Consider the following 288,358-nt stretch of genomic DNA (forward strand, 5'->3'; position numbering starts at 1 on the left):
CTAGAGCTACACAGTATTCCCTCCTGGTTTTCCAGTAAAAGTTTGACATTAGAAACCATTACCCACTTAGTATAGTTGCTTCACTTAGCTGAACTATGAATGTGTAAAAGAGAAAACATTTATCAAAGTTTCGCAATTCCAATGAGGATGAAAAGCTGTCTGTAAACTCTGTATTTATCTGCGTTGTTCAGAACAACTATGAGGTCCATAGCTATCCTTCGTGTCGCAGTTGCATCTGCTGACCTTGAGGGTGTTTATAGCCTTTATTCAATAAGTCTACCAGAGGAATGGACAGATGAAGAGATTTGGCTGGGGGAAATAAGATTTTGGCAGCTGTGCTGACCTGTAGGTGAAGTTTACACAAGAGACCTGCACTGCTCCATGTTAACTAGCAGCACAAGTCTTTCTTACCAGCCCCATGTTCTACATTGTCATGAACACCCTGTCCCTGCCCCAACTTCCCCTATCAACTAAGCTTATTTCTTTGGTGTGAACAAAAGCACACTGAAACCAGCCAACAACATCTCCAGTGAGAGAAGCTACTACTGTATCCAGTCCAAAAATCCTGTCTGCATTACAGGGATTTTTTTGGTGGGAATCTCAACAAGTATTTATAATCTTGACTGTTTTTAGGCATAATTCCCACCAAGTTCTGAGGATTTGGTTCTATGAACCTTAGTTTACCAACACGTAAAGCAGAAATTACAGCCTTTTCCTTCCTCACTTGAGCACTACAATTTGTTCTTTACTGTGACGTTATTAATTATGTAGCACCAAGAACTCACTGGGAAATCTTCAGGTAATACTTGTTCTAATATTCCCAGGCAAGGGAGCTCGATCATCTCCACTGCTGATGGTCCCCACCACAGTTGTGCCAGGTAGCATTCTCCAAAATAAAATCCCCCAAGCACAATTTAGAAGTTTGCACAGACCAAAGACCATTCCCAACAGGTGGTTTGGATGCAGCCAACCCATCTGGTATGATAAAACAGATTAGCTATAGGAGATGGGGCACTTGGGCCCAGTGCCAGACAATGGCTCTGGGGACAATTACTTGCCTGGACATATATATTCAAGTCATGAGCGAGAGAAGAACAAAGCAATTTGTTAGTGGTTTTAAAACCATATTTATCATTGTCATAGTCAGACACATAAATAAATGCACAGGATGTTGCTATCATTAGGTATCCCTGGTGCCAAATCTCTGTGGTTATGTCTGTACTAAGTAAAAAAGGCCAAAGCATGCGCCTGGATGGGACTGCAGCTGCCCAAACAGACTGCCCCTTCCCTCTTTAGTCAGACTGCCAGCTGCTGAGCCATCACCCCAGGCCGCCCCCAGGCCATGCCAGAAAACTGTGTAAGAGAGCTATCCATGGACAGTGGTATGACTGAGCTTTACGCATTGCTCTGACCCTCACGTTGCCAGCTTACATGTAGCTCTGTGCGCTGGAGCCCTTTGCACATATAGATAGTACAGCAGGATGAGCACTTCCTGAATACCTATAGCACAGTCTACTTTTTCCCCTATTTTCTTTACCCTCAAGCCATCAGTTCAGTGATGTCCCTTGAGGTCCTTACATCTCCACCTCATCTTGAAACTCCTCAGCCAGAGAATGATGCAGCAGGAAGCAGTCCAGGGCTCCAAAAGGAAAATTCTTTTTGTGGGAAGCTGGAGGCAGACGTCCCCAGCCAGGGACCGGTTTTGTGCTTATTCATCACTGTGAAAACTATTTCTGCCCTCATTCAAGAGGCACAGATTTTTTTTTAACATCTTTAGGTGCTGAGCTAGAAAGTAGGTCAGGTAGAATAAGTGTGACAAGACAGGCCACTCTCGGGGAGGTGGGAAGTTCAGCTATTATAAGCACAGTTGTGACAAGTTTGGCATTCGTTGATCAGGATGTCTCAAATGTCTAATAGCTTCAACCTTCTCCTGAAAGGACAACGTGCCTGTGTTTGTCCTTAAAACATTTTGTGAACTTAATAGCAGAAAGTAAAGGATTTATTTTAGGGGCTGAATATTTCATTAGCTAAGCAGTTCCAAGGTACAGTAGTTTCAAAAATTACACTTAACATTACATAACCAGTTTTAGGGCACTTCACTTTTAACTACAGTGTGTTAATGAGAAAGATTTGATTAACAATAAATCTAACAACTGTTTGCAATGTGATCCATGGCTATTAAGATGCATCATTGTAATGTAATGAAACATTTCCAAATCATAACATTATTTATTATGTATGAACTGCCAGAACTTAATTTTATACAGAAATGCGCAGTAGTGGTGTTACTTGTTGTTTTACTTATAAAACAGCCCCCAGCTTTCAGAAAGATCTCAATTAAAAAAATAATCTTAAGAAATCCACAATTTTATAAGCAGTTCCTTAATATTCATACCAGTAAAGCTGGAAATCTTGTGTAATCTGTAATGTAAGAATATCTACAAAAGCCAAGTAAAAGTCCAAATTCCAGTCAAAGCAGTTGCAAATCTGATCACTTACAAGCTTACCAATGTTAATGTGCAGGTCATATATTTCTGCAGTCTTTGTATCAGACCCTGTCACACGTGCACAGAGCCACACACATCCAGTTCAGCTATTGCTCTTCTCATTGATCAATTCCAACAAAGCAGACCCAATCTGATTTTCCCATTGCATTACAGAGGTTTGTAGCACCATTGTCATCAAGACTGACAACAGGAAGAAGGTTGATTCAGCAGGACGCTAACACAGGATTTTAGAGTAGTCAGTTCTGGCTCCTAAGGCTCACAGGCTCTGCATCATGAATCATCTATGTTTAAAAAAAACAAAAGAAATATTATTGCTCCACTTTCCACTTGGGTGTAAAAGGAGGAACAAGTGATGATCCACAGTGTACAGGTACACTGTGACGAGGGTCAAGCAAGCACCTTCAGTGCAGCCTCAGCAAGCACCCTCAGTGATTCAGTACTTTCTGTTCTTGCAAACACAAGTCCCTTTTAACATCCACGCACTTAATATTTACTCATTGCTAAGAAGAGTGCTCATCTACAAGGTCTGGGTGGCCTCAGAGTCATCTGAAAATTCATTTGAAAAGCAGTAATTTTCATACTTTATGTACTAGAAGCCTACCAGCTCCCAACAATTCTTGTTTTCCTCTTTCCCAGAAATGTCAAAAGCCTGGTGTGCTTAAAGAAGATCACATCACATGCTCAGAGATTTTCTTCCTTCATATGTGGACTCTCTGCTAGTGGTCCCATACCACAGAATACCCTACTCCAGCATCCTACTGTTAGGCCCAGCTCTAACACTAAAACTCTTGCTTCCCTGAAGCACAAAGGCATCATAGGACCAGCAACACTTTGTTTTGGTCATGCCCAGGCCAGACTGAGCTTTAGAGATCAAACAAACTTTCAATCTCGTATACCTACAGGCAGCTTGTTTTGATTCTCAGAGGCATGAGTCTCTCTTGGGAATAGACTTCTGGTACAAATTTCCCCATGTGTGCGCTGCTTACACAGGAAACAACAGAATTAAGGTAAATGTGCAATTAAAGAAATACTTTTTGATACCATAAGAAAGAAATATATTTAATAACATAAAATAAAAAGAAAAAAAATGATTCTACAAATCATTGCTTTGCAGAGGCTTCGACCAAGGGAAGTCATTGATAACTGTGTAAAATGCATATAAAATACTTTCTATATTAGAAGAGCTATATTTTGCACTTCACAACCACTTTCTTGCACTTCATATTCTTCATATTTTATAGTGTACATTAATAGCAATAATCACATATTCTGAGTTACTTTTCACAAGGAAAATCTGATATATCTCTCCTACAGCCATGAAAACTTTTGTGCGATACCGTAACTTCTGGGGTTTCCTAGCTTTTCAATGCTTCATCTCACATGCATCAGACAGTGAAAGTGCTGCAGAATTTTAAGGGTGACAGGAGATGAGGGGGTTCTGGATTTGTTTTGTCCTCTTCTTATGAATTGGGGATTTGTTAATTCTCATGGAAGGGGGGTTGGAACTAGATGATCTTAAGGTCCTTTCCAACCCTGACTATTCTATGATTCTATGATTTTGCATGTAATTTCATGAGTATTTTTAAACACAAAATAAGGAAACAAGAAAATCTGGTGCAGTGTCTAAATTTTACCTACTTTCAGACTTTTCAAAATCTTTATTCCATACAAACTCTGTAGATAACTTTGTTGCTGTGAGTCTCCTCAGCTGACATCACTCATACACAGTTTTTTTCTTCCTGTAAAACTATTTGTATCTCACAGCCTATAATCTTATTTGACTTTCCCAGAGTTTGGCTGCTCTTTGAAATGACCAGCATACCCATTAGTCATGCACACAAGGTGCTGCAGACATATTATAGGTTTAGTTCTTATGTGTTCTTATATGTTCTTATATGAAATGCAGGTAAATCTCACATGATATAAATGTGCACCACACACTAATTCAGTGGGGGATCACATGCACAGGCCATTTATCCGTCTAAGCATGTGTTTAAGCACCACGTAATACCTGGTCCTTTCCCAGCAAAATGGAAATGCTTCCTTTTTCTGTTCACTGTCACTTAATTACCATTCCTTCATCCATCAGTTCTTCAGAAGGCACTGTTCAAATGGGCCAGGCTTGAACATGAGTAAAAACAGAGTTAAGGCAGAGCAAAGTGAAGGTCCATAAGGAGACTTCAGAAATGTCAAGGGTCTTGTGGGTAGTTCCTGGCTCCCACGTTTTGGTATTTAATAGTAGGAATGTTTTTATAAAGAACCTGCTATTCTTTGCCACATTCACAGAATGAGTTGAGCAACAGTACAGAGACACCTGAACTAGTAAAGACGCCATGCATTATTTATCTATTTGTAGATAAAATCAGTTCCCAAGAACTGGCTTGATATAGAAGACTTTGTAACCAGATCTGGAGGCATTTACGTTTAATACATTCCTGGACTGCTGAGGCCACCACAGAGTTGTACCTCACCAAGTGGATACGCTAGTTTGATCTTCACACATTCTCTTCTCACCCCAAGGGCAAACACATCCAGAGGCATAAGACCATGGCTTACCAAAGTAAGTTTACTACTGGTGGGATGTGAATTATTTTGAGATGCCGCAGGCAACATCATATACACCTGGCAGCAGGAGTTTGGAAACCTCTTTCTTATAAATCATAGAATCATAGAATGGTTTGGGTTGGAAAGGACCTTAAGATCATCTGCTTCCAAACCCCAAATACTGGCATTAAGCTCATCTTCTGGTCAAGATAATTTCACATCCCAGTAAATTTTATTTGCAGACAGAAATATCCCGGGTAGCTGCATGCTCACAAAGAGAGGAGGGCATTTCTGAAGTATCTCTCAGTAGTGTCTTCTCTTGGGCGGCTGTTTAAACATGTTCTTTCAAGCAAGATTGTGGGTTGGGTTTGTTTTTTTAGTTTGGGCCACTGACAGCATGTGATTTCATTAGACATGTGAGTAAAATTGTGAGTTTTGTGTCTTCCTTGTGTGAAATCCCCTCCCACCTACCCCGTTGCTTCCGAGAAAGAGAAGCTGGAAATGGCTGCTCGAGATTTTCCTTTCTGTCGAACTGAAAATGAGAGCAAAGCGAAGACTTTCTGAGCTCAGCTGTACTTTCCCAATCAATAAAAGCTGATCGAGAGCCCAAAATGCTCTGCACACAGCTACAACCCTGCATTTACTGTCACTGCCTGAGGTGAAACCTTCCATTGCCTGCTGCAATGATTCATTTCCAAAATTTCAGTTATCACAATGGCAGGTGAACTCTGATTTTCACCCATGTCTTTTCCCCACCCTTGCTTTCTTTTATTCTTTTTCAATTAAAATGTGACTCACTGTGATAGAAATTCGTCAGAGTCCATCAACCCTGATCCCCTTCCTCCCAAAACCCTGCTCCTAATGCACCCATCACAGATTTCATTTTAAACCTTGATATTTGGTGCTGTCATTTCATTGGGTATGCCTTCAGCTTCTAGCAACGGAATTCAGAAGGTCTCTGTTGAGCCACGTGCTGTACAAACATAATGAGACCTTTGCCCAGGAGCTACATTTTAAAAAGAGCTCTCAGTCCTTTAGAGATACTCTCTATCTCATGTTTCTCTTGCTGATGCTCTCATCAAAGCAGTAGCCTGGCTGCAAACTTGCCTTTTGCTACCATCGCAGCAAACTGACTTGTCTTACTAGAGAACTACTGTGGATTTATACTTAGGGTCACTGACAGCTGGACATCCTCCCCTCTTCCACTCATTAAAAAATTAGTCATGATGAAATGCTGTCATAGGTGCAATAAAAAAAATCCTGTGAGGTTAGAGATACAATAAGCCTTCCTCCTTTGTGTGATATTACCTGCTTTAAGGGACTTTAATTACTAATTAGCTATGCTGTGCATTTGTTTTGTTATATTCATCCCTGCTTTCTGCTGCGATTTCAGCATCTGCTGGGGAGAAAACCTTGGAAGAAAGCCAAAAGGGCTGTAGTAAGAGGTGTCAGCAATGCTCTTTTTAAGGCAGAACCGGAACACTGCCACCATTTGATGGCAGTTACCCCACTGTGATACTGCCTTGGACCACATCCTGGGAATGTGACACCGCATGTGGTCATCAGAGCTTGGAAGTCCTAACAATGAACTGCAGAATTAAGCAAAATTTCAACAACATAATGAAACAAAAATGTTTTTATTAAAAAAACCCTTCTTATAAATTGTCTTATCTGATTAAGAGACTACCAAGGAACCTTTAACTTGAGCACCCTTGGGTGAACTCTTTCTCATAAGCAAAAGCCTCCCCCTTTCCCTATCAAAAGTGATATTTACTTTAAGAGATAATAGGCAACAGCCCAGCCTACAGGCAGCCACATACTGGTGGTGGAACTAATTGATGCAAATGGCTCCAGGGTGTCTTGCAGAGGATCTCCCAAGGATCTTCACTGCTCTCATCATCCACATTGCAGCATAGCTTTGTTAAAGAAATAGGTTACCTTCACAAGACTTTCCTTAAGAAAGAGAGCCTAAAGACTGAGAAGTCAGCACCAAACTCTAGTACTCAATATTTGAAAGCTGAAGGTAGTTACTGTTAGTATCTTAAACATTTCAGTCAAGCTCTAATAATAGGTTTTCCCACATAAAAGGACAAATGGTACTGTGTGTCAGAGAGTATGTCTTCACTTCAGAATTAGCTCAGGTGAAGCTGTTGTCTCTTTGTCCTTCTGGTTCATAAACAAGAAACAAATCAGGGGGTGTGTTTTCCATTCAGAGTGGGATTACTAATTAAAGCTCAGGATGTGTTTTCACAAGGGCTGACACTCTCAGTGTTGAAGATGTGGCCGCAGTATTTGAATGCTGAGCTCCCCAGTGTTTTCCCACACCTTTCTGTGCCCAGAAAATCACTCCAATTTACATACACTCACATGGATGGGGCTAAGTCTACACCATCATCTCACTCCCTGCATCACCCATGATCTTGAGTCACTGATCCTCTGTGTCGCATGAACATTGGTTCACTCTCATGCCATTTTTGGAAAGCTCTAGGTAGCTCATTTGAAGGAAAAATCAAAGTATTTTGTCTTAGATATTCTACTGTGGGAATATCTCCCAGCAGACACTATGGGCAAGAATGCATCTGACTTGTTTTCTTCTGTTCTGCAGAGTCTTCTAGTATCTTCCCTGCATGCTTCACAAACTCAAGCACTCCAGTCTTGACATGTCATGCATACAAGACCCAAATGTAGAATCTCAGGTTCATTCCATGAAAACACCAAGCAGCAGGACTACAGCACAACTCACACTTTGAACTGAAAGGAACAGACCAAAAATGACAGCTATTTCTTAGGGGAAAAAGGACACAGGGCTAAGTGTGGTAAGGAGAGGAGAGAGCTACCCTGCTGTCAAAGAAGCCAACCTGCCTAGTACGCATGCTGCCACTAGTGGATGCATTCATCAGGGTAGATATAGCCAGAGCAACACCATTTAATGTAGTAAAAAGAATTACGTGATATTACTGTGATTGGTTCTGAGATGGACACGGATGCATGCAATCCTTTTGTGAAATTAATGAGTGTGGATTATGGCCACAGACTGGTAACTTGAGTTTAGACACACATGGAATTCAACCACATTTTAACAACAAAGATCTTCCTGTGTGACTGAAAGTGGTCCTCTTAAAGGATTCAAACGCCCCCAGACTGGAACTTTGCCATGAGTAAAAATATGACAGATTCCTTAGATAATGATTTTCCATAGGGGAAAGACTATTGGTACCCCATCATGAATCAGAGTTTTTGTGACACTGTTCTTCACCTGTAAAGTTTTTTTCTGGTCCATTATATAGACCATCAATCTTGCAGACAGCAGAAGCCAGGGAGGTCTGTTACATGGAGAAGTGACTCTAGTCTTGTTTTGAATGTGAATTTTCTTCCATGGTGGTCTAATATTCAAGAAGGAGTATATGCATTGTAGCTCAACCAACTTTGCAAGATTAACCTTAATTTGATGCCTCCTACCTGCAGTGAAAACATAAACAACAACAGTTGTCAATCTACCTACAGCTAACATGTAGGTTAGCTGTAGGTAGATTGGAAGCTGGTTATAACAACATGTCATAACCTGCTTCCATATGCAGGAGCTCCCAAGCTGGTGCTGAGGACCTGATTCAAGAAGAACCATGACATTCAAATATGGGTAAAATATGATTAGTTGGCTGTATGTCATGAAAGGGGGCAAGCAACCTGCTGCAAGCTAAGACAAAGAGGTTGTAGTCCTTGCACTTGCTTAAGAGTGCAGAGTAGTCTTGTGTATATCTACAGAGGTAGGAAGGAGTGAAAGATCTCCATGCTCATCCCAGTTGAAGATTATGTAGGCAGAAGGTGTGCACATTCAGTGCACGACAGTTACAGTGGCTGCACCACTTCTGAGGACTTTCTACAGTTCAGATTTTGTCTGTGGACACATTGGAGGGATAAGGTGGGAAAGTTTCTCAAGATTTGAGAAAAAGAACTCACCATACTTATAACTGCTTAATCTAAACCCCTTAGATCTGCACATTTGGCTTGGATGTATCAGAAGGACAAATATTTGCATGAGATTTCTTCTGATTTTTACTTCCAGAAGAACCAGAAATAGTATGAAAATGTCAAGAATGACCTCTTTACTTCTGCTTCGGGTTCCCTGTAGGAGGAAGTACAAATCTCCCAATATGCTCGGTTCGAATTCAGTTTTTTCTGAGTCTTTCTGTCAAAGCAGTTTCTCCCACTTTAACCGTGGAGAAGCTACAAACCCTGAAATGGAACAGCAAAGACAGCAGAAGTGTTGGGTAAAAGAAAAATAATTCAATTATCACACCATAATGCAGAGGGAGCAAGATATTGGTGGAAGACTCAAGACTTCCTTGAACTCTGGAGTCACTACATTGTAATGATGCACAGAACTATTTACTACGTGGTTTTTATTCCTGGAGACAGAAAAGAGATATGAAGAATCTTTTCCTAAGCCTTCCCAGAGCCTTGTTCAATAACAAAATGTTGACAGTTTGTCGATCTATGCAATCATCTTGTTTAAGTAAAAGTTCTCCTACACTGCTTCAAGTGATGTGAAGCAAAATATCAGTGTAATTGGCAGCCCTAACTTCCACTGTGCCTGACCCACCAGCATGTTCCCTGACTAAGCGCACACAGAAGAGGGGCCAGGCAGCTTCATTTAGGACACAGAAACATTTACAGCTGCTTTCCTCAGTAGTGTGGTTCTGCTCTCTGATGTCAGTGGCATCTTGAGCAAGTTTTCTCTCTCTTTTCATCAGGAAAGCAGTTAAATCTGCCTCAGGAACAGCATTACGGGAATGTGACTTTCAGTGTCAGAGGTGTTGTAACACGAGTAGCTGGAAGTCTGCACTGCAAATAGGATGGGAGATAAGGAACTTCTTCACATCTAGGGTGGCCTGCATATCTCCTTCACACTGGCAAAGTAAGCAAATGGCTTTGCTAAATGGCAGCTGTTGGATCCAACAAACCATTGGCTCTGCCCCTTTTCACATACTGTAAATATCCATATCAGAAAGCCCACAGCTAACCCATACTGAAACCTTGGCAGATAAAAATCAAAGGAGAGATACTGATGTCTGATGTCTTCATTCAAAGCTGACTGAAGTCAATCTCTTAAATGATTTGGCGTATATAGCTATCCCTAAATTACCCTTTCATTCTTGGGGATGTTAGCAGAGACAGAAATCTCTCCAAAGAATGTTTGAGAAGCATTAGTATGACACTGTATGAAGTTGGTGTTGCCTTTCTCAGACTGTGCCTGCAGAATCCATAGGACAAGCTGAAAATTATGCATCATTTGTCAACCCTAAAAATCCAGGCTTATTACAAAATTAATAAATATAAATAAAAGCCCCCCTAGACAAATGGCCCCTTTCAAATTCAGACTGTCGACAGAAACCTTATTACCAACCACTAAGCATGCTGATGTGAGCACTGCAGATCGTTTCTAACATGAGTTGCTGCCCATTTTCAATGGCTTGTACAATCAGTGGGTTTTCTAATTGCTTTGGGGATTAATAACACAATAGGAGGCCATTTCACATTGGTTGACAATTATTTTATCCAACTGTATAAAGAACAGGTGATAAATTAATAAATTATAATCTGTCAGTTATTAAAGCTTAATGGCAGATGGCTGTAACAAGAATAAAGAGAGCCTGAGCCTCACAAAATGGTATTTTGATAGTATTTTTCAATGCATTTTTAATGAGAGGCATATAAAATGCATAAAACTTATAAATCATTTATAGAAGAACAAACTAGAGAGTTGAATGGTCCAGTTATAATGCTATCATTATATTATTAATATCACAAGATCACACAGCAGCCTGCAAATCTGACTGGCAGCTTATTGTGTCAAGTGCTGTACAAACAGCGACTGCTGACCCGGCGCCAAGGAGCTGCATGGCCACGGCTGGGTGGTGGGGGCTGTACACTTGGGAGATGACCTGCCAGTGTCATGGGAAGGTCCCAGGGTTAAAGCCCACTCATCAGCACAAGCTCTGCACTCCAGTCCTCAGTGACTGTTGAATGCAGTCTAGGGCTTGGGGATCTTAACCCAGACATGCACTTATTTCTTACGCATTTTGGTGTTATGAGACCAGAAAACACCCCCCATGCAGGTGGGAGAATGAATATGCAGTGCCTTTGTTTGTTTGTTTGTTTGTAGATGTAAGGTATTTCACAGCACAAGTGCATGTGCATGTATGTATTTTCTGACTGTCTTTTTTTTTTGTACAATAGTCTGAAAACATAATCAAATCAGTCTATGAAATCTGTTGGTTTCCTGCCTCCTTTTGATTCCCGAGGCACTGAGTAGCCTATTGTACATATTTCATTAATTCTGTATACTTGCATGAAGTTCTCACCCTTTTTAGGCCACTAGTAATATTCTTTTTGATTGTCACGCCAGAATGTCAAAGATTGCCTTTATTTTCCACGTTACAGGTCTACAGAGTACTATTTCTTCCCTCATACAGCACCCAGCCAAATAACACCTTGGAGTCCTAGTCCAAATGCAGAACAGCTGATTAAGACCAGATAATAGTTTCTGAAGCCTTTTGCTAGTTACTAACTGGCTCAAACTGACTTTGGTCAATTGTAAGTTAAGGTTTCCCCATGGGCAATTTGGTGCTAGAAGGACACTGCTCAGGGGACATTGATACACATCTGTCAGTGCACACAAAAATTCAAGTTCCTCCACCTCAAAACTCACCTCAGACAAAGCTTTCCTTAATTCCTCCCTGTTGAAGGTTAGCCAGCAGTTTAGGCAAAATGAATTGAATATTCCAGTTCCCTAAATCCAGATACATTCCTCACAAAACAGTCATCGTGGGTAATATCTTCTCTGGCTGTACTAAGCCAGAGATCAAGAGTTGAATCACCTCTGGAAGCTAAGCTATGCTTCTTATCCTGGAGGTAAGTGCGTTGACACTGTAAGACTTTAAAAATGTATTTGACAGCCAAAATTAGTCATCCCCAAACGAGGTCTGTCACTGTGACCAGCAAGGTCTCTTAGCTTCCCCCCTCCTCTCCCTCCCTAACATTACTGGCTGCTAGCTTCTATCTTCATCCCACATCAGAGGCTCCGTAGGAGGAGGGTCTCTTTGTTTTCAGTGCTTGTACAGCCCTTAGAGTCATGGGGAGAGGCTGGTTCTTGAAATAGAGCCCTTCCTACAGAACAGATCAGAAAACAAGGACAAATACTCAGGAAATGCCATGGAAGCATCTTCCTTTCACTGCATTTGCTATAGCTAGCCTGTGGCTGAACATGAGAACACCAGTCTGGCACCTTTTGCAAGCAGTGACACTCATGCTTTCTTTTCCTCAGGCAAAGGTAAAAAGAGTGTCTCTTCTGCACAGATGGTTTTGGGGAGTAGCAGAGCAGAGAGATGCTCTTACCAGGTCTTGAGGGGCAGGGGAAGCCCCCAGGGATGTGCACCCAGTGTCATGCCCAATTGCAAAGGAGTGTCATTGACATATAGGTGAGACTCTTCCAAAGCTCTTAAAATTTCATAGGTATTAAAAGAAGCACAAGGATTTCCCCATTTCCTTCCCCTCTAACACCTGCTTTCCTTCTTATAATAAAGGTCCCTGTACTCAGCAGGGAGCAAAACCTCCCCTGAATCACAGGACTGTTTCTCAGCCCCCTCATATGAGCTTTCATGGTCCAGTTGTTTCTTGCAACCACAAGAAAGTATCTGACTTTTCCAGGAAATCAACAGGGAACGGCAGGTTACGTAGAAAATCAAGGGGATTATTCTTCTGGAAACTCTGAAGAGCACATTTATGTCAAAACCATGCAGTTTCCCAAGCTCTGAAGGAATATCTGTGTGGTGGAAATCTTATGAGGACAACATCCTTCCTCACAATGGATGGGCATCTAACAGGGTTCAAAGGGATTAGAAGCGCTGCACTCAGCTGGTCCTGCAGCCACTGGGATGGCCAAGTGGCCAGGTGAGTGGCCAAACTGGTCCCATGCCCAGGAAGAGAGGAGCTCCAAGGACTTCTGTGCCTCCACATCCCCACCAACCTCAGCCTCACATCCCAACTATGCTCTCCCTCCACCATGTCCTCTTGCTCTCCTGTGACTGCAAGCCCCACTCCTGCTGCACTGAGCAGGTTCATGTGAAACTCTACTTTTCCACAGTCAAAATGTGCCTTTTTGAGTCACTTCTCTCTCCCAAGGATAACTTGAAGAATTTTAGATTCTGTTTCTGCAAAGATCTGGGGAAACTGCATCTCCCTCAATTCCCACATTAAAGATGTCAATGTAGAGAGAAACTGTATATTCCATCCACCCCATCTTTTTCCTCTCCTGATTCTAGGGCTTTTGGCTTATTATCATGATGCTACATTTATTTGACCTCTATTGGATATGTCATCTGCCATGCTAGAAACTTTAAACAGCATTTAATTCTGTCTGTACCTAATTGCAATTTTCCTCATTGCCCTCCAAATTTAGCACAATATCATCTGGAAACTGTGGCTTTTGATTTAGCTGAATCACAAAAGCCAATTATGTCAATAATAATTTTTTTTTTTAAAGAAAAGATTAAAGGCAAGAATGCACCCAGGATTTCAAGAACTAAGAAATAGTTCCACTCCCTGCAGGTTTAAATACCGGTTAATTTCATATTATATCTTTACCCACTCTATAATGCAGGTATCAGCTCCAGACTTTCCTGACTGTTTCATTCTCCTCCAGCCCACCAAGGTACACAATGCTCACAGTGAGTTGCCTTTTTTTTCCTGGTCTCCCTCAGCAGCAATATCCTCAAAGAATTCCAGCCAGTTAATGAGGCATGCCCTTCCCTTCCTGAAACCATATTAGATATCCTTAATTAGGCCATGCTTTTCTAACTGTTCCTCCCTTAGTATCTCAAAAGAGGAGCTGAACACTTTCAACTGCACAGATCTGCAGCTTCCCAGTGCATCCCCAGGCCCTTTATAAAAATAGAAAAAGAGATCACATTACCTCCCCCTCAGCCCTAAGATATCTCTCCCCTGAAGGAAGCAAACCTGTAAAAATAGCAACTACGGCTTCTCCAGTTTCTCAATCAGAGCAATAGCAGCCTAAATAGATGTGTATTTTTCTTTCCTGAGCAAGGATGAGCCTCAGAAAGGCTGGAAATGTGTTGCAGATGAGCATGAGAAAGAAAGAGAGCGCATTCCCCTTCTCATCCTGAGCTCGAGTTTCCATCGTTTATTGTGTTCACCTGAAATTTTACAAGATAATTTTATGGTTTTCTAAATAGAAGTTTCTTCTGTTTTTCTTGGTTAAGATTCTCAGTGCTGACCAGATCCGAAACGTACCCTTTCGGGTCATGCAAAACTTTGGTCTTGTACTGGAAATACCAGAAGCATCTGGAATTTCTCCTTTTCATTTTTCTAAAGCTAAGCCCAACACAGATGATTGAAATTATCTTGATCTGGAGAAGCTGAGTTGAGAATTGAGGTTTGCAAACCATTGCCTAGCTGTTAAATTCTACCAAAACAAAACCATCACAGTTTATTCTCTCAGTCCTGCCCTGGAATAAACCTAGATCTGGCCCTTCTCTACCTGTATTTACAGTACTGCTTGGTCCCTCCTATCACTTCTGAAAGCAAAAAAAAATCGAAACAAACCAATCCTGATTTTCATGTTTAACTTAGGGGTTAAACGTTTCCTATAAAGACGACTTTCTTGCCTCACCCCATCACTACACATTTTAGTAGTAAGCAGCATCTTTTTTCAACAGACATTGTTATCTCCTCTTATTTTCTTGATGTAGGCATATATTATTCTCGCTTGGTGGGACTAAAGATGAATATAGCATTAATTCCATACAGACCAGCCCAAAAGGGAGAAAAGACTAAATTCTAATGTCAGGCAACAAGTGGTAGATGCCTGTGGGACCTAAACAGGGCCCAAGTCTCTCACAGATGTCAGACACAGGCTGAGCTCAATGTCCCCTAAGTTGTGAGAGCTATTTCATCTGACTGCAAAACCTTACGGGCTCCTCAGCAGTTGCAGAAATGAACATTTGGTGCCCAGAGAAGGCCACACGGACGTGCAGGACTGGGGATTAGGAGCTGTGAAAGTCAGTGATAGCTACTTGAACAAGGTGCTGCAGATGAGGAAAGCTGAGCTCAGTGCTGAGACTGATACTCAGAGGACAGGTGGAAGCAGGACAGAGGCTTCAGGGGCAGGGCGGGGTTACTGCCAAAATTAGCTTCCTGTTTGCTGGTGACTAACATTGCCTTATGCAAATTACATAAGGCGGAAAGAGTAGTATCTGTGACCAATATCTGCACCGTAATAATTATTGTCCCAGAGAGCTTCAGATTTTGTCGTCACTCAATAGATGGGTGACGATATTGATCTGGGAAAAATCTTGGATGTGGGATTGTTTGATCTCAGGGAGAAAAGCTACTTCTAGTACCCTGAAAAATGTAAGAATTAATTTACTCTTAAAAAAACCTTACAAATAGCCTTGATCTCATTCAGCGCTAGTGATTGTCCTGATTCAAGTGGGAGGTGAGGTGGTAAATATCCAGAGGTTTCAGCCTTTCAGCATTTTTATGGACCTCTGAAGTACGAGTAGATACCTAAAATCCCAGAGAATCATTGGGTACTCTTAAAACATATTCAAAATAATAGTTAGTAACGGATAATATAAGATAGTCCACTGAAAAAGACATTATTTATAACCTTTGAGAAATAATCAGTGTGTCCAAATGCGCTGAATACACACTACAGTTAAAGACAGTCAAAACCATAGTGATTACTTTTATGGAGACATTCACATTTAATCTTATTTCTTGCAAGGACTGCCATCAAAAGTATCTTTCAACTATGTTTGCACATCAAGAATAATGCTTTTCCCCCCCCTTCTCAGTTTTTCGGATGAGTGTGAGAGAAATTTACAACTTATCTCTAAACAAAACATACCTCTTGTCTCAAACACGCTCACTTATATGTTGCTTCCTTTGTTGAGGACAGCACTTGGCTTATCTTCTTATCTCTGTGGCTAATAAGAATTTGTACTTTTCTTTACGGAAATGAAGACAATGCATCATGATGTAAAAACACAGCACAGTCAAAGCATTTCAGTTTTACCTCAAGGTAAATTCATAAAGGTCAACATCAAATGTGGGTATGAACCTCACCCTGGGTAAGTCAATCTTGTATTTAAGGTGAAGTGCCTTTAAGATGCATACATCTTGCATGCATGAGGGGTGCAGGGTACACACCTGTGTCATTCTGTCTGCTCTCCAGATCGTTATTCAACACAATGAACCCTTTGCAAAGGAATTTCCCCATGTTGCGTGTCTGAGAAAGCCCCCCTGCCAGTGTCTGGAGGCTTCAGGTACGTGCACACAGCTGAGGATAATACTTGGCCCCCTCAGCTGTACCTCCACCTCTCTTGGTGGGTTTTCACCGCTGTTTCTAGGTGGATGGGTGTGAACAGCCACCTCTTCGCTGCTCGGGTTGTCTGTGTTTTGGGGGAGCTTTTTCGCTCACATTTCCTGCTCTATACTTTAACTTTTGTCGTTGTTCATTCTCCTTTCATTACCATGGAGGACATTTCTTTCACTTCAGCATTTGTTCACATCAGAAGCAGACAATGCTGTGGGAGGTGGCGGGAAGCGTGACTCATCCTCGAGGTCACCCTGTTTTGCAGAGAGGGGGCATTATTGTCTCACCTTCCTCCTTGAATCCAGCATCCCAGCTGTGCCGAGTAGTGCTGCCTGTCAGTCCTGACTGCCCTTCCCCTCTTCTCCCTGCCACTGCTGCTTTTGCTCCTTGCTTTCCTCCTCCTGAGGAGGACATCAGAGGCCAAAGGGATCTTCAAGCCCAAATTCAAAGCATGCCTCACTTTGGTGTGTCACTGTTGGGCTACCTGCCCACCCCGCGCTTGTTACAGGCATAAAGCCTGATGACCCTGTCCATTCACATATTAAGTCAAACCATCTGGAGCTCCCTTATCAGCTCAGTACCTGTGGGTTTACCATCACAAGACTTCACAACATTAAGGAAAAACTATATCCCCCTTTTTCACTGATGAAAACTGAGAGTAACAGTTAAAACACCTTAAAAATGTTGGATTTTCCATATCCAATCAACTTTTTCTGTACCCCTATCAAATGGGAAACCCCAAAGGCACACAACTGAATTGTCACTTTCTGAATATGGCCCTCATCTGGTTTGCCAAACTGTAATTTCATACGCAGAAGAGCACAAACAGGAGACAAATCTCCACACCTCTTCCTTCCCATTCCACTCTTCCTCTTCACCTCAACTGTTAAAAATGTTGCAATAGCAGAAGTAAAAGTTAACCAACTTTGAAGAGTCACTGTGGCATGTAGCAGACACTCTGTGCTGGAGCCCTGAAAAGCCTTTAAGCCATTTATTAGGTAGGAGTGAAAGTATTCTATTGACAAGCATTTATGGAAAACCCAGCCTCAGAATCATGTTGGAAAAAGCTTTATGCTTCCCTTCTGCTGTGCGAACGTCTCCTTTGATATGTCATAGGAATTTCCTTGGAAAAATTTACGTAGGAGTGAGGAATTCCCAAGAATATTCACTTCAGACCAAAAATGCACAGGAATAATTTTCTACAGATAATTTACATCATGAAACAGACTCGAATTTCTAGACCATAGAGCCATTGAATATTGGATCAAATCTGGCTCTATTCTCTGAGTTTACTGGTGATTCAGGAACTCAAACAAGTACTCAAACAAGTATGAAAAGTGTGATAAAGCCTTCACATACAATGTTTTTAATATTATAATTAAAAACTGATGCAGAGTAATAACAGCAAGATGCATCCTTCTAAGAAATTACCCAACAGAAGTAATTCCATGGGTATTCAATTACCAAGTGTTGGAATAGAAATTGGGGTTGAAGTGAAGGTTTCTCTTTCTCGTTGTCAAGCCATTTGTGTTGTGAAGACATCAGTTTAAGACATCTGAACATGTAAAGACGCCACAAGAGTTTAGACTGTCATATCCAGCCACTGCTGTAAGGACTTAAGGATGCAGGATGCTTGTGAAACAGTCTGACTAAAGAGACAACTCTACATGGTTTAAGTCACACTGTTGCACAACTGGCCCTTATACCTGTACAAGACACCCTTCTAGGGGAGAAAAGGCACAAAATGAAACAAAAGCTACACTAAAGCAGACAGCCTACCCCCCAAAAAGCAATACTTGTGCCTGCAAAGACAATGGGTGAAGCTTGAGGCATGGCTGAGGAGTGTTCTTCCTTGCAACAGAGCCTTTTTGCTCCTCCTGGGGCTCAGCTCTGGCTGGGGTCACATTTAGTTTTGCAGCCTGAGCCTCACTATTGATAGACTGTGGCTGTCTAGACTCACAAAACAACAAGAAACACTGAACCAAATGGCAACTGCCTCCCCTATGAATTTGCAACATTTGCAGCATACAGATTCCCTAGCTTCAGAGACACTATAAAGTCATTTCTTCAACAGATGGAATCACAAAGGCACAAAATCAGAGTAACAAAACGGTAAAACCAGATCCTGTAGTTTTATATTTTCTTATAAAAGTATTTGGCTAGCATATAAAATGGGCCAAATTTCCCTTGCTGTGGAGAAGTTTGAATTTCCTGGGACTCCACATGCAGAGGTAACATAAGAAGATAATTCTGTAGATTAATTAAAAATAAACCTTCTGAAATTTTCCTGTTTCCTTTTAACTGTAGAACTTTCCATATAGATTATATCCAGCTACAGTATAGCTAATTTTGTGATATTATTTTATTTCTAAAACTAAAACATCAACAGTTACTCTGTCTCCTTTGGTATGAAATACAAAGAGCAAAAGAAACAAGACATTGAAGTAATCCTTTTTCCTGTTTTGTGTCTGAAACATCCTCCAGCTACACACATGGTGGACAAAGGAATTGCTTCTCATTTGAACTTTTCTCTCTGCAAACCATAAACGGCCTTTTAATTGACTCAAAAGGTGGGTAGGGATTAGCAGAATCAAAGTCACATAGATGAGGGGAGGTTTTTAAGACTTCCAGTGGCAAATACAGACAAGGGGGTAATGCAAACACAATTAAGCTCTTTTGATGCAAAGGAAGCATATGCTCATATTGTGACTTGCAACAGAATGAGTCAAGAAATTAAGACAATCAAGCTATGTCATGTTTTAGCTCACAGTCACTGTAAAGACTGGGGTTATAAACTCTTTCCTTTCAGACAAGCAAACAGTGAGAGCTCTGTTCTGTTTTCAAGGGATGGATGCTATCACTTAGACAAGATCCTAACTCCCAGTGGGTGATAAAAGCTTATCACCCCCATGAACAACACAGCGCAGTAACTGGTGGGTGCCTCTATCTCACAGCTCCAGCTGCTGGCTTCCTCTGCCTTGAAGTAAGGGAAACATAAATAAAACAATCACCATATGGATATTGCATTATGTAAATGGCAGTGGTTGTAAGAAATGCAGTTTCATATGGTGCTGGCAGAATGCATCACCAGCAGTTCGAGGCTGGTTGAGCCAAGAGAAATGTTTCTCAGGCACGTTCCTCCAGCAGCAAGGGACAGATGAGCATTATCTCCAGAACACAGTCTTCCTGGCTAGCTGACACAGGGAGAGTGTTGAAAATTAATAATCGGGGAATGGATGACTCAAACAAACTGCCTGAAATGAGCAAGACTTGGTAGCAGTGGAAGAATGTGCTGCATATTGCTTTTAGCTGCACTTCCATGTAGCATCAGCTTCCAATACAATCATGTAGCAGAAAGCTGGCTCAGGACAGTTTCAGGAAACATCACCCTGAGCCTGATTTTCCTAGTTAAAATCAGCAATAATAGCACTAAAAGACGGAGGACAATGATGCACTGTGACTCTCAGACTGCAGCAGGGGGGGACTTTTGTATTGTGCTTTAGCATGAAAAAAGGCCTTCTTAACCTTCCTTCACCTCAGACCACATTGTGCTGGGTCTGATTTGTTGCTCATGTCCGTTTCCAGCCAAAGTCTGTTATTCAGTTAAACCAATGCAAATCAGGAGCAGCCCCAGATGAAGTTAGTGAGTTTTCTCCTGACTTGTAAGGGTGTACGAGCCAGCAGATTTTAGTCCTCTGTGGTCAGTGTGTATTACTGTAAGCAGGGAGTTGCTCAGGACCAGGCTGATTTACAACTTAGTCACTATGAGCAACCCCCCCTGAAGAACAGCCAAGGACAAAAGTTTAGACCTCATACAATCTGTAATGGTTTCAGCCTTGAATCATCACCGACCACCTAGATGCAGCTCAGGATTTAGGAATCTGACACAGGACTGAAGCTGATCTTCAGTGCTTAAATCCCAAATGGAGAGCAGCAGCCCTGCACCCGTCTTTCTTTGAGTTTCTTTGAAAGGTCTATGGGCACACACATACACTTGCTTTTCTGCACACACCCAGCCCTTGTGAACTGCAGCGTTGCAGTCCCCAGCCTGCAGCTCCAATCGACAGGATATGTTCAAAGGGTGCCCAACACATCCTGAGAGGTAAATAGCTAAGCAGTTTTAAATGCCAATGCAGAATGTAAAATCAAGGAATTGCAGAGCCCTACACGTGCTGTGGGACCTGATCTCTCATCTCTGCGCCTGACACAGGTGTGATTTTCAGCCTTAAACAACTTGAGAGACTTAATTTAAATAAGCCACAGTTTGAGTTTCCTTTAATCTCTGAGATAGGGTATTTTTTATCTTGTATGTGCTGTGGTTGTAAGAATGAAAAATAAGTGGTCAGACTGGTAGTTTGCAGTTATATTGGTTGTTTCCTTTTCCAAAGATAATTATATATTTTTTACTCAACGAGTTGGTTTTCTTAATGACTTGCAGTAAAGTTTTTTTTCTTGAATTTTTTTAACTTTCATTATTAATAATAGCTCTGAAGTAGTCTTAATGCAGCATACATGTGGTTTTACAGAAGTGTGAATGCTCTGCTGTGAACCCTATGCAAAGAGATCACAGCCCCTAAGAGAGACACGCAAGTCTTAAAACTGACAGAGCAAAATGAGTAAACCCACTTACACAAACCACCACATAATCTAAGAGACAATGATTGCTCGTTATCCTTTTAATATACTTAAGCAGAAGAAAAGCTGTAGACTCATGAAAGCCCCTACCAGCTAGGAGTCTCTGAGAAAGCCATCCCCATCATTCAGTATAAATTAATCCTACAGCCAAGGGAAATTATCTTCTGATAATGTTAAGAAGTACATAGCAATAGCTGCAACCATTCAGAGCTTTTAGAAACAAATAAATTACTGAGGTCCTTCCCATGTGTTGCAAGACAATGCTACTGAAAATAGTAATTTTGCCCATTATAAGTGATTTATGAATATTTGCTTTCCTTTTTTCTCCAAGCAAAGTCATTTACTAAAAAAACTTGGCATCAGAGGCAGAAACTGGGCCTCAGTTCTTAGGACTTTTTTTTTTTTTTTTGTAATAAATAAATTGTCCTGGAAACTGGGAATAGGAGGAAAAAAAATCTGTGATCTTCAGGATACTCCTAGCAGCAGTAAAACAGTGTTTCCTTTAATAAATCCATACAAGATATGGAGTTTCACCCATCCAGGTCTTTATAGGGAAGCTCAACACAGGAGAGAGACAGGCATCTGAGATCAGGTTATTGAATTGTACCTGTTCAGGCATGCTCAAGATGAAACTTCCATAAATGAAAAGATGAACTCAGATAAATTTTCCGTACTTGAAAGGATTTTCTGATTGTCAGGACTGATTTTCCCAGTGTTCATAGCTCGTATTTTCAACATTCCCTTTTTGTTAATAAAAGACAGAAACAACTTTTGGAGAGGAGATTGAATCTTTCTACTCAACAAAGGCTGACTGGATCTTCATGTCTGCAGCTGACCAGAGATACGGGGTCACCTGGCTGTGTAAAAAGATCACTTTTTTCAACATTATTACATCCTCATCTGTCCCATGGATCACCTCTATTTTCAGCTCAGTCAGACCAGTATTTTCTTTGCTTCCAGACCTGACATAGGTCATTACCTTGGAATATTACCTTGTCCTTAAGATTAAAACTTGCAAGATGCATATAGAGCTTACATCATTTTCTGCAATACCCATAGGCGCTTTGAGGTGATGCCTATCCAGGGATTTAACAATTTAACATTTGTCCATCACACCCACGAGAAGCAATTCTTCCTCCACAGGCCTCTTTTAGTCCTGCCAATGTTTGTACTTTCTCTTCCATGAGCAAGAACGTGGTTCTTGGATTGCCCACCTGTTATGTCTCATCACAGTTAGAAAGCATGTACTTAATTCCAGGATTCAGACTGTCCTGAGCAGAATATATACCCAAGCAATTGGTGCACAAACACCCTTGTTGCATACCTTACCTAGAGAGATCCACAGTGTTTGGGTGCTTTTGGGTTAGACACAATAAGCCCATCAGATTTTTAGTCCTCATGTTTATATCATATGGAAGAGCACCGTGACCACACTAAGCGTGACGTTCACCACTGTGTCTTCTGAAAGGAGCCATAACACCTTACCTTTTTATTTAACATTATTTCAAGTTTTGAACCCTGTAGCAGTTGCAGTGTTTCTGCCTGCATTTCTAAAGTGAGGAGAATTTCCATAAAACTTGATAATCGGTCTGTCTTTTTTACTACCGCAAGCTGCTGAGCATACAACCCCCTGTAGTGACTAATTCAGAGTCTGCTAAGGGATCTCTTGCTTTCATCCATTGGCAGAAGGATGAATTAAAACAACTAGTGAATCTCATACCATGTATAGATTGCAACGCTGACTGAATATTTTTAGTTCTTTGTGTGATTAGGCCAGTGCGTGAAACCTTGGGTAGCGAACAGCACATGATTAGGGAATGATTACTCATTCTATTCATTCTTACCCCTAAAGAACTAGAAGACATGCAATGAATTATCAGGTAGAGGATTTAAACCAAATGGAAGTACCTTTTCATGCAATGCATACTTAAACAAATGGAAGCCATTGCTACAGGATGTTGTAGGTGCCAGTTTAGGTGAATTTAAAAACCAATTAGACAAATGTATTGAATGAAAACCCATTAGCAACTATGAAATAAATAAATATACACCTCCTTTACCAGAAGCTGCTGGAAGAAGATGCTGGAGGAAGTGAAACTGGAGGCTTGACTCTTTTTTATACCTCGTCTTTAAACATTTACAGCAAATCAATGTCAGAGACAAATCCTGGGATAGCTGCATCTAAACTCTAGAGCTGCTCTTGCATTTCTGTGTTTAAAAGGCATTACCTTTCCTCAACTTCTGTAAATACCCGTTTCTTTTGGGGGCAATTCTGCTAGCACCTGTCTTTAAAGCAAGGAATTACATATTTAGTAGGTAATGGTTTCCATTTGTTTCTTATGTGCTGATCCCTCAGTTGTTATCAACCTCCTCTTTGCCAGAAGTGGCTGCCAGTTTTATTTTGATACCAATAGCCATTTTACAAAGGGCACACTTGTCCTCTACCTTTTCCCATTTTTATATTTTCACCTAACATAAATGGAAAGTTTGAATGAAAATACATGGTCAAAACCCCTTGTGTCATGCCAGTACCTATGGAATATAGCTAATTATACACAATATTTGTAAGTCACTCGATTTCATGCTTCCACTGACATGACAAGATAGTTCCAGGGAAATCCAAATGATCAGCTGCATTTTGAGTTTCCTTTTCAGTGTAGCATCCCTTACAAAAAGTATTTCTGAAAGGCATTCCTGCAATATACCTCTGCCTGAGTCCTGCTGTTAAAATGCTTTTTTACACTGGTTGAAGAATACCAGGGTATCCACTCTTGCAGTTTCTCCTAATTGGTCTTATGAGAACACCTCATGAAACTACTTTGTGCAAAAGACCAACAGGCAGCCTTGTGTGTTTTTACATTTCATGTTGCTTTGGGCCATCACTCAAGGAGTAAAAGCTGTCCATGACATGAAACCTCTACACTTGAAATCTCTCCTCAAAGGGGGTTGTCTTTCCTCTTTATTTTCCAAATCTGTTTCAGCTGTACCTGGGTGGGATGGGAAGACGCACTGGCAAAGATAAATGTGTGATAATTGCAGCTACAAATTCCCAGCTTCTTGTCAACATAAAGAAAGATGTGCATTCCTTTCAGCATATCCTCAGAAACGCTGCTGCTCATTTAGGGTACCCTCCTGGAAAAATCTCCTTCTGAGCTTTTCTTCTGTTCAAAAAGCAGTCATAATTTGAAAGCAAACATCAGATTCAGAGGTCTACCTTGTAAAAGTAAAGTTGACATTAGATCAAGAGAGGGGATGGACTGCAAAATATAAAGCACAGGTGCAAACTGGCTGCAAATTAAGGCACATTTTTTCTTAAAGGAGGAAATGTTAAGAACAAAAGAGCCACACATTTTAGACTGTGGGCTTCAGCTTGCAGCTACATCCCTTTTCCAGGCAGGGTAACCTTCCCGTGGGTTATTCTCTTGAGAGCCGTGTACAAGTCAGCAGGGCCCAAAGTCACTGGGAGTGGCCCCATAAATGCTGATTTAACTCCGGAGCTGGCTGTTCTGCACAGGTGCAAATTTTGCCCTTGGCAAATACAAGCAACATAAGTGACACAGAAGCAATGACTTCTGCGACCTTGTTCTGATGATTTGCATCTGAAAAGAGACGTTTTTGGAAATAGAACTGTTTTGTCTCAATGTCTCCAAAATAAAATGATTTGACTCTTTGATTCAAATTAACTTTTAATTCTGAAACCTCCTTCAGTGCTCAGCTATTAAAGTCACGGGCTTTTTTAAAGGTTAGACTCCAGAAGCATCTTTTGATTTTGACCCAACTCTGACTTAAGAGCAAATTGCCAGAAGGGAATCAATCAAACTGAGTTATCAACAGTTGTGTTGAAGTGAAACAAGGGCGAGCTTAGCACAGAAGGTGTTGCCCACAAAATTTCCAGAGCTTTGCTCAAAACGTCGGGTCATTTTTGCTGCTTTGGAGCTATTCTTTAAATGTGTGGACAGCAATACTGACATGTAAAGAATTAGCAGCTAAGGTTACAAAGAGAGCTTGTGTGCCTGCAGAATTCTGTCCCAGGGACCTCACTGTAGTACTCGGCCTTTGATATCCATGGAAATGTGGATTCCCAGGAATTGTGAGTAACCCTGTGGGCAAATATATCCCATAAGGAAAAATAAAAGTCAACCAGCGTGAGGTCATAAGTTCCTACTGGGGGAACAATTGACAAGACGTGGTTTAAAGAGGCAGAATTCACTTGAAATCCCTCTACATCTGGAGCTTACTTCTCATGTTACAGGAGTCCCAAATGTTCAAAACAGTGAACCATTAGCAACTGAAGGAGCAGCAAAACATCTGTATAATGCATGAAATGTCTAGAAGTGTCTGACTCTCTGGGAATCAGCTGAAGCTTTCAATTGATGCTTTAATGGTGGTAATTGAAGTTTGCAGCACTGGCACATCCTAGCTCGGTAATTACGTGGATTACAATCTTTCTTGTTTGGCAGCATTCTTTAAACAAGCTTCAGCTTTTCATATAGTCAACACTCTTGCAGAGATAAATGTCACATCAGCTCAGAGTGAAAAGTAATTTAAGGAAAGACTCAAATTTATCTTCACTCAGTACCAAACAGGAGATATTTCAAATACAGGACAATGGCCCTTTCTATCTTAAAAGAATGGCCCATTTCTCTGATATAAAGGCTAGCTTGTGAGGAGGAATCTATAGGTGTGCCTTCCCTGAAATCACTGAAGCTAAACCTGCTTATAATATTTCAGGATCCAGTCTATGTATTAATGAGAGTATGAAATTCTGGGAAATAGAAGTGTGTAGGTAAAGAAGAAAGGGAGAATTCCAAGGGAGAAAAATATATTGCCTATCGCTTAGCAAGATAGGATTTGTCACTGTGATTTGTAACTGTATGGCCGATGGGGAAAGAAAAAAATGAAGCCTTGAAAAAAAGCCGGATGCTGGGTTTATTTGAAGTGAAATTAAACAAAGGCAGTAGAGATCAGGAACCAGCCTCCATCCATAGAGGAATAGAAGATGATGTTTTTCAGTCACATTCAAACCTTGCTTCGGTAAATCATTTTCACTCTAAGCCTTAAAATGGCAACATCTAGCTTGTGCTTGTTTTAAAACTACTGACAAATGTGTTACATTTACCTTTTTTACTTTATTGGTGCCCTTGGCAATTTCAAAAACTGTTATGAAACTGGCTTTATTTCTAGTGCTTATGTCTAAATTTTCTCCTACCTGGATGTTTCAGTTGAGCGATAAGAAAACTTCTAAGCATCAGTGGATTAGTTTACCTAAAGAACTGAGCAGCCTGAGATTTCACTGAACAACAAATCCTCTTCCCTATGTCCTGGGAACCAGATCACCTGGTTGTGCCATGAATGTGAGGGAAGCAGACTTCTAAAGCAGAGCAGACAGGTATGGTTGTCTCATGGTCACACTATTGCCTCGGTTTCCTCTACATCATCTCCCATCCTTCACCTCCTATCCCACCAGTCAAATATTTCACATCTAGGGCAAATCAGGCTGGCATAATTCCAATGGCCAAAATAGGATTGAGAAAAGAACTCTGTCCTCTCCCGGTTTTTATCCATGGTCTTCCAATCATGCACTTCATCTGGAGGAAATTTAGCAGCTGTCAACATCATTATTCCCATATTACAGATTTTGCACCATGCTTGGTTCCCCCACAACTGAGCAGAGTTTTACAGTACAACATTCCCCAGCATTTTTGCATTAGTACTTTGAAACAAGAAGAGGCTGTGATCTCCTTGTGTGTGATGGTGGGTCCCATTTCAGTGAAATTTATGAAGCACATAGATATTGAAATCTGAATCTCTGAAGCCTTGACCTAGTATCCATTACCATCAGTGCAGGACCATACTGACAGTAATAGCCAGGATCTCACTCAGTGTTCAGCAAAGGTTCCAAAGAAAAAAACATCCCACAGGACATGCTTCATTTCTCTAAAATTTCACATATGTTCAGGTACTTAAATGATCAGAATAAATAAACAGAACAAGAACAAAAAAAGGCAGAGACAGACAAAAGATGACTGATAGACTCCCACTGCAGCAAATCACTCAGAACACCTGGGTTATGCTTCCAACTTTGCCGCAAGCTCCTGTATGATCTTGGGAAAGTCCTTTGAAGGCCATTTCCATTCTGAAAACTATCTACCTGAAAATGACAATACCTTACTCTGCAGATCTATTTTCTTGAGCAGTCGTAGTCATGATGCATTAATTTCATGAAGAAAAAAGAATTAATTTTTAAGAGGGGCTGTTGGTTTTCTCTTTTCCAAAGAGCTGAGCTCAGCTGGAGGCTGCCTTCTGCTTTCTCAACAGGAAAGAAACAGTTGTATCCCTGCAACCTCAACATCACAAGCTGTTCAAGCAAGGTCCCTGTGGACTTACTGCCTTGCACAATGTCCGGTGCAAACTATGCTTGTATTTCCAAGAATGAATGAGTGTAAACTCATTTTGATGAAAGACTACAACACCTCGAAGCATCAGGGGAGTAGTTTACCAGAAAAAGGTTCAAGTAAGAGTATTTGGACATAAAACATATTAACTACTTTTAAGATTGAGTTTAATCAGTTCATAAAAGAGATTATATAATGTGATCGCCTGCACACAAGAGACCCCTTTCAGGCCTGCACTGCTTAACTGCAGAATATATCTTGAGACTAAGAGACCAATCAATGATAAGGACCCTTCAGAGATTTGACAGTGTATGGGAGGCATAGTTTAAATGAAAGTGCTTTAGCTTTGCATCCCTTCCTGTCCTACAACACATTCAGTAATGTAGCATTTAGGAGGATTATGATAAATTGGTAGTGTAATGATAGGGCAGGGATATCCTGGTTGATAGAAAACCCTGGATAATGCTGTTGGCAGGACTGATCTGAGTGCCACAATCTTTACATATTTGATGGTCTTCAATGCAATATGAGCAAAAGAGCACCTTCAGTGGAGGGACAACATGAAGCATTGAACCAAAACAAGCTGCTCCCTGAGAAGCAAGCAGTGGGGATGATGGATAAAGCCACACATGATGGCCTGGCAGGATCACCCCCATGTTCAACATAAAGCCTCTAATAGGCATATGATGCTTTCCACATACCTCTGTCACTTATGCACCAGGGCTGAAGAGGGATCTCAAGAGCTAATTTAAAGCAATGGGGCTTAACAACTTGTACTCGGTGCCGCGTAAGTTGTTAAGTATAGCTACACTATTTTAAGACCAGCACTGGCTCTGGGAGCATCATAGACGCATGCACTTGGCACTGCTCCTGCACTAATAAATGATGACTTGGGTGGTTCAGTTCTGGATCTCTCATCACCTACTGCATGGTTTATGGGCAAAATCCACCCATGGATAATGTTGAATTGACTGTACTGCTAAATAACTTCCTCTCCCACATGCACTGTGTCAAACCAATGGCCACGCATACATACAGAAACTGAAATCTCCATGTGGAGGCGAGATAGAATTGCAGCTGCTGCAGAAATCACCATGGTCTGATGTAGAAGAATTGCTAACAGCTGCCATTCACCCATCCATAGTCATCTGCTGCTAAGCTTTACAAAAAGGATATCCTCTCTATTCTGTATGAGGTCACTCAGACAGCAAACTAATCACTTGGAGTAGAACTTATCTGAGATTGGCCATATAAGAGGCAAACATCTAATCTAAGGCATTTTTCTAGGCTCCGTACTCAATGGAGAGAGAAGGCAACACCCAGTACGGGCAGGATCAGTGACCCTCTGAAGACAACTCTTTCTGCTGACTACAAAGGGAGTTCAAATTACTAGTTTATTGAAAATGCTTGGCTTTTATGCAGTAGAGGTTATAAAAGGCAAAACTTTCTCCAAATATTTAGTGGTTACAATATTCAAATGTTATGTGTAGCATTGCTACTTTTCTTGGGTTCCCCTCCCATTTCTGCCAAGGTTAGAATGTACCAGATCTTAAAGGAATAAAAAGCATCACCTTTGTGGCTCTCTGAATAACACACAGGTTGGGTGCCTTTTCCCTTCATTTGTAAGAAAATTATAGGTCATTAATGCATTCAAGAGGGGAAACCAGTCCTGAATTTCAACAGGGTGTTCATCAATACCTGGCACTGCAATGGCTGAGAAAGGTCTATTTTTTGGTATAAGCCTTGCTCAACAGACTAGGGATAAGAACCACAAAGCAAGCAGACACTCGGATTTTTGTATCCTCAGAAGTGTGATTGAAAAGCAGTGACTGGTTCACTGCACTATTGTTCAAAGATTAAGACAAACAGAACAAAGAAGCAGCAAGGTCATCCACTCCATCAGAGAAGACACACTTTCCACAGTGTGTTTCTGAGTGTTTTGTCCGACCTTAACTTAAAAGACTCATGCTGTGGGAGCTATGCCAGGTTTTTTGTGAGTTTGTACTACTCTAATAAAGATCTTCCTCCTGGGAAAAGTTCCTTGGTATTTGCCCTGTTATTCTTTGTATGGTATTATTATGTTGACGCATTCACCTCTTAGATAATTCCAATAAGCTTTCCTTCAAATTTGGGCTTTTCCTACACACAAGCTTCACATCGCCATGTTATAGATAATATTTCAAACCTTTCCTGCTTTCCTGCTTAAAAGACTGCAAAGAAGTCTTGATGCAAAGCAGAGGATATAAATTCAAGCTCAAGTGAATATGATGGATACATGCTTTTATGTTCTGGACAAGTGTCAAAGGTTTTTTCCCATCCACAAAGCTACACATTAATATAAGCTGAGGGAGTAAAAGGCAGTTTCTCAGGTGCTTCCAGCTACAGAAACCTCATACGATTTATCTGACTATGCAAGTGCCTTGCACCGAGGATGTTTTTTTCTTGACTTGGCCTCACACTTTTTTGAAGCCCTTTCTCTTTGCCTGTACTGTTTCGACATAACAAGTGTCCAGCACTGTGTATTTTTGTCATAGAGGTGCTTATGAAAAACAGAATCCTCTGTTCCCATGAGCATCACTAATGTTTCTGTAGCACCTAGAGGCTCTGATCCCATTGTGCAATGTGTGAAAAACATGGTCCCTGTCTCATAAGTGAATGATTCATTTGTTCAACAGATCCTAAAACAGCATATCACGCTCATTTTCATTAACCCCTTGAGGACTCCCTCAATCTGGCTGCACTTTCTCATCTCAACACGTTCCATTGAAAAGCACCCAAGATTTGATTCATATTTTCAATACTAATTTAAAGGAAACAGGGAGTCATAACTCTTGCTATGTCAAAACAAGCAGAGTGTTCCATGAGTGGTGAAAGCTTTTGTTTGAACTACACTTACAGTTAAAATATCAGAGTCAATATTTCAGGTGTGGAAAAAAAAAGCTGGTTTTCATTAATAAAATCAAATTACGTTTAAGTGGAAACAGTGGAAATCAAGTCTTCTAAGTATCAAAATACAATGAAAGAAATTGAAATCTAAGTGGAGAAATCAAAACAATTTGAGGCTTGTGCTACTCTGAATGTATTTAATACAATTCTTGCCACCATGAAAGTTCTAACTCACAAGAAAAGTTGCCACCAGTAGGAAAAATAACCATAGGAGGAAGTATATGGTAGATTTAGAAATTCACACACCCACATGTCCTTCCTTGTCCTTCCACCCCGATTGCGTTTGTCATTTTTCTCATAGAACTTATTTTATTTTGCTTTCTCAATCTGCAGTTGGCCATGATCTTGGCTGGGGTAAATTTCATGCTCTGGCTTCATAGCTCTTATGTTCAGAGTGGATGTCCCACTCAGAAGCTCACTAGGATGAAACTTGGTTCCAAACCACCCTATCTTGCTTTCCATTTCCAACACAGGACCTTCTTTTTTGCTCTTCCTTATTCTCACACCTCTGAACAGGCTTTCATGCAGTCAAAGTGGCAGTGTCTTTCTTAAATACTGCTTTTATTGACCGTTGAGCCTGGTGCCACTCTTCCTGTGATACGGGAGAGATAAAGCTCTTGATGCCAATCAGTTACTCTACATAGGAGATACAACATTCCTCTGACAAATATTTGACTAACCTTTCTCCCAGCCGTATATATCTCAGTGAACCACTATAAAATCCTGTGGCCTACCAGATCCATGTGACATTGCAGGGAGAGGACTTACCGGAAATTTTAATTGGGGGGGGGGGGGAGCAGCAAAGGGGAAAAAAAAAACAAATTACAAGCTAAAATTTCAGCTGGTCTGAATTAAAAAAGCTTCACTGAAATCAAGAGCTGTATTATTTTACTTTGGTTAAGAATTAGGTCACAGAAGTTTCTATTCCCAGAACCTCTCCTGGTATAAGTTTTAGTATTGAGAATTGTTTCAATCAGGCAACGATTTGGCATCAAGTTCAGACACTTAGTGGGTTCGGTATATAAAAAGTTGTATGCAGAAGGCCAGATGAAGTCAATGCACACCAATATTTCCAGTGGCTTTAGTGCAACTCTTTCATCTTTGGGGAAGACCTGAGTTTTAAATAGACCAGCTCTTTACTGACTTCATATGAATGTCTTAATCCCAGCTTGATGGCCAATCTTTTGTAAAGAGATCAACTCTTGGAGGGTGAAAGCAACAGAAAAATTTCTTCAGAAACCAAAAGAGGTGGGCAGGAAGCCAGTTGGTGGTAAAGTCTGAAAACATATATTAAATGGATATTGGTTCAATGGGGACCACTGAGCAGCCCATTGCGACCGGAGTCTAGAGTGACGTACCAACTGGGGATAGTGCTACAGAGTATAAACCCAGTTAAAACTCTGATTGGGATTAAGATCTTTGGCACAGACCCAGACCATTAATGTTGAGGTAGGTAGCAAGGCTTGAGTTTTAGGCTATCAGGTACCCAGGTCTGCAAGCTGTGTGCAGAGCTTGCTACCAGTGACTGGTCAGAAAACACCAGACACATATGAATGTGCATCAGAAACAGCTGCCCTCATAGCACTTTGGCTGTGTTCCAATGTCTGGGACAGGGTGACAGTGCAGATCCAAAGTGAGAAGCATTATACAAAATTGAGGAGGAACTAACAGGGAGATGACAATGCTGTGCACAAAGGGGAACTGCTGGATGCAGAGAATATTTTTGGATTTCCTCAAGAATCAGTCTCAAAACTGCTGTGACAATAATTTCATTAGCATTATCACCAAAAAAAAGCCTGCTGTAAATGGAATTTGCTGATGAGAAGTTTAAAATATCTCGTATTATCAATGCAGAGAAGGATGGGTAAATCATACAGAAAGCTCCAGATAATGTCAGTGATGGGAGTAAAGAAAGAGAATGACTTCCAACAGGAAGAACAAGTTTGGCACTTCCCTTACAAGTCTATTAGAAAATAATATGTGGATTGATAGTGCAAGCATATTAATGCAAATCTGTGCCCTATGTGTATCCGAACATTTCTGAACCAATTTTCTCCATTTTATATGGAGAAATGTTCTCAGTGATATAATGCATAAATCATTACCATGTAGAGATTGCCATGTAACTAAACAAGGACTGGGGCTCATCACTCTTGTGCTGATGACTTTTTGGCTTTAATCGCTTTGTGCAGTATTTGCTTTCTTTTTCAGTATCACCTCAGTGAAAAGCAGGCAATAGGCACAGGGCAGGATCTGGCTCTTAGGCATTTAGGAGGAACTCAGGAGACACTGCAGCCTCCACTCTTCAGACAGTCTGGGTCAGGTTGGTGGCTACAGAAGGGACTCATCACCTGGGATAGACAGAGGACCCTCCTTGACCTATGATGTGTGATGGCCCCAGCACAGTAATACTGCACAGTCAGTGAGTCAGAAGGGAGAAAATGATGCTCCAGAGCTGGGGATGCAAATCAAACTGCCTGTGAGGGTGGCTCTGAACACCCCTGCTAGGGCTGCCGAGAAACACCACCCAGGGGTCCATTGCTAATCCCCACCGTCTGCACTGTCAAACCCACTGGTAGTCTGACAGGGGCCGAGACTCAGAAATTTGGCTGAGAAGCAGGCAAATCCCAGGGCACTCACTTGGCCAATTTATTTTGAGAGCCTGACAAAAACACTGCAGGGATGAGCATCTAGGAAATTCTTGCTGATACCCTCCAACACATTCATTTGGGATGCAAGAGACACACACCCACATGGATGCACTATCTGGGTGAAACACAGCATTGCCAGGCATACAGAAGCCTCCATCCTGGGACAGAGACACAAAGCCACACCTGCAGTCTCCCACCAGGCAGAAGGAATTGCAGTTTTGGATGTCAGCCCTTGGTCATTGGTACAAGCTAGCAGATCTAACCCTGGAGTGTTTCTGCTTAAGGTTATAAAACACAGAGGGGTTGTTTCCATTCTGCAGACTGTTTTTCTGGCACCAGGATTGGTGGGTTTTTTAAGCAAATAATTTAAAATGTGATTTTTTGGGGGGGTGATTCTCACCAGGCTCTGCAGAGACTTTATGCCAATATGTCTTAAGTAAGAAATTGCAGGCACCAAGATCTGCTGACTGAATTTTGCAGCAGTAAAGAGGGTGGGGAATCAAGACTATCATTTAAACTCCAGGGAAATTAAACCAAGGTCCATAGATTCCTACTCGCCACTGCTTCTTGTGAACAAGACAAATAAGGCTGAGCAGTTACCAACTCAATACTTGAGTAAGTGAAATTACCCCTTATAAGACTAAAGCTTCAACTAAGAAAGAGCGAAAGTGAAATAAAGAACATTTAAAACTATTGCTAGGAACAAACACTAAGACTTATTTGGTTCAGGAGTTTCAGTTTATCCATGAAATCAACAAAGACACACTTGCAAGTTCCTATTTAGCCATACACCCCCAAATTTAAGATATTCAAACCTAAAAACTTGGTTCAGGTCATTCCCAGTAAAGATATTATTGAAGCTCAAAATGTCTTACACTGATGGTAAATCTATTACTCAGAGAGTCTACTTGCCTGGTTTCTTGTCAGCCTACAGAGCTTTTTGTTGTTTTTTTTTTTGACACCATAGTAATATTTTCTTTCTTCAATGCTTCATTAGCATGTCTTACTCATGCGATTTTCCCCATTTTATTTCATGTAAATCAAACTAGTCATCAGCTCTGTAGTGCCATCAGTGTACAAAGAGGCTTCTATAAAAAAAAAAAAAAGAAAATCACATAGTAAAAAATCCCAAACTGATGCTTATGCAGGTAGTATAATTTGATGGAGAACTCTTCGTAAGAGGTACATAAAGTTAAATGTTCTTATGAGAATAGGACTTGGGAGGAATTTTAACAGGATTAGATTTGCTAGTATGTGGCTGAGGTAAGGTGGTCAGGAAATACTTTTCAAACCACGGATTTTTGCCCTATTTTTTCTTTCTTTCCTTCTTTCCTTCTTTCCTTCTTTCTTTCCTTCTTTCTTTTCTTTCTTTCTCTCTTTCTTTTTCTTTCTTTCTTTCTTTCTTTCTTTCTTTCTTTCTTTCTTTCTTTCTTTTTCTTTCTTTCTTTCTTCTTTCTTTCTTCTTTCTTTCTTCTTTCTTTCTTCTTTCTTTCTTCTTTCTTTCTTCTTTCTTTCTTCTTTCTTTCTTCTTTCTTTCTTCTTTCTTTTCTTTCTTTCTTCTTTCTTTCTTTCTTTCTTTCTTTCTTTCTTTCTTTCTTTCTTTCTTTCTTTCTTTCTTTCTTTCTTTCTTTCTTTCTTTCTTTCTTTCTTTTTTCTTTCTTTCTTTCTTTCTTTCTTTCTTTCTTTCTTTCTTTCTTTCTTTCTTTCTTTTTCTTTCCCTTCCTTCCTTCCTTCCTTCCTTCCTTCCTTCCTTCCTTCTTTCAAGTGTGGCTAATGGTACTCATGCTTCAGTGCCTTAGTTCATCTGATAAAGTATTCCCCTCTTGAAAGAATATTCTGTTTACTCACCAGAACAGGCAGGTGAATTGCAAGCAGTTTACAACCGTGCATGCAAGTGTTTTCTTATCCCCTGCAAGACCAAAAATTAGAGGTTTTGGGGAAAGGTTTACACTTACTTCCAGCCATGGAGCAATGAAGATGCACAGGTCAGGTGATAAAGGGGGTGAAAGCCCAGAAGCAGAGTGCTAGGACAGAACTTCGGGAGCCCTGCCAGAGATCCCTCTCATGGCCTAGGTATCTCTGCACTTCTCCTTACTGAGGACAAGCTCCTCCTTGTATATATAGGGTGCAGAGCAGAGAGGTGGAAAGCAGAGGGAGAGGGTTGTGAGGATCGGTGCATTAAACACCCTTGTAAATCACAGCTACAGGATCTGAAAAAAGCAGCTCAGCTAGAAAAAAAAACACTTTTTCTGTTACCAATCCTGCTTTACATCAGGAAACTGATATTCAGAGGCATAGATATAGGTTCATATGAACACAATTCATTCTTTTTAAATGTCGCATTTTACCCCTGCTTTTTATCCCAACTTTAAGGTACAGTCAACTACTAAACACAAACCATTACGATAGACAACATTAAAGCAGTAAGAAAGCAAATGACTGAATGCTGAACGTGCAAACAAGAGAAAGCAGTGTAAATTGTACCTAACAAACCCTCAGGGGACTTTCCCAACCATGATCAATAACTGGTTAGTCTTCTGAGCAGAATAAATTTATTCTAGGACAGACAGGAAGCGTCAGCTGAGATTTGTCTCTCATACACAGGGTATATAGGAAAAGGCTTCCAAATGTCACTATATAACCAGCAAAACTGGTGACTCATAGGATTGTCTCATATATACTGAAAGTGATGAGAGAGGTGTCTTACAATGTGAAGGCAAACCAAGGGAGCAAGCATTGAAGTGGTGTCATTGTGATGAGACATAGGAAGGAACATCTTTGAGAAATTAAAAGAAAATAGACAAAAAAGCTGATCAAAATCTCAGGGAGAAACTTGGTCCCAATTATATTAAAGAGAAGCTTTCACCTGCAACTAATGCCCTTGCTTGCAAAAGCTTTTTGGTTTTAAAGGGACAAGAAAGACGGACTTTGAAAAGATCACTGCTCGTGGCAGGGAGAGCACTAATTAGCCAGCGGGAACCTTGGGAAGTAGATCTGTGTATGGTTGGGAAGCTCAACATTGCTTGCTAAATTTTTTGTCAGTCTAAGTGAGGCAGGATGTGTAGCCAGAAGCAGCCTTTTCTCACAGCATCACTGCTTCAGCTCTGTCTGAAGCCGGGAAGTATAGCAGTTTGTGAGAGATTAAAATTTACCCTCCTGTTTTTCACCACAGAGTTCAGTTTTCCTTCTCATTCCAATTGCATTTCTAACAATTTAACCAGTAATGAAGGCAGCAGCAGATAGCATATTAGCTGGGAATAGTGAGCCTTCAGCAGTGTTCATTCTCCAGCCTCCACTCCCAAGGATTTCGCTGAGCCAGTTCAAGGTAAAAAAGATGGGAAGATTTCATCATCTACCCCAGTTCTTGCCTGTGATTTGTCTTTGAAACGCACACACTAGCAAAGCAGCAATCCAGAGCCAAGCACCTGAAATATCTCTAATTAGCATTGTTCTTGCAGTTTTACGTTGTATTTTTCCCCTGTGAAATCATTCTTTCTGAGTCAGAACACTCTTTGCATCTTAAAGCTCTTTCTGCTGCAATTGTTCAAGATTATTTGTCTCTACCTGATCACATCTAAACACCTTTGTAATGGGTGGTAGCAGCTATTCTTTCAGTCCAGGGGAAATCTTCAGATAACCAGGCATTTACTGCAAAATGCTGACCTTCATTCAACTTACTCATTCTTTTACATGATTGCAGCTGACTGGGGTGGAAATTTGCAGAAGGTAAATGCTGAACAAAGCTGTCTTCTTGCACTAACCTCATTTTCACAAGAGAAGTCTTTCTGAACCTCCAGCAGACCTACTTTATGGTATGATGTTGTCCTTCCAACTCTTCTTACCCAAACAGGTCAAAACCTCATCTGTAAGAACCGGATCTTGTGTCGATACTGGCTTCTGGGAATCATAGCCATGCCAGGAGCCCCGTTTCTAGTGGAAATGGGACGTAACTGAGCTGATATTTCCAACAGCTAGGTGAAATATGAATACTTTACAAGGAGTCATGGATTCCCCCTGTTAACAAGGGTTTTTGGAACTCTAGCATCTCCACAGTCTTTACACACAGAGAGCCCTGGAGAAGTTATCACAGGAGAGATAGGTTCAGGCAGTCTTGCTAGCTCACCACCGGTCTGGAAAAAAAGTGGAGACACAGGAAGAGATGAAGACATGGCCAATTTGCTCAAGACAGGCTTGGTTGTAAAAAGGTCAGGAGGTGCCCATACTGATATACTGGTGCCAGACCCTGATCCGTTCCTGGTACAGGAAAAAAGTCCATTTGTACCTATCAATCCTCAATTAAAGAGGTTTTTTTTTATCCCTGGACAACATGTGTCTGTCCACAAGTAGGGAGGTGAAAAGCAGGAGTGCTCTCGTTGAGCAGTCATAGAATCATCGAATGGTTAGAGCTGGAAAAGACCTTAAGATCGTCTAGTTCCACCCCCCCTGCCATAAACAGGAAGTTTATATTAGGGCTCAGAGAACCCCATTTGCGCCTCACTGGTGAGTTATGCTCAAAGCCTGGTTTAGAGGTAGGACAGCGGAGACTTGCAGAGCAGGCTGCCTTCCTGCATCACCTGCATTGGTGGTTGGTGTGTAATCCTGGGAAAGTTGGGGTCCTACTCTAAGGAGTCAATAGAAGAAAATAAAGGAAAACAAGCCCATTTCCTCTAGGATTTAACTTCTTACATGGGGGTTCTCAGTTCTTGGCAAAATAAAAGGAATCGTCATGCAGAAATGGACTGAAACCTATAGAGACATATTGCAACACGAGATGTAGGGCAGAGAATCTTCTGCGTTCTCCATGCATGCTCCACAGAGAGGACACAGTATTTTCAGTCTCTTACACAGTCTCAATTACAGTTTCACTCTTGCCTTCCACTTGTTATGTCTTTCCACCCCCCTTGACACTACCTCCAGCTGTGTCTGCTGCACTTCCCTTGCCACCCGTTGCACAGATAACAGCCAGACAAAGGAAGCCAGGGGGCCAAAGGCGGCATCTCTTTCTGAATACAGATTACACGGCTGAAGTCACAGGGTGAAGTTTACACAGGCAATCCTCCTGTGTCAGGAAAAGCAGGCGCTTGCACTGGCCTCAGGAAGCTCGGGACTCTGACGCTTGTCCTAAGATAGTGTCAATTTGGCTTTGTGCAAGAGGGGCTAATAAAGCACTTAGGAAATAAGTAGTGCAGGGTTGTTGCACAAGGGCTCACAGTCCCTTCTTGACAGACTCCCTTCTGCCTCCTTCTGCCTCTCCATATTCTTCTGGGTTGCAGAATAGGAATAGGACCTGAGAACATCGTAGGCCAAGTTTTTAGCTGTGTTTCTGCAACTGCTGAGGGGCACTTTGTTGAGATTTCCCTGTAGCAGAACATCCAGTACTGCACTATTCCAAATAATCCCTATCTCCAGGAATGCATTGGGCGTATGCCCTGAACAAACCCATACCCTGCTGCAGCAACAGCTCCATGAGGGTCACTGAAATGAAGTTATTCCGATTTGTTGCAGTGAGTCATATTATCCATGTGGTGCAGGAATTTGGAAAACATGATTTATGAGCTTCAATAACTATTGAGTCTTCATGAATGTTGTCCGAAGTGAGGTATCTGAATCCCAAAGTCCTGTAGATATTATAAAGAATATTTCAAACTCCTTTTGAATTTGGTATAGGAGAGGAAGATGATGAGATTTGTTCCCCTTTTTGTTGGAGGTCTGCAGACTGTGACTGTGGAGGGCAGGAAAGCTCCCTTCTCCTGCAAAGAAGAGGGAAACCAGAGGCAGTTTTCCTCCCAACCTCTCTTACCTCACCCTGCCATCAAATTTTCTCAGTACTGTGCCTTCAGCAGAGATATGCCCTCAGGTTTGCCCTCACTGGCAATTGCTTCATACTTACCCTCCCCAGCAGGGGTTTCAGCAAAGATTGGTCTTCGTGTAATAACTCAATGAGGCATGTGAGTGAAGCTTAGGAGAGAGGACACATTCCTTCCTCTGCTCAGCTACATGGCCTTTGGAGCAGCCTAGGCAGAAAATGTTCCCCAAAGGCAAACAAGACACAAACACACACACACACAAAATGAAAAGTACTGGATTCCCATAATACCCCAAGTACACAATTTGGGCTATACAAGCTATTTCATGCCTTCTATATCTTTTTATACAAAGTCTGAAGTAATAACAGAATAGTAATTTAATTATTCCACAAGATCATACAGCCTTCAAAGCACTAGCAAGAGGTTTAAGTGTTTCTTTACACAAGTCAAGTACAGCTGTAAACAAAATTAAATGCTCTTGGAACTGGGAACATCAGAGGCAGCTACAGCTATGGCTGTTTGCATCAGCAGACAGTGCAGTCTGAAGGGTTTAGATGTTCTGTAAGGCAAGCTCTAAAAGAGAGCTTTGACACCAGCTTTATAGGCCATTTTCTCCTGACAGTCTCCTGTGCCTGTGGTGTGAATCTGCAGCCATGATAAAATAGGTGATCTTTAAACTTCATGAAGACTTGATGATTAAATTCTGTGAAACAGAAATTAAAAATTCATAAGAAACATTAGATTAGCCCATGCATTCCTTTTCTACAACAGGGGCTTTCCCTACGTCATATAGTGGTCTTCTCAGCTGAGTTTTAAAGGACAAATGAACATCTATTGATCTCTACATGACTCTGGCATTTTCACTGCATTTGTTACCTTCCTGGCATTTACCCCGTCACCTTCCTTTCACTTACCCCTGTTTAATATGTGGCTAAGATACCCTCATTTAATCCCTCCACCTTCAACACAGGCTGCTCTGTTTGATAACTTAAAAAACTGATAAAGGGGTTGTAGGCAGAAATAACTTCAACATCCGCACAGTCCACAACACTCACCTTTGATATGAATTTTAATTATTCACATAATTCAGTTTCTTTGACGCAGATAACACATTCTTTGGCATCACGAGTCTCAGAACAGCATGATACTCGCTAGACTCAGGTTCACCTTTGCCAGGCAGAGATGGCCTGTCAAGTCTATAACCTCTGCCAAAGTGGCTGCAGTCACAAGGTCATTAGTAAGAGCTTGCCAGCATGCCACACAGTGACTCACATTTAATAGTGCATCTGCTGTCACACTTCATAAAATATCTTCCTATCATTTCTTCTTCCTATTCTATTCTTAAGGAGCAAAGCAACCCTTGGCACATGTGTAACCGCCAGAACCCATTTTTGCAAATAAAAGAGCTGAAACATGGTTCTTGCCTTTCCCACTACCCCAAATGTCTGATATCTCTTAGCATTCTTGCTGACATTTTAACAATGCTGGCTGCTGTTAGGGATCAGCATTAGGATTCCTAGTCACAAGCAAGGGCCTTATTTTACTAGGCACTGTAAAGACAGCACAAAAGCTGCAGCCCCAATGGCTGCACACTAAGTACATTCACAGGGCAATTCCCTTCTCACTTGGCACAGATTTCCCTTTGGGAACAACCTCCCAGTTCTTATCAATTACTTTAACTAGTCTTTCTGGGGACTTGCTCTTTCTGAACATCTATCTAATACCTTGTTCTTTTCCTTTATTTGCATGGTCAAATCTAAGTTAAAGTAATGACATTTCAGCAGCTGGGCTATTTTATGTCTGTTTCTGTCTCTACCATCTTTTCTTTTTTAACAAATAAACTGTACAGCACTTCTGAAGCCATCTAAGCAGCTTTACAGAAATTCTGTCTTCATCCTGCCATTTTATACTATTTAAGTCTCATTAGTCACCTTGAAATTTAGTAGCTCCACTTTGTTGTCTATTGGGATTTTTTTCCTACAGGATCTGAAGGAGGAAGGCAGAAGAGATTATTGTGAATGAACTAATCATTTACTGAACTCATTAAATATGCCAGCAATTATTAATAATTAATGTCAACAGGGGTACATTCTCCTCCCCAAGAAGCTAAGAATGCTCTTTAATAGCTGTACAGAAACCCTTTGAAAATAGACAATGAATCTGCACCTTGGGGGTGACACTAAATGGTCTGGATTGATGCTTTGCATTCCTCTTCTACCACAGTTTTCATTTAGCAGGAGTTTTAAAGAGAAAGAATTTGCTTTCTAGTCAGTTAATATTATGCTTACTTCACCTCTGCAAATGTCTCGAAGTCTAAGCAGCAGATGTCACAGAACATCCTTTCTAGAAACATTTTTGCTCACTTCAGCTCCATACTGAAGCTTCATTGCAAATGCCGACAGCTTTTCCTTAAAGAAGTCTTTGAAGACTTCAGCTCCTGACACCTCGCAGCATGTCCTCTCAACAAACAGGACACATTTCTCCTGCCTTGAAGGAGAAAGGTGAACCAGAAAGAAACGTACAGGAGACTTCTAAGAGTCAAAGCCAGAGGACAAGAATGTGGGCAATCAGATTCCTAACACCTTGGATATCCTCCTGATGTTTAGGCAGCACCAATCCCAATGGCAATGTCACATACTCCACACCTCCTCCTTCCACTCTGGACCAAATCAGTTCCTCACATTCAATTTTTATTCACTAGTGGGTGATACAGCCACAGCAAAGAAGGAATCTGAAGTGCAGGATGAAGCAATCTCACTTTGAACGCATGAGACTCAGAAGGTCTGCTTATACTTTCATTGCAATGAATAGTGCTTATTTCAATCTTATTCTTCAACTTAGCTGCTGAACCACAGGCAAAGGGCTGAAGTCTCCTGGTCACAACTGAGAGAAGAAAACAGAAGGAAAAATTAGCTAATGATCAGTGTATTTTTAAGGGAAGACAGAGGTTTTTTGTGAGGATTAGTTTCCTTTATGTCAGATGGAGAATTTAGATTGGAGGTAAATAATACTAGTGAAATGTAACAGGTTTTTAATTTAACGCAGATGATAGAGCCTGTTCATTGTTCCAGTTCCAGTAACAGAAGATGAGCTCATTCAAAACTGTAGGAATATGGACCAGAATACAGTACCCTATAACTGCAACACTCAGATCTTGTATGTATAATCTAGTTCCACCATCTTTTGCATCTTGTACTGCATTTTATACCTTTTAAAAGTTAACATATAAATTACAGTTACAAATGCAAACCTGGGAGGGGGAAGGAGGAGAAAATAAAACAAAAACAAAACATAAAACCTATTTAAAGACAAAATAGTATTTGGTGGTGGGAGTTTTTTGGGGTTTTGGTTTTGTTTTGTGGGGTTTTTTTTTGTTATTTTGTTGGCTGTTTTGTTTTTTTTTTATCAGGAAAAGTTATGGTTTCACCTGTAAATAAAGAGAAAGAACAGATTTTAATTGAAAATAAGGAGACTTGCACTTTCAGAATTTCCAACTAAAACACAGATTCATTTCTGGTGACTGATGAAAAACCAGGAGGTTTGGGTTTTTTTCCTATTTATTTTTCAGGAGATAGATCAGTGCAATTGGCTCTTTGTGTCCATTAAAAGATGCATTGCCGGTCCTAACAGCAATTTTATTCTATTGCATAAGCTGGTAAAGAGGAAGGAAACGTTCATCTACAACAGTAATAGAAATAAAAGAAGGAGGTTCTGTCTTAAGTTTACAACATGGAGAAATAAATGCAGCTTGTTCTAAAAAGACAGATTAAAGGTTGTTGTGATCCTCCATATAAGGCAAATCACACTTGGAAGTTGGACTGATGCTTACTTATGAAGGAGCAGAAGAGACCCATGCTGTTCTGAGTGATGAACAAGACGGAGGAGCACTCAGTGATGTTTGGTGTCCATGCTCAGGACCAAAAGGAACAAATTAGGGAAAAAATCTCACATTGTAAGTAGTCCTGAAGTCCAAGGGGAGGTTGAAATTAGCAGCAAACCAGCCCAATCCTTCATTGTGATGACTTGCACAAAGCAAAGATATCAGCCCCGTGGCAGCCATGTGGGAAATGGTTTTCCCAAACCACTTCCACATTTGACATTTCTCCCATTTCACACCAGGACAAATCTCTAGAAGATTTCCTTAGATCTCTAAGAGTCACCCATCTCCAAAAGGTCAATAATTTGGTGAGCAGGGGCTCCATGCTGGACAAAGATGACCAAAGTTCAAGTCCCTTGTTGATCCCCATCAGGGGCTGCATCTCAGGTTTTCCAAGCGTCAGGCAAGTCCCATAAATACCAAACTGTTGTCTGTTCTGAGCAGGGCAAGATTAGTTAGCTAAAAGAATACAACCTCAAATCCATACTTTTTGTGAAAAGCACAGAAGATGGAAACCTTAGGGAACTAGTAGGAAAACTAGCACAGCTAAGAGAGATTTTAGTCTTGGAAGACCTTCTTTTATGGATTGGTGCAACAAATTGCATTTGTACACCCCACATGAGCTCCAGGGGCAAGAAACATTATATGTGTACAAAAAAACCCCACCAAATTTGGAGAAAAGAAAGACAGCCATCTCTGTAGGAGAGGCAGCCCCAGGAAAAATGGAGAAAAAGGAAAACAATATGAGATATACACTGGAAAACTCGAGAGAGTAAAGGGAAATAATATGGAAAGAAAAAAAATAAATAATGTGAAGCTTTAAAATTAATGGAAAAAGTAAAATTATGAAAGAAGTCTCCACTGGAAAATGAGCAGAGGTGGTGACTTAGGGGAAGTTCAGAGGATTTCATCTGTAAACAAATGTAAGAGATTTCAGAAAGCAAATAAGGAACTAATAGTAGCAGCAGGAGGTGCACAGAGAGGAGTGTTTCAACATCATGGGCATAACCAAATCAGAGCAAGGAAGTGAAAGTCCGAGAGGATGAGTGATCAGGAAGGGGAACCATGTAGCAGCTGATGACACACAAACTTGCATACTTTAACCTGGCAATATTGATATATAAGATTTTGCAGACACTTCTGAGATCATCCACATGACAGACCTGCACCACGGTAAGCATCACCTCACCTTCATTGTCACCAAAATTCTGCTCCCAACTTCCTAGGGTTGGCCCTGTGTATGTCCGCATGTCCTGCATGGGAAAACTAGTATCACCTTACAGGGTCAGCTTACCACTGTAAACAGAGTTGGAAGGGGTCTTAGGAGGTCTCCTAGGTCATTGTCCTGCTCAAGACAAAGTTATCTGTGCCTTCTTCACTCCTGACAGAAGCTTGTTTGTCCCACATGAGTTCCCTTACATATTTGCATTCAATTAAGTTATTGTTGTAGTGTGGCCGCATCAATTTTTAATAAATAAATCTGTTCAAAACCCACATGTGGCTCTTTCCAGAATGTTGTCATCTCTACAGGCTGAGTGAGGAGCCAAGTCCCTATCCTGGGTTCAGCAGTAGCAGTCATTTTTCTCCTTCTTAGTAGCTGGTGCAGGGCTGTGGTTTTGACTTTCAGCCTGGGAACAGAGCTGATAACACCGATGTTTTTAGTTGCTGCTCAGTAATGTTTACTCTGACCAAGGACTTTCTGAGTCTCATGATCTGCAAGGGAGGAGGGGAAGCTGGGAGAAAGCAGAGACAGGACACCTGACCCAAGCTGACCAAAGAGGTATTCCATACCACAGCACGTCATGCCCACTATATAAACTGGGGGCAGTTACCCAGAAGGGTTAGATCACTGCTCAGTTGGGCTGGGTATCAGTTGGCGGGTGGTGAGCGGTTGTATTCTCTTCCCTCGTTATTTCCCTTATCATTATTATTATTGGTGGTAGCAGCAGTGATTTGCGTTATACCTTAGTTACTGGACTGTTCTTATCTCAGCCCGTGGGAGTTACATTCTTTTGATTCTTCTCCCCATCCCTCTGGGAGTGGGGGAGAAGGGGGGGAGGAAGGGGGGGGGGAGTGAGCAAACTGCTACATGATACCGAATTACTGGCTGGGCTTAAACCACAACAGTCCCCCACTGTACTGTAGGAGGGTAACCCTATTTCTTTGTGGGTGGGAATGAAGCTGTACATATGGAACAGTGTTGGGTTAAATACATCTTTGTTCCTTGCAGCAGGTATTTAATTCACTCACAGAGCATAGAAAGAACAATCTGAAGGTCTCTGTGCTGTAAAAAGAAGTTTTGCTTTGTTTTGTATTTTTAAAGTAAATGCTAGCTTAAAAGTGTTCCAGTTTAATCCGAACATGGTGGCCCGTTGCTCACTGCTGGAGAGCAACCAGCAGCTGCACACTATAAGCTTGGGCAGTGGGAACAGCCATGGTATCGTTCAGGTTCCAGCCTCCGCCAGATGCACCATTCACACCTCACCTGCTCTGTTCCACTGGCACTGTTTAACATCTCCAGATCCTCTACTACCCACTTGCTGTGACTGTGGGACAGATTTCCATAGGATGCCACAGCACGTAGTTTGGACAGTGTCCGCATGGAGTCAGGCAAAGCTCCATGGCATGAGTCAGCCTCACTGGTGTGGCTACACCCGGCTCACCACACTTTCACCAGCACTGTCCCACAGCAGCAGCTATTGAACTGACCCAGAGCAAGGTCTTGTGTAACCAGCCACAGAACAGACAGTTCACGCTGAGCAACACCATGCAGCCAGTTGCCAAATGTTTATTGTACAAGCCTGGGCTAACCATAACAGGAACCCAGCTTGGCCAAAGCTGAAAGAAAAAGATGCTTAGCTTGGGATGGAAGCCAAGTCAATTATTTTGTAAACAAGCTTGGTTCTCTTCCTAAAAATTGAAGTCTGATCCTCATTTGGTGTGAACGCATATGGCTTAATCTGATTTCATAGAGCATGTCAGGAGAAGCAACCAAGCACTGACAGTCACTTTATAATGGCTGTCCCAGCTGTTTAATGCTGTCCAAAAGGCCAAGCACAAGCTCCCCACCCTCTTCACCTCTACTGACTGCAGGACCAATCCTGTACCAGAGCACTTGCCCTTCCATTACTGACACTGACTGTAACAATAAGCTATCAATGGCAAGATATTAGCAGCTTCATAGCAAAATGCTTTCAAAAAGCTCTAGGCTTCTGCCATGGGATGAATGACCCAAAAGACTATCAATACCTCATTGTGTATTTTGTTGCTTTACCCACACCTGTAGAGAACTTATGTAGGATGGTCACCTACATCAGATGACATGATTTTCCCTTAAGTTTTTCCTGAAGGTGACCAGGGAGGTGGCAGAAGCTGGAAAGAACCCCAGGTCCCTGGTGGGGTGACAGGAGGGGGAAGGAGTCCATGGAAGAAGAACCAAACTGTTGTTCTGATGTGACTCATTCATTTTCCACTTGAGTTTGTGACTGTTCTTACAGAAAAAGATAAAATAAATAATAAATTACCAAGACTACTTTAAACCCTTATTTTAAATTTTTGTGACACAAATAGAGCTTTTCTTCATCTTTTCTGTTCTTCACCTGGAATTTAACTTCTTAGAATGGGGAAGCTGATGTTTCTTCCCTGGTTTTGCACCATCCGATAGCTACTGATGATGTGGCAACATTTGTTCACATTTATACAAAACATAATGACCCAAGACACAATGATTTTTATTCTTACTATGCCACAAATCTGGAATTTGGTCTAAACCACACTCTTAATGGAAGACATTATCTCAAAGACTTGCTTTTTTAACTCACATATGCAGGATGTGAGTACATTCACTAGCATTTAACTAGTTTCTTTTAAGCCCTCTATGCTTTTTATTTTTCTTTAATAATATCAATGTGATATAAAGTATGCATTATATTAAGGAAAAAAAGCAAATACTCCAGTGATCTGCTTTAATTGAGCTCTTTCACATTTCTTTAGACTTTTATTTAGTTATCAGGTGAAATGTTACACTGAAGCCCTTTTTCATTTTCTCTGTACAATCTAATATTTTATATACCTTTATTATATCCATTCATCTTCATCTCCTTTTAAAGCCAAGCAGCACTGTTCTGCTGACTCTCTCCCCTCTCCTACAGGACTTGCCTGACTTTCAGACTTTCCCATTCCTCTCTATGGAGCCATTCTGTTTCTGCAACACTTGAGAGAGTCCCTGGCAAATGCCTGCTCCTTTTATTACATTCTCACCCCTTTCTAACTAAAGATTTCTATGGCTTTTTGCCCCATATATACAACACAGCCCTTTATATGTGTTTTTCTCAAACACAAGGAAAAAGACTATGTTTCTTTCTTTAAATGGAGATCTGAATCTCTATCACAGGGAAAAATAGCAAAGAATCACACCCCCTACACACAGACACACACAGCCAACGGATTAATTTTAGCAAGAGCAGAGGGAAAACCTGGCAGATGGAGTTTTCCTCCCTCTGAGGCATTTTGGCTAATTTACATCCTCGTTTCAGGGCTAAAGGCTCCCACTGAAAGGCAGCCATGTGTTCCTTTTAAACAGGTAGATTTGATTAAAGGCTGGACTTCTGGGGCATGATCCTGCTTCCTCTGTACAATCAGTTCTACCAAGGATAATGAGATTACTCGCAGGAGTAAAGCACTGCAGAACCAAACCCTGGAGTCTCACCAATTAACAGGAGAATTTTTTCCTCTTTTCCTCTCCGCCCCTTTCTTTATTGCCCTTAAAATGCCAAGGGAGCTTCAGAGTTATAGCAATTATTGTTATGGAGAACAGGGCATAAAATGAACTGTTATTGCCTTTAAAAGAGCTGGAATCTCTTTACCTTTCAAAAGTAGGGCATAAAAATCTGTATGCAAATGAATAAATATAAATGCAAATATAATCTACACCACGAAAAGCTGTTTTTCCCTGAGCTAAGGAAGCATAACGATAATCAGGCTCCCAACTGTAAACGGTGCTCAGTGTTTTGTAAGGGCTGTGGAAAAATGAGGTGAGGGTTTAATCTACTTTCTCCTCCACTTGCAGGAAGCAGGTGTGGCTCCATTTGTAGGTAGCTTATTATTTTTCATGAATATATTACAGGTACTCTTTGCATATTTCAAGTGGTAGCAAATTTTGCTGTTCCTTCTCAGGAATACCAGAACTAAGAAGGAGGTTGAGCTGTGATGCTTTGCTCAACTTTGATGATTTATGTGGATTTGAAAAGGCAGTAAAACATCCTTTGGCAAAAAAAGGCTTCCAAGTGGATGGAAGATGAGTGCATCCTTTGTTTACCAATGGACAAAACAAGAGGGGAATTAAAAGGCAGAATTCCTTCTCAAAGGCCCCGCCTTGCAACAGATATTCAGGAGACACTTCACCAGCCCACATGAAGCAACTGGGATTCATACTGCTAAGACCTTGTTAGCATTGGAGAGCCCTGAAGAAACATTTGCATCAATTCACAACTCGGCACTGAGATGAACGGTGAACGATCTATGAGAACATGCGTATGTAGCTGGGCTGAGGCACGTGGGCAAAAAAACAGGCACACAAATGAGTGTTGGACCAATAAGAGCCGTGTTAGTTCAGCACAACCAAGTAAGCGTTGGTGTGAGCGCTACATTTTTGCATGCTCTTGGTTTCCATGACCCAGAGTAACTGTGTTGAAACAAAACCAATGAATACCACTAATCACTGTGAGTTCAACACTGAGAAAAAGAAAGGAGGTACAGTGTGCTGTGGTCTCAGTGAGAAGGGGAACACATGGAGAAGCTTGGGAGAAACTTGATGATCCCAAGGGAAAAAGAGAGAAAAGGAAGGGAAGATTTAAGCGACACCCAAGTATGTGTTGTATCCCAAAGTTCAGTTTGATACCTGTGACAAGAAAGTGAAGAAAGCAAGAGCTGTGAAAAAATAAAGATAATAGGTCATGGGGAAGGAAAGGAATGAAAATGACTCAGAAGACACCAAGCTTCTGAAAATGCTAAATGAAAAGACCAGTAAAATTCAGTTGCAGATAACACTCTATGAGAAACTAAGAGTTCAGCAAAGGAGACAGGTTTAAATCCTCCCAGGATGTAACCCAATTTATTGGCACAACAGAGAAGACATTAAAGTCCCTGGTGAAACTACAGTTAAAGGGGATTATTTTGCTACAATGTTCACAAAAGGACAACAGGGAAACAAACGTACGTATCCCATGAGGTGCAAAGGTCAGAAAAGAGACACGAACAGATGAACAAGAAATCAAAACAAAGAGATTTGATTGTAGCCATGGGATTGTTGCTAGCATTGAGAAGAACTGCAAACTTCCAAGGAAAATTTGGCAACAAACTAATGAGTCAGGAGAGAGCAATGAAAGTAGGACACAGTGATGACCTTGATTTCAGCATTAGAGGGGAAAGAAATGCAAGGCACAAGGTATTTTAATCTGGCATAGAATAATGTACCATCAGGTCGATACTTACTACGAGAACAAAAGAAAACATTAAACAAAATTAAGAGTCAAGAAAACCCAGGAAGTTTATGCAAATTTAATGGAAACTTTATCATAGCCATATTATCATAGAATCACAGAATGATTTGGGTTAGAAGGGACCTTCAAATACCATCCACTTCCAGCCCCCTGCCACTTGCAGGGACAACTTCCACCAGACCAGGTTGCTCCAAGCCCCATCCAACCTGGCCTTGAACACTACCAGGGATGGGGCAGCCACAGCTCCTCTGGGCAATCTGTGCCAGCGTCTCAGCACCCTCATCATAAAAAAAATTCTTTCTTACGTCCAACCTAAACTGGCCTCTTCTGGTTTAAAACTGTTGCACCTTGTCCTGTCACTACGGGCCCTGGTAAAAAGTGTTGGTTTGTCTTTCTTCTCTTCATAGGGAAGATGGTGAAGGAAGATGGCTGCTGAATGACAGCAAATATTGCTGATGCCAGGTGGCTGTACCTCATCCCATCTGAAAGAGTGGCAGGTAACCAGCAGGGTGACAGACAGGAAAAAACATGGTATCAGGGAGACAGTGAGACCAACATTATTACCGAGTGTGACATATGAAAATGGGCCCTGATGTTGTGAGATGTTCTGCCTGGGCAGGCCCTTAAACTTGCTTAAAATGCTGCTGATTTCAGTGATGCTCCATATCTCTCTTGCAATCAGTTTGAAATAAGCAGGATGAGCCTGAAAGTATTTACACACTTCAGCACCTCACTTTTCCCTGTTGTGGGCAACCTCTCCATGAGCCCTCGTTTGATATCCTGTCAAGGGTAGAAATGAATGGCTGGGGATGGGGGAAATCATAGTGAAAGCCCCAAAATAATCAGCAGATTTTTCAACAGTTGTTGGAGAAATTACTCACTGGTGATTCACAGATTCTATGGTCAGAAGGGGTTGGTGATCATCCCCTCTGACTTCCTGCAAAATAGACAATTAAAGCCTCACTTCATCAGTCTCTTCATTACTGGCTGGTCTGGAGCATGTCATTTAGACTGAATTCTAAGCCTTTGGAGACAGAAATAATTCACCTGGATGTAGGTGTGTACAAAGTTGTCTGGTGGTCCTTTTACAGTCAGTGAGGATATGGTGAATATAGCGGAAGGAGATTTATTTGCTTCTTCCTAAATTGACTATCAGCTTTTGGTTGGGTGAATCACACTCTCAACTTCATCAACTCTGCTGACTGGATCCTCTCCAAAAGGAAACAAGACACAGTTCTGAGAAGTACATGTAGATGCATTGTATGCACCCAAACTGGGTGAGATAAATCCCAGTTCAAGAATCCAGTGGTCCAAAGCATAATTGTTAATCTAATTTATTCTGAGTGTGTAGATAAATCACACTAGAAATAAGCTGAGCAACCTGATCCTGTTGAAGATATATCTGCTCATTGCAGCGGGGTTAGACTAGCTGACCTTGGAAGGACCCTTCCATCCCAAACTATTCTATGACTGTATAAGGTACGATTTTTCTGTCTTCAGCTTCCAACCATTGACTTTGTAATGTCATTACCTACTTAACTGATTAGTTGTTCACAATTAAATTACTTTGCTGTTATACTCCTCTTTTCTCTGGATCAACAGATCTCATTATGGGCTAGATCTGTTATCACTGAAGACTAGATAATGGTTCTGGATCAGATCAAATAGTTCCATTAACGAGGAAAGGACCTAAAAGAATCTGAAGAAATTGCTCTACAAAGGAGGATTGGTTTTCCTCTTCTCAAACTTTTAACCCTCTCAAAAGAAAAAAAAAGAACAAAACCATCCCCCACAACTCCCCCAAATCTTGTCTATTCCCAAAGCAATTATAAAAACAGATAAATGTCGATATTGATAGATAAAACAGCAGCTCCTGTTATGGGGAAAAAATATGTAAGGAGTAAAGAACGTATCCTACTTGTTTACACTGGTAGACTTACTCTTGGATAGCATAACAGGTATAACGCTCACTGTGCAGTGCAAGATGGCTCAAAAAGTAAAGCAGCCAAAGGGAGCAAAAATAGCCTCAGGTACTATTTTTCTCTCACTCTCAGAACACAGTTTCTTCCTACATGCCAAAGATAAGCCTTTAAATGAGCCAAACCCATTGCATCTGGATCACAGAAGAGAACTGTGAAAGCTACCTGTAGAAGCTGCCATTCCAGTATCACACAAACTTATTGCATGTTTGAGAAGAAAACTGACACTCTGAATGTTGTATTCATGCATAACATATCTGGAAAGGGACAGCTTTTTTTTTTATTCATATGTAACCTTCCTTTTTTGCTAAAACTATTTTTAATACAGAACTATTTTTTTCTCTCTTATTTTTTGTTTTTTTCTTTTTTGTTTTTTTGTTGTTTGCTTTTTTTTCACAAGCAGAACCCTGAGCTAGAGATAGAAAAAACCCCCATATGCTGCCAGGAAACGATGCATCATGTTTCACACTGGTGAAGGATAAAATGAGCAGTTTAGAAAACACAAGGTTAGATGTGATGCATCAGCACACTTTGCTTAATAAAAACTGATGTCTGCTTTGCAGCTTCTCTTTCCTGATTTCAGCTAGCTGGAGCACAGGCCAGCTTTTCTCAGAGCAGGATCCTGCTGTTAATGATAACTACAGAAATGCAGCATTGGCAAAGACTTCAAGAGACCATCCAGCTCAGTCCCTGGGAAGATCAGGAATACCTAAACCATCTCTGATGCATTCTGATAGTAGATGCCTCAAAGGTTCTTTGATGCTGTCTTGAAGGCTGTAGCAGGGCTGTAGAATGACAGCCCTACGGAGACAGCTGGAGACTGGAAGATGCATCAACCCTGAGGACTCTGGGAACCCTGAATTATCCTGCATAGCCTAAGGGCTTCCCTTGCTTCCACCAGCTGATCCACTCCAGGAGCTCCAAGGGAAAGGGAAGCCTACCACATCTCCCCAGATGGGTTTCCCAGAGTGTACAAAGCCTTACATGGATAGAAAGGGAACCCAAGCAGCTCTGTTGACCTCCCCAGAGCTGGAGGGTGGTAAGGATGGAGTGAAGGATGTAAGTCTGAGGTGCCACTGCCTGATACATACTTCTTTTGAGCTCTTTTGAGTTGCTTCCTGAGCATTTGCTGTGGCTCCTTTACTACTTCAGGCCCAGAGGGAAATTTGATCATTATTAAATCAAAGCAAGAATCCAAAGCCTTCAAAACTGTGCCCCAGAGGCCCGAAACATCCCTGATACCTTCTTTCTCTTCTTCCTGGCAAATCCCTTCTACATAAACCGCCTATTTTCAGGTATGCCCAGGATGAAAAAAATGTCGGAGACAAAAACTTTCAGTTAATATTAACAGTATTCTAGGGTGGCTTTGTTCCATGACAATTCCATCAAAATTGCTGCCATAAGAAATAAAAAGCATATTGATGTTTTGGCACTTCAGGTCTGAATTCCACTAGCCAGATTTACAACAAAACAAAACAACCAAAACCTTAAGACAAACAAACTCGGGATCAAATCTGGATAAAAATAATTTCTAATTAATTTATGTGCAATATTTGGATGAATACATTTGGATGGATTTATATGCAATACTATAATGACCTATGTCTTGCAGTCTTTTTTTTCTGAATTAATGATTTTCTTTTTTTTTTCTGAATTAATAATCTTTTTTTTCTTCGTTGTGTATGAATTGATCATCCATGCAAAGGGATGAGCTCTATTCTTTATGCATGTCATTTCTCCGCTCCCTTCTCTTGGAATTGTGATCTATTCAACTTCCTCTGAGAGCTGCCCTGACCCACTCTTCTCAGTTCTTTCTCAGAACCAAAGAGCAAGATTAAGACATCATTTCTGCGCCAGGCTTCCACTAAAATACCTTTTAGATACCATGTATAAGTAATTCCTGCCCTACTTTCATTTCAATAGTTCAAGTGCTCTACTCAAGCTCTGGCATTCTGGGAGTTATTCTTGTCTCTGTAAAATACTCTTACCCATTTATAGTTCTTTCTTATCCCAATATACTACTTTAATTGTTGCCATCATTTCCCTTTAGCTCAACAAGAGAAGTTGCAGATATGCAAGTATGGAGGTTTGGAAAGCAGACAGGCATCCAATTTACATGTGAGCAGGTAGGATTACGTTTCTGCTCAGTGATATCTCAAACTTCCTAAGTGACACAGGGCCTTCCTCTGATTGTAAGCCAACATTATTTTAATTTGGTTGTTTGTATTCAGCTATAGCCTTTGTTCTGGGAACACAGCCAACTGAAGTACTGAATACTTAGTGAGTATAATTAGAAAGGTAAGCAGCTCCAAAAGGAATGAAATCAACACACACACACAGAGTCATTATACAGGGTGCATGAGGAGAAAGTTGAGGAGTGGAGGGCAAAGACTTGGACATACACAATAAAACCCGCACACCCTAAGCTATCTGTCTCTACGAAATTGACATCCCTGTTAAATGAACTCCGTTCCCCTGATAATTTGGAGAAATGTTTGTTTGTGGAGTGGGCGGGTTGGACTCATGACTTGTTTGCTGAAGCAACAAAAGCTCTTGAAAAAGCGCCTTCCTAAGATCTGACAGGCTTTGGCCTTCAGCAAACAACAGGTTCAAAATAGGCAAATAATGAGCAACCTTCGTCGATGAACTGCCAGCGCAGAATGCCTTCAGATCTTGCAGAGCAGCTCTTGCTTGGCTGTCCTTCAGGCCTTTTCTCATAGACCCAAATAATCATGCGGCTTTTTTTCTCTCCAGCTTTCCTTTCAGCATTTGACTCATTGCTATGTTTAACATTCAATGCTGCTTCATAAAGAAGCCAGCTTATCTTTGGTCAGATTGTTGTAGGTATTTACATGCTACCTGGATCATGAGAAAATCAATAGGAATCAAGTACCTAAATATCTTTCAGGATACAGACCGCTGTTCCTCCTGAAATGGCCATCCATCTCCTGTCCCTCTGGTAGAGTAAAAGCACTACTTTTCTACTAGAAACATGACACAACCTTCCTCTTCACCCGGAAAGGTCTGCTCTGAGAGCCAGAAGTTTTGCACTTAACTGGAACAAGCTGCAGTGACTAAAACTGGGAAAATGTGGTCAAAGATATAAGTGGTTGTAACACCCAAACACTCCTGGGTGGTTTACGTAAATTGGTTTATTGTTAGTTTCTACCTGAGAACATCAGTCCTGTCGCTAAAACATCATACTCATCCACAGAGCTACTTACCAATGACCAGGAAGAAATCCAGTTAAAGTCTGATGCAGAGCCCACTTGAGGCTCTGCAAAGATTTCCACTAGCTTAAACCTCTAATTTGTTTGTAATTAATTTGTGGCCCACCTTAGTGGGAAAATCAAGCAGTAGCCAAGCAGGGTGGGTTAAACAAAGCCCCTCTGCCATCAAAAGTCAGGGTTCAAACCTGCTAGGGAAGGATTGCAATATGAAGGTGTTCACATTACAGTTTCCCACCATTTAGCGTAAAAGTGACCAAAAAGTGTAGTCTCCAGACCCTAACAGTGCAAGACACACACAGCCATGAACTTCTGCAACCTGCTCAGGTCTACCCTTGTTTCTAGAGCTGGGAGAAGCTGTTTCACAGTGCACCCCAATAAGCCCTCCTCTCTAATCAGCAAAACCTGTGGTTTTCAGAGGGGAAATTCTGGAACCAGACTTTGTTCTCATTTGAAATCTCACATCTGATTTTACAACCAGGAGGCTTCAGCACCCTAAAAAGTTAAGAGGATAAGGGGGGCATAATCTGAGGCCAGGATAAAGCCACTAATTTTTGCTGGATTTGGGTTGACATAGCTGCACTAACTGCAGCTGAATGGAAGACGCTCCATTAAAACAGTGGTCTTGATACTATGGTTTATTTTGCTGATGATCACAGGAAGAAAAGGAGAAGGCTAAATCATGTGTCAAAGCAGAGCTGGACCAGAATAAGTTATGTTCCCTGCAGGAGAGCTCGGTGATGCATACCCTACTTGGCAACATCTTCCAGCCTGGATCTAGTCTTTGTGTTTCAGAGGAATCCAGATGTTGGTTTTACCTGCGCTGAGGTTTTACTTTCCCTGCCTCAAAGCTTGCTTCCTAGAACTATCTTTGATCTTAAACTAGAGCCTGTGCCACAGCATCCCAGTCTCTTTTCTCATCTGTTTTTATGTCCGTCCACAAACAGTTTTGCACAAACTGAAATCCCCCCTGCCCCACACCTAGTGTTAGCTTTCATATTGTCTGATACCCATGAGAGCCCACTAACCCAAGCCTGAAATGGAGCATTAAAACTGGGCCAAACTCCAGCAAGCCCAAGGCTGTCTCATTAAGCATGGTGACCTTTTCACTGCTAGCTAAGGATCAGTTGCAGGAATGACTCCTTCTGCTTCTCAAACATCACTATGGCCAAGCCATTCCCCAACAGTTATGCACTTTCAGTATTCCTGCCTTCATTTCAGCCTTCCTTTCAAATCCAATGTGTTGAAAGTGGAATATGTTCCACCTCCCTAAGTGGCTGCAGGACAGACACAAGCTACGTGACCAGCACACTCAGGATAAAGATCCCCATGCAAGCACATAATCAATATGCTTGTAGCATTTTAGGCTCCACAGAGACCATTTTCACTCCCAGCCTTTCCATTTGGTTGATCTGGACCAGGGGATGGTCTCAAACTCATTATACCGCTGTCATCTTACTGCACCAAAACATTTAAAGTAAAATCAACCAAATACCCAACTTTCAGAGGGACATTTCACTCACTGCTGACTTGTATCAGGTATTTTCAATTGCATCCAATGTTTATGTATGCAATACAAGGCATAGAAAATGCAGTATTTTAATCACTTAACTCCCTTCAGTTGGAAGGGGAAGTCTTCACTTCCTGGCCTGGTACTTCTGCAGATTTTTCTAGTTTTTGCTTCATTTTGATTCCAGAGAGGGTAATTTTTCAGCTGTGGACAAAATGTCCTTTAAATATCTGTCTACAAAGTGATTTGAGATCTTTCTGCTTGAAAGTGACAGTGCCTACCAACCATTGCTACCAATGCTCTGATTTAAATCAGGATTTAACTTTACTACCAGGATTAAAAAAAAAGAAAAAAATAAAAAAGGAAAAAATCATGACAGTACTTACACTACGTCCAGAAATAATGTCCAGATCATACAGAACAGTAGATCTGAACTCACTACACCCTTGTCACACTGCAAGATCAACACTATGCATTGCTATTCTCTGTGATCCATCATATCTTCCTGGCTAATTATGATTTTCCATGGTATTTTTCTACTTATGAAGATATTTTTTCTTGAGCTAAGCTCAGGGTATCACCTCTTCCAGTAAATCAGTTTTGACTGAAGAGAACAGTTTGTGTTGGCCTCCTTATGCAGACAACAGCTCCCTGATGTAAAGCAAGTCTCCCAGTAACTTACTCCCAGTTTTGGCCTTGTCTATGTTGCCTGGAAAGTATGATTTTCACACAGGGATTAGTTAAGGCACATTAGTCAACTCCTGAAAGCTAACAACTGGACAATACAATGCTAATGTAATAGGTCTTCTCAACTGCATGGCAGAGCTGTACTTAAAACTGTGACTGACACTTGCTTCTTACGGAACTTTGTGTGTTCTTGCTGCATATTTCATTTCTGTTTCAGAAAGACTCCTGTGAGCAATGAGGATACAGACTTATTTTTTTTTTTTTTACTTTTCCAGTAAGTAGGTGGGAAGGTGACAAAACATGAGTATACAGTGCAGGCAACTTGTTCTGAAGTATTTTACGTCATTAGCTTTATATATGATTTGAGGTGATGTTAAAGTGCTAATCCAACAACAGATGATGCAGCAGCCCTGCTAGTGGATAGATTGGTTCTGGTCTGAGCCATTGTGATTGCTCTGTCTCAAATCTGTCTCTTGGTTTGCTCCTAGTTAAAAGCTGAAAACCAATACAGCTGGAGTATAATGATTTCTACTACACTTTTGGAGAGGCACTCTTGATAAATAAATTCATCAACAGCACTTTCTCCTGGGTGGAAGGAATGACCAGAAAGAAACAAATAGCTGCTTGGTTACCACTGAAATCTTCTAGATTTCATCAGCATTTAGGTTACTGATGCTCAGTTTGACACTGAACACTCCATACTATTAGAGTTTGTGTGTGTGAGTAGATGCATACAAAAAAGATTTGTAAGACAGCTTGGGACATCTGACTGTGGTGGTTTGTTGAATACTACTAAAATTATCCCAAATGCTCAACACAGGGTAAACTCATTGGCCATCAGGGCCTTCAGCAGGTCAGAGCCTTTCTCCTGTCCAAAAGTGACACAAAACAAAGGAGGAGTAATTTCTTTATGACAGGGCTCTTCCTTAAGGGTAGGCAAGAAAAGCAAGTCCTTGAACAGGAAAAAATTCCCGATACAAAAGAAGGAAGGGCTGAAAAGTGGAAAAGTCCCCAAGCAGAAAAACAGACTTGAACCTGTGAAGGAAGAGTACTCAGCACCAAAGGAAGTTTGGGAGGTAGAGAGGAACCAGATGACTCAATTACTTAGTGGAAGACAGCCTGTGAGACCAGGCAGGACAGACAAAAGTCTGCTTGGTAAAGAGACAAGCTTAGTGATTTGGATCAGACTCCATATATAGAAAAAGAGGATGTTTTCCTTGGAGGGCTCTATCTCCTAAATTTTAAGGGGAATATTGAAAGATATATGTACTGAGCACTGGAAAATGTGAGGAGTTCATGCTAATTTCTGCATGGCCTGTGGGAACCACAGCTTGATGCAAGACTTTTTAAAGGGCTAACTTCCTTATCTGTTGCAATCTTAGAGTGCTTCTTCAAATGCTAAATGTTGGATGAAGACAAGAGCAGGAAGGAGAGAAGTTTGCATGTAGATAAGGCATGGAATGACACAGGAAAGAGACAAACCATCAGGTTTAAAGAAAGTAAAAACACATCCAGTAATTTAAAAGAGAAAAGCTTTAGCTACTTGAAATGTATTTTTCCAGCTTCAGCCCTGCCCCCACTTCCTCTAGAAAGGGTATTCTGTGGATTTACTGAAAGTGCCTGATTGTCTTGGAATCAGAGCTCTTGGAAGCTGAGCAGCTACTTGCCATGTCAAATGCGCAACACTCACTAGCTTATAGCTATGCAAAACTAATATAACACAGGCATGGTGCTCTGTTGGTGTCTGAAAACTTAGCCGTGCTGAAGCGTGGTTCAAACTGCATTCATTGCTTCTGCGGGAATAATCCATTTGTAGGATGTTTTCCATGCTCATGATAGCCCCTGAGAAACTGAAAATGAATTGCTATCAAACGGAGGTGACTTCTCAGGGAGGTTTGCCAGTTTAGCTGTAGTCATATAAGCAAAGCAGAATCACTGACCCTCCAAGAATCAATGCAGCTATGCTAGTGCAAAATTATTTATAATAGTCCCATTTAGGCCATGTCTATAATCAGACTTCGGAAAGCGTTAGTCATGGGTGTGCTAGGCAATATGTGACAGACATAACTAAGCTGACAAGAGTACCCAGCATAAACTGATTTCCAAATGGCTGTGCTTTAACCCACACAGAGTACTGCACTAAGATATGCAGGTGAAAGAGTTTTCGCCATACAAACTGCACCTGTTTTCTATGACAGAAATATGCAGAGACCTGATACTATTCTGGTTTAAAACATTTTTTTACCAGTACAGGTCTTATTTGTGTTGAAAAAAATCCTTATGCTACAACATTGTAGAGCTGCATCCTTTTAGAATCCCCCTGTGCAGGGCAATGACTTGTGTTTCAACACCCTCCCTCCACCATCTCACATCAGCTGGAGATGAGCATAGCAGGAAGATGTGCAGGCTCAATACCTTCAAACAGGGTGAGTGCCAAGCAGGGCATCCCCCAAAACATCTGCTGGTATTCTACTGGCACTTCTGCATATGCATAAATTAAGGTCCACCACCGTAGATAAAACAACCTTAAAACTGTGTCTAGATTAACCCAGACGATTTTAGAACAAATAATTTTGTCTGATGTCAGTAAATACCAGCAAGAAACCATGACAAATACCTCAGAAAAGTAGCCCCTTCTACAGATACAACTGATCCAGAAGGATATCTGTCCAGTCATCACCAGGCTTTCCTTTCTCTTTCTATGTCGGATAAATACATTATCATTGCTGGTGTTTTCTTTTAGCCTTCTTTCCCAAGAATATGAGGCTTGTGTAATCACACTGTAAAACTGTTTGCACGTGGATGCTGGCCTTCCCTTCCCAGCAATAGATCTAACCCCATTATCAGTTTAAATGTTAGTAAATACACTGATAGAGAGGTGGAAGACTCAAAGACATAGAAGTTATACAAATAGAAGGATAAGGAAGAAGGATAAAAATCCCACAAAGATAAACACTATATTGTGCCTTGTTTTGGGACCACCATCCTGTTTTAAGAGGTGGATAACTGGAAGGTGTCCAAGCAAAGAGCGCTAAGATGGTGAAGGCACTGAAGCTCATAATGTACAAGGAGAGGCTGGGACAGTTGGCTTTGTTCAACCAGGAGAGGAGAAAGCTAAGGGATGAAGCTGCTGTTTTCTACTACCTGATGGAAAGAAACAAGGGAAAATGAAGCTAGCCCCTTCTGAAAGATGCACAGTGAAAGACAGGATGAAACAATTGCAACATGCGATGGGGGCTATTCCAGCTGGACAAAGGAATGTCGTTTCATCTTCAGAGGAGCTCAGTTCTGGAATCAGACCCCTGATAGGGTGGGCACTATCCAACCTTGTAGGTTTCCAAACCTGGCCGAATGAGACACCGAGGAACCTGATCTAACTCCAGAGTTAGTCTTGCTCTGACCATGATGCTGGCTAAGACACCTCAGGGGGACCAATCCTCCTGCTATTCAACTACCATTAGACACCAGAGAGACCTCAAAAAAATTCAACCTCAAGATAGAAATCTATAGGAAATAAAACTTCTTTGCCTCTGTTGCTCACAGAGCTATCTGAGCTTTTCAGTAGTGGTTTTCACTTGGTTTCCCTTTATTAAGAGGAAGTTGTATCAAAGCAGTAGTGTGGAAAATAAAGAATGGAAATACCTGTTCAGCTTTCCCTTCAATAGGAAGAAAAAGAAAAAGCATCTTTAATCATAGTGAAAATCTGCTGCTTAAAGATGAAAGGAATTCTGTTGCAAAACTTTGAGTCCTGGAGACAATAGGTAAACCTATGGAAAATTAGGTATGCCCCTTCATTTCCAGTACAGAAAATGGAAACATCTTAACAGCATGGTAGTAGACACTGCTAGTGCTTGATACCCAGAGTGTTTTTTTCCTTTCTGTCTCATCATATGGGCCCATTGCTTCAGTTTCCCCTCTGAAATCACTGCCCTTAGCTTTAGATGATCTGAAATGGGATGCCATACCTGGCCCTTGAAAAACTGTATGATACTGCTTGTCCCAGGAAGAAGAATTGCTGAACAGAAACACTAAACAAAACCCCTAACTTGGCCTTTCCCCTGATAGATAGACCTTTATATACAGTAGGATATCAGGCCCCGAGTCACTAAGGCAGAGAATAGAAATGGGGCAACTCCATGGCCCTTTCTTGGCACTTCCAAGTGAAAACAATTGCACTCAGCACCTCATGGGCTCTCACAGAGTATCCAAAATTTCATCCATCTAGAAAGAACAGAGTACAGTTACCCTCTATTCTAGGAGGCTAACTAGATAAAGCCCTGAGCAGCCCAGTCTTGGAGCTGGCCCCACTTTGAGCAAGAGCCTGGACCAGAGATATCCTGAGGTCCCTTCCAATCCAATTCATCCTATGATCATACAGATATTTACTTAAGAGCTTTAGCATTGCACTGATGCCAATCCAATTGTGTTGCACATCTCCATTCTCCTGAATACAGTAGCCTCAGGAAAAGAAAAAAGATAAATAAAAATTTTAACCAAATGTGGTTTTGGGGTGTTTTTTTTTCACCAGCAAAAAATATAATTGGGGTTGGCAACTCCCTTTTTACAAGTTTTTATCTAACCCACTGAATTGCTGTAGTTTAAAAAATGACACCCTCCACTCTGGAACCATTTCACTTAGGGATTTTTATTCAGAAAACACATCATCTTTAGGCAGGATTTTAAACAGCCTTTAATTATTTTTAATTGAGAATGATTCAAAATTGCTTTGGTTCCTTTGTTTGGATCTAACAAGATGTTTTCAGCCCTCTCCCAAATTTTGTTTATATAAAAAGGAGGACTCCAGTCTCGACTTTTTAAGGTGTGTATTGGGGCTGCTCATTAGCTCACGAAAAATATAGATTAGCATAATTTTGTTGGTGTGAAATATTGGTTGTGGTCTTTTGAAGAGCAGTCAGACCAAAAAGTGGTTCCTACTGTGCCCTGGGCAGCTTGGTCCTTCTTACATCTCCTGACCATTCCCAGCTGATCATGGGTCTTTGTCTCCACCTTGGCCATTACATCAGAGCAATGCTCCTAAGGCTGTATGTTTTCTCAGATTTCTGACAAAGCTGCCCTAAGTAATTATCTGGAGCAACCAAACAGTACCTGCTATGGCTCAGATTTGCTCTCCCATAAAGCCTCCTTACTAGCTTTTTGATGGGGAAAATGAAGCTGCTGCTATTGCACATCACACCCCATCTCCTACATGGAGCTAACAGCAGGACCAGATCATGATGGGCCTATTATTCCTCTGGAAGGGGCCAAACCCTGAGATCCTGCCACAGTCCCAGGGGAATGGCGAAGTAGAGATGGTTACACAACACGCAAACTTACCTCTTTGAGGACCTCTAGGACATTATCTGCACTGCCAGCACTTTCATTCCATCCCCACAGAAAGTAACATTTGTCAGTCTGGAAAAGGGAGAGGCCAGTGTCCCTGAGACAGGAAGACCTGTGTCGGTAGCTAAGACGGGAATGTGCTCAGATGTCCCTCATGTCAATTTTCATGCACTGAGATGTTTGCATTAGGTGAGCACTGACTATAGCTATGCAGCTTGCAGGGGACAACTCCTAGGCAAGACATCTGACTCCTGAAAATTTTGCTGAAAAACCACATGTTGAAACGCAGTCAGCTGGTGTGTGCCTTCCCACCTAGAAAATAAACGTGAGCAATGTTATGTAATTATAATAATTAGCATTTGTAGTATGATGAGGCTTTGATGCAACCCATTTTATGTGGCTTTTTATCATCCTTCTTTAATTAAAAAGATCTCCAGCTATTGAGATCAGCATGAGCACGTCACACCCAAACAAGAGAGAAAGCAACTTTACTCCAGATCCTAAAAACAAAGGTTATTCAGAATTTGGATCCCCCTACAAGCTGACAGTGCTTGTAGCTGGGGCTTTGGCTCACACTTGTGTCCCTAGGTATGAGCCTATGCTTGGCAGATAAGGAAAAGGAGGAGAGCCAGTAAGTTTCCTATAGCCACAGCGGGAGCTGGGATCCAACATGCTGGGTCTCAGTGCTCTGCCAGATCGAACAGACTTCCGAAGTTTCCTACTGTAAAAATTGCGGTTGTGAAAAGCAGACAATGGTACAAGCCAGGATTGTTTTTTTCTTAACCTGTTTAAAAAAGAGAATCCATTAAAGGAATCGCTATGTGGTATATTCAAAATGTATAGATTTTTTTGGCAGCTTGTGAAGTACAGTCATGGGACTGAAGCACGCAACAAGTGTTTGAAGGTGCTTAACGTTCATTCCATCTTTGTTCTGATTTAATTAGTAAACATCTTCAAAGAGAACTGGCTGATTGCTCAGGCAAAGGGCACAAGCCGTCCGGCACCGCAACAAGCAAAGAAATGTTTAAAGGAAAGTATTTGGAACATACAAGAGCCTGGGGTTTGTCCATGCAAAAATGAGAACCCAAACCTTTCTGTGACTCACAGCTCTAGTTAAAGACAAGGCAAAGCTGTGCCTATTCTGCAGTCTGCTATGGAAATGGAGCATGCATTTACAAAGAACTGTGTCTATATGCAGATTTGCACTGAAATGCACTTGGGATTTGCAACTACATTAGGTACATCAATACTGTTTTCCATGTAAACGGGGATTTTTTGTCACCGGTTATCATAGCCTCTAAGATATATTGACCTATTGGAAAATAGTGTCCCCAGGTTCACAGTAAGCAATGAGTTGCTTCCAGGCTTCTGCAGAGTATTCCCAGCTCGTTTCAGCATTAGGCTGGCTGCAGAAAGGGCTGGAGAAAGCCATGATTGTGCAAACCAGAGACTTCTCGAAACCAAAAGGTTTCCAAATAGACAGAAATGTCTGCTTACAGGCTGACAGCATCAGCCTTTGATCTTTAAAGTTAAAGAGCAGTCTGCTCTCCTTCTCAGGGCATAAATGTCCTGAGAAGTCTGGTTTGCAGGCTTGGTGACCAGGTCTTAGATGTTTGCAGAGACAGATGGAAGTCATGCACATAAGCATCCCTATGGAACCCATTGGTGGCCTTTCCTGGCAGAGCCATACAGCACATCTCTTCCTCCAAGCTGGCATGGGGCATTGGTGAAGAAGTTGCTGTGTGGCTGGGATGGAGAAGGGAATCTGGGTTATGAAATGAAGGGGCAGGATGGCAGGCATCTACTCCCCTGTGCTACTCTGCTGGGGCTGGAGAGGGACTGGGTAACAGTTACTTAAACCACCCCAGAAACCTTCAGCAGAGGGTTTTTATGGCCACACCAAAAGAGAACAAAGGGCACTGCCCAAAGAATCATTGCCAAAATGAGGTAAAACCTTTTCCCCAAAATGCCACAGTTTGACAAAACATTGAAGAAAAAACAGTGGAAAGGAGAAAAAAAAAGAGGGCTGTTATTACATCGTCTGACTGTCTCAGTAAATTCAGTTCTGGATAACCACAAACTTTCCCTGTGCTTTTAAAACCTTTCAGTGCAATCTGGATTCACCCTGCAATTCATATTCTATAATCCTTCCTCTCTGCCACCTGTCAATCACCTCTGGTTTGAATGTGAGTTCTTTTTGGCAAAGACATTTTTACTGCATAGAAAAGTGCAGACTGCCACCAGAGAGTTACTGCCCAGCTGGAACGTCTATATACCCTCGAAACATGTTTTTAAAATCAACGGGTTTGTAAATCCTTTAAAATGAATATTTAAGCAACCACAAGACGTTTTAGGACTTTTAGGTACTGATGAGTCAAGAATTAATCATTGCTGACAAAGAGCATTTTAGAAGACAAAATAATGGAGTAATAAAAATCCAAAGATTCTTTAAAGTCATTATCATGTAGCCTTATTTTATAATTATATTAACATAGAGCACAGAACCTGTATAGAATTTGAGAGGGGTGCTCATGTCTGTAATCGATTAACTTCAGAGAAAGTTAGACAGGAAGTTTTGTGTCTTAAAAGGAAAAGGCATGAATAGTTGTAGGGGGTTTTTCAATACCTCCTCCCCTGAGATAGATCCATAGCAAAATGAAAGTTCTCAAATATTAAAAATGTGAAAAAACACGGGGAATTTTCTTTGTTAGGCTTTGTTGTTGGTGTTAACGGAATTTTCCCATGATTAAAGGAGAAACAGAACTGTTGCAAATGTTTCCATAGGAAGTACTTATCATTTCCCAAACAGCTCTCATCTTCTTTCTCTTGATTCATACTTTAGATTGAAGCTGACTAAACTCTGAGTCTCAAAATGGTACTTAAGCACAGTAAAATAAAGGAGATAATAAAATAGTGCTTGGTGGACTACATAAAACACTATGTGACTTACCAGCTAATACCTGTCCTGTTATTATTATCTGCTGTGGTTAAGCAGATGACCTCAGGACAGAAGGGAATTCACTATAAAATAATCCTTTTGTCTCCAAGAGTTAAAAACACACTTCTTGAACATACGAACCAGAAACAAAATCAACCTTTGCAGCTTTCTCTTTGCCATAAAAGGACTCCCCTCTCAGCAGCCACCAGAGTCCATTAGCTGGGAAACCAGGCAGGTGTAAAAGAAGTTCATGTTTAACCTCACTGGGTTTGAAAGCCAGCACTGAAGTTTATCAGCTCACAAGCCCGTGAAGGGAGGAGGAAAGGCAGAGAACGGGATTTAGTCAAAGACTTACTCAGAGTTAACACAGGCCACTGGCGCTAATAAACAAACATTGCCAGACATCAAAAGGAAGTAAGTAAATCTGGGAAGGTTTAGTCCAAACAATGGAAGGGCAAGCTAAGCCTGTTGCAAAGTGGGCAGTGGAACGGGTGACTGAGATGTTAACCCTTGCCTGGGCCGCAGTGCCATTGTAAAGGGAGGGCTGGACCCTAAATTTGTTCTAGGGAAGCAAGAAATCATTCCCTCAAAATCTGAAAAAAACCTACAGCCTGAACCTCGAATTTCTTTGGTTCTTCGTCTTAAATTAATCAGTTCCTATAAGCTCAGAAATCATTACAGTGCAGACAAGATGTTACTCAACCAGCAATTTGCCAAAAGATTTGCAAAGATTGATGAAACAAAGCTGATTTCCAGACCTGAAACCTGGCAAGCGCCCCACAACTGGTGTGTGATGGCCTTAGAGCAGAACCTGTGGCTGCTCAGCACACCAAAGCATACAGGTTTTCTGTGTTTGGGAGATAATCCACTACCAACAGGCAGTGTGACTGCAGCCTATGGAGCTTGGCAATGGAGAAGCTGTGAAGATGTACCAGCATGCCTTTTGAAAACACGTCTCTGAGGTCTCCAATAGCTTTTTGAAGAGCACACAGACTAGTGCAGGTCCCAGGTCTTCCTCATTTACAGGGCATCTCTTTACCCTAGGTGGTAGTGACTCTACCCTAGATAGGATTGATTCAGCACAACCAAATCATGCAGCTATACACACAATTCAGTGGAGGGACAAAAGTATCATTTGATCATCTAGGGCTTCCTGATCTGCATAACTCCGTGTTCTTCTCTTCTTTCAGTTTCTATTCGAGTATCAGTTTTGCTCTGTCCATAGCATAGTGCCTTGTGAGCTCAGCTCCAATGGTAGCTCCGTGGAGGACATTATATACACCCATCCTCAGAAATAGACTCTTCCTGAACAGAAAGGCTTTGAGGATGCAGCCGGGAGCTGGAAGAAACAAAATCTCTTCAGGTGACAGCACTCAGAGTTGGGAGTCTCAGAACTACAGGTGGTCTCTGAGCCATCCGTGCTCAGCAGCATCTCCTGAACCAGCAGTGTTCAAGATGCACTTCACCAGGCTCAGATAAGGATCCCCTTCCAGGCCCAAGGAGCAGGAGATGGCCGTCCTGCACAGGATGCACCCAGACTGCCTGTCTTTCTGCAGAGCTGAACCTCCTCTTGCAAACTTGGCAAAGCTGGGAGATGCTGCCTCTCACCAAGGCACAATCTCAGTCTTTTGGAAGCATTGTCTCCTGCTGAGGGGCAACAGGAGGCATTGGGGTGAGTAGAGCATTGATTGCGGAGGGCAGAGCCCACCTCCAGAGCTCTGGCTGCAGAAGCCTCATCAGAGGCAGATCTCTCATGGGCTCCTGCTGTTCATCTCCCCAAAGGCTTTTTGAATCACCTTGCTCCTGAAAGAAAGAACCACATAGTGACAAAAGCACTGTAAGAAATGGAAACGTGTCCCTCAGCTCAGTACTTCAAGTGGGCAGATAAAGAGCTGAACCAGAGGTTTCGCTTGACTTGTCTCCCTTTGCCTAGGAAGAGTAAAAGAAAGGGAAAGTCCAGAGCTCCTTTTTATCACCTGGATGCCTTCTGAAAGTACAGGCACTACCTCCTGCTGGCTCCCTTGAAACTTATCCCTCAGGAAAGGGCAAGCATGTGAAAGGGAGAACAGAGGAGAGAGCTTGAAGGATCCAGAGAGCACAGACAGAGGCTGCAAGCAGGATGAATAGCCAGATGTAATCAGGTAGGTTTTACTGATAACTGAGACATTGATGCTGAAGGGCTTAGGGCTCCTGTCCCGTAGCTCCCTCTGCCCTTTCGCCTGAGCAGTGAGGACAGCCAAGCCAGCAGTGTCTTGATCCCAAAGGCAGGTGATACATTAAAAAAACCCAATGAAAAAAATAGCCCCATAGAAACCACGATCAACACAGAGGTTTAAATAACATCATGAATTATACATTGCGAACTCCCACCTCTGAGTGAGGGAGAGATGGCTGAAAAGGAGTGTAAACTGAGCCAAAAACAAGGCAAGGCTTTTTCCAAAGGACAAGGGCTGGCAAATCTGTAAAAGCCTGCAATCTGCTGTAGCACAGGTTGTTTCAAGGCTGGGATGAAGACTAGCAAGCCAAAAGTGCCCCAGTGCCTAAGGATTATTAAGCTTTTTTTCTTTCTTTTTTTGTTTTCCTTTTTCTCTGTTATTTCTGCCTGGTCAAGGCTCGGTTTGGCACCCCATGAACTCCCATCTGCTGCTGAGAGTGCAGACACGGACCACCCAGCACAAAGCAACAGTGAGCACTCCAGGTGGTTCCAGCCTTGCTCCCTTCCCACACTCCCCATCAACCGGACCTCTTCCCATCAACTTGGATGCCTTGTCAGGCACTGTGTCACCTCGGATCTCTTCAGACCATGGCGTGATGCCTTTCTTTGTCAGGCAAGGTAATGCAATGACAGGATGATGTGCAACGGGTCCATGTTTCTTTTATTAGGATCGTGTACCTGCTGTCACTTCAGATAAGGACTATCCATTTCAAGTGGTTTCCTGTGAAGTCAACAGGGCTGAGTTTCTCCAAGAGGTCATGACAATTATGCGGAACCTCCAGCTGTGTATCCAGACCTGTATCGTCTTCTGTAGCATGGCCAGCTTCATTATTTCAAGATCACATCAGGTACATAAGTATCCTAATCAGCCTTAAGAAGCCTAGAGAACATAAGCACATATTTAACTTTTAGCTAAAAGATTCCTTTAGACTTCAGTTTTATTACCCCTGTGCTTAAAGCTAGGCACATGTCTTTTGTGGATCCTAACAGCATCAATAATTTACACTGTGGAAGCAGCTAGAGCCCCATTTAAGTTGAGATTGTTGTACAAACAAAATAATTGACAGTCTCTGCCCTAAAAATCTTTCAGACTGGAAAGTGGATCTGCAATTCCCTTTGTAGTTTGCTCTTCCCCGATTTATTTTTTCCTTATATTTAATCTGACTTAAACACTTCTGCGCAACAACATCAGCATGTTATTTTTAAATACAGCTCTGATTGACTCATAGGAAGAATTGACCCTCGTCATTATAGTTAGAAAAGGGCAGAGGCTGCTGGGCTCAAATGCTGAAAGATATACTGTAGAGCAACCGGTTCTGCTGAAGCACTGAGATATGAGCCATGTATTAAGATGCTTCTGAAATACTTCTGTAAGCTTTCCTCACTAGCACAGGCTTCTTCTCAGATCAGCTGTTTGCCAGGCAAGACAATAAAAACGTACCTTCCAGATTAACTCTTACTCAAGAATTAGGGTTTAAACTACTCAAGATGCTTTCCTGACTGTATTTGGCTATGCAGGAATTGGTATCAGTCCTCTTGCAGTGTGGATCACATGCAAAAGGAAAACAACAGAAGCAAATAGTTGGGTCTCCATTTTCTGATTGATATGGGCTCAAGTATTTGATGCATTTTTAGTTCTTTGTTTTCTTTGTTATTTAATATATTATGTAGTTCTGATCCCATAACGAGCAGGGTTCTGGAGACAGAGCACCTCTGGCAATCAGGCGCTTTGCTGCAGAGTCTATTTCTGTGTGTGATTGTCATGAGCTGTTGTTGCTCACTTCTCTTCCTGTCAGGCCAGCACCCCTCATCTGCACAAATACTGATTCTCAATTTCCACAACTGCTGCAGTCTGCTCTCCAGGCTGCCACTTGTCCTCTTCTATAACATGAAGCCCCAGACTGAACCCCGTGATCCAGCCACTGCTGAGGAAAGCAGAAAATCAAGTGTCTGGGTACTCTTTATTTGGCTTTTGAAATACACCCCACACTGCTTGCAGCCCAGTAGAGCAGGTTCTTTTACCACCATGTTGCCCCACTGACTCATACTCAATTTGTCATCCTCTAAAATCCCCCAGTCCTATTCCATGATAGGAAAATACTGGTTATAAAACAGCAAGTTCCCTCTTTTTTAGCAGACAGACAGAACTATTTAAAGGCTTTTACAAGAGGCATTGTTTCTGTAACATACTTAGTGTGCACAAAGTTGAACAAATCCAATATTCTTCTTAACTGATAACTCTGTAGCTGCAATACAGTAAGAGCTAAGAAAGTGAGCCAAGGCGAAACAATAAATAAATGAACATTTTTATTAGATTTCAGGGCAAGAGCATCCACAGCTTTGTTATAGATTGACTTCAGTGCTCTCCAGGCAGACACAGATGCCATCCTGTTAACATCCCACTCAGCACAAGGAGATGAAAAGTCCTTGCTCTTATTATATATAAGCATTTTAGTAGCATTTGGAGGCTCCACTCAGGGCCTTTGAGAGCTTACACACAGCTCACATGTAACCCCTCTGCCAAGCCTTGAAGTGGTTAGGTTTAGTCTCCAAAGGCTCCTGCTGAAGAGCAGCAGTAAAATCAGTCCCAGCCCAGATGCCTAGGAGGACAGCTGAGATGTTCTTTGGCACAAGCAATATTCATTCTAGCAAGTACTGAATTAGAGACATTCTAGGGTAAGATTTGAAGTCCATTTCCTTAATTGCTGCACATTTTCCAGTACTGATTCAGACTCTTGGCCCATTAAATGGTGAAAGCTGACTAGCTTTATAGGTCTTTTATTACTAGAATGATTAAAGTAGGGGTGTAAGAAGTTGGTCCAGTGGAATTTGTCTGTGGGGCAGAGGAAGCAAACTGCATAGGAAAGTTTGCTTTGTCTTCAGTGGTTTTATACTGAACTGTATTTAATAGAAAATATTAGAAATCGTAATACACCCTGGAGAAAATCCTTTGTTATCGCTGTCTTTGGATGAGCAACCTTGTGACAGATCTGTTTCAAGCAGAGCATTCAGGTGGTACACTGAAGTTATTTGATTTCTGCATTCCTGAGATCAGCTTTTAAATGTGTGTCTCTGATTTCTGAAAGGGCACAAGTGAGACAGACAATCCAAAGCCAGCTGACAGCATGGAAAGACTCCTCTCAAACTGAATGAGTTTTTAATCAGACCCAAAGCTACTTGTGCTCTGAAGAAAAAGAGGAGCAGAATTTGAGTATTCCCCAAGTGTCAGAAACATAAGAAAGGCTGCATGCGATGGAAATAAGGAAAGGCTGGCTGATAAAGATAGGGCAGCAGTTTCCTTACAAGCTTTTATTTGTTCCTATGATTTAGGACAAGCCAGTTTCTGACAGCTCAGTCAAGTATCCATTATCCTTCCAGGAGAAACTGCGGCGAGCATCAGTAAAAGCTGAACATACCACACTGCAGAACAACGCTGCTGTTTGAGGTAACAGCCTTCAGCAAGGAGACCAGCCAGCTGGTCTGAACAAGAGGCAGCACACAGGCAGCGTGCTGCCAGACACGCAGCTGTATTTGCAGTACACAGTTACTTGCAGTACTAAACAAGAGGTACAATGAAATTTCTTTCAGCCAAATACTGATCAAAGGGCACTGAGATACTCCAGGCCAAGGTAATGATAATCCAGAAACATATTCCCACTGTTGGTACAGAAACAATAATCCCAACACGTTCCAAAGGTGACATTACTGCTGGTGCTCAACCTGCACAGACCCTTCAAAAAATCCCATAGTTCTTTTACAAGAATAAACAGAAAGTTCTGATAAAACTCCACTGTCTTTATAATTACATGCTGCCGACCTTACATCTTCACATTGCTATTCCCTGCAAAAAAGAAGACAGACCTATCACCCGTGGTGGTGGTTGCAATTTGTGTGGAAGGAGAGCATGAATGAATTACTGCTTTTAAAATGCTTCTGACTCCTGAAAGACTGTAAGTCCCTCTGTAAACATAGCACACTACCGTAAGCTTTCCATTGGCCTCCAATGATTGATGAACTTTCAGGCCAGAAATTACATTTTGATCAATTAAGTCAACCCTAGGCAGAAGGGAGTCCAGAGAATTTCCTGCAGCAGATTTTATAATCAGATTAAAACCTGTGGTTATAGCTTAGAATCATAGAATTGTTTAGGTTGGAAAAGACCTATAAGATCATCAAGTCCAACTGCAAACCTAACACAGCCAAGTCCACCATGAAACCATGTCCTGAAGTACCACATCTACATGGGTTTTAAACACCTCCAGGGATGATGACTCCACTGCTGTCCTGGGAAGCCTGTTCCAGAGCTTGAAAACCCCTTCAGTGAAAAGTTGTTCCTAATATCCAATCTAAACCTCCCCTGGTGCAGCTTGAGGCTGTTTCTTCTTGTCCTATCACTTGTTACCTGGGAGAAGAGACTGACCCCCACCTCACTACAACCTCCTTTCAGGCAGTTGTAGAGAGCGTTAAGATCCCCCTGAGCCTTCTCTTCTCCAGTCTAAATCCCCCAGGTCCCTCAGGCATTCCCCATCACACTTGTGCTCCAGACCCTTCACCAGCTCCGCTGCCCTTCTCTGGCCCCGCTCCAGCACCTCAATGTCTCTCTCATAGTGAGGAGCACAGAACTGAACACAGGATCCGAGGTGCAGCCTCAGCAGTGCTGAATACAGGGGAACGATCACTGCCTTGGCCCTGCTGCCACACTATTGCTGATACAAGCCAGGATGCCATTGTCCTTCTTGGCTGCCTGGGCACAAGCTGGGTCACGTTCAGGTCTGTCAATCAGCATCCTGAGGTCCTTTTCTGCTGAGGAGTTTTCCAGCCATTCTTCCCCAGGCCTGTAGCATTGCATGGGGTTGTTGTGACCCAAGTGAAGGACATGGCACTTTGCCTTTCTGAGCCTCATTCCATTGGCCACAGCCCATCTATCCAGCCTGTCCAGATCCCTTTGCAGAGCCTCCCACCCTCCAGCAGACCAACACTCCCAACCAACTTGGTGTTGTCTTCAAACTTAGGGAAGGTACACTCAATCCCCTCAACCAGATCAGTCCCTGAGCCCTGGGAAACACCACTTATGACCAGCCATCAACTGGATTTAACTTCACTTGCTTTTGGCAACAGAGGTATCAAACAAACAGGAGTGTTTCTGTTTTTCCCAGAGAAAGAATAAGTAATAACTGAAAGAGTTTTAGCATTAATCTTTCAGGGATTTTAATCCTGAAAAACATTTCAAGAGTTTTGCACTAGGTTTTCATTTAGGGAACATAGATCCGTACTGCGTGTTGTAACTGTTTCTGTTTAGGGTAGAAGGTTTTTATCCTTCTTCTTCTTCCCTGGCCCAAGAACCACAAAATGTCTTTTCCTGGAATTGCTCAATTGCGTGTAACTATAAATTAAAGATGAGCTATGCCTATACTGAAGCTCTGTTCAAGACCCACATCAAAATATGTCTGTGTCCCGCATTTACAAAATGCATATTTGCTTCAAGCTAAGAAAAACTGACATTTGCAAGCTGTGTGCTTTGTGTTTTACTGAAAAAACAACGTTTAGCTGTGGTTTGTGAAAGGTGGGCTTCTCTCACTAGAGGCACATACTTTCCCAGGGAAAGGGAGGACTAGTCTCATTAAGATCCAGTTGAGAACAAATTGACCTGCTAAGATGAATGCTTTGCAAATTGTGTTTCTAAATAACAAAGAAAAACACAGAACACTCAAAATAATAAGACCTGTCATTCATGCACGAGTTTAACCTGGAAAGCTGAAGCAAGACAGGTAGGAAAAAGCGAAAAGCTTTTCAAAGTGCCAGGCAAAACTCTGTCTTCGCAGAATGGCAACTGCTCACCCCTTGCCATACCAGTAAGGGTGTCTCAATCATATCACTGTTTTCCACAAGTTCTCCATGCCTACATACCAAAAATAAAGGAAAAAGCATAGGAAGAAAGTAATGGAAATAAATATACTGGGGATCAAACTCAGATCTCTTAAAATCAATGGCAGTTTTGCACTGGTTTCAGCAGAGCCAGATTTTATGTACAACTAATCAGCCTGCTGGTCAATGATGTCCACATCAGACCGCTTCCAGATTCCATGCATGGAAGTTCTTCTTGGCAAAGGCGGCTTTCACCTATATCTCTAACGCCCTAATGGTTCTTAAAGCCCTAGAGAGAGAGATTATTTACAGCTTTACAACAAGTCCTTATCTTGCCCAGTTGTGGCCTAAGATCATATATCCAGGGAAATTACACAAGTGAAAAGGAAGAGATGCGTCCTCTCTAGGAGGACGACAAGTCTGAGTTCTCCCCAACCCTTGCTCTCAAACATACGTTCCTTTCTGGTATTTGAGTGACTGAAAAAAACATTTTTCATTATTACCCAGTTTGGGTAAAAGCGGTATTCCTGGATCCTAGACAATGAGGGGAAATGAAGAAGGAAATATCTCAAGGATCTCTGCTGAGTGTCATATTTGTATTAGTCATGGCAAGTATAAAGTTTGGCAGCTCAGTCTTTGGGAGTCCCAAAGACCAGGAAAATCCTTTGAAACCAGAGGCTAGCTAGGTACAGCCAGAGGACAAGGTGAGGTTTTGAGTGGATTCTTCCAGTCTTGCCAACTCTTCCCACTCTGAAGCAGCCATCATCTACTCGTCTCAGAGGACACCTGACCTCACTCTCCATGAGAGCCTTGAAACCTGCCCTCTCCATTATTCCCTTCCCTTCACAAAAAACATTCTTTCGGTTGAAATCACCTTGCTGCACAAGACAGCACATATTCCACCTTTTGAGATCAGGTGGCATAAAAAAGGTCAACCAACACCCAACAAATGAACAATCTGTTCCTTTCCAGTGTTTCCAGTTTTAGAAAGCCCGAGTCAGTACTCTGGATCGAGCACATTTTTAAGGAAAATGGGCCAGAAAGTCCTCTAAAGATGAGTCACACTGAATATCAGAGCAGAACAACGGAGCTGTTGTCCTATCAGGGCTGAGCCAAAAATAGTTGTTTTCATAAGCCTTTTACGTGATTCTGATTCTCATCTGCACTCAAATCCAGTGGGGATGGGAGAACCAGTTTTACTTCAACTCTAAACTCTTTCAAGATGTGTAGCAGAAATGTATTACTGAAAGGGATGTAGCAAACAAGATTGTTGGCAAATGACTAAAATGTTGGCAGAAGACGTGGTAAGCAGGACATGGCATCATTCTGGGTTTCAACCTACCTAATAACATTTTTTGATGTGCATCATAAGTATTCCCTCTTTGCATGTAAATACCCCAACACATGCTTATTAGCACATAGGAAAAGCAGGCCCATTCTGGGTATTATTACTGACCCCAGCAGTCACTCGCTCCTGAAATACAAATCCGTAACAACTGCAGAATTGCCCTCAGCTGTCTTTTTATTTCCAGTATTTCACGCTTGCACAGGACTCTCATAAAGAGCAGAACCCACTGACTTGGAGGACCATATGAGCGTGCTCCAGCTAATGTACGCAGGGCAAAACCTTGTTATATCCTTGCCAGGCAAGATATATAACATCCCATCTTCTTATCACTCTTACCTCCATACTCATCTGTGCCGAGTTAGGTTGTGTGCTCAACCAAGAGAAAACTGTGTCATGCCATGGCAGGGGTTTTTGGCCTAAATTCAAAATGGGCCATGGCTTTAGATACCTGAATTAAGACACGGTAAAAGGAGTAAATTTTCAGAAGTCTTAAATGAATATCCGTAAAGAGCGAAAAAAGAAAAAAAAAACAACATTCTTTTTCAATTTGAACAGAAAAAAAAAAAATCACTAAAACCTACATTAAATCCCCAACATGAAAAGCCCTGCAATAAGCCACACAACACTAAAAGATGTCAGATAAATAGTACGCTATTACAGATCAACTGGCTGGCATAGAGAAATCAAACGATTTGTTCAAAACTGCTGTGGACATGAGGGCAGAGCCCAGACATTAGATATTTCAGACAGTTACCACATATTCCACCCGTGGAAGCTGGCAGCTAATCCCATATGCATTTTTTAGAAACCATTATGGAAATTGTCATGTTCTGTGACATGTTGATCAAGGTTCCCCACCAAGGAAAGGGCTTTACTTAACCTCAGACCTGCTTCTGAGTTGTGCACACATCCAAGCAAAAACATACAAGCACAAGTCAACAGACCCACAGTGTCATGGAGCCAAACGATACTCTTTCAACGCATCAGGCTGTGAGAGGGGGCCAGAAACCTTTGGCAGCCCTCAGACCTCCCAGCCTGAGAAGAGAGCCTCCCGGGTTGCTCTGTGGCTGTGCACATTTTGTCAACTGATTGCAGACCTTGGGAACACGACAAGAGTTTTATAAACCCTTCAATATATTGATTCCTTTTACCCGCCTTGGTGAGCATAATCAAAGGATGGGATGTGAGAAGATGCAAGACAAGGAGAGGGGGCATTTGTTTCTCATCACCTCAGTTCAACCCAAAGTGTTTGCTCTCAAGAACTTCAGGGCTATTAATTTATTCACACAGTTCTTCACTTTAGCATAAACATGTTGTAAACCCCTGTGCAGCTCCACTAGCTGCAGCAGTTCAGCTCCAGTGAGATGCCTGAATCATGTCCCGCATTTTTCCTTCAAGGCTAATTTTGTTCAAAAGCAGAAGATACAAACAACTGGAGGAAAACATAACCATGTACAAGGAACACTCAGGACTGAGGAAGGACCATCCTAGAGTCTCAGCCTTATGAGATCAAAGACAAATCACTACTGCCTTCAGATCTTGTCACATGCTTGCTCTTGATCATGCATCCTATGCCCATGGGACTCTATTCAAACAGGTCATGCAGATACACAAGCAATGACAAACAGGACAAGACCTACCTTCTACTTTTCAAGTCAGACATGTTTCTAGCCTTAGTGCCTTAGCCAAAGACATGCTAACTCCTCTGAAAGTAACCTATTAGGGTCAGTGTAGAAAAGCAGATTACTAATGATTTCTTGGCTGATCGACCAGGCTACTATCTATGATGAGACAACTGTGTAAGTTGAAAGAAGTCGTAATTCCCATTTATATGACATTTGTGAGATTGTGTCTGGAGCACTGTGTCCAGTTTGGCATTCCCAGTACAAACAGTGCATTGATATAATGGACCAAAATACATTTCAGCTATAATTCAGCTGTACTGGACTCCAGAACTAGTGATTTATACAAGATGAGCTTTGCAGCATTGACTCAGATCACAATACAGGTTTTTCCCCAGGAACATCATTCCATAAAGGCAAGACTAGTTATTTATTTGTACCAATTTCAGCTGGGATTTTAAGGTCAGAAGAAGCGCAATTTTTTTCCACAGGAACAATAAACCTGACTAGTTTGACTACAATGGATGCCTTTTACTGTGAGTTTATGCCTAATAAAAAAAAGGAGTAGACACTGGTACAGATGTGTAGAGACAAAGCCTAGACATTATAATGTGACAAATGAGACCCTGTATATCAGATTGCCTACTATTTCTATTTGGTTTTTCCATGGTTTTGAGCTGTCTTTCCTTCTGCTTCTTATTCCTCTTCTCACAAATAGGGAGCTACACCATGCTTCTTAATTATATCAGCAGCTATCTATCTATGAATTTCCTACAGTTTCTCTATAGACCAGAACAAAACTCCTCCCCAGTCATTTCACATTATTTTATGTCTGCTACCTGAAGATGAAAGGTTTCTTCCCTTTCTTGTCATATGGGAGCAATAACAGGTATTCATCAAGTGCAGGGTTTCCCAGAGAGACAGTATGTGAAAGCAGGACCTGAAAGTTCAACAGAACTATGTATTTCAAAATTTCATCCAGAATTGTAAAAGTCATGTATGTTGTACCTCACCAGTGGGGCTCCTGTATCCCAAAACCTTCATCTTGTCCATGCATGTAAGTAAGACAAGCCAGGGACTGTTGTTTGGCACTGGAACCAACTGCCCAGCAGCTCATATCCAGACAGCTAAGCCCTTTCACCTCTCTAGAGCAAGCTGCCGGCAGCCAAATTCTGTCTGGGGATGGCCTCTGGCCAGTGTGAGTCCCCAGATGGTGCCCAGGCATTGTCTGGAGAAGCATGAGTTGGTGTGGGCAGGTACATGCCAGTGCTCAGGGCTATGTCTTGTCCCTGTTTAACCTGTTAGGATAAACCTAGCCACAAACACCTACAACTCTTGTATTTATGGGCTTTTCCACTCTCTCTTGGTCATTGCAGAAAAGTGGCCTCTTGAGACAAAGCTCAACTGCAGTTCAAGAATCATTTTAGCAAGGGCTGGAAAATAGCAGGCCAGTATATAAATTGTTATTTATCAAAAGTGACTGTTTAAGGTGTCTTTTAAGGGCTCAGATGATTGTTAGTTTTCAGGAAGCAGATTGGTATTAACACAGGGAGGAATTGGAGGTAAACCCCGAAGTACCTGTCAAATTCTGGAGATACAATATTAGACAAGAGGTGACAGATCAAATACTTGACATCTATCACAGCCCAGCCTCTAAAGCTCCAAAAGACACAGTTTTATTTTAAGGCCATGTTTCCACACCCTTCTTCTACAGGATCCTTGCACAACTCGATGGAGACACATCCCTGAGGGGCCACCTTGTATGCAATGTCCCTGCCTGCCATTTATCATTGCACTGGAAGTGTTCATGAATTACTCCCCACATATACTAGTTTATTTAGAGATAATTCGAGTTGCCACACGTGTGAACAGGGCCTTTCACTGAAAACCTGGGAGCAGCCAGGCAGAGGGAGGGCTCATGGGGAGCCGTGATAAAAGTGTTTCAAGCAAATGACACCCTGAACAGTTCTACCTCTGCAGTGCCAGCAGGGAGCCCACAGCACAGGGAAAACACCAGCGCAAAGAGCTGGCACTTTTTGCTCAGCCAAAACCAGGAGTTCTGTATATTTATTTAAACTCAGCTGACTATTACAGTGTACACATGTAATACTGACCACGGGTGCAGCAATGACATGTTTCAGTGGTGTCTTTTTTCTACTGACCCTTTACAGCCAGACCAAAAATGGGTAATGTTAGTGAAAAGAAAAAACTAAAAAACATTGGAAAATGGGAGAAAAATTCCCATACTTTTCTTCTTACCATCTTGAAATAACTTGGGGTTTGTCTTAACTTGGGCTCTGGGTGGATGCCAGGTTTCCACCCTCCTAGAGGGAAGGCTTAAGGACATGCTTCATTATTAAAGATATAAGAAGGCTGCAGTACATAGCTACCTGCTCTGTGACTATTAATAATAGTGTTAAGCAATGTCATGTCAATTACCTTACAATTACAACAGTAATTACAATTACACCTTAAAATTTGAATCCATAGGTGTGGAAGAGGATACCCATGTGCAGCTGTGCATTGGCAAATTCCTGCCTAGGAGGGCAGTCTCATTCAAAAGCCCCACGTGAACCTCCCTGATCTTTCTGGAATTTCCCATTCAGCCCTTGCTGTTCTCCTCTTGCTCTTCGCAGAAGCCAGGCTGTGAGCCACCAACTGCTGACATATGAAGGATATGGTCACTTGATAAGCTGAATAAGAAAAACTCATCTTTTGGCAGTGGAGAGCACGTCTTCCCTAGTCTTAGTCAATGTGGTGGTTATTAAAATGCAAAAATAGCAGTTCCAATGCAACTACTATGGTATCATTGGATAACTTCTTTATTTCAAAGCTGGAAAGTCTGGGCTAACAATGTGTAGCTTGCTTTGCAACATGAAATAAACACCTGAGGGTGTGTGTCAATGGTGTAATTGTGCCAACTAACTGCATTGATTAAACAAATATTGATATATATAATTATTGATAACAACGTAAGTCTAAAACTAGGCCACTTACTTACTACACTGGCCTGTGCAAACTTTACACAGACCTTTCAGCTAATGAGAGACCTCTAAAAGAACTCTAGCTCCCTCTCAGGACATGACCACTCCATCTAATGAACCCCATCATAGTACTAGGCAGCAGCACTGAATATCACAATAGTCCCATGAAACGAAGATCACTCTTTTGTGGAGATACCTGGCTTCCAGGTACTAGCAGGGAGGAAAAAATCTTGACTGCTGAATGCATGCTAGGACAAAGACCTTGTTAAACAGAACTTGCAAGAATAATATTAATGATAGCTCATGCCACACAGAACTGCTCTTCACCTAGATCTGCAGACAGGATTATTCCACCATCAACAAGAGCATCTCCAGAATTAAGGTCATGACTAGATGCCACTGTGAACCATTGTCCTTTTCAGCTCAGAATTTGTCCTGTCTAATTAATTTGGACTGGCATCAACACACACAAGGACCTTCTGTTCTTTGCATGTTGTCATCCATAGTGCTTTAAGCAATATTTCTGGTGTCAACAACATTATTCCCCATGTAGGGGAAGTGAAACACAAAGAGTAAACAGTTTTGTGTGGAGAGACATCTTCTGTCTGAAGGCTGGTGAAGAGCCAATGCTATGGCCACCTATGAAAAGGGAAAAAAAGGAAGATCCAGGAAATCACAGACCAACCAGCCTTGTTTCAATCCCCAAGAAAACTATGGAACAGGTCCTTACACAAGCTTTTTCTAGGCACACAGATGACAAAAAGCCCATTGTGAAAAGCCAACATGGGTAGACCAGAGGGTCAATCATGCCTGACCAAGCAACGTGTTCAGCAGATGAGGGGAAAGTTTCGGATACAATATACCTTGATTTTAGCAAGGTCTTTAACACAGCCTTCCTCAAAATCCTTTTTGATGAGGCATTAGGATATGGACTGGACAGATGAAACACAAAATTGTTGAGAAGCTGACTAAAGTGTTGAGCTCAGGGGGTGGTGGTTAAAGGCTCAAAGTCATGCTGGCAGGTGGGCACAAATTAATTTCTTCTGGAGTCAATGCAAACGAGCTTTATGGATGATTGGTAAAGCAGGACTGAATGCACTGTCACCAAATGTGATGATGAGCCTAAGCTGGGAGAGGAGGTAGATGCGCTGGAAGGAAAAGCCTCCATATAGAGAGATCTTAACAGGCTGTTGAGATTTGGCCAGCAAGAATGAGATTTAACATGAGCTTCAGCAGAGATAAATGTCAAGTCCTGAACCAGGGATGGAATAATCCCAAGCAGTAGCACCAGCTGGGCACTAGCTGGGTGGGCAGTTGCTCTGTTGAAAAGGCAGAGGGTGTCCTGGCAGGTGGCAAACTGAAAATGAGCCAGCCTTGTATCCTGGCAGCAATGAAGGCCAACAGCATCCTGGGATGAATTAGTAAGACTATTTATGCTAGTAGATGAAAGGATATGATTTTCCTACTCTGCTCAGCACCTGTTAAGCCACACCTGGAACACACTGTCCAGCTTCTCTCTCCCCATTTCAAGAGAGACATTGAAAGCCTGGACATGGTCCAGCACAGAGGGGATCAACAAGATGACCTGGCTGGAGAAGCCACAGTGGAATGAGTGATGCTTGCTCATCCTTGAGCAGGAAAGGCTTAGGGCGGGGAACTCAGATCCTCAGATTGGAAGGCACTCAAGTGCCTTCCAATCCCTAAAAGGCACTTGAGAAGATGCATCTCTTCTTGAAGATGCACTATGACAGGAGAAGAAACAATGGGCACAAGTGGCTTCAACAGAAGTTCCACTTTAGTGTTAAAAAAAGAAATCTTTGCTGTGAGAGCAACTAAAGAGCAAGATCAGTTGTCTGAATAGAGTGGAATCTTCCTCACTAGAAATATTAAAGATGTGGCTTGACTGAGCTTTGAAAACCTAATCTAAGGCCCTACTTTCATCAGAAAGTTGGACCAGCTGGTTTCAGGAGGTCTCTTCCAACCTAGACTTGTCTGAGTTTCTGTGTTTCTTTTTCAATTCTTCTTAATATATACTTTGCTATTTATTTATGGTGGGGGACAAAATTGTCATGAGCTTTTCAGTTTGGAGTAGAAAGCAGTAAGGATGCAACAATATTTATTTTCCATGAGTGTCCAAGATACAAAGAGTTAAAGATCTCTTTACCTCAGACAGCAGCTCCAGCTCCCACATACCCAGACTTCTAATGGCCTGGGTTGCACCCTAACCTGGACACCTGGCAGACATCCTCCCTGCCAGGTTTCTGCCCAGTCTAACCCTGCCCAGAGGGGCAGTGAGTCTCATACTTCTTGCTGGCCATGCGTCCCCTGACTATGGACTTGTTTCATGTGCCTGCCCAAAGCAGAAGCCCTGCCCTTCCGCCTCCTAGACATGAGCTGGCATGCATGGCCTAGCCTCCAAGTGGGTGCAGCAACCTCCCATGAGAGCTGTAAAGACAAAACTGGCTGTAGCCAAAGGTCTCAGCCTACCAGAAACCTCTGTCATGGCTTGAGCTATGAGCCCAGGAGATGAACACAGCCTCACACACAGCCAGGGTCAACAAACTGTGGTAGCAATAACAAGACAAAGGATGGAGCTGTGGAATTTTTGGCAGGCACCTTCAAACTTGCCATCCCACTCACCGTTTCCCTGTGAGGATCCATACCAAGATGGACAGGACAAGAAGGGTGGGTTTATCACTCACACCAACGCTCTCCTGACCCTCCTCACATGGGCAGGACAAATGGAGAGCCAGCTTTGGAAGGAGGCAGCCAGCAAGAGCGGAAACAACAGGGATGGTAGCGAGCTGGAGCAGCACTGGCAGCATGCACCAGGGCCGAGTGCTGCGGCACACGTCTGGGGTGGCTTCCACCAGTGTGAAATCATTTCCATCGCAGAAACCACACCTGAAATAGTTTTTCCTCCAGAATTGCTTCAGATAGAAATACCTCCCCAAATTGCTTCAGATAAGCAGCGATTCCTACCCTGAGGAGCTGGAGACATACCTTAATTCCACACTCCTCCCTTTCCTGGCCCCAGCTCCTAGCTTGCCATGAATGAGAGCAATACAGGCACCTCTGTCACTATTTAGCACAATGAGATGTCTGAGACAATGGGAACCTGCTCAGAGTCCTTGAGGTACTTGGGGTGATGCCCAGCTGTGTTTTGCTTGGCCCCATTCACAGGCTTCCAGGAGACCCTACATCACTGCTCCCCATCCCAGCAACACGCCGGGGCAGCCAAGCAAGCCGGGGAGGAAAGCAGGAACATTAGCAGCAGGGCGGGCAGAAGCCAAGCAGCCACAGCGGAGCCACTTGGAAGTTAGAAAATAGACAGAGTGGGCACCTGGTTTTGTGAAAATGATCTGCAATTAAACTGTTGTTAACTGTTTGAGACCATACAGGAAGACGACGTGGGTTTGAAAACAGGCATGAAGCACAACCTCACAAAGACAGGAAACTGAGGTGTTCTTGCATTTATACCCATTTCCCACATAACAAGGTCCAGTTCACTGTCTGTCCATCCTCCCTCTGCTGAATACATCGGCTGAAAGGAACCAAGTCAGAGAAAGGAAAGATGATGAGATTTTGATCCATTGTGTGAAAACAGCTGAGTAAAGAGAGAGAAAGCTTAAAGCAAAGCTGTCAGCCCAGCATAGGGATGAGTTCAGGCACTATCAGAGATCAGAGGCCTTGGATGGGGACAAGCTGTGGTCTCAGGGCTGTGAGTGGAGAGAACACACAGATCCTGTCTGGAGATATGCAATGGTAGTGGGCAGGTGACTGACTTGAGTGGAGATGGGACATGGACCTCTCATGTTAAAGAGGAACTACTGCTCAGTGCTGGTCTCTGCAAGCTCTTGTGTATGCTCGGTAGAACATGGGAAAAGCAGGCACACTCAAAGGAACAGTGAAGGTTGGTGAAAGTAGAATTGCCCAGAGCTCTGCTCTTCTCCCTGCAAGCACAGAGGTGGCCATGAGCAGTAGGGTAGACCTTGGGCTGCCTGAAAAGGGGCAGCCCCAGCTCCCGCTTCCTCCCTTTCGTGAACAAAAGCAGCTATAACTGATGAATCACCTGCAGCAGAAGCATTTTGAGATAAATACCATCCTGACATAGACGACTCTGCACAAAAGGGGACATTGACTTAGAAGGACCAAGTGTGGATGACAGGCGTGACGGTGAGGATGACAAACATTGCAGACCTTGTCATAAAGAAAATGTATTAGGCAGCACATGTTTGAGGCCTCCCAGCTGGTTCAAGCATAACACCCAAAGTATGATGGAGATACAAAATAATGAAGACAAACTGTGGTGATGTGGGAATGACAAGAAGTGGTGGGGATTCTTTCTCTTATCCAGGCAAATCCTCCTGTGTCTTGTCTTCGGCAACTATTTCAAATATCTCACCAATGATAAAAGGGGCATATCCTAATTGAGGGTTAAAAATGGGAAATCCTCTGGCCGACAGAAGGAACATCCATCACAAGAAGGTATGCAGGAGATGGCACCTCCACAAGGAGAGAAACATTAACAGTTTCACAAGAGCCGCAAACTACTCAGAAAGTGCTATGTTTTAAAGCTTTCCTTGATCCTGAGGTGCTCAGTCCTTAACTTAACAGACACTGAGGTCCTTATCAGCAGTGGAAGTTTAGGTGACTTGGCAATCATCCTCAACATTTTCTTTACAATGAATAAACCCCACAAGCACAATGTGACTTACAAACTGCCTTGACTTCCAGGAACAAGGGGATGGTTCAAAGAATGCAACCCTGGAGTCCCCAGTGGAAAAAGACCATATCTCAAGACAGAGCCTTCCCATCCCCACCTGCATTTTTTCAGTCAATTTTCTACCCCCTGCACTTTCACTATGAGGCAGTCGGGATGTCTGTGCAGCAAGACTCATTCCAACTGGCAGCTCTGGATCAAAGAGCACTGGAAACATTAATCAGTGTGCCTAATCATTTCCAATCGCAAACTTTTCTCTGTGACCTGGCATATAAACACTGAGCCATTTCATTCACTGGTTGACAGACCAGAAACCAAACAATCCTTATCATACCTAATTCATCTTACTCCTCCGGGTTATAGATGGATCAGCCTGCAATCCTCCAGCAGCAGTGGCAAACTTTAGACGCTTTACTCAATCAAACTGATTAGCAACCTGTCTGTAGCACCTTTTATCTGTTGGTGCCAAAGAAGTTTACAAGCATGAAGTGCATCTAATTTTGTGATAGGAAAGCAAGACGTGGTTACTATATTCCAAAGCACCTTCGGTAATGAGGGAGGGCTCTTGTTTTAAGGGGGTGGGGAGGTTCAAGGCAGCAAGTTTTGCTGATGCACGAAAACCGCTTTGAAAATGAAATGAGCGAGCGGTAAAGTCATGGAGGGAGCCTAGGAATCCTGATTGCCAGCTATCTGTGCTGCCCGTGCTACCATATGGTCCGTACCAAAAGGAAAGGAATAATCAAACCAGACATCTGTGCCCAGAGCCTTATCTGCTTGGGCACCATCCTCTGGACAGCCGCACTCTGAGCACAAACAAAGGGTGATGAGATATCCTCTCCCCGTGGTGGGTCCACAGGGGGACAGGGTGCCTCCTGCACTGGTTCAAGTTAATATGTGTGTGATCACCACCTGTTTGGGAGCTTGCTCGCACAGTAACATTGATTTCTTACCCAATAGCCAAGAGCAGAACAAGAGCCACTGTGCAAGGAAAGCTGACAAAAAGCTGAGGTTGTTGCAGCTTTCCACAGTTTTCATGTGAGTGTCCCTGACTTGGGGGAAAAAAGAAAGAATTAAGCCGAAGGTCAGCATGTTCCAGGGCAGCTTGTTCCTGCTTTGAAGGAGAGAGAAGTGAAGGGTGGCAGAGAAACCTGCTGCTACACCTGCCAGGCTCTCATGGATAAGAGCTGGTGATGGAGCCCTGCGGGAGCAGTTTGCAAACCTGCAAGACCTGCCTTGAACGTTGCCCAAAACTGTCCCATTCTTTCCTCTGGTGCATAGAGCCAGAGGCAATCCAGCTCCCTTTCTGCTCTGTCCTGGGCACAGAGCAACATTTCTTTTCCTTGCCTTGGGGAAGAGGTGAAGAAGGGCTGGAAGAGATGCACAAGCGCATGAGACTTCCTTCCTACATCAATGTAACCCCATCTGCCATGGTGGAAAGTTAAATGAAGAGTTTCCTGGTGGAAAGGCTGCCAACCTAAAGCTTGGGAGAGCTGGATTTCAACACCTGCTCAGCCACAGGCTTGCTGCCTGGCCATGTACAAGTCACTCAAAAGCCACATGTATAATGGTACTGCCATATCTGGCTCCTGGAAGGAAGTCCACGACACCGAGCTGGTTGGCTGCAGAGGATTAAGCAGCTATGAATAGGTTTGGCATAAGGCAACACATCCAATGATGGCTTCCAACCAGGGTAAGAGGAGGTGCCAACAGGAGCAGATCTCCCCCAGATCTCGGCTGTTTGAATCAAACAGCTCTGCAGGAGCCTGCTGTTGGTGTGGGCAGCAAGCGGCTGGTTCACCCTCTGCTCATCCAGCACCTGCAGTGGCTTAGCACATTATCCTTGCTCCCATCTCCCTGCCCCAGGTTCCTGAAACCGTTCACAGACCCCAAACTGCGCTTTATCCCTTTGATTCCCAGTTCCAATCTGCTGCAGAGGCTAATAGACCCAATGGACAGGCAGGGCACAGGCAGGATAGCTGGAAGCAGTAATACTTTCAGCAGCTTCAAGGAGCAATGCCAGGACTGGTCCCTGGATACCTCTTCTCTCTCTGCAGATGACTGGGACAGGGATTTTGTACCTCTACTTGTCACCTGGTGGTCAGGCACCAGGAGTGACCTGAGACTTTAGATATGGAGTTATGCACTAACTCCAGGCAGCTCTAAAACAGCAAAACAGAGCCGTATCTCCCTCCAGCTATGAGTAGAGAAGGACGTTTCCTGACCTGGCTGAGACAGCATCACGTTTTGGTAGCATCTCAGTAGCCTGCGGTACAGGGTCCCAAATAGGCAGAAAACACCCACTCCGACAGTGTCATTGCCACAATAGTGTCAGGCTGAGCACTCCCAGCAGCACCACTCCGGTCACTGGGGAGCTCCCCCAGTACCCTGCATGCATCTTGGGTTTGCTGCCCAAGACGTTTCCCATAGCTGCTTGGCTGGCCTGTTTCCTACCACCAAAATGGGGATAAGGACAGAAGACAGAGACGACTCAATCTCACAGTGAGAAAAGCAGAGACAGGCAGAGGCTGGAATATTCCCCACATCAACCGTTAAAAAATCCCTCGTTTTCCATAGATAACAAACCCATGTTGCACCTTTTATAGGCACTGGGTGAGAATCCCTGTGAGGAAGGTCTCAGGAACTATAACACCAAGATAACTGTTCCCTGCACGTGACAAGTGCTCAAAAAAGCAAAGGACTCATGGAAGAAAAGTGCTGCTGTTTCTGCTGTAAGACCAAAACTGGGAATGCCAAAGTCATCAGGAAGTGACTGTTTTGATAATGATGAGGAAAGGCCACTAAGTCCTCCTGAACCAAACATGAATCAAGCAAGAACCATGCACACCTGTGTGTGCTGGGAATAGGATTTAACAGAGAGAAGGGTCAGCTTCTTGGATAGCACAAGTCAACCCAAATCCAGCCTTAGGTAAATAAAACGCTCTCCTGGTACTTCTTCAGTAAGGCAGTAACTGTGGGGCTGACTTTTCCAAACTCAGCAGAAGCTGCTGGCATGCTTTCCCTGCAAGCAGGCAAGGCAGACCTGCTGTGGAGAAGAGCAGCTTAGCAAGATCTTGATGAATCACAGCCAAAGGTCTATCTTCCCACAGGCCAAGCAAGCTGTTCAAGAGTTCACTCTGTCCTGGGAGTATTGTAACTGTGCCCCCATGCTGCTAACTGGAGCTGCTGTACCCGTCCTCTCAGCAAGGCTTTTTGAGTTCAGCCTTGGAACTAACGGCAGGCTCCAGAGCTCAGGGACCAGAGCAAGCACCCGTCTGTCCATCTGAGCTTATCTCACTTGATAGGCCCTACATAAAACAAGGCGTTTGATGCAGCCATGGTGACTGTGAGATGCACATTGCTGCCATCCCAAAGGGAACCAAGAAAAATGGAGAGGAGAGCGCTGGTGGCTTCTACTTCCTCATCCCCTTCCACTCGTTGGGAATCCAAGTGGCAGAACAATGGTAAGATCCACTAAACCACCCGATTCTAGGCATACCATCAGAGCAGGATTGCTGCTAGTCTCTCCTGTCCTGACCTGTTGCATTTTTTAAGTTCACATCATCACACCTCCCATTCCGTGTTTATTTGCTGATGTGATTTGAAAGTGGGTCAAAATTAACTGCTTGCCATTTTGCTGAAATTAAAAAGAAAAAAATGGAGATAACCAAACCCCAACTCTCCTTTTGTTATCAACTTATCAGAAGCCATTTAACATACAAATGTTTGTAAACATTTTGATAAAGAAAAAAGCAAACACAACCCCCCCCCGACACTGCACAAGAAAGGGGTAGAAATCCCAGCTTTTTCAGTCCCATGAAATACATTTGATTCATTCAAAATGGAGAATGAAATTCAGGCATGAAAAAATTTATTCCATAACACCACCATTTTCACATTTTCTGTGAGAACTCACACTTTTCAGATGGCTCAAAAATTACAGAATCACAGAACGATTTGGGTTGGAAGGGACCTTAAAGACCATCTAGTTCTAACTTGCTGCCGCAGGCAGGGACACCTTCCACTACAGCAGGTTGCTCCAAGCCCCATCCAACCTGGCCTCGAACACTGCCAGGGATGGGGCAGACACAGCTTCTCTGGGCACCCTGTGCCAGTACCTCAGCACCCTCATAGTGAAGATTTTCTTCTTAATATCTAATCTAAATCTACCCTCTCTCAGTTTGGGTATTAAGTATCTACCAAGTGAAAGCTTGGAGCTCATTTGGCAGTCCAGCAGCCCTTCTGAGGAACATGAGGGAATCATTTTTCCAGCAACTTCGTCCTGGAACAGGATATGGGCTATGGTTTGCTGTGAATAGTCCATTGCTATCATCTTCTCAAAGCCGAGATTTTGGATTTGGTTTTTACCAATTGTTGCTTTGTCCACTTAGATGCCCTCCAATCTGAAGCAGTGGCAAAGTGGTAACATTTCCTTTAGGGAGCTTAGGGATGTCAGCCTGGGCTCATTACGAGCCTCTGCTCCAGGCTCCAGCCTCTATTAAACAGTCATGCTGCTACTTGCAAAAGCCCTCCTTCCATTCCCACTAAGTGGGTTACAGCCTGGGATGGGAGCAGCCCTTGATACCAGTTATGGTGCTGGAGCTCAGCCCCGAGGGCATGCTCACAGCCACCTCCCAAACACGGCAAGGCTGGAAAGACTGGGATGTGGCAGGCAGGCATTCATGGAAGGAACTGGGAAACCATATGATCAGGTTGAAAACAAATCACTCCAACACCTCCCTCCTTTCTGAGAGGAAAGAAATGCTGCAGAAGGTGGGTGTGCATTTAACAACAAAATAACCCAACTTGTTCTTAATAAAGTCTTACTACTCACTACCCTCCCCTGTGCTTCCTTGTCTTTTTTTAGATCACTGTCCTTACGTTCCTGCAAAGGCAGTTGGAGGAGCACCTGGTGCTGCACCGCTGGGGCCCAGCAAGTGGGTCAGGCTTAGTACAGGACCTCCAGGGACCACTCAGTATCTGAGAGAAGATTAAAGTTTCCATATTATTTTTGTCTCGGATGGTGTCAGATGGCTCTTCATTAGGTGCTTTGTTCTAGCAGCTTCTTCTCACTCATACAGGCAGTGAGAGGGGGGTTCATCTTGTGCTGCTTCACACATCCAAAGTGCCAGAGTCCACATCTCAGCCACCTGTCTGGCCTCCCACCATACTCACTGGAGGACAACAGCCACTACCAGGGAGAAACCCATCGATCTGAGATGCCTGCCTTAAGGCTCCAAAGCATTTTGACCTGATGGCTTAAACTATGCCCAGTGTTGCAGGAGAACTACCATACCCCAAGGATTGAGGGAGGAAGGTGCTGGGGAGCATCAGATCTCTGAGCATAAAGGCATAAAGACCCAAATGATCCATCCTGCTGTTAGTACAATGCAGATCGGTCCCTTTCACCCAAGACCTCTACATAATAAGCCCAGTATTTTAGACTAAAGCTGCAACCCTAGAGAGACATTGTGATTTCCTCTAAAACCTGGGAAAAGGCATAAAACTTCCAAAAGTTCCTTCTGCAGCCCAAAACTGCTGACTGAAACTTTCTTCCACTAGATGTGGCACTCAAGTCATCCCCTTGCTGCCCTTCATCTCAATTAGCCAAGAAAACTGAGCTCCTTAAGCCTGGAGTTCTGCGTTGGCAATCCCAAGCCATTTGTGGCTCTCTGAATTCTTCCTGGCATTTTCCTACCCTTTTTCAAGTGCAGACACCAGCCAGTGTCCCCTCTTTAAAGGGAGATACACACACACCCTGCTCCTACTCGCTCTCCAGAGCTGCAGAGATCCTTTCTGTCCCACTGCTCCATTGAGCACTCACTTTCACATGATTACACACGATGACCCCTTAAATTCCCTCCCTGACACGGTGTTACCCACACAGTCTCATTTAGGCTTTAGGCAGAACCTAAACTTTGTTCCAAACCACACTGCAATACATTCAACTGCCATAAATGAGGGAGTTTTTTGCATTGGAGCTATTTAATCAGATACCAGCCTACAAGGACTGATTATATCCTTACTGCCAAACAGCGTGAGGAAATATTCCCAACACTGGAACCCAAATGATTCCAACACTGCTCCTTTGTACCTTCTTGGTTCATGACAACTAGCACCTTCCTGAACAAAAACTAGGAGCAAATGTGGACCATTTCCAATAACCATCTGGCTACACTCCCCAGCACGGAAAGCTGGAGAGTTTATGCCCTACGGATATATTCTGTGCCATGCCATTTGGCAAACTGACAGAAAGCAGCCTTGGGTGCATCAAACCATCTCATCGTTCTAGACCAGTCTAAAACCCTGACTGAAGTCCCTGTTGAGGTCTTGGTAGAAGTCTTGCTGTAGGACAGGAAGGGAAGTGGGCCCAAGTCACTGCAAAGACAGGTCAAGCCTGGGGCATACAACAGGGATGTCCACTGAACCACCAAAACCTCTGAGTGCAGGGTGGCACCTTGTCACAAGCCTCATTTGGCAGGGAGGAGAGGGCTGCAGTCAGCAAGCACTATGCTCATGCCTGTGTTTTCATCCGAGCTGCATACTGGGAAGAAAGCAATATTATTTCACATTATCTCAATTTTCATTATGTTCCTGACACTTGATTTCCCTCTTCTTTTCTCCAGTTATTGCATTGCTCCGGGCTTTCCCAAATTTCCCTGTTTTCACAAAGTGCTGTGTAGGACTGGAGTCCAGAGACTCTTCCACAGCCAGGCAACTAAGGTGTGCGTCCCTGTGTTGCCAGCTCCTGCAGCCCTGGGTTTGATGGCTTGCAGGAGTAACTGGACACTAACAAAAGCACATAAGCTGCTCTTCCTCCCATTTTTTGCCTTGTTGCAGGATCCCATGGTGCTCAATTCCCATGGGGAACAGAGAAGAGACAGTTGTTGGCTATGCTGTGGTGATGAGCCAGTCCTCAGATGTTTGTTAAATCAGGGCTGGCATTAAGCATCATTCATTCCTGTGGTTATTACAGGCCATAATAATCAACATAGAGTTGCTTTTTCCACCCATACTGAAATTTAAGTAACAAGCCCAATTTAATTCTCCTTCTAGGACAATTTCAAAGCGACACAGTATGATGAAAGCATGAGAGAACAGATGGGTTTTGTTGTCTGCATGCTACCAAGGCTTTTCATGGAAACTCATAAAAACCCCAAGCCTGACTATGTGATTCATAAATTCTAAAAGCCAAGAGAAACCAGCTAAATGATTTTGTCTGACCTCCTGCCTAATGAAGACCACAGAATTTCATCCAGTGATTTCTGCCTGAAGCCCAGTAATTTGTGGTTCAAACAGAGCATCTCAACCAGCCTACTGTCCAGCTTTGATGTGAGGACATCGAATGAGGTGCTAACCACTTCCCATGCAGTCAAAAACTGCCTCTTCTACAGGTTGTCATCATCTCTTCACCACTGCATGACTTGCCATAGCCTTCACAAGGACATGACCATTTTCGTGTGCTTTTGCCCTTTCTGTCAAAACTCTCAAGCCATCAAAAAAGGGGGAAAATGAAGATTCTAAAGCACAAAATACCAAGCAAGGACACACCAAGAGAAGGGCAATAGAGCATCTCAACATAACCTTTTACTGTGGTCAAATGGATGAAATATATGTTAAAATGCAGCTCAAGGTCCACTCATTTTCCTACTCTACATGACACAGTCGGAAAATCATCTTAGTTCAAACCAAAGGTTTTCCAAACTTACACCTATTTGTGTGACTTGTAGAGAAAACACATTTATTTGGTTACAAAAGTAGTTCTTCCTGCCACTTCTAAAGCTTGCTACAGCTTCACGGCAATAAATATTTCCACAGCTGAGACCTTCAGTGGCCAGAGCAAAATCCACTTCAAAACCATCCCTTGCAAGACAGGCCCAGTAAAAAGACAGCTCGCTGCTGACTACACCTTCCAGCTTTTTGTTTCCAAATTTCTGTGGTTGGAAGCACTGATGGGGTAAAGAAAACTTTTCTTTTTTTCCTTTGTTTTTATTCAGGAAACAAACCCAAAATGGCAAACAGCCCAGGAGGCTACAAGACCAGACTCCTCTTAGGTGAAAAATATTTACATTGAGCACTGTATTAACACCAGCTCCTCCTTCCTTGTATCCTGCAAATGCAGCATTCGATGCCAACCCAGGTGATTAAGGTTCCTCCATCCACAGACCTACAACAGCCCAGGTGACAGCCTTGAGACTTCTCTATAACATCACCTGTGTTCAAGGGTGGGAAGGCGCTTTAGGCACCATGTGTTAAATGCACTCCTGTTCCTGTGCATCACTAAATAACCATATTCACTGTTAATAAAACCAAGCCAGAAGTTTCATTCAAACAGTGTCTTTCTCATTGCTGCTTTCAAGGAGATGCTTTCTCACCCTCTGCATCTCACCCTCTGCCTGCACGTGTGCTATGGTCAAAGGCAGGCTGCAAAGGAAGTTCTCAGGGCAGCTGTCTATGGCTCCATGGTTCAGCCTCTGCTGGGATGAGGGATTAGAGGCGCAGGTAAAGGTGCAGCTCCAGCTCACAGAGGTGCTGAGTTGGCTGCAGTCAGCATGGTGCTGCTGATGAAGGTGCTGAGTGTTTGCCACAGGGGGGTTTGAGGTCTACACTTAATTACACACTGCTATAGCCATACTCCTTGTGGTACCCATGCTAGAAAAGCGATGGCAGTAAGCCTCTGGCTGTGGCTTTCTCAGCCACCTATGAGCTCTTGCTATGTACACAGCACACAGGACTATGGCAAAAGGAGAAGCACACGTCTAGAAGAACAGGACATGTAGGCTTATGAATCAGACACTCAAATAACAGGCCAGGTCTACACAAACCATCTAGAGCTTTACCGCATGTGAAACTTCAGGCTATTTCAAGGCTCAGTTAAGGTTTAAGGCATCATCATTTTGTGCATGCTACCTTTGTGTTGAAGTGTACAGGTGCAATCCAAACTGATGCAGCCTGCTTGAAACCAGAAGTACATCTGAAGCAGGAGTAGCTGCATCTCATTTCTGTACCCTATATCTGCAGAAATGAGTGCTGCTGTCATGATGCCAAGATGCTGTATGCCCACATAACTGTACTGATACCAAACAGATTCATGCTTAACAGTGGTTCAGCTGAAAAGGTACTGCTGAAAAAAACTCTAAAGCACTGTTTTCTCAGGTTCTGGTAACCAATAGTTAAAGCTCTGCTTTCAAGTCATCCATCCTGAAGCAGTCATAGCAGGCAAAAGCAGCGATCCAAACAGCACAGCAGTGTAGATGATGGGGTGAACCCCCACCACCAGTTCAGGCGTAAGTCTCACAGTTTCCATTACTGCTACTGTAATGATTTTGCAACTCTCGTTTAGCACCATTTCAGCTGCTAGTTTGTGTCAACAATTTTGAAATTAAAAGTTAAAAAAAAAAAAACAACCCAAAACCCCAGAAACTGCCCATCCTTGACAGGAACAGTCCTGGCATGCCTGGAATGTGTAAAACCACAAAAGAGCCATTTCTGTTCATATTACTCCTTATGAAATCCCCTTTTAAAGACAGCACTGGAGGTTTCAGCCACTCTGCAGAGCCCCATCAGGATTGCCTTTCTCTTTGGAATGGGACTTATCAGTGGAAGCCCAGGCGGGTTTGGGTATCTGACTGTTGTGTCCTTTGCTTTGAACCCCAGGACCGTTACACACACAGCAGCCAAACTGGTCAAGCCATTTTCCTCTCCTCCTTTGTCCCCAGGTTCAGGGTAGATAAAAGCCGCATCAGGCTTGCTGCCCTACCAATGCCAATTTGACAGTTTTACATTGAAGAAAAAACAAATAACAAACCCCAACACTACACACAACGATTATCACTGTTACCCACACAAAGGCGAGAGAAACCACAGTGTGATTCAACAAGACCCGGGCTGCAGCGGGTATCTCTAGACACACATGGGAATATCCTCCAGGCCATGCAGTTGTGCAGCTCTCTCCTGCTCTGACATGCTCTTTTCTTGCACTGCTTCTACAAGGCTTTTTTTTCACCCTCACAACTTGCTGTAGCATCAGTGTGATGCTGCTGCTGGCAGCTGAGTGAGAGCCTGGTATGAGCAAGGCTTTGATCAGCCCCATGCACTTACAGGGATACCTAACAGGGCACAAACTGGGCAGATGTTAAGTTTGTTTTGCTGGAGCAAGGAAATGATCAAAACTTGTGTCACTGCATCAGTTCAGTGCTGAGCATGACATCTCTCGTGGTGCCTCAGGATGGCCAAATACTGCTCCTGTTTAAGTTGCTAGCTAATTATCTGCTGCCTTCTTTTCTTTTAGTTTTCTACCTCTCTCCTTTCCTGAGCTTCCTGAGGGTTTCTGGGCTCACCTTCCCATGTAAATCATCACTACAGGCACATGGCATTCTTAGTGTGAGGTTCATGTCTAATTTGAACACCAGTGAGCACCAGAGCAGAGCTGGAACACAGGGACTGCTAACCCTGATTTCCAGCACTTACCGTCTTTTATTCATGCACTGACATGGAGCCCTGCAAAATGCAAGCAGCATTGTAGCTCATGAGCAAGAGGTCTGGCAGGGCAAACGTTAAAGACTGTAAGAAAGAGCAAGCAAAGAAGCATCTTGTACAGAACTGAAAACAGAAAAGACAAAAAATGATAAGCAGGAATTCCCCGGTGAGCTGAGGTTATTGGTGTGATTGCTTTCAGGACTCCTTTTTTGTTGTACCACCTTGATTTGCATATAAAGCACCTCTAACAGGAAGTATCAGCTGTCCTGGAAAAAAAGCACACAAGAAGGATAAGGATTTTTTACGCCAAGAGCAGAATGGCTTTCAGCACTATATGACATCCTCATGAAAGCAACTGGCAGCCGCACGTTGCAGCTCCTCCTCGCTCCCTGTGTCCCATCCCAAGGTCAGCAGCACACGATGCAGCTCCTCAGGAGAGATTCCATAGTTAGAAAACCTAAAAATGAAAGGAAAACAAGCAGGTGAGTTGATTTGCATTCCGGATTCACAATTAACACAGCGTCAAATTAGCCCATAGGAAGTGGAAGGGTAAAACAGGAAAACCGCCAACTTGAAAATGCAAATCTTCACCCTACTACAATCGCAAGCCACAGCCAGGATTCTTACGGGCTAGGAGGGTGCTAGTAAGAACACTTTTTTCACTACTCTTTCAACATGGTCACTTCATGAACTCAACAGTGGTTTGTGATATGCGGTTTCATTCCTATCGTGTATAGTCAGCCACATTTCCTGAAAAGAACAGAAAAGCAGAAAACCTTTAAAATGATGGTCTGGATCTTTCTGTCTTCTCTTTCTCCTTTTTTGTCTTATTTCTACCATGCTGCACTACAAAAGACACCATTTTTTAAATTAGTACAGCATAAAATATGGATCTTTTCCCCAAGGTGCTTGGATCTTAAAGAATATAGGTTGCCGGTTTGAAACTCACACACTAACTGTTGGCAGCACAGAATGAAACTGCAGCATTTTGTTTCAATATGGTACACATACATATATACATATGATTTCTCTACACATGGCTACCAGGAATCATGCTTTGTCCCCAGCAGCAAGCACAGCAAGTGAGATTTGTTCAACCACCCTTTGCCAACGGTATGGTAGACCTCAGCTCTCCAAGGCCATCAACAGTCACAGCCCCACTGAAACCACAGTAGTGAGTAAAAACTTGCTGTACAGATGAGTAAGTGAGACGATGTTAATTATAACACCTGTGTTTTTCTGCAGAACTCAATACGTTGCTTTACCTGTCTGGGCTTGGTATCTCTACCTGCAGCAGCCCATGTCATTAGCAGTGAGAAGAGGTCTTTGTCTCCTGAGGGTTCCTCCACGCTCCTCTTCCCTCCTGGCTGCTGCTAAGTGCTCAGGCTTTCCAATCACAGTGACAGTCCTATTCAAGAGATCATCTAAGCACAGCCCAGCATCCCAGCTGAGCAGCAATGCCACTGCTCAAGAGCTGGGCTGACAGTTGTTGGGACCACAAGCTAACTGGGACCTTAGCAAAGAAACTGCAGCAAAGACCAACAGCGTCCTGGGCTGCAGGAGCACAGTAACATTACCGTAACACAGGGCCACAGAGCTCTCCACAATGGTGTCTGGCAGCGGAATGAGAGACAACATGCATCATTTGGAACAAGAGTGGTTCAGACTGGATGTTAGTGAAACCTTTTTCCCCATGACAACAGTCAGGCCATGGAGCTGGATGCACACTCTCATCATGAGAAGTCTTCAAGACTTCAGTGAATAAACTTAAAAGCAACCTGGTCTGATCTCACAGCTGACCCACCTGAGATCCTTTTCAGCCTGAATTATCCTACAGTCCTACAAGTCATCTTTTAACTGCCCCCAGCTCAGAGGCTTCAGAGGAAAGAGTGGGAATCATTCAATGCTCAGGTACTGTGATATCCCCCAAGTGAAAGAGTTGAGAGAAACAACCAAATCCCAACACCGTGAAGGCCCAGAAGGTACCCCATGACACCGTATCTTATGTTTCCCTCCACCATATGACAAACCCCACTTCTGCATGCAGTACCGTGCAACTGTCCATCTCAGTTTGGGCATCAGGGTCCACGTCCCATCTGCAGCACACACAAGAGCAGTATTAGAGGGCAGTCAAATGTCCCTCTTCCCCTGTACATACACACATTTACAGAACAAGCAGGATTTCCTAAGCCCCATGTATAGTGCTGACTATAAAAAGGCTCTCTGTACTGCCCCAGGCTGCAGCCTCTATTCCACAGGATGCAAAAGCTCAAGATGCCTTCCCCGTCCCCTGCTAGCTGCAATGCTCTGATACAACATGAGCAAGCTACACAGTCGGCACGGCCTTCTTCACCTCTCCATCCCTTGTGTCGCAAAGGGTGCTGGAGCAATGTCTTGCTTCCAGTCAAAATAACTTATGTGACTGAGAAACAGGAAATGTCACAACTGAGAAGATGAAAAGGGCGCTGCTGAGCTCTGGGTTCTCAGAAGGATCCATACAAACCATAAGGCAACTGTCATGTGCTGGGTGGGCAGGAGAGGAGGAGATGGAAGAGGAGAGGTTCATCTCCTCACCCCAGGTCACCCAGGAGGTCATTGGCAGAGCCATGAACCAACTCTTCCCCTTTACTCCAGGGTCTTGATGCTCCCTGCCCTCTTCATGACTGCTTGACAGCCAAGCCATGCTGGGGGTAAAGCTGCCCTCCTCACACTGCACACACCCACATTTGATTTTGGAGACCAAAGCCTACAAGATGCCAGCTCCCCACCAGAAGTCAGTCCTGACCAAATAGCATCCTTTAAAAATGCAAAGCTGCATCCGCATTAAGAAATCTGTACAGCTTTGAAGATGTGCTCTCCAACACATTTTGAGATGTGGTCTACTCTCACAGGGCCTTAGAAGGCTCTAAGGGTTTATCCACATGGTTTTTTTTTGTACTTGGAGGTGAGACCAGTAAGCATTTTTATACCTACCTATTCACAGGTTTTTATTTTCAGGGTATCAGATCACTCAGTTTCAACTTCTGCTGAAACTCCTCCGTGACCCAGAATAGCTAATTTCAGGCAGTTTCTGAGCCCCTGTAGTATCTAGTGTGGGCCTGTATTTCTGTAGCTGCACCCATACAAGGTCTGTACAAATCAGCACAAGAAACCACAGCTTCAGTCAAAATTAGTACCTTGGTATACAAATAAAGATTAAAAACCTCATCTCCTCCTCCATGTCGATAGGTGAGGTCTTGAAGCCAGATAGGCTTTCAGAAACAGCCTCCCCCTCTTCCCTCCATCCTCCCATTCCTCTATCCTTTGAGCAAGCTCTCAGGGCAACAGTTTGCAGACTTGTTTGCTGGAGGAAAAGGATGCTTTCTCTCTGGGAAGCCAGGAAGACTATGTCAGAGCAGAGTAGACCCCGGGCATGCAATTACCCAGGCAGCAGCAACAATATGTTAATTCACTGGATCCCTCTGAAATGAAGCACAGTACAAGTCCCTGGAAAAAGTGAAAAGGAGACTGTTAAGGAAGCTGTGTGAAAGCCTTGTGCACAGCAGCCCCTTGGAGTCCAGACAAGGATGGACTCTGCACAGACATCGTTTTTAGAGCTGAACTGGCAGCCAGTAGGACTCCTCTTTCTGCCACGGGGCATCCAAAGGAGCAAGGGGAACCACCTTCAATGCAAACAGGTCATTCCTGTCAACATCCTTAAAGAGCTGCAGATACATGGAAGAGCCCCTCCAGAGAGGGATGCCTCATCTGCAGCAAGTTCACCCTGGACAGATCACGGATAAGGCCATGATGCCATGCCAAACCTCTCTGTGTCCAGAGCTGTCTCCTCCTTGGTGTCCTCAGCTGCAAAGTTCACCTCTCCTCAGTTCACATGCTCAGAGCTCCTTAGGTACAACAAACAACAAAGCCAACGTAGCAAGGAGAGGAGAAGTCTTAAATGGTCCCTTAGTGAGTTTACTGTGAGAAGTCAATGCCCTTAGAAGGTCTGCACTGACTGTCTCTTGGTGCATCACCCTTATGATTACTCACTAATTCTTCTAACACCCAACTAGGAACTATGGCTCTGCACTGGTACCATGACGGAAGTAGTCTCGCACTTCTAAACAAGAAGCCTTGTTGCAGACAGGAAAACCTGCCTCAGTCCACAAGAAAAGAGGCAGAGGAAGGGTCAAGAAGATCTCCACTACCTCTTTATGTTGGACAGACTGCCCACTTGCAAGCTTTTAGTAGCAGCTTTCAGATGACTACAAATCTTGAGGAGCACACAATGATTTCCATCAAAGGCAAGCACGTTTTTAAAGCTGCACAGACTCTTGTGGAGAGCTTTCTGTTGTAACTCATGCAAAGATCAAACTCTGCCAAATGGAAGAGTTGCACACCAAAGCTCTTTTTGCATAAGGGTGTTGACCACTGAGCTGATGTATTGAGATCAGAGGCTCACCTGTGCCAACACACTTCTCCAGGGACATAAGCATGGCATGCAACTGCTGCCCTGAGGAGCAGGAGGAAACCAGTTTAACTACAAGAAGTTTAAATTTACCCTTAGGTTCCACCAAAACTCCTGGCTCCTGCAGAAACAGAATCAACAGCAGCAAAGATGTAACAAAAGTGTTTTAGAATCATAGAATCATAAAATGGTTTGGGTTAGAAAGGACATTAAGATCATCTAGTTCCAGCCCCCTGCCATGGGCAGGGATGCCTCAGACTAGACAATGTCATCCAAGGCTCTGCCCAACCTGGCTTTCCAGCTTCTGCCATGCACTGGCTTTTTTGGAGACATTTTATTTCTGAGTGCAGGACTAAGACAAATCACACTGTTGGCTCTTGTTTAAAACTGCATTTGTGAGCATGGACTTACTTTAGCTCTCCAAGGAGAAGATGGGGAAAGCAGAGTGCAACAGTGAGCTGCAAAGACACCAATGCCTAACCATGAGCCCTGACCTTCGCAAAGCTCCTGGTGGCTGTCCCTAAATCAGAGCATGTCATTACCGGATGATGCATCTCAGGCAAGATGAGTTTCCTAAAAAGCACTGACAACACGCGGTTAAAAGCTCAGTTCAGACACGCAGTGAAACAAGTCTGCTTCTGGGTTTTGAGCTGAATATTCAACACTTTCCATGTTTGCTCACTCACAGGGCTGCACAATCAGCAAAACTCCTGCAAAAAAACACTCAATGGGGCTTGGCTGTAATGGAGCCCTTTCAGAGAAAACAGAAGTGTTATCGTGCATGGCTGTCCCAGTACAATTAGTCATACCTGATGGAGAGATATGCGTCCTCGCAGCGCTCTTACCGCCTTGTCAACAGATGAAGTCAAAATGAAAACATCCTAACTATCAAAAACCAACTTGAAAGCTGAATCATGAATCCTGAAAGCAGCCTCCACGCTACAAGGAGATGTCTTCTCTGCAGAGACAGCTGGGTTCATTCCATCTGTCTTCGGTTTCTTCTGCCCATACGATTTCCTGATGTTGCTCAATGAAACAACATGTATTCTTTCATATTCCCACTTGCAACCCTTCTCTGCTCTGTCTGAGGTGTGCTGTGGGGTCAGGAGAAGAACCCACAATCAAGGCAGGGATTGGAAAAAGGCCAGAGTTTCAGTGGTGGAGGACATCATCCCGGTCATCTCCTCTGTGTGACCTCGGACATGTTCCCCAATGATGCTTTGCCTCATTTCCCCACTGAAATAGCAAGTTCCCCACCATGCTGGATGACTATCACTAGGATCTGTGCAGTAGGCCTGGTACTACCAATGTGGGGTTAACACTCATAATAATAACGGAGATTGATGGTGTGTCCAACTTTCCCTCCCACGTCAGCGCCTTGTTCAACACAACCTAGGCCATGGTTTCACGCAGCACTTCTGTACTTGTGTACTTTGCAAATGTCTCTTTTGTTTTCTTCTAGCTCCAAAGGTCTTGGCAAACATTCCCTACTGCAAGAGCACCACTGTCAGTCTGGTGGCTCAGGAAAACCACCTTCTCTCATGACACACAGTTCCTCAGGACATTTTCCTGCACTGACACTAATAAGCACTGAAGAAGACTGTCAAATGAATAGGAAGAGTTTGGCTTGCGGCTGGTACCAAAGGCAGAACACCAGGATGCAACTCGGGTGCTGAACTTCTCCATTACCTGGGGGGTTACCTGGCCAGGAGGCACCACACCAACTTTGCAGGGATCCAGTGGTCACTGCCTGCAGGGAGGACTCTGGCAGGATCTACACACACACTCACGATGGTGGTGCTGGGAGCAGACACACAGTGGTTCCTCTTGATAACCACTATGAAATTCATTTGGAAACATATTTCTTTTTCAGAAGCCTCCTCCCCAGTGCTGACAATGCTTTCGAGATGCAATCTGCATTGCTTGGGCTCGCAGCAGTGCACGGAAGCACGCCCTGCTTCAAGGGGTGGCCGCGAAGGCCAGGAACTGCCCAGCGGCTCCACATCCATGGCACAGCTCATAACCAAAGCCAAGTCTTCCAGATCTGGGTAATTCCCAGGCAAGCCTCAGCCAAAACCACACATCTGCGCTCACGCCAAAGAGCAGAGAAACATCAAGAGTGAAGAGCAGTTGCTGTAGGTTGCCATGGCAGTGTGCATGGGTGATTTTATCACTCTTATCAGCTACAACAGCATTTAGGCCATTACCACAGAATATGGAGTACTTTTTTAAGATGGGAGAAGCAGAAAATCAGCATCAGACAGAAGCCAGCAGTCAGCAGACCAAGCAGGAGACCCTGCTTTAAGCAAGCTACCTCCCATGGGCACATGAACATTTATCCAGCCCTGAGCTCGTGCTGGGGAGTCCATGCAGGGCTCCCCAGTAGCCTCCCAGCCCAGGAGAGCTCTCCTCTGCATGGAGGGATGTGCAGCCCTCCAGGGAGCACAGCGACAGCAAGTGGAGGGCATTTTGCCTGTACTCCCTGCGGAGCTGATGGAAGTAGGTCAATCCTTCTGCTTTGCTGAACCTTTTGGCAGGTCTGTGCTGTGCTGCCGCTGCCGCTCGCAGCTCGTTATTTGCAGCCACATCATTCAGAAGTTAACGAATTCAATATATCCAATTAAATCAACCTTGGCATCCGTTCAAAACATATCTTGCTGCCTTTTTCTTCCTTTTCATTTCTTACTGTTGGTGGTGAAGACACGAGAGGAGAGATGCACGAGAGGGTTGCTAAGAAGCTGGTTTTCATCTCTTGGCTACTTCCCTGCTGCTCTCCTGTTGTTACAGAGATGCACAGTTTTCCTTGAGGGAACACGACAAACTCACGTGGCATCACTCCTTATACCCCTTCTCTCCTCCCCTATCCCAGATGAAATTACCTTTTCTGTCTTCTTGCAGGCTTTGCAGGCAGAATACTACACGCACCAGTGATCCTTTGGTTCCACTGCTGACACTCACCACACTGAACATGGCAAGCAAACCTAGCTGGCATGGCTGGCAAAGGGAATGCACATCAAATCATGGCCTGCAGCACCTGGGCTGGGCTGGACATGCTACAAGGTGTGAGCACCATCTCCACCATTAGACATAGCAAAGACAGAAAGCAGTGGAGAGGCCACCAGAGATGCTCACACCAACCAGGGTCTCCTCCGGCTGCTCTCTTTTGTAGCTCCCAAACTCCTCTGTATGCCAGTGCTGCTTGATGGACGTGGTCATGAACACAGACTCACACCAGAGAAGCCATTCCAGATGTGCTACTGAAGGGTCATGGAGCTCTTGAAAAACACCGCAGGATGTGGCGCTTCTACTGGGATGACATCCTCAGGGACATGGGAGCACACTGGTTAGCTGCCCACATCTGCCCTCTTCTGCAGCCTGATATGGATACTGGGACCACTGTGTCCAACCTCTCATGACTCTTCACTGTGACAAATAGTTCCTGTTCCACCAGCTCTTCCAGTTCTGCCACATCCTCCCTGCCTTTTGACCACCACCTGGAAGGTGGCACAGCCTGATGCCTTTCTGCGTCTTTCAGATGCCAGCAAAGCTGTGGGAATTTAAAAGCACTTGGCTCATCCAGGAAGAACACATCTCTGATCCTTGGAGCAAATTTCTTTTCTTTTCCATAGCCTTCAGTCTCCTATAGTCTTGCTGAGCTGGAGAACCAGGACTAGGGAATATTTCAGGTGCCATCATACCCAGGCTATGAGGTTTCCTCTAATAAAGTGTTGTTTCCTCTTTAGTTTGACATGAAAGATCTCTCTGGCAAAGACAGAAGAGTGTTATATCTGTATGTCAACACTTTGCACAACAAATTCACCTGCAGTCTATTCTCTGTTATCACCTCAAAGCCCTCCTTGGCCTCCTTGCTCAAAAACCAGTCATTTTACTACCCATATCTGCGCTATTTCCTCTCCTTTAACCCACACTCCCTCAATTCCTAAAAGACTCAAAACAGTCCTGGGCAGCTCTTCCTCCAGACTACATAAATGACATTGAGCTGCGGTGTTGCTCTGCTTTGCTTGCCAGCAGAAGCGGGTACATTTGAAGAGTTCTGGCTCCCAGCTCCACAGCTGCAGTGGTTAGGTGCTGCTCTCCTGGCAGAGAAGAACGTTTCATGCAAAACCCATTGTTCGTCCCTTTCTCAGATCTATGAAGTAGTCTAAAAAGCACTTTGAACTCCTCTGGGATGAAAGGCACCAGGAGACTGAAAAATACCCCTCTCCCCCCATGGCAGTGGATGTTACACAAGTCTATTTGAGCACAGAAGTCATCCTCTGCGCTCCCCCTCCTTGCACAGCAATGACAATGTGCGATGCTCTGCGAGGCTCATGAACAACTCTCCCCTCTGCCCACCTCCTCACCTTTCACATGTGGGCCATGCACATCCCAGGCTGCACACCAGAAAAGAAATACTCTTGGACCAGAGGAAGGAAATAGGAGTAGAGGACATCAATTCAGGGCAATTACTTTGGCTGCTGTGAATCAGCACACCTTCCCCAACACCACCACTGCCAGAGCGTACCTGCTCTGTGGAAAAGTCATTTACATTTTTATTTACATTTCCTTAATATTGATCTGATATGAGCAGGGCACTTACGTGCCCTGTGTACTACAGATGCCTGTCCAAGCTATGCCAGTGGTGCTGGGTGCTGCATGAATACAGAAGAAGAAGAAGCAGCCTTGGAGGAGATGCTGATGACCCTATGAGCTGACAGAGGCCAAAAAGACCAAGTGCCACTTGGCACTGTGTTTCAAGAACTGGTCCCTCACACTGCTGAATTAAGCTGTAACTGTACTTTGAACAGCAAACGGTATGAAAGAATCTGGTGGGTTGAGCAGCAGGGTTGATGGGAGCTGCTGTGTATTCAAACTCAGAGAGAAATAGGGGGAGTTTGTTGAGGGGTACAAAAGTTCATCATTGTCTTCTATGAAGAGATGGACGTCTTCCATGTACCCCCTCACTCAGGCCAAATCTGGAGGGAGCCTGCAGTTATGGAGGTGAGCTTGCAGATTTTGGCTTGCCTGCTTCTCTCCACCCTGCCAAAGGGCTGCAATAACCAACTTGTGGTGCGTGCTGCAGCTCCTTGTAGGATGGCCCAGCAGGAGATGTTCCCATGGTCCTCCCTGCTGGGCCACATGCCCTTGATGGGACCATAACAGAGACAGCAGGTTCCTACTGCAAGCTCCTGGCACACGAGGTCAAGTGCTGCCTCCATCAAGCCATGTGGCCAAAACCATGACAGAGGGGAAGGAGCTACAGCTCCTATTACAGAAAAGAAGGAGCTAACTCCAGGTGCTTTGCATCCAGACAATAACCTTTCTCTGTTCTCCTCCATCCCTCTACTTGTCACCACCTCTGGCAGCAAAGGGATTGTTGAGCTGCTCTTTTGCTGAGCTATGAGATGGGTAAACACTAAGCACAGAGCAAATGTTACGGCTGATGGGCTTCTGGCCTCTTTGCAGTGGGTTTTGCAGTTGTCTTTCTCCAAAGATTGAGGCGGTGTAGGGAAGTCCTATCTCCATGATGCACATAAATGATCCTATCAGAAAGGACAGAGGTTACAATGATGTCATCTGGATTGCTGAAATACATCAGGTTTAAACCAGCCTGGACCTAGGAGCTGTTGAAGCACACATGGAAGAGCAGTGATTTGCACTTCCAGGGTGAGAAAGAAACCAGAAGCTGCCTTTGGCACTAACAAACACAGGCTGTGAAATAGTGTCCTCAGAGGAACAGCCATCAGCAGCTCAGCATCTCCTCCGCACTCAGCTGTTTTCTCCTTTCATGAACTTCTGGTGCAAGCAAGCCAAAAAAGATAAACTAATTTGCTTTTTTTATGACATCTAGTTACACAAGGGACCGGAGAGTAGGACACATGAACGATCTCTGTGCCCTTGAAACAAACAGCACCAGCTAGGGTGCTTCACCATCCCTTCTGCAGCAATTCTTCTCCCTTGCATTATTCTCTTGCCCAGTCCTAGATGGTGGGTCTAAAGCAATTTATCAGCAGAGATGGAGAGAAAATCCACAGAATCCAGTGTCCCCACACCCTGTGCACTCTTTCAGCTCTTTTAGATACCACAAAACAAGAAACACAAGCCTGCTTCAGTTCTAGCCTGGATCTCACCATGGCTGCTTCCAACCCCAACTCAGCGAGGACCACCCTACATGGGGTTCTTACCCTTCCCTCCATCCTAAAACTGGGATCCTTGAGCCTGGCCTACCTACCTCTACAAAGCACTCAGATAGCTGAGCAGCACAGGGCAGCCTGTAAGTGATTCAGCCAGCTCGAGGCCAATGGCTGGGTGTTTCACACCACCTCTGTCAATGCCACCAACGTCCCCATAGCTGGTGGGAGCCCAGTGCGGCTGCAACAGGAAATCAGGTCTTAATCACAGTCTCACTTTTCATTCCCCACTTCAGTTCTGCTATTTTAGCAGCTGCTGCGAGCTGGCTCCACGTTTTCAGATGAGCAACCGTTGAGGCACAGGGTTCAGCTTGAGTGTTTTCAGTCTGCAACTCCAAATGCAAAGAGAAATGTGAAGCTGGGGAAGGGTAAGGGGTAGAAATCAGGCAGTGATCAAGGCTCCAAGACACAACCAAGCAAGCACCAGACTCCTGCTCTGGTTGACATTGCCTGGGATGGGCAGACAGGCTGGCAAGTCCGTGCAGGCAGGGCATTAGTACTGCACAGACCTACTGGCAGGGGCTGCTGCCCAACTGGGACAGTTGTGTGACATGGTTGATGCAGATGTGTCTCCAGGTGATTTCCCTTCTTGTTCATCGTACATCTATAGATCTGTTACAACACCAGGGTGGGGCTTTATCAGCCTCTGCTGCAGCCAGGGAGAATTCCCCTTGCAGAGGGAAGTCTGTTGTCACTGTAACCTGTGCAGATGGCAGAGCAATGCCCTCCACACCTGCACTAGGGACCAGCTAAAAGGGAGATTGAGTGCTAAGACCCAACCAGACTGCACTGGCACAACCATCCCATGCATCAGCACAAGACCTTTCACCAAGTGCCCATCAGTCCATGCTCCACCACCTCTGCTGCCCCTCGAGGACTTAATTTGCTTATTTTTTCCTCTTCTGACCCCCCTGATCCCAGCCTTCCCTTTGTTATCACCCCTTGCAGTGTGAAGAGATCAATATGGGCAAACAGACGCAAGCAAAGCAGGCCCTTCCCTCCCATTTCAAGCTGGCAGCATTAAGTGGCATCCTGTGGGACTCCCACACAGTTTTGTTGTGGCAGAACCATTAATACACAGAATTGCCATCAGAATAAAATGACAGCATTGGCCTAGCATGTGAAGGGACCTGGCTTCCCAGGAAGGGATGGACAAAGTGGCTTACAGGGATGCTAACTCAAAAGCCAGTCCAGCCAGCACAGATGCTTTCCTTCTCCCTCCTCCCTCCATTGGGAAACTATCCCATGACAAAATGAAAATCACAGACTGGTTTGGTTTGGAAGGGACCTTAAAGATGATCTAGTTCCAACCCCTGCCAATGGCAGGGACAGTGCTATGTCTACTTCAGAATCCAAGATGTTTCTGCCCCCAGCCAGTGTGCTTCCAACAGTTAATCCCCATCCCTCAAGCAGGTGGAGCAGAACACATATGCCATATTCTGGCTTCCCCACTTTGTGCACCAGCTCTCCCAGTAAGAAAAGATGGGTTTGTGCTCATACAAAACAATGGATAAGGTGTGGATGCACACATAGCCTGTCCCATAGCCCTGATTTTGTGGGTAACAGCTTTGGGCAGCAGGGCAGGTGGGAACTAGTAGCAGCAACAGCTCAAATGGCTCTACTGGGATGCGTTTCACCTACAGCTCAAATGGCTCTACTGGGATGCGTTTCACCTGAGAATGGTTATCAGAGCATGTAGATTTGAGTGGTACATTCATCCCAGCTGTATTAACACATCTAGTTAAAACACTCTGAGACTCTAAGACAGAAAACACCACATGGGCAGCTGATTTCTTCCTAATAGAGAATTTACCTCTAACAGAAGTTAGAGACTGCAAATGTTTCATGAGCCATTCTCAGGAACATTGGTAGGCATTATTGAGTAACTCAGGAACTCAATTATCTCTTTTAAAATGACCCGTGTGATTTAAAAACCTATTTGGATATCAGGTGCCCTGGGATCTGTAATCCCCAATCTAATTGTTCAGCTGACACAATCCTGAAGTTAACCATGCGGGTCACTCATGTTGCTCTGAACTGTTCTACTTACCCCCCAAACCCACAAACATGCCCTGAAATCCAGCTTCCCAAACAGACAGAGAGAAGCAAAACCCCAGCAACCACTTCCTTATCCGCTACCTGCTCAAGCTTCCAAAGTGACAAGAGTACACATCCCCTCTACTGGGGAAACTTCCAGCATGGACTCATGCCTGAGCATCTTTAGACATAAAATATATTTAGGGAAGTAATTAAGCTTCTCGGAAACTTTTTGCAACATTATTTACAAGTCTCAGCAGCAGTTTTTAGAGTCCACTGCAGTTCACAGCTTGAACCAAAAGACACACCACACATAAACCCTCTTACTAATACTGTCCTGCAGGGCTGGAAAGCCCCTAGCAATGCTGAGCCCCATGCTGCAGCAAGGTGACATGCTTGGGTGCTCAATTTGAATACATACGGCTCAGGCCACCCACGGGGAAGCACCAGATCCTACCTCTGAGCTGCAGTCCTGACCCCAGAGATGCAAGGTGAGAGGGGCAGAGCTTTCATTTCTCTGTATATCCACCAAGCAATGGTTAAGGGTATTCATCAGAGGTTGGTTTTGGGTTTTTTGGGGGGTATGGAGTTCTTAGGCATGTCATTGTAGGACAACATGCTGAAAGTGGAATAATATGCCAGTAAAATTCCTGATGCCCCACACTTGCATTCATTGCCTGATCATTCATGATCCCTGAGAGCCAAACCCCCATCCCTTCCCCAAATAGCGATGCTAGATTATCACTCAGAACAATTTAGTGCTGAGATTGGTTCATGGCAAGTATCTTATACTGTCTAAAGGGCTTAAAGTCTAAATGTCTTAAAGGCATTTTCTACTTTACTAGGCAGGGACCTAACTGAGCCTATGTTATAAGCCGTCACAGATGGGCTTCTGCTATAACAGTTCCAGCTTCAATGTTTCTATAGCACAAGGAGGTCGCAACTCTTTTCTCCAGAGCAGCACAACAGCCTGAAGAATGGAAGCTCCCATACAGACCTCAGCAGTGGATCCCACACCAGTTCTTGCAATAAGCGTAGCAAAGCATGGGAATTATAGAACCATAGATGGTTTGGGTTGTAAGGGACCTTCAAAGATCACCCGGTTCCAGCCTCCCTGTGATGGGTAGGGAAATCTTTCACTAGATCAGGTTCCTCAAAGTCCAGTCCAACCTTGCCTTGAACACTTCTAAGGATGGGGCATCCACAGCTTTTCTGAGCAACCTGTTCCAGTGTCTAATCACCCTCACAGTAAATGCAGACCCAAATCATAAGACTGGGACACAAGCACAAATCCTCAAGCCATGTTTCTCTTATGCACTGGGGCTCTGGTTCCTGTTCATTGATAAAATCAAGTGCAGCACCTAACACACTTCCACTGCCCACTGGAATCTCCTGCCCCAGGCTGGTGCTGGTGAAAGGGATGTGCTACTCACGACACAGGTGCTCAGCCTCATGGTCCAGCACTTTAGTGGAAACCAAACATCTTCAGCAGTTTAAGCCAAAGCATGAACCACAGATGATGCCCAAGTGTGTGGTCCAGGGATGGTGTCAGCCATCCCCAGTTCTGTACATACACCCCACTTTCACAGCTCAGCTCCTTATGTATCTACATCAAGGACAGGCTCCTCCTTAGTTGTAACTTATTAAATCTCATTACCTATTGCTCTCACAGCCTTAACAGCAGTGGCTGCGGAAGCAAATGGAAGTTCAGGCTCCCAGGTAGCCTGCACTATAGTTATTCCAGGTGTTTTCATGGAGCTGAGCACATTGGGTACAAATCTCACTGCTGCTGAGCTGTTTTTTCACTTTACTACAGCCAGTATTTCACCCTTAATGACTCAAAATTAACAAGCTGCAACAGCAGTTGCCTTACCTGTTTGTTCACCTTCTGGTTTGTTGTGCTGAAGAAGGGGGGCAATGGCTCTGGGAAGAAAACAAAAACAGAAACCACAAAGAATCGAGGAAAGCCACTAACAGCATCTATTAAAAAGACAAAAACTGCATGTTGTCCCAGAGAATAACAACAAAGCTGCTGCCTGTCAACAACAGCTTTCATTTCAAGGTGACAGCTTGAAGTGGGGCTTGAAATGGCAGGAGCTACCCCATACAAGGTACCCCATCAAGGAAGCAAAACCACTTCGGTGAACCCTTTAGATGGACAAACCAAAGGGAAAAAGGTGCCAGAGACTCAAAGCATATTAGTGGATAAGCACGGATGGTGAAATTAAGGTTCCTGCCTCTTGGCATCATGCTACAGCTGTTATAAAACAGCGTGTTCATCGCAGCCACACAGCTATCAATCCTCTAGCATGAGTCATCTGTAATACTTATCTAATGGTGAGTAAGCTGCTCCTGCCAGTCATACTTTCCAGATAAATCTGTAGAGAAAACAAGAGGGGAAAAAACTATCAGAACGTGTTGTCAAAGAAGTAAAAGTAAGGGGATGGTACCTGAGCAGCACCCTAAGTGGCAGAGAGAACACTGGTTTGGGGGTCATTGGATGAAAACATGCACATCAGGAGGAGAAGGACAGCTCTAAGGGTCCATCCAGAGTCATGCATGAGTCATATACCACTAAACCAACCATGCTATGACCCTTCCACTAGTGGATGCTGCAGCAAACACCGATGGCAGGGGAGGTATATGACACAGCTTTTGGGATTGGGACTCAAATTTACAGAAGATAGGGCAGTTTGGAAGTTTGTGCTCATTATTTCCTTGCCTCAAGAAATTCCTGGCAGTGAGTGTGGGTCCAAGGAAGGACCTAGTGCCCAGGGAAGAGCTGCTTGGGCTTGGTGTCTGTAACACCCGTAACAGCAGGGAAAGCCCAACCCAACCAGGTATGAAGCCATCCTGAACATGGGGGATGCTTCCTCACCCAACCCTGCTTTTACTAAAGCTTGGCATTTAAACTGTGAATGATAATGGTGCAATGAATGAAAGTAGAAGACAAAGCTGCCTTGTTTCAGATCTTTGATGAAAGCAACCCTGAGTGACCACGCTTGCCCTTTCACACCCAGCTGTATATGACCTCTGCATCCGCTGCCTCGGCAGGCTCTGGTGAGCCACAACAGCCAAGGCCAAGCCTTAGATGACTTTCTCACAGGAGAAATTGCTGCTGTGGAGGCTGGGGCAATACCCCAGGGGTCTCCCAAGGGGGCTGAGTCACCACAGGGGTGTCTTACATTGATATCAAAGGGTTGGCTGGGGAGCGGGGGTGCAGAGGGGAGAAAACTCCAAACACCTCCCCAGCTTCACACAGTAGAAAGGAAGAGAAAACCCCAGGTATGAATCACTCTGCCCCTGACATCTGAGCCAGCAAAGCATTTCACACAGGCTGACATGAAGGAGACCAACCCAGACCGACCAAACCCTGAGATCTTCACACCTAAGCGTGAAGTCCAAGATGGTTACCTCCATCTCCTCCTGCCTAGGAGGGACTGGAAAACAAAACCTCTGTCATGACTAGGACAGCATTTCATACAACCATAGAATGGTTTGGGTTGGAAGGGACCTTCAAAGATCATCTAGTCCATCCTCTAGGCCATAGGCAGGGAAATCTTTCACTAGACCAGGTTGCTCAAAGCTCCGTCCAACCCGGCCTTGAACACTGCCAGGGATGGGGCATCCACAGCTTCTCTGGGCAACCTGTGCCAGTGCCTCACCACCTTCATCATAGAAAAAGTCCCTCTCCATCTTTCTTACAAGCTTTCTTTATATACTGATAGGCTGCAATAATGTCTTCCAGGAGCCTTCTCTAGGCTGAACAACCACAACTCTCACGCTTTCCTCATAGGAGAGATGCTCCAGTCCTCCCATCATTTTCATGGCCCTCCTCTGGACCTACTGTAACAGGTCACTGTTCTTATACCGGGGACCCCACTGCTGGGGCAGCTTCACACCGCATCCCTCAGCACTGCTCAGGGCTGTCTCCATTCTCCCTACCTGCCCTGGGGCCGAAGGCTCTTGCATGGCAAGTACTGGCATTGACCCATCAACATCAAGCTTGACTGTGGGTTCTTTTCTGGGTTAAATTTTGTTAGTCAGTCTTTTTGCCCAGGTCACTGCAGGGTCATATGAACCCAAGCACCAGCACCAGGGATGGGCAAGAAACCAGTCTGGGAGAGGAGAATGAGCGGGACCAGCCCCTTTGGCATCAGCACACTCAGGCCAGATGAAAAGAGCCATGCAACCACAGCCTTGGACAGTCGCTCCTGGCACTTAACCATCAACCTCAGAATAAAACTGATTCCTTCATCTGAGCACGGGCTCTGCATGGGGACAGCCATACAGAAATAAAACCAGGCCAGCTTATTCTTTTCTGAATCCTCAAAATCATTTTCATTATATACATTTTCTTCCCTTTTTTATTCTTACATAGGATTGAGAAGGGCTTCCCTGGAGCATGAACTCTATCTGCATCTACCTAAGGCAAACACATAATCCTTCCCAGAAACATACCAAACTCCTCCCTCCCACCGCTCATTAAAAAGCTCCTCCAAAACTCTCTTCTGACATGATCATCATCTTCTCATTTCCAGCCTAAGCACAGTCATGACAAGTGAGATCCATTTGGTCCTGAACTAACAACATTCTTCTGCTTCTACAGGTCATCGCCTCCCTGGTAGACCTGGATGGGGCTGAGCAAGTAGTTGCTGCTCCAGGTTCACCCCTCTCAGCCCTTCTTGTCCACCTCTTCCAATCTGAATATCTTGAGGACAGAAGAACTGGACCCAGTTAACAAGGCTGTCTCATGAGGGCGTCCTGTCCCCTAGGAAACCTCCCCTGCTTCTCTATGTACACATCTGCTGCTCTGAGACCTTTCTAATAGAGTCTTTAACTCTGGGGTTTGGTTTTTTCTTTGTTTTGAGAGGAGCTCTATGATCAAAACTGCATATGCCTTTTAATGCCTAAATACGCATTTCAATGGAAATGAGCATAGAGCGGAAGAGGGGGAAAAACTGCCACATCTTACTGCCAAGATAGAAATAAAGTGCTGGGTAGGAACTGAACTGGCCACAGCTGTAATCTAGCCTTAGCAGTGCTTTTGCAGCACGTGTGATGCAAAATTAGACACAGATTAGGAGACCCCTGCAAAAGAAAATACCATTATGCCAGCTATAAATAATTTTTGATGGAAAAAAGAGAGGTCTTCAGACACAATTCAACTGTAACCTTGCTCTAACACAGCATTTAGCCTAACCAGTTTTGCAGGAAAAAACCCCAAAGGAATCAATAATTGCCTTTATGGCAACCTATCACAGCTCCACACATTTCTATCGGTAAATAAATGTAGTCATACTACAAGGATTGCCCATCTGTACTATGATACAAAGGCAAACAAATGCGCACTGCCAGCTTCTGAGTGAGGCACTGGAATTTACAGAAGCGAGGAAAAATCAACAGGGGCTTTGCCTGAATAAAGACCTCTGGTTTAAGCATACATGGCTGCGCTGATGTTCAGCGAACCAGCTTGGCTTGCATGTGTGTGTGCACAGTTAAAGATAACTACCTCAATATATTGACATTAAAGGCAGAGAAAAAAAGTCCTGCATGCAAAACACGGTGACGTTCATATAGATCTTGCAGATCTAGAGGCAGCCAAGTGGTGATCTCACAAGAGGTCAAGGCTCCGCAGTTGATAACCCCTCTGACGTGGACATTTGCTGAAAGGTGAGCTCATTTGACTGCCCCTACAACTGCTACTCTACACACCATTGGTGCAAAAGTCACATAGCGAGCATGCAGTGAGGTGGCACAGCACCGTGGTCATCAAGCTCCTTGTTTTCGACAAGCTATAGAACATCTCTGGGTTCCTGATTTTATAGGCTTGGAAGCTTGGAGACTGGATTCTTCAGAAAAATGTGTTAAAATAGCCTGTTCCTCTTAACCACTAATGTGTCTATTTGCTTAGATAGCACCTTTATCCTGGAACTGGTGAAGCATTTGTGTTTTTTATGGAGCAAAATTGCATCCACCGGTGGTATGCAACGGAACTGCAACTCAGCATCACCTCTACAGCCAATCTACTTCTGGATTTGTACCTCGTTTGGTCATTCAGCTTCATCCAGTGCTCCGAGTGCACTTCCGACAGTAACTACTAATTCTCGTTGTACACCAGGGTGTAAATAGAGCCGTCATCTAAGATTTTTGCAGCCATTAATTAAATTTCCGGCTCTAGGTACTAAGAGATGCAATCTCTCTTCGAAAGCAGCAGCCTTGACTCAGCACACAGTGCAAAGCAGAGATCGTACTTCTTCACTTTCTTCAAAGGTCAGTGAGGCAACACCCCGGAAACCCTGAGTAGTAACACCTCATCCTTAACCAAAGTACAGGAGCTGCATTTAGGCAGCTGCCTGATCACAAGAGCTACAAGGACACGTGTCTGCTCAACAACAACCGGTTTGAAATACGGATGCCTTTTATTAGCCGCCCTAGTGTTTAGCTTTGCTCGGAAGAGCGTGCTGCTCCGCTGGTAGGACCTGCAGTGTATGGAGAGCAGTTATTAGTGAAGCTAATTACAAACAACATGGTTACTTAAGAGGCTTAAAATAGCATCAGTGTGTGAATAGATGGAGAGCAAAACTGGGACACGGAAGATGAAGATTCTGATCTCAAGCGCAACAACGTCCTACATGATCTTGGGTAAATCTCTTCATCTGAGTGTTTCATTTTCACGGTTTACAAAGCAGGCAGAAAAACCACTTCTCAGAAAGGCTGTGGGGTGAATTCCTCAACATCCGGGAGCAACGAGAGGTCCTCTCCTGCATCTCCATGCAAGTGGAAAAGGTTCCTGTGTCAGCCAGGCTGGCTCCCTGACAATAATTTCACAGTGTTTTTGTGGCAACTCAGGTGGCAGTTCCCAGAAAGCTGTAACATTTACTTAAATAGCTGAGTTCACTGGTTGGTGATCAAAGGAACGCAAGCTTTGGAAATGATGTCCAGTTGACCCAGAGCTGCTGGGGCAGAGCAGCAAGAGAAGCTTTCAGTGCACCACTCACGCCCAGCACTCATCTGCAGGCAGGCAGACCATGGCAAAGGGGGAAATGACTCATTTACTCCATGCAAACTTTAGTCGATTTAAAAAACTTAGTATTTGCATCTAGCTAATGACCAGCAACACAAAGACTTGTAAAGACATTATAAAACCCTCTGCCCCCTCACCAGACAGCCACTGTCTCAGCCCAGCGCCTGAGAGCAGACATCAAAAATCAAGCCCTTCCTTCCCTCAATCTGCATCCTTTCAGTCAAACTAATTACAAATCAAGCCCCTGACAGTCCTTCCAGGCTGGACAAACACCACGATCATGCTGAGGGACATCTCCTATCATTGGCCTGGCAGCAGGAGACCACACCAGCCATCAGAAGAAGTAAAGGAAATGAGGACACACAGCTCCTCTCTTCCAAATCCTTGATGTCCCAGAGAAGCTCCAGCAGCCAAACCCTTGAACCACTCAGGCTGCCGCTTCCAAGCTAGTTTTGAAACCTCACAGTGCTGATGGCTACGTTGCATGCAACCTCTAGTCCACCCATGCAAGCTGCAGTTGTGTGGATGCAATCTTGGCGTTGCCCCAGCATGCTAAATAACCTCTCTACATCTGTCCCTCTTGATGCATTTAAAAGGTTGTCTTTAATGACGATGCAACTGCTGTGCTACCGTAGACCTGCCTCGTAATAACTATAATGCAACATACCTTAATGAGTAAGAAAAGGGAGTGGAAAATTAATGTGCTTCAGCATTTGCAGAAGGCTTCATCTATTTGCTCATATAGACAGTCTGAAAATGAGACAATGCAATCCCACGGTAAATGACAGTAGGTTATTCTACCTTTGCACTGATGTAGAAGAGATAAGACTCTGCCCTGGAGTGTTTTGTTACCTTCTGCTCAAGAGTTCAAGATGATAAAAAAACCCCAAGCAAAACAGTAAAAAAACCATAAAAGCCATAAAAGCCACAAACCATACCAGTTTCAATACAAACAAACAGGGATGTTTTCTTTAGCCATTTCTACCATGGCAGGAGTGAGATAAGCAGACCTTTCATATGAGAATTGTGAAAATAGCTGCAGGAAGATAACAAAAATTGAAATAGATGTAAAATGTAACTGTCAGCTACTGTCATCTCAGGCTGCAACTGTTCCCACGCTTTATCTCTAAGGTGAGCAAACAAAAACACCATCGGCTGCACAACTGGCTTCCCAAGCAGGAGGGGTGGCAAGAGCCCCCGGAGCAGAGGCTGTCCTGGAGGCAGAGCACTGAGCAGGAAGACAAAGGATGGAGAGATGAAGGGAGAAAGGAAGAGACACAGGGACGAAGGAACAGCCACCTTCCTCCTCTGTGTTTCCCTTCCTTCCCACTTTTATGGTACCAAACTACTCAAGGCTTCTGCCGTCCCCCATGTTTTCTAGTGGATGTAAAGTGCTTTACCACAGTCAGGAGCAGGTGCTTCAGAAACCTGAAGTAAAGCCCAAAGCAGCCCAAGTTTCCACTGAGCCCCAGTGGTCCCAGAAGAAGACCAGGCTCAAGGCTGAGGTGCTGGGACATCCTCAGTCGGCAATGCTTCAAGATGCCCTTGCTTTACCATGCAGTAATCCTCCTTGAGTTTGGGTGAGGTGTTTGATCTCCTGTGGGACTCTGCAGCAGAAAGGGGGATGAACCCTCTCTTCTGCACTTTGCTCACCACAGTAATTCAGCTATAGGACTGCTGCAGACCAGGACCTTGGCAGATGTAGGTCTTTGCTATTGATGTGAACTCAGGGGTGGTACTGTGCAAACCAATGGGAACGTGAAAAGAAGGTGGCACCAAGTTACGACCCTGGGGAGAAAGATACACCTGGTGCACACCTCTTTCTTCTTTTTCAAACAGAACATTTTCAAACCTATGACCTATTTTTTTCTTAAGTACCCCTTTATGTTGGGATAAAACAATAAATGAAGATGGAGGTGCTCTCCAAAGCCAATATCCACTGCACCTCTGATGGAGCAAAGGATTTTATCTACTTAAAAGGTAAAACAAGAAGCTTCAAAGTGGAAAAAAAAACACCATAAACTGTCAAAAAAAAAAAAAGAAAAAGTTTTTTTTAATTTGTTAAAATAATCACCCAACTCATAAGCAAAGTGAAATCAAATTAAGAAAAGGGAAACTTTAGCAAGACATTGGGAATTATTTACCAAGTTCATGCATCTTCCTGTTGGGAAAAGCTTCCCATGGGAAGGCTGCCGGCGGGGGAGCACAGTCACCACCAGCTTCCCAGCCCAGGGCTGCGCTGCCTAATCCGGCGCTGGCAGCATCGGTAGTGGCGGATGCAGAGGGTCCCTCCCGGCTCGCCCGCTGCAGGATGGAGTTGGGCTGACTTCATCGGAAGCAAATCCCCCCCACTTCCCTCCTCCCTCTCCGGCCCCCCATTCATGTTGGGAAGGAGTCTGGCAAACCCTGGGGAGATTACAAGGCAGGGGAAGCAGGAGGTTAAAACGCTCTGAGGCCCCTTTCAGTCTAGAAGACAAAGTAATCGTGAAGCTAAAACAGATGCTTTGCTGAACATAAAGAGTGGTTTACATGAGTCTCAGAGAGAAGCCAAAAACCAAAAATACCATAGAGTCTCAGGAAACCATGAGCATCCTGCTCTAATAAATAATTATAATACTTGAGTCTACAATACAATTATTGCAGTATTTTGAAATGGTGTGAAAGATTATGCATGTTGTCTGAAGGATAAATTTGAGATGGCACAAACAGGAGACTGTGTCTGATTGTAATGAAATCCCAGAGTTTAAATATATATATATTTACAATTTACTTCCATGAATGACCAAGAAGGCTGACATAGGGACAAGCAGTCACACATTTAAATGAGCTTTCAGCAACCAAAGAGTTGCCAAGAGAAAGCCCATTGAGAAATAAACCAGCAAATGCCACTTTTCAATATGATTATGTTCAACTCCTGTCCTATTTTGTGGTCTTACCTGTTTCCCTGGAAACATGGAGAGGAGTGGTATTTTGAGAGAGTGTTTCTGATGGGGCTTTGAGCAACTCTGTCTGGTGGAAGGTGTCCCTGTCCATGGCAGGGGGCTGGAACTGGATGAACTTTAAGATCCCTTCAAACTCAAGTCATTCTATGATTCTATGATTCACCCATGGTCTTTTATGGTGCTTTGACCCAGATCACCTATACAGGTGAAGGGATGCTCAGGCTCTGGGCTCATCATTCTCCACCTTTCTGCTGAACCTGCCACCTCCAAGCCACAGCAGCTGCCACCAGTTTCTTGGCATGAGCATGTCCCTGACACTGAATGGACTGAAACTGCCATGTTTCCTTCCTCTCAGTTAATGCAAATGTACAACTGCAATAGGGGATCACAACTTGAGGATTTGAGGAATCAGAAAACGGTTTGGGTCAGAAGGGAATTTCAAGATCATTTAGACCAACCCCTCTGCCATGGGCAGGGACACCTTCCACTAGACCAGGTTGCTCCAAGCCCCATCCAACCTGGTCTTGAACATGGAACAGGGCAGCCACAGCTTCTCAGGGCAACCTGTGCCAGCGCCTCAGCACCCCCATTGTAAAAAGCTTCTTCCTTATGTCCAATCTAAATCTATTCACTTTCAGTCTATAACAGTTGCCCCTTGTCCTGTCACTACAGGACCTAGTAAGAAGTCTGTCTCCATCTTTTAAGTCCTTTTACATATTGAAAGGCCACAATAAGGTCTTCCCAGAGCCTTCTCCAGGCTGAACAACCCTAACTCCCCCAGCCTTTCCTTACAGAAGAGCCATTCCATCAGGACATTGGGGTAGATAAAGGCAGCTCTCTTGGAGGTGAGCCCACTCCTTGAGTCTGGGCTCTATATTTCATCTCTCTGATTAACATGTCTGGCTGCTACGTTTGCTAATCCACCCTTCTGAATGGCAAAAGGACTCTGCATCATCTTGCCCCAATCTCTGGAACGCCAGGTGAGGAGCAAGACTACAAGTGCTGCAAGGGAACAGCACAACTAGCAAGATGTGGCTGGACTTCATGCTGCTTTCCAGAGAGCATGAAGGACCTGTGCAAACATCCTGGGACCTGCCAGTCAAACTCTGCTGCAGCTTCACCACATACCCATACTAGACCACGCCTCACTGGCTACTTACATACACTGAAGGCAAAGAGGGAGAAACATCTTCCTGCCTACTGCCACCTTGAGCCATGTCTCACTCCACTGCTAGCACGGCTTTCCACAGGCTTCCCTTCTGCATCGACAGGTGATTGTTCATCACCAGGTTCAAGCAGGACCAGTACAGAAGCAACAGCCCCCTTGTTTAGTTCCTATGCAGCCAAAATACCCGCAGCTCAATTACAGCTAAAAGCTTCTACTGCCTGGCAAAGAGCTGTCAGTATTTCACATGCAGAACATAGTGGTAAACAGTGGAGAAAAGGGAAAAAAAAACAGGAGGAAAAGAAAGGAAGGATTAAAAAAAAAGAAGCAGAAAAAGGAAAAGGCGAGGGGTGGGGAAGACATGGAGAAAAGGATGAAAAGAACAAAACAACCAGGTGGGTGACTTTAGTAGGGCTCAGGCACCTATACCTCACTTGCTCCCCTGGCATCCTGCCCATGAAGAACAGGCACTGCACTAGGTACCAGGTCTCCTGCATGCTGCCTGGCCCCAGGCTCTATCCTTCCTCCTGCACAGATGGCCCCATGATCATGTTTCAATCCTTATAAATTATTTACATCAGATAGGAGGAAGCGGAGACATTAGAGATGGAAAAGATGCACCAGCCGATCCCCTGGGGAAGAGAGCTGGATCCTTCCCTGTGTCACACAAATGAAGCAATGATGCCCTGTGTCTCCTTGGGAAGCTGTTTTGCTGCTCAATGCCCTCACCGGGCTGAATTTCTTCATATCTTTGCATAAATTGCATTTGTTTCCACCTCTAATCCTTTCCTCCTGGCATTACCACCTGACTGCATTCCATGCAGGCTTCTGGAGTTGTGCAGCATCACCAGGACACTTCCCTCTTTAAAGCTGTCAGAAGAAATGAATCATTCTGCAGAGCCCAGTGAAAGGTCCCTTAAAGAATAATCCAGGGATCAGTAAAAAAAATGCCAAAACATAAAAATCAGACTAATTTTGAAAGACCTTCAGCTAGAACTTCACTCTTCCTGCCTCACCTCCCGGAGGGGGAGGCCAATCACTAACTAGGGATGCAGTCAGCAGAAAAACATTTCCTGAGCTACAGAAAGCTCTGCTTTGTAAAGTTACTCCTGCAGCACCAAAGGAAACGAGTGACTCCAGCACAGCTTCATCCTGCATCCCACGATGCTCAGCCAGCAGGAGTTTGTGGCACAGGGCAGTAGCCGCCCTCTGAATGGCTGGCAGAGTTCAGAAAGCACAGAAGAACCCAGTCCCCATCCCTAACATCACATTTTAAGAGCTAACTTCTGACAACTGAGATAGAATACATAGAGGAGCCTGTCATGCTTTGAACTCCACAGTAATGCACCTCCTTGCCAGGATTTACACATTCTTTCTGTTGGCTCCAAGAGCTGTCAATGCTTCCTTCACTTACACAGAGCTTCCTGCAGATGAAAGACTCCCGCTGCGAGTCACCAAGATTTACTGTGGTTTTGGTTCTGATCAGGAAAGCACTTACACGTGCGCTTAAATCACTGCCGAAGTCAAGGGCACCCGGTTGCACGCTCCATACTCTGAAGCAATCAAAATGAACCTCCCTTTTTTTTTCCCCTTTGGGATAAAAAGGCATGGAGGGAGAATCATAATTAAAGCTAGATGGCAATTACCTAAATGAGCTGTTTGTTACTGTAACAAATCAGGTGGGAAAGTGATCAAGCACAATTTGGTCGTGAGGACAGAAACTGGATGGGGAAGAGCTGGCACTGAGAGTTTGCTCAAGCAAATGCAGGGTGTAGGACACAGCATTTGTCCTCAGCATCTTTTTCTGACCTGCTCAAAACAAGGGACCAAGTTCATCCGCTTCTTCCCCACAGTGTAATGGATTTCTGCCGCCTTGTCCTGCTTCACATGCAGGAGCCCATACTGGTACTAGGAAGCTCTAATCACGGAGCAGATGTTTTGGAGGCTCTTCCAGACTCAGTGACTCCTACTTGGCTGTCAGTAGCGGTGCTGGACAGATGTGGGGATTTGAGGATTTGGGAATATTTAGTAGTTCAGCCCATGCAGTCCCTATTCCTGTACTCCAAAAGCTATACGTGGGATGGCTGCCAGGTACAGTCAAGCACAGACACCACAGGTTGCTCCACAGGTGTCTGCTGCAACGTCACCTAAGGCTGTGCCACAGCAGGCCAAAACTGGGCACTGACAACATCCCAGCCAAGCAATGGAAACACTTCAGCCTTCCTCTTTGAGCATGCAAGCTTAGCCCATAAAATGGCTTTCAGCAAGAGTACTGAAGGTTCCAGGTTGACTGTACCCTGGTGGCTTCCATACAAAAATCACCTGACAAACAAAACGACAAGTTTGTTTGTTTTTTTTTTTCCAGCTGCAGACTCAATCTGGGAACTGAAAGCAAAGATTTGAGCTCTTTTCATCACCCCAAGTACCACCTGGTATGTAATCTTGGCATGCTGGAGATGTACGTGCTATGGGTACACTGGGTGCATGGCCGTGGGTATGTGGGGTACATGCTGTGATGCCATGGATATGTGGATTGCACACTGTGGGTATAAGCGGTGCAAGCCATGGGTATGCAGGGTGCACACTGTGAGTACATAGGTTGGGTACACACCATGGATATATAAGGTGCACACCACTGGATATACAGGGTGCACACTGTGAGTATGCTGCCTGAATCCAACACGATGCTGCAGCAGGATGAGGAGCGGGCACCCAGCTGGACAAGCTGGGCTGGCTCAGCTGGGAGTGACCTGGTTATGCTGGCTGGAGCCAGGTAACAGGGAAAAACCCATGGTGTGATAACTATGCTATGATGTTATTCGGACCCGTCCGGGGAGCAAAGCCCAAGGGCTGGCTGGTCATGCACCTCCCTGGAGACCCCCCATTCCAACGTGACTGCATGGTATTTGGACAGTGGTTGCTCAACCAAGTGGCACAGGGCCAGAGGCTGACAGGCCAGCTCGAGGTCTCTGTAGCAAGGCCAGGGTGACTCAGCATGATTTGGGGGAGGAAAATGGTGAAGAGAGAAAGTCTAAAGGAAGAGGGACCCAGCCCATGTGTGACAACAACCAGAGGTTCTGGGACCCCCCATGCTGAGAGCTGTGATGGGTGCTGGGACACATGACAGAAAGCAGGACACAGAAAAAACTCAAAACCAGGCTATTTCAGAAGCAGGAAGAAGGCTGCACATCCCCAGCCCTGTTCTCTGCCCCTATCACCCTGCATGAGGGATGTCCCATGCCAAGGGGATGCTGCAAATGGCAGCAGAGTCTTCCCAAGGAGTCACTCACAGCACAGTCTTGTCCCTCCCCACACCACATAGAGCTGTTGTCTCTGGGCATCATGCAGAAAGCAGTGCCGGGTGTTTGTCTCTTTGAAATGAAGCAGTCTCCTCCAGGCAGCATCGCTTCAAAACCTGTCCCATGCTCTTAAGAGCATGCCAGGGCTGAGCCAGTGAGGGTGCTCATGGTGGGAGCCTCAGCCATAATGTCCTCACCATATCCGGAATGGTTGTCAAACTTACACCAACCTAAAGAATGTCTTTTGCTGGACACTTGGGATTTGACCTCCTGCTGTGCGTTATATGGCTGCCACAGGCCAGCTTGAAGACACTTGCAATTAAAGGGTGAGTGAAGTAACTTGCTATAGTCACAGAAAAACTCACTTGACAACACTGAGCAGAAGAAACCCAAGGTGCACATCCAGTCTCTGTGGAAGAGGTCATTTTACCAGATTCACTCTGAGCTGAGACATCCTGGCCCTGTCCCTAGTACAACACTGTGAGTACTGGATGTCAAAGACACCCTCTTGCAAGGAGAAAAAAAAGATGCTAATTAAGAGCTGCCTTTCCAGAAACCTCTTAACGGAGAGTTGGACCATGCTTGGGTGCTGGGTGGGTGGCTGGCCTTGCTTTCTGCCCAGGAGGGCTCCTCAGGACAAACCTGCCCTTGTGGACAGAGCTCAGCTATAGGAGAGGACAATCCATCAACAGGTCCCTCCTCTCTCCATCTAGAGCTCTGTGCGGATGCATTGCAGAAGCTGAACACCCCGTGCTGTCAGCTCTGTACTGCAAAGAGAAGGCAAAGGGAAGATGCTGTGTGGGAAGAAGCTGTAATGAAGAACAGTTGTTTTTCCCTGGCTCTCTCCTACGTAAACAGCCAGAGAACACCTTGAATCATCAGCAGGTACCAGATAAACTCCAAAGCATTCAAGAGAGAATGAGAAACAGAGGAGGGAAAATAACCCATCCATTAAAGAGGCGGTAGGATGGAGAGGCAAAGCTTTATGCAAGGTGTAAGTCTAGAAAAGCTACAGCTGCTGGTAGGAGGAGGTGGTTATTCATACCACCTAATTTGAAGCAAAAGACTTTGTGTGCAGTGGGAGAAGAGGGTCCCTGGCTCCTACTGGCTGTGAAGCCTGAAGTTATTAGCAGTGCATACAAGGACCTTCCAAGCAAAGATGTGTTTGCACAGATGTACGCCCTTCTGTTTTAGTTAAAAGAACATCCTCACTTCCCCTCCTCAATCCCATGTCCTCCTGGGCACACGCACAATCCTCAGAGCCTCCATCTGCAACAAAACCTTGACGCAAGCACCTCTGACCTACAGACACAAATCCACTTATCGCCAGGCCTGGAGGCTGGACAAAGAGAAGCGGTGTCTCAGAGCTGGGTGCCAGGGCTACTCTCTGATTCAGCAAAGCCCTTGATAAGAAATGTCATCCTCCATTGAGTAATTTTAGCCCACAAGATAAGAATCTCTATCAGGCTCAAACATATGGCTGGCTGCAGAGCACGCAGCAAAATGAGACGGGTAATTTATTTGCTTGTGCTAAGAGCACTCCCAGACTCAGAAAAGCTGATGCAATGAAATAATAAACGCCAAATTACACTCCATCCTTCTTTGGAGAGATACAAGGGCTTGTACGTCTCTCCACACATCAAGCCACCAAGGAGACAATAACACTACACGACTAATGAAGATGGGGCTGTGTGGGATTTTCTAAGGTCTGCTCCTCTTAAATCCTACTTGCTACACAGGGACTTGTACTCACAGGTATGACTGGTGCTTTACGAAGTGCCAACAGATGCTTTCCAGGGGAGGAAAAGGAGGGGTTACGTGACAGAATTACACAGGAACGATGGCTGAACTCCAGTCTCCTGAGAGAAGCCCTTGCTGATAGAGCAGGACCATCAGTCCACTCAGTGCTGCAATGTTCCTCTGCCAAATCCAACTTAGCACCTCTGATTTAAGTGACCTGGGCTAATCCATATAAACATGGCACTGGGCAAGACAATGCCTGACTTAGGTTGCTCAGAGTAATGAACTCACCGACCTGAGCTTTGACAGGAGCATCTGATCCATAGGGATAACTCAAGGACACCCCCAAGGAGTTCTTAGCACATTTAACCACTGCTTACTGGAAGGACCTGCCGGGGAAGGCTCTCCCCTAGAGAGCTGTTTCTTACCATCTTTCATCTCTTGGTTATCATCAAGGGAGACATCAAACTCTCTCTGTGCAGCTACTTATATTCCCTCTCATCTTCAAAACCATGGCTATTGTTCAATGTGTATCACGTGATCCCACACAATCCCTTTTCAATGGGAGGATTTCACTCTCAAACTGATTAACATCCAAATGTCCACTCTGAAACAGAAATTCACACTTGGCTTGCAGATATCTCAATTTGGTGCTTCCAAAGAACTGAGCCAGACACAGATTTTTAAAGCAGCCTTCCTCTCTCTGATTCAAACCCGCCGTAGAGATGTAGTAGACACGCACTTTGTCATAGACAGTCTCTTCACTGATGTGAAATCAGTGTTGTTTCCTGGCCAGTAGTACCTTCCCATCACGAGATCTACCCATGTCATTGGCATTCTCACTGGAAATATCAGCAGTTAAACCAACAACTGAATGAGTCACAGAGATGATAAACTTCTTGCTAATCCTAAGAGATGGTCCTTCCATCTGTGCTGAGACATGGGGTGACAGGGATGAAAAAACCTCTGATCTGCAAAAAATCAGGGGATTTTAAACTCACTGGAGTTCAATTCAGCATTTTCCATCACTGCCAGATTTATTACGGAAGGTCTACATGCACATCCTGGCATGGCCTTCATCACTGCCATCATGACAACATCACACAGAAACCTCAGAGTAAGAGTCTGATGAACGCTTTCCACACTCACCACCATACAGCCTTCACATGAACCAGCCAGACTGCACAACATGCAGCAGAGCAAAGCCACATGTCCCTCATGCCCATTGAGTTGTATTGCTAGAAGAGACCAAGCTTAAGACATCCCTCTGGCCAGCCTTCTCCTCTGAGGAATGCCTGGAGTGCTCCAGAGCCCAGGGCACAACAAGCAACGACCCACACATGTTTATGAGGAAAATCATTTGCAGCAGAAGAAAAGCTAAAAGAGAAATCAAGCTTCAACTTTCTTTTCTGCAACCAATGTTTTTCAGTTCTCCAAAGGTGATAAATTGAAAACAGGAAAGTTTGCTCTGTTTTTTTCAGCTCCTGTCTCTCTCCTCTTGCGGCTTTGGATTGAGGCAGTGCAATACATACAGCTCTTCGTGTATCATCAGTCTGGAAAATACTACTGTGCTCTGGAGCTGCAAACAGTGCAGGTGAGTGTGAGACTTGTCATCCTCACTTCCAAAAATAAGGCACCAAGTTCTTCTGGCATAAAGTAAAGGCACAAAGACTTCTCCAGAAGCAATGCGTTTAATATGTATGTCTGTGACAAAACAGATGCTTGAAAAGTTAAGTCTCAGATACACGGAGAAGTAAGACTATAGAGATTTGCTGATCATTTTTACATGAAGCCTGCTCAAGTGTCTGCTGGCCTCTGCAATGGGCTCTGCAGAGGCAGGTACGGGTGACATAGGACACGGGAAGAGGACAGGGGAAAAGGATGGAGGTTGGGAGCAAAAAGAGAAATCACTCGATCAAAAATCAATGTCTGGACTCATCCCACTTTTTGCCTGGTGGATATTTGACTGGGATAGGAAAGAGAGAAAACGTTTGGGTGGTTTGGGTTGTTATTTTTACCTTGTTATGAAGCTGCAGTCCCATTCTGGAGGTCAGGAAGATGCCTTGTATCACCACCTCTCCTCCTTCTTCCTGTATCTTCCCTTCTGCATATTCCTATTGGACAAAATCCTCTCTAAAATGAGAGCTAGACTCCAGTCTTTTCTCCTTCTGAGTGCTCCCAACAGCAACACAACATTGATTCTAGTTACTTGTGCAAAGCAGCCAACTCCATTCTTTCTCCTTGTGTGATATTGGAGATACAAACTTAAGCTCCCCTGCCCCCAAGGACTAGGGGAGGGCAAGTTCAGGAAGTCTGAAATACTGTAATCCAAGTGAAACTGTGGCTCGTCAGGCTCCATCATCCCAACTGTGGATGCACCTGTAAGGAAAATACAATTTTAATACCTGGATAGGGACAGACTGACAAATGTTCAGGTTTTATACATGATTTCTGTTAGTATTATAAGAATAATGTCTGGTTCACCCTTCAGGGGATACCCTGACCCTGCAGTATTGATGAAAGAACACCTTGTTCGTGCCTACAAATTCAGCCAACAGAAGGTAGTACTCAAACAGAGATGAACAAGGGGTTGGACTAGATGACCTCTGAAGGTCCCTTCCAACCCGAGCTCTATGATTCTATGTCAAAGATAGCTGAAAAAAACCCCAGTTCTATCATCCTTGGAGGGTTTCAAGACCTTTTTTTTCCCCATTATAAATGAGTGGGGGGAAAAATGAAGATAAAAAACCTTGACATTTTGAAGATTGTTAAATTCAAACTAGCTTTGATCTGAAGCACTTTGTTTCAACAGTTGGAATTTTTCCCTTTGGTGTCATTAACTTTTACACTTTTCAATGTAACTTGCTTTAGAAACAAAGAGTCATTTCAAATACCAATGCAGCTGGAAAGTTTAGGTACTGCCAGAGGCAAACCCTCTCCAAAATTTTACTCTACTTTCCTCAAAAAGGAGGATTTATTGAAGCTGTCTCTCTCCTGAGGGTGCACTGAACTTCAGCATGGTGGCATAATGGTGAAAAGTACCCAGTCAGTTCAAATGCCGACAAAGGAAACACCGAGCTACTTTCATCAAATTAAATGATTTTAATACACAATGCAATACAGTTACTTCTACATTTGAATTCTACCTAAAACCATTCCAGTGCTCAACTAAAGATTCATATAGATTCATACAGAGTAGTATGTCTAGATTCATATAGATTAGTATGTCTACTCATATAGACTATATTCACATTGGTATGTCTATTCATATAGTCTATTCATATAGACTACTATGTCTAGATTCATATAGACTAGAACCTTCATATAAGGTTCATATAGACTAGTAAACAGACTACATTGCATGTTGATTAATACTAATGTGACATTGATCCATGGATGCAAAAGACTCGTCCAGTGACAAGACAGGAAAGCCTCCAAAAATCAGACCTAGATTAAATTCTAAGTTTGTCAAAACTAGCATTTTTTTGTGTACAGACAGAAACAGAAACACAGCAGAAAGATAGGAATTGTAAGCCCTCAGCCATGACGGTGGCAATAACATCCACAACTCCAGAGTTGGGTTTTTCTGACCATCTCTTGCTGCTTTCTATATTTACATGTCAAGCGTTTATATGCTTCTTCTGCTCCAAGACCTGCTGTGCTGTTTCTGGGCCCAGCTCTCTAAATGCCCCACACAGACATACCAAGCTACTGTAGGCTCCTCTTGGGTCATACATCATTATTCGTCACATCCATCTCCATCCTGCAAAGCACTTTCCCAGGCTTGCTCCCTGCCTGTAACCACACATACTTGATGGCCCATCCTTGGCCAGGTCATGGTGCTGTGTGTGTCATGCGTTGGAAGGGAAGAAACATGAATAGGATGAGATCTTCACCTTTGGGCCATCCATCTCACCTACCACATCAACGTCTCCTCTCCATTGAAGTCCTTTGTTACACCCCAACCACATGCTTCCACCTTCTTCCCGATTTTAACATGCACAACCTGCAACATCACCTCACCACCCCTGCAAGGAGATGACACACTAGCCCTAATTTTGGGTGATGAGTTCCTTTTTCTTGTGGCTGCCAAGTACCTTTCAAGACAAAGTGTCCACATCATTGCTTTCCAGTGAGCAACACAAACTGCTCTGCTCTGAAGACATGTGCTCTGTGACGTGTAGAAGTCATTGAGGAAGAGGGAGAAAGAGCAGTGCGTTGTCAGGCGCTGCAGCACACACTAGGGCTGGAAGGGCTGTGACCATAAAACAAGGGCTTGCAATGTGCAGCCTAGAAAGAGACTGCATGGCACAGGGCATCTGGAATTGCAGTGTTACCCTCAGGCTGCCAATGATATTCCCCAAGGCAGGGCACGATGCCGACACAGTGACATTAAAAGCACAGCTTCCAGTAGCATCCTGGCTGCCCAAAGCCCTGGCACGAGGCAGTGGAGCTGTCCCAAAGCTGACCCTCCCTGGGAGGAACACCACATGCTGAGAATCCTGGCACAGGGATTAGCAAGGCAGTGTTGAAGTGCTAAACACGGATATAACCGGGGAGTGGAACAGCTTCCCGCAAATAAGGGGACAGGCAGGAGTATCTTTTCACACATTGGTCTCTGTACAAGCAGAACTTGTCCTGTTCTTGGCTGAAGTCAATGTTCAGATGGACAATGTTCTCGCCCACATGGCTCAGCTGCAGCAGCACACACAGACAGTGACATGTAACCAGGCAAACCTGGGGCACAGTACTTACAATTACATGCTAGACTACCTCCAAACACCCTATCTGAATGGTAAAAGCAAGAATAATTTGGGTTACAGTCTGGAGTGCCTTCCTCTCCGCAGCTCCTCAGCAGCTGGATGTCCCTGCTTCTGCCACTACCTGATTCCTGCATCGCTCGTAAATTAGCATCACACATAGCAGCAGGCAGCAAAATGCACCAGCAGGGCTGCTGAAGGCACTGACTTCAACAGTGGCTTAAGCAGATGTGCTAAGGAAACATCTGGTTGTTATTACCAAAAGGCTTTCCAGGTTGCCATTCAGATCAACACCTCTGTTTCCTCTGAGTCATTATAAATACGTAAGAAACAACATAAAACTGATAGTAAAAGCACCCCAATTGGAAATACAGCCAATCCTCTGTGTCTCACATCTGGAAATACACTGACCCAAACCCTCCAGGGGGGCACTCAGCCCATGACTCTCAAGCAAAGGGTTTGGTGCTACACTCAACAGCCAGCAGCAACAGATCTGGCTGGCACAGAACTTGCAGGTTAACCAACTCCATGGTTAATTTCCATGGGAGAAAGCAATCCATTAAGAGCTGAAGAGTTAAAAAAAAACCTGCAGGACTCTGGAGCCCAGTGGCATGCAGTCTATCCTGTCCCACCAAACACTGGAGATACATCTCAGTGTTATTTCCCTGTTGGGAACCACTTGCCTTCCCCCCAGTTCTGTGGAATACATTCCTAGCAACTCTCAGCTATATTAAGATTTTTGACATGCGGCTGGTACAGTGAGAAATGTTAAACTACAACTCCTTTCAGAATACAAACCAAGGGAAAAATACATCAAAAAGACTAATGAGATGTTTGGCGCATAAAACAAATGGCTACATGGAAACTTTTCAAACACACAAGGCCTACAGGACTGGCTGAGGCAAGAGGCATAATTAGCCCAACATGAGCTTCAAGGCAGGTCTGCAATGCTTGGCCATCCAAATGAAGGATGTCACGTACCAGCAGAGAGGCCCTGTTATCTTTGGGCCTTGGGTTGGCACAGCCGATGGGAGTGTGAGGTTTAATGCTTGTACCCACGCTGCAAGAAAAATGCTGGGAAAACTGGAGTGAGTTCAGAGGACAGCCGCAAGAACAAAACCAGGCTTGTACCGAGGAGCTCAAGGAAGTCAATCAAAGAGAAAGTTAAAAGGTACCTCGCAGCCTGTAAGTACCTGTCAGGAAGAGTGCTCTTCAGCCTACCAGACACAGGCATAACAAGACCAAAGGTTGAAAGTTGAAGCTCGGCAGAAAACAAACTAGAAACAAAGGTACCGTTTTCCAACACTGCAGGTAATTAACAGAGGGAAAAGTGCCACAACTGGCATGGCCAGTGATCCAGCACTGTCGATGCTTAGAGTGAGATTGGATTCCACCCCAAAAACGCACATCTGGGTCCGTCCACAACTGATGAACCCAGAGTGGAAACTAATTCAAGGAATATCTGTTACACAGCAAGTCAGACTAAACAAGCACCATGACCTTAAAACCTAAAAATTAATGTGGTACAAAGAACAAAGAGGCCAAATTATCAGTGGTTGGGCCCTTACAGCCCCAGAGGTCAATCTGCACCCCATCACTATCAAGATGTGGGTTTTGCTGAAGAGCAACAAAAGCGCCAGATTCCCACCATGAGCAGCAAAGTGAGATGCTGTTACAACAGAAATCCACACTGATATTTTGTTTTCCAGCTAAAGAACTAGGAAAAATCAGAACCAGACCAAAGCAAGTAAAAACATTACACTGATGGGGCAGAAACAAAGCACAGTATAGGAAATACGCTTTTTACAGTGAGAAAAATCATACCCTGGAACGACCTCCCTGGGGAAGTGATGGAGTCCCCATCACTGGAGGTTTTCAAGATCGACAAGGTGCTAGACAATCTCACCTAGGTTACCCTTCCCACGTGTTGGACCTGATGAACTTTCAAGATCCCTTCCAACCTGGGCTGGTCTATGATTCTATGAAAAGCACATAAAACTCTCCTGACTAGAGGCACTTGAACTAAAGGAACAAAGCTCCAAACTCTGAAACACCCATTGATGTTAATCATATTTAGGATTCCAGGTTTCCTTTGTACTTCTCAACTCCAGTATTTACACATCTGCTGGGTTCTCCTAAGCCTCAAAAGCATGTCCCAGGATGCAGCCCCTTACTGCATTTTCCCTTAAACAGCTGAAAAGCCCTAAGGATGCAAATGCCCTGGTCCAGCCCTTCCTGCAAGCAGAAAGCAAATCATAGTTCCTGGCTGGTTTGTATGAAGTTTCCATCATCATGATGTTGGTTTATGGTTGTGCATTTCCAATACCTTCCCTCACCCGTTTCTTCTTCCTTCAGGGCTTAAAATGTGCAACCCCATCCACTGTTACAGCAATAGCATTAAGAGAGTAAACTAACCTACTGCTCCCTAAGAAACCAGGAGACTGCAGTCAAACCCAGCCTCCTCCAACCCTGGACCTGCACACAGCTGAAAAAGGCTGGGAGTGCTAGGGATGGGGATGAGCTTTTGGGGCTGCAAAGCATGGGAATCAATTCCTAAGACTTTAAGGACTACTGAGTCACCCAGGCTGAATCTTGCATAAGGGAGGTCACAAGTTTCACTCATTTACCTTTGATTTGAGCTGCATTGCTGCTGCTTGCCTAAGCCTCACCTTCCAGGGAGGCATGCAGGCTCCATGCAAAGATCTCAAGATATGGAGATGGCAAGTCACCTTTTTGATGGCTGGCTCGAAATACTTAAAAGCCTTTGGTATTTAAAAAAGGCACTTTAACTCTGATTTATCTGCATTTCATTTGCGGCTAGGGGCGCCTGTGATATAGCTGCTGGCTGCGGGAGGTGCTTTGCCTGGTGATTTCCTCAGCTGTTCACAAAACTCTTCTCCAGGAGAAACCCTGGGGCCCCTGAGCTCCCTTCCCTGCAGACAGCCTGTCTTCTGCCCCCACCCTTTTTATTTCCTTCTAATCACCAAAGGAGAAGAGGAGCTTTCAAAGGATTTAGCACAAGTGCCTGGCAGGGAATCCCTGCTGCAGGTGGCTGGGGGTGACACCGCTGTAAAAAGGAGAGGGGAAAATGGAAAGGAAGGGCAGAGCAAATACTTTCATCCCCATTGTTTCCATTCCAAGGTGAATCCGCCCGTTTCTCCACACCCACTTTTTTCCATGGTTTTCCAACACCTCCTGCTTTCTAACAGCTCTTCCATATACTCACACCATGTAAGGATGCCCTTCCCCAAACATCCTCTTCGAATGCCTCACGACCACAAACTCCTGTGACCCCATGTCATTCTCCCACAGCCTCATTAGTAATAATTATTACCCAAGTTACTAAACCTTCTCCTTGGTGCTCAGATCTCAAAGGGCAATTCTAAACTGGCTCCTTACAAAGTGCTCATCACTGAGCAGGGAAACCTGGGCTGAAGAAGATGCTCATGGTCACACCAAGTACTTCCAATAGCAACAGGGATCTCATATCTAGTATCATTCTCGTATCCAGGGCACAAGTTTTGAAAGCCTTGTACCGATGCTTCATTGCTCCCACAGAAGACTCCTTGGTACTCAAAAGGTTTATTTTTAAAATGCACTTGTTTATCTCTAAGCCCAGATCCATTTCCAATTTATGTCAGCAAAATAAAAACCAAAACGCAAAACAAACAAAGAAGAAAACAGCCTGCCTGGCTCGGAAGCCTAAAAATAGACCTGCATATTGCAAATAGTGAACTGTCAGGTAAAGGCTGGGGATTGAAGGTTCAGATGAATAATGTGTTTGGTTTTCCTGCTTCAATACTTTCCTGCTGTTATCATTGTACAAATAAGTCAGCACACACTAATTACCCTGATGGCAATTTCCTGGGAGCTGGTACTTAAGTACCAGGCCAAATTCATTCCCAAGCTTCATGGGCTAGTCCTCCCCACACACTCCCAAACAAACAGCCCAGCTGCCAAATCACCCTGTCCCTTCCTCCCTTGCTGCCCTGCCAATGCAGTCCCATTCCTGACTCCAACAGCGCCTGCAGGATATGCCCCAAGCGACACATCATTCTTGACCAGCACAGTGAAAGCCAAGATGCTAATGTAGATGGCTCCAGCAGCGCCTGAACCCAGACTTATCTCATTCAAGGTGTTCAATGTATGCACAAATTGTGGAACCCAACCTGTATTCGTGCAGCAAAATCTTGGGAGAGTACAAACACCTCTTCTGCAAAGCACACACGTTAAGAGAGAAAGGATGGGAAGGGAAACGTCTATGAAGTGTTTTTATAAGGCACCCAACAAACCAGTCTCAAGCCCCTTTTAGCCCAAAACCATCCCACAAGGCTCACAGTTTATATTCATGGGTGAACTACATCAAAGAACTGCCTGAACAATGCCTGTGGTTTCTGCTGGGCTTTTTTTTTTCCTCCTGCTTGGTATTTATACAGCCCAGGATTTGCACTGTAATTCAGTCAAACACATTAAAGCAAAGATGAAGGGAATTGTTACCTGCGCTACCTCCCAAATGGCACTGAATTTCAGTATAAAGCTTTGATGCAACCCCAACCCAAATTCAGGCTGTTTGCTGAACAATACAAACCCAGCATTCTCCTTGTGGGGTATTTTTCAACCTTTCAAGGTCTTTTTGGGGGGATGGTTGGCTTGGTCTGGATTTATTGTATTATCATTCCTTTCTGCTTTCACTGCAAAGGGTTAAGCGACCTTTTCAGATCCTCCCTGGATGCAACTCCATGCGTAACAAGAAAGCTTCCACCCCAGTGAAAACAACTTGAAAGAAGGGCAGTGACCCAGTCACAGGCTTAAGTTTCAGGTCACAACACCCCTGCTCAAAACCATCCGTCCTCCTCTGGCTACAAGTTTGCTGCAAGTCACCACCCATTAGAGTGATTTGTCTCCAGGATTTATATAAATACACCTTTTTTAGACCTAGCTGTTGTTAGCACCCCCTCTTGAACCTGGCATGAGAGCTGTGGACTAGCAAAGGACATAGCATGTACACACTGATGCAACATCCCCTTGCATCCAGTAAGAAGTGCAAAAAACCACATGGACCATTAGGAAAAATTAGAACTGCAGTAGTGAGCTTTGATTTCATTTACTCTCAACTTCTGCAAAGGAATGGGTGTTTATAACCCCTCTAACCTGGACTCATGTACACCACATTGCATGGCAGAATCAAAGCCATTTGGCTAGCACAGGAGTATCACGTCCTACTTAAAAGCCCTCAATCAAAGAAAAAAGGTTTGGTGTTAAATGCACAATGCTGGGGGAAATGGTGCATCTCAGAAATGCCACAGGCTGGAATTAGGCTGCAGAGGGGAAGGATGTGTCCCCTTCTCCACTCTTTCCAAAAGGGGTTCCCTCAGACCAGTTACAAAGAGTCACCTGCTGGACCAGAGTACTGGGAATCACAGACTCATAGAATGGTTTAGTTTGGAAGGGACCTTTAGAGGTCATCTAGTCCAATCCCCCTGCAATGAGCAGGAACATCAGTGGCTCCATCCCTGTGCTGCAGCAAGGATGCTGGCAAGCAACCCACTGCTGAGAAAAGAGCCAGCAAAAGGTTCAAAACCCAGCTCCACGCAAGCTATACAGAAATACAGCTTCTTCAAGGGGGATCTTGGCTCACCTGGGGCAACAAGAACAAAAAAAGCCATTGTGGACGTCCAGGCTCTGAGCCTGGTATGGGTCCCAGCTCCTCTCAACCTCATACCTAGCAGGGATGGTCTTGCTCTGGACCGATGCTGATACAGTATCAAGATGGAATACAAATAGGGAAAAAAATGAGGACGTAAAAAGTATGGAAAATTCTCCAAACCTCCACCACTTTGTGCTGTTAGCTCTAAAAGCAAGAGAGCAAAGTAACAAACTGTGTGTGTAGGTACCTGGGTGCGGAGGCTTTCCCATTTACCATCATCCAACCAAACCACCCTGGGGAATGGGGCAGAGCAGAGAGGCAGGAAGCCCGAGGAGGTTCCTGGTTCAGCTGCAACTCCCCAGGTTTCGGTGCGATTACGCCTGGGAGTCTCCCCCACAAGCTTTTTGGCACCGTGATCTTGTTTCCATTCGTTCCTCCCTCTCAGCCGTGCCAACACACGCCAGTTTGCCATGCAAGACCACAAACTGGATTGGGGAACCAAATCTACACAATAACAATCCAGGGGAAATTAAAAATGGAGTAATATCAGCTAGATGGGTCCCCCTTCTAAGTGGGTTCAGTGATATCCTTTGCTGTCAGCAGCCTGAAATGGTTTCAGATGCAGCAGTGCAGAAGGATGCCTGGATTTCATGGTAACACTGCTTGGCTGCTGAAGGGGATGACCCACCAAACATGGCCATGGGCTTTTATCTGTAATGACTAGATGTATTTATATGCACTGTCCAAAAATTAGATTGAATTTGGCTAAGTTATCCTATTTCTCAGTTGACTGGCTTACTGCATGACCCCATAGCACCGGAGGAATCAGCCAGAAGTATAGGCTGCAAACCCAACACAAGCTATTTCTGGCTAGATGCTAAACAGTTGAACCCATGGATGAAGCTTGGTATACACCAGAGTCAACACAGGACAACCTCAGTTTCCCTGGAGAACAAGCAGTGAAGAAGTAATAAGATGCTGATCCCTTCAAGTGCAGTTATCTTGTACCTTCTTATATACCCACGTGGGACAAATATGCGCATTTATTTTATTATCTGCTGAAAGTACTCATGCTATGTCCCAAAAAATTCAGATGTCCTTTGATGCCCAGAAAGGCACCTCCTGTGGGAAGATGCACGAAAACCCCTGTGCTTTGCCTCTGCAGGAAGTTTGGAGACTGATGTATGCTGATACCAAAGAGCAGGATCTGCATTACTTAGTGATGGCCTCTAAAAAGGCCCTGAGCCATCCACTGGGGAGGAATTTGCAACTGAGCAAAGAGAGTGCTCAGATCTCCCCTAAACACACACCACCCCCTCGCTGCACACACTACATGTGCTGGGTCAGCATGGGTCCTCCACTCCTGCAGCTCCTGCAGCTCTATGCCAGGGCCAGGGAGATGCTCTGCACACCACCATTGCCCTTCTGGGTTAGTCAGGCTGCAAGTTGCCCTCATTGAATCACAGAATGGTTTGGGCTGGAAGAGACCTTTAAAGGTCACCTAGTCCACCCCCCCGGCAATAAGCAGGAATATACTGAACTAGATCAGGTTGCTCAGAGCCCCATCCAACCTGACTTTGAATGTTTCCAGGGATGGGGCATCTACAGCTTTTCTGGGCAACCTCTTCCTCCTCCTTGAAAGAGATCAGCAAGCAATACACACACCCTACCTCCTAAAAGCACCTGAGCTGCTCTGGGTGCTACACTGTGATGGGTCTGAAGCATGAGTGATGATGACACAGGTCAGTGGGAAGACACGGGGACAGGACAGCGGTGTTTCACCCAGTAACCTCAGTAATGCTGAGCTCTGCCAAGCTGGCAACCATCCCTGGGGAGCTTCTGAAGCCTGGCTCTCTCCACTTTGGAAGGGGCAGAACAACTCCCTTCTTGGCTCTGACACTCAGTGCCACCCCTCTTTTTCCAGCAAAGTACCCAGTTTGGGTACACCAGCTCTGGGAGGACCCTGCAGGATAGCAGCACCAGAACTGGGGGCCATGACTTCTGCCCTGGAGATGTCTTTCACCACCACAGAGTGCATGGGGAAACTTAGGGCAAGACCTCCACCCCAAACCACAGAGCAGATGGGGCACTCACCCAGGGGTCCAGCAGAACAGCCCAGCGTGCACAGGAGGAGCTTGGCCATGCAGGGCTTTACCACCCTACTGTTAATCACAGCCCAGCAATGCCCAGGGCTGCCAGCCAGTGCGAGCGCTGGTGAGAACAAGCCCTGGGGAAGAAACCCAGCTCTGCACCCTGGCTCCGCAGCCCGGCTGCTCCACGGCCAAACAGGAGGAGAGGCACAGCTCACCCTCTATGGAGCACACACCCTTCCTAATGAGAGTCGACCCAGGAGCTATGCGGGAGTCGCGCCCATTCCCAGGCAGGCTTCAACGCCAGCGAGAGCCAACGCCGGAGCCAGGCAGCCTCCGAGAACAGAGACACGGTTTGGAAGCTTTGCTTTGATGCTGGCTCACCAGCCAGCCCCAGCACCGGGGAGGAGGAGGAAGGATTGTCGGCGCTCACCCCGCTCCCCTGCGTGTGCGTACACGCGGGGCTGAGCTCAGCCAGAGATCACAGGAGAGGGATGCAGCAGCTGCTGAGCAAGTGTGGAGTCACCAGCTATGCCCTGCCTGGTCTGAGACCTGAAATGGCAGCGGAGCACGCACTGCTGGACGAGAAAATCCCATGGAGAAATGCTGGTGCAGCAAGGATGCTATGAAAGGATTGAGCATCATCCTAGGATTTCAATACTCCGTTATCTGCAGTTGATCTGAGATCAGAGTGCCAGGACCTCTTCTCCAAATGTAAATGTAATCTCCAGATGTGTTATTCCAGAAGACACAAATATTTTTTTATCATCTGTGCCACTGCTGTCAGCACAGTAACGATGTCAAGCCTCAGCCAGAAGCACAGCAAGGTTCAGGGCCTTGTGTTAACCCGTCTTGATCTAGCTCTAGAAAGCCAACAGGAGCAACAGGATAAATACAAAGGTGATATGATAGACAAGATTTCCCAATTAAATTCCCAACACTTGCACCTGACACACCCCCATCCCCACTCCTATCTCTTTTAATTCCATTCCATAGATCTCAGAGCACTTAAAAGACTCTAAGCACTGCTAGCATCGTCATCCCGATGGAGAAACTGCAATTCAGAAAGGCTGAGCAACCCATCCAGCATTGCCCAACCAGCCGCCGGCAGAGGAGAAGGCAGGACTGGTTTAGCACAAGTCTCTCCATTCCACCAGGCTGCCTGGCTGCAGGGTATGAGTTCCTGGCAGGCGAGCCGGGGCAGTTGTTCAGCACCACTGTATTTCCCAGAGCGGGGTGTGCCCAACCTTCACACAGCATGGAAAGCAGTGGCCACTGTCCCTGCTAAGAGGACAGTCTGAAATACAGCACTTGTTTCTTTCCTTCCTCCTGCCCCCATCAGAAATGAGCTGGGTTTAGAGCTTAGGAATGCAGACTTTCTGCAGAGAGCAAGGGCTGTCAGAAAAGGTGACAGATGTGCCTCAGTTTCCCCATCCACGACATAACATTGATGTTTGCAAGCAAAAAACACTGAAAAGCACTGAGGGTTTTTGTTACTCCTGTCTAGTCACAAACCCTCTGTGTCTAAGGTCCAGGTTAAACAACTATGGACCAGGCTCACCAGGAGAAGGCATTTCTGAGAAGCAGGAGATATGTAATGTGGAGTAGACCTCACCATAGTCTCTGTCAAAGCACACAGGACTTTAAAGTTGCCCAAAGGCCACAAAGCTGGATCCTTCCATTAGGCACAAAGCCAGGGCCTGAGGCTGTGATAGTACTCAACATTTTAAGCCATTGGTACAGGTGACCATGGAGAACATCCCACGATCAGCAGGTCTACGCTGACTGAAGCATTGACAAGATACAAGACAAAGTGAAGTGTTTCTATTTGCCATATGCGCTTTCCAGTGTGCTGTCAAGAAACTGCTTCTTTTCAGTCCAGGGCAGTGAATGTGTCAGGTGGAGAGAGCAGCCAGAAGCCTCTCACTTAGCCTCATTTATTTGCTCTTCATTAATTCCTCCACTTGCTCTAAGGACCCCATTTTGGCCAGCCTATTCCCTCACCTTCCTCCTATTAATTCATGTGGCCTTCTTGTAACCTCTTAAATTACCATACAAATGAACAATTAAAGGATTATCATCCTAGCAACTAAGGATCATGTGTCTCAATTTCACACCTCCAGAGAAGTCCACCAGCTTGACAGGAACTGGTGATATCCACGACCAAAGATGAGCCTGATACAGAGTGTGGAAGACAATCTCTGCCCTAGCTCTTGCTGTACAAGCATGGACCATGGGCTTGGCCTAAAATCCAGAAGCTGGGTACCAACACACTGCACCTGAACATCCCAAGCATGGGGAGTGGACTACGCAGACCTCTTTACTGCTCAATTCTCCATCACCCAATCTTGCAAGGAAAGAGGGTTTAACTCAAATTTCACAGTACAACAAGTGCAATTGTTGTACTCTGCCAAATGCATCCCAGCTGCTGAAGCACAACTAATTCTATCTTGTCTTTCAGGCACAGGTTGTCTCCTCTTTGGCGCTATGCAGCATCAGAAACCTCATCATCCCCAGCTAATGGCTAGTCCCCCTAATGCATTAGGCTGCTTCCATTCTCATAATATACCCTTCAAAACTGTGTCCTTTAAACACAGAGCTTAATGCTACCTTAAGTAAAACCTTCTATGCGTCTCTGCTACTCAAATTCAACTGTATCAGCTTCTATTAAGTTGACAGTTCTGTTGTGCCTATGCCACTCACTTCTGCCAGGAAACTGTCCAGCCACCCAGCCTGTGCATCTGCAGCTAACACATAGTGCTCATCTTTGTGCTATGGATCCAGTGTTCCACAACTTCCCAGGCCCTTTATGTGAAACTCCAGCAGCTGAGCTGATGGTAGCGACAGCAGCAGCTGCTGCAAGCAGTCAGGTCTTGCAGAGAATGGCATTCCTCCCCTGGGAACAGGCAGCAGGAATAAACCTAAAATCTGATTCTAATGCATCTTTCAAATTCTTAACAAGCCAAGAAAAATTACTGCTGCCTTTTTTTGGGTTTTTTTTTTTTTTTTAATTTCCCATTTTTAAAGTCACAAGGCTTTTGAAATCAATAGTTAATTTTAAAATGCCAGGATATTGTTGGATGCATGTGTGGTTGGTTAATTAGAAGCACTAAAGAAATAATACTAAAAAAGGCAAAATAAATTCCCCAGCAGGATATACAAGAGTTCAAGAGTGACCATCCTCCTCCTCCTCCCTGCTCAGACTCCAGAGCAAAGAGCATCCATCAGTCCCATGCTGCCACCGGGGCAGTGCCATAGAGGCAGGGTGTCCCAGGATTTGCAGGACAGGCTCTTTGGGAAGGATGTAGGAGCCATTCAAACCTCAGCTGAAGCCATTTGCAGGGCTGAGTGCTGGGAGAAGGCACCAGCAGGTTTTCCCTCCAAGGCATAGCTAATACCAAGAGGAGCACAAAAGCCTTTTTGGAAGCAGGCAGATGCTTCCTGGGAAGATGTGCAAGTGGGGCAGGATGCAGGGTAGGATGCAGGGAGCATCCCAGCAGGAAGGACAGCCCTTCTCCAAAGCACCAACCTAAGCTCTTTCCCGGCTCCAGCCTTCCTTCCCAGCGCTGAGCTGGGGAGGGCTGGTGTGGCAAACAGCCAGCTCAACAACTCCAGAGGTGCAATTATCATTAAAGCCAAGCAGGCTGGAGCAGCGGAGAGGAGATGCCTCCCCACCAAATGAATAGGTTTAACATTGCTCACATTCCTGCATTCCTGTGCCGCTGTGTAATGAATAAACCCTCTCAAACTGCTAAAAACACGGTGGTTTTGGTTAAGCCGTGTGAGCATGCGAGTGTGTGTTTTGTAACCGTACACCTCTGCAGACAGAGCCCTGCTATGTTTGTAATCTAGGAGCTGAGGTTTTCCAGAGCCGGTTTGTGTAACCAGGCAGACGTCAGCACATGCCTGTTTTATGGGAATAGTATCCCCATCACGAGTGTGTGGAGATGGGACAGAAAGTGTGCAGGGCCAGGCAGACACCTTGCAGGACAGGGGTGCTGCATGGGTCCCAGACCAAAGCACATACAGAAAGCCACTTCTGATGATAGAATAGAATCATAGAAGCATAGAATGGTTTACATTGGAAGGGAGCTTAAAGCTCATCAAGCTCCAACCCCCTGCCATGGGCAAGGACACCTTCCACTAGAGCAGCGAGGAGTGCCTGACCACTTCAGGGCTGGCCTCTTAAAGCACTGACAGGCGTGGGGCATTGACCACCTCTCTAGGAAGCCTCTCCCAGTGTTTGACCACCCTCTCAATAAAGAGATGCTTCCTAATGTCCAGTCTGAACCTCCCCTGGCGCAGCTCTGAACCATTCCCATATATCCTACCACTGGATAGCAGGGAGAAGAGCTCACCACCTTCCTCTCCAGTTCCCCTCCTCAGGAAGCTCTAGAGAGCAACAACGCCAACCCTCAGCCTCCTCTTCTCCAAACTAGACAAGCCCAGAGTCCTTAGCCCCTCCTCACAGGACATCCCTTCCCGCCCCACCACCAGCTTTGTTGCCCTCCCCAAGGACATTCAAGAACTTCCATATCCTTAAATTGTGGGGCCCAGAACTGCACACACCACTGAAGGTGAGGCTGCACCAATGCTGAATAAAGCTGTGCAATCACATCTTTTGACAGGGTTGTTATACTGTGGTTGACATAGCCCAGGATGATGTTACAGTCAAAGCTTTTCACTATCTGCATTGGTTTATCTGCAGTGGATCCTGTCTGGGTCTGGAAGCAATAATATTATTTATTCATGATTTTACTGAAAAATTTAGTGGCTCCTTAGCCAAAGGTCAGAATCTACAGGTCCTTCTGCTTGGCTCTGCCTCCTCAAACCTGCCTCTGACAGCACCATGTCTTGTCCCTCTTTTCCCCTCTCTTCATCATCCTCCAGTTCAGCTTAAGGCTTTTCTCCCTGTGGTGCCTGTGGCTCCATCCATGCTACTATCCTTCTCTACCTGCCCTTCACCTCCCCACATCCAGCCCTTCTCCACACAGACTCTCCTTTCTACTCCAAAATGGTCTCCTTATGTTCAAAATCAAGTCTTAGGACATCTTTTGGATGCTCTTTCACCCAGCATCCAAATCTGCTGTCATCAAAGCTCTACTTACCCACATCAAAGCCAACACAACTGCCCTTCTCTGAGAAACTTAACTTCTCCTGACCAAAGAGTATGCCACCACACAGGTCATGTTTTCTATCCTACCTCAGCTGCTCTAGGCTCCCCCCTTTCCTTATCTCATCACACAAGAGCTCCTTAACTTTGAAGGCTCATCCCATGACCTACAGTACCCACTATCTGCTGTTGACTCTTATGATGTTGACTCCTACAATGCTGACTCTTACAATGTTGATTTCCACTTAGGAAGCTGGTTTGGACCAGTCAGTGGAAAATGTCTTTGATACTGAATGATATTTTCTCCCTTCCTGCCCCTCTCTTGACCAGTATGAATTCTTCCCGAATGTCTGCCAAACCACCTCAGTGACTTCATCAAAACTCCCCTTTGCTGTGACATTTACAAGAAAGCTCAATAACTATGAGGCTGCTGGTGTTCTGAGACACGTCTGTCAAGGTGATCAATAGTGCCTTTTTGGCATTTTTATTTTACTCCCCTATCTGCATATGTCCAACCACAACCTTCCATCATTGATCCAGGCCATAAGATCCTTGGGGAACGGACAGCCTTCTATTCAACATTTGTACAAAGAGCGGTAGGCTCTGGGGTACAGTTAGTGCTCTTCATGTCACAGTGGTGTAAATAACACGTTTAAACACCCACCAGGGTCAAGATACCTGCTTGCACTAGATATGATCTCCAGGTCTACAGCAGAAAACATGGTCAAGAATTCCACAATGTTGCCAGGAAGCCACAAGTTACCTGAGGATATTTCACAGTGCAGAGAGATCCAGGTGCCCTGTTGTTGCATCTAGTTACAGCAACATCCTATTTGTTCCCAAACAAATCATAGCACAAAGCATTCCCACTGGCTACCACTAACACCACTTGACATACCACTCGTGGTAGCATGGAAGGCATCCCATGAGGAATTTTTGTACATGTGGAAGAACACAGTGTTAATTACCTTTCCTTGCAAGCAAAAGCTCCATGCTGACTACTCAACCATGACTGCTCAAGCATGAGTACACTTCAGTGACGTTCTCTCTGCTAAACTGGAAATCATAGAATCATAGAATCATAGATTGGGAGGGACTTCTAAAGGTCATATAGTCCAACCCCTGTGCAATGAGAAAGGACATCAACTTCAACTAGATCAGGTCACTCGAGCCCCATCCAACTTTGACTCCAGGGATGAGGCATCTACCACCTCACGGGGCTACCTATGCCAGTGCTTCACCACCCTTACTGAAAAAAAAAATATTCCTTACTGTTAGTCTGAATCTCCCTTTTTTTCATTTAAAACCATTACCCCTTCTATGATTGCAACAAGCCCTACTAAACTGTCCCTCTCCACCTCTCTTATAGGCCCACTTTAAGTACCGAAAGCCTACACTAAGGTCTCCCTGAAGCCTTCTCTTCTCCAGGCTGAACAACCAACTCCCTCAGCCTGTCCTCACCAGTGCCACTGTGCTCCTGGGGACCAGATGACCTGGTCCAATCTCTGAACCTCTGCCATCCCCTCACGTTTGTCATCCACAGGTGACCACCACCAAGCAGCCCCTGCTGCTGTTCAGCCCCAGGAGCAGGGGCAGCTCTCAGCAAGACCTCAGAGCGCTCTGGTCCAAACTCTGCCCATAGTTCTGGCCCCCCATAGGTGCACTGGCATCACTGCTATCAAATCAAGGAGATACCCAACCTGCCAGGAACACAACCTGTGAGTATCACAGATCACACTCTGGGCAGAAGTCACATCTTTGCACAGCTCTGAGGATGCTACTAACGGACTGAAAGACAGTAATAAATATGCGCAAGCCCATGCAGAGGTGACTCTCCCTTCGCTGTCCAGAAGAGGCTTGCAAGGCAAGTTTTTCCACCAGGCTCCAGGGCTGGCCATGACATGCTCTCAGTGCCAGCAGCCCCATGCAGCACGGCGCCAGCAGCCCGCTGACTGATGGAAATCCAATAGCCACATGAGACCTGTGCACTGCAGCACAGAAAGGAGATGCACACGCAGCAGGGTTTGGGTTTTTTTTCACTTCTTTCTCACTCATCCTTTAGTTGAACTTGGCCTGAACTGACACTGTAATGAGAGAAGTCAGGCATAAACCACAGGCCTTACCTTAGACGTAACGTGAGAGCTCTCCTATCTCTTTTAGTGGTTCTCACTGGGGCTGAGCCACATCTCTGCAGTGGGAGGATTGCTCTTCCCCATGTGGAGGGACCCTATGGCATCTTCACTGCTGGAGACAACTCTGCCTTCCCCGGTGGGAAGCATTTCCCATGGCTAACACCAGGCATTTTACACATATGCACATGAAAATGTTTCTTGGGCAAGAACTTGCGCCCATCACTTTGTAATCATCTCCCCTGTAGGTCAAGTACCAGCAGTTTTGATCAGGGTTTCTCCAAGGAGTACAAGACTGAAAACACTGTTCTCTGAGAAACAGCAAGATTCCACTTGGCTGAACACAAACAACTCCCTTTGTTTTCATTAACCTAACAATTTCACATTAGAGGCTTTTCCAGGCTCACTTTGATTAGTTTGTACATTCAGTGCTACCCAGTTCACAGGTACAGCCAAAGGCAAGAAGGTCCCTTTAAGGCTCTAATGAACAGGGATTTCACATGATCTAAGTGGGATGGGTCTACATAGACATGTGAAGACAGACCTGGGCTTGCTCCACTTGTGCCCAAAGCTGACTAGGAATCAATCCAGCTTAAGACAAAACCCACAGAGCCACAATTAGTACAGCACTCTGACCAAGCTCATATGCTCTAAGTGGGTGCCCTGAGCAAATACCAGTCAGACCTTTGATTTCATCCTCTACAACAGTTACAGAGAATAGAAGGGTTGTAAATCATCAATGATCCAGAAAATCCCTAATAACTATAACTAGTAACTATTAGAAAGAACAGATTTAAGTGAACCAGTGTACTACTCTGCCCTGTTCGAATAGTGGCTCTCAAGCCATTTGGACCTTGGGAAACTATGTACAGGATGGTATAGATCAGTGGAAAATAATACAAGAAACACAACTATTATTATTGGAAGACTTAAATTTCCTTTGAAGTACACCTCCATCAAAAGAAAGCATTTAGGAACCTGCAAGGTAAGAAAGGTTTGGAGAACCAGTTAAAAGGTGCATAACGAAGGGAATTCCACCCTTGGGTGGAAGCAGCTGCTAAAAACCCAACCAAACAAAAGCCCCACAACAGCAGTGACCTCATTGCTATGGTTTGTGCGGAACAGTTTATTTAACAGAAAGGAAATTGTGCACAAGGAAGAAAGCGAGTTGAAATCCAGCCAATACAAAGATAAATGTGCATGTACAAAGAGAGGTTTTAAGATCCTGTGTGATCAAAAGACATCTCCAATAACGCACGTCCCTTGGAGGAAAAATACCTATTTGCTGTATCACCAGCGTCCCTGCGTACAGATGGCACCTGGAAGTGTCCAATGAACCATCCAAGCAGCCACCAGCTCAATCCCATTGAGCTTGGAGGCCTCAATAAACACATGAGAAGAAAGCATACTTCTAGATGTACATGGGTGGCAAGACAACCACATACGGAAATAAAAGGAGGTGATGGTGTACTAGACTTTTCCGTTCTATTTAAGTAAAATTATACCCTATGTTGTATTATCTGGGGGGGGGGGGGGCTTGGATTAGTTTCAAGATAGGTTAGAGGGAAAAAAACAGTGACCTTCTATGCCTCAGCTCTTTAAGAACTCTTGAACATTATGGAGAGCAAAAAATACACAAAACCGTTTCATGTTATAAATCATCTCCATACAACCTCAAAGGACTGAAACTGTTCAGCTCCATGACACCTCATCACTGCCAAACACTACCCTTTCCTCACTTTTCCAGAGACACAGCTGGCTGAGGTGCTCACCAGACCTCTCCAGAATTGATGCGGCTCATCAACCAGCAGAAAGTTCACCAAGCACGGATGCAACATCATGTTCTAAGAGCACAGCAAGCTGTAGGTGGATCAGCACAAGGGCTGAGGAGGGATGGAGAAGCCTGCAGGAATGGCAACAGCTCAGCACCCCCCAGAACAGCCCATCACAAGGCCAACAAGCTGCAAGAGGGAGAGATGGAACAGAAGGAGGAAGGGAAAATGCTGATAAATAAAAGGCTCATTTTGTTTTACAAAACTGACTAATAAAACCCAAAATCAGATGCAAATTTGGCAGCTGAAGAGAATGGTACTGGGTTCTGTTTTGGTTTTGCTTGGGGTTTCTCGTCCTTATTGACAGGACAGTAGCTCATCCTAAGGGAAATACTTCTGATTCTCCTTAAGAATTCCAAGGTGCTATAAACAGCAAAAACTATTCTCGGGTATCAAACATCTTGAGAGTCTCTGACCAGATAAACACATTTATCTCTGAATAAGTATTTTGCCACTACCTACCTTCATGTGAACAAACCAGCTAAGAAAGGAGAAGATGACTGTTTAATCCAGAAAAGAAACAGAATATGCACATCCTGCTTTGAAAATTGCCCAAAACACTGAAGTGAGAAAGAAAAGCAAGCGAGCAGACAGGAAAGCTGCTGTCATCCCTGCTGCTCTTCATGTCATAGTACAGGTTACGGGAAGATGAAGCTCTGATCACTCCTACAGATGCCTGCAGCTGGAAACTCCTGTCCTGAAACCTGTGCATGCCCCACGCTGGACTTTCCCTTCTGTTCATTAAACCACACCAAAATGCCCTTTTTGAAGTGGTTTGCCAGAAAGGGCTCCAACAGATTTGAGGTGTGGCTCCACCACCGCTCCGTTGATCTGAATTAGGGATGCTGCCGTCTGGGACATGCCCTGCCTCCCGGCAGCAGCATGGCCACCACCCAGCTCTGAGAGCCATCTTCTCCAACAAATGATCTTTTATTTATATATATATATATATATATATATATATACACACACATATTTATATATTTTATATATATTAAAATGTATAAAAATATATTATTCTAAATATGTTAATATTAAATATATTTATATTATAGCTTTCACTTAAATACATAATATTTATATTTTTCATATATATAATTTCATTAAGGTCACTTTTACTTGTGCTAAATTAATCACAACTTGTTTATCAGCAGAAATATGTATTTAAGCAAAAAAATCCACTCTGTACAACCAGGCTTTATCCCAGGTCAGCCATCACCTGTAAAGCTGGTATGATGGTGTCATGCATCCCATCCCCAGTCAAATTGGACCATGTGCCCCATGCATGGCCAGACTTAAAGTGTCAACGCAGTGGCTGCAGCTGTAAGGCACAGACAGTACCAGCGATGGTGTGGGCAGACCACACTCTATGCCAGGTTGTGGGGATGCAAGGACCAAGTCAGAAGTGATGAGTTTGGTGGCAAGACTTCACCAGGCATCTGTAGCAGCCCAAATGAGCACCCAGAAATTCACAGCCCTGGGCAAGGGAATAGGGATGCTCCAGCAGGGCTGAGTCAGGGCAGGGGCTGGCACACAGCTCTGTGCCAGGGCAGTGCAGGCAAGCAGACAAAATGAAGGGGAAGGACAGAGGCAAATAGCAAGTGTCTGACAGGAGGAGAGGTGGCAGGGGCTGCACCAGCTCCTCCTGCCCACAGCACACCGGTGGCCTGGATATACGAACCAAAAACTGGATACACCTACGTGCAGCACCTCGTGACCCAGCCTGCCCACACCACTGGCCCACATGCAGTTCCTGCTCCCTGAAGATCTTTGTACCAAGGACCACATGAATTCAGACATTGAAGACTCTGGAAGATATCTGGTGGAAAAGATCACCAGATCTTTAATTCTTTTAGGCAAGCTTTGGTGGTCCTCTGTATTTTGGCTTCATTCCTAAATATTATGAATATGCAGAGGATGCTTCAAACACAGAAGGAAGCATCGTGCACAAGAGACTTGCGGAAAACCAGTAAATGGAAAAGAAAAAACAAGTTTCCAAACCATCAGAAAATAGAACAAAGATGGTTGAATCCTACAAAAAGTGTAGAGCAGCAAGGATGAAAACACAGCAAAGGATATAAGGAACCTCATTGCAGCGTGGGGATGTTACAGGGATGGGGAAGGCAGATAAACTGAATACCACGGAGGCACATCAGGCAGTGTACAGCCACAATTCATTGGATTAATTATCTGAGCTGGGATGAAAATACCTCAGGAAATGACACAAAAATCCACACAATCACTTTAAAAACCCCAATACTGTGTAATTTGTGTATAGTAATGTCATCTGTGGCTGACACAAGACCTGAGACCACATCTCAGCAGAATGTTGGCATAGGCTCCGCAGCCCCTTGTTGCCACTACAGGATCTCTCTGAGATGGCACACTGCGGTGATGCTCGGCCTGTCCACATCTGGACAAAACCAGATGTAAACAGGTAAAGCCACATCAAGTATCATCCATGTGACCTACTACTTTTGCACCCAACCCAGTATCATCAGTCCTTCCATGGCCAGCATGAAGCCAGACCAAACACAAGCCAACGTAACCTTCACATGGAGTGCTCAGCCCAATCCCACGGAGAGGCAACTGAATGCCCAGGGCTGATCTGGATCAAAGCCATGCTCCTGGCTCACCCCACGGTGCCAGCAATAGGTTGCAACCACCATGAAAACAGCACCTGAGAGAGGCTCAGGAGTGGAAAACAGCACAGCACCCAGTTCTGCTGCCCGAGAGCAGGTTCACACAGAGGAAGAATGAGACAGACAGTAGCTGCTGCTGTTGGTTCACAATCCAGCAGTGAGGAACAATCAACAATCCAGAACAGTGGGGAAAGGCAGGTGTAAAAGAAACTAAGTTACGGTTTTGTCACCTTTTATTGTTTCCTGCATAAACCAAGTCTGAGTATTAAGAGCAGAGAAAAAAGAAAAAAACCCTCTCACTGGCACAGCCTCGAGCATTTCACACAGAAGGATCTGAAGAGTCACCAAGCCCCAGCCTGTAAGGGAGTAGATGCTGGTGGTGATGCACCCCAGCCACCATCAGGATGACACCTTGGCCAGGGAGCCTCCACCAGCAGGACTGGCAGCCCCACACACCTCCTATTATCAGTACTTGTTGACCTCGCCTACAGCATCAGCCTCCAAGATGTGCTTCCCTGCAGCTTCCACAAAGCAGGAATGCTTTCCAAACACAGCAATCTGGAAAAGCTTTGTACCTAATCTCAAACAACCTTCATGTGCAAATTCACACTCAAATGAGATTCCACCTGAGCAAGGAGGTGATGCTCAGGATTCCAAGGATTCTGCGGTCTCCATGCAGGTTGCTCACCCTGTCTCCATGCAGGGTGGGCAACACACCCAGTGAAGAAGGGTTGGGCTGAGAAGGGGTGTCTATTGCTAGGGCTGTCCCTCAGGGGATCACCAAGGGAAGCCAGCATGGTAGCACAAGGCCAATAAGATGCACAGCAGCTGATGATGTTCCTACCAAGACCATTGCTGCAGGTCTGGGAAGTGGGAAGCAACCAGGGAGGATAACAGATAAGAGATTGCACAGGGAGGAAAGGTGCAGCAAATGAGAAATTTGGACCTATTTCCAGTACCTGAAGGAGGGGGCTCAGCCAGACAAAACACACATTTTCCCTGCAGAGCTTCCCCAACTTCCCACTCAATGCTGCTGATCTCCCCAAAGGGTCCCCACTTTGATGCTCAATGCTCTGGTACCTGCAACAGGCAGTGATGCCATGGGCTCATGTGAATGCCCAAAAGTGCCTGCAACCATCACCAGTCTCCTGGACATCCAACTGCAAAAGCAGCGTGCACATGAAGTCACACATAAAAATAGCTGAAATCAGGATTCCGGCTCCTTGAATCAGTTTTTATCTGCTAAGGTAAAACAGGATAGATGCTCAACAGGAGTCATGCTTAAAAGCATCAGAAATCTTCCTTTTTTCCAACAACTCTATCTCTGAAATCAGAAGCAGCCTGCGGGAAAATGCAAAGAAACCTGAGATAACAGCAATGATCCAAGCAGCATGCCCTGCTCCACACAGCAGAGGCAAAAGCTTTTAAACTCAATACAGTTAACAGCATGCTTTGGAAGTTTTTAAGTTAGCAAAAAGTTAAAGAAACATGAAGCAGAAAGACTAGAAATTATCAACAGAGGTGGACAGGAAACAGAAATTGAGAGAGGCCAGTAAATCTTCACTGATTGCATGGGCTGTTTGCAAGAGGCTATGGGGAGTATTTCAGCACCTTCCTTCAAACACTATTTTATGCATGTGACTGAGCAAACTGGCCATCACTAAACCTTCTGATAAACCCCTATTTCACCATACTATGTATCAGCAATTTATGGGAAAACTGCCTGGCAGGCTCAGTGCTTTGTCCAGGGAGCTCTGACCGTGGGTCCCTATCCTAACTCCAGGCTCCTGGAAAGACATCAACCCATATAAGCGGAGTGTTGTAAAAGAGCTGAGCTCATCCAAGGAAGGCAAAGCACATTTCAGTCTGGGAAGGCTCCCACCACATTTTTTCCCGTCACAGTGATGTGCAGGGAGGGACCTGGGCACAGGGCTCCAACACCGGCTCCTGTGTGTATCCTCTGTGACCGAGCATCATAGGGATGAGCAAACAGCCTGTTATACAACCCCAGGCTATTTGTTTTTAACTAAAATGCTGAAAACAGGGGTGGTGGTGGTAGGAAATTCACTGCAAAGTAGGATATAACCAGCCAGAAAGGAGGTATATGATGTCTGCCCCCTGCATCCCGTATAGTACCCTGATATCCTGCCAAATCCACACGGTCTGGATTAGCGATGCATCCTTTGCAGAAACAGCCCTGGGTTGGGATGCAGGTGCAGCACAGTGCTACCCTTGAGCATAGCAGAGAAAGGCAAGTGCATCCCAGCTCCCAGATGTGCATGGGTTTGGGGAAACCACAAGTCATCTCCCAGACCTTAAGTGCTGGATAATGCAGGTTTGATGGGATATCCTGAAAAACCCTTCACTGAGGCACCCAAGCACCTCTGTGCCAGCTGGATCACTTAACATAGTATGCAGCACCGGCTGTGGGCATTTAAACTACAATCCTGCAGTGGGCATTTAAACTACAATCCTGCAGTATCCAAGATGGAATGGACAAGCCCTCTCTAGGCTCTGTCACTCTCAGAAAACAGCTCTGATCCAGCAAAACTCATCAGCCAAAATTTGGTCCAGGACTTTGGACCTTTTGTCCATAGATTCTTTCCTCTCTCAGCCTGAAGCAAAAAGGCACAGGGTTAAGTTCAGACTGGGATGCTCAGCCTTTGCAGATGGGCAGAGTGAGAGATGAGGAGGATGAGCATCGCTGGCCCACCTGAACCCAGAGAGCATCTCCTGGGCTCCTGCTACTCCTCTCAACAACTTCATTCACCAACTGCCAGTAAAGCTCCAGAGCAATTTCCAGCACTGATTCCCAGACCCATGAGATATTTCCAGATTTTTTTTATATTTTAAACTGGCTGCATATTTCTGCCTAAGTCAACAGATCGAGTCATTGCTGTTACACATTGTCCTGAGTCTGAGAGCTATTTCTGCCCATCATAAAAGAAACTGCAATTCTTTCTGATTAACTCCACAGAAATGCCCATTATTCAGACAGGAGTCTGTAAAGCTGGCTTGAAATAATCATCAAGTTAGTTTAAAACAATTACATTTTGAGGATGAGCATCCTCTGGCATCCAAAATATCATTCTGAGGTTTTTATTCCCTTTTAATGTTATTTTCTGTTTTATTGTCACCATCAGGTTAATCCCAGACAGAACAGAAACAGCAGCAAAACCAGTCAGCCCATGGTGGTATAACCCAGAATAACACAATCAGTTGTCATAACCAGCCTCTCTGCAGAAGCAACATATCCTATTCCAGTCTTGGCTCTGTGATTCACTTTTGAAGGGAAGAAGCTCACAAAGAGGCTGCATGGGTTAGTGCAAAGCCCAAAACTGCATCATGCAAGAGGCGGTGAAGAGCTGACCCCAAAGCTGATATGGTAAACACAGCACTTTGGATTGCAGCAGGCTTTGCCAGCTGGCTGAGCATGGCTAATCAGTGGTGGTCTAGTACAGGATAACTCATCCTTACAACAGGAGGAAAGGGTTTCAGCAAGTAAGCACACACTACTTGACAGATGGACACAAGAAGACCCTAAGTAGAATATGCAGCACATAGAAAAAGCCAAGGCTCTCAAGCCAGAGAGTTGTGCATTGCCCCTTCATCCACCACTGCCCCAAATTTGACAACATAGCAAAATGAGGCCACAGGTACTTCCACCATCTGCTGGGATTTCACAGGAGCACAGCGCTGACGGTTTGAATTGACACAGGGTCAGTCCAGCTCTACAGTAGGGAAAGAGCCCTGCAGGACTCCACATACAGCACAGCAACCCTCTTCTCTTCACCTTTCCCTTTTGTCAAAGCATCACTTGAAGCAAGAGGCTGAAAATGCATTAACCAGGAAAGAAAAACAACCACATTATGAAGCGAGCACACAAAGCACATCATGACATTTACAACTGAGGCTGGTCTTGCTCATTTGTATTTCAAAGGCCAGGTTGACAGAAGACATTTTTCTTGTTCTAGCTTTATTTGTGAAAGGAATAATACATAGATTTGGAGTGTTGTTGCCACAGTGTCAGCCAGAGCCTTCCTGCAGCTTCAGCTACAACGACATTCAACCTTCCTCGCTTGGAGAACATAAGGACCAACCTGGAAAAATCCCCCTTTGGCTGATATGACCCAGACCAATTTAGGGAGGCTTGCTCATGCCCACACATTCATCAACCCATCCTAAACGCCCTATGGCTTGAGTTAATATTAAGCTAATCATGTTGAGTGTCTTCCCTCCTTCAGTAACTTCATAGTGCTGAAACCTTTCCATCATCAGAGCTCTCACTGATTGATGGCGACAGTGACAAAAGTCAGGCTCAACATTTTAATGCCTCTGTCAACTCTATCACACTGTAAGGTCTCCTCCTTTGCTGGAATATGGCATCTTTGACCCCACCACCAGTAACAACCTCAGCAAGAGATGATGCAGGGCCACCAGTGCTGATCAGTCACAGCCCTCAGTGGCAAGCTGTGGTGCTCTTTAGACGAAGCCAAGCAACTGGACGTAAAATTGAGCTGAAATCCAGTTTACAGTCCGCCCTGTCATACCAGACCCACCAAGACCCTTGTTGGAGGCAGCAGTGTCCTGGTCTGGCCTAGAGCCTGCCTCAGCTGAAGACCTCAAGTCAAGGTACACGGCACATTTACCTGCCATAATTTCATCCTCGCATTCTCCTCCCAGTAAAAACCTAACTGTCTCAAAGGAACAAGCCATCCTCCCTACTTCACACCTCACACACTCTATGTGCCTGTTTTCAGGTCATCAATTGAGAAAGTCCAGAGCTTCCTGGAGACCTTTACTTGCTACAACAAAGACAGTTACAATTCAGATGGACTGTGATTTACATTAGGCAAGTATGTCAGACTGACAGAGTCACAAGAGGTCTCCATCTCCTTCGTAGTCACCATCACAACTATATGGAGGCCTTAAGGAGATGCCATTATAACAGTGATAATGAATGTCCATGCACTAAGAACATCTTCTTCCAATCAGGTCCAAAAGATGGGTGTATTATGCGGGCATTTTGCTCCACTGGTTCCTTCAGGTTGGAGTTGATGAGAAGGCTCCATTTTTCCTCTGTGACTTGACCCCATGATTAAGTTTGGTTCCTTTTCTGCCCCCAAAGCATGCTAGCACTGTTGGTGTCTTTCTACCCAGTCATTAAGTCCATGTGCATGACCTAGCAGGCACACTAGGAAAGCAAAAAAGCAAAGTAGCAAAGTAAGGTGCACAAGAAACAACAGGGGAACCAGCCAGCCCAAACTAATGATCTCCATATCTGAACTAGAATTTTCCCTTCAATTTTGCCATCGAGTAGCATTGGAGTGGGCACATGAGCATCTCAGGGCTGGGATCATTGAACAACTCCTCTAGAAAAGTAAGACTAAGAAATACAAGGTAGTACTAATTTATAACAAAACCTACTACAGTCTTAAACCATAATTAATCAAAGTTAAATATAGGCGATACTTACATTGAGCAATAACAAATGCAAAACACAATCAGAATCATTACACCCAAAAGTCTGATGCAGAATTCAGACAGGGGCAAGTATGGTGCATCTGAAGTGGCATGCTCTGCTCCACACTTTACGGACATAGCACTTTTATCGCAAAACCTTGGGAAAAATCCCTTCCCAGTGCTTTCTGAAGACAAATCTGTGCCCAATGCACCCACGCAGCTCTGAGCATCATTTTCCCAGTTCAGCTTACAGAATAAAGTTTTTCTAACTTTCCCATCCTTTTTGTGACTGTTTTGGTGGATTATTTGGCTGTGGGCACGAGGGATGAATTACAAGCAGGGGGTAACTCAATCCCTCTCTCCTCCAGAGCAGCAATACTGGCAGCTTGAAGTGAGGTGCTGACCTTGGTTATCTTACCCTCTTTTTCTTCTCCTGCAAGCAACCACAACAGAAACCTCAAGCGAAATTGTCCTAATCTCTCCTGGAGATTCTGATTTCAGTCAGACGGGGCTGCTATTTGAAGCTCTATGAAAGGAACATCTTAAATAAAAAGGTCTGTGGTGGCGTGCAGCAGTGAAATTGCTTTCAAAGCCTTAATGCATGGGTTCACCAGGAGAAACTCAAGTCTGTCCATTAACTCCTGGCATGCTGGCAGTTTCAAAGATGCTGCCCATGGCCAAGATCAGCCTGTTGTCGCAAATGCAATCACCCGTCTGCTGCTGTAGCCAGGCAGCAGCTCCAAATTTCATATTTACCCTCTGTTTCAGTGGAACAAGGACTTAATATTAAACTCATTTTACACACACGCAACAGAGGCACCAAGGAATTGAAAGGTGAGACTGGTCTCTTCCTAAGCCCCGCTGTCTGGAAATCAGGAATCTAATGCAAGCCAACTGTCTGGAAAATCTCCATGGTCCATGGAAGAACAGGCTACCCCAAAGCATCATTTGCTCCCCCTCTTCCCACTGAATGTAACTGGAGTTTACATTGGAAAACAGTTTTTTTTGGATTTCACACCTAACCTCACCCATTCAGGAGCAATGAAATTCACCAAATACCATCTCCAATTGGCAAAATCATGCTGGTATAATAATATAGAATCACAGAATCATAGAGTAGTTAGGGTTGGAAAGGACCTTAAGATCATCCACTTCCAACCCCCATCATGGGCTTCGTCCAACCTGGTCTTGAGCACTGCCAGGGATGGAGCATTCACAACCTCCCTGGGCAACCCATTCCAGTGCCTCACCACCCTAACAGGAAAGAATTTCCTCCTTATATCCAATCTTATATCTCCAAATGGGTCAGCATTTCAGCTGCCAACTCGCACTTCTGGATGCTTTTGGTCCAACTGTGTGACCTGCCCAAAGTCACACAGGAACAGTAAGGAGTTATTCCTGACATGCCACTATGCATAGCCAATTTGCAGGAACATCAGCTTTCCCTGTCATGACCACAAGGAATGACAAGATCAAAAGCCACCACCCATCTCATTCCAAGCCAGCCACTCCAAGTGTGTCTGCTTGAGCAATAAGCCCTCCCTCCCACAAGCATAACCCTTTCTTCCACAGCTGAGCTCCACCTATTGCTGTTAAAGACCTCTCAGGTCCCCATATTTTGAGAATCCAGTTGTCAAAGTCAGGCAAACAAACAAAAGAAAACAAAATGCAAACCCAACACATGCAGCCATTTGACATTTTGGTTCATGTATTGTTCTGTCCAATATTTAATCCTCCCTTCCATGAAGGGAGGGATTGGCACCATGCACCCACCTAGCCCTGTCAACATGGAGCTCTCAAGCCTCTTGGCTCCAGCCTGTGTGCCATCCTCTCCATGGCAATACTGGTCTGGTTACAAGTTGCAATCAAGTAGGCAGTTATGACTCAGGGTTATGGTTAAGAAACATTGCCCCCAGGGCACTGGGGCATTAGTAGAATATGCCCTAGTTTTAATAATTAATCCATCTTGACCTAAGCTCATTTTACTCTATATTGGTTTTCAATACACTATTTCATAGTTCAGAAAAAGAACATGGTTTTCTTCAAAAGGGTCAAATCTATTAAGGAAAAACATCTGCACAAGGACAACATCTCTCCAAAGGAGGAATCTCTGCAGGACGTGCTGCAGATGCATTTACTACCCACCAGTGCCATCACTTGTTGTCTGCAATAGGCCCAAAGGAGACCTCTCCCTGCTTCTTCCCTTCAACATCCATCCCATCTCAGCTGAGAGAGACTATGTAGCAAAGGGCAACATCCACAAGTTGTGGCCATGTAGGACATGTGGCAAGCTTTCCTATGAGCAAAGTGGTGCAATGTTGAGAAGGGTCACCTCAAGAGGTGGGCACATCCCCACCTCTGGAAGTGCTGGCTGTCCTCCTCCAGTAAGCACTGGAGACCACCTGCAGTCCCTCCCTGTCAGCATTTTGGGGCCTTTCCCTTGAGTCCTGTTGCGTTGTAGGAGACACCAATGGCCCAGATGCTCTCTCAGGTTCTCTGCCTCCACCACAGTTAGTTTCCCCCAGGTCCCCCCCATGGACCGTGCCTGGATGATGGCCTTCAACTCCTCTTGTTACATCCTTAAGCTTCCCAGGAAACACACCCTGGGGAGACACCAAGGTCAGGGCAGTTCTGTGCAGAGGAAGGTGAAGGCATGGAGGCACTGAAAACACAATCAAGAAAATAACACAGATGATACAAACCACCTCTGAGAGCAGCTTGTTAGATGTGTGTGATTTAACCATCCATAGACACCATTAATTTTCATAGGAACCAGCAGAACCGAACAACCCATTGATGCAAAACCTGAAAAAACAGACCAGAAAACACCTGGTTCAACTAAATATATGTGGTCTGCTAATGGATCCCCTCATGAACACACAGGAGCCGCATGGCCATACACCCCATGCAATTTGGAAAGGAGACTGTATGAATCTATGTGATGCTGTGCACTTTCTAGGCACAGACACGTGGAACACCAAACGTGGCAAGCCATTACCTGGCTCAGATGATGCTGGGAGCCTCTGATGAGGAGCAGCTGAATCCTGAAGAGGAAAATGCAAGGAGCTGAGGGAAGACCAGACTGAAAACACCACCATTTATTTCTTCCAGATTTACAGCAACAGCTCTGAGAGGATGTAACACCTTGAAACCTTTGATCAAACGCCTGGGTGTCCATGCAGGCAAAGACGAAGCCTGCAAAGAATGTCCCTATCCAGGCATCCACGCACACACTCATCATTCCAAGAAGATGCTTTAAAGAAAACAAAATGCCTGAAATAAGAGACAGCTCAAACAGATTTTTATCATCACATCCTGCACTTATCAAATGAAATCAGAAAGGGGGAGGTGCAGCCTGCTAAATAAACAAGCATTTAACCCTCGCTGTGAAAGAGTCAGTGTCTGAGCTTTGGGGGGGGGGGACGATGAGGAAGTGATCATTAACATTGGGAAAATTAATGAGGCTGAATGGAATTAAGTGTGTCATTCATGCCAGGTGAGACATGAGGGAGACCAGCCATCTGCAGCAATGGCTGAGCTGATGGTGCCTGACAGGACACATGTGCAGGGCCAAATCACAGCAAAAAAAAAACCAAACAACTGCAGCAAAAGCCCTGTTTGGGTGTAAAAATCGTCAGAATTGGGGCAGAACGGAAAAGCAACGGCTCAGCTGCTCCCCACTGCACTCAGCATTGCCACTCTGCCCAAGAGTGGGCCGAAACCCACAGTGGTTTTGAGCTAGCGGGTTGTCACCACTTAGCCTGTTGTTACCCCTGCAGCTGCAGCAGTTGATTGGATTCTGCATTAAACATGAGGCAAAGCACAGCCTAAAATCCCTTCCAGGTAGGTTTAAACTTCCAGGGACTTACTTTGGAAGTGAACTAGCCAACTAGCCACTGTTAGCAATTAACTGCTGATGAAATTCTGTCCATACCTGAGCACCCAGCTAGCCCAGGGACCCAGCTCCCCACCAGGAAAGCATCTCCACAACCATGCATCCTCTCCTGGCCTGGTATTTGGGTTTTGCCCCATTTTTTGCCTCTTTGCAAGATCCTCAGGCTTGACAGAGTTATCTTGTCACCTTAGACTGAACTGCCTTTTCTCAGGGCTGATCAACTTGCATCATGCAAATTACACAGGGTGGAGGTAAACTTCCTTAGGGGCAGAAAAGGGCATTCAGACGGTTCCTTTTATGTTTTGCAGGTCATTTGCATCCTTATTCTGCCTTTAGGGCAACTCCCCGTTGACTGAACACCTGCTTTTAGCTGCCGGGGAGCAGATAACAAACCTCCTTCTCCACCCACCCCCAATTCACACCCCTTCAGAATAGTCAACCAGTGTCACTTGAGACTTGCAAAACCCCTCTCACTTTGTCTTGGTCAAGGTGGAGATGAGCACATTCTCCCACTTACCATATCCCAGAATCACAAAGCCTCCCAGCACACCAAACCCAAGGAAAGTGAAGAGCCACACTAGGTCACGGGATTGGTGGTTCCACATCTCTGAGCCCCGAATGCTCTCACTGATGTCCAATGTGTCAGCCCAGCACAAAGATGCTTCCAAAAAAGGGGAATGGAGAAGAGAAGCCAGCTGGAGTGAACTTTATCAGGGAAAAGCCAGCCAGATGGCCAGCAGCCAAGTGAAAATTAGGCTCTTTGCTGGGAACCAGTGATACTGCAGAAAGCATCACCCGTGCTTAGGCACAGCACTGAGATCTCCTCTTACATCACTCATCCTTAAAGTACTTCTCACACAACTTCAAAGTCTCTGTTTTCCTGTTCTCTGGATGGAGGATCAATGCACAACCTCACTGCAAAGAGACCAGTGGCAAAAGCAAGCACTGAACCCAAGGCGACCATCAGACCTGCAAGATCTTCTGGTCCCCAAGGTAGACAGATGGAATGTAGATGTATGTATTCCCCACCTGGACATGGCCAAGGTTCAGGCAAAGGGCTGTAACCACACAACTTCACCTTGACAGTGTTTCCCTCCCTATAAAACAGAGCATTTCCTCTCTCTGGGGCTGCAGTGAAAACACTTCAATGACTCATAACACAGAAACACTAACAGTAAATTGCAGGAGAAACTCTCTGTGTAAGAAAAACACAAACATTCTCTTTGCCCACTTAAAATTAAACAGGAGTGATATATGACAGCAAATTATATTTGTTCCTTGATTTAAGGTGACAATCTTGATGACAGACCATCAATATCAATCTCTCTTTCTCAACAGCTGCACCTCTGAGAACATATTGAGGGCATCAGCAGAAGCAAAAGCATACCAAAGATCTTAGAGTTGCATTGTACATCTAAAGTTTAACCTTTTCTACTCTATTTATTCACACTGCAGCAGTTTTGCCAGCATAGGCTAAGCACTCTGCAAACACAAGCAGAAAACAATGCTCCTGTCCCTCAACAGAGGGGAAGCAGAGGAGGTGGCTCAGTAAAAGCAGATGGGATCTGAGAGGTAAAACTTCCCCTGTGCAGGAGATGCAGCGAACTGCACAAAAGCTCTCAAGGGAGATGCTAACCAACAGATATTTGACACGCAGGTCTCAGCTCTTCACATTATCATACCTACGGGCTGCTGCACCATAGCCAAGTTATTGGGATATGGATGCTCCCACTACAGGTGTTGGGCTCCCAGAGGGACAGGGTAAGCATTGCTCCAAACCTTCTTGCTGTGGCTGAAAAGCCACAAGCCTTATTACTTGAAAAGACAGACAGAGGCCAGAGTGGCACAGGGCTGGTTCCCAGGAGATCTGCGGGCAGCCCCAGCAGCCTCACTGGGGCTCAGTGCTCCTGGTGCTGGAGTTGTCCTGCTGGTCCCCACTGGGACTGCAACATCCAGCATGAGATGACCCAGTTGGACTGAAACCTCATGGGTGATCATACCCTATCTTTCAGGAACATGCATACACTGCCAGTCAGGGTGTATAAACATTGAGAGGAGGCTCAGACAAGTGGCTTATAGATTTAAACTGTGCCTAAACCTTGAACAAAATTTAAGGGAAGCTTAGGAGAGGCCCAAGCTTTCATGCAATTGGTTCATACACCCCAAGCCAACATCAAGCACCATGAACTCCAAGTCTTCCTATACAGGGAGCAGACATTAGATATGCCTTGCAGACCCCACATCCAAACAAGCCATCCCTGCTGAGCTGACAGTGTGGAGAACAACTATTACAGGGATTGATTCATCCCATGCAGATACTTACAGCAGGTCAGGGGCAGGTGCTTCCTAAACATATCCATTTCCCTCCAGTGACTGTAAAAGGAGGCTGGGAGAGACTGGTTCAGTAATAGGTAATTGCAGAAGAGGGCTCCAAATCTGCTGTGAAGCCCAACTACAACCAGAAACAAGCTGTCTGTGATGCATAGTCCTCCAACATATTGAAGGTTGTCTCCAACCCTTTTGAGACCCCCAAGTACATCAGCAGTCTAAAATTCTCCCATCAGCCTTGAAGAGGCAAACTACAGGGAAACCCATGATAAAAATTACATCTGGAGGTTCAATAGAAGAGGCCTCGCCCAAAGGCTGCAGGGAAGCCCAGGAGGGCTGTATTTCCAGGCTTACAAGTGCTGAAAGCCATCACCACTCACCTCACTTTCCAGGAAACCCTGGCAGGATCTGACCTCCCTTCCACACTCTCCTCCTCTCTCCTTTTCACAGTCAACCAGGACCTATATGACATTACAACAAAAGAAACGTCAGCAAGCCCAGCCTTGTCCCATCCCTCCAGCTGAAAAGCTTCATTTCCTCAGTTCTTCAAAATCAGGATGCACTGGAAAGCAAGTGTATAGAAATCACAGCTTACATATCTATTTAAATATTTATATATGTATTTATTTTGTACCTATATTACGTATCTAAATAGACATATAAACTGGGGAGGTGACAGGAGCCCCTTGTGAGCAGCTGAGGCAGCAGCAAATGGACTAGCATGAATGATGGAGCACTACGGCCTGTCGCATGATGAACACTCAGGACGACCCAGCAACAGGGCACCATGTCCTCCTGTGACGTTCACTGTCAGCTCTAAAGCAATCCCTCAAATGTTCCTAAATGGTAATGGGAGGAAATACAGCCAGGAGTGCCAGACAGCCTGGGATGATGAAGAAATGTCCTGAAGGTGCCCACCTAGGGCTGGCCAAAAACAGCGAGGAAAAAGAGGGGAGGCAGAGGACCAGTGCTGCATGACCCAGAGCATCCCAGCAGCATCATGGAGAGGATGTGAGCTTTTCCTATGGTGCTCTCCACATGCTCTAACACCCCATGTTACTGCTCAAGGGTTGCAATGGACAGCCAGACGACAGCAGGCTGCTGCTCAGGCACACAGCACTGTGTGGGGTGGTGGTCCCAGTGGCCTTTTTCTTCCACCATCTAGGTCTCCATTCTCTCTTTCTTCTCAGGCCACTGGACCCCTTGTCAGGGCAGCCATATATCACACAGCCATATATCAGACACAGAGCCATATATCACACATGAGCTGGAGGCAGAGCAGGGTAAGGGGACTCTATTACCATCAGAATAGCCTCATCACTCAGCCTACTTAACCCAGCCACATTTGCACTGCTAAATTTGGGAGAGTATGAGAAGCATTCCCTCAGAATGGTGGGGGAGGGACAGGCAGGCTTTTGGCCTCCTTTAACTCCCTGCCAAGTGCTCTGTAATTCAAAGTCCATGTCAGGGATGCTACCCCAAGCTGTGCAGCAATGGCCCAGACCCAGCAAACCTGGAGATCCAGTGCCTTAACCCCTTGGAGTCAGCATCTGAGCCTGGCTATTTAAAGATGATTGAGTCAGGCTTTCTGAAACAGATCCCACTGACATAACAGGTTTCCAGGAGGTATATTGAGGGGAATGTGGGACATCTCCATGCAGGAAAGGAGGCACTTAACTTCAGATAGCCTAGTTTGAAGACCCTGCCCTGAAGGGATGCAGTGCTCAGCTTGGTAACAGCTAGCAGCAATCACTACATTCAAACTGATCTAAGAAGCTGTGAATGACAATTTGAGTGCAAAAGAGATGAAGTACTCAAGAAGGATGGCATCAATACCTGCAAGTAAAAAGGGGTCACCATCCCTGGTAGCACCTACAAACATTGCCTTGCCCTGACCTGCAGCATCGGCACCTGAAAACATCCGATCACCAGCTTTTGAGATGGTAGAAGTAAATGAAAGCTCTTTCTCATTCTTGTTGCTGGAGGGCACAGGAAGGAAATGCACATTACAGTAACTTTTCTGGGCCTGTTTTCCATAAACACCATCAGCACCTGCACCCTCCTGCAGATGCCCAGAGAAATGTGCCCCTGGAAACACAACCCACGAAACGTCTTAGGGGGCTGCTGCTGCCTACACCCAACAAATAAACACGGTATTAACCCCACAGGGTGCCAAGTCCAGTGGTGCATGAGGTGAGCCAGAAATCTTCCCCTACATCAAGATGCTCGAAGGAGCTTTTGAGAGATCCAGGCATGAGCATGGGCAATTGGCCGCCAAGCTTGGGCTGCTCTCCTGGGACCTTTCCCAAGCGATTCACACGCACCCCAGAATAAAAACCTAGGCTTGTTTTCCCTAAAAGTGGGCATCAAACACTCTGACATCAAGAAGGATGATTAAAGACAGTTGAGTTAGGAGGAAAGATTAAAAGAACTAATATATGCTCAACTTGGCTAAGCAATGACTAAGAGGAGACATGATAAAAGACTCCAGGCATCTGAATGAAGGGAGTGGCATAGCATTAAAGGACTGAATAAAATATCGCTCTGAGAAATGGATCCATCAATGATCTCCCAAGAGATAAGGTACAAGCCTCATTTTTTAAGCATTTAAAAACCTCAGTCCCTAGAAGTGAGGTTTTTGAGCAGAAATCCATTTTGCCCCGAAGGAAGCACGCACCAAAGCTTTTCATCTCCAGCACCGGGTGCTGCGAACAAAGCTTGTGATGCCATAAGGCAGCACAGGAAGCTTGGGAAGTGGCAAGTATTTCATTCTGCCTCACCCAAGAAACACAGATAGGCTTTTTCACAGAAATTAAGAAAATAAATCCTTTTCACTGCTTATTTTTCATTCAGCAGCCCTAATCCATAATGTTTTGGGTTAAGAAAACCCTAAATAAATAAAAAGGAAAATAATCACCAGCCCATTCAAAACAAAAAGCTCTGGGGGGTTTACAAGTAGTTGAATTTCCCCCAATAATTAAAGACATATGGGGTCCCACAGTTGCAAGAGAATGGCTTGAGCTGGGCAGTGGCACTCCCAGGGACTGTGAGCCCAGAAGCTCTTCAGAGCCAGCCAGACCCAGCACACGCATGGGCACAATGACATGGAAAATGTCATGGAAAAGGAAAAGCATTTCAATACCTGTCTTTTCTGAGACCCTTCAGAAGAGGGGCCCTCTGAAACCTAAGGACCTGATACACTTTATAGAGATCAGAAATAAACCTTAAGCCCTGAGAAAACCGCTCAGGAGGAGAGCTAAACCTGTTACACTGGCTTTGCCTCAGAAAGCTCTGTATAACGCATGTAACATACATATCTACCTAAATACCAGCTCTGTGAAACCAAAGCAGTGCATTTTGTGTAATTGCACATCATGTCCAGCCATATGAGGGTCTCCTGAACACCCTCCCCAGCATGGACACACAAAGGTGTACCCAAGACAAGGTGCTTGACCTGGCCAACAGTGTTTACTGAACACAGACACATGCACAGTGAGGTTTCCACCAACACCAGCTTGTCAGCTCATCTGAGGTGCCTGGGGGTTGCAATTAACCCCCAGATGTTCTTTCAAGTGCTTCTGCCCTAAAATGCTTGGCACAACTAGGTCATCGGATATGATTTACAAAGCTCAGCAGCATCCCAAATTTGGGTACCTAAGAGACTGCTTCATCCTCAGCAGGGAAAAGCCAGAAGACATTCGTCAATGGTGCAACATTAAATCACAGTTAAATTCAGCCAATGGCCAGATACCATCAAGGAGGTGGTCCTGTCAAAGTTCCCCCTGGCTCCCCTGACCTGGTGAGTCCATGCAATTGGATCTAAGAGAAAACTAGCTGGGGAAAATAAAAGGAAAAAAGAAAGTAAATCATTTTCTTGGAATGAATTCCCTAAACCAGTTCAGTGGGGTTCAGGCAAGTCCTAGAAATCTTTCCCCTTTTGGCATGAGCGAGATCAGCTGAACTACAACATGTGACTGCAATCCAAGGCAACCTTTGTGTGCAAGGCCAAGAGTGGATCTTTCTGATCCCCTCCCCTTTCCCACAGCAACCTCTTAAGTCTGTCTGCAACTGCCTTTCTCCATGGGAACAGGAGATCCCCCATTTACTGACTGGTGAGTTTTACTGCAGGGCTGAAACAGGATGTTCACAGAGGATTTTATTATCTACTTTTTTAATAAGTGGAGTGCTATAGTACGCTGTGAATCTTCTTGCTTTATGCTTGCTTGTCTCTTTGGGAGGTTGAAGCACAAAACCAGGCTGCCAGATTCATTTTATATACTGAAGAAACATGAGTCTCCCCAATCTGAAAGGCAGCCAAACATAAAAAGACCTGTTCAAAGTGGAGGAAACTGCACTTACAGTTTCGAATGAAAAGGGAAAAAAATCAAAACATCTGAGAGAGATTATTATACCTTCTATTAAACCTTCCTCTTCCCATACAGAATCAGCTGCAAGAACAGTGATGCTCGAGATAACCAGGCTCGGGGTATCACTGTCACAAAGAATTAAAGGCTTGCAGGTTGTATTCAGACAGCTCCTTCCTTTTCTTTTGATGTTAATTTTAGGTATCCCTGCCCAGGCCATGACTGCAGTTTTACTCTGCTCTCATCACGCATTCAGACAGTCAGACAGATAACCCTGGCAGCCCTCATATCTAGCGTGGAAGGACGACAAAACCCCTCTCTGACTCACAGCTCATCCTTACATGAACAGCTTTGGGTATATGAAGATCAGCTAGTTAATAAGAAACAACTGTCTCCCAAAACACAAAGTTTCTACTATTGAGAACAATGAATTGGGATAATGCATTTAAAAAAGAGGGAGAGGAGCAGGTCCCAGTGTAAGGGTGCATCTCCTGCATCACTCACCCAAACGGATGGTGCTACAGCAAGGAGTGATGGAGAAAGGTGAGACCAGTGTGGTCCACGCACCCTGCCATGGATGAGGGAGGGATGGGGGGAAGCTGTAACCCAGAAGAAAACAAAAAGCTGGATCCCTGTGGCTCTGCACAGAACTGTACCCTGTGGGACCACAGCTTGTTGCTTCACTACAGAGCCCTGCAATCTCCACAGAGCTGGCATAGAAACCACCCCTCCTCAGGAATAGTCCCTCTGCAAGCCTGGGAGAGCTGACTACAGTTACTGACCTGTAAAGAAACCCACTTGCTGCCACACTTTCTTGACTTGCATGGAGCAGCAGAAGAGGCTGACCCTGGGTGCAGGCTTTGCAGGGGGCAGACACTTTGCCGCTTTCACCCCTGCCCATCGCTGGCAACAATGACTCAGCAGCTGCCCCAGCCACCACAGCGACTTCTGTATCCCTCCCTTGCTAAAATAACCTAGTGGGGTACCTTTTGCTGCTTAAGAGAGGTGATTGCCAGCACAGTCATGGAGAACATCTTGCTTTCCAATGGAAAGAGCCTCAGGATACCTTTGGAACTGCCTGGGAAAGACACACTAATGTATTCTGCATGTGGGCAGCAGGACAACATGCACCGATCCTGACCGGATAGGCAGGCAGGGACAGAATCACCTTCAGAAAGATGACAGAAGGATTAAAGAGCAGGAAGGGGTAAGGACAGCCCATCCAGCACCAAGGCACAAAAGAGAACCAGCTTCAGTGCCACCTCTCCAGGCTCCCACAGGATAAGCCTCAGGAGGTACTCATGTACTGGGAAGCGTCCAGTTCCTGTGTCCTTCCCAAGGAATGAATTTCTCACCCTGGCACACTCATTTTGGTGCCCAAGTGAATCCCTGCTCCCGCTCAGAGAAGCTTTTGCCAACAGCCGGTTTTCCCTGGATATTTTCCAAATGCTTATCCAGAGCTTCCCATCCTCACTCTCTCACACAACGGTAAGTGTTACTCTGTTTTTTGCTCAAGATCGGAAAAGCAGCAAGAGAGAAATGAGTGTTTTTCAGGTGTCAGGAAGACGGGCACCTCTCCCTGTGCAGGCACCCATTCCTCTGCTGGGGGAAAGGGGATGTGCTTGCCCTGTGCACAAAGCTTTTGGAGAGGGAACAGAGCAGGATAAGCGCCTGGACTGCTGCTGGCAGCCTGGAAAGAGTTACAGCCAGGCTTGGAGGATTTCTGCCTTCCCAACAAGGCAGCTGGGGTGAAGAATGCAAGTGACGCAGCAGCATCCTGCCGGGAGAGAAGGAAAAAGTAAAAAAAGGAAAGAATAAAGAAAAACAACTAAAGCTCTTTGGATGCCGTTCAGGATGACTACACTTTTACTGTAAGCGTTTAGTAACTCGGAGTCACATAACCCTTCTCTGCCCACTTGGGGCTGGGACATGCAGATTACAAGCTACAAGAAACCTTCACACACGCCCAGCTGAATCCCCTGTTCAAGGGAGGACAAAAAAACCTTTAACAAATTAAGCTGCGTTTCCCATTTAAGCAGAGGCCGATCACTATTTATTTAACAATTTTAAAGTGTTATTTTAGCCTTCCTGGTTTGTGTGTGTTGAGAGGCTGTTCCTGGGACAGCAGCCAAAGTCGATTAGAACAACCCAGCAGCCAGAGAGGGAGGGAAAATCAAGGGCGGAGGAGTGGAAGAAGGTGCTGGGACAAGGCTTCACCATGGGGATGGTCACAGGCAGCCCCCAGCCATGGAGCTGGCGGAAGGCAAGCGGAAAACTGAGGACAGTAATGGGGAGAGAGAGCCAGGAGAGCAGTGCCCAGTCCATCACTGGTGGTTGATGGCAGAGGCTCCCTGCTTTCAGCACACTAATGCCTTGCCTCAAGCAAGCATGCCAGGAGATGAAGAAGTGATCAGAGGGCTGGAGCACCTCTCCTGTGAGGAAAAGCTGAGAGTTGGGGTTGTTCAGTCTGAAGATAAGACTCTGGGGAGACCTTAGAGCAGCCTTTCAGTTCTTAAAAGGGGCCCATTAGAAAGACAGGGATGCCACTACAACTTGACTGACCATACTGAACTCCTCTGAAGCTCCACTATCAGCAGTCCTGCCACAAGCTTGCCATCTTGCAAACTTCATTTGGTGCTCCTCCTTTTGATGTTATGTGGTGCGTAGTAACTGCCTGGTGATTTTACTTCTTCTCAGTGCAAGCCCCAGCCCGTTAGCCTTGAAAAGTCAATGAATAGCAAATTACTTGTTCTCTTCTTCACTTTCTCTGTGCCGCTTTTAAGACAAATTACCACGCTTCTTTTTCTAAGCAACCTAGATCAACATAAGTCAAGATGCAGTGCCAGCACTTCACACGTCACAAGCAAGCATAGGAAGCATTTATATACACACATATATGTGTATATACATATCTATACATGTTATATATATTTATATTTCTTTTCAGAGGAATTTTAGCATCAACTAAACTAGGACTGAAGCATAGATCTTCCTAGCAAAGTTCATATCTACACCCTCCATGACAGCGGGCACAGACACTATGCTTTGTGCTGTACAGGGATGCAGCAAGACAAGGGAACCCTGAAAATCACAGGAGAAAGCTTTGCAGCCTACAAAAAAAAAAAGGACAGGCATATCCAGCAGGTCTGCCTATCTATGATCTTCCTCTTCAAGGCACTTTTATATCCTCCTGTGATTTTAAAACCCAGCACACACTGTTTCAGCTTTGATGATATACGTTCTCATTATCAACCAACCAATACCAGCCAGAATATCCTTTCTTCTTGCAGTAAAACCCCTCTTTTCCCTCCTGTGTACAGCTGGTAGGGCAGTACAGACCATGCATTTAGCATTTAATCATAAGTATCAGTTTGAATCATCTAGGTTTGCACAGCTCTAGAACATTCCCACTGGCTGCAGACACCAACCGAGTAACATCTCTGTCAGACAGCAGTTGCAGGGGTACTTGGTTTAGCATCTGCAGGGGAGAAAATCTTCATTTTGCATCACAGTACACAGTGTCCAATTTGTGGTCAACCAAACTACTCTCAAGAGCCAAAAAACCCAAGTGCAGTGTAGTAATGTTGGAAATCTGGATTCAGAGTATCAGGAGGTGTTGAGACACTTGACCTCAGCAGGACTGACAGGGGCAGAAGTCATGCCAAAATCTGGATGCGAGCACTGCAGGAATGCAGGGCCAGGATGGACATTAAACAGACACCCAATCCCAAACCCTCTCTTGGCTTGTTTGTCTTCATGATGCTCTCCAAGGCAACACTAGTGCAGCTCTGCCAAGAAGGAAGCAGGACTCGGCTGCAGTTCCCAGGGACAAGCACCACTCACCCCACCATCCGGGAAGGGTTGCTGTGCTGCTAACAAAGAGTTTTCTAATGCTTTCTGGGCTAGCTCCAGCACCACTCATTATTCTTCATCACCACCAACAGGAGCTGGAACCTATACTTTGAGAAGTGCCAGCCTACCCTGCTGCTACCTGGCATGATGGAGATGATGTTGGTAGACAGAGTCTAGAGAAGAACTTCCCTCTATGCAACTTCCTTCCAGTCTTGCCCTCAGACATGGAGAGACATCAGGTGCTGCACTCCTCACACCACCCTTCTGAATGTCTTTAAATCTGCTACAGTCCCTTCAAGTCTCAACAATACCAGGTGCTCAAATACCTCTCCTCTCCCTGCCCTTATTCCTTCCACTTCTAAACACAGAATAGTTAGGGTTGGAAAGGACCTTAAGACCATCTAGTTCCAACCCCCCTGCCATGGGCAGGGACACCTCACACTAAAACAAGGCTCTGTCCAACCTGGCCTTGAACACTGCCAGGGATGGAGCATTCACAAATTCCTTGGGCAACTTTTTCCAGTGCCTCACCACCCTTACAGTAAAGAACTTCTTCCGTGTATCTAATCTATTCTTCCCTTTTTAATCTTTAATCTGTATCTAATTTAATCTTCCCTTTTTTAAGTTTAAACCTGTTTGAACCCGTTACCCCTTGTCCTATCACTACAGTCCCTAATGAAGAGTCCATCCCCAGCATCCTCATAAGCCCCCTTCAGATACTGGAAGGCTGCTATGAGGTCTCCATGCAGCCTTCTCTTCTCCAGGCTGAAGAGCCCCAACTTTCTCAGCCTATCTTCATACAGGAGGTGCTCCAGTCCCCTGATCATCCTCGTGGCCCTTCTCTGGACTTGTTCCAACAGTTCCATGTCCTTTTCATGTTGAGGACACCAGAACTGTACACAATGCTCCAAGTGAGGTCTTACGAGAGCAGAGTAGAGGAGCAGAATCACCTCCTTTGACCTCCTTCCTCCTGCATGCCATCTGTTGTCTGGGCAAAACTGCATAGCCATACTTTGAAATAATTCTGGGGACACTTCCCAGCTTTTTCTATGCTAACAGAAGTTCCTTGTCTCACCTCACAGTGTGGACATACAGGTTGTGGCCACACAACTCACCTCATGATGAGCTGCAGTACAGCCAACACCAGGAGAGCAGAGATACCTGGCTCTGAAATTATTGCTGAAGACAGTATCCCATCAAACCATGGCCTGACACCTGCGGGTTGGGTTGGTTTTCCCCCAGGTTTAACATACACAAATCTGCCAGCTATTCCTCAAAAGTAACGTTTCCCAAACAGAAGCTTCACCTTCCCAAGCTTCCTGCTTTCATATTAAAAACAGAGGGGCTGAGAGCGGGTACTGTATATCAAGCGAGGTTTTATACGGCAACCAAGATTGAATTACTATCTTTGCCATTTTTCTGGGGGCTATTCAAGATCTGCCTTTCTTGTACCAGCATCCGACTGCTGATTCACAACCACCTTGTGATTCACTGCAGCTCCCAGATCACTTTCTGCAGTTCACCTGCTACTGCTCATTTTGGGTACATGTATCTGATTTCCAAGAGCGCTGCTTTGCACTTGGCTTTGTTGGATTTGTTTTCCTTATCTTTAAACCACCCCTGCAGCTGCCAGAGAAGATGCTATCACCTCAAGTACTTGCAATGTCTCTGGTTGCATTTCATCTTCTTTATCCTCGGCGGTCTACCATCTAATCTGCTACTGACCCTCAGAATGCCTTCCTGATCCACAGTGAACCAATTCTTTTAGCTTCTTAAGTGTCCACTTACAATGATTTCATCTTCAGCCCGTTTCCCAAGTTTGTTTATCGAGCTGTCAGGATTTCCTCAAGAACGACTCAAGAGCTTTCAGCACTTTTTCTGGTAATCACTGAAATACCAGACTTGCTATGAGTTTCCCTAGTAGCTCTACAAGCCCTCCATCCTCCAGGAGAACTTGCTACACCAGGAGGTAGCACACTTAAGAGCTGGCAACCCAAACGATGCAAGATCTGCAGTTATTTGACGTTTTCTTACAAGGCAGATCAAGCAGATCATCCATTCCGTATTCAGCACCAGCACCACCGTTTTTCTTCAAGTCTCACCTACCCAGCTGTCTCCCCATTGCTATTTCCCTTGGCGGAGCTAGGACTTCAGGGCTGCAAAAGCTTACAAAGCAAAGTTCATGCCTGAAGGGTGAAGACTTGGTTTTTTTCATCATCTTTAAATCATAAATATGATTCCCATAAAAGAAAAGGGAACACTTCATTTAACAGACACGGTGGCTCTGAAGGGTAATGCAGGGCTTTGAAGGAAACTGAAAAAAAAAAGGAAGCAAAGGGAGAAAGCAAAATAACACTTCCAGAAAGTTTTCCGAAGGAAATGAGTAACCACTTGTTATTAAATGATAAATCACAGTCCTTGGGAAGTGGCATTGTCTGTGTTCTATTTTTAATGAGAAAACACCCCTGTCACTGGCACAAGGGCTGAACATGTTGATGGAACATGTCTGTGGATAGCGGGAGCATTCTCTGGGAGCCATCACCTCATTCCTGCCATTCCCATCACTTATCAGCAACCAAAATGGCACAAAAAGAAAGTGGCTTACAGAAAAAAAAATGCATCCAGGACAACAAACAGGGGCTACTGTTTTCCATAGAGGGAGGACAGGAAGAAACATGGAGACCAAGCAGAAGAGCCACATCCCAAGAGCAGTCTTAGGCTTTGCTTTTGTTTTCCATGTGTGAGAGATGCACACGAAGCCACCAGGAAGCAAATCTGTGCTGACCCCAATGTCCCTATAAGAGTTTAGGTGATATCTTCCATGCAATAGCATCCTCTGTGCCCCTAGGATGGGGACATGTTGGGCACAAAACCACAGTAAACCTCTTGGCATCTCCTTTCCCTGGGGTCTGCCACCAAGACAGGGCTTTCTGGGGAAGCACCGGGTGCTGCAGCTCCACTGATGCTGAGCACTTCAAAGGTGTAATCAGCCTCATTTTACGCTGACAAATGAGTCCCAGATTCCTGTGGCAAAGTGACTCGCTGACTGGGAATAGGCACATGGTGTCAAGGGAAGAGAAGCAAGTCAGCAGAGCTAGCTGGAGGCTGAGCTAACAGCCTCAAAACCAAACCAGAGGATCACAAGCTCTCAGACACCCCAGCATCACACAGTAAGCTTCCCTGCACACCAGCGAGGGGGCCATTTTTAGCACCTTGCACCAAGCCCAACCAGCTCCTAATCCCCAACTAAACACCACCAAGCCCAAGCCATAGGGTTTAGCTGCAGACCCATGTCTCCAGCATGCTCAAGCCAGCTCTAACCCAAAACGACAACTTCTCCCACCAAACTTTCCAAGCTGCACTAGGAACAAGCAGGAACCTATGACTGACTTGCAATGTACTGTGCCCAATTTTACCGTGAGGGTGACTGAACACTGGCACAGGTTGCCCACGGAGGTTGTGGAGTCTCCATCCATGGAGATAGTCCAAAGCCATTTGGACACAGCCCTGGGCAACTGGCTTTAGGTAGCCCTGCTTGGGCTGGGAGGTTGGACCAGGTAAGCTGCTGAGGTCCTTTCCAGCTTCAACCATCCTGTAATTGCAAACACATACTGCACTGCAATCCTGCACGCTGAATTAGCTTTCACTGACCTGGTGCAAAAAAAGGCTGTAATTATTCAACTTCTCAACTATTTCTGACATTCCTTCCACAGATGAGGTTTAAGCCTTTCTTTTTTTCTACCCCCTTCCTTTTAACAAGAACGCAACCCCACAGTTTGCAGGAGATTATATAACGTGCACACACACATCCCTCTTCCAAAACAGTCTGAAAGTGTTTGTTTGATGACTTTTTTCTTTCCTCCCACCCATAAACCACCATCCTGCTGGTCTCATTCATTGTGCGGCATTTTGCAATGAAGCGTAAAAATGGCATTAATCATAGCCCTGAAAAAACACAAACTTCTTCTCTGAGGTTTGAAGTAACCATTTGGAAGGAAAACTTCCAGGAGCCAGAGCGACTGACAGGGCTGGAGACTAAAGTCCTTCTTTTGAAAGGCCAAGTGTATCCCAATATATCCCTTGGACAGCTGCCCCGAGTCAAAGTTATACTACTTTATTCTTCAGTTCAAGTAGCAAGGAGATCTGGTACAAAATCAGGACAAATACCTAAAGTGAACAGGGAAGTTTAGAGGGCAAATGTGTTGTAAATCTAACAGGAGGCTTGAAATCTAACTGGAGCTTTGGTGAGGACTGGTACCTGAAGCCTCAGCTATCTCTCACCTCCAGGATGCTGCCAAAATGACCAGGTAAGGGCACCTATCCTTCTCAGGCAGCACCTGAGCACCCCAGACCAAGCATTAGTATTGACCCACAGCACTGTTGCTTCAGCAACAGGCAGGAACACAGAGATCTGCACAGGCGATGCCAAAAAATAAAAAACATTATCATCTTGATGTTTTTTGGCCAAACACCATCACAGAAAATTACCTCCTCCATAAATCAAGCTCTTTGTCCACCTCCACAGATTTAGTGCTTCTCATGGACACGAGGAGGGGCTTCTGTCAAAGACAGAGTTGGGAAAAAGCATGAAGCCTTTTTCTACATTAGATGCTTTAACAGAGATTTGCCAAAGGCTTTGGAATCCCTCTGCTTTGGAGGTGAAACATTAATAATTTAAACCCCTCCTTTTAAATTAGGAAGGGCACTAAAAGAAACTATTGAAAGAGAAAAACCATCAAGCTCGCCACCACCTCCAACTCAAACACTGACATTTTCTTTCAAACCCCAAAAGTGGTTCAAGCAGCTGACAAACAAGGATTTTACTTTCTTCTCACCTGTCCTACCCCCACATTTGCGTCTCTGTCATTAATCTTTCAGGCAAAACAGTCGACCACAGGGATAGCGCATGTTGAGCCTCCTGATACAGAAAACCCAGGATGCTGCAACCAGGGATAGGGGTGATGCGAGTGGTTGCAAAGCATCTCACAGGGCATGCAAATATTTTGTGTTTATTGTTATATTGGTAGGATACAATACTATATGATAGGATATGATAGAATATGACAGTTCAGTTTGAAGGGACGTTCAGCCATCATTTAGTCCAACTGCGAGTACTTTGTATTACAAGAGCAAGGGGAGAGAGAAGGAAAATAACCAATGATTGATCTTTTTTCTTCTTTTTTGATCAATAAACCCGGACTCTTGTGCATGGTGAAGTTGCCTGCTCATTCAAAGCACATGTACTTCTGCCCATCTCAGTTACTGATACCGTTTCTTATCAGCATGTTTCATTCTTTCCCATTCTTGCAAGAGCTCTGCAAAGTCAAAAAAAGGATATTATCTTCATATTTTAAGAGGCAAAAAAGGCTGACAGAGATAGGTCTAGTCCCTATCGAGACTTTTGCAAGAGCAGGAACAATGTGGTAGTCCAAGATTTAGCATTGTCTACACAAGCCCTACAGGGACCCCAACTCCTTAGTCAGCAGCCAGCCCGGGTGTGAGCTGCTGTCCTAGTATGAAGGTGGCCAGATAAAAGCACACAGGGACACATCCCTCCCTTCCACACAAAACTCCAGATGACCAGTCTGAATTTGCAAAGAAAAACATACAAGGGCAACAGAATATCACCCATTTACCATGGTTCCTCTGGGGCACCCAGCTCAATGCACCAAGAAGACCTTTACATTGATCACAATCCCCATTGCAGCCATGGAAACACTGGAAGAATGCAAACTCATGTGTCGGCAAAGGATGCTTAAATACATCGCTTTCTTCAGGAAAAAAACAGGGAGAAATAGCTATTCAAAACTACGTGCCAGCCAATCTGGTGACTGGGTGCCATCCTCCGGCAGCTTTTTTAGACAGTCATGAACTCCAAATTTATTTTGTTTCCTGCTCCCAGCAGCTCCTAAACAGTGTGAGCTAAATATTTATAGAAGAGTCAGTGTTTGTTTAAGTTTCAATCCATACTCACTGAAGTCCAATATGCCCAGATCCCCAAATGACAGCTGATTACAGAAGAGCCTGAAAACATGGCAGAGGGGACCCTGATGCTCACCAGACCTTTCATCTGGACACTTTCTCCGGTGCTTGTTTTGGGGCACCTTTCCCAGCTTCTTTCAAAAGAAGAGGAACCGCAGGTCCCACCAGCCAAGGTCCATGTTTCATCAGATGTTTTGGAACAGCTCTGCTCAATGCCACGGAGCCCCAGGTTCTGGGGAGCCTCTGTGTGCTCCAGAGCCTGCTCCTGCCCAGCTTGCAGCAAGGTTGATGGACTGCTTCTGGAAACACAACTGAAAACCCTCAGCTGGCACAGCATGCAGCAAAGGAGGGTGCAAACATCTCCGGGGGTCCAAGCCCATGCTATCACACAGTGAGGCACGGCATGGTGTCGCTCTGGCTCAGTAAGTCCTACCCTGACCGGTCCCTTCTGTCTCTCCTGGATTCAGCAACAGCTTTTCCAGTTCAACACAGTATCTACTGCAATGGCATAATGAAGTCCTGCCACAACTTACAGAATAACTGAGGATACCCAAAAATTTTGGCTAACTGGACAACCTGTCAGAAGCTGAAAAGACACCTGTATGTGCCAACACACTTCTGCTATAAACCAGCCAAGTCCAGCAAGTCACACAGCAGAGGATGACAGCACCTTCTTGTGCATGGTGTTACCCACTGCCAAGAAAAAAACTAGACTATGCTTCAGGTGTGATGATTTTAATTTACTCACTGTATAAAGTCATGTGTGGGCGCAGTTAAACGCTCCTGGAGTCTTCAATTTGAGCTATAACTGAGGATTCACCACCACAAAGGTGTACATGAGAGGCAAGGTCATCAAGCAGGCATAATGCTATGCCAACACACCCCAAAAGAGCATCTCACATGGTAGATGCTCAGTGTCCAGCTTTGCAAGCTCCCAGAGGAACCGCAAGTGCAGGGAGTCACCGTGCAAGCACACTTCTCAGCATCTTCTGATGACCACCCAAGGCTGGTAACTCCCTTTGTTTTTCAGGTTTCACATAAAAGTTCCTGCATGAGGAACTGTGCAGGAGGTGCTTATTCACCTCAGATAGGTGACCAGTTGGGATGTCTTTGCATGAGTCCATCTACTTCAAACCCAACACTTGACTTGAACAGCCACTTGGATGAATGCAAGTTGCTGAAGAACTCACTGACAGGTATCACTGTGCTCATCCCATCAAGATAAAACTCTTCATCAGCACTGCAGCAAGGTGGGATTTGGCAAAACTGCTCTGTCCTGGAGTTCTTCCGGGGACAACAGGACCCGTTCTCCCCTGAATAGGGTGTTTCAATGCATTTCACCCCAATAAAGTAAAAAATGTGGTGTTAAGCATGAGAATGACTTGTTATCAGGTGGATCTCAATGTCAGGTCTGCATGCTGCCATCATTAGGAGTCTCCATAGCAAGCATGAAGGCCCTTGCACGGATGAAGAACTCAACTGCACAAATGGCCATGCCAATGTCATACCTGCATGCGCTACACACTCCTCCTCACACATATGCACACGCATATAGGAAAGCACCTGATTTATGGTTTATGGATGTGTTCATGTGTACATGCACATGAATATGCATGACTACACAGGCCTACTGCAAGCACGCCAATGCTTGACAACAAGATTAAAGAGGAGACTGCAACATGGAGGCTGGAAACAATGACAAGCACTTTCATCAGGAAAACCCCAATTACCCAGCCTGCACAGAGCCTCTCATCTCCATGGAGCAAGCAAAACTACTCATTACAAAGATGCCTTTACGGTGATCTGACTTTTAGAGAAAGAAGGAGAGCTGCCATGGCTTTCCCATATTTTATTTCTCTGGGTCTCAGGGGGAGAGACCTATTATTGGAAGCACACGCCTTGCCATGCACACCCCACAGCTGGTGGGTCCACAGGAGACAGATGGACCCATGAGATTGAAGGCATAAGCCTACGTCCAAGGAGCCTTTGAAACTGCAGCTGGTCTCTCTACACCGTTAATGCCATGGGGTTAGCTTTACTGATGCTTCATGGAAGACAGACATAGATGCTTTATGGAAGAAAGCAAAATTTTACTGGGGCACAGAAGAGACACTTTTCCAATTGAATTCATCTGCTCCTAAAAAAGAAAAATGAAGAAGGAAAAAAAAAAAAGAGAAGAAATACAGCTTCCCTTTTCCCCCCTTTACATAAATATTGGATCTGAGCGCTTTACGCTCTTAAGAAGTTAAAAATAGGAAATAATATCAAGTCTACGTGCTGCATCTTTTATCAAAGCCTTTTATGAACATCAAAACCAGCTCCTCTGCGCTCTTTTATACTTTCCTGCTGTCACTCACAATTCATAAAAGGGGACTACAGAGATACAAAGGGTAAAGCACTGTCACAGGAGCCTGGGACAAAAACCAGCTTTTCCTCAAAGCTCTGAAACCTAAGAGCAATTTCAAGCTATAATGTCACTTTTAGCACACAAGATGAATAATAGATATTCAAAATATAATAATACTTTCACAAGTAAACAATGCTTTGCAGTGTCAAAGCTTTTCAGCAGCATGTCAAGCCTTTGCAGAAGGATCATTTTAACACCACCGGGAGGCAAACACTGCAAGAATAAACACGTGTTTAACGGAAAGGCAGGGTCTCTCTGGCCAAGCTCCATCTGTGTTCTCTAGAGACATACATCCAGATCCCCTCTATAAAAAAGGGAGGCATGGAGATTAACAAGATGAACCAGAAACTCTTTACACATAAACTTAACTTTGACCCTGCCATCTCTCAGAGACCTGCCATAAATCCAAACCTCCTCCCCATCTGTATGATGAACGGGCTTACACTCACCTATATTCAAGAGATATGAGCATTAATTAACTCCAACATAAAAAACACCCCACATTTGAAAGATGGTAGCTGCTAGAATATTCATGACTCTTACCCAGCATGTTTATATAACTGGATATGAAGCAAATCCCCCATGAAAACTACAGCAGACCTGAGAGCACCATTTAGCTGTTCAGCATCTTTTCCACAGAAGGCAAATTCCATAACTTGTGGTCACCATTATTTTTTCTCCTGCACTGCACATAAGAGCTAGGAATTCGAAGGGAGGAAGTGATAAACCCATGATAAAAAAAATTCCAGTGAACTCTCAGCATTATCCTAACCAAAAAAGAATTTCCTCCTTAGTCATCCGCAAGCTGGGTAAGCCAGCTCCCCCATGAATTACAGAGGAGCGTAGGGAAAAAATGTTTATCTGGGAGACTACTTCTCTTTCTAGTACCTCAGTATTTAATTTTTAAGCAGGGCAAAGATTAAATGAAAACCACCTGATGCTGACGTAAATGCAATCCTGGATAAAAGTGCACAAGGACCCCAGCAGAAAGAGCTGCTCCTTCACAAAAAGCTTCATGAAAACCAAGAGATGATGACAGCGAGGAAGTTGATGGCACTTCAGCATCCCCGTAGCCCACAAGGAGATGGGGCAGCATGGGGGTTCCACCATCATTCAGCATCCTAGTGAATGCCTCCATCAATGCCTTTGGCCATGAAAACTGGGGTTTTGATACGGAGATGGACCTCACAACTGGACAATGGGCAAGGGTCCACCTTCCAGATGCACCAGGGCTGGGATGCATCTGTGCCCCATCCCCCAACTTGCCTATGATAACCTGTGTAATAATATGTAGGATTTTTATTGCAGAGCAGCAGAACACACACTCAGGCCCCTTTTTGCTGCTAGAACCTCGGGTCTCTAATTCATCTCCTGGCTTTAACACTGCAAAGGTAAAAAGGAAGTGGTGTAATGATGGTTTCCTGCAAAAGCAAAGCGGGCGAAGCCACAGCATCCCCAAAATACTGCAAGGCAAAAACCAGGAGGATTGGTGGGAGATTGATTCCAACTCAAGGAACACCCTTGGGGTAAAAATATTGCACAAACCAGTATTTTGTGATTCTGAACTGCTGCAAACATTACAAACCCCTCAGATCATGTCCAGTTAACAGCTCCAGGACAGTGCAAATCCTGCCACCTTCACCACCAGCCCCTCCAAGGGCCTCTCACAGCCTTGGGATGCCAGCCAGCTTTGGAGGCTTTACATTTTCATGGCATGAGACAAATTTCACTGCGAGTTCCTCGGTATTAATCCACATAATGCTGCTCAGCAGATGGGAGCCCAAGAAAACAGCTTGTCAACACCTTCAGCTCTGCAGAGCCCCTCAAAGCAATGCAAAGGATTCAGGAGACAAGCAGATACTCTTGCGTTGCTGGCTTTAGCAAGGATACGTCTTGTGATAGTTCACTGCTTCTTTGCAACCTGAAGCAGCACGGTGATTCAGCAGATAGTTAAGTATTTTCTGTGCATAATAAACTAGCACCTGCAGATGCAGGCACTCAGGGAAAAAGCAAAGATCACACATTAAGAAAGATCTTTATTCTGAAAGTAATTACTAGGATGGTTTTGTCAATATAAAGTGCCGAGCAACATCTTGAAGCGATAAATAGAGGACCATTCAAAACATGCTAGCAGAATTATTCCAGCTCTTAAAAAATATATTTGTTTACTTATAGAAATAAAAGTATGGTTTTGTGTATCTCCAATTACATTTCCTGCAATTAGGGCACAAAGTTTGGGCACGAATGGCACACACTGAGATGCTGTTAGCGAGCACCTGAAAAGAGGGACAGGCCCTCTGCGAAAACGCATGCTGCAAAAGGGGTCGAAGGTTTTAGCATAACCTAATGACTGAGATCCACAATGAATTTGCTTTGCTAAGGTTGGCTCTTGCTACTGTCAGGTGCACAGAAGTCAATGTCCTCTAAAACATGGTCCTGGGGTCAAAAGCAGCAGGATGAGTGCAGGTACACCAGCATCCCTCACCCTGGGCAGGGTCCCCTCCAATCAACGAGGGAAAAGGGACAGAAAAAGAAAGATCAAAGCCAAATTTCAGCATCAGTGGCTTCAGCATTTCCCTCTCAAGCAGAGAAAGACGTGAATATGAAGTTTCAGTTATAAATAATTTAGAAGTAGCAAATGGATTTTTGGCAGCCAAGACAAGAACCTTTAAAAGCACTCACATTTGCTGCCCCCAACCCTTACAAATCCAGCCTGCTGAAGTGGTGAGGCAGGTTGCCCGCAAACCGAAACCTGAAACTAGTTTCAGCCCCGATTCCAGAGAACTGGGAGTAATTTTAGAAGCAGGAAACCATCAAGCTAGAGACAGCACCTGTAGATTAAATCCTCTTCCTCTGCCAAGCTTCAATACATTCGACTCACACAACCATAAAGAAAGGAAGACTCCCTAAAAAAACCTTCATTGTCAAATTTACTTTATAGCTCTGAGGTTATTTTGCCCCCCCTTATACCAATAAATACTTGCAATTCCTGTATTCGCTGCCAGCTGGGGAGAGATTTGAAAACTTCTGCAAACCTGCAATTTCAGTGCCTGTCTGTGCTGGGCACTAAAAAATTCCTCTGGGGTGAGAGTGAGAGGGGTTAGTCATGACAAGAATATCCCTGCAATGTGCCAAGGCTGCTTTTCACTGTCATCCAACCATCATTAATACTGACTTAGCCCATCTGTGATTTGTGTAATCAGTTATGTGCTTTCGAAACACACACCCTCACATTACACTCACAAGAAGCCAACCTGAGGCATTTTGTATTATTTTTTTAATTGATAACATGCATCTGTCCATAGACCTACCCCCAAAGGACATTTTGACCCAACACTCTGCACCCTGACTGAAAGGCATTGCTATTTTATCAGTAAGCACTTTAAATGCTGAAGGAGTTCATCTTTTAACTTGCACCCAGGGATAACCTGGCAGCTCCCCCAGCCCAGGTGCTTGTGCCGACCAAGAGGAAAGCCTTTGTATCAACAGTCCCTTTGAAGCTGCCCCAAAGGGGCAATGCAGAACACAAGATTTGGGGTACATCAACCACAGCTTTTCTCCTTGCTCAGCGTCAGCACAGGCCCACACAGCGCAGAGGGCAAGCACCACTGGGGCTGCTCCAGGTTACCCAGGTATTGGGCAGGTTTTGTCAGATCTTCAGGCAGCTCCAGAAGCACCAAACAGACTGCACCGCTGGAGCACAGCAACTTAATACCCCATCTTCCTGGGTGACCTTGAGCACTGCTTGTACTCCAGAGCTGCAGCTAACACCTATTCTCGCACTCAACATCCATGAAGAAATCTGTGTACAAGCAGTGATTACAACTCTTGTAGCTCTCTAAACATGAGGAAATCCAAGCAACTCCCTCACATCAAATTATAGAGATGCTCTGCCTAAAAGGCTGAGCAACAAGGGCTAGGAGGAGACCAATAAACACATTTTGCCCATACCCTGCAAGCCTTCTAGAAGTGTTCAGGGCTCTAATTAGGTTTTTCTAGGGCTCTAATTAGGATTTTCTTTGACTGCAAGGAGGAAAGCCTAAGCTGATAGCTACATACAGAAGATAAAGCTCATTCCACCACAATGCACTGCTGACAAAGGACCTTTTCACAACTGACAGGAACAAGCAGAGATCTGGTTTGCAACGTCTTTATCAAACAATTGGCCGCAAAAAAAAAAAGACTTCAGATATGAATGGTGTTTGCTTTCATTGTGGATAAAACACTCACACTGCCAGTGATTCTTCTTTCTCAGGTGCTTTAGAAGTTGCTAGGAGCTAGTTAATACAACACCAGGAATTTTGGTGATGGGAAAGCTGTTCTGTACTCCCAAGAGAGAAAAACGGGCTGAACAACTTTCCTGATCAACCCACACAGTGGGGCTTGCCCACCTGTGAAAGTTAATTCAGGTTAAGGGAAAGAAAAAACTCTTCTCTGAACGAAGGGTTGAGACCCAAGCAAAGACACAGCCAAATCCTGGATTTTCAGTCACTTCTTAATCTGGTGCACAGATCAGAGGCCCTGAGCAAAGCCCTCACTGGGGCTGCTCTATAGCGGTACCCACCAGCCTGCTCACACAGGGCCAGCTCCTGCAGAGACCGGTCATGCCTTCCCTTTGACTCCACCAGCAGAAGACTCAGCAGGGCTGGGAAGATGGTGGGATCCTGGGATGCCCAAGTGTCCTGGTTTCAGCTGTTAAGAGTTATTTCTCTTCCTAGTACCTGGTGCAGTACTGTGTTTTGGCTTCAGCCTGAGAACAATGCTGATAACACACCAATGTTTTACTTGTTGCTGAGCAGTGCTTACCCTGATCAAGGACTTTTCAGTCTCATGCTCTGCCAGTGAGGAGGGGAAGCCAGGAGGAAGGCAGAGACAGGACACCTGGCCCCAACTAGCCAAAGCAGTATTCCATAAAACACCATGTCTTGCTCAGTATATAAACTGGGGGGAGTTGGCTGGGAGACAACGATCACTGTTCCGGTCAGGCTGGGTATCAGTAAGTGGGGTGGTGAGCAACTGTTTTGTGCATCACTTGTGTTTTCTGAACTTTCATTTCTTCTCTTGTTATTTAATGTTATTATCATTATTGTTGGGATTTTATTATCACTATATTTTACTTTATTTTCGTTATTAATCTGTTCTTATCGCAACCCATGGGGTTTACATTCTTTTCATTCTCCTCCTCATCCTGCCCTCAGTCACAGCCTGGGTCTAAACAATGACACCGAGTTATCAGAAAACCCAGCCAAGGACATCTCAGTGGGTGACTCCAATTCTGCTGCCCAACCCACAGTAACATAAGCCTGAGCTGCAAATAGGCATTTTGCAGCAGATCTAAACAAGCACGGAGTCTGGCTTGGTGAGCCCAGGTGAACTGCAGCAGCATTTATTTGGGTTTAATAAATAGTTTTTATGTGCTGAAGGACAAAAGGCTAAGGGAGAAGAGAAAACCTGAATACCGCTATACACAACGCTACCAGCTTTCACAAGTGGACCCAAGCAAACAAAAATTATTTGTTAACTTCACCAGAGGTACAGATAGTCACTGGAGAAGTCAGGTGCAGAATGCAGGTTTCCCAGCTACCCTTATTTCGGCCATCAGAGAAAGCCTCCTGAAGTACAGGAGAGGCATCATGCAGAAGAAATATAACCATTTTTCAGTGTATTTTCTACATTATTTGAGCTGGACTGAAGCATGCCCAGTGAGTAAAGCAGGAGTAAGGTTCAGTAGGGGGGGGAGAAGTCAAATGCTGAACACCCCAGTCCCAGGGGTTGCCTCTGCAGCAGAGCACAAAGCCCATGCAAGCAATATCAGAAGTTCTCCATCATCCCTGAGCGGTGAGACCTTGCAGATGCTGCTGAGCCTCTAGGCAGTGCTCCTAGAGAAGGTCCTGTCTTGACATACGACCACACAGAACAGGGGTTGACCATCAACCATCCCCACCAACCTGCCACAACGCTGCTTTTCACCTACCGTGTCCAAATTGCCATGGTTAATTCTAGCCTCTCTTACAGGCACAGTACATACTTGACTTTCCCACTAGTTAAAAGAAAGAACTTTCTGATCCCCAATCTTTGTCTCCCATCTCCATTTGGCCTATGTGTCACAGCCAAATTTAAGAGTGAGTTGGCTCATTTTGTTTCCCCCCCCCCCCTCGCTGCACATGCTCTATCTGCCATTTCCTTCCTTTAATCTGATGTGAAATCATGCTTATGAAGCAAGAAGATAAAGCTTTTAACGCCTCACAAGTGCTGACAGGAATGCAGAATAAATGTATGGCCAAGCATTTTCAGTCCCTTCCCTTCAGAACCTACTCTCTGTACATTAAAAATAAGTAAAGCTAGACTCAAAGAGCTAACTTTTCCCTTACCTTGCAGAAGGAGTGATCTGTTCACCAACACACATGAGCAGTTTCAACCTAAACCAGCACAACTGCCAAAAAGGATGATTTTCGCAGCAAACTGATACCCACAGAGACCAACACAATGATCTCATTCTTGTATTAGAGAAAATGGAAAAGCTTGTCACCTGCACAAGAACTCGTTGTGAATGACTATAAAAATGCAAATTTGGTTGTTATCACTACAGCTATTGAGTTATCCATGTCTATATTGAATAGGAATAGTTTTAATTTTAAAATTAAAGCCACCCCCTTTTTAATGGGATAAATCATCCTCAAAATGACATTCTTCAGCAGAAATAATGTTAAATTAAGAAGAGGAAAAACAGATTAAATGCTCATGTCGCCTCCTTTGCAAGCAGACAATGAAGTCCAATAAGCTGATCCACACGTGGCTGGTGCTGGCTGTTACAAACCTAGCAAGAAGCTGCCCAAGAGAGACTGGAGTGACCCAGGAGAAGGAATAAGGAGCAGCAGATATGAGCACCTCCACCCCCCTCCTCAGATGTAAGGCTCAGGTAGGGCATCAAACCTTCAGAAGAAGCTGACCCTACCATTCTACACAAACCTACATTTCAAACGGGGTCTCTGTCCTAATGAGGGAAAGCCACATTCGGAGCACGCACCAAGGACTGAACATGAGGAAGAACTTCCTTTACTGTGAGGGTGACTGAGCACTGGAACAGGTTGCCCAGGGAGATTGTGGAATCTTCTTCCATGGAGATACTCAACAGCCATCTGGACACAACCCTAAGCAGTGTGCTCTAGGTGACTATTTGAGCAGGGAGGTTGCACTAGATGATCCCCAGTGGTGCTTTTCAGCCTCAACTGACTTTAGAAGTTCTTACCTTTAGTAGAAGCTGGTATGGAAACACAATCACAGAATCATAGAATGGTTTGAGCTGGAAGGGACCTCTGAGATCATTTAGTTCCAACCCCCTGCCATGGGCAGGGACACCTTCCACTAGGGCAGGCTGCTTCAAGCACCATCAAACCTGGCCTTGAACACTGCCAGGGATGGGGCTGGCACAGCTTCTCTGGGCAACCTGTGCAAGTGCCTCAACACCCTCATAGTAAAAAATTTCTTCCCAATGTCTAATCTAAACCTACCCTCCTTCAGTTAAAAACCATTCCCCTTTGTCCTACTCCTACATGCGCTTGTAAAGTCCTTCTCCAGATATTTTGTAGGCCCCTTTAGGTACCGGAAGGCTATTATAAGGTCTCCCTCTAGCCCCTAGAGCACAAATTGAGCTTGTAAAGATCAGCAAAGCAGACTCAATAGTGAATGAGAAAACCATCTACGTACCTGTTGGACATGAGGCCTGCTGCACTGGAAAAGCTCTGGAAGAAGAAAAAAGTATCCTTCTCCCGGGTAAAGCAATGGCTTCATCTTGAGAAAACACAAGGGGAGGTATTCCAGTAAAGGACCAGTTTGTTATAATCCTCAGGACAGAGAGGCGTCCTTCCCAAATGACACAAGGTGACCCAGGTAAAAACAGGGTAAAAAGACGGTAGGAACTTCCAGATGCGTTTATCCACAGCCAACGTTCTTCAGAAGGTTTTGGGCATCCACACATCCTATGATCCTAAAAATCCTTGGGAGCTACTGAAAGGACCATGCTGCCGGGTTCCTCCAAATGTTACTCTGGACCGGTGGGAAGCGTGGGGCTGGGACCTTCAGAGAGAGGAAAGGGACAGGCTGTTACACGACAGCTCTTACCACACTGGACAAGACTTCACCTAGCCAATAGATCCTTCCAGACCTCTCTGTTTTGTTTGTTTTTATCTCAGAGGAAAGGAGAGTTTTCCTCCCCTCTCCTTTTTTTCCCAACCCTTTTAAACCTAACGAGGTATTTTCTCCACCAGGGAAGAGGCAGAAAGGACTGCAAGGCAGTGGGTCAGCAGGACCATCTGCCCTCCTGATTTCAGAGGAAAACATCCATTCACATTAGGAGCATCACACTGTCAGGGTCCATGCCAAGCTCTGGCCCAATCCATCAGTGGGATCCTACCCTCAACATCTCAGAAACAAGCAGTTCTGAAGTACCACAACCCTCTTTGACCTCCCACCAGGCAGAGCCACGCTTCCCACCTCTACGTTCAAAGAAAATAAACACATCTCAGCAAAGTGGATTAAAATACCCAGGGAATTAGTCATATAGATTCTAGTATTTGATGGATATAAACTCATCGTAGTCTGGGGTGGGGTTTTTGTTTTGTTTTTTAATCTGATTTTACTAATTGTGCTGGGAATAGAGTCGCTGGGACTTTTGCTTGTTATTTTAAGATATGAAAACTGTCGCTCAAACACAGGCAATTGCCAGGCCCGGAAATAATGCCTAGCAAGCACTGAAAGGAAACTCAAATAACACTGCCCAACATCACTTTCTAGTTCATGTGTAATAAAAACAGCAGAAAACAACTGAGAGCCAAAAGGGTGGCTTTTTTCTGCTTTGTTTTAGCTTGCAGCCGCACAAAAAGGTGATATCATTGTGTAATGTAACCAAGCAAAGGAGTAATGAAAGTGCAAGCAAATAGATCAAACAGCACAGGGTTAAATACAAGGTGTGATAATCATTTGTTTTGCTAATTGTGTCAATAAAGCCCTATCTATCCTCAAACAGCGGAAACGTCATCGGGTATTAACAAAACATCAGATATCAACAAGAAAAGAAGTGAACAATTAAATGTACAAAACCCCATCATTCCCCCCCCCATGCTCTCTTTAAAGGGTTGATTAGGAGAATCAGGTGTTTATTTTAAGTAAAATTCCACTGACTTTGATCATGTTTAAATCACCTCAAGTACAAAACCTGCTTTGAATCAAAACTCCTTCCTCCCTGGGGAAAACAATAAAATTGCCTTCTCTGCGGTAAAGATGAAGCCTTGCCGCAGCCCAAGCTAACCTGGCTTGTGTTGCCACCAATGGGACTGGACAACACCGTAACCCATGAAAATCTGGTGTCTTTCCAGTGTGGACTGTTGAGTATAAAACCCAGGGGGCAATTCGCTACAAGGCACCTAGAAGTCTGCAGACAAGACTTGCAGATGGAGCTGCAGCTGAAGTCTGCTAACTCATGGAAAAAGGCATCTGAATTGCCTTGCCCTTGCTTATATGAAATGAAATATTTCCTAACCTCCCCCCACCATTAAATGAACAGAAGATGGAGAAGGCCTGACCCAAACCCCTGAGCTGATACAAACATTTTGGAAGATCTCCCAAAGTGACTCCCGTCCCATCAACTACACAGCAAACCTCAGCCACTTTGATATGAAACCTCAGCCACTTTGATATGACACTCAAAATGCCTGTTAAACCTTTCTCTTCTGCGAGAACACCTGCCTGAAATCCTTGAGCTAACAGTTTTCTCCATAAACCAACTATCTGTAAAATATGAGCATGCAAACAGAGATAAATCACTGTTACCAGAGAAATGAGGCTTGCCCCACACAGCCAGCCCCTCAACGTGCTGTGCCCAGAGCAGCAGCCAAGCTTTTTGTCCCAGCTCCATCATGGATGTGTCAATATGTACTTTGCTTAGTTCTCCTGGGAGATGAACCCAACAGTCCTCACCATACAATGAGCAAAACCATCATTTTCTTATTTTCTTCCTTTTATTTTTCCCCCCACCTCACACACACCACAGCATTCATCATTCCCATCAAGCCCAGCTGGCTGGCAGCAGGACCCAAGGACTATGGAAGAGCTCAGCTCTTTCACACACTGTATATTTACATAAACATATGGGCTTCTCTAGTCAAGTTATAAGGGTTGGAACAACAGGTAAACCAGTGGCAGACATTAATGTTCATTTTAAGCATCTTCCTTCATGTTATGGAGGATCCTCAGCACCTTCCACCCTTAAGGTAAAATACTGTCTCAGTGCATCCCAGTTTGGGCTGCAGATGAAGGTCACATTCTTGCAATCTGGAGAGGTGCCTGAGAAGTCAACTTTCCAGTTCCTTGGATTCTACCCTTAAAATGCACCAGGTTGATAAGGCTAAGCACTCTGCCTGCTATGAAGATCCTACCTTCATCTCCAGCTCACTGTACTCCAGACTCTCAGCAGCTTTCTGCTTCCTCCTCTAATCAGATGGTCTTCCTTGCAGACTGTCTATGAGTATCGCCTAACACCAAGAGTTCAGGTCTTGCCCTAAATAACTTACTGAAGGTCACGCAGTAGGTTGGCAGCACAGCCCTGAAGAACATGGAGAATTTGCAAGTCATGGGCCAGCACTTGGAAAACACATTTATCCTGCTCATCCCTTGATGAGGAATGACTCTGTTACTCATACACAACAAGGGTTCAATCTCCCACACAAAGAAACATCACGTGCTGAGCATGCGTCCAGCTCCAAGCAAATAAAGCAGCAGCTTCAATACAGAGAGCAGCACTCTGAGCCCACAGCTCCTCTCCAAGGGCAGCAGGAACAAGTCAACATGAGCTGAAGGAAACCAGCAGTGAGCAAAGCATGCACTGCTACAGAGAGCCCCCAGATGATTGATAGCCACATGAAAAAAGTTAAGAGACTTGTTGCTAATTAGTGTAGAAATGCAGGGGGAAAGAAAGAAGGAGTTTCACCTGTTAAATTTTGACCATTTAAGGGTCCCAAGTGCAATGGCTCATTTTAAAAAACAAAGGGTGTTTTCTGTGCCTGGTTTTTTTGCCTTAAGGAACGGGTTGTTTTTCCACTTCAGCATGTTCTTTACAACCCAGCCATGTGAGTTAAATGCAGTAGGGGACCTGTTAAACCTCATGAGCTGCTGTAGTATGCTCCAGCACTGACTTTATTACAGACAAGAATGCAACCAGGGGCATTCGCCTCTGCTACTCCATTCACCAGGCACTGCGGGGGGCGTGTGCTCTGTTCACCAACACCAAAATCCTCTCCTAAACACAAAGTGAATATCCCAATGTTGTTTAATTGCAGAACACCTCCAGGTGCAGAGACTGCTTATCAAAGTCAGTGCTACCCAGCAGAGGAATTAAATAATAAGCAAACCCCTCAACTCTTCTATTTTTCTATAAATTCTCCAGCTCATTGGTTGCAGGTATTATTTGCTTGCTGAAAATCAGCAGCTCACTACAATGGGTATTCAAGCTATTACAGGGGGTGGTTTTCTCCTGGTTTAATAAGCCAAAACAAGCTCAGCACCAGTGCTGGTGGAAGGAAGAGGGCAGGATCAAGCCCAGACTATTCCCCTGCAACAACATCCAGGTGGTGAATCAGCTCAAGCCATCTCCTTGTCTGTTACCTTCCTCTCCTTAGGCATGTATTTTTGACAGAGCTATAGACTGAACCTCGGATAGCAGTGAAAGTGGCAAAATCGGGGGGGGGGGGGGGGGGTGTCAGGTCGATAGGACTTCTGTTTTGTACCAGTGAAGAACCATGAACTTGTTCGCTTTATGGAGTCAGGGAAGTAACCTGTGTTTGAGACCTTCATTTTTCATCTTAAAAGTCAATTCCTTCCTGCAAACTCCAACCAAAAGATGTTTGAAGGAGACAGAAAAGCACTGAAGGGCTGTCCAGTAGATTGTGAACTCCAGCCTACACTCTGTCCAAAGATGAGTTGTTTGATAAAGCATGAAGTGCAACATAAAGAGGCTTCCAAGAATTACTGACTCTTGTATTAGATCCACAAGAAAGTGAAGCTTTTAAAATGTAATCCTAGATATTCCATTGAACGTATCTCACAAATTCTTCTCCTTCACATCCATCCAGGACTCTTCACCCACACTCAGTATGGATCTGACAACCAACCTGAACCAACAGCCAAGAGACCAAGGGGTTGTATTTTCACAGCTCATATTCTCACACAAAACACAGGTCATGACTATGCTATTTTGTCTTCACAAAATGATTCCAAATAAGGATCATAAGCAGGATATTACTATTTAAAACACTGTTGAGATTCCTTACAATGAACCCTGTTCTTCTACACTTTTTTTTTGAGTCAAAAAGCAAAATTTTAAGCAAATATTCCACAATCTGACATTTTAACCACCTAAGGTCACCTTGGACCATTTTTAAAGTAATATTTAATATGATTTATGCTCCATCTGCACCAGCTGACATAGCTACACAAAGAGAAAGAAAACTTTAAATTGTTCCCTAGTGAGGAGTGGGGGAAGACACTCTCCCAATACATGGAAGACTGTTGCATAGGAAGGGCCAGAGGAACAAAGTGTAAGGTAAATATTAACTAGCCTTTTTATGGTATTTAAGACAGGAATGTTCCCCAACTTAGTAGGTGATAATATCAAGAAAAGAAATTTCATTTCATGCTATCAAAACATTCATATGGAATGCACATCAAAGCATTCCATACACCCTCCTCTTCACAAAAGATGCCGTACAATGAATTTCAGAGTGTCACTCCCAAGAGATGCTGAATTGCCTCACCTGGAAAAACTGAAAGATCACGGAAAAAAACAGACCTATCAAAAATGACCATTTCAGCCCCGAACCATCTCCAGCTCAGAAAATGGTTACATTCCCTCTGAGATGCAATCAGCCTCCTTGGGTAGGGGGAACATCCTCTGATCACTCAGGGATGCTCCGAGAGCATGGGTCACTCAACAATGACCCGACTCATTAAAAAAAGCCTAGCCTTTAATTCTTTAATTTCTGAGCATCCGTGCAAGACTCCAGCACAAACTGCCCCGTTTGCGCAGTTATAACTTCAGCTGGGTGAGACCAGAGGAGCTGTAACCCTTGTGCTCTCCATCCAGCTGCATTCCCACCAAGTAGCAGCACAGGGCACTGCAGCTGAGTACCCACTGGTGATGTCGGTTCCCAAACACACTGGCATGGGATGTGCATGAGGGGAAAATCAGACTTGCAGATCAAATGCACAGGGATGTAAAGCTAAAGACAGCACTTCATCCCTCCTGCTCTCCAAGGACTGTGGATTCTGTCTTCAAAGCTGTTTTACAGAAATGTTGGCCCCCAGGCTAAGCTTGCAGAGATAAACTGTGCCCTTTCAAGTGCAGGAGGAAATGGATTTCTGTTTTGTTTGTTTGCTTACTCTTTTAAAACAGGCTCTCATTCAAATCAATAATCTCCACTCATCAACTTCAACCACCAAAGGAAAAAACAAGATCTGTGCATCAAAATGAAAGGCAGGCTCCCCAATCTGGGTGGAGGATGGGCCCTTCCTGACAGCTCTGTTAAGTGAAGCACATCGATCAGCCCAGGGAGGACCAATGTCACTATCCCAACTTGATCCCCAGCCATGCTGAAAGAGCAACTACAGATCCTTCAGCTCTCTCTTTAGCAGATGAGATATTTCACTTACTGGGGGCTCTCCAGCCCATCTGTACTGGCCAGAAGGAGACAGAGATGGGTCATCATCCTTCCAGAAACAGAGTCACACTGGTCTAAGCTACATCCTTCTAATCTCTGCTTCATATGGGCCTTGAGAAACACAGGAGGGCACATTACTGGTTGTGCAGTGCTGCGGGACGGAGGCAGTGGAATAGGCCATGTGAGGGTACCTTGCACAACCCATCCCATCACATCTAGTATTAGGGGGAGTGAGAGTCAGTACACCCCTCTGAAAACCCACCAGGGAGAGCAGTGCCCACCACAGACAGAGCAGGGACAAGAACTGCAATACTCTGTGGTACATTAGTCCTTATTCCTCCAAGACTGGTGTGTACAGCCTCACACTCCACCTCTACCTTTTCTTCTGCTCTTCCACCCCATTTGATCTTACATGCACACAGGGAAACCATGTCTTTGAACAACCATGCTTGAGGGCTGGGTCTGTATCTTGGTAAGCCCTCAACAACTGAACCAGGAGATGCCCACAGCAGATAAGAGATCATCACTACCTGGTCACCAACATACAGCAGTACACAGCAGCAGTGTTTCTCCTCCCCATTAAAAGGAATCAGAGTGGTTCACGTTTGTAAAGATTTTATGACGTGTTACCAGTACTCTTCATTTTCTGAGATCAAACATAAGAGAAAACAATGTCCACTTATAATAGTTCAAGCTACTGAACCATCTAAATACCTGCCTCCACACCTGCAGCCACAATCTCCTCAGGACAAGAGGACAAGGCTGCCTGGCCTGCACACTGAATTGACATTGCCTCTTACAAATGCAGAGAAAAGGCAGCTGGGAACCTGCAGGAGCCCTCCACAACTTCTGAAAAGCTTCTGTTGACTCCACAACTGCTATAAGTGTGCAAGAGGCAGCCACTAGCCACAGTGAAGATCCGAGCACGAGATTAAAGATAAAAAGAGTTCAGCCACACAGAAAAACCCTTTTTGTGTGAACACTGCTAGGGGCAAGCCCTCCCAACTAGCTGACTTCTCATCTTCCAAAAGAAACGAAAGGCACTTGTTAGATCTGGTGAGGGACGCAACCACTTTGGAGTTCCATGTATACTCAGCGAAGCGTAGAACAAGGGCACAGGGACCATACAATGATTATGGTGTGTCCACCAGAGAGAAGAAGCTCCAGATAAGGCTGATTGGGAGCCTAATTAGTACACATTCTTTAATTATTTTAATTCCTTACAAAACAGATATTGGGCATTTGCCCATCCACTGGAGACTGAGGCTAACCCAGGTTTCCATCCCACTGTTCACAGCCAAGTGGGCACCATTTCCTGTGCCACCAGCAGGCTCAAACAAGAGCCTCTCTCTTTCCTTGAGTCTCATATGTAGGCACATGGCAGCAAGGAAATCATCAGCTCTCCCACTGGCTCATGTCTAGCCATGAAGATCTCCAAGAGCTTTCAGAGGTACAAAACAGAACTGCTGCTCCATCTCCACATCTGCTCAGCTGCACCCCAATGCACAGTTGGGCACCGCTGTGGACTTACTGGGAAATTGGGAAACCTGGCTGCAAACTTGCTTCTTGCCTTGACCAAAATGAACTGTGGCTTCCCACACCTGGCTTGGTCACCATGAACCATCCTGGCTTCCCAGAGCAGTGCTCAGTCTGAAGCCTACAGTCACTTTTTGCTACCTTTTATTTATGATTTTTCACCTACAGCATTAGTTACCAGCTTACAATAAGAAGGAAAAAAAAAGTCACTAAGCCAGCTACAAAAATAATCCTCCTGCTCATTACATTTTCAGTTCTTTATCTTGGACCTATTCTTTAAGCCTTCAGGATCTAGGCTGTCACCACAAAGGCTAAAAATAAAAGCATGCTTTATAGTCAAACAAATGCTGAAGCTCTCACAAGACTACACCATTCCAGGAGCAAAGGAGTTGAGCTAGAATTATAGAAGTGGCTGTGAGATTAATTAGATGCTATTGAAAAGAAAAGACACCAAAGACACCAGCCCCTTACTTTTCAAAGATAAAATCCATCAACTCAAGGCATCTTCTTTACAGTCGACGTTCGCTTTCATCCATCCCCCACCACCACAGCCTCCTGAAATCCCTCTATTAAATTGAATTTGCAATTCTCCCTGTTAGGCCATCCAACTGCCAGTACTTCAGCTCCAAGAAGATATAGATGTGCCAGCTACTGGAGTTGGGATGGTGGGGTTGGTCCTCTGAAGGCACTGGTAGGGAAAAACTCAGTAGAAGAAGATCCCAGTGCTGGCGAAGTTTGATCACTGCAGCATTGGATCAACACAGTTCCAGCCCCACAAACACCAAATTGATTCACTGGTCCAATGAGGCCAGAAGGGGACATTTCTGAGCCCACTGCTCCTCTTTGTGCTGCTCTGGACCAGCTCAACTCATCAGCCCAAAGCAAACCATATACTAGGTTTTTGCTCTTGCTGGGAGTGTTTTTTGCACACAAAGAAGAACAGTCCACAGATAGCTGAGAAGCAGCAAGGGGGTAAGGGCCAAGAAGGAAAAAGACATTTTTTATCGAGCACAAATCACCTCTTGCATAGCTGATGCGCTGCAAGCTTTTATTTGGCTCTGTTTGAAGCCAAATTCCCAGTGGTTGCTGCTTCGTCCTCTGATAACCGGACAGAAGCCCAGTGTTAATGTCTTTCCCTGTGCACTGTCACACTTGGCTTGAGGTCTGAGCATCCCTGCTGAGCCCAGGAGAAGCCCCACGTGCTCCAGGGCTGGCACACGGCTCCACAAAGGCACCTGAGGTGAAGATATCAAAACATCTCTGGGAATAGCAGTGCAGAGACGTTTTGGCAGATTAGGCTCTGCCTTCCTGTTACTTTTTTTAAAGCTCTCACTTATTAAGGGCACATGTTCAATATTCCGTAAATAATAACACAAAGTGTTTGCCATTAAACCGAAACCCATGGAATAATTTGACTCATTTCAGAAGGCAAATCCAAATAAATGCCTGCCCTGCTGTTACAAGCAGCTTTAAAGTGCAGCTCAGTGAAGTCAACGGGCACAAGCTCAGGACCTTCTTGAGGTGAAAGAAAATACTGTTATTAGGAAAGATTTCATAACAGTGTAGGATTTAGCCTCATCCAAATATAGATGTTGCATTGGTTTAACTAAATGCAGCATGGAAAAGTCTTATTTATTGCACCATACAGTTACATTACAAAATTACAGGACTCATTTTTTCTGCTGATATCCAAGAGCGAATCCTTTTTCTGCTGATGCAAAGTTTTCCATCAAGGACTGGGCTCCATCTCTACCTGCCCTGTCCCATGTGTTTATGAAGGGATGTTTTGCTCACTGCAGAACATTCCACACCACACACCAGTTTCAATCCTCCTCACCAAAACCAAGTCAGTCCTACCCAGTCTCTGTTCCCATCATTTTGCTTTCACCTACATCGCCTCCATCCTGTGTGAAGATTCTTGCAGCCACATCAAGAGCAAAAAGACACAAACACAAATTTATGTTTCCAAAATAAATATACAGCCTAACAGTGGCAGGGAACCAGTTGTTTCCTCCTCACCTCCTGAGCTGCCTCCCACCAACACGGCAGCAGTCAGACTTCAGCTCCCCTGGGTGGATGGATGACCTCCCCAGGGTTGGCATCCCCACCATTCTGATGCCTGAACATGCCCATAAGACCAACTAACCTTCCTGCAACCCGAAGAGGAGAATTCTTAATCTTTATTCCAAGACTGGCAACGGAATGCACCTCTTCTCATTTATTGCTACTAAAATTTCTATTTTAATCACACTCAGGCTCTTAAACACTTAACGACCAGGTTTTCTGAAGAGTTTGCATGCTGCAAGTAAGAGAAAAATAAGGAAAACCAGGATTATTTTACCAGTACATTAGCATCTAAAGACATCAAAAGAATTCCTAGCCACATACCGCTTGCTGTATTGGAATGCAGTTAAATACTGTATTTACATACAAGGCTTGTTCCTTGAGTCGCAGCTGAATTGCAGTCATAGACGCATAGAAACATAGAATAGTTTAGGTTGGAAGGGACCTTCAAAGGTCATCTAGTCCATCTAGTGCCATGGGCAGGGACATCTTCAACTAGATCAGGTTGCCCAGAACCACATCCAGCCTGGAATGTTTCCAGTTCCAAAGGTCCTTTTTCTTTTGCAAGGATGACGCAGCACTGGAAGGTGCAGGGTTCACTCTGTCAACACATCTCATGGTCAGGCATTACTGACCACGCTTTGCTCTTTGCCGTGGCCCCATTACTGGAAGCACAGCCTTTGCTGCCATGCCAAGACAGCGATGCAGGTGAGTGCTCTTGGATTTCCTCCAGGGAAAGGAAAGAAATTAAAAGGTAAGGTCACATGGAGCCATTTAAACATCAATGTGAGCTCACTGGATGGGGAGGGAAAACGCCTGGAGCCTTACAACTGCTTCTGCAGCACTGACCATCCACAGCTTCTACGGCTCCCCTGCCCCAGGCTCAGATAAAACCTCCACATGGGCTTCTCAGTGGGAGAAGGGCCCACCAGCATGTCTACCTAACCCACAATCAGGGATGTCTTATCTACTGTGCAAACGCCTTAACACCAGAAGCAGATCCATCTGTCGCTACCACAGAGCTGCTGCCTATGCTCTGAGCTCCCCTCCTTCCCAAGAGCTGCTTGAGGGAGATCAGCCTCCTTAAGTATCTGACTTACCCTTGCCAGAAGCCAACAGTCCCACTTCAGCCTCCCCACTGATTTCAGTGCAGTCAGGATTTCTCTCTCATGGTCATAACCTGATGACCATGAGGAGGAGAATTCCCTCTCTGCTCTAGGGTCACAGGGAGGGGAACAGAAGATCTGTAGATGCCCACCCTTTATCACAAAGAATGGGGGGAGATTATTGTAGGGCTATTTGGCTAAAATATCTAAAATACCTTTCTTCTGAAGGCTGCTTATCAGGACACCCATTTTGCCAATCTCTTTCCCAGGCTGAACTCATTTCTTTTGGGGATGATACTGGAACAGAACACAGTGGCCTTTCCAGATAGCTTTCTCCATTTACTTAAGATAGGCAACACAAAGCTGATACACAAGGTACATAATCAAACTGCAGGATATATTTGCTGCAGGAAGCTCCCAAGGTTAAGGAAAAGAAGGAAGGACGGGACACCTAAACGCAGCAGTAATATCACAGTCAGTGGCATACTAACAACTGAACTTTGTGATCAGGGCTAGCAAACAGAAAGAAAATACTTACGAAAAAGGATTTATTATAGCAGATTAAACTTAATCAGTTTTTATTCCTGCCCTCCCCTGACCCACCCAACGCTGCTTATTTGGGAGTCAGGCTATCAGATTAGACATGCCTGTGGCTGATGCAACGCAGCACACATAACGCTGCGGTGTTCCTGCATGGACCCAACGCTGCCCCGTGATCCCGGAGCCACTGGAGGTGCTGGCAGCTGCGGTGTGATGCAGTAAGGCTATAAAAAGCTGAGGACACAGCCAGGAAAGAGCAGGCCGACCTGTGCCGGCAGCATGCCTGCATCACCTTTCACCTACATCTGCCGAGCCCCTTTCCCAGTGCAAGATTGATTATCCTGGAAAAACAAGCACTATCGTGGCTGCTTGCTCTAACAAGTCCTGGAATCACAGTTAGGTCCTCATAGGACACAGTGAGCTAGGGTGGGGATGGGGGGCCCCATGCCCAAAGCAGTCCCCAGAGACAGAAGGATCAGAACAGGCTGTCTCAGGAAAAGAGGCTATTCCCATTCCCCATGGGGACTGATACATCCTGCCAGGGTTCAGCCCCCATCCATTGCTCTGCAGAGGCTGCCTCTGTGCACTAGTGCAAGCAAAAGCCACAGTACCTCACATAGAGGAATGATGCTCCCTTCCTGAAAAGGACCACCATGGAGTGGTGCAGCAAGAACATCACCAGCGTGTCAGAAAGCTCCAATGGCTTTTTCAGCTCCAACCCCATGGCTCTCCAGCCCAGCAGCAATGCACAAGAGACTCAGGACCTGAGAGACACCAGGATATTCATGAAGGGAAAATGTATCAGAAATGCATCAACCCCAGCGGAAGGTGGCAGAAGCTACCATCAAGAGGACGTTTAGGTCCAAATCTAATATTGGTTCCATCAAAAAAACTCTCACTGCCTCTCGGGCTGGCTCAGGCTGCTCATGCCTGGTTATAACTGAGCTTCAATCTCCTTTACATCCTCCCCAGTGCTCAGCTGGTCCTGCTGATGTGCTCACTTTAGCTCTGCCATTCAGTAGGTCTGACTTCTGAGCTATCAGAAGTACTGGAGCCAGCCAGTAAGACCTCAGAAAACCCAAGAACTTACATTACAGTATCACAGTATGCTAGAGATTGGAAAGGACCTCGAAAGATCATCTAGTCCAATCCCCCTGCTGAAGCAGGAACACCTAGATAATGTTACACAGGAATGTGTCCAGGCGGGTTTTGAATGTCTCCAGGGAAGAAGACTCCACAACCTCCCTGGGCAGCCTGTTCCAGTGTTCCGTCACCCTCACTGAGAAGAAGTTTCTTCTCAAGTTTAAGTGGAACCTCTTGTGTTCCAGTTTGTACCCATTACCCCTTGTCCTATCATTGTTCGCCACTGAGTAGAGCCTGGCTCCATCCTCGTGACACTCCCCCTTTATATATTTATAGACACTTATAAGGTCACCCCTCAGTCTCCTCTTCTCCAAACTATAGAGACCCAGCTCCTTCAGTCTTTCCTCATAAGGGAGATGCTCCACTCCCTTAATCATCTTAGCTGCCCTGCGCTGGACTCTCTCCAGCAGCTCCCTGTCCTTCTTGAACTGAGGGGCCCAGAATTGGACACAATATTCCAGATGCGGTCTCACCAGGGCAGAGTAGAGGGGAAGGAGGACCTCTCTCAACCTACTAACCACCGCCCTTCTAATACACCCCAGGATGCCATTGGCCTTCTTGGCCACAAGGGCACAGTGTTGGCTCATGGTCATCCTGTCGTCCACTAGGACCCCCAGGTCCCTCTCCCCTCCACTGCTCTCTAACAGGTCGTTCCCCAACCTATACTGAAACCTGGGGTTGTTCGGGCCCAGATGCAGGACTCTACACTTTCCTTGTTATATTTCATCAAGTTACTCCCTGCCCAACTCTCCAGCCTGTCCAGGTCTCGCTGGATGGCAGCACAGCCTTCTGGCGTGTCAGCCACTCCTCCCAGCTTAGTGTCATCAGCAAACTTGCTGATAGTACACTCAATTCCCTCATCTAAATCATTGATGAATATATTAAATAATACCGGTCCCAGTACTGACCCTTGAGGCACTCCACTAGTTACAGGCCTCCAACTAGACTCAGCCCCATAGACTACAACTCTCTGGCTTCTCTCCTTCCGCCAGTTCGCAGTCCACCTCACTACCTGATCATCCAGTCCACACTTCCTCAATTTAGCCGTGAGGATGCTGTGGGAGACTGTGTCAAATGCTTTGCTGAAGTCAAGGTAGACCACATCCACCGCTCTGCCATCATCCATCCACTGTGTTATTTCCTCATAAAAGGCTAAGAGATTGGTCAAACATGATTTCCCCCTGGTGAAGCCATGTTGACTGCCCCTCATAACCCTCTTATCCTTGATATGCCTTAAGATGGCACCAAGGATAAGGTGTTCCATCACTTTCCCAGGGATGGAGGTGAGGCTGACCAGTCTATAGTTACCCGGGTCCTCCTTCTTGCCCTTTTTGAAGACTGGAGTGACATTTGCTTTCCTCCAGTCCTCAGGCACCTCTCCCGTTTCCCAAGACTTGGTAAAGATGATGGAGAGCGGTCTAGCAATGACTTCCGCCAGTTCCCTCAGCACCCGCGGGTGCATCCCATCTGGACCCATGGATTTATGGATGTCCAGATTGCTCAACTGATCTCTAACCCATTCCTCATCGACTAAGGCAAACCGCTCCGTCGACCTGACTTCATCTAAGGTCTCAGGGGTACAGGGCTCTTCAGGACTGCCTGCAACAGAGTAGACAGAGACAAAGAAGGCATTCAGTAACTCTGCCATCTCTGTATCTTCTGTCACCAGGGCACCCATCCCGTTCATCAGTGGGCCTACATTGCCTCTGGTGTTAGTTTTGTCTGCCATGTATTTGAAAAAGCTCTTTTTGCTGTCCTTGACCCTTCTCGCCAGCTTTAATTCTAAGGATGCCTTAGTCCTCCTAGCTGCCTTCCTACATCCTCTAGCAGCAGCCTTATATTCCTCCCAAGTGGCCAGCCTCTCCTTCCATGACCTGTAAACTCTCCTCTTCCACTTGAGCATGCCCAGCAATTCCCTATTTAGCCACGCAGGTCTCTTGGCCCTCTTCCTTGACTTCCTACGTGTCGGGATGCTCCGATCTTGAGCACGGAAAAAGCAGTCCTCGAATGTCAACCAACTATCTTGGGCCCCTTTACCTTCAAGCAGCCTTGCCCATGGGATTTCCCCTAGCAATTGCTTGAAAAGGCCAAAGTTTGCCCTGCTAAAGTCCAGGGTTGCAATTCTACTTGGTATTCTACTAGTCCTACCACACAAGATCCTGAACTCCACCATCTCGTGGTCGCTGCAACCAAGGCAGCCCTCAACCCTTACTGCTTCAACCAGATCCTCCTTGTTAGTGAGGATGAGATCCAGCAGCGCTCCTCTCCTGGTCGGCTCATCCACCATTTGCAGGAGGAAGTTATCATCCATACACTGGAGGAACCTCCTGGACTGTGGCTGGGTTGCCGAGTGGTCCTTCCAGCAAACATCAGGGAAGTTAAAATCCCCCATGACGACCACAGCCTGTGACTGTGAGGCCGCTCTCAGCTGCCTGTAGAAGGCCTCGTCAACTTCCTCACCCTGATCTGGTGGTCTGTAACAGACACTCACAACAGTATCCCCCCTGCCAGCCTGCCCCTTAATTCTCACCCACAGACTCTCAACTCGCTCGTCATCTGTCCCTGGACAGAACTCGGTGCGTTGTAGTTGCTCCCGCACTTAAAGAGCAACCCCACCACCCTTCCTGGCTGGCCTGTCTTTCCTGAAAAGGACATAGCCCTCCATGACTATATTCCAGTCATGTGAGCTGTCCCACCACGTCTCTGTAACTGCCACCAGATCATAGTCTCCTGACTTAACACAGGTTTCTAACTCCTCCTGCTTATTTCCCATGCTGCGCGCATTGGTGTACAGACATTTCAAGGAGCGATCTGAGTGCACCGATTTCACCCTAGGATTATAGGAGGCCTCCCAGTCTTCATTAATTCTGGAGCGCTGCCCAGAATGAGCTGTCTATTTGCTACATTTTGGTCTGCCTACCTGGGCTCACCCATGGCAATTTTTAATTTACCTATTTATTTTGCTCTCTATCTTTTTAAAGTCTTTCTATGCCCCTTTAAAGTCATCCACACTTTTCTTTTCCTGATGGGTAAACTGATACATTAAAGAAAAAGAGCCTCAGACAATACAGCAACAGGCTGCAAACATAAGATTGGCAGAAGAGTCAGGACTCCTTAGGAATGTATTTTCACACAGAAAGGGGAAAGACCCTGGCAGACATCACCATTTTTTCCTACCTCAAAAGCAGAAGGGATTAATAAAGCCGACAAAAATGACCTGGAAAACAGTACTGGAGAGCCTTGGCCTTGATTTTGATCTTGAAATAACCTGGCCCAAGCTCAAGAATCATTTTTAATGCTTATTTTTAGAATGCATTACCTTCAAACCTCCAGACCCATCCTTCAAACTTTGACATGTTAGATACCTTCTCCATCTTTTTTTCCAAAAGCCTGAAAACATGGTCTGTGAAGTCACATTTATCAAGAGACTTGTCCATCATCCCTATCTCGGTAAGTACTTTTCCAAGGAAAGCAGTGTTCGTTTCACAGCAGATGTGGGCTTTCCCACCACCAGGAAATGCATCATGTTGATATCCAGACATGCCAAAGCCAGCTTGCTCTTTCCACAGCTACACCACAGTTTGGGCCTTGAGTTGACAAAGCCCAGTTTAGCTGGTAGCTGTTATTCTCACCGACACAAGCCAAGTCTGTGCAAGGATTCACTCTCTCAAGGCTACATTCTTCCACAGCTGCTAACCTCGGTCCACCTGGCTACTCAAGCTGGATGCAAACAGCTTACTGCAAGCAAGAGGTAGAATCTGCATCAACTTTGAGCACATTTTGACTTTATTTGAGGAGGTCTGACCACACTCTGCCAGGTTTGTGAACATGCACTGCTGCCACACCATTCCCTACACAGTTCATGTACCAGCACCTTCATTAGTCAAGACCCAAAACCAAAACTGCTGATTTTCCTTGAACCAAACAATTCCATTGCCAGAAATCCGCATCAATGTACCCAAGCCAGTATGAGGGCATCCTACCTTCCTTTCTTCTCATGAGTGTTTATGACAGCATAAAGCCATTCAAGACTACATGGGAATTGGAAGAGTGATTGGAGTCTATCCTCTTCTGACCCTAATGCAGCATAACAAAGAAGTACAAATGGCCCCACTTGTGGAACACCAGGGGATGAGAGACCTTGTGATCCTCAACTGCCCTAAAATCACCACTTCCTGCCACTCTCTTCCTCCACGTGCTCCCCCAGAAAGGGACCTCTGTGAAACTGTCTTTTAAATCAAGTCCTCAAGCATCCCCATGGTCAGGCACAACCTGGAAGCCTGCAGTAGTTTACTGTATATTAACTTAAGTGGTTCAGTTGCATTAATGAAGTCCTATTCATTAGGATGGCCTGAGGCATGTTAAGCTATAAGACCTAAAGATCACAGCCCTGCATATCTAAATGGACCAGGAATAACTGAAGAATGTGAACCCTCCAGAAACCCTCATGTGATGAGCCTCCCAACGAACGGGATGGTTTTTAAACATAGTAACATAGGAATCACTTGACGGGATCAAAATCACCAACCACTGATGCTCAGCATCCAGTCTCCAACCTCAGATGTTTTGGAGAGCAAACCCATGCAGTTATCACAAGTGAGAGGATGCTCCCACCACCAGCACGCGGGCACTCAATACCAACACACACAAATGACTTGGTACATTCTCCATCTTAATTAAACCAACAGTTTAAACTAATTCCTCAGCTGTGAGTGGTGGCAGCTGAAAAGGTGACACAGCTCTCCTTCTGCAACCCATGGCAAGTGTGGCGGTCTCCAAGAAGCAGGGAAGAGAGCTGAGAGATGACAACATCTACCATTAGGCTCGCATCACTGGGAGCCCACCTGCCAGAGCTCCTAGAGGTCCATTTAACCACAGTCACTGCTTAAACCACCCGTGTACTTCCATGTAAATATACAGATACAGATTTTTTATCTCATATTGCTTTCTAATTGTGTTTTTGCCCCATCAGATCTATTCTGAATCTCACCAAGGTCAAACTTCATGTCTAGCAGTAGAGGAAAGTGAGTCCAACTGAGGACAGATATTTGCCACGCACTGTCCACTTCACTGCTCCTTCTACAGAATAGCACAGAGTACCAAGAGCAACCCATTTCAGATGACTTTAATGTGCCATGTTACAAGGCATGACAATGCTTGGGCTGCTTCATGTGGTGGCCTCCATTCCCACATATCCATTTCCCCAAACTCCAGAACTGGTATGGGTCTGCAAGTGCTTCAGTTACCCCAACTGAACCTTCTGCAAGCCAAACCCCTGTGTATTATGCCACTGTGGTTATGTGGCATCCTGACCGCAACTCCCCAGTTTGGTAGCTCAGCTACTGGCTCTGCAGTGATGAGTTCTAATGACTATCATCTTGTACCAATATCCCTTCCTAAAGGTAAAGCTACCCAGTGTGCTGGGAAGCAGCTAGTGTGAGCAGGTTCTGCACTCTAGTGAATGGGGGTACATCTGGTTTCAAAGAGTCAACAAGGCACCAGGTCTTGAGAAAGGTCCTTCCCACTGCCAAGACTGAGAAAGAATAAGAGCTGGATGAGGAAATGAGAGAAAAACCAAAACAAACACCCACAGTATCAAGTGTGGATCATTTATTGTTTCAAACTGCTGCAGCAGAAATTCTGCTTTCATTTTTGCTGGCTTTTCCTTCCCCCCCCAGCCCTTCCCTTCCACAAAAGTGAAATGAAGCATGAAAAGCAAGGGCCTTGTCAGCATCTGTTCTGCACTGGTCACTCTTAAGGACCAGCCAGGGAGGTGGACCTCAAATTACAACCACAAGTACAATTGGACAAATAAACCTTTCCCAGAGATAAAACCCATGTTTACAGCAGAGTACACGTCCACTTCAAACTACATTGCTGCAAAAAGCATCTCTGTTCATCTGCGGCAGGGGCTTGTCCTGATTTCACTGCATGAGCAGCTGTAGTTGCAATAAACCCACAGCACAGAGGAGGACCTCTTGAACACCAAACGAACCATGGCACTGCCTAAAAGGTTTGATGTTTCACTGCAGCCCCTGTGACCTCCATTTAAAAATATGTAAATACTTTAAACAAAGAACTGAATCACAGGATCACAGAACAATATGGATTGAAAGGGACCTTCAGAGGTCATCAAGTACATCTCGTACATGTAAAGAAGATGTAAGGCTACACCAGAATCAGTAGGACACCCTGCCTCCGAGATGCTGTGTCCCATCTGGGAGCTTACATTCAAGGATGTGTTTGAACAGAGATTGACAGAGGATCAAGCTGCCACGAGCAGGAGGGCCATGACAAGCACCTCTTGGATGAGAGGACAGAGTGAGCTGCCTATGCTGGATCTGCATGGCTCAGAGGGCATGAGATTGCTGTTTGCATCACAGAAATAGTGATTTAAGCTAAAGGACAACACTGGCACTAGAATGTGTAAGTATCAGCTGGCTCTGAACAACTTCAGGCTGCAGCAAGGAGGTCTCTAGCCATGCCCGGCTCTGGAAGCCATCGAGCAGTCACAGGGCAGGCAGCCCAATCAGTCTTAAGATGCAGCTTGATGTATTTATTAATGAGATTATACCCCTTGGCTGCTCATGAGGGTAAGGAAGAGCCCTTTATGATCCCAGCAGCATAATGCACTCTTGTGTTCCTCCTCTCATTAGCATCATTTCTTAATTGGCTGCTGCTTATCCTCTATCACCTAGATGCTGCAACCCTTACAACCACCCCTTCTGATGGCAACTCATTCTGGATATGTAACAAGACACTCTGGAAACCCAGAGGTTTAAAAGTCTACTGCAGAGCAAGAAGTATCATTTACCCAATTTTGCAGGTACAGTAACAATGACAGGAGGAACCTGCTTCCACACAGCAGGGAACCAGTTCTCGGCATTGGGCTGTGTATCACCAACATGAATTAGGCATCAAGCCCAAACTACCTGCAAGGACAAAACCACACTATGACAGGAAGTGCCATATATTGTAGGAATTACCCCACTCCTCTGAGGAAAAGAACTGTTAAAACTTTCAATGGGAGTTTGCCCATTTTTTGTTATACTTGGCCATCACAAGCAAGGCTCCACCACTCCTGTCTACCAGTGAAAGCTCTTCACACACATGCTACAATAAATCCTATGTAAACTTCTCTGACCATGTTTTAAGAGAGAGGCTGTTGCCACCACATCCCAGTGTGTCTCCATCCCACTGCCCAGCAGCCCTCCTGCTACAGCAGACACTCTGGTTTCATATCCCCCAAATACTTCCATCCCTGTGGAGATTACTGCTCTGTGTTCTTCTAAGCCATTTGTTTTCAAAGACACTCAGACACTTTGCCTGTAACCTTTGATAAGCTTCCAGCTTTCAGACCCATGTGTTTAGATAAATATTACTTTCAAGTCCAAGACTCATAGTTCAGCCTTTCAGCTGCAGATTTTCAATGACCAAATCTCAGTTAAGCCAGTAAATGTGGCTGCTGCCTTGCCAGCGTGTGACTCTATTTCCTTCTGGACATCCCCAGTGGCTCCTATACAACTACCAGGATACATGAATGAATTCATTTCTTGCATTCCACTGCCTTCTAATGAAAGGCTTGACTCTGGAGCTGCGAGGGTTTTCATGAGACCAGTGGGTTTGTATCAGCCTGGACATCCTAACCTCCCTACAGACACACCATTTGTGGACGCTCCATCCCTGGCAGTGTTCAAGGCCAGGCTGGATGGGGCTTTGAGCAATCTGGTCTAGTGGAAGATGTCCCTGCCCATGGCAGGGGGTTTGGACTATACGATCTTTAAGGTCCCCTCCAACCCAAAGCATTCTATGGTTCTGTCTGTTGAGCAGTCCCATACACTCCACAGTGCACAGTGAACCTGGGACCCTGGCTTTGCCTTCAAACTCTTTGCTAAGTGAACAGGAAAACCTGGCTGTATATGGGCACAGCTGCAGCACAGACTTTTACCTACGCTGAAATACACCTCATTGGCACTGAGGGTACAGGGAAAAACCTGAGCGCAGGGTCTCCAGCCTCCATAAAGCTTGAGGGCAATCAGCTGAGGACACATCGGAAGTCACAGCACAACAAACCAGAAGGTATATCCTCTAAAACGCTCCAGCCACAGGAATAACCAGGAGTTTTGCTTTTAATCCATACTGAGGTAGCACTCAAGTTTACTCTGGAATACAACAAGCTTGAGATTAGACAGGTCCTGCTGTGCACAGCCGGGCTGTCCCAGGCACTGGTGGCCAGGTACCCATCTCTTGGGAGAGCTCTGCCTCATCCAGCACAAAGCCTCCCCACCCTTCAAGTACAGTCACCAACAGCCCCAAACTGCTGAGGATTACTTAATGCCTGGACAACCATTTGCAAGCAAGGAGCCCTGTGAAAGCACAGGGAATTATGAAAATACAAAGCAAAGAGGAAACATTAACATCTTAATGCAATTGCCCTCATTCTATCAAAGACTCGCAGCAGTAACGCGTTGCCCCCCCCCCAAAGCTGCTGGGATTGTCACCTACTTTAATGCACTTGTCTTTAGCCTCTTCTATGTGCCAAAAGCGCATGAATTTAATTGGTATCTCCATTTTATCTAGATTCAGTGCAAAGGGAGAGGATGTTGGCTAGGGGAATCCACTTTTCATCTCAGACCTTTGGCCAGGCCCAACTGGATGGGTATTTATTGAGAAGATGACCACCCTTCCTGCCTGCTCATATGCCAAGGGCTGCTGTCATCATAGCAGCACACATCATATGACATCAGCATGCAAAGCTGTCTGAGACAGCCAGGGAAGGCAGGCTGTGGCGTGAGGCTGTGTTAAGACGCTGGATTTGACTGGGAAAAGGTCTGCAAAGCATAGTAAGAGCACTTACTTCCAACACCTGCATCGCTAGAGGTAAATGTGGCTAAAGAAAAAGAATTAAATATCAAGCAGTGAGTATTCTGCATACAGGCAAATACCTTACTGCTTAAAAAACACAAATTTCACTTTACTATCCAAAGGCTCTCTTTCCTCCTCAAACCACATACAGACAAGGCAAGAAAAAAAGAACACCCAGAGACTTGCAAATTCCCCACCCTTGCACGCAAAGGCATATTAGCTCCCTTCCGCATACAAGAAACCAAGGCATCTCACATTTGCCTTGGCTTCATCCATACTTGAATCGTGCCAGGAGCTGGTAAATTGATGAAAATAAAATGAAAATAAAATGCAGAATACACCCACAGCCCCAACCAGTGTAGTTTTGCTGATGAAATGCAATCGATTTAGAAACAGCTCTTGAGGAGGCAGTGGGGAAGGAAAACCAGGAAGAAAAAAAGCCTTTTTTCTCGCTGAAGGAGATTATTGTTTTGTCTAGGAGCTGGTTTCAGCTGCCCAGCAGAAGATCCATATGCAGCATTATGGGAGTGGGTACCATCACCAGACGCAGGTGGCATCTGCATCACCCAAACATGCATTGCCCTGCTCCAAATGCTGACTCCTCTTTTACTACAAGAAGGTAGCAAATACTACCAAATACCACTGAAAAATAACCTTAGACAAGGGGAATAAACTCCAAAACAACATATGAACTCCATCGTGTGAATTGTCACTCCATCTGAGCAGTTTTAGGTGAAGGAAACCCAAGGGGCAGTGAAACCGTCCAGCCCCAGGAACTCCGAGCTGCCACTCTTGGACTGGGATGCTACCAGCTTTTCCCTGTGGAGGAACATTTATCCTATCACCAACACCTGTAATAATGAAAAATTAATTAAATACATTGTAAGGCAAAAAGAACAGTCTCATATCCCAACAAAAATCTTTGCTCACTGAAATTTAAATCACTTGCATTGCTTTTCTTTGTGTATGGAATTACAGGAGCACCGTAAGCTTTCAAATCTGCATGCCTTAAGCAAAGGAAATACTAAAACATATTTTTCAATGCATACAGAGTCTAAACCAGAACTCATATTGGTAACAGAACATAAATAATGTAGCTTAATTGCTTCATCCAGGAAAATAATCTAATCAGAATAACAAGACAGCCAAAACTTGGCTCCCAAGGGAGAACCTGCCCTTTCAGGGCAGACCAGCTCTGCCACCCACAACTTTATCCCCTGTGGCACCATGGTTTCTCAGGCACATCTCTGGGGACGTCCGCTGTCTTAGTGCTGTTGCCTCTGTGAACAGGACCAGTTCAGGGGATGTGGGTGGGTACTCCATCCCTGGCACTAATAGGGTGCAAGCAAAGGGCTAGGGGCCGGTATACTTTATTAAATGAATATTGATTTTATACATCTTTTGGGGAGGGACATCTAATCAAAATGAAGCAACTGGTCTAGTGAAAGACGTCCCTGCCTATGGCAGGGGGTTGGAACTAGATGATCTTTAAGGTCCCTTCCAACCCAAACCATTCTATGGTTCTATGAATTTAAAAGAGTAGGAATAATGGTGCTGTCTGAATCTGAAAGCACAATGAGAGCGGCTGATGGAATAAAATGCCAAATATCACATGCCCTGTAAAAATACACAGGTTTCAAATTATTTTGGGGTCTTAGGCTCAGGCAGCTGTAGTAACATCACCAGGGAGATGACAGCTAGTTCACTTCACTGTATTTATACCACCAAGCTGGGGGTGCTGGGTGCCCATCACCGTATTAAACCCCTTCAAAAATCATTTTGAGATGCTCAAAGAGCAGGTGCTGTGCAGAACAGTGTATTCTAAGTCCCCCACACTGCCTGGTGGGGCACAAACAGCTGCTGGTGCGTGGTCCTTGATCAGCACATCCCCTCCACAGGGAAAGTGACAATGCCCACCCTGCTGCCACTGGCATTTGGGGGGGGGGGGGGGTTGAGGAGGAGGAGCAGTGACCAGACAGATGGCAGGGGGGTTGCAGGGAAGCAGGAGGGAGGAACACACCACGCTTGGGTAAGCCATGGAGATGAGGAGAGGAGAGACAGGGCTGCATTCTTCATGGATGAAACAGCAGAGAAGGGGCTCTTGCTGCTTCCCCGCACATTAGTCAGCACGCAGGAACACAAAAACCCCCTGAAGCAAATCCACTCTGTAGTATTTGGGATTATGACTCAGAGATCTATTCTTCCCCCCCCCCCCCCCCCCCCCCCCCCCCGCCATGATTCATCCAGTGCAGCCTCACGGCTCGGATTCAGAGCTGTGAGTCCATTCTGGGCTCCCTCTGTTCAAAATCCCACTGAATAATTGCTCTCTGCAGTCAGCAGTGAAGAATTCAGGGGGGGTTTATCCCTCTTTCCCTGCCAAAGCAGGGTCCGGAAGGGATGAGAGCTGCATGCTTGGACCATGCGCCCGTGTGGGTGCTTAACACTGGCAAAGCCCACACGGCCCCTGGGAGATGCGTGACCAGCTGCGAGCGCAGGCGCTGAACAAGACAGGGATCAGCGGGACATTATCCAAGGAGCAAGGGACAGCTGGCTGCGAAGTGCTTCCCAGGGCATGCAGAGGATAATATTAGGAGATGGGTGCAGCTTCAGAGAGGTGGCAGTCATTTGCCAGTGATAAGATGCATCCCATGCAGACCCAGTTTAGCTCCTGAGATGGGTTAACGTGCTGAGAAGGAATCCAGAAGCAGGACAATGAGGCTGCATGGGGTTTCTAGCTAGGAAGACCATCCCCTGCCTCCTCTGCACCTTCTTGTGATGAAGGGTACCTCGCTGCAGAGAATGAGACCTCCAGAAGCATCCCGCACAATCTGCCACCCCTCTTGCAATCTTTAGAGGAAAGGGAGCCTTAGTTGCAGGACAGGCTGATGTAGAGTAAGTGGAAAAACACTGTTTTGCAGAGCACGGGGCCTGGGCAACCTCATCCCGCAGCCAGGACCTCCAGAGAGAAGTGATTGGGGCTGGGCTGAACCAAACAGTCTCACGGCCCCTCTGTATTGGGGTAATAATAGCAGCAGATAAATTCCACATTTCAAACAAGGGTAAGATATTAAACAGAGCCTCTGTAGACAGATTAGGTGGAATAAGAAAAACAGTAAATCCCTATGTTGTTAGACTTGAACTGACTGGCAGCAAAAAACAGGGAGTGGGTCCTCCTTCCCTCCAGTACCACCACGGTGCCCTGCACAGCCAAGTGCATTGGGGTTCAACAGTTTTCCCAAAGGATGAGGGCTGCAAAATATGAAGTACAGACGTATGTGAGAGACCTTCCTCTGGGTCCACTCCCAAAACCATGCATCTATTGCATCTGTTAAGGTCCCTGCTTATGCTGCCTCACTTTGTCCAGAAAGACCACGTGGAAGGGCACTAAAGCAAGCCTGAGATGCCAGGTGAGAAGCACCTCACCTACTCCAGCACAAGCAGCTTAGCAAAGAAGGGCATCAATAAAACAGGGTGAAGAAGTAGCAAAGAAAACATTTTCGCTTATAGAGCTGTATGAAGAGAAGTTACAAAAGCACTAACCCTTTTCCAGGCTCCTACAGGAGGGATTTTTGACTCTGAAAGCCAGAAATAATCATTGATAAAGGTAAAAAGAAGAATGAAAGGGGGAATATCTTAACTGGATTCATGTTTTCACTTAACTCTATGTCTGTTCTGCATGCTCTAGAGGAAGCAAATGACTCAAAGTGCAGTTTTCATCCTTTCCACATATCCCTTTGAAGCTGAGGTTTGTACCTCCTGAGTGTGGAAGCAACTCATGCTTCTCCTGCCCCTCTTGCCTCCCAGGGCCAGACTACATGAGGCAAGATATATAGTTTCAGCCAAAAGAATGAATATCAACAATTAAAATTCCATCTAAATGCCCTCTTCTTGTAATAATAACTTTTAGATGAAATATTTAAGATGACTAAGTTCAAAGACTGAATTTACTACATAGAGGTCAACCCAAGCTCCACCGATGGATGTTGGTACCCTGCAGGGCAGCAGGTAAACTAACACACATATTTTCATGCTTAAAACAACACCTTGGAAACAGTTTCTGCTGCATGGAAAGCAAATGTGCTTTAATGATTGAAGGAACCAGAAAACCTACTTGTGCAGAGGGGCTGTCGTCTTCTGCAGAGGGAGGCCTACCCTGTCAGAACCACATTATCAGTTAACATTGGTCTTGTTTTGCAATAAAACCCAGCTGCAATATTGCATCAGACCATGGGAGGACAAGCACACCTAAAACCAGGCTTGTTCATACTTCCAGTTATCCTTGACAGGAAAATAAAGAATGTTAATCCAAATAACGTTTGCTAGAAAGAGCTCTCCAATGTACGCAGGAGTTTCTAAGCCTTATTTCCTCATCCAGATTACTACATCCCCTATGTAAGTGCAGGTGACACAAGTGATAGAAGTTATATTACCTGTCAAGAAGAAAAGACACCTCACCCACGGGTCACACACACACACACACAGAGCCACGGGTCACCTATGCTAAGGGGAAAAGCAGCAGGAGGTATTGACAGCAGGACAAACACTGACTTCAAAAGGACACGCAAGAGCTAGGAGAAGTCAGCAAATAATAAAAGGAGGAAAGAAAGTATTTATGAGTGTGAATCACACATTTCATAGAACCACAGAATGGTTTGGAAGGGACCTTAAAGATCACCTAGCTCCAATGCCCGTGCCATGGGCAGGGACATCTTCCACAGACATCTTTCCACTAATGATGAATATCAGAATTCCCCTGCATAATGCAAGGACAATCATTTAAAGGCATCATTAACACTAAATACACCAGCTCCAGATGCCAACCTCACCATTCCTCCATGCTCAGGGACTGTTTTAAGGGAAAGACTAACATGGCTTTCACTTTCTAGTTTTGGAAAGATGCTTCAGTAACAGAGACAGGAGAACAAAGGAAATACCCAAAGCCAAGGAACTGTGCAGTGCAAAAGCTCTTTACACCACAGCTGTCATTCCTGTGTGATAAAGCAGCAATGAAAATGGAGCTCTTGTTTGCTCAAGCGAATTGCGTACAAGCAGAGGTATGCAACGCTAGAGCTAGGGCCAGTGAAGAGGAGAGCCCTTCCCACCTGCCAGGAGAAGGTCCCCCACCAAAGACCAACAAGGATAAGGAAGGAGCACACTGGAGGCAGCACAGCCATCACCTGCAGCACAGCTGGTGCAAAGGCAATGCCACATACATCTGAGGGGTACCAGCTGCTACACCAGCTCCAACACCAGCATCTGGATGAGGAGATGGAGATAACTACACATGCCACCTTTCAACACTGCACTTCTCAGGAATGAAGAGCAAAAGCCGATTCAAGAGCTTTGAGCTTCATGGCTGCAATGCTTCCTGCAAAACACACCATGCATCCAGGAGCATTCCAGTGCTCTACAGCACTGGAAAATCAGGACAGGTTTCCCAGCTCATCTTGACCTGTGAGCCACCCACCACCTCATCAGCACACAACTCACACCCTCCCTGAGGTGTAGACTGTCTCAAGGCATGCTCTGTTGTGATGAAATCATAATCCCAAGGGATGCTGCTGACATAGCAGTCCCAGCCACTGAAAACAAAGGTGATGGATAAGCTGTGAAGGATAGGCAGGAAGAGCTATAGGACTGTTTAGGGATGTCCTACTCACAGTACAGAGAAAGGTAAAGGAAAAAGAGGTCAAAAAACAAAACTATGGGGCTAGCACGCTTCCAAAACACTGGCATATTTTCCACAACAGCCTTTTCCTGCAAATATAGGAGGGATGCAGGAAGCAGCAGGAATAAATCTACATAAAACTGGCATAGTTTTTAATTCCAAAGTCATATTCTGGCATCCCCAAAACAAAAGTGGGGCAACCACCAGCAGAGAAGATGGAAACCCAACTGCACAGCACAATGGCAAGCATGCAGTGTCTCACAGTGAGGAAACCCAGCCTGCTGCCCCTGCCAAATCTCTATCAGGGGTTAGGGTGGGACGAAAGGTCTGTGCCACCAAACCATGATTTGTATTGTTTCAACTTTTCTCTTTTCCCTTGGGAGTCACTCTTCCGATTCAGAATCTGCATTATTTTAAGCAACTCTGCTAAAAAAAAAACCACCAGGAATTTGTTTGGGCTGCCTACAAAAATCTTTTCCACTGGAACAAAGATTTAAACCTGTGACTCAAAATGAGTTTACAATGGGGGCTCATTATCAAGAGGACCAGAATATCCTCTTATTAGAAAAAAGTTGACTGGGCTTTCCTGAACTTTATATGGTGTTATTAACTCAACAGCTTGTCCTGCTGCATGCAGACAACACGAGTTGTCTTTGACACAGGGGAAAAATGTATGTGCTTTAAAATACACAAAAAGAGCAGGTATATGTGTGTGAATGTGTAGTATGTGTATCCACACATGCACATACACACGTGAACACACATCCTTCTGATCACTGTCAACAGAAGAGATAGGAAAGAAAACACAAAATCACAAAATAATCAAAGGTTGGGAAAGATCAAAGGATGCTCCCCCTCCTTGCCTCAAGTAAAGCAAGCTTAATTAAGGCACTTTTTTTTTAATCACTATTATTTGTCTATTATGGTTGCAAGCATCATGGAGGGAAAATCAGGGCCTTATTTGTATGAGCCCTATGCAAATACTTGAGGCAGTCTGGAAGAGATCTACAGTCTACTAGGCTTCAGTTAAACTGCTGCAACCCAAAAGAGTACCCTATATTCATTTTAGCTTAAACCTGACTTTTTTAAAGACTTATTTCTATTGGTAAAAATTGGTACAAATGGTACAAATATTTATTTGTATATAAATTATTCGTAAAATGTAGACAGCAGCCCAGGCAGAGGCCCATCCACAGCCAGGGTCTGAGGATACCCATCCTAGCACTGTCCTTAGGAAGCATTTCACAAGTTCTGGTTGTTTTGGGGGCTGGATCAGTTCCAACAGCCCCTCATCCCAAATTCCTGTGCACGTTCCCAAGGTGAATTCTGCCTTGAAGCCTCACACTGATGACAGCCAATGGCACCCACGTGTGCATGTTGCCACATCGCTGCCTGGCTGGGGACAAACCCTGACCTTGCTAATGAAGCAAAGAGATGAAAGCACGCTTAAAATGCCCTGTTTGCTGTTTTGCATCAAGGCAGATTGGTTTTTAAGGCAGAGTCACCAGCTATGAGCCTACCAACGTGGTTTTATACATGAGGGTGGTAAGGCACTGGAACGTGTTGACAAAAGAAGTAAATGCTCCATCCCCGTCAGTGTTCAAGACCAGGACGGACAGAGCCTTGGGCAACATGGTCTAGTGTGAGACATCCCTGGATGATCTTGTCCTTTCCAACCCTAACTATTCTATGATTCTATGTCAGAGAAGCATCATATAATAGAGATGTCTCTCTCAATCCTGCTGAATCTGAACCAGCACCATAAAGGAGAAGTTTGGAAGGTTTCCTAGCCCATTTGTTAGGTCCTAGAGCTAACAGCTAGTCAAAGTTTGGTCTCCTGGCAGAGAGAACATCCAACAACTGCATCAAAACCTCCTAAAAATGAAATATCACCCTGGGGAGAAGAGCACAGTGTAAACTCCTATTTACAAGGTTTCTGGCTGCCTTTTCATCAGAATTTACTGGAAAGTCTCAAAAGCATCATCATTTTACAAGTGCGCTTTGCTCTGCGTGGCCCTTGCACCCAGCTTTACACAGAGAACATCAGTAGGGTGACATGAGCTGACTGCCTCCCCAGGCAGCTGCAGTGAGCATTCCATGTCAAAACCTCACTTCTCAACTTCCACACTGTGCAATAATTATTTTGCTAATCACAGGCTGCTCTGTGCTCTTCAACATGAATCATTATTATTAGAGCTGGCTCAGCTGCAAGCCCGCCTGCTTTCCAAACACACAGCGCTGGGCTGAAGAAGAGGGGCACAGGGTTTAATCTTTAACTGGCTGCAGCGTATGGCAGTGAATGGCATTCTGTCATGTAATTTCTCTCAACGGGAAAAATAACATCTTTCGGGAGGTTTTCCATTTTGAGTTAGCACAGAATCACCACAAAAAGAAAAAAGGCTGGGTAAGGCAACATAACACATACTATGGCCTTCTTTCAATTCACCAGCTATATTTATCTCTCTATGGCAGCCTAGAAACATATTTCACTTAGAAAAACTTTTCAGCTGCTTAAAAGAGACACTCAAGTAGCAAAGGCCACACACTTAGATACTGAACAGGAGAAAAAGAGATTTATTTGTGTAGATGCTGTAAACTAGCTGAAATCTGCCACCTACAACTCAACACCAAGCCCTCCACTGGGCAGGCATGACTTGGGTACAAGCCAGCCTCAGCTTGGCATGTTTTGGTAGAAAACTGCTCATATGATCTGGCTACTTTTTAGCCATCGATTTCACCTTCAACCACCTTTTTTTTCATCTTAAACATCTGCCTTTGACCAGGGCCAGAGGCAGCATGCTGCCTCAGAAAAACATTAGCATTTGACCCAGTATAGCAAGTCTACCGCACTAGAGTCCAAACACGTGGGACCAGCAGCACCACAAGCCTCACCATTGAACCCGGGACACCCAGCATGGTGTCAGTTCTACGCTAAGTAGAACTGGCGTTAAAGAAAAAAGCTGTCTGCCAGGCAGCCTCAGCCATGACCTGCTCCTTATCCTTTCCATGGCAAGGTCATCTGCATCCCCAAGTCAACCAGTGTCACTCAGTGTCTGCAGTTACCACAGAAGTTGAGGTGCTACGAACGTGTGTGATGGACTGACAGTACCAAACTTGAGAGTGGATAAACAACCCATTCCCAAGGCAAATTAAACCAGGGGAAAAAAAGTCCCATTTGGGTGTGCAAGGGAAACAGGATCAGGCCCAAGTGTCTTGAAAATAGCAACACACCCTAACAATTGGCACTAGATGGTCCTTGGGTGCAAGGGTCATCAGCAGGATCAGGTTATGAGCCTGGCCTGAAATAGCCCATGCCCTGAGGGCTGAGAGGCAAGGGGGAATGGCACGGGACTCACATTTATGAATGCGGTCTGCACTGAAGATGGGAAAAAAAAAGAAGAAAGAAAAATGAAGAGTCATCCTGAACGAAACACGACACTGAGTGTTCACATTTCACATAAGCAGCGTCACATATTGCCATCAGGGGACAGGCTGGAGTTTGAGTTCTGTTTATTTACCTTGATGACATTCCTTATAATTCTCTGTTCAGGTTACATCTTTCCAAAAAAGAAAACAAATCTTTCCATATATCCAAAGAAAAGTCCCCTCCACAGATGCATTTCCTTGAACAGACCTCACCCAACCTGACCTCTGTGGAAGACAGATTCAGGAATTGCCACCCATTGAAGAAACCAATGCCACAAACCGGGGCTGGGAAGCATCGTATTTCCAGCATGGGAAATGCAATGCTGAGTCCTGGGATTTTTTGGGGAAAAAGGAGAAAAAAAAAAGCTGTGCAAGCAAAGCCACCCAACCAACCGGCTTGCTGCAAGGCTGATGTGGCCAAGAATAAAATGTCTGCTGTCAAGTGATATTGAGCGTGGTCTTCAGATCGCCAGCATCAAAGCATTTCCTGATTTCAGATCCCTCTGTTTCTATAACTGGAAGCAGTCAAAACACTCGGCTTTATTGTCTGCAAGTCAGACCCCTAAAAGGTGCTGTGCTTCATTCACAGCACTCACTGCCTGCACAGAAGCAGGAAGCACTGTGCAGGATGTGCCCACAGCTCCATTTAAAAGCTCCGCTGCTCGCACTGCTGCCTGCCTCCTCTCTCTCCAGGCAGCATTTTCTTATGGGGATGGGAATTGCTTGAATCCAGCCATCACTGATGCACACACAAATCTGCCTGCTCAACTGGTCGTGCACCCAAGAGGCACCAAGGCATAGCAGCCCTCGCAGGACCATGACAAACTGAAGCCACATCCCTCTGGAGAGTAGAAACAGGGTACAAGCCAGGTGGAAAAGCCCTGAGCTTGCAGGAAGCCAGAAGGTTACTAAAATTAGCAGCAGGAAGGTAAGAAAGGTAACAGCAGGGATGCAGAGCCTGGGCTTGGAGTGCAGACTGCAGCCACCAAGGAAGAATTATCACTGAGCCTGGGATGCAGGGGAGGAGCACCATGACCATAAGTCCTAGTTTTATTCTTAACCATCAGATCTAAGAACCATCTAGCTGGCCACACCAGCCGCAACCCAGAGCAGGCGAGGGAAGCCGGAACTGTCAGTTTGAGACTCATTTAGAGAGACGGGAAATGAGAGCAGGTCCAATTCCCTTATTCCTTTTTCTTTCAGTAAGGGGCACAGCTGCCTTTTGGGCCACTCTCGAGGTGTGCAGAGATGCTGACAGGGGGCTTGGCCAACCTGCCCCAGTGAGGTGAAGGAGGTGCAAGGCAGAAGAGAAACTATAAACTGACTTGGAGTAGAAATGTGGACAATAAGGTAAAGAATGGAAAACCAGAACAGGAAAGAAAGGGAAAAGAAGGTAATTAAAAAAAAAAAAAAAAGGAAATGTGCCTATAAAAAACACCACATAAAACTCAAATGTGAAGTGGAACAGAAAAAGAGAAGTGGAGGGAAACTAGGAGGAGGAAGCAAAGTTAGAGCTAAACAGGCAATGACCCTTTCACACGTTTGTGTAGATACAAAATTACAAATAAAGTTTTTGTGAATATAGATATATACATACATGCACAAGCAGAAAAACTGTGCTGTGCTTTACCTACACTGCTGTAAATAAAAACAAAGACTTCCCCAGCAGCCCCTGGCTCTGACAGGTCAGCAAAGAAAGTTTTCACCTGCAGATGCTTTCTATACACTTCTTGTACCAAGCTGACTCCCACATTTAGTGCTAAATTCAAAGCTAAAATAACACATAAGCCACGTAAGAAAATACACTCTACAGCAGCACGTTTATGGTTATCTTATCTCCATCATGTGCACAGCTATCTACAGATCCCCAGAAGGAATATCAGTGCTAATAATTATTGGCATTACATACAGAACCACCAAGAGCTTGAGACACCAAATGTGCCTCTGCTGGCCATTATATAAAAATAGAATAGAAAGGCCAGTCTCTGTCCCAGAGACCCAAAGACCTAGGGTAAAACCAAGATATAGATAGAACATACAAGCAAATAAGGCAGGCTGACCAGAGTGGAGCAAAAGATATGCCAGAGGCAACAGCATCTTCTCACCACCATACATGGCAATCCTGGATGGGCAGGCACATCTAAGTCTTGCTTTGGACAGGAAGCTACGAAGGGGTCAACCACAACAGAGCACAAGCAAACACCCACCCATTCCCTGTTCTCCAAAAATCCCACTTAAACCACTAATGGAGATTGTTGTAAAGATCCCCCATTACCGAAACAACCAGTAATAAGTAGTAACCCACATCAGAACCACCACATCCATCAAACCACACAGAGAACAACCCCTAACTAACGAGGCCACAATGTCCATCATAATCTTAACTTTACAATTCCTCTTCTGACTGCTGGTTTGTTTAAATATCACATTTGAGGGCACACAAAGCAAATGGGGACCAAAAGTCATATATGAATTAATTTGGGATCTATGAGCACATCCACAAGGTGATAAAGAGGGCAGCATAATTAGAAAAAATAAATTAACATTTCACACATCTGTGAGATAAACCAGCTTGCTTTGACCTGTTAATATTACAGGGTATTACAAACCTGTCTTGTGGCTGCAGAAAATTCCTGGTAATTAACCTTAGTTTGAAAGGGGTGAAGAGAATAAAGGAAGGGCAGAGTTAAGGATGTCTGGGCACAGATATATCTCAATCTTGCTATTTCATAACTTCTTTTATATTATGAAAAGGCTCAAATCACTGCAGGTAACTGGAACTACAGACAAATGTATTTTCCTCAATGCTCAGTTTGAACACTACAGGAGTCACCAGGTTGTCTTTCAGGTACTGTTCTAAGTGATGAACTAACATCTGATAAATGTTACTTCTCCTCTTTCCTCCAACCCAGAGGTCTTGTTTTGATTGTGTGTTCCTTAACTGTCTTTAAACATTATACAAAATGATGCTATACATTTAGAAAAAGAACCTTCAGTTCAACATACCTTGAACTTGGAGAATAATATGAGGCCTGTGATAGTCCGTTTCTCCTGGGGTTGACCAGTCCATGTGAAACTGGACTCTTTTAGAGCAGAGCTTCATTTCCTTGCAGAAAGCTAGTACTGTCTTTGGCACAAAGCTTTAAGAAGTCTTTCTGCTAGCTGAAGCAATACAGGGAGCACCCTAAAAAGAGAATATGTATTTCCAATGGAAGCCAGCATAGAAAGACATTGCAAGCTGCCCACGCGATGGCAGAGATGGGCTGCAGCTTTCTGGACTGGTTGGAGCTTACTTCACTTGCAGGCTCCCTACACAGGTATGCCACTGCTGTTGTCAAGCCAACGAATACTGAATGTCAAGTCCAAGACCAGAACTCTCCCAGATGAAGCTACACCTCCTAATCAGAGATCACACCAGAGGAGCTAGAGAAGAGCTGATCACTAGATGAAACCCAAGACTGCTCCTAGCCCACCAACTGAACTGACCAGCTGTGGAAAAGTATCATTAGCCAGCACCACAGCAGTGGCAGACTCTTCAGCCACTTCCTGATTCTCTTCTGCATTGCTGGAGCTCAGAGACCTGTTTCTCACCAATGAGGCAACAATGTCAGAGAACCCTGTTCCTTGGCAACACCTGCGCTATGGATCATTCTCATCATGGTCACCTGAGCCTGGGTTGCCTGGCCAGGTCACCTACTGCTCCAAGTGAGAAGACCAGTGGGAGGAGGCAACTTCATCACTTCTCCTGTGCTACCAACCACCCCAAAGGGCCCAGACAGACTTCAAGCTCCTTCTTCAGGCGCCACTATGGCCTGCTGCTGTGGAGGGAGGTCAGGAGCCTCTCTGGACAGACCACTGTGCCAGCCAAGCCAGCAGTGATATCACAGCTCCATGCTGCCTTAACACTTGCCAACTTTTAATGAACAGTGAAAACCCTTAGTATGTTCAAATGAAATATTTATGTTATGAGCAGTATTTCATAGGTCTGCAGGCTTTTTCACACCTCAGGGAGGCCTTAAACAGATTTAACCCAGATTTCCAAGACTTTCAAGAAAGCATGGCTCTCGGGATCCCACACACCAGCCCCAGCCCTAATGGCATCTTGTACCTTCACGAGCTTTAGTTGCTTTTCTGCTGCCACAATGGAGACAACTGCATGTTTACATGCTTGACATGCAGATTTTCTAAGAAGAACAAGATACAAGTGTTTGTCACTATGAATATTAGCACTCCTGATGTAATTAGAAGGAGGTGAAACGTATTAGCAAGGCCAACTGTGAGCTCTCCCAATCATGGTGGATAGGCACAAAGAGCTGCAGGTTGTTTAATCCCTCCCATACATTCCCTTCCCATACTGCCTTGCTCCATGAGGAGTATTAGTTATTTAACAGAAGGATGGACAGAGTGAAATGCTATTTATTGCAATTTGTCTCACAAAAGTACCCAAGAAAAATACTTACTAAAAGTTACTATAAAACACCCTGCAAAGTAAGGTCTTTGCTACAAGTCTCTTAGGTCATCAAGATTTACAAGGAAGATAAAAAAGCCTGGTACAAACAGTGGTGTACAGGCTACACCACCAGGTAATATAATGTTATACCTTATGCTAATGGACATCTTGCGCTCTGAACAGGCTACAGCCTGACTCAAAGATATTTACACTCAAGTTACCACCTAGTAACGTGTAAAACGGACCTGATACATTTATCTTTAAAATCAGAATTTTAAGATTACTGCAAACTTCCCTTCCCCTTTTCCTCCTCCATATGAAGAGTGGCCATCAATGCTGCTATGGAAGATAAAAAGCAGCTAGACTCACATTTATCTGTCACACTAAGCTGGGAACTAAGGAAAGTCTTACTTACAGACTTTCAACACTTCCACTTCCAACATACAGCTACTTGGTGAGGAGCTTTTAAAACCTTTTTTCCTCTCTAGCTGCGCTGGTTGCAGCCACCAGACCTCCCCCTCAAACACTGCAGCCTACGGAAGTCACTGTTGCCATTTCTGACCATGTCAAGCAGACTTTCAGAACCTCAACCATCCCTGTGAAGATCTCAGGGTCCACCTGACATCAGCGCTCTGATGCTGTCCTATGCTGCAAACAACCATACAAGAGACAACATCTGCCCCAACGTGTTTGCAGGTGAAAGAGGAAAGAAGAGAGGAAAGGGAAGGAGTAGAAATGGCTTGCTGAGGGCAAAGCCCCCAAATCCTACCCATGAATGAGCACTGGGAACTCCACCAACTCTCCAAGCCACTCATAACAAGCAGGACTAGTGGGTCTTTATACTAATTAACCAAGGTAAAGAAAACATCTCAAGATGAACTTCTCACTGCTTCTGTGTCTCGGACTGCAAAGAGCAACATCTTCCTCCCCCTCTGAACCTTCTCATCTTAATCACATTTACTCATGCTGTGCATTCACAAAAGCTGGGCCTCCTTCCATCTTGTTCTACAAACAGAGACTTGGAGCTCAGCTTTCCAGTTTTTTCCCCGTTACCACAGAAACATAGAAGTGCTGGTGGGAAGAACCCTCTGGGTTCTCCAGTCCAACCTCCCAGCTTGTAAAAAAGGCTAATTATTTTCCTCTGTAACATCAAACACGTGTACTTTTTTGTTAGTATTTTTATATAACCTAATATCAGCCTTTTTAACATTCAAGAAGAATGTAGAGCTTTGCCCAACCCACCCCCAAAAGCAAACTGAGGAGAACCAGAGCCAGATGGGCGATACCTGGAAATCAAATGATCCAGCAATTCATACAGCAAACACGATCATCTGAAACCCCTGAGCAGCATCTCAATTGCCTGTGCTGCAGCACAAAGCTCTTGGCCTTTGTTCCCATCATGACCATATCTAGGACATGTCTAGGAAAGTGTATTTATTTCAGACTTTCCTACTCTTATGAAGAAGGGAAAAAAAAAACCAACCAAACAACCCATTATTATGTAAATAGAGCAGGAAACATTACTAAATATTTCCAGAAGGATGTATGGTAGCTATTAGCTCTGCATGCTAAATTACAGGACACTGAACTGATAGGTGTGATACCTATTTACAACACCAGTTGAAGCATAAAGGGATTTTGGTACATCACAGCTAGAGACTACTCTAGTATGAATGCATTAACATATAATAAGCTTTAGGTCTCCAACACAGTTAATATAATGATAGTGATGATGATAATAATAATAATGTTACACAACAACAGTAATAACAGTAATAATAATAATAAATAATAATATTACCAAACTTTAATATTAGCAAAGAAAGGCCCATGCTAGGCCTTTTTCAACACAGAGGAGATGTAACAAAGGGCTCAAGCACAGCCTGGGCTTTGGCCATAGCTCGACAACACAGATGCTCAGGCATGCGCTCACAGCTGCTGTTTCTACTATGTAAGCCAGCACACACAGTATCACGTGTACATCAGCACTGCATCACTGCTGGGAACAGAGATACCTGATACAACACAGAGCTGCAAGGACACGGCACATGGCTGAAAGCTGGCCAGGAAAAGCCACCTTTCCTATACCTACACAGGCCGTAACCCTCCAGCCTCTTGCAGTACTCGTTCCTTGCACAGCCTGCAAGCCCCTTCCACTTACGCATTTGGCGCTCACTCCTTACCTGGGCAGGGAACTGCACAAGGCAATGCAATGCATTTTATTTTGGCTGAGATTTGCTCAAGGGACATTTTCAAGGAGAGATGTTTGCAGTATGATCAAATCTAGGCGTCAGAACAGGAAGTGTTAAACAGGAGTCACAAGTTATTGCCTTTTTTAAAGTAAAAATTCTCCTAAGTTACTGGCAATAGCTCCCCAGCCCTGGCTGAGATTTATGCAGGACCTCACAAGATGTTGCCCCTACAGCACTGGTGAAAAGATCAAAGTTTTAGTTCTGATTAAGAGGAAAATAGGCAAGCAATCTCTTAAATCCAGATTCTGGGATTTGAGGAAAAGCACAAAATGACCTGAGACTCAAGGCAAGCAGTCCAATAGCACTCAGAGAAAGCCAGGGAGAAGTGGACTGGACAATACAAGCTGGATGAAAGGAAGACAATAGTGGGTGCTTAGGACTAGACTGAAGTTTTCCATGTTAAAATCCCTGCACTGGTCTGCTTTAGAGAGTGGAGCTTCCCAGCACAACCCGCATTGTACTCAGGGCCTCCATAATAAACTATGTAATGAGATGTGGTCTTGCCTCTCCCACCACCTCTGCTCTCCACTTGCCCCTAAGGAAGCAGTCTGCAGGTCTGCTATTGCAGTACACGCATCTGTACCCAAAACAGGGACAGCCTTTGGGGGTTTCCTTTAGGCTTCCCTGCCATCCATTTGTAGCCCCAGCACCCCACTTGTAGATGAGAACACCAGTGATGCCATCCTCTCCCCTCGGGAAGCTCATAAAGTCACCTCTTGGCCTCACACACGTTTTGGCATCGGGTATTCCTGACTGAGGCATGCAAAAGAGGTGACATAACGCTGTCTTCCAAACCATATCATGGCAATGTCACTCCCCCATGCAAAGGCACAGTCCTCCCAGGGCTTTAGGTTGCTATTTCTTATCAGGGTGGTTTGCAAGACCCATCTCCAACAGCACAGGTTGGCTCCTAACACCTGCACAGCCCAACATTATAGCGGGGTGTCATGGTCAAACATCCCTGCTTCCATCAAGGGACTTCCTAGTGAGCTGATTTGCAGGAAACTACCCAATAATTTTTATACAAAACTTCTTCTACTGCTTTTTCTAACTCAAATGTTAAGACAGAAATGACTGAGAAAATCTGCCCCTTTTCTTGGCAATTTGTTCCAGTGGCTAACCACCCTTGCCATTAAAGACCTGTGCCATAATTTCTAATATGAATTATCTGCCAAGCACTGGTTACAGTTCTGCCTGTCACTGCTGCATTCGAGAACCCTTTAGTGCCTGATGTACTATACCAGCATCAATTTACACATCATTTTTCCTTCCAAGTGATGGGGGATGCAACTGCAGTATCTGCTGACAAGTATAACGTATTCAATAGCAGTGAAGATATGACTGCACAGGCATCAAAGTGGGTGGGACAAACCTGTCTGGAAACCCTGTGTGGTAGTCAAACAGACCCTGATTTGCAGGATACAGCTCCACATCAATATTCACATCTGTACCTTGAATTCACATAAAGAATGATGCCACCCAGGGATGCATGAAAAAAGGCATTTAGGTGTTGTACAGATGCGGATGCTTGCAAACCACACAGACTGTTCCCTGTGCCCAGCCGATGCCTGTGTTTGTGCCACCCTTCAAACTGCTGTCTTCTGCTGAGTGGAGCTGATGTGCCACGTAATCATATTGCTGCTTCACATCTGTCACCCTTGGAGCAATGGGAAGAAAGCACCACCAGCAAGCCCTGTCCTAAACAACCTCTGTCACTAGCCAGAGAGAAAACAGGAAAAACTCAAGAACACTGCTTTATCACAAAACACTGTCCTCCACTGAACTGTACCAACAAGGCAAGCAAAGAGCAGGCATTGCACCTCCAGGTATAAATAAACCATGTGCAATCGTACAGCTGTAGTACTTGCCAGGGCACTAAGCACTTTGCTGCATAAGAAGACGGACCGGCTCAGGCACAGATGCAGACGTGATGAGGGAAAACGTGCCCCATGCAAAATGCTCATGTGTCCAAAACACAGATTATGTCTTTACTCCCTCCTCACTCCTCATAAATATCACCAGGAATCATGCAGTTGTTCAGTACTAAAGCTACCGGCCAGCAAGGAGACAGAAAATAACACACCGTGCTCCTAAAATAGCTCTGTATCACCTTGCTGCAAGCAGGCGAAAGCTTCCTGACCAGGTATGCATGCATCTTCCTCTCTGCTAGCTCAGTCTGCAGCTCTGCACCCTTCCTGGCTCACAGGACCTCTGACCATGCCACCACCCCCTGCGCCAGCAGTGAGGGGTCAGGGTGATGTGCCTATCACCTCGGCCTCTCCAGCAGTAACACACTGAGACCAGTGCAGAGGCTCCACTGGGGCTCTGATGGACCTATTTTATTGCTGAACTGATGGATACACAGCTGCAGGGCACTGCTCTGAGCTGCAGTGCACTGCAGCACGGGTACCTGTCACAGCTTTCACTAAATCCATGTACCAGGAGCAAAAGACAAACCCTCCGTATTCCTGCAAGCAACAGAAACACCACCCAGGTCACAAAAAGCATCATTTCCCTTCCCATGGCCTGTCAGCACTATTATCGATATACACCAACGGGGGGGGGGGGGGGGGGGGGGGGGGGGTGGAAATGTATTTTTTCTTATTAAGATGTCATACTTGAAAGCCCTAAACTGCAATTCCTAGCAGAGCTGCACCAGCATGATTACAGAAAAAGCCTGAAGAGAGAGGCCTGTAGGAAAACAGTGATACAGTAATAACCCACTAAACTAAAAGGTTCAGCTAAAAGGTGACAGATGAACACAAGATACACTGTTAAAAGTATACAGATACAGAGGTTTTTATCCCTAGCCTTGCTCCATGGCATCGGCATTATCGGTCGCTTCACCTGACAGTAATCCTTCGCATAAAAGTTACCAAAAAACACGCAGCCCGGAAGCATAAACCCTCTTTGTAAAGCGTTCTGGTTAAAAACAAGACGATACAGCTCGACTCCGGCAAAGAATTAAGCATAAACTCAAATATCAGCAGATTAAGTCCTTGATCAAACCAAAACCCACGGTTCGGTTCGGCGGGGGCACGGAGGGAGAACACCACGACTGCAGAGCTGCACAAGTGCAGCGACAACTCACCATCGCCTCTGAAAGCCACCAGCTCCCACTAAAGTTACATTCCAAGCATGCACGTTCACCCAGGGAGCCAATATCCCTTTTTATAAACTAATTCAAACACACAATTCATTCCTGCAACAGATGGGCCTGCAAGGGCAGTGGGCCCGAGCCCTTCCTTATTTTCGCTATTGCAGAGCTGCTTGACGTGTGGACATCAGAGGGCAGATGCAGAGGATGCAAAATCGCCCAGGCAGAGCTGGCAGCAGCCAGACCAGCCAGCCCCTCTCCCAGGAATGCCAGATGTACAGATGCAGAGTGGATTTTATTCCTACCAGGTATAGAGGCATTCCCACTGGCTGACAAACTGCACCTGTACAACTAATTGCCTTAATATAACTTAAAATACACAAAGGCACATTCAGATCAATAGGAATTATAACAACACTAACCTAGCTGTAAGCCCAACTCATGACCTAATGCTATGAAAGATAGAAAAGGGAGAAGGGAAAAAAATAAATAAAGGAGCATTTCTAAAATGATGCAAAGTATGTATAAGATCACATGAAACTCCCTGGGATGTGAACTGGCATTTATCAGGGATATGCAGCACCCAGCACAAAAGAGCATCTGACTGGTCCACGTGCTCGGAAAATATACATATTTATGAAATCATTTAAAAAATCCCAACAGAAAGGAAACTGGATGTTTATGAGACATGACTGAATATCAGACTGTATCCTTGTTTCCTATAGTGATGTCAGTGCTTCGGAGCTAGGTATTTTTTTAATATCCTCATATTTTACAACATTTATAAGTGCTCTTACAATTAACCAGACCAGCTGGCACAAAATGACATTAGTGAGGCTGTAATTCTGCTCTATGAAGAAATAAATACTCCCATTTCAGAGAACCATAACCTGTACATATTATGCACTTCATACTTAGCAATGGTTAATATGTTCCAATATACCTCCAGAAAAGCTCTTTTGTTCCAAATCAATAACTTATATAATGTCTAGTTTTAAACATCTTAGTAAAAAGGAACTAGTGTGGGTTCACCACTCACTGTGTCTGACCATATACATGGACAGGCAAACATGTCTAAACTTGTCAACATGATCAGGATTAAAAAGGTCCCACTGAAGGCCTCCAGCATCTTTCAGATACAGTTATTGGTTCCGCTGGGATTTCTCCACTCAGTATTTTAAGATGCAACAACCAACAGTTTAATAGATGGAGACCAAAGTCCTAAAGCACACAATGTTAATAAAAACATCCTAGCATTATTTATATATATATAAAAATGTGGCCTTTTAAAGTTCTACTTGGAAAATCCAGCATTTTAAGGAAAAAATGGCCTAATAATCCCTTTGTAGAAACGGTCTTTGGAGCCTCCATGGAATCTTTGCTTTTCATTCTTCAGGCCCTCGTGCTTCCCAGATCTGAACCCCAAGGCCCGCACCAACGACGGCCCGAGCGGAACAGCTCGCCTCTGCACATTAAGAGCTCCATTCGCCCCGCATACACACGCAGGCAGCAGCAGACAGCTGAGGGCCGGCTCCGCACGCAGCCCCGCGCCTCGGCCTGCGCGCAGCGCGCATTTTCCGCGCAGTTGCAGCGGGTACAAACAAACACCATCCCCCCCGACACCGGTTTGTCCCTAGGCCAAGGGAGGGGGGGGGGAACACCCATTAACACACAGACCCCACGTCCAGGCGGAGGGGGGGGAAGTCACACTGCCCCGTGTCATTTCGGATCACGGCAAGACCCCTAACACCGCCGCCCCTCACCGCGGCCATCTCTTTACGCTGGAAGGCATCCCGAAGCCCTTCGCCTCCCCATCCGCACGGATTTCGGCTGGCAATCGCTATTTTTAGCCCACCGTCGACCCAGCGCTTTTAAAATAAATAAATAAATACAGAGATGGGATGAAATTAAATCTTTTCTCTCCCTTCCCCCCCCACCTCCCACCCGCACGAACCCCCGCGCCTAAGCTGTGAACTCCGCCGCGACCCGCAAGACCACCGGGAGACATAAATAATAAAGAGGCAAAGGGGGTAAATAAACAAATACCCCCCAACCACCACGTAACCGACCTCCCCCTACACCGCCCCCCCCACCTCCGCCGGCGGCTGCAGCCCCGGTACTCACCGCGCCGCCCTGCCAGGGAAGGGGAGCTGCGGGCCGGGGCCGGGGCCGCGGAGCAGCGCGCAGGGACGCGGAGCGGCCGCGGGCCCCGCTGCCCATGTGCTCGCCGGAGCACGCGCTCGCCTCAATGGAACGTTGTGCTGGCGAGCGGCTCTGTGACGTCACCGCCCCCCGCCGCCGGCGGCCGCAGCCCGGGGCAGCGCGTTAGAGACCGCCCCGCGATACCGCACAGCACCGCACAGCACAGCACGGCACGGCACAGCACAGACCTGCACCAACCCACACAGCACAACACCGACCCGCACAGCGCCGACCCGCACTGACCCACACAGCACAGCACCGACCCGCACAGCACCGACCCGCACTGACCCACACAGCACAGCACCGACCCGCACAGCACTGACCTGCACTGACCCACACAGCACAGCGCCGACCCTCACTGACCCACACAGCACAGCACTGACCCGCACAGACCTGCACCGACCCACACAGCACAGCACCGACCCGCACAGCACCGACCCACACAGCACCGACCCACACAGCACCGACCTGCACAGCACCGACCCACACAGCACCGACCCGCACAGCACCGACCCACAAAGCACAGCACCAACCCGCACAGCACCGACCTGCACAGCACCGACCCGCATAGCACCGACCTGCACTGACCCACACAGCACAGCACCAACCCGCCCAGCACTGACCTGCACAGCACTGACCTGCACAGCACCGACCCGCACAGCACCGACCCGCACAGCACCGACCTGCACTGACCCACACAGCACAGCACCGACCTGCACAGCACCGACCTGCACTGACCCACACAGCACAGCACCAACCCGCACAGCACCGACCTGCACACCACCGACCCGCACAGCACCGACCTGCACAGCACCGGCCCGCACACCACCGCACACCACCGACCTGCACAGCACTGACCCGCCCCGCACTACTACACAGACCCGACCCGACCCGCACCGAACAGTGCCGACCCTACCCACACCGAGCTCCTGCAACGCACAGCACCGGTCCGCACACCACAGCACTGACACGCACAGCACCGCACCGACACTGTGCTCCTGCACCGCACAGCACAGCACCGATCCGCACCGCACAGAACAGTATAGGACAGCACAGCACCGACCTGCACGGCATAGCACCAACCCGCACCGCACAGCACAGTACCGGTCCGCACAGCACCGCACTGATACACACTGCACTGCACTGCACAGCCCCACACCGATCTGACCCGCACCGCCCTCCTGCACCGCACCAACCTACACTTCACAGCACAGCACGGGCCCACACAGCACTGCACTGACCCGTCCCACACTCCTGCACTGCACCGACCTGCACTGTACCATGCTTCTTCCCGCACCACACAGCATCGCACTGCACCACCCTGCACTGCACCCAGCACACCCCCAAATACTTCAAATAATTGAAATCTGTACAGATATATGCAGATAAATAAACCTGATTGGGTGGCAGTGGAGCCCCATAGGTGCGGGGCAGCTGGCATGGGGAGGCTGCGGGGCCCTGTCCTGGGCAGGGTGGCTCTCTCGGACCGGCACATGCCACAAAAGAAGGGGATCAGCTTCAGCACAGGCAGAACGGAAGCAGGGGAGACCTCAACTGCTTGTCTGCTGCTGCTTTCAACCTTAACAGATGCCTTCGGTCCCGTTCATCCTGAACCCCAGGGGTTCACTCACTGACCAGAATCAGATTACAAAAATAGGTCCCATTCTTCTGTTCTCCCCAAGTTGATGTGCAGAAATGTCATGGATGTCTCTCAGTAGTCAGACAAGAGAAGGATGCAGACATCTTAAATACAAGTAGGGAAAGTAGCTTCACACATCTCAAAGTACTGGGAGAAACAACATCAGAAACAGACCAGGCTGCAGGCTGGTGAAGCAGCAAAACAAAAGCAGATGATCAGTATGTGGACAAAACAAGCTTTAATTTCCTCTTTTTATAGATATATATATGTATTTTTTTTTTTTTTAACAAACTAAGATAAAACTGAAATGCAGTCTCCTTGATTCTAGGCTGGAACTGAAGCAAAGCAGAAGCTTTGATGCCACATATGGTTTCTTCCCCGAAAGTGGTTTTGCTCTATGCAGGAAGGAACCTAAAATCCCACTGTGCCAGCACTCTGGCAGTCATGTGGGAGCCACAGTGTGTCTGTACTGGGGTGGGCATAACCCAAGAGTACCTATGAGAACCAGCGAAGGTTGTGAGCCCCGTTTAGGAGCTGCTGCAAAAGGCTATATCTAGTAAGTCTGCATTCAGCAAGTCTACATCCAGCTTAGCCACATTTTCATGTGATGGCAAGTGCTGTCTCATTTAATAAGTAAATGTGCGCCCACCTCCACTACAATGTTTTGAATTTTGCAATAAAAAGCTGATCCGTAAGAACAACTTGGTTGTCACAGGAGAAGCAAATGCCAGTGTGAAAGGTAAAGATTATAGTATAAAATGTGGCTTTATCCAAACAGCAGTTCTGTGGTCCTGCAGTTCAAGCAGGATACGATGCTGGGCTGGGAAAAGAGGCTTTGCACGCTCACCATAAGAGAGAGGAGAGCCCTTCCGACCAAGTGGATTGAAGGTCCTAGTGCCATTCCCTTCAGCAACCTGCTGCAGCAGGAGTGGAGGAGATGGCTTTGGGCCGTACTCCTGCAGCTGGCTGGAGACCAGGTCCTACATAAATGACCTCCTGAGGTCAGTGAACCTGGGAGAAAGACCAAAATCTACAGCTACTCCTGAGACCAAAGGATCATTTTGGCAGCTGAAAAGAGCCTGAGTGCTGGAGCAGCTGACACACTTTTTCCTCCAAGCCGGTTCCCCCTCCACAGTCTGGGGGAAGTGGTGGCATGAATCTATTAGTCTGGCTTCGCATGGGTATTGCCCTTAAATGGGGCCCTGATGGCTCTGTCACAGCTCCCGGCTGCCAGAGCAGGAGAGAAATATGCATCAAATAGCCCTGAAAATTGAGTTTTCATTCCCCTCTCCCTAGAACTCCTTTCCTTCCTCAGCAAAACACACACTGAATCAACGTGCTGTTCCACATGAGCTCAAATTAATACTGCTTTTCCCAAAGCCACAGACTTGCCTATATGTGTTACCAGCCCCAGCAGCAGTGCCGTGATGAGACACAGGTATCTCCATGCACAATTCCCAGCATGATAAAGCCAGGGAAAACATGAAAAAGAGAGTGAAAGCATTTGCCTGCCTGAGAAGTCAGACCACAAAGATACAACACAAAGACCCTATTTCCCCAGGCATGTAGAACGTGTCTTGTGTTTGTATCACTCAGGCCTGCAGCTTTTCTAGTGGTTGTACTCTAAAAATCATCTAGTGTATAATGTGGATGTACTCGGTCCATGTCAATAAAGCACTTGAGTATAATCAGCTCTGTAACAGATTAGCACACTTACCCAGGCAAATTGCATTATTGCATTGCTCTAGGTTCACCCTGCAAGTTAAACAAGGCAAAGACAAGGCCAAATGACGCAACATGCTCTTTCGAGGCCAAAACATCTGAGGCAAAGATCAGGGGTCAGGCTGCAACAAGGCTGTGCCAGCTTAAGGCTTCTGCCCTCCGGAGCTCTGCTATTGCTTCTCTGCCTATGGCCCCACCAGCCTTGCCGGGTGCCAGGATCACATGAGTGCTTCTTAATCCCTGTCAGGCAGAGCTGGCCAAGTCAGGTGAAACAAGGAGGGCTGTGACGTGCTCCTTGTGGTTAGCACAGCGTGGAGGTGACAGCCTCTGGTGGGTGACCACAGGCAGATGGAAACTCAAGTGTCCTCAGCCAGGGCAGGTGGGTGCAGCAGAGGCTCAGGCAAACCACCCCAAACATGGGTCATGGAGAAACACAGCAGAAAAAGCAGCTGAAAATGTGTAATTGTAGCCAGGGATTAAGCTTGTTCCAGTTTAATGCCAGAACTGTCCAAAAACCTAAGCCATTTTAGATGTTCAGAAGAAAGGGCTGGGTCATGGAAGCCATTATTTCACATTTGCCTGCAGACAAAGGCACCCAGTTGAGCATCGGTGTCTTGTCCTCACTTCACCTTCTTGGCTATTATCTTGGAACTTTTCTTCCAGCCAGTGTACACCTGTTTATTCTTTAGCAGATGTTATGATTTGACATAACCGGCTCTTCCCCTTGCCCTTACGCATACCTCCCTCTGTGTTTACAAATATCAAGTTAATTCTCTGAAAAGTAGTGGTATAAGGAAATGGTGCTTATCATAATTTGTTTCTACTCCCCAGTCTTTTAATGTAAGTACTCATATTAATCTAAAGAAAATGCATTCCTGTCCTCAAACAGTGATCCATCTCTAGGTGACGGTGACTCACCTGAGACTCCCCCTTGGACGGGACAAAGCCCCTGACTCCAAGAGCCAGGAGTGGGGGGCAATAACAGAGCAGAAGCAAAGACTGATAACTTTCTGAATCTACTGGAAAGACTTCCCCTGCCTTCTATGTGCTCTTTATGGTGAATGAAGAAGAGAGAAGAACGTGTTAAAGTAGTAAGGCTGCTACTCAGGTGCATAAGAAATATCCCCATCCAGAGCTGTGGGAGCAGATTGCACCATCATCATAGCCAGTTCCACTCCCCAGAATTGATGTAATTTTTTTTTCCAATATAATATTATAATTTCTACCTGTTTATTTCTTCATACAGATTATACACAAATGTGTCCAGGCTGGCACTGCTCTTGATGGCTATATTGAGAACAATGAAAGTGGGTAAAAGGAACAGAGGTGGTCCGTTTTGTAACACAGCTACGTTAATGAAGCTGGGTTCAGTTTTGCTAGGACCCCAAAACTGCATGATGCATCTTCCTCCTCAAGACTGTAGGGAAGAAGTTTTCAAATAACTGGGAGCATGTCCCAAGGTGTGGGAGATTTCTTAAGGCTCTGATTTAGGGTAGCTTAGCTGTGACTCCAGAGCAGAGAAAGGGGATATGCAGGGTTGATACGAAGCACAGAAACAACAGGGTTGCCACGCAGGCAGGGTTGTCACTGATGGCCCTAAGACCATGTTAGTCAGGTGCTCCATATATTCCCAAGTTTGGGAAAAAAGAAATATGACATTTTAAAGTGATGGCTGAGTGTCAGCAAGACTGAACTTGGCAGAGAGGTGCAAACACTCCATTTCAGATTATGGAAATCATTTAATGTAAGTAGCTTGAATGTGATTTAAGAAAGGAGTGGAATAAAGTGAAACCAAACGGCTGTGCTACTAAATTTGTGTTGGACTGACAGGATGGCAAGAAGATCCAGAGATGAGCATGCTGGGGCTTAGGGGAGAGTCAACAAAACAGTGAACTGGAGGTTTAGCATCAGTAGAGAAAAAACAAACCTTGTGAGCAAAAGGAGAGAGAATTCGAGAGAGAAGGAGGCAGCACCATACGGGTCCCAGCCTGATTCCCAAGGAAACCCCAGAGAAAGGACCTGACTGTGTCCTTGGGGAGAAGGAGCCAAGTTTGGTTGTTTTGTGTGAAGGGTGAAAGATCACAACAGAAGTTACAAGCCTGGGAGAGGAAACAGAAAGTGGTACTGACAGCAGGGATAGAAACCCAGGATGCGAAGATGTCTTCAGATGAGAGGTAAGAGTGGTAGGTCTGGTCTCCATGAGAGCCCTGTGCCCACATGACTGTGTGTCCCAACATCAGTAAAATGCCACCAGCCTCCAGAGGAGAGCCTTGTGTCTGCTTCCCTGCTCCTGGGAAAACAGCAGGGGCCCTGCCCTCCTCACACAAAGATCCTGTTGCCAAATCGCAGAGAGGAAACTGTTTAACTTGTCGGTTATTCTTTGGCACCTGTGCTTGTGTTAGACATTATAAACAGGTCGGACCAGCCAAGCTGGCGTACACCACCGCAGTATCCCCAGGGTCCTTCCCTTTCTGTTTACTTTCTTTTTTTAGCCTTCGTGCTAATCTCTCCATCTATAACAAATATACAGCATTCATGTGAGTGGTTTTCAAGGGAGAGTGACACTGGTGGCCCATAAAGTGTCACGACAGGCACAAACACGCAGCCACGCCATGACTTGTGCTTGGGGGCGATACACAGTGCTCTCCCAGCACCAGGATGGGATAGGGGGACAGCACGTGAAACCCACGCTGGATCTGGTGTCCCTCTCCTCTCCAGCCCGCTTGGCTGTCCATTGCACTCATGTTCAAAGTTTAACCTTCCCAAAGTGTTAGTCTATGGAAGTGCCCCACAGTCCCAGCATGGGCACAGCTGCAGGGCAGGCACTGGGGCTGGGTCCTCTGGAGGCTCAGGCAGGCTGGTTTGTGGCTGAAGGGCTGGGATCTTCCTCAAGGATAGTTGGGAGACCTGTGTTCTTTATAGCATAGCTGGAGACGGTGGCACCACCGCCCACATTTCACATAATAACCCAGCACCACCCTAAGAAGTGGGAGGCCTGGTTCAGCACCCTCTTTTGAATCTATCTCTTTACTGCTCGGAGAGTGGTTTCACCCCAGGTTCAATGAGCCATCTCAGCCTGTGACCTGTGCTGGACCCTTTCTTCCAACTCTGGAGTTGGAGGTAAGTGTGTGTACTGGAACAGAACACTGTCCTGGGATTTAGAAGCCAATTTCATAGCCATGCTGCTGCTGCTCCTACACTGCAAGGCACAGGATCCCCCTGGGATGGGAATACGAATATAAGCAAACTGGTTAACAGCCACTAAATAATCTCCACTGGAGAAAAGACCTGAGGAGGGAGGGAGAAGTATCTGGTGTGGGCATCTCTCATAAGCTGCTCACCAGCTCACCGGTTTAGTCCCAGAGATTGTCCCAGTTAAGCCCTGACCTCATGATGGACATCTGTGTTGCTGTATCCTTTCAAGAAGAGATTTAAGCAGTTGTGTATTACAGGCAAACCTTGAAATCAGAGCAGCCACAGTACTCACAAAGGTAGATAAGCACAAGTCTATGCCCCTTCCACATCTCAAATGATGATATTTAATTTTGTGTTGTGCCATGGAAGCAGAAGAAATGGAAACAATTTAGAAGTAGTAGTAATCAATGAAGTCTTATAATGCCCCTCAGATGCATATATACATGCTATATCCAAGTTCTGAGGTGCAGATATGTAAAATATCTTGCTTGTGGCCATACGGGGAGCACAAATTGACTCCTGGCTCCCAGTCTCCATTCTGAGCATTGGGTGACAGATGGGGTTGGCTAAATGAGTGGGATAACCATGGCTAACATCTCTGCAGTATCATGATTCACAACCCTTAATCGCTGTTAAACAAATCAAAAATGAAATTACACGTAAGAGATGGGAACTACAGAGCCTAAAAAATGCAAACACATTCTTCCCCATCAAATCTAATTAGATTTGCCAAAATCAGTGTGCATTGATCTGTGATTCAAACGCTATGCTGATAGCGAATTTTCATGATAGGCATGGTTATGAAGCTACTTGACTAGACTATGAATTAGCCCCTTCAGCAGAAGCTCTCAGCACATTTTCTCAGCATGCTCTTCCACAGACAGCTTTTAATCCACAAATCAACAGGCAACCCCATTGTTTAAGGTTTTCCAGGCTCTCTGCTGCGCGTCCAGCAGAAAAGCGAGGCAGATGGCATATTCATGTTGACTATCAATCTTCGTTAAAATCAACACACCATTTTTAGCCACCCATATAAGTAGGATGTGCTGGGAAAAGACTTTTCCATTGCTACGCAGAGCAGCTTATTTTGTTGTCATGCTCCATAGCTGCACCTCGGCAACGATGGGTAGAGAAATCATGCGTTGTATGAAAACCATCACATACATAAACTATTGCTCCTGAAAACCAGCACCACACAAATGCTGCCGGCTGTTATTTGCCTTTCTGCCAGTGTCCAGTCTCTGCCCTTAGGACTTAGGAATGCTATGTTTTTTTCTCAGCTCTTGACAGCGAAGCCACGCTGATCTGCTTGGATGGTTTGTCTTTTAGCCACATGATCCCAATGGGTACAACTGAATGGAAGTGAGAAAACGAGGCAGAGATGTTAAGTTTTAAAGAGGTCAAAGAAAATCCTTAATGTGCCAGGAAAGGCCAAAGGACAGGATTTTGCATTTGTGCTCAGTTTCAGCTGAGCTTTGCATCCACTGAGAGCTGCTGAAAATGTGCCTTTCCTGAGAGCATCAGTTTAAAGGTACCCAGAAAACAGTGGCAGAGGGCAGGGAGCGCACTTGTATCTGTCTGCACCCCAGATTTATCCTGTCTCTGCTGTCTTTTCATCCAGAATCATTACTGCTTTAGGAGAGGAAAACCACAACAGTTTATTTTGCCTGATCTTTAAAAGCAATGAGCATCCCCAGCCATGGTTTAAGGCAATTGGACCTGTTCAGCACCTCTGAAAATTGCCATACTGTGTGTGAAATCATATGTAAGATCAAGACCCACCCTACAAAGCATGTTGATCACTGAGCATTGGCACAGGTTGCTTAAGGAGGTTGTAGAGTCTCCATCCTTGAAGATATTCAGAAGCCATGGTCATTGTGAAAAAGGGGATGGCCCTGAGCAGCCTGCTGAAAGTGGCCCTGCTTTAGCAAGGTGGGTGAACCTGGCAATCTCCAGAGGTCCCTTCTAACCCAAACTCATCTGTGAGCTGGTGATGAAGGGCATGAGGATATCCAACATGCCAGCTTTTTCACTACGGTCCACTCAGTACAGAGGTAGATCACCAAGTGAAATCCAATGAGTTACAGCGATGGGCATAGTTGCTAATATACAGTTTGTTCACCTAGGAAGAGTTTATACCAGAATAAGCATTTTTTTTTATTCCAGTGGTACGGGGTGCACTGGGTGCCAGTGAGGTGGTCCTGGTGCAAGTCCTTCCACTCTGCGCCTCATGCTTAGGCTTCTCTCACCCAGACATGGCTTCAGTGCCTGTCTCCTTCGTTAGATCCCTGCTTAGCACCAGCGGAGCCGCAGTCACACTGAGGCCAAAGAGAAGAGGGGGACAGCCCATCTGCATTTTGGTGGTACCATTAAGGTTAATTGTATGGCAGCAGCATGGCATTTTTGTGTGTCTGGGGGAAAAAAAAAAGGCCTCAGCTTGAACCAAAGTAAACAGAACAACAGCACAGTATGGATTATATACACTTTTCAACCTAAACTGCCTGCTCTAAGCTGTGAATTACTGCATTTCCCCACCCACACCAGTACTGTCCACCTGAGGCAGTTACTGGGAAAAACACCCCAGCAGAGACATTCAGGTCCTGAAATGAGTTAAAACTGGAATGAGCTGTAAAACTTTATGGAATCCTGTCTGCCCTTCAGTATTAAACTGGCTTTGGCTGAACCGGTTTTAAAACTGACTGGAGAGCCAGGATGGGCCAGCAGGATCACCTTGAGAGGCAGACGGTAGAAGGGTAGAAGTTCAGCTCCTCATGCCTGCGTTGATCAGACCAGTGCCCCCTCTACCAGGGAGGGTGGAGTGCTTTGCCTGATAAAAGGCTGAGCTCAGCAGACATTAAAGGAAGGTTGTTAGAAAGATCAAAAGGTAGGAATGGGAGATAGAGCAGTAGCATTTGCAAAGTTACCAAAGCCTTCCAATGAGAATGAACAGATAGCTGCTGTGATGCTAAATGAATGGGGCAATCTAGATAATGATATCAGAATTAAATTAATTAAGAGAAGATTAAAGAAAGATTGGAAAATTAAGGCTGTAATCCTGGCCCTGCTGGAGTCAATAAGTGTTTTGTGGTTTGTGTGCTGCTTCATGAGAAGGCTGAGATTTTGCTCCCAATGCATATCAAGACAAAGGAGGGTATAAACTGAAAGCTAATATACACAGAAGCAACTAAATTAGGGAATAAATAAGTTCTGGTGTCCTCGTAGTCACAAAATTGGAAACGTGTGGCTGGAGCATCCAGCAGGATAAATATGATTCGTAGTAATGTTCTCACCGATCTGCACACTGATGTTCATAGAATCATAGAACAGTTTGGGTTGGAAGGAACCTTCAAAGCTCATCTAGTCCAACCTCTGGCAATGAGCAGGGACATCTTCAACTAGATCAGGTTGCCCAGAACCTCATCCAGCCTGGCCTTGAATGTCTCCAGGGATGGGGCATTCACTACCTCTCTGGACAACCTGTGCCGGTATTTTATCACCCTCATAAAGAATTTCTTCCTCATATTTAGCTTCATGTCTAGGTCTTTAGATAATCTGCTGTCTTTACCTATTCTCTTCCATGTATTACTGTCTTCTAATGGTTTTGGGTGCTCCTCCATCTCTGACCATTTAGTTCAGTATCACTGCTCTCCTCTGTGACGGATCCACCTCTTCACACCTCGTCTATGATGACTTTAGAGCGGCTGTGGCAGGATACCAGATTGTCATAATATCTGGCAGGACAAACATTTCTATTCAAAGTGTTTTAAACAGATTTAAACCAGCAAAGTGCATTCACACTGGATGGATGCTTTGGGTTGTGTGAATGTGGTTTGTCTGTTCCAGAAGCCATCACTGGGATTTACTGTTCCTCCAAGCAAGCTCCCTGAGAGCCAGCAACAGCCACATGTACAGAGGAGCCTTGTGGATACATCAACTAAGCTTACAGTCTTCTGGCATGTAGCATTCCCAAGCAGCAGTGCATGACATTAATGGGAATTCCGCCACTGATTTCAAGAGAAGAGAGTTTGAATAAGAGCTAGAGGGATGGAGGAGATCCCATGGTCAGGCCATGTGGTGCAGCTGCACAGACCTCCATGGCAGTCACCTCACTGCCCAGACATTTCAATTCAGCTGCTAAGCAGGCCATAAATATCTGGTGATTATTTTGGCCCCAGGAACCCTGTTAATGCTTTCGCAGTTTGCGTTCACTGTTTTGGGTGTCACGCTCATCTCAGTTTTAAGCAGCACGATGAAATTAATGAGGAAGGGGTAGATTCACTTTAACCAAGCACCAAAAATTTAACTTTGATTAAAAGTAGAGATTCTGATGAGTACTTTTGCCCTTGTAAAATGTGGGAAAATGCTGCATTGTTCCCTAAGTGCAGGAGACTTTTCTTTCTCTTTCATAAATGCAAAACGAAGAAAGCGTTCTTCAGTAAGAATCCAATTTTACGAGGAGGGAATAATACATTACATAGTTGAATCACTTTGATGTCATTTTTATTTTGCAATCACTTCATAAGATATTCATATAGCCTTTTACATTGCCTCCAAGTGTGGAAGTCTAAGCACTGTACAGTATTATCTTACTCTTTACCATAATGATGAACGATAGTGAGAACACATAATAAGATTTTATGTGAGCTCAAAGAAAAATCTCCTTTATGCCAGATGAGAGGAATTTTGCAGATCAAATTAATATTATAAAACAGTATGATTTATCAAAATAATACAGCTTTTCTTCTCTGAATCCATTGCAATCACAACGTCTGCAGCCAGTACATGGTGAACTATTGGAGTCTGATGGGGTATTTTGTAAAATCTCTGCCTATGAAAAATAAAAAAGAATACCCCCCCCCCAAAAAAAAAACAAACCTCCTTTTTCCTCTCCTATCCATTGCATTTATTCAATATAAAAAGTTGAATACTTGAAAGCTGTTCTATAGTGATGCTGTTTGCTGTTGAAAACTCAGCCTAGTCCAAGGCAGAAGTATCTTTGTTCAAGTTCCTCAGAAACTAATAGATCACATTTGATTTCTCTCTGAAATGTGTATGTTCATGGAACATGGATTATAGCATAATGCTTGCAAAATACCTTGTCACTTTTTAATTTAGATTCAGGTCACTCCTCTATTCCTGATTTTAACATATAACCTAAAAGCAAATTAGTAAAGTGTGGAACAGTAAAAAAACTGTGGAAGGCTTATCTTTGCTCTCTGATCCAGAAGCCTCACCATATTGTCTACATTTTTACTTGGTTTTAGACACTTACTTCAACACCGAAAAGCACTATTTTCTGGTAGCAGTTATTACAAAGCAGGTTTTCTTTCTTGGGACACATATGACATGAATAAACCCAAATTATTTAAGGGGTGATTGTAGTGCAGTCAAATGAAAGGCAAAGAATGCAATGAAACAGCATTGCCTGTATCAAATTGAATAAGTAAACTACATGAATCAGGCTGAATACATTTGGAAGCTGAGCAATGTGAGGTCTGTCCAGTGCTGGGGTAGGAGCCCACCTAGTATTGTGAACACCACTTCTCTGCAGGAAATGGGACAGCAGGGATATTTTCATGCCATGAGGAAACATGGAAACCTTTAGTTCACATTTGCTGTATCTACACAGTTGCAGAGTTGATCCCTTTTCCCGTAATTCATCCGTAGCGCATCACAGTCTTGGTCACGAGCCAAAAAGGGCTTTGTCAGATACTCAGCCGGGCACTAGATCATAGGAACTACCTGCATCGAGAGGCTTTGTTTGGCTCTGCTGTCGTCACGGAGCAGATTAATGGGAGAAAAAGGAGTGGAAAGAAGCTCTCACTCCAGCAGCTGCATCCCTACGATCAGCCCCTTGAACATGTGTGGCGCCTGGAAGAAAAATGTGCTGGAAAATGGGAGTGCTGCTGTGCAACCTGCACAGCGACCTGCAGCAATCCAGAAGGATGTCCAAAGGGACATGAATGCGGGAGCAAGGCTTTGCATTTCATCACACATGCTCACACATTACCCTGCAGGATTTTGGGGGCTTTGTCTACACATAGTAGTTGTATATAAAGCACAATTCCTCTGATTTTCAATTTATTATTTTTCCTCCTGCTATTTCTGTCCTCTTTCATCATGGATAAATTAGCATGAGGGAAGCTGATGGGGCTAATTAGTTCCAAGCACTGTTAATTTCTCTGCTCAGAACTCTTTGTTACCCAGTCGGATTACTCCAGTTTTGCAGCTTCTATTTTAAAGCCTCTTCATTCATAGTACCTAATCCTTTATTTATACTTTTTTTCCCCTTTTTTGATCCTATAGGGATGTCCTGGTTTCAGCTGTAACAGTTCTTTTTTTTTTTTCCCTTCCTAGTAGCTGCTGCAGGTCTGTGTTTTGGCTTTAGTCTGAGAACAAAGCTGATAACACACCAATGTTTTAGTTGTTGCTCAGTAATGCTTACTCTGATCAAGGACTTTTCAGTCTCTCATGTTCTGCCAGTGAGGAGGGGCACAAGAAGCCAGGAGGGAGCAAAGACAGGACACCTGACCCAAACTAGCCAACAGGGTATTCCATATTCGGGCTGGGTATCAGTCAGCCAATGGTGATTTTGCATCACTTGTGTTTATTGGTATTTTTTCCTTTTCCCTTTTAGTTTTATATTCTCTCCCCTTATTATTTTCCTTATCATTATTATTATTAGTAGTAATATATTGTACTTTAGTTATTAAACTGTTCTTATCTCAACCCGTGGGGTTTACATTCTTTAGATTCTCCTCCCCATCCCGCCTGGAGAGGGGAAGGAGAAGGGAGTGAGAGAATGGCTGCATGGTGCTGAGTTACCAGCTGGGCTTAAACCATGACAAGGGAAAAAGTAACTCCACATAACTGGTACATAGAAGCTTGAAATGGAAGTTACATATGGTTGAAAAGAAGATCTTGCATTGAATGGAAATGTATTCAATGAGTGGTAACTGTGGCAAGATCTGTAGAGAGACTTAAATGAAAGGTGAATTTAGCAACAAAATGCAATCTCCTTAATAAATAATGTTAGGAACTAACCTACTTAGCTGCTTCTTCCTAGACTTGTGTAGAACAAGGAATAGCTCCACATATATCCATATATCCTTCCATATATCAAGCTGGAAACTGGAAACAGTGCTTGTGGGAATAAGATACTTTGCTGTCAAAGTCAGCCAGAGTCACACAGCTTCACTCTTGGTCAATGACTTCTCCCTCCTCTCTCATGGCTTCAAGCACAACCATGTAGATGTGTTGTGTAGCTCAGGTTCTCATGCATTGGTCACAACTTGATACAAGGTTTGCTAAGTAACTACAAATATTAAATAGTTCTGGTAAGTGGCAAATAAGACTTTCATGTGCACTATCATTCAGCAGCAAAGGTAATAATCTTTTTTTTTTCCCCAGAAAAATTAACTTATCTCATTTCCTAGGAAGGTGGAATCTGGACACACTTGAGGACAAGACGCTTGTCTGTAAAGATGGGAAAAAATACCCTGTCATACAGTCAAGAAGCAATGAAGAGGTGGTGCCTGCCCAGTGTCGCACCCAGTCCTGTTCCCACTTGGATGCACAGTAGCTGCAACTCTCCCATGATAAGAAGGGTTGGAAGGAGGATCCAGGGAATTACAGTCCTGTTAGTCTGACCTTGGTGCCAGGGAAGGTTATGGAGCAGATCATCTTGAGTGCCATCATGCAGCACATGCAGAACATCAAGGTGATAAAGGCCCAGTTAGCATGGGTTTATGAAAGGCAGGTCCTGCTTGACTAACCTGATCACCTTCTCTGACAATGTGACCCGCTTAGTGGATGAGGGAAAGCCTGCGGATGTTGTCTACCTAGACTTTAGTAAAGCCAAGCCCAAAGAGAAGTAGTGAGTGGAGTTGGCAGCCAGTTACTAGTGGTGCTCTCCAGGGCTCACTATTGGGGCCAGTACTGTTTAATATCTTTATCAGTGATCTGGACAAGGGGATTAAGGGTACCCTCAGTAAATTCACAGACAACACCAAGTAGAGTGGGAATATTGATCTGCTTGAGGGTAGGAAAGCTCTACAGAGGGATCTGGACAGGCTGGATAGGCCAAGTCCAATTGCATGAGATTCAATAAGGCAAAGGGCCAGGTCTTGCACTTGGGTCACAACAACCCCATGTAACGCTACAGGCTTAGGGAAGAGTGACTGAAAAGCTGCTCGGTGGAAAAGGACCTGAGGGTGCTGATTTATGCCACTGAACATGACCCACCTTGTATGCAGGCAGCCAAGAAGGCCAGCAGCATCCTAGCCTGTATCAGCAATAGCATAGCCAGCAGGGGCAGGGCAGTGATCATCCCCTGCATGGGGCACTGATGAGGCTGCACCTCAAATCCTGTGTTCAGTTCTGGGCCCCTGACTACAAGAGAGACATTGAGGTGCTGGAGTGGGGCCAGAGAAGGGCAATGAAGCTGGTGAAGGGTATGGAAAATAAGTCCTGTGAGGAGCAGCTGAGGGAACTCAGGTGTTTGGCCTGGAGAAAAGGAGGCTGAGGGGGGACCTTATGGATCTTTACAACTACCTGAAAGGAGGTTGTAGTAAGGTGTGGGTCAGTCTCCTCTCCCAAGTAACAGCGATAGGACAGGAGGAAATGGTCTCAAGCTGCACCAGAGGAGGTTTCGATTGGGTATTCGGTAAAATGTCTTCACCGAAGAGATTGTCAAGCATTAGAACAGGCTGCCCAGGTAAGTGATTGAGTCACCATCCCTGGAGGTATTTAAAGGACATGTAGATGTGGCAATTAGGGACATGGTTTCATGGTGGATTCAACAGTGTTTAGTTGGACTCACTGATCTTACAGGTCTTTTCCAACCTCAATGATTCTATGATTCTACGACATGCATTACTCACACCACTGAGGCAACTGCCGCCAGCAAGATGCTCCAATCGCCTGCACCCTCCCTTTGCTCATGATCTCTTTAGAAGGTGAATGGCAGAATTAGGAAAATACCCTTTGACTTCCTAGCTGTTATTCTGAATCTTGGATAATGTCTTTGCTGTTGCCTGTCCTCACTGACTCTACAGCTATGCCTGAGATGAGTAAATGGCACAAATGTACATAAAAGCTCCTAAATGTCAAATATTTTGAGCTGGAAATTAAAACCAACTTCTGCAGCTCATCTGTCTAATTTCTTGATTTTTATTGTTTGTTTTTTTTTTCCTGAGGTGAGCTTAGGCTTTGTCTGCATAGAAACCTCAAGGGGAAACCAGGGGTTAGTTTTCAGTCAGCAGAGCCTTTTCCAGAAGCTCCCACAGTCATCCTTCTAAAACAAGGAAACATCAAACCTGTAAGCTAGGAAGTAAATCCTGGGCCTCTTACCAAGCATTAGAAACCCTCTGCTTCAATTTTATTTTTCTTGTAATTCATTGGCAGATGACTCTAACACAGATCAGTCAAAAAAACCCCAAGAACATTAGCGTATTCAAAGATGGCTCATCTCTGTAGATGAAACAACCACCTCTACCTTCCATTTTGAATAAATTCAGATTTTAACTGAAGTGGCCTGGCTTATTTCCAGTTTATAGTAATTCCACTTACCTGAAATCCTCCTTTTAATACAATTCTGATGAAATGTTTGTCATCTCTCAACTGCCTGCAATGGTTGCAAAGCGCTACAGGAGCTGGAGTGGTTACAGCAGGGGCAAGTAAAGGGAGTTCTTTACAGGCAGTGATAAAATTTTCAAGAGCATCCTCCACTGGCATCAATCTGTTCCCCTGGAAGAGACACAGAATTTCCACAGCCTCTGATGGGGGATGAATTAAGCAGACACAGGTGCTTTTAGACATCCCAATGCTCTCCCGGCAGATTTTGTATTGATACATTGAAGTCACTTAGATTATTAGTTGGCTGGAAAGACAGAACTTACACACAGGAAAAAAATAAAGCTGGAAGCATAAAAATCAATATTATTAAATTAAAATAGTGAGGGCATGTGATAAAGGCAATTTTATTTTCACTGCGGTGGCTTGTTTCTTGTTTCCTTTGATGCCATATTTTGCCTAATGTTTTCCAGGAAGACAAGTAGCTTGAAATCTCCTGGGAAAGTACAGGAGCAGAGAGATGAAGTTAAAATGCTCCTTGTATTTCAAGTACTGTTTTGGTACAGCTGTTTGGCAAGCACTGTAAATAGTTACTGTGTTTTATTTCAAGGCTCAGAGGCTCCTTTTATGAGCTTATCTCCTTTATTGCTCCAGAACAGCAGCAAAACCGAACACTTTCCTATCCATGTACAATGCGTTGCTAACTGATTCCAGCCCAGAAACCCCTGTGGGATGTCCATTTTCTGAACATCCTAACCTCTCCTCTGAAAGTGGAAGCCACTTTCCCCTTTATTGTAGCAGCAGTTTAATGACTGGGAAAGGTTTCTTACCCCTGCACCCACAGGCACTTGTTTTTTACTACATTATTTAGGTACTTTGCAATCCTTCAACAAAGTAAGAAATATCATAAATATGAAGCATCATCCCATAAAATCATACTCCTTTAGATGGCAATTTGGGATCACATTCATGACCTGGTGTGTTCTTCCAGTAGGAAAGTGGCAAGCAGAACTGGTGCTCAATTAGAAGATGAAAGAAATTAAATAACTGCAAGTTTCCTGTTCAACAAAAGACTGGGGACCTGCTACAGATTGAAGGAAAAAGCAAAACTATTCTGCAAATGATTTAAGAAGCTGACAAATACGGAGAGATTTATTAATCATTGTGGTCTAACCTCATGCAATGGTAAGAAGTGAGGGGGGTTTGCAAACACTGGGACCTAAAGGCGACAGACATTCTTCATAGTTTGCGGATGGATCTGCACCTCTTGGTTTGTTTCGGAGGATGGGAACGCAGTTAGGAGTTCTCAATCAACAGCTTCTGTTCCAAAGCATTATCTGGAATTGGGTGCATGCCAACAGGCAAGTGAAATTCATGTTCTTTTGAAGTAAGTTATCCTGTCTAATATAAAGTAGAACTTTTCTGTTATTCATAGCTGGAAGATGGCCTGATCTATAGTTCAGATACAATTAACGGTTTAATTTCACATCATTCTTTTTCCTCGTAAGTGAATATGTGAATCACATGCTGAAGAAAGCAACTGTAGACCACTTCTATAAGAAAGCTTTGCTTTCTCCTGTTCTTCTAACAATGATTTTTTGTTTTTCCCCCAAGAAATCTTCAGCCTAGTGCCTAAAACACTTCATCAATGGGATTTAGACACCTTCTTTTGGAAACAACATGTGCAGAATTGTTGGGATGGTTACCCTAAGCTCTGCAGGAGAGAGACCTTTGGCATCTACCCTGCCTATAAAATACTACCTCCACCCATCCCATATGCACCCACACTTGACTCTTCTTCCTGCTCCATCCTCAAAAGCAATAGAAAACCTGAACACTCAGCCTTAGTTTGGTTGCTGGTACTGGTGTTATCTGGCAGCACTGCTCCATGAATGGCTCAGAGCCAAGTACGTAATTAATGGGAATTATGAAAACTGAAAAGTACAAGGTTTAACTTTCTGAAAAGCACCTTCTGCCCTCACATCAAAGGGCTCATTGATTTCTTGCTGAAGTTCTGACCGAAGTGGAGCTAAGTGGGTGAAAGGAGGGGAGAAAAAGATCAAATCTAATCTTAGGAACTGTGTCAAGCAAGTACTTCATGGCCCATCTGAAGCTGATCATGAGACAACTCCTGATTTAGTATGTCCAGCAAATGTTAGGATTCTGCCTGAGTATATTCTCCAAGCAAGAAACAGCTCTTCTTTCTCTTTGCTCCCTTTTGTGTGTCCTTGAACTCTGTTCTTAGAAATCCCAAGAAACTATTCATGTTAATAAAGTGTTAAGATGTTTGACCAGGAAGATTAGCTCTGCTGATTTCAGCACTTCAAAAGGGAAAGCGCTCTGTTGTTTTAACCATTTCAACACTCATCCTCAGAGTTTATTTTCTTATCCCATTTAGCTTCTGTTCAAAATCAAACAGGAAGCAATTAAGGTGAGCCTACTACAAAGCAGCCCTCAAAATACATACCCAGGTCCCTAGTGCAAAATGAAGGTCACGTCCTGAAAATGTAATTATATACGTTTGGAAAGAATGCAGAGCACATAGGCTGGGGTGGCTGGTGTAAAAATACACTACCTTGACTCCACTTTAGGCAGGCAGATGACCATGTCCAAGACAAGACATTGCTACCATCACCTCCATGGAGGCACTGGTGGCAATACTGGTTGAACTGATAAACTACATTACACCAACAATTTTATCTACCTGAATTAACAAGAGGGGGTAAGAAACTCAACTCCCTACTAAGCTACAATGCAATAATCACTTCTTCTCTCCTAACTCCCCTTTGACTTCTGTCAGGTCACTGCCACAATAACACAGGGATGTTATGGAAATAAGCATCTAAAGGCAGCAGTGGGAGACAAAGCAAAGTCTTTACACAGGATTTAGCTAATTATATTTTGGGCAAATATTTATTTATCTAAAAACAAAATAAAAATCATTTTTAAAAGAAAAATGTATTTAAATAAAAAAACAAAACTGTGAAATGTTATGGCACAGAAGTTCAAGACAAGTATAAATCCAGTTGCCACAACTGTTGCGCATTAATGTTGCACATTTTTCTATAAAGGCTTTATTAAAGGTATTTACATGGCAATAAGATGTGTAAATATATACAGCAATCTAGGGACAACTCTTTTTTGGGATTCTCATATGAAAAAAATGCCTTAAATACAAAATTTTAAAAGAAAAAAAGTTGAAGAGTTCATCTCCAAGCATGAAGAATGTCCCATCATCCCTTATGCCCAAAGTGTCAATTATGAGGCAGTTTTGAGGTTCTGGCCAAACCTTTGGGAGATTCAGCCAAGGTTGTGTAGTCTCAAGTTAAATCGCACAGCATGCAGTTGCAATAGTTCCATACTTGATGGACTGGTGTAGTTCATGAGTGATATTGGAAACAGTAATATCTTATCATAGTTTCAGTCTGGTTTGGGATATTCTAAGCGATGCCAAGAGCTCCTATGCACAAGAGTTCCTTAGCTGCTCGAGTTTGTGTTTCAACTGTTCTCTCCTCCGCCTCAACTGCTCTTTCTCTGCGATCAGTCTGTGCTCATCTGACTGGATGGAAAGAACGTACTCCGTTGCTTTTTTCAGGATGACAACCTTGGGTGCCTTTTCATTGTTGGCCACCTCAGGTATCTGGTCACGCAAGGCAAAGAAACTCAGCTTCAGCTCATTTCTCCTCTGGCGCTCCAAGACATTGTGTGTTCGCCTCTTGTCGTTCTCTTCTGAATCTGATGTGCGGGGACTTGAGCATTTTCGGTTGTTGCTGATCTGTTTGAGAACTCTGCCACTGTCCAACTTTAGCCTTTTTGCAGCTGGGTAGTCAACCTTGGTGGAGGGAGGAGCGGCATAATTGTGCTGATGGATGTTGACATGACACCGTTTGAGAACCAGCGGGCTGTGGTGGGGCTTACTGTGCTCTTCTGATGTCTCTGTGCTGGACTCTGTGCTGGATTCGGATTCATTCGCTTCAGCTAATGTGACAACATCAATTTCCTCATCTTCCTCTTGTTCTTCTTCTGCAAAGGCAGGAAAAAGATTCATAAGCTGATCTGTGCAAATACACTGAAGACCACTATTTATGTGAGCTGCACAAAGAGGAACCCATTGACAAACCCTTCTTAAACCCAACTGATGTTGCTGGACTTCACCTTTCCATTAAGGAAAAAAGTCTTCAAGTGCAATAGGACACACCGACCAACAGCACCCCAAACCCCAGTTCCCTGATTTTAAAAGTTGCAACGATCTTCTGCAATTCTGAGGAGCACATGACAGATAGCAGGAAAGTTTAACCTCGGTTGTCAGCAGTACAGCGCAATAAAGCTCCCAGACTCAAGCTGCCCTTAATTAAGGATTTAGAAGGCTTTGGCCACGCCTCAAAAGAGAGCTTACTTAACACACATGTGTATTCAGAGGCATTTTCTGAATCTCTCTTGATCTGCTAATTTGTGGAAAACCAAAGGGAGGGGAAAAGAAAAAGGGGGGGAGGAAAAGCTGGTACGCTTTGAGTAGAAACTCACTCTCAACCCAAATTTATGAGGGAGCGGAACACGCTGTCAAATACCTAAGGAAGCATTTCTAAAACTTTCCCAGCCCCATTCACTCCTCGGCAGCCACTTTCACTAGCACCTCCCCGACTGCACATTCCCCCCGCGGCTCTCGGGCAGGAGTTAACTCCTTCCCGGCCCACAAGGGGCACCGGGCGCCAGCTCCACCGGGACCCCGATAGGAAAGTTTCTCCTTTCTCCCCCCTTATTTTTTCTTATCCCCCCCCCCCCCCCCTCCGCTCCTGGATGGAAAACTGGGCTGTTTTTCCAGGAAATAAACTTATCGGAAGCCTCGCTAACGTGGCATTTGAAAGAGCCCATGCCGGAGGGAGGAGAATCGGGAGGCAGGCGGGGGGCTGCAGCCCCGCTACCCCCGCGGGTGTCCCCCATGTCCCCACTCACCCGAGTCGCTGCTGGTGGTCGGCGGCGTGTCGTCGCCCAGCAGACACGCGGGGCTGGAGCCGGGGGGGCCGGTCCGTGGGGCGCGCTCGCTGAGCGGGTATGGGAAGACCACCGAGGGGTCGATGCAGTCGGCGGCGGCAGCGCCCAGGTCATGCAGGTAGAGGCCGGCCGAAGCGGCGGGGGACGCGGCGAGGCCGGGCGGCGGTGACCCCGAGGGCGTTGGGCCGGGGCGGGCGTTGGGGCCCCCTTCCCGGAGGGCCGCCTGGTAGGAAGCCAGCTTCTTGGAGACCACCTGCTCCAGCTTGGCGGGGGCGGAGAAGCTGCTCCACATGCAGTCCTGGATGATGATGGACTTGACGAAGGACTCGTCGTCCGGATCGCAGATGAAGCTTTGGTTGACCATATCTCCCCCGAGGAGCTCGGTCACCATCTCCAGCTGGTCGGCGGTGGAAGGGAAGCAGGAGGCAGCGGCAAGGCTGGAGCGGCGGCTTGGGGAGAGGGGCGGCGTGGGCAGCAATTCAAACTTCTTCCAGATGTCCTCGGACGGGGCGGGGGGCTGTAGCTCGCTGCCCCGCTGCTGCGCCGCCAGGTAGAAGTTCTCCTCCTCCTCGAAGTAGAAGTAGGGCTGCACCGAGTCGTAGTCGTAATCGTAGTTCTTGCTGGGGAAGCCGGCGCTGAGCGGCATCGCGGCGGCTGGTGCCTGCAGGCAGGGGGGAGAGGGCGGGGGAGAGGGGTTCCTGGGTGAGCCGCGTTCCGCAGCGGGGACCAGCTCCCTCCGGCCTCGGCGGGACCACCGGACCCCGCGGCGCGCAGCGCTCCCTCCCGCTCCCCGTGCGGAGAAACGCGCAGACTCGTTTGGTAATTAAAAATATTATATAATACAAAAATAAAGGCACGGCCTCCCTTCACCCCCTCCCAACAACGGGACAACCGGGCGGCGCGACCTGATCTACGCGGGGTCGGCTGCCGGCTCCCGGACCGCTCTCCCCGCTGCTGGGGGCTCCCGCAGCTCGGCCGCCCCGGCTCGGCTAAGGTCCGCGCCCGCTGCCGCGCTCACCCGGAGCAGCGCTTCGGCGGCTCCGGCACGCCCACCCTTTCCTCCCTCCCGGGGCCGCAGCACCATCCCCATCCCGCCTCCTGCGTCCCGGGAGCCGGGCGGGAAGGGACGGCGAGCGGCCGGGCAGCTTCCAGAGGGGAACCGGGCTGCTCCCCAGCCACCCACCTGGGCGTGCGGGCAACGCACGGGGACAGGCAGAAGCCTGCGCAAACTTTGCAAAAATGGTGGTATATATACATACATATACGCATATATATATGTATATAAGCAATATGTACAATAACCATAACCTGCCCGCGCGTAAGCGGGAGAAGCAAATGCTCCTCCAGAGAAAAAAAACAAAACACAAAAAAACAAAAAAGCACCAACAAAAAAAAAAACACCCCAAAATTAAATAAAATCCGAGCGCAAGAAAAAAGATGGGGAGCGGCGGTGCCCCAGCAGCGGAGGGACCGTCGGTATCCACGTCCGCGGCAGCCCGGGTGTCACCGGCCCGTGTCAGTCCAAACGCCACAACCGCGGGGATCGAATGATGGGAAGAGCAGAGCCCCGCAACTCACCGGCTTCTCCAACGCGCCAGCTGCGAGACGTAACGAAGCGATTATTGCAGGCTGTGCGGAGAGCAACAAAACAAGGGGGAAAAATATATATATAATAAAAAAAAAAAAAAGCACCGCCGGAAAGGACGGAAAGGGCGAAAAGAGAAATAGCAGCGAGAACGTAGATCTCTTCGTCCACCACGGTTTGAAAAACCCACTCGGCGCAGCGGAGAGAAGCCGCCTATCCCGGGGTGCGCAGGCTGTACGTCCAAGGCGGGCGGCACGCTCTGTCCGGTACAATAGAACTTTAGTAGCTTTAAAGCGCAGGCGAGCGGCGGGAGGGAGGTACCGCGGGGGGCGGGGGCAGCACCGCGGGCGCCCCTTGCGCGCTCTCGCCTTGCGCGCCGCCGCTCCCATCCTTGCCGCCGCGCAGGCTCCGCGCTCCCGCCGTGGGGAGGGCGCGCCGCGAGGGGGCGGCCGCGGTGCTCCGCGATACCCCCACCTCCCCCCCAACCCCGCCGTTTCTTTCCCACCACCCTGAGCCGCGCTTGGCTGCGGATTGATCCGCGGGCGCGCTTGGCTGCTTCTGCGTCGGGCAGGAGGCGCCGGGGGGGAGGCGATGCAGAGCTCCGCGGCCCTTTCTATTTATTTTACTATTTTTTTTTTCCTTTTTACTACGAGCCGGGCAAGGAGAGAGAGGTCGGAAGTAAACATAGTAAAAAAAAATACTAGTAGGGATTAAAAGGCAGCTCCTCGCCGTTCCCCTCCTCCCGCCCGCTTCCCGGCAGGGACACAGCGCGATGCCACCCGATGGCGGCTGCAGGGGAAGGGGCTTCCTCCTCTCCCTTCCCCGCCTCGCCCCGGGCTCGGAGGGCGAGCTGGCCCCCGGGGGGCAGGGTCGGCGGGGGAGGCGCTGGCTCCCGGCACAAAGGAGCGTGTGTGGCTCGGGCACCCCCCGCCCCGGTCGCCGCTTGATTATCCCGCCTCTGCCGGCGTCTGCAGGGGATTAAACCGGGAGGAGGCTGCGGGGGGGCAGAGCCCCATGGGGGTCACCTTGCAACCGCTTTCCCTTTGACAGCCCCCGGGGGTGCCCCCACCCCATTCTGACCCCACCGGCGGCCCCCTTCCTCCCGCCCCTCTGTGAACCTCCCCCCTCCCAATTTTTGTCACCCCCGATGGGGCGAGGAACCGCGGCGGCTGCCGAGCCCCGACGGGGCTCCCCCACCCTGTTTATGGCAGGTCACACCGGTACCCCGGCCCCGCACACCGTTAGCTGCCGCGACCCGCACGGGCACCGCCGCCCCCTCCCACCGCACTGGCAGGCACCGCTCCCGCACCTGCGGGTTCCCCACCGAGCCCCGAGGGTCCTGCCGCCCCCCTCTCGCGCCGTCCACCGCACCCGCAGGAGATGGGGGAATACCCCGGTATGATGTAACCCCCCCAGCCCGCTCCCAAGCTCCTGTCCCATCCGGGGTTTCTGTTCCTATCGGTACATTTATTTCTCCCCCCCGACAGCTTTTCCCTAAGCCGAAGGCACCGGCCCGGGGACAAGGCGGAAGCGCTCCCCCCGCCGCCGCTTTCCCACGGCTGCCGCTACCGTGAGGCCATCGCGCCCTCTGCCGGCCGGCTCGGCCCGCTGGAGGCGGTGCAGCCCCGCCCCTGCACCTGCGACTCCTCCGCCCCCAACGGTGCCACCTATCCTAAACCAACTAACCCCCACCCCAAATACCCCCCTGTAGAGTGTCCCCCCCGTAACCCCCGTTGCTGTTTGTCTATAAACAAAAGCAAGCATCAGGCTCCAAATGGTCCCAAATCTGGACCGTTCTCTCCTGTCCCACATCCTGTTAGTGAAGAAGGGGCAGTTTCACGCAGACAGGATGAAAAACCAACCAAGAGCAGTGGTGGAGTCAGGATGCAGATGCTTCACCTACTGACATTTTCAGCATCGGATTTGCCCTGGCTCAGAAATGGCTTAAAATATATAGGGCTATTTTTAAATGCCAGTGCCCTCTGTCTATAGTAGACCTTGCTGCTGTGAATGGAAATAATGTGACTAAAGGAAGGCCCGATCTGAGCCATAAAGGTGTAAGATCCAAATTAATCTAGCTACAACTGGTGTAAAACACAGTGTGGGCACTTTTATCTATGTAAGAACAGCACCAAAGCAGCCAGTTGCGTTATAAATGCCTTCAAAATTGCAAAAGCCATTGAAGTTCAGCTGGAGTTGGTAACAGTAGGAGTATTTTGAAAGCCCTCTGATACAGATAGGGTTGAAAATTATAACCCCATTCCTGACTGCAGTATTATCATAGTCAAAGCAATTAACTGTAGTATTATAGAGGATTATGACTTGAAGTGAGGAGTAAGCAACAGGAGCAGATGGACTCTTAAAATACCCTGTGTTCACATGAATAGAAAAACAGGAAAGGAGGATTGGAAGAAACGTGCTATTGAAACAATACAGCCTTCAGGGGAAACAGTCTTTAAGATTTTCTATAGGATTTCTACAGGTCTTGTGCAGACTGCAATGTACTTTTTCTTGGGGAGCCAACTCGGAGCTGTACCAGCGCGGGTCTTATGTGGCAGTTTTAGTGTGGATGAAGTAGGATGTTTCTCTCTGATTTCTTCTGTCTGGCCCCAGCTGTAAAAGAACACAGGCGAGTTATGAAATCAGTAAGTATAAATCTCCAGTAAAAAGGCCATTTTGACAAAATAGCTGCTATAAGGAAAGAATAAATACACAACTATAATGTTAAGGAGACAGCAGAGTCAACGGGATTGTTTTGACACAGGGCATTTAGTGATAAATAGGAAAGTGATAAATAGGAAAGGGAAGGGGGGCCGAGCAGGGAGCTTGGTGGAATTTATGTGTGATGGCAGAGTGGGAACCTGTGAGAAGCAGAAACGAAAGGAAAACCTGAGAGAGAAGTGGAGATGGTAGAAAAACCTCTCACACCTCTGTGTCTGGAAACCACTTAGACAACTCGTCATGTTACACGTGCCTGTACCACCTACCTCATGGATTGCTCTCAGGAGATGCCTGCAATTTCTTTCTCAGTGGACAATAAGCTGTCTGATAGGTGTAGGGTCACCATGAACTCGTAGCTACCTTCAGCAATTTCTGCTGAAGTTTCCTCTTGACGCTCCATAGGCTTTGCAGGTTCCTGGTCTTCCACTGATGAGAAATGGGAAAGCACTAACCAGGTATTAATTAGTCCTGGAAAGTTCTTACTCCTTCTATGAGAGATTTACCCAAACAGAAGTGGTCCTTGCACCCAGAGCTGTTAGAATCCTGTCTCCACTGCTACCCTAAAAGACCCCAGCCCCAAAGGCTGCCCCACACTACAGAATCAAGAAGAATCAAATTTACCCTATAAGTTCCAGAAAATAAACCGGTTACTTTTTCATCTCTTTCAGTGGCTGCAATATCTTTAACAATAGGTGAGATGTGTGTAGGCAGAAGCTGACAGTGTTTCTGCAAGCTGCTCAGCATTGACTAAATTAATAACATCTTCCTACCCCCCCCCTTTCAGGCTCTGAAAGACTCTCATGCTGCACTGACACGTACATTCTCAATGGACTTCCCCAGCATGAAGAAGAAATACAAACATCTGGGAGGGCCACTGTGCACTATGGTGAAAAATAGAGCCACAAATACACCTCGTGTTGAAGACATAGCGAGAGAAGCATCACTGCACTTCCCACCTTTGCCAGCCAAGTACAGCAGCCCCAGCCATGGGCTGCAAGTGTTGGCATGGTAAAGGCTGCATAAGAAAGCAGTGAGTTTTGTGGATGATGTGTAAAAATATCATCAGTAAATGTGAATGGGAGGAACACAACAGGATCATAAAATGAAATAAAACATTCTAGTTTTAAACCAGAGGTACTGTGTATCAAATGCTGAGGTCTCATCTGCTGCTGGAAGCCAAGGCTGTTTGCAACCTCACCTTGTAGATGTCCATCTTCAGGCAGCGATATCATGGGGTCAGTGAAAGTGACATCTGGTGTAATTTACTTGACTTTCCTTTGTGCTCTCAATGATGTGCAGCAAACATGGCAGGCTCTTCCTCTGCACCATGCTTCTCATGAGCCTCACTATGGAAAAATTTAGACAGTTTATTCCCAACAGGAAAAGGGAAATGCACAGAAGGAAATAGAGAAAAACTAAATGGGGAGAGGGCTGGGGAAATAAAGTGTTATACTGACATAACATGCGCTCACAGAAACACACTGAAATCCCCCCCAAGTGAATTTTGTCCTCAAGAGCATTAGGACAGATCCTGAGCTGCTCCTCTGGCTTGCCTGCAAACACCAGTCTTGAGCCCAGACCCAAGGAGATTTAAAATGATCCTGCCCAGTGTCCAGAGCTAGGACTTATTTTGTCTATTGATTGTTAAACCCAAACATTTTAGATATTGGCTCTTCAATTTCACAGTGCATATGAAATCAAGTCTTCAGTGAAATAAAACCATTGCCAGTTTTTAAAGGAGGTCTGCCATTAGCCACACATTGATCCATATGTATTTGCCCTGCTTTATCCTATTCTATGTGGTTGCAAAATTGAAGAAGACAACAGGATTGAAAGACAGGAAAATATCTTCATTGTAATAATTTTTTTTTTAATACAGAGAATAAAATCCTTTTCACCAGCTTTGGTCTTTCCATCCTTTGCAACGTTTACTTTATTTGTTTCAGGGTAAAATAACCACAGCTGTTAATTTAACTTTGTTTACAGACAGTTTTACTCTGCAGTTCTTTCAAATCATCAGTTTACTTGGGTATCAAATTTGAGTTTATTTTCAAACAGAGCAGCCCTTGATTAGTTTATTCTTAACTATATAAAATAATTCAGATGCATATACAACTGGTTTAAAATCTCAACACCAGCTACCTAATGCTAAGTATTTTGTTTTTTAAATACACTAACTGTAAACTAATCTTAAGTCCCACTGAAGCAACCCCCAAAATACAGTAAATCAGTCCTTCCTTCACAAATTAACACCTTTTGACATGGGTAGCAGGGAGGGACCCAGCTAACACCAGTAGTTTTGGCCTGGCATTCCTTGATAGAAGAGCTGTCCAGCCGTGGATTAAGGGTGAATTACAGGAAATCTGCCCTGATTTAAGAGTGTGATAAATGGGGAGATCTTCAAAGCTCTTGTGAAAGATAAACAGTTGTTTTTGAAAGTCTGGGTAATTTAAATTTCTCATCAAAAAGAAAAAGAAGAGCTTTTTCAGGACAATCAGCCCCAAAAGGCTGGTCCTGCATCCCCATGTCCTCTGCATTCTCTGAATTTCATGCTGCAGTTACCAGATTGTTAAGGCATCCCAGCTCTGCTTGATTAACTCCTCTTTAAAGTATTAAAGCTATTTGCAACTACTTAATGATCCTTTCAGGTACCAACACTGTCAAGGCTTTCTTTAATTTTCAAAGCCTTGGTCTTTGGAGCTAAGATGGGATCAGAGCCTCTGTCATTGTGCTTCAATTCAACCCTTCAGTGTTAGTGGGGGAGAGGTTCTGAACCGTGCTCCTCGTTCTGCACACTGCACAGGGCTGAATAGCACACGTGAGGCAGCAGGAATGAGGCTAGCTGCCTACCCTTGAGTGTGGAACCACTTCCATACTGCACCTGCAAGTACAGAGAGTTCCCCTCCTCTTGGTGTGATGCTGAGAGGATCTGCAGAGCCTTAGTGAAGGAGGAGCCCCACTGCAGCTGGAAAGGAGGGAAGGATTCGAAGTTATTAGGAGGGTTTCTTATTAATGTTCAAGACAAATAAACCACCCCTCCTGTAGCAACTTCTTTGCAGGTTTGATATGAAAACAGAGGAGCATGGAGCTCACTGCAGTTCTTATGGCACGTCTTGTGGAGGCACAGCTTCAGAAATATCTGAGAGTATCAGATATTATCTGGAGGAAGGAATGTGTCAGCTGACAGCGAAGCTGGAAACTATTGAAACTATTGTCAGCTAGGCCATGATTATAATTATCTCTTGTCTCCTCGAGAATTAATATCCAACAATCCCATCCCATCTAAACAGGTGAGAGTATACAACCCTTTCAAGAATAATGCAGTTGGTTGCAAAATAGCTGCTTTAAAGATGAGGCATCTGACTGCTACCAAATTACCACGTTCAACCACAGGAAAGCATTCTGGGAAAGACAGTAGCCCCACAAAGGGACAATCTCTAAAAGAGTAGCTATGTATGGGCTTTGGAAAACACTGAAAATTGTGGATGTTACTGGTCTTGTTACAGCTCTTTGATTGTATTTGATTCTTTGAGGAGGTGAAAGAATGGATTCAATCTACTCATCTGATCCAATGCAAAGTCCAGAGCTCTGGTTCAAGCTGCTGGTGAAGACTGAGCTCCCTTGTCTGGCCCCATGCTGAGCATGCTCAGGAGTGCTCGCAGGTTTTGCTTGTCTTGCTCAGCAGGTGAAATGATGATGTTCTTGTCGTCAGCCCTTATATTAATCTCAGAGCTCCTGTTTGATCATGCCTTTATGGGATGGAGGAAGATGAGCTTGTAGCAGGGAGTTTGTGGGTATTTACAAGAAGCATTTCTAACTTGAGGTGTGTGTCCTCCATGAGTTTCTGCTACCAAGACTTGCTCAGAGCTGGTTTATGGAAGAGAGCAATCACATGTAAAAATCATGTTGGTGAGCTGGAAATGAGCACAGCTGGCCTCTACAGTCAAGGACAAATCCTTTCCAGTGCTATCCCAATGAAGTTACCTTTGTAGCTGCACACAACCAAAATGACCCCAGCACTGAGAGCACTCTGAGAACAGCTGAGTGCATTCATCTTCCTCTCAAGTTACTGCAGTGCAGACACCTTTCTCATGGATAGTACCCCATGCACAGCCTTTCAGAGTAGCTGCTCACAGCACAGAGCACACCAGTCGGGAGCATGCTATCAAGCTGAGTCCTAAAAAGGCATCAGATAGTTTCTATCTCTTTACCCCTACAAACCTTTTAATGAATTCAGCTGTTACAGTGTCCTACTAATGTCATGTCTGATAACACTAACTTCTCTCTAGCTTTATTATCCCATGCAGTTAATTCTGAATGGATTTGGGCATATGTAGCCAGGTATAGCAAAAGTATTGCCTTGGCTTGATCAGGGATTGCAATCTCCAAGGTTTCTGAGTCCTAATTGTCTTGGGTCAGGCATCCATAAGTAAGGGATAGCACTGAGAAGTGTGGGCTAAGCCATCCGTGATGGTCATGTCAGCAGGCCCCAGTGATGCAGTGTCCTCCTCTAAGCGCTTTGTATGAGTTTTAGCATTGGTTTTATTACTTTTGGTGTAGTTTAGTTTACCAGAACTCAGAACTAATTCAGAACTGTTTAACAACACTCAGACCAGATGTCTTGGGGAGATGAAGCATTCTTATCTGCTGCATTTTGAAACGAGCATAAGAGAGGAAAATACATCCATGAACATTTGCTGCCAGTATGGATTTAAAAGCAAAATGCAGTCAGAAAGGCTGTGGAAAAACTACTTCACTTGGCTGATAACTCAATTTGTTGATAAGAAAGAGGGAATGTTTTGTCTCTCTGTATCAGATAAGCTACTTATCACTCCCTGCACTGTTGATGATGAACATGTTCATCTGGCAGATAGTGGCAATAAAGCCGCATCTCCCCTTTGCGCTGCAAGACATGTGCCGCATCAAATGAAATTACTGGAAATGGATTTAAAACACTTCTTGGTAAATGCTTTTTAAACCAATTTATAATTAACCTGTGGAACCTCCTGCTGCATTTTATTAGAAAGGGAAATACCATGCTTGAAAATGGATGTTTCACGTGAGCAATAATATGGGAGATTAAAAGTGTAAAAAGAGGGGAGGAAGAACATCTGTGATACGGGCTTGCATTGCCTGATTCAAGAGGTGGGATGTAACTGAAAGTGTGAGGTTTTATGTTCTTCCTACACTGTCCAAATGTAGATAGAGATGTATTTCTGATCTGGCTGATTGCTTTTTCATATTGTGCAACAAGACCCAGCGTTGGGACCCACCTTTGCCAGGACTGCCAATGTGTTTGGGATGGAGGTACCTTCTATCACAGCTGTTTTCAGTGATCTTTAAAGCAGAGTTTGACCCTGCAGTACAGAAAGAGCCTAAATGCACATGTGCTCATACCTGTGTTTGGTTTCCCAGGCTGGGGAGGCATCAACAAGAAGATGTCACGGTACATTGCAATGCTACCCAGACTAACCACCTTGGGCCTGGCTGCAGAGCCAGACTGTCAATACAGGATCCTAACATGGGTGCAGAGCCACATGAATTCCATGTATGCCACTTGTGGGGGTGGTGCGGACAGAGAGACCCTAGATCTGTTGATACTCTCCAATGCAAATCAATGCAGTGGGTTGTACCCACACATCTGCACTCATCAAGATTAAGTCAGGAAGCTTGTGTGCCAGTCCAGGCTTTGACCTTGGAGGAGCAATGCTGTTTCAGTAAGCCTATTTCTCTTTGCCTTGGTGAAGTTCGTGCATAGCAGAAAGTGGGCTAAATCTCTCAAAGTGGCTGTGCACTGGTGGGCAATTCCAAGGGACTGCTGAGATCCAGGATATCAAGCCCAGCTACCAGGGAACTAGGGCCACAACCACCAATGTAGAAAAACTCCAAAAGTTGGTTCAGTCTTGCTACTAATTGATTCTTCTGTGGGGTGTTTTTTGTTTTATTTTCTTTCTTCAGACAATTCTTGGTGTTGCCAGAGCCCATTCCTTCCCTACTGACATTCAGAATACGTCCCTTTGTCAAACTGGGGAGAATTACAGAGGGTTGCAATTATGACCGCAGTAGCAAGAAAAGCTTTGATCAGAAATGGGCCTGACAAGGAGTGTGCTGAGGGATTAATACAGAACTGACTTCATCAGCAGCTGAAAGCTCTGTGGAGGAGGAATTTAGGTGCTTCTTACAGCCTCAACAATGCAAAGCAGCCATCATCAACAAGGTGTTCCCCAGAGGATGCTAATCACTCTCCTCCCTCTTGATCAGCAGTTAAGAGTGTCTCTCCTTCTACTTATCACCTAGTCAGAGATGCCAGAGGTATTTCTTAGAAGATAAGAACATTATTTACACCCAGCCTTAGAAAGGAAAGAAGAGGTCCTGAGTGAGCTACAAGCATTATTGTTACTGTTATCATCTGTATTGCAAAGGCACTTAACCATGCTCAGTCCCCATCTTGTAAAGCCAAGTATGTTCCACTGATCACATTGCCTGCCTTAGCTCTGAAAGGGCTTGTGAGATGTGCAACAGGGATGGGGGAAAGAGGTTTAGAGGACCAAAGTTCAACATTGCATGCAGGAATAGAAGTGAATCTGGGAAGTCCCAGATTTTCTCTAACCAGTGTATTTGGGAAGTAGGGAACATCTCTGTTTCTTATTCACTTCCATTAGGACTCATCTGCTGATCCAAACCATAGTAGCTAAAGGATCTAGGATAACCATCCTGTATCAATATTGCTCCTGTCTACTTCTAGTGTAGATGTACCCTCTCATGGGTGTCATGGGAAAGGGTGATGGGAGATGGATCTCACTTTTAGTGAGAACAGAAATCAATAATAATAATATATTACTTTAGGATCATCTATCTCTTCTCCTTACTGAAGATTGTGCATTCTTTGCTTTTTTATTTTCTTTTCTCTTTTTTTTTTTTCTTTCACCACAAAATTGTATGAGTTAAGAGCTGACAGTACTCAATGCATCAGAATATCAAGTTCTACCTACGCATGTGATGAGAAGTTTAGGTAGGCATGTATGCCAACCCCCACAAACAATGTGCTAACATCTACAGCTATTACGTTGTTAGTGCTCCGATATTTAACCAGAAGGCATCTCTGCTGTTTTTCTTAGGCTTCCCTTGTTATTCTCCCCCACAAACAAGCAAAGAATGAACCTTGATGATGTCTATGAAGCCAAAGGCTGTGTGTGTGTACCTGGGGTGGAATTTAGTCATGATGTTTCTAATTGGAAGGTGCAAGACCATCCTTACATCTACATGCTTGGTCATTCTCTCCTGCTCTTCTGGCAACGTGAGAGTTGATATACACCTCCCTCAGAGTTTCAGAAGCTTCTATTTGCTAAACACTGAGTAGATGAGGTTCTTCAGGCATCCAAAAAAAGGGAAATCTCATAGATTATCTTGAGTGATGAAGTTTTCCAACTGCCCTTTGCTTTTCTCTACCTGAAAAACTGAAGACCTATGTTTGTAGGTCACTCGATTAAAATGATGCAGCATAAGGAGTGTAGGTGTGTTACATGTCCGTAACAAGATTGGGACAGGTACCGAAGAGCTTTAAACCAGCAGACCTCAGTACCTGGAGTCCCATGGCAACTCAGAGCTTAGACAAAATTCACTTACCTCGCTTTGCCCATACAGGTTTTACAGCCTCTTCTGAGATGAGCAGTTGGTGGAGGAGGGCCTGTACCAGAAGCTGGGTAGCTGAGATGCCTCAGATATGTCAGTGCATCACTGCATTACTGCTTTGTGCAGTGTAGAGCTACCCCTGCTGCCAAGTGGGTTGGTACTGCTGAAAATGTAAAAGAAAGAAAAAGGGTGGTCATCTACAGATGTGCCCTGGTAGTTTGTCTGAGTAACTTCTGTTGCTGGCACAGTGCTATCTCTGGTAGTTATCCTTAGCAGCGTCATTCGCTGCATTGCTGGCTGTTACAGGTTTCCCTATGCCATCAGGATAAGTTTTGCTGGCCACACAAAGACCCTGGGAGAGGGCAGTGGTGAGGATGGGTTTCTTAATGTCCCACTGCCTCAGGAACCTCAGGACCCATTTACACCTTCATAACCACAGAAATTAATGAACATATCTGTCTCTCAAGCATAGCAGTGTGTAGGAGAGACTGCACCTTGGAAGTAGACACACTGGAAGTTCAGACCTCAGCTCACATGGTTCCTGAAGACTCTCCTAACACCTTTCAGATGAGATGGGCCACATGAGGAAGAGCAAAGGATGTTGTCTTGTCTCCTCTGCCATCTTTCTTTGACCTTGCAGCTATTTCAGATTTTGTGGTATTGGCGTAACTATCTTATTGCAAATTTAGACTTATCTATCACACATACACATGAAACTCAGTAATAACTGGCTCATATATTTATTCCTAAAGTGGCTATAGAGAGATTTAGTGTTAACTCATCCCCTATCACTGCTCCCTTTCTGTTACATCATTGCCTGAAGGCAAAGACTTTGGTTAAGCTAGTAATGCTGGGAGTTTCTGAACAGCTTCAGTATATGGACCAAATGACTGTTTCTTGGCTTAGATTTGGGAAAGCAAGGCAAAAAAAACAAATCACAGTGGCTGATATATTCAAGCAGAAGGGGAATTGCATGATGGAGTCGCTTCTATAGGCTGGCTTTCAGGTGCTACATGAGGAAGGGGTGACTCTTCACCAGGCTTTGGTGCTAGCTCAGCTAAAACATGACAAAAAGCCTAGATGCAAATTTGTGGCTTAGCCCCATGTTAATACATTCCTAAACACTGATTAAAAATGGTGAATGAAGAGAGAAATGCAGGTTAATTTTCCAGACTGCCTGCCAAATGCAAGCTTTGGAGGTGACGTGTCAATAGAGGCCAGCAGCTTGCACACAAGTGAGCTGGAGGGTTGGGACTGGTGCAAATGCTGCTTACTTTGGAGGGAAGATAAAAATAGGTTGCAGAGTGAAAGACTGTATGCTAGACCAGTGTCCAAAGGGGAATGGGAAGGGAAAAGCTTGGGATATGGGAATGGTTTGGTATTCTTCCTGAGGGCAAACTTTGGTGCCCTTCATTGCTTAGGCAGAGTCTTCTAGGAATAAGATGGAAGTGTGGGTAGCTGGGAGCTCAAAGGCATGCCTGAGGGTGCTTGTAAGCTCTGCAAAGACAAGGGTGTCATTGTGGGTCCCACCTGCTGATCCCAGTCTTTGTAGGGAGCCAAAGAGGGGTCCTTAAACTCCAAATCTCTGCGCTGGATTTCCACTCCGTGAGTAAAACATTTTTTTAGGGCAAGCCGTGTAGGCAAGACTGCATTCCATTTTCACCTGCAGTCTCCTTGTATGGAGACCAAATAGGCAGTTGGAGAAGTACTTTCACTGCGTAATGGGCCACTTGTGTGATTCCTGTGGGAGGACTGACTTCAAGTAGATGGGGGATTTTTGCTCCAGTGAGTCATGAGCTCTGTGAGCTATAAGCCACCAGTTTGCCTCTTAAGTTCATCAGGTCTGCCCTGACTTTACTGAGAAATCATAACATCAGCTTCATGACACCAAAATGTGTTGCTGGGAAGTTACATCCCATGGCTTCACCTGTCTCTTCCATTCCTGTTTCTGTTGGATGTGATATTCCTTGCTTTTTTCACGGCTTGACATCTTTGAGTGGAAGACTGTAGGACCACATGGCGTTGCAAGGAACAAAGTTCTGGGAAAGCACATGAAGCAATGTTGCTACAAAAGAGGGAAGGAGAGCAAATTGACTTCAGTGTTAAATATTTACAATAAAGCTGTTGACTTGGAGTTGTGTCACAAATTCCCATTTCAAGCCAGGCTTCTTGAGGGGTTTGCTGAATCTCACAAGCCTTTGGGGCAGGTCTGTCATACTGTTTCTACAGGCTTCTTTTCAGCAAATCTGGTGCAGTTTTCAGATTGTTGCAACACTTCTGGTCCAAATGCAAAGGCCTCAGTGTCCCAAAAAGTGCCAGCTTGTCTCCTTGCTCTATGTATCCCACAGCATTGGCATCTGAAACTGTGCTACAGAGGCTGGAGAAGGGATTGTGTAAGTTGCAGATGGATCAAATGGATTCTTTTAGCTCTTACCATGAAGGATATTTTTGGATGCTTGTCCCCTGTCCTACTTTCATGAGTTGAATGATAGTTTAGGTCAGAAGGGACTGCCAGAGGTCAGCCAGCCCTCCCTGAACTTCTGCATGTTGTTTTTCCAAACAGGTACTCCCATTCTGGCTTTGGAAGGTGAGGATCTTTGTGCTTTTCAGCTCTGGTTGTGTTACCTCTGTTTTTAGCTCCCTCCATTTTCTCATGTCTACCTCCAGAGGAGCCATGTGATGGTCAGAATTATTTCCATGTGAAAGCTTGTACCAACATCAGTTTAAATTTGTCTGAGATCAGGATGTTCCCACATCATTATTTTCCTTTATATTCCCTACTATCTCTTCTTCCCTCCTCCCAAGCCACATGGATCCCGAAGGCTCTTCTAAGTATTTATGGTATCATAAATGCATATAATCATTAGTATGAACAAAGGTAATGTGCTTCTTGGAGTATATAGAGGTGAAGTGCTGAATGCTTCTTTGCCTGATCAGATCTGAAACAAATGCAGTAGGGGAGAAATTTGAGTTCAGAAGGAGATGAAGCATGATTAAGTTTAGGAATAGTTCAGGCCCATCTCTGAGTGGCAAGCCCCAACCTGGTGGTGTTGGTTCTCTGCTGGCAGGCAAGGAAAACCAAGATTTGTATTGGTCCCAGTTTACTCCAAGTGGAAGCAGGAATGGAAGCTACAGTAAAGTTTTGTGATTGATTCCAGTCAAGAAAATAAGCAAGGTCAGCAAGCTTTTGCTCGTAGTTTTGAGGGGATAGGAGCCCATCTGTCCATTTGCCTTGGGCTCTGCAGGCAGCCATCTGCCTTAATAACTGAGCTGTGAAAAGCACAATCTCTGCAGGATGAAAGCAGAAGCAAAGGAGAAGGTGGAACCTGCCTCTCCCACCCACAGCACATCATACAGGATGGTTGTCATTGCCAGGCTGGCCACGGGTGGCATCTGAGTGCCACCAGGCACAGCTGTCCCACCAGTGCATCCATCGGGACCCCATGGCACTGCTTTAGCTGTCAGAGAGTATACAATTTGGGTTGGTGTTGGGCCTGGCTTTCACAGCAAAATGGCACTGAGCAAACAAAGGCCACAGTACAATGGCTTCTGGTTAGCTTTGGTGGTAGGGAAAGCATTTCTTCTCAGCAGAGGACCTGTGCTGTGCTTGGCTTGCTGAGCAGAAATCTCCTTACAGATGTGTTGTCACTAGGTTGTGTCACAGGGAGCATAGGGTAGGCTTCACCAGTAGATATGATTACAGTAGAGATATTATCAGCACAGTATCCCATGGGATATGGATCACACAGACCTGGTGAACTGTGCTGCCACATGGAACTTATGTCTGAGGCATACTCTCAGTACCTGAGTGCAAATCTCAGTAATTCCTGGAAAATGGCTCAGTATCATGACTGTACCCCATTCTCCAGCTGGTCAGTCCTAAGGAAATCTTATTAAAAGGAAAACTTGCCTGTACCGATGTTTTTAATGTAGCATGCTCTCAGCACAGATCTGAGACATAATGAGCTGGTTTACAGTTCAGTTGTGCCTGTATTAAAGTAAAGTAATATTTGCAGTTTCCACACTAAGAGTCGATGAGGATCTTTAAGTCTAGAGTAAATCTTTAGGAAGTCCACTGCTATTAATAGCTTACTCCAATTTTGCATGAAATCAGGATATAAACTGTAATAGTAGAGACAGAAATTATTTTCTTATATGGTGCATTATACCATTACCATTAATACTGATGTACTAGACTGTGTAGTATAACTATAATTTATCTTAAGAATCTCACTGGGGCTTTTTTAGTAGAAATTTGAATGTTCTGGCTGAGTTTAAATCCCTCCCCAAATGACAAAAATGAAGCAAAGACAGACTAGAAAGTTATGCCTATGTAATTATATCCATTTGTGTTCTTGCCTTAAGTTAGAGGGAAAATGCTTTCCCAAGTAGGTCGCTTAATTTTAGAAGAATTAGTAAGAGATATGTCACTGTTTATTTCTGGGTATTAACTGAGGCTCTACAACACATGGATAGAAAAAAGAAGTATGTTCTAGTTGCAAAAAGGTGAAAACATAGGAAACCTTGTCTCTCATACCCCACTTGGGTGGTCCAAAAAGGTTATGCTCTCTACATAAACCCACTGTATTTATATTTGTAAATAAAATTCTTCTAGTCCTTTTCAGCCTGTGAAGAAATACAGTAAAAATCTGAGAAATGAGGGAAGGGAAGACAAAAAATGGTGACGAGCCAGTGGTTTGTGAGGGGCTGCATTTACACCATGATGGAGGGGCTGCAGAACCCACTGAACGTCTGAATGTCATGCTCATACCTTGCTGCCTAACCTGTGCTGCCCTGCTGCCTGAGAGCACCAGCCTCATCTGTGGGTGAAACACACTGTGTGAACCTAAGCTGTGGGGCTCAGCACTGCAATCCTTGCTGAGCATGATCGTAGTCTGGTAACGCACAGCAGTGGCATCATCCACACAGACACAAAGGGTGCTATCTCAGCACATTCCTCCTAGTCTCTGCTGTGGGCTTCCACAGGCACAGCAGCATCTGCTGGGGCTTGCAGAAAGGGCACCCTCAGTGTCACAGCTTTTCTGGCAGAAATCCTTTGTGCTGATGCTATTTATAGAAAGAATTTGCACTTTTAGTAGTATAACTTTTCCGATGGGGAGTGGTTTTCCTGCAGCAATGCAGTAGTTCCAAGAGTGCTTTATTCACTGGTGAGAAACACTGGTATTCCAGCAGGCTGGAGTGCTGTACATGCAACGCTCATGCAGCTTATCACAAAAGGAGGTACTGGTGGTATCACTTATTTTACCATCCCTGGACAAAATAAACCACCTAAGCAGAAGCTTGTATAGCTTTCTCAGTGCGGAGGCCATCTGCCAGCAGAGCTATCTCAGTCCGGGATCATACATCACCATACCTCCCTCCAGCATAGCTGTGGCTGAGCAGGTTTGCCTTGCAGGTTGCTAGCATACTGCTGTGTCACCAGTAAATGCCTGGGCAATTTTTAATCTCACACGGGATTGTTTTATCAACTGCAGGTGGCCAAAATAATTACACACACTGCTCTCTATGAAAACTGGGTCAACAGGATAGTACTTCTCCTTATGTCCCGTCAGGCTTCTCTGACTTACACCTAGGGTCAGACTTCAGGGAGAAAGATGTTTGAGCTAATACAAGCAGCCATAGCATCTCTTCAGGTGATGCCACCTTTCTAATGCATTTACTTCCCTCTAATTTTGCATCATAATGTTGGCTATGATACAATCATTGCTCTTGACAAAGCAAGAAAGGAGAGCCCAGAGGAAAAAATATTGATATTTATTTAAAATGAAGTAGGATAGATAAACACACACCCTCCTTATGTCAAAGCATGAAGAAGCATGGACTTCAAGCACCACAGCTTTCTAGGCAGAGATCCTAAGGGCCAATGTAGTTACACTGACAAAACTGAGCATTTAGGAGCATCTCTTCCTTTGCCCGTGGGATGTGGTTTTCCCACACCAGTCCAGTATGCGCTGTGTATGTATGTGCTACAACTAGGAAAGCCATAAGGTGACAGAGCTAGTTAGCTGGTGGGACTGTGATAATTTCTATTGCTGGCTGTTAGCTTCAGTTTTGGAGTACTGAAGCTTGAGAGCCCCAGTGTCAGCCCAATGGTCTGCCAAACCTCAAAGCCAGTGACTTCTGAAGAGGAGTAGGGAAATGTCAGGAATAATATGTCCCTAGAGTGTGCTTCCTTGTGATCTCCACCAAAATATGGTTGTCTTCTGTCTTCATATTTCCCTTCCCCGTTGAGTACAGTGCTGGGTCCTGATCAGGATCTCAAACCTTTTGGATTCTAGCTAATTCCTCCACCTGACCAGCCGTGTCTGTGCTGGTGCACAAAGCAGGCCAGGGCCTGCGGCAACCCAGAGGGCAAGAGGCATGGCATGGCTTGTGCTCAGGGAACTAATCCTTCCTTCTCCCCAGAGCAGGGTAGTCTTCTCCATAAGGCCAACTGGGAGCCGGCCCTGTAGATGTGCTCAATGTTCTGGTGTCATTCTTGTGTTGACCAGTGGTAAGAATGGGATCTGCAGATGTTTTTACCCTTAAAATATCAATCTGCTGAAATGCAGTTGCCTCCTGTTTGCTCAGAGACACATGATAGGTAGCCATTACTTCTCTAGACCATTAATCCTTTTACATGCTTCCACTATGTCACTCCTTGTTTGCATAGTCTCTGAAGGAAGCAGATGCAATCTCTTCCATCTCTCCCTGTGCTGACGTATTTCTGTGCTGCTCATCACTCTCATCAGCTGTTCCTGAGCTGCCTCTTAGCCACAGTTGGAAACTGAAAGTTGGGCCCCTCCCCAGGCACCTCTTTGATGTTCTTTTTTCCCCCTCTGCACTGCTGACATTGCTCCCTTTGAATGGGCATCGTGATGCAGTTTATGGGATTACTTCCCATTAGAATGAGGGCACCCGAACCCTGACTGTCTGAGGACCATCTACTACCTCTGAAATGGACACGGAGCTGTAGCTTCTAGCAGAAAGACAAGGTTAGGTTGCTTCAGAGAGAAGTTACCACAGTTTGTGAATCAGAGCCCTCAAATACATGCATAAACACTAATTAAACCCAATTTAAAAGTGACTGATATTTATCAAGCTTCATTTAGTTAGGGATCAAAATTAAATTATTGATTAGCTACTGAGTTATGTCTGTGTCATTCTCAAAAGCAAACAGAAGAATATCTACCTGAAGGGCCTAATTCTGTTCTCAGTCAACTTCAGAAAACTTTTGATTTGGTGTATTGTAAGTACTTTGGTGTATAGTAAGCTTGAAAACCACAGGTTTGCATTTAAATTACACCCCCAACTGAAATTTCAGAGTTTGAATTCACTCCATAATTCAGTTCTCCTGAAAGTCTGACCTTGGATTTTTATATCCAGAGGGGTTTTTTTGTCAGTTGAATAGACAGAAGCCAGGAAAGCCTGCTTGCTCAGCAGCTTGTAGAAAGTTCTCCAAATCCATCCAGATGATGGGGGAACATCAGTGATATCACTGGCAGATTATGTTATAACAGTTGTTGGAAAAGGCCTTCAGAGGAACAGAATACAATAGAAATGCTGGAGCAGAGTGAGAATTTCAGACAAGGGTTTGGGATGTGGTCTTGGAAGATACCCAATATTAGCAGCTTCATGGGAAGGCTACATCACACCGTTAGGAGATAATCAATCTCTGTGAAAATGTTGCTTTAATCCCCATAGGTTTAGAGATAATTTATACCAGCAAGCACAGGAGAGAGATCTGGGACTATAAGGAATTTTCTGCAGAGCAAGAAAAACTAATATTGGCATTTTTTCCCTCAATGACTCCATCTTGCTCTTCAGCACTATTTCGGTTTTACATGGGAAAAAAATTAGCTGTGGATCTGCTGCTACTGCTCATTTGAAAAGTAACAGTTCTTTTTGTCTTCTTTTTTTCCCTCCAAGTAGGAACTTTAAACTTGCTAGCAGTTGGTGAGATACGTGGACCTTGGAGCCAATTGGAGTCTATTTATGTTATGGTAGAGCCTAGAGATCATAATCAGTCTTCCAGGTGCTACGCAGATAGAGGCAGCCTGCTCCAAATAGCCTTAAAATAGGTAAGAGGTGGAGGGGGCACATCAAAAAGATAGGGGAAGGCAGTATGAGCTCAGGCTGCCAAGCAGGTTGGAGCTGGGAGCAGCAGAACTGACTTCTGTCCTGTGTCCTCCAATCCCTTGTGCTCCAGGAGGGGTTTTCTGCTGTTATCCTGGGTGTTGTCTGTTGCGTAGTTCAAGCTGATTTCTCACTCATGTCACTGATATGCCCCAAACTCATCCTATAGCTTATTGTTTTTTTCCCTTTTGATGGGTGGCTGTATGTGTATCACTGCCCCTTGGAGATATGGACCCCATGAAGCAGAAATGCTGCCATAATCTTCATTCTAATGGCACAAAGGATGCTGCTGCAAATCCCCGTGCTGCTATTTTTATTCTTCATCCAGCTGCCCTCCATAGCTTTCTGTTTGTATTTTCCTCTTTTAGTAGACAGCCTTATCACCAGGCAGAGGGTGGGGGTTGGAGCTGGGAAGAAACACTTAAACAAACCTGACTGCAAAGCAGAGGTAGTTTGGCTATGCTGGTGGTGACAGAGAATTCTTTCTCCAGAGCCTAACCTTTACCATAAACTCTAGCTCCAGTTAGTAACCTAAATTGCCTCAATTTTGTCCAGCTTTCCCCCCTTCACTCATACAAACACTGATAAAGGAAGACAAGGGTGAAATAACCTCTAAATAAAAGATGAGGTAATTTTGAAGGCGCATTAGATTTTTATGTGTATTATGGCTTTTTATATAAGCCCACTGAGGGCTGCAGCATCTCCAGTATGGGGCTGTCACCTGATATTTTCCACTTTATGGCAGTTTGCATAATATGTGAGTGCCTCTGGTGCAAATTACTCAGAATTCCTCACTACCTTTCTGGGATGGGGAGGGAGGTCTGTTGAGGGAGATGGTTTTGTTGTTGTCTCCTGTTTTCCTCTAACCTCAGCCATCATTTTCAAAGAAAATGGAAAGGAACTGTCTATATACGAATCAAAGATCTCATTGTGCTGAAAGAAGGTGTTGCCCAAGCAATCTGCTGAACCGAAGGTTCAGGATTGATGTGGGTGAAATTGTGGCTGAAATCCAATGGTTTGTGTTATACTGCCTGGATGATCCTAAGCACCTGACCTTAAAATCTGTGATCCATCAGTAGTGAGATAAGTGCCAGAATGGATGCCATAACAATCCCTTGAGTATGAATGTCTATTGGTCTCATATCTTACAGGTTTTAGAGTTTCAGAATATTTTACATAAGCTGAAAGAGAATTCTTGCAGGGATTGCTTGCTAAGAAATTTTTACTAATTTGCCACTTTTCTCCTTAATTTTCTACTTTGTTTGGAGGATGAACTGATGTGCTTTTGCGAAGAAGAGTGTGAAGCCCAGGAATAGAACAGAGAGGACAAATGTAGTAGGAGGATGCTGTTAGCCACGATATAAACTACTCTGTAGACCAGGTTCTGCTTCTGCTCCTGCTCCTTTCCTCTTCCCTGAAGGGCACAGGGGAGAAGAGATTAGCTGTGTCACCTTTGATGGAAATCAACTTTCTTTAAGGGAATCCCTGGAAGGTCTGAAACCTACTTGGCTACATTCAGACTTGTCAAGTCTCATGTATTACCTGGGAGAGCCTTTCACTTGCTTACCTTATGCCTCATCCCAGACACTGGCAGCAAGGTGACCTGACCTCATTCTTGCTGTGAGAGCTCAGGAGCCAGAGTAGCCTACTGAGGAAAGCTACCGTTTGTATCAGGATTAGGAGACGCAGTTTTTGGAAACCAAGGAGTACGTGCACTCAAGGGTGACTTTATGCTCATAGGAGACTTGGTGGAAGAGGCACTTCCAATGTTGCTTATCAAACCATCTGACTTGTGAAATGTAGGGTTATTAAAAGCAGAAATCCATAGGTCCTCCAGCATTCTCTTCACCTCTTTTTCTTTTCTGAGGCAGGGTGTGCTGGATGAAGGAGTAAATATTTCTGATCTTGTTGCACCACCACTGTCATTAGTTATGGTATGCTCAGAGACAGATGGACTCCAGGTCAGGAAGGAGGCAGTGATTTGCAAGCTTCACTCCTCTCTCCCCTCTGGCTTACTTAAGCAGTAGATCTTCCCCCAGAAATGAGATTAAGTCATAGGTTTGATAAAGAGATCTAATCTTCTTGTAGAGGATCTAAGCAAAGTGAATCCTCCTCTTACTTGGCAAACCGTTCGGGTGTTTAATCATCCTTACCCCCAGGAAACTGCATCTTGTCTCAAGGTCAGGTTTACTGCATTTCCACTCCAGCTACTGGAACCCTTTCTGACTTTCTAGGAGGCAGGCTCCTCTGAGAGCTGATTTAATTCTCCAGACTGAGCTGCCCAGCAAAAAGTGATTGGGTTTCTGCCACTTCAGTTTGCTAAATTGACCTCTGGATTGGTTTAAGGAGCTCCCAGGCTGGCAGGAGGGGGACAGCTGGGAGGAGACCAGCCAGGAGAGGCAGGTTTAACCTACAGGGAGGTGGAGAGATAGGATTAACCCTCCCCCAGTTAGCTCAGTGTGCTCTATTCTGGTGTATCCTCTATCCTTGTACATTGGTCTCCAACAGGAAAGTTACATAGATGGTAGCCGCTGGCTTTACATGGGAGTTCAACTAAGGGGGTCAGGGCTCCCCTGGTTGTATGGTGTGACACTGTCCCCACCACTGCACAGCCCCTGCCTCAGTCCTTTTAGGTTGGATGGTGGCCATGTTCAACCGAGGAGCTTCTGTAGGTGTACCAAACACCAGGTAGGGCTCTGGGATCTTTGCCAACTCTTCGGGACTGACCCAAGCTGTTGTGAGCATGCCCTTATTCCCTCACAATGTTCTTTTTATTCTGCTTGGAGACCTGGCAGAAACTTTATATGGGCTTGTTTTAGCCCATAGAAAGTGCATCTACATGAGGAGGTTTTGAATTGCCAGCTGTAGCTGTGGAGTCAAAACCTCAGCCCTTTTCTAGTATGGCCCTGGCCCTGGAAAAGAGTCAAACCTGCTGCCTGTTGTTGGCTGAACAAATCCCTCGTTATTCCAGCCACAGCTCTTCAGGTCCCCTGGCCTGCCTTGACCTTGCGCTCCTCAAACCATTATTGCACAGCAACAAGCGAAGATTCAGGCCAGCTGTCTGAGAGTGGCCAAAGCAAATGAGCAGGAGGCAATGCATTCTGGAGACCCAGAGCCAAAACCTCAGTGTGCAGCCTGCAGGGAGCCAGAGGCTGGGGTCCAGAGCTCCAGCCAGCTCCTAGCGGACCTGGAGCCAGGAGCTGGCTTCACGTTGCTGGAATCCAGCCACGGGGGAGAACAGAGCAGAGGTAAATCTCTGGAGTCCTCCGCTGAGTAGTTTATTGATGTCTTGGTTAACCACTTGTGGGATGAGCCAAGTATGTCTGTGAAACTGACTGCCAGACTAAGTACCTGCTGTCTGAAGAAGACAGAAAGATGGATGGGGAGAAAGGAAGAGTGTGTATTCCTGCTTGTAGTCCTGCTGGTTAGCATGAGGGAGTGAGAGACGTGTGTGTGGTGGAGCGAGGGCATTTCTGACTGTATATTCATTATTGCCATAAAATTAATGTTTATTTCCATGTAAGGCATATAGTGCCACTAATGTCTTGCACAGCATTGGAGACATAGAAAAATGCCGTGTCCTCAAATGCCTTAAGAAACTTTTCCTTGAGTGTGCAGGGTCTTGACTCGACTCCAGCTGTAGATACTTGGGCCAACCTCATCGGCACCTCTCTTGAAGTGGCAGCCAATTGATGGTGGCTCTTGAGATGGGCTTGTAACAAATTCTCTTCTGAAGTCTTTGCAGTATTGTCCTTGAACGATTTAAAGAAATAGTTTTATAGAGGTAGCTGACATGTATTTGCTTGTGGCTCAGTCCTCTGGTTAAAAGTTGCTAATGGGTGTGGATAGCCTTGTCGTCCTGGATGTACCTGTCTTCCTCTGGCTCACCTTCACTACTGAATAATCTGCAGCCTTTCATCTGTGCAGAAAGGAAGTGTTATGAAACTCCCTGTGCCATCTCCAGGCTGACTCCCAGGTTAATGAAAAGGGGAGTGTCTCCATGTTTCTATGTGTTGACTAAGTAAATCTAGAAATGATCCTTCAGCTATCACTGCATTCTTTAATCATTCTTTTTTCCTGGTGGTTAATCTGTTGAAGTATAAGAAATGTTGGTAATTAGTAGAGCTAAATAGGACCATCTACTTGTACTTGTTTTAATAAATAAAAGGGTTTTGTGGAAAGGAAAATAAATGTTGGTTAGAACACTACAATGTTTTGCTCATCATAAGCAAAAAAAAATTGCATTGTTCAGTAGAACAACTAGGGTTGCAAGTTCAGCATTCCGCTAACTCAAATAATAAATAAAAGTAATCACTCTCAAGCACCTGCTGTTAAACTAAAAATGTCATTGAAGGTATTTATACTTGTCACTGAAAAGGGAAGGTCAATCTTGAATCCAGGCAGATTGGACTGAGATGACTGAGGCAGTTATTGCTTCGAGCTGTCCTTGCCATTTCTTTCCTGGTGGTCATTGTCCTGCTGAAGCGCTGGTGAAGCTGATCTTGAACCACCATGGCCAAAACTCCAAACCAAGGTTTATTTTCACACGCCTTTCTGTAAACTGCAGTGGTTCTGGGGCATTTGCTGGACTGCCCCAATGGCAGGGCTGGCAATCTCTGTGAGCATTAATGCTCCAGACATCTCACTCATGTTTGACACACGGTAATTGACTGATTTTAATTTAGAGCACCTGAAGATATGGTCTTGCCTTGTTTGCCTTCTAAAGTCATGTGTGGCTCTGATGGGTAAATGCAATTTGGCCACTAGTGTGGGAGAACCAAGTAATTAGATTTGATCTGTATGTAAATAAATATCCATCAATAACTTGGCCTTTGTTGTCTACTTGAACCTTGCTTCTTTGTACAGGGACCACTGACATTAATAACTGTGATTCAACCTGTGACTATTTAAATAAGGTCCTGAGTGAGATTTTTTCATAATAGCTTCAGCTTTGGAGCCTTTCCTCTGGAACAATTCAGTTATTTTCATCATTCAGATGAAATCTGCTCATCATACTGCTCTCAGGTAGTAAGCATGTATGAAACACACACACAGAGCAAATGCAACAAATCCAGAGGCTTCTGCTGAGTTTGAGCTGCTGCCTGGTCCCTTTTGTTTACTGGGCCAGTGCCCTATCCCAGTGGTCCATGGGGACATCTAATGGTTGAGTAACAGACCACAAGGAACTCCCCATTCTGTGTCTGGGTTGATGTTTTTATCAGAATTTGTTTTCTCTCTTCTTTGCCACTTTTAATCTTAAAAAAATTCTGAGGTTTACAGAGTAACTTAATTTACACTTTTTTTAGGGACAAACTGTGATCGTTGGCTGTAATTTCAGTATAGTTAGCAAACTCTTCTAAGGAGGAACAACAGCGAGAAACCTAAAGATATTCATCTGCCTAATTTAGCAAGAAATACACAGGGATAACTTGACTGTGAAACACAAATACTTCCAGGAAAGAAAATACTGGGTGTTGAACTCTGCTCAGTCTAGCACAGAAAGGCATAATCAGAAACAAGGGATGGGAGGTGAATTCAAGTTTCGTCACTACGTCTGTTTTTTGTTTTGTTGTGGGTTTTGTTTGGATATGTTTTTTTTTATTTTATTCTTTTTTTTTTTTTTTTAATGCTTAAATCTGGAGTAGAGTCCTTCAGGACAGGACTGGAGCTTCTATTTCTTGACATCTTCAAATCAGGACTGTGTGCATTTCTGCAAGATGAGCTTTAGTCAAACCTAAGCTCCTACACTCAGCCCAGAAGTGTAGTATGTGATTTGATGGAATATGTCATACAGAAGCTAGGCTTAATCTTTTAATGACCCTGTCTGGCTTTATATTTATGAGGAAATATTTAGTGGTTTTGGTGTGCTTATAAGACTCTCTTGACTGCACCCTGGGTTGGCATAAAGCTTTGTAATTCTTTTTACCACACTTTCTTATCTTTTTGCTTCACATTAGCTGGGAATCTGCCTTGCTCTCACTTTTAGGTTCCTCCTCTACCCTACTCTGACACTTCAACTTCAGCTGTTTTATTGCTCAGAAGGTATGAAGGTTACTGATGTTAAAATGTGCTCAAGGTATACAATCCTTCTGCTTTGGTTCTTCTCCATCTTACCTTTCAAACTGGACATGGTGCCCAGATGTTTTGCCTACAGATAACTATAGCTGTTGAAGAAATTCCTACATAGTTCATCAAGTCTTCTATCTGGACCTTTACACTGTGAAGAATCCCCCAAGTTAGCACAGTTGCACGTTACGCAATATGTGTGGATGCTCTGCTATGGCTTGGGTAGACAATCACACGGCTGACTTACTCATTGGAAAGCAGAATAATTAATAATGTTAAATCAAATCTAACCTAACCTAAAGGCGTAACTGATTATGTGCTTATCAACATACTTTGCTGATTTTTATCAGGCGGAAAGTTGTATATTCGAAGATTAAAGGAAGGAAGAAGAAATCTTAATACCCAGTGATGAAAGTATTGGTGGCATCAGTGCAATCCGCAGATCTGACACAATATTACTTTGGAAAATGAATTTGCTGGTGGGTCCTTGCTGCTTCAGAGTTTTAGTGAATTTACTTGGCTCTGTGCACATGCCTGGGGTTTTACTGTCAAACAGAATACCTATAGGGGTTCAGCCGCATCAGCCCTAATCTGTCTTTTGCACAACTGTAAACAAATCTTCACACCAACGAGGAGCCAAACAGAGGTGCCAGGCTCCAGAGAGGCGCAGGAATCCATCTGAGCAGATGAGGTTTTATGCTCAGGCCCTGCATTTAGCTATGACTTAGCAATGGGTAACAAAAGTGGGGAATGAGGCAGGATTGTGGGTTACTGATAGGAAGAAATCAGAGCATAAGCTCAAACTTGGGTATCTGCCTCTCTGTCTTCCTAAAGCACTCATTACCTTTGCATGAGTTGGGATTGGAAATGAACGTGTGAATGCAGAGTATTGCATCATATCAGAAAGTGGTGTCTCCAATAAAGACGAAAGCAGAAGTTGTTGATGAAAAAAATGTATTTAATGAAGGTATATAGAGGAAGAAGAAGCCTTTTCTGAGATATTTAAGGTTAATGTAAATAAAAACATATATTTTGGCTTCTTGATTTGTGACTGCAATGAGAAATAAATGATAGATTACTAAAATAAAACAAGATAAAACAAGCTTAAGAGAATGAAGCATCACCTTTTACACTTTTGAAAAATTCCCATTCTTGCATCCTCCTGTGGAGATGAAAAAATCTATTCAGTCTCTGTGTGAAGGTGGTAACCATGAGCAGGCTGAGCTGGGTTTGTTAATGTTGTTTGTCTGATTTTTACCTATTTGATTAACAAAGCTCGAGGGGGGGAGCAAAGCTTTCATTTTTACAATTACATTCAGAAATTAAAAGCCTTAAGTGACTAAAAGTTACGAGCAATCTGACAAGCACTTTGTACAGTGTCGGATAATGACACTTTTTCTGGAGGGATAGTTCTTTTATGACTAATGTTTCAAACATCTCATTCATACTGGAACATATGACTAAAAGCACAAAGGACTTTAAGTCTGTCAGGAAGGGGCTTTTATAGCTAACATCTAGCTAACACCAATTTGAGGAAGGAAAAAAGCCAGGTTAGCTGGAATGAAGTCACAGATTTCTAGCTAGAGATGGTTACAGGATTTTTTGTATTGATGTGTAGTTGTGAAATGTAAAGGTGGCAAAGTTGATTCAGTAGGCTTTGATGGTACAGGGTTACATAGATGTTTGCATACACACCGGATGTTTGCTCTAAGGCTTCAACTTCAAGCCTCGCAGGACTGAAGCCTGGACCTTAGAAATGTACCTTAGATTGTTTAATTTCTCTCACTTACATCCCTTGCATTCGTTTCCTCCAAGAGACCTCATCCACCTTCACCCATAAGACAATGGCTAGGCCCCTGAAGTTTTTGATGTGCAAGACAAGGTTCTATGTCAAAGACTGGTGCAAAGTATTTGCAATGGGACCAAAAACTTAAAATAATCCACTTGACTTTTTTTATTTTTTAATTTTTAATGCTCAACACAACAACTGAGTTGGTTTTGAAGTTGGTTCTCATGTTTGCTTCATTTAATCCATCTCATTGTCCAGTGCCTGTTTTTACAGTAGTATGAAAACACCTCAAATATATGTGGAAAGTAAAGGTAAGGCAATGAAAGGCAATCTAATTTAGGGTCATATAGGAGGCTTGTATTCAGCTCTCTGTTCTGCAATAGGTTTTGAAAAATCTGTGCTAATACTACAACTGCTGGATTAACCGTCCTCTTTGAGCCAGCCCTTCATTTCTTTGACCAAGTGCTACTCAGAAGTGTTGCTTTTATTTGAAATATCTAAGAGTGGGCACCCATTTGAATTGAAATGGGAAAAGAAATTAAAGCATTCTCTCACAATTCATCTTTAAAGTGATTCCCCATTTCCTGAGGCCAAAGGAAGCAGAAAAGCCATTAGACTTTCCTGCCTAAAATTTGTTTCTCAAATTCTGTGCTTTTACAGATAAAAGACCCTTTGGTTCTCTTGTCTCTACCGCACAATGCAAAATTTCCTTAAGAAAACCTATGTGTTTATTTCCACCAACCCCACATTCTTTTTGCCTTACACACCCTGGATTTAATGTGCAAAGACAGAGAACACTTATAAAACCTTGCTTTGGCACAGTAAAAATGGCAAATCACTGAAAAGTGGGCAGTAAATGTTTTCCCTATGCCAGAGCTGTAAAGGAGACGAACTGGTACCATCAATATAAATTATATAGTTGCTACCTGTGTTTAATATTCCTGAAGCACTAACCTTTGCACTATTCTCCTCCACTGCACAGAACCAGAGTTCTCTGCAGCTATTATGGGCTCTGGATCAAGTTTTTGCTCAGAGGCTTTTTCAGCTTTTCCAGAACAATTTGTGCCAGTAGAAATGCTGTGGTGGGAAGAACACAGTGATCCAGCTAGAGTCAGCACTTACAAGGACCATAATCACCCTGAGATTTCTCTGTCACCAACACAGAGAGGAAAACATCATAGGGAGGTAATTCATTAAATATAGAGGGAGTCTTCAGCCTGCATGCGATGGGATGAATCCAAATCTTGCTGCTTTTGTGAGTGCAGGAGTCACTCTTGTGTCCATCAACCAGCTGAGAAGTCAGCAAAGTGGTAGGAAGCTCCTTGTATCCCAAGTCTTGGAAAGAACAATAAATACTCTTCTGTGTTTTAATTAATTTTCTAGATTCTAGGGCAGGCTTTTCAACTTTTTTAACTCCAAAAAGAAGCTTATGTTACAACACACTGACTGAGCATGTTCATATGTCTTATGCTAGTACATTTTGAATCTGTTTGCTAACTTTGGTCATATTTGGTGGAAGAGAACAAAACTGCAAACATAACTAGGGTCTTCTAAGTTTAGTGAAAATTATCAGTTGAATAATAAAAGTGATCCTGTACACACCTTCAGCTGTGGGATAGGAAGTAGAGAATCCACCCCAGAGAGAGCTCCTGTAGACATCTCAGATATGGGAAGAGCTTCACCCACAGCTTGTGTCACGGACAGCACTGAGAGCCAGGCACAGGGTGCAGATGCTTCAGAAATCAGCTCTCAAGAGGGCTGGTGTTCATGATGCTACAGTTTGGAGCAAAGGAAGATGTATAACATCTTTGTCCCTGTCCTTGAATGTGCACATAGGCATCAGGGCCCACAGATTAGGTCTTCTAAGAAGATCAGGGTTTAACAAAGCAGCAAGATAATTGGAGGCATCCAACACAAATACGAATTTCCATGGTTCCTGTGAATGTCTATTCACCTATATTTTAAATCCACTGGAACAGTCTCTGGTACTACCACATTGACACAAGGTCAAGGTAAGCCTTACGCATATGTCAGCACATGAGCTGTGTGAATCCTGGGAAGCACGGTTTCAGCAATTTACTTCCAATTCACTGATACATATCAACTAAAAAGAAAATCTGATGCTCTCCCTGCAGTATAGCTGCCTCCGACTTACCCATTGTTAACTTTAGCCTTCTTTTTGCAGAGATGCTGCTCAAAGCAAGCAAAAGGGGTTTTCCCTTTAAACTGGTCAGGAAAAGCCTACATAAGCACTAAACCAGTCATTTTCTGCAGCAAGATCTGGCACTTTGTTTCAACCAGAATGAGCATTACTATTTCTTGTTATATTTTCCCTAAGCTTTTCTCACTTTGTGTTCCCAGATGTAAAAATGATGTCTAGCCAACGGAGCGCAAAGAAACCCTGTCCTTTGGTGAGGGAAAAACTTAACATTGTCAGTGATGCCTAAGCCAAGTTTGATGCAGATGCTTTTAACCTGGTGTTCGTAAGTTACCAAAAACACAGGAAAAAATATCTTTCTAAACTACATGTAAAACCCTAAGAGCCAAACAGATGTGTGATGCACAAGGAATGTGCCATGAGTGAAACTCTATTTAAACGGTAGGCTTAAGAACATTTTAAATTGGAGTTTTGCATTTTGTACAAAGAGTGAATTTTGGTTTAGATGTAGAGTGGGAAGTGGTCTCCTGGTTCACTGAATCTGTTCCCATTCTGTTGGAGGTAAATATGTCTTAAAAATGTCTTTAATAAATTTATCAAGTTCCATCATAATGCTATTTATCCTGTGGGGGTTTTCCTATGGAAACTTATAGAGATTAATTACTCTGATAGTTAGAATTTTTCTTCTAGTTTCCAAGCTGACTGTATTCATGGCTGGTGTGTACTTGATTCCCTCTTGAGTCAACAAAGTCCTTCAGCTTAAATATATTTTTTCACTCCCTAGTTCATACTCTATGGTTATAGGGAAAAAAGGCTGTATTATTGACGATCTGTTTTGCCGGACTGAGTAAGAAAAAGTATTTCTTGTTTGACAAGATTTTATTTCTCCTGTACTATTCTAGAAATTTTTTTTACCTATTCCCATTTTAACTTGCTTTAAAAATGTGTGATTGGAATTTCCTAAGCCCCTATTCGTGATAAATATTAGTGCCGTTAATTACCAGATATGGGACCTTGCATTTAGTGTTTTTGTATTCCAGTCCATCTCTATTATTCAAGGTTCTCCTTGGCACTGTTCAAGGCCAGGTCGGATGGAGCTTTGAGCAACCTGGTCTAGTGGAAGGTGTCCCTGCCCATGGCAGGGGAGTTGGAACTGGATGATTTCAAAGCTTCTTTCCAAACCGAACCATTCTATGATTCTATGGTAGCTTTGTGAACAGTGCCTCCATCTTTGCATCATCAATTTCTCAGTTAAAATACACTGTTTTGAGGTTGATTATCACTCTGATTTCCTTGTATTTCTCAAAATCTCCCATTTACCATAGGCTCTTGGTTTTTTTTTTTTCCCCAAAGAACAATGAAGGTGCACAAAGCCTTAGTTTTAATTTTCCATTTTGCTCAGTTTAAATAATTTTCAAGGTAGCGACTGCATGTTAAATATTGTCTATTGCACTGGAGATTATCATGGCACAATTACACCTCATTGTTGAACATACCTACTTGTTCTCATAGATAATATCTGTTTAGCTAGACAAGGAAGGAGAAAAGAGAATGACTTTGGATTGCCACCTCTTATAACCTCTCTGTGTGCAGAACATGGCCTTTTGCTTTCACAGGATCTGTGATAACATAGGTCTTGCTCCAGGCCTTTATCCTGAAATGGTAGAAGAGGGGAATTCTACCGGGATTTGTAAGAAAGTATTCTTCATGGGTCCTGCTCTAAAGATTAAGACTGCTTTTGGCTCCCCTTATGCTGAGTGGGCATCATAACATCAATTTCCCATGAAGTTTGCTCTTTTCCTTCTCTATAAATTCAGCTGTTGTCATGGCATAGCTGTGTGCAAACGTATGATATGACTGTTTAGTGGCTGTAGCACCTACTAACATATTCCTCCTGCATGAACTATGTAAACATAAACTTTTCACTCTATCATGATGGTGTGACACCACTAACATATATCCAGCTATCGCTCATCGTGTTTGTATGTGATGTTTTGTTTCCTTCCCTGCTTCTCAGATTTTGCTCATTCTCAAGCACATTGTGTGTGTGCACGTTGTCACTCCTTTGCTGTGGTTTTGTGATACCAACCTGATTGAGCCTGAGACTACCATGTAGCTGTGCAATGCTGAGCACTGGTGAAACCCTTGGTGCACTGCCAAAGCTTCTAGGTGTTACTGAGCTACAAAGGAAAAGAGATAATGATGGTGTGGGAGGGAAGAAATATGTATTGTGTGGACAACCTTCCCTCTTTTTTATATTAGCCTGAATCTGTGTTAAGAGTAGGGAATGTAGAGAGGGAATGAGAGGGTTTTAATGTTCACGTGGGAAACAGACTGAAAAACAAATAAATGGATGAGTTTGGGTTAGACGGGTAAGTGCTGAACAGCTGCAAATATATCTGGTGTTTAAATGAAGATGCTCCTGATGAATGCTCCACAGTATCAGCTCTATCGGGTGCATTAACCTCATTACCAGAGGGGACGTTGCAAACATACTGAGCCACTTCTAAAAGCAGTTTCACTTAATAGATAAACCATGTTATTGAAGGAAAGGATCGCTTTTATCACGGACGCAATCCAGCTTCCTGCTGCGCCTGGCAGCTTCCTTAAGATAAATGATGTGATCTGAAGGGATTGGAACCAGCCTGCATGTTTGCAGGAATGAGAGTACCCTTCTCTCCCAGTGACCTGCAAACCCAAACCACACAAGCAGTGACAGTGTGGGACCGTCTCTCCTATTGACATGGGCTAGAAATTTACATGTACTTGGTATCTCGGTTGTCTTGCATACTGCTCTATCTGGAGATAATGCCCTTATTCTTCTTTCTGCTGTGATTCATTCATTGTTTTCCCAGTTCTGTACTGACTTTCATTGCCCGCAACTCCATACGACAAAGATGGCCGGTACCTCGATAAAACTGATAGCAGTGAGATCAGGATCTAACTCCTGAGTGCCTTTTCTGAGGCTGATATAGGTGTGAACCACAGTTTCTGGGAAGTCCTTGAAATAAAGAACACTGTGAGGTTCTTAATTCGCCTTCCCGCCTTTTTTTCAAAGAGTTTCGTGGCTGGCAGCCTCCTGTTAATCTGTTCTGTTTGAACTCCAGCTACACACGAGCCAACAAAAGCAATTAAAGCCTGCAGTAATGATCAACTCTGGGAAATGATCGGCATGGATAAAAGCAAATTTAAGGGGTAATTGCTTGGCAACAAGTTCCATAACCCTGAGTGTTAAGTACAGGAGGGGACTTTGAAACCATGGTAATTAAATCAGAAAACCTGTTTGTATCATGCATATTGTTCTTTCAGCTTGATTGAACTGAAAAAAAAAACCCCAACTCTTTTAAAAGAATCCAGTATTTTGTTTGCAGGAGATTTTATCTACCTGAGATACTGCTAAAACTTTATTGCCAAAATATGTGGGTACATCATAATCTTTGATGTATTCAGCCTTAGACAGGGAAGTGCTGATCTCTGCTTTGCTGGTGAGGAGGAGAGGGTAAGGCACAGAGAGACTTGGCCACACACCCAAATGGGCAGAGGAAGTCTGTGGAAAGCCATGATTTCACCCAGGTAGCAAGTCCTGAAGATCCAGCTTCTGGATTTGTGTCTCTGAACTTACTACACATTTGCTTCTAGTAAGTATGGGTAAAAAACTATGGTCCCTGTGATTTATCACTCCTTATGCAACACTTAGTGTGCACCACTAAGGGATTTGTTCATGAGGGCTGTGAACATCATGCTGGTAAAGAAAAGCACATCTTATGCCTTGAGAAAGGAGACAAAGTTTGTATTCGAACATTCAAACCAAAAGTAAGAGGTCTTCAAAGGTGAGTAGGTTAATCCCTGTACAGATGGCTCAGCATCCTGGTCATTCCCACTTTGGGCTCTCTGTGAACTTCGAGGCTCATTCATGGGCAGATCTAGGTGGAGTGGACATTGCCTTGACCTGCAGCTGCCCTTCTGCAAAGGGCAATTGGACAGGTCATGTACCTGTTTGTCTGCCGTTCAGATTAGGGCAATGAGAAGGTTTCTGGCCCATCATCCGTATGATATACACATGGTATCACAAGGGTGGTTTGGGTTTTGGGGGTATTTTGTTGTTGGTTTATTTATTTATTTATCTATTTCAGCTGTTGTATGCCTAAACTATGGGATAGAGGCAACTAATTTATCTCTTAAACATACTCATACTCTGCCAGTGTGGACTTGGTATATATTGAGCCATTGTGCATTTGCAAGTAACTCTTCCTGTGCTCTTTTGGCTCGTTTTTGAAGAGGCGATTTATGAGCAGCTAGGTTGATAGTGAACAAGATGGCATGTTAGTATTTGTCATATACCCCTATACCACATTTCTAATAAAGAATTTTCAGGCACGTGAATCTTATCTAAGCATCATATCAAATGTGACCTCTGACGTGGATAACTTTTACAGATTTGTACATATTAGCTCTCAAATGGTTTCATAGAGATTAGAGGGGCTTCAAGTGAGGATTTCAGTACAGGTTTCCAATGCAAGAAAGATTTGGACTAAATAAAGATATGAAAATGAACTTTGTTATTGCATATCATATGTTATTGCATATCATGTATTATTACCATACATATTATTATCATACATGTTGTTAAGGACCACAGTGAAGGTCCTCTGGTGTTGGAGCACTGAAGACACCTTGCAGATTAGGGTGAGGTCCATCACTTTTAGATCTCCACCTCATGAACATCTATTATAGCCAAGGGTGATTTAGTCAAAGCAGTTAATAGAACTGGTAAGATGCAATTAAGAATGTAGGAAATTAATGAGATGAATGGTGTCATCATCTTCATTAATTTGTTTGTCTAATTCTCTGCTGAGTGAAAAGATATCTTCAGGTGACCTGCCCAGATACAAGACACATACTTTGGTATATAAACATCCAGTTAAGTGAATTCCACCTCCAGAATATTTTCTTTTTCTCTCTGTGGATTTTAAGCATCTTTTTGCTTGTTTTGTACATATTTAGATATCTGGGCTGGTATTTAGGGGTTTGTTGCTTTGATCGCTCAGTGAATAACAATTTGTGGGGATTTGTTTTTGGTGGGTTTTGTTTTGTTTTTTAACCAAGGTTTTCCAAGCCCTATGTTCAGCTCCCTCAGGAGAAGCCGTTCTAGGAAACAAGCTACCAACTACTCATCTCCATAATCACAAAATTAATAGCTTGTTTGATGTTGTAAGTATCCCACAGTTTTCCACAGTTGATCACGTATTAAACCCAAGAGATAATGGTGGTGTGCGTGCAAAGAAGCTTCCAATACATATTAGTTAGAAATATTTTAAAGATACAAGGCTACTTGTAAACAGTAATCTCTTTATAAATATTACAAGTAAATGTCCCCAGTATGAAAATAATTCCTTAAAGACATTTGGGTGGCATTTTTCATCCCTATATGATTTCTTAGTCTGTAGCTCCAAAAGTGAATTGTTCACTGTCATCAATGATCTGTTATGAAGGTTGTGATTGAGCCGCCCACCCCCAAAGCTGAACAGGATTCTTGTGGTAGCAAGAGCAACAATCATTTCTTGATGTTGTTATGGGTTGGAATTTTGCTGTTTGCGTGCCAGCAGCGGGCTGTGTGCTGGGGAACAGCTAAAGGGTGATACACTTTCACATGGAGGAGTTTAAAGAGTGGAGAGAGAGATCAGACAAAAAAAGAAACATGATCTTTGCTAAGGGCATGTGCAGATGAGAATTTTTCTTCCAAAATTAACTGATTGCCAGATCATTTGAGTTAATTCATATGTTAGATAAAGGCAACACAGACACTCCTATAACATTTATTCCAGGACTGAGGGGGGTCTATGTTACCCTGTGGGAAGGGTAGCTCTAGCTCATTTCACTCTGTGAATGATCTATGGAAGTTATTATGGAAGGAAAATCTTCAGTTAGATGGTAGTCTACAAAGCATTTCTAGGATATGCTCTCCCCCAGGAAATATTTTGCAAAGGACACATTACCTACAGTACAGTTTCATTTTACACATTATCAGTGTAGCCACTTTCCCCTGAAAAGAGCAGTCGGGCTCTTTATGACTCCATCTATACATTTCTTTTCTGCTACAGATTGGGCAGAGAAGAGATTCAGAGCAGCCCTGCAGAAAGGGACTTGGGAGTGTTGGGCAATGAGAAAATGAACATGAGCCGGCTTCAGTGTGCGCTTGCAGCCCAGAAAGCCAACCGTATCCTGGGCTGCATCAAAAGGATCGTGACCAGCAGGTCAAAGGAGGTGATCCTGCCCCTCTGCTTTGCTCTTGTGAGACCTCACTTGGAGTATTGTGTGCAGTTCTGGTGTCCTCAATGTAAGAAAAGTATAAAGATGTTGGAGCAAGTCCAGAGGAGGGCCACGACTATGATCAGGGACTGAAGCACCTCCCGCATGAAGATAGGCTGAGAAAGTTGGGGGTGTTCAGCCTGGAGAAGAGAAGGCTGCGTGGAGACCTCATAGCAGCCTTCCAGTATCTGAAGGGGGGCCTACAGGGGTGCTGAGGAGGGACTCTTCATTAGGGACTATAATGACAGGACAAGGGGTAACGGGTTAAAACTTAAACAGGGGAGATTTAGGTTAGATATAAGGAAGAAATTCTTTGCTGTGAGGGTGGTGAGTCAATGGAATGGGTTGCCCAGGGAAGGGGAATGCTCCATCCCCAACAGTGTTTAGGGCCAGGCTGGACAGGACAAAGCCCTAGTCAACATGGTCTAGTGAAAGGTGTCCCTGCCCATGGGAAGGGGTTGGAACTGGATAATCTTAAGGTCCTTTCCAACCCAAACCACTCTATGATTCCATGTCAGGTGCTTGTGGCTTCTGCATGAGCGACCTCAGATCATGTTGAGACAACCAGAGAATTGTTTTTCATTCAATCAGCAAGGCAAAGTGTCTCACCTTCAGCCTCAGGTCCTTTAAATATGCTATGAAAGTGTGGCAGGAGCATGCCCTCACTGTGGGAGGGAAGAGATGGAAGCCTGTAGTCAGAAAGGGTTTGTACAACATTGGCCTCAGAGGTTCAACTCCATGTCTGCCTCTCAGCCAGGGGCTCAGGGCAGTGATTTGTGAGGGCCCTGTAAAAATAAGTCCTCTTCTCAGGGCAGGGAAAAACCTGTGAAGCTCAACCCTACCTGCTTCATGGGGGAGAAGAAAGGAGGGAAAGAGAAAGGCAATGAATAGTGGGTGCAGACCCAAGCTCTGGAGCTGCTTGCCTTTGGTTTAAAACGCAGAACAGCCAAGGTCCTTTGCACAGCCCTCTGTGAGGAGGGAGAGTCAATGAGACCCAGGCATACATCAACAGGCAGGAAGCCTATATTAGGAATTTGAAATTTTGAGCTATTGAATCCCCCATATAAACACTGACTTCTGGGGAGATAAGATTGCTCAGCAAATTCTGGCCCAAGGGAAATTTCATAGAAGAAACATCATGGGCAAATCAGCAGAAAAATCCAAAGGCAGATGGTGCTTACTGCTTTATAGTGAAGCCAAACAGGAAAGGGGGTGGGGGGAACTAAGAAAGATGTAGCAGCTTTATCTCAAGTCTTTCACCCAAATAGCTTTTTACAACACATAAGTTAATTTTTTTTTCAATATATCTCCATTGGTTTTATATGATACTTTAATTTTTTTTCTCCATCTCAGTTTTATTCTAGTACATATTCTGCTAGTAGAAAAGAGGGAGAGATATTCATTCTGGGATTAGTTTTCTTGGTTTAGGTAAAGTAGGCTAATTGTATCTCTGGGATTACTGCAGCAACTTTTTCAGACTTAAACTGGGAATATTTTTCCACTGAGCATATATGTATGACAAATATAGGTGGCTGATTTTCACATTAGTAAGAATTTCCTACTAAGGTATCCACTCCCAGCATGTTAATGTTTGTTAATTTCTTGAATCAACTGTCTGTTTTATGAAATTTGTAAAGATTATAATTAAGCATATAATAAAGGCAAAATCTTTCCACTGCATCTTACTGGAAAGCTTGGCAGCTTTTCTTCCCTTGCTGTCATTAAACAGTCAGTGAGTTACAAAGCCAAAATTGCACCTCAGCCTATCACTTCAGCAATTAAAAACTCCTGAGTGAAATTATCCATGTAAGATCAGAACCCCATGACTTAAAAAATACAAATATTCTCTGCTGTCTAATCTCGCTTCAACATTTCAGTTAACATTTGGCCAGTATTTTTATCTTTCCTGGAAAGTCCCTTTATACCAGTATTTTGTTATTTTAAGGAATATCAGAATACCTTGATGTAGACATCTGTTGCACATTCAAAGATATAACATAAGCAATGATAAGGTTTTGTGTTTGGAAATTATGGTGAAATAAACACTGTAAAATTTGTCTTGAAATATTAAGTTTTCACTGAAAGCCTCTCAAAACCAAGCAAAACCAAACTGAACCAAACCAAACAGAACCAAACCGAACCAAACTAATAATTTTCATTTACATTTTTATGTTTAAAGACACCAAAGTTTCTCAAGAAAATCAGAACCTGAAACAAATTCTTTTAAAACATAATTTTGTACTCTAGACTATTTTCAAGGGAATTGTTTTATTTCTTCTATCAAAGCAGCTTATCTTCATCAGTGAAAATACTTGTAGGCTGAATTTAATTACACTGCACCTAGAAATGGCCACATTTTTTCCCCCACTGAAGATAATAGTATCAAAAATGATGTGGTGATATCAATTTTTATTTGGTGAATAGCCATTACTCATTTCAGAAATACCATTGGATTAATCAGATAGAATACACACTTCCAAATCTTCACCTGTGTATGAATGAGAAGTAACAGGTCATAACCTCCTGCCTTAACTTGGTCAGCTGAATGCAGCCAGGGCAAGAGAGATCCAGAAATCTGCATGATCAGCTGCTTTTTTCAGTGGCTTGTATAAAATGAATTGGTGACTTTAGTGAAATAGGACATCACAGAACTGGTAAGTTTTAATAAACTTAAAAGTAATTTAAAAGAAGATTTTTTTTCCCCTACTGACTTAGCAATAAGAAGGTTTAAAATATCATTCAAATAACTCTAGGATAGCCTGTCAGTAATATTGATGTGGAATTCTGTATTTATAGAGGTGTAATATGCAGACATTTATTGAAGACTAGGAAGATTTTGAATCACTGGCATAGATCATGTCAGAATTTCTAAACTGCCACAAAATAATGGTGCTTGTTGGAGACATCTGAAAGTGGTCATCAGTACAACCAAGATAGCATCAAAGCAGTGATCTCAACTTTTCCATTTTTCTTTATTTCTCAGAGCAATGGCAGCAAAATTAAAGTTAGGGAGTTGCTCCAGTAATAGATTTGCTATGCAGGGCGCCATAACTGAGTTGTTACTTATTTACTAACTCAACTTATGTCTCACTTTTAGGAAGACAGGTGTAAGAACACACATTTGCTATCCTCTTTCTCAATTTAAATTGTGGAGTTGATACATTTTAAAGAGCTGTTTAAAATCTATTGTATTCATGCTGCACACTTGCAATTACTGTAATGTGTATTCAGTAAGAAAATAAAAAAGCTAAAACTTCTCCTCAGGTTGATGCAAAACTGTCCCTTGCAATTCAGGGAGATTTGATTAATTTATTTGTTTACTGATGTACAACCGGTTAATTAAGATTTATCTTATCTCCATTTTAATAACAGCTGTGGTTCTACAGTCTGTGTTTAGGATTAAGTGTGAATGTTCAGTCCTAAAATCAGAGAACAATTGGAATGGATGTCTGGGCTGGGCTGCTGATTTGAAATATCTTGAAAATGAGTTGCAATATAATTACCTTCAAAAGCTTTGCCTTGGCATATGTTTGTGCAGAGTTATAAAGAGAGTGTTAAAATCCATCTAATTAGGGGGAGAGCTTACATTTTCGAGAAAAATATTTCCTGCCAAGTTAGAATCCTTAAACTTTGTTTTTTTTTTTTCCAGGCAAAATGCTCATTTTTATTACATTTTCTATTTTAAATAGAGAAGATTCAAAGAAATATATATTTTTTAAATAACAAAATTGGAAGTGAAATTCCATATTTCAGGTTGCAACACATTTAGTGTTCAGAAATCTAAAATAAGATGTTGGAGAGATGCTCTTAAAAAGTCCTCTTCCTTTTTATAAAAGACTAGCCTTGTGCTATTAATTATGGAGAAATAATGTTAGCACATTGTTAATCATCTAATGGAATAGTACATTAAAGTACAATTCCCTACTGCCACCTATCACTGCAGAAAGTTTGAGAGCCTTTTGTCTTTTTACAGCCTTATTCACTACGTATTTTCTGACAGCATGAAGATAACCACAGGGGAAGTCTGTGTATGAAATGCTCCTTTGCAATACCAGATTCTCTTGCCTTCAGCACTCTCTGGACAGTCGAGCCAAAATAACAAGGATCCTGAGAATAGGTCAGCAAACTCTTTGAGAATGACTGTAAATATCTGACCATTTCAGATGAAACTGGGTTTGGTTTGATTTCAGGTGACAAGTCCTATCCGTGAAGGGCAGTTGTCATTCCCCTTCTTTGGTTATACAACCTCATTCCTCCCTTTCACTGAATTTGGTCCTTGAGTCTCCTTCCTGCAAGCTCTTCTTGCTCACTAAACCGGCAGAATCTACTATCTGATCTTTCCCTTCCAGCTTATGGCACAGTTTGCACTGGGTTAATGAAGTGAATTGGCAAAAAGGAGTGGCTCAAAGAACATGGGAGCCAGCCCAAGGTGAGTAGGGGGGAGGAGAGCAGCGTTAGGAGGAGAGGGTAGATGGGGAGTACCACAGTGTCAACAACAAAGTGCTGACAATGAGTTCTTAGGTTGGCTACCCCATCTCCTGGGACTGCACCCTAAGACCTGCTCCTTTGAATGGTTGCCCTAAAGTCTTTTCCATGCTCTTTTGCAGTACTGATATCAAGGTATGGACATTTTTTTTCTGTATGGCCCTTGGCAGTCTCATAAACCCATGTACTAACACTACCAGAAAAAGCCATCAGGAAATGTCATGCATAGTTTCCATGGTAAAGCAGGAAAATGCCAGAGGATAAATTTGAGATTTTACAAGAATTGAAGAGAATAGTGGAGTTAAAGTGTATTTGTCACTCTCTAGGCATGTCACATTGTATTTTAAAACGAGAGAAATCATCTGACAAGTGCTAGGACTTTTGCAGCTCATCTCTTACCCGCATGGGAGGAAACCTGGAGGAGAGGGGGATTGTTAAATTGTGTTAAGGGGAAACTGTTATTAATGGACTCCTTTGAATCCTTCTGGGTAACTGAGAAGATAACACCCTCACAGGGGAGACAGAAAAGTGGAGCAGGTTGGCTGCTGAAATTCACAACTTAATCTGTCTAAACTGAAAGAGTAGGTTGCAAACTGTGGTGTATGCAGAGCCCGTGTGGCTCTATGTCTTTTTCAGAGAGGGTATTTGCTGCTGGCAGGCAAGGTGGGCAGCCCAGGGGATTGTCTTCACAACTGGCAAGGCAGGATTTGGCAGAACTTGTCTGCCCTAAACAAAAGAAGATCCTCTAGACAACCAGTGCTATGTAGTTTTCAAC

The 288,358-nt window shown here is 44.8% G+C and overlaps 1 protein-coding gene and 1 long non-coding RNA gene across 2 annotated transcripts; both read right to left on the minus strand.

Annotated features, from left to right (window-relative positions):
* Positions 1-94,518: 94,518 nt before the first annotated feature.
* Positions 94,519-225,623, minus strand: LOC130610165 (uncharacterized). The gene is made up of 4 exons (XR_008974974.1): positions 225,504-225,623; positions 159,299-159,379; positions 125,038-125,398; positions 94,519-94,628 (listed from the first exon to the last, which is right to left on the minus strand). It is a non-coding gene; the product is annotated as an uncharacterized LOC130610165 (long non-coding RNA).
* An 18,972-nt stretch (positions 225,624-244,595) lies between these two features.
* On the minus strand, positions 244,596-248,566 carry MYC (MYC proto-oncogene, bHLH transcription factor). The gene is made up of 3 exons (XM_057429794.1): positions 248,281-248,566; positions 246,664-247,363; positions 244,596-245,733 (listed from the first exon to the last, which is right to left on the minus strand). The coding sequence occupies exons 2-3, from the start codon at positions 247,346-247,348 to the stop codon at positions 245,171-245,173; spliced, it is 1,248 nt and encodes a 415-aa protein (XP_057285777.1). The 5' UTR covers positions 247,349-247,363; positions 248,281-248,566; the 3' UTR covers positions 244,596-245,170.
* Positions 248,567-288,358: the final 39,792 nt, after the last annotated feature.

The sequence above is a fragment of the Pezoporus wallicus genome, unplaced genomic scaffold (assembly GCF_028554395.1).
Source record: "Pezoporus wallicus isolate ANWC-B61680 ecotype Strahan unplaced genomic scaffold, APGP_CSIRO_Pwel_v1 contig_7545, whole genome shotgun sequence".
NCBI lineage: Eukaryota > Metazoa > Chordata > Aves > Psittaciformes > Psittacidae > Pezoporus > Pezoporus wallicus.

What these genes read in the sequence shown, in the direction of transcription:
- MYC (XM_057429794.1), bottom strand. Translation starts at nt 247,348, where the DNA reads ATGCCGCTCAGCGCCGGCTTCCCCAGCAAGAACTACGATTACGACTAC. An exon ending in GACCACCAGCAGCGACTCGG is followed by an intron (nt 245,734 to 246,663) that starts GTGAGTGGGGAC and finishes CTGCCTTTGCAG; the next exon opens with AAGAAGAACAAGAGGAAGAT.